The following is a 272,893-nucleotide window of genomic DNA, read 5'->3' on the forward strand; positions in this document are numbered from 1 at the left end:
TGCAGAAGCACAAGGTACAGTTTTATCTCATTCTCAACATGTCTGAAAAGTTTATGCCTCATGTTCAGAAATGTCTAAGATTCTGTTGACTTTCAATTTAATATTTTAAAGAGTATTTCGACTGCCTCTTTGCCTCTAGTATCTGGGAACAAGCACAGGTGTTATGTAACCATACATCTCTTCATGGATTACAAGCAGGTGCTCTGGTAAGTTAGAGATGTAAGTGCAGAAAAAAATAAAAGTCAGGTTTAGCAACGATGTCTAATGGATATTTCATGAAAAATAAAAATAAAAACTAATACAAATAGGATCATTGTATTTATTCAGTGACATATTATTAGTCACTGCCTGTTGTCCGTGTTACTGAACTGCTGTCCTGCCTAAAGCCAATTATCAGTCCTGAAATATTTTCATCCAAAGGTTTAAACTGCAACAACTGTGAGGACATGTGGAAGATTCCTCTGTCATTATCTCACCCTTCAGTTCTAACATGAATGCTTCACTGGGAAGGTCTGTGACTAGTGGGGATGAATAAACAGTAGGAGCTGGTATTTGACTGGTTAATGTGTGTGCCAAAGTGTGTGTGTAGAGCCGGGGAGGCTCAGCAGTTTCTGGGGGCTGTCAGACTGATCACACACAGCAAACCAGCCCCGTGTCTCTGCCTGTGGCTCCCAGCAAGCCCTGATGTGCCAGTCAGGCTTTGCTATCAAGTACAAGCTTGTGTGTTCTTGAAATGTGCCTTCAACTCACAGGTGTGCTCAGTAACTTAAAAGCTTTCATATACTCTAAAAACTTGTCTTGCACTTCAAGGAGGAATCTTTGTTCTTAATACAGAGCTCAAGCCTGCAAGTTCTCTGTGGAAAACCAGGCTCCCAGCATAGATGGACAGTTGTTAAGCAGTTGTTAAGCAGTTTCAGTGATGGTAAAATGAATCTTGTTTTGTATTTCTCTACAATAATTTCCAGTTCTTTGGGATGGAAGGCTGTGAAACCATGAGTTGCTATTAATTACATTGACTTACTTGCATGATTGTATATATGCCCATTTTGCCTTGCAGAAATACTTAGGGGAAGATTCACTCTTCTTTTTTCACACATCCCTGCATTATATTGGAGAGGATTTTAGCACATTTTCTGATTTCATTTGCCAAACTGGGAGTTCAAGTTTACAATTTACAGCTGACTTGACAGTCCAGAAAGTACACATGATTACCAATTATGTCTCTGTCTTGTAGCAACATATCTAACCAAGGAAAGAAACACTGGAGATCTGAACTTTAGGGAGCAAATATAAAATTTCCTTTACAAAGAAAGGAAATTGAGTTTAGTCAATTCTTGAAGAAAATGTGCAGTTATAACTGTACATTTAAACCCTCAACAGTTTTTCAGGACTAAAACTGTCTTAAAGGTTAGCTACAGGTCATGAAAACATTAGAAAGATTTGAAGGGAGGTAACTTTATTTATCAATAAACCCTCTACAACTTTTTCGGTTCTTTTGTTACTTTTTCAGGGATATTAAATTCATATTATTTTAATATTTACATGTATTTATATTATTTTTAATATTTATATATAATCAATATACCCTTTTTTGTTGATAATAGCTAATTATAGGGTAGTAAAAACAGATCTTGGAAATGTTTATTTTAACAGTACAGCAGTTAAAATTCATGAGTACTTGGTTTTAGATGCATCAGAGTATCACTATAATCATGTACTTCAGGAATACCTGGTAATTTATAGACTAAACAAGGGGTTCTAGTAGGGAACTGACAGGTGCCACTTGTTTCTGCTTGAAACAAGTTAGCTTGTTGCTTGTTAGCTTTCAAACTTGCCACCTGTATTTCAAATTATAGAACTTCGAAGACTAATCTATAGAAAGACAATATAGTAAATTACAGATGAAAAAAGAGGAAAAAACCCCAAACAGATACAATTGCATAGTCAAGAGACCCAAACGAAACAGAAGGAAGAAAATCAAGCTGCACACAGGAGTTTACCTTGTCTGAATTGGAAGATACCCATGTTAATCAATCTTGGGAGATGCAGACAGAATAAAGAAAGAGTCATCTTGCTGTGATGGGCTTCAGGAAGGCCTTGAGACATCCTCCCCTTGGGGAGGATTTCATAATCTTGCATTTATAAAGTTGTGATGCTTTGCTTTCCTTTTATGCCCAGCGTTTACAATTGCTGTATGTGAAACCAGAGAAGTAAGGGATGGCAGCTCCTCTCTCCTGCTGTTTGCACAGGGAAGCACAACACAAACCCTGCACATGCCACAGCCCTCGAGGGTGGCAGTGGAAGCGAGGACATAGCTGGTGGGAAGTGACAGCTGGGAATACAAAAGAAAAAAACAATGGGGATTTGGAAGCAACAGGTGGGAGCAGGATTCAGAAAAGTATAGTCAGGACTTCTGAGGAGGCAGGAACTAATCCGGGCCTCATTGAGTAGGTCCAGTAAAAGAACAACTTGAAGAGGCAGAACAGGAAATGAGCAGGAAGACTATGCTAATGTTCTATGACTGGGGAAGCAAATACAGACAGCAAATTCCTACTTCATCAAAACTGTACTTGCTTCTTAACCCAACCTGTATCCTAATGCTCATCTGTGAATGATATGCTGCTGCTTTTTGATAGAAAAGTGACTTGGCTATTCCTTTAAGAGCAAATGCAGGCGAGCTGTAGCTGTGGAGCTGCACTGAGCTCTTCCATGACAGGTGGACAGGAAAGGGACAAAAAGGGTTATTTAAAGTCTGCCTGCTCTCGGTGCAGTGGCAGGTGTGCTGGCAGGCAGCTCTGTGACCTTCTGGAGTTGAGCTCCCCAGTAACTGAGCTGGATGTGACTGACAGGGCTCTGTGCCTTCAACACAGAATGTCCCAAGTTATTTATAAGGGTTTGTTTAGTCTCGAGGAGGCTTGGGGGCACCTCATTGCTCTCCGCAGCCACCTGAAAGGAGGGATGGGAGCCGGTCTCTTCTGCCTTTCCTGCAGCAAGAGGCCTTAAGCTGAGATGGGAGATTCTGATAAGATATTTATGAGAAATTTTTCCCTGCTAGGGTGGCCATGCTTTGGAATAGGTGGAGTCACCATCCCTGGAGGTGTTCAGGAGGTGTCTGGATCTGGTTCTGGGTGATGTGCTTTAATGGTTTGGGAGTTACAGTGGTTGTACTAGGTGAACATTGGACATGATGTTCTTAAAGGTCTGCTCCAACCTTGGCGATTCCATGACTGCTTTGTGCCATGTCCCCGGTAAGGCAGGCAGTGCAGGGAGACGTGGATGCAACATCCCCAGAGGGCGGCACGCTGTAAATGCGACCTCCCTCCCGGCAGGGAAGCGCTGAGCCTACAGCCGGGGGAACACCTCACGCAGCGGGACCGCAGCGTTCTGAGCACCGTTTGGGGGTCGCGGGTCCCGAAATCCATTCGTGCCCCGCGATGTCCCCCGGTCGGGGGAGGGGACGGGCCCCATCCCGGCGGCACTAAGGGGTGGGTGCCGCAGCGGGCCGTGAGGGGACGGGGCGGAACTCAGGGGCCTCGCCCGCGCCGCCATAGCGAGGGCGCGCGGGCGCGGGCACGTGCAGCGCGCGCATGCGCGGCGCCTTCTCCTACACACCCCGCGCGCGCCCCCGCCCTCCCGCGCGCGCCGTCCTCTGTGTCTCCGCGCCGCGGCCACGCCCCCGCAACGCTCGCGGACCAATGGGCGCCCGGCTTGGGGCGGTCGGGGGGCGCGGCCTCTCCACGGCTGCGCACGCGGGACCTCCCCGGCGTGTGTGTGTGTGCGGAGAGCAGTGCGCCTGCGCATCGTACCGCCCGCGGCACAGCGCGCCCGGGGCGGGGGGCTCGCTGCGCACGCGCAGTGCGGCCGCCGTGGCCCGGCCGGGCGGGGGGGGGGGCCGCGCATGCGTGCCGCGTGCCCGCCCCTCGCCAGCAGCAGAGGAGGAGGTGGCGGTGGCGGCTCTGGGCGAGGGAGCGCGAGGGGAGTGAGAGGCGCTGTTGCCGCCCCGGTATCCGGCAGGACCGCGCGGAGGAGGCGGGAGCGCCCCGGCGGCGGAGGGACCTGAGTGGCGGCGGGAGCAGCAGCAGCAGCAGCAGGAGGAGTCAGTGCCCGGCCCCCCCCCCCCGCGCAGCCCCGTTGCAGCCCCCCCCCCTCCCTCCCGCCCTCCGCGCTCCGCAGCCACCAACATGTCGGCGCCGGCGGCCAAAGTCAGTAAGAAGGAGCTGAACTCCAACCACGATGGGGCCGACGAGACCTCAGGTGAGGCCGCGCCGGGGGCGGGACGGGAATGGCGGCAGCCGGCGCGGCCTCCGCCTCGCGCCGACCGCCATTTTCCCCCGCCGCACGGGCCGCGGCCGCGCCGGGGGCGGGCGGAGCGCGGGCCCGGCCGGGCGGATGTGCAGGCCCGGCGGCGGCGGGAGGAGGCCATGTTAGCGCCCTTTTGTCTGCGCTGCCGGCCCGGCTTCCCTCCCCGCGGGGCCGGGCGGGGGGCGCTGCGGCTCGGCGGAGCAGCGGGACCCCCCCGCCGCCCCTCCCGGAGCAGCATCCGCGGAGCCTCATTGTGCTCCGCCGCCGCCGCCATGATGCGCCGCCGCCTCCCGCGCCGGCCGCGGCCGCGTGGTGCTGCCGGGCCGCGCGGGGATGGAGCGGCGGAGACACGCGGTGCTGGGGCCGCCCGCGCCGGCCCCACGTGCGATCTCGGCTTTTAAAGGTCGGGGTTGCCCCCGGCCGCAGCGCCTTCCCCACGTGCGTCCCCCGCGCCGGGAGAGGCAGAGCTGTCCCCCAGCGCCGGCCGGGCCGTGCGGGACGCGCACCGGGCGCTGCTCCGCTCCCGCCGCTTCCCGCTGTCGCTCATTCATCTCCCGCGCGGTGGGTAAACAGCGCTCCGTAACCCCGGCCTCGGCCAAACTTTGTCCAGGGGAAGTGCCCTTTAGAAAATACCTGCCAAACGGCGGCTTTCGCGTCTCTTTTATTTGTAACTGTATTTTTGAATGTTCTTTACGGTTTTTGGAAGGTGGCGTGTGCCCAGATAGGCTATTTCTATTGATATTCCAGCACTCTGTAAATTACTTTACGTTTCTCCAGATGTGTTGGTCGTAGCAAATGTGGCTTATAACTTTTTAATTGAAATATTATTGGCGTATAATTTACGTTGGCTTGTAAAAGAGTGTAGCGGGATGTGAGCTGTGGTTTCTAAGGGTGAACTCAGTTTCAGGGCTGTTTTATCAAACTTTGCTGCACTTCAGCTGCAGCACGCCCTGTAAAGCTGGTGCTTTGAGGCCTTGTAACTCTTGTGACATTTAATAGAAATACCTGAGAACTTCTACAGTAAGTCACTAGAGAATTTCTCAAAGAGAAACCCCAGGTGATTTGTCAGGCTTGTGAATGAAGGGGTATTGACACATTTTCATCTGTTTTTCAGAAAAAGAGCAACAGGAAGCAATTGAACACATTGATGAAGTACAGAATGAAATAGACAGGTAAACATTATCTAACTTTTTAAATGTTTTAGCAGAAATTGAAATGTAGCTGACAGAAGTGAAAGTGTTTAGTATAAAGTGAGCACTCAGTAGTGCTCACTGTCTTTGAACTCCACTAAGATATACCTGTGTTCTGACTTGATTAGAGACATTAAAATAACAAAGAAGTGTCCTGGTTTCTTGCTTAATTGTGTATAATTAAAGAGGTAGAACTTGAGTTTAAAATTTTTAATTAATTGTGGTATTTTTGATAATAGAAATGTATTTTGCCCTGGCTTCTCAAGTTAATGTGTAAGCTGTTTGGCTGAAGTATTTCCCTGTTAGCAAGCAGAACCAAACACTTGGCTGAAAAGTCAGCTTTAATTATACATTTTTATTATAATATTCATGTGCTTGTGCAATAATACACAGAAAATGTCTCTGAGGTGTTAATTTTGTATGCCAAAGCTCTTGGGGCTGTGGGTTCTGTGTCAGTCCCTGCCTGCATGTTCTCTCCATGCCCAGTGTCCTACAGGGACTGCAGGTGTCTGTTGGGGCTGTGAATGTGTGAAGCTGTTGCAGTGTGAGGACTTTGCCTTTTCACTACAACAGCTCAGTTTTAAGTCTTCAGATTTTACTTGAACAGGGTGCAGAATTTCTTTGCTGTAGCTTCCTTGCCTGCCTAAAAGTTTTAGGGGGCAGGTGATAGGGCTGTGTTACCCTTCTGCAGGTTTTATGCAGGCAAAATGTTCAAGAGGTAAAACACTGCTTTGTGTTTAGAAGGTTCCATTCAGACCAGTGAGATTGCTTCTGGCAGAGTGTTTTTATAACAGTTGTTACAGCTCTGAGCTTCTGGGGTTTTTGGGACACTTCATCTGCAGAATATGGCAGACTGGTCTTATCAAACTTTTAGTTAACTGCTCTGATGTGTCCTTAAATCCTAGTTCTCTCTCTTTGGTTAACACGGCTCTTTCTATTACAGACTGAATGAACAAGCCAGTGAGGAAATTTTGAAAGTAGAACAGAAATACAACAAACTCCGCCAACCATTCTTCCAGAAGAGGTCAGAATTGATCGCCAAAATCCCGAATTTCTGGGTAACAACATTTGTCAACCACCCACAAGGTACATTCTTAGCAGCCCTCTTTTTTTACCCTGTAAATTCAGTGTTTGCTTGTTTGTTATGTGAGTGCCTTAAAGCTCCAAGGGTCTTGTGGAGTTGTTATTAAGCATACAAAACACTTCCTTTCTGTCCTAGATTTAATTTTTGAAGCTTTTTATTTCTTGCAGTTGTTGGCCAAAGGAACATCTTGTTTATTAAAATATTTCTTTCTGCATTTTAATTTGCAAATTTCCCACTTTATTCAGTTCATTGGGAACTTAGAGCAAAAAAAGCAAAGAAAAAAATTGTTCTATGTTGTTTGGGCATTTTTTACTGGGAAGTGAGCTCCTTGGGACTCCTGACAATAAACTTTCTACAAAACAAGTTTGTGCACTGCTTAGATTGGGCAAACTACATGTATGAAAATCTGTTTCAGAGGGAAGGGTGGGTATGTGTGGGTAGGCTGTTGGCTGGTAGCTTGAAAAAAAAGAACCATGAGGAGTTGGCTTGGACAGATGTGTTGCTTTTTAGATCTTCCTGGCTATCAGTTTGCTGTGTTTTGCCTGCCTGTTTCATGACTTTGTTAACGGGGCATTCCTCTTTCTCTCTCAGTATCTGCACTGCTGGGAGAAGAAGATGAGGAAGCACTGCATTACTTGACCAGAGTTGAGGTGACAGAATTTGAAGACATCAAATCAGGTTACAGAATAGATTTTGTAAGTACTTTAAATGGTTCATTCACTTATGATTTTGTGGTCATTTTGTCATTGTAGTTGCGTGGTGGGTTGTAGTTTATAACTTAAATCTCTACAGTTACCTATTTAGTGCCAGGTTTGACTTGTTATGTGTGTTTCCATTCTGTGGGTTCTAACCCTTTGCTTTCCACTCTACAGTATTTTGATGAGAATCCCTACTTTGAAAATAAAGTTCTCTCCAAAGAGTTTCACCTCAATGAAAGTGGAGACCCATCTTCAAAATCAACTGAGATCAAATGGAAATCTGGAAAGGTATGTGTTGGATCTGGGAGAGCACAAGTGTAACCAAGTAAAAACATTGCCAAGTGTATTAGCTTGTCTCTTCCTTGGCCTGGATCTGGACTGTGTTGTGTTGTTTACTTAACATAACTATTAAATGAAGAATTTCAAGGACACCAGGTTTGGGGGGATCAGATAGCAGTGTGGGATCTTGTTTTATATTTTCCTCTGTTTCTTCAACTTCATTTCCAGATGCCACATCTTTTGTAGAATTTTCAGCCATAATAATGTGGGCATAACTGTCACCCAGGCAGTGTTAAGAATCATTCATTTACTGCAGTTTGTGTCTGTAGAAGTTCTTCAGTGTTATCCTGAAGATTTTGAACTGACTTTTTAAAAGTAGAGCTGAGGCTTGCAGTTAAATTGCAGCTTGTTTTGTCACTCTCAGACCAAGGATAAAATAATTTTCGTATTGAGAACTAGAACATTTCCTCTTGTACCAGAAGTCACGTTCCTGTACAGACCAGTTGTGTGATCTTTACAATACTGCACAAAATCAGTGTGAATTCTGCTTTGTTCTTAAGCAGTGTAAACCTATAAATGTTGTTATTCTGTTAGGAGAAAAAAACACTGGGAGTGTGGTGTAACATAGGGTCAAAGAAGTAATTTGTTTAATTTCGGACTTAACAAAAAGATTGTTGCAAACTTACTACATTTCTTTTCTAGGGTGAGGTGATAGATACAGACCTTACATGTATTCTTGTGACCCTGTGTTTTAGCAGTTTGTGTGGAGGTTTTTGCACTTATTACAGGGAGTGGCCTGAAGACTTCAGAATGGGAAATTGTAGGCAAAAAGGCCTGGGCAGGTCTTTATATCCAAATGCTAAAAGAGCTTAGAGGTGTGGAGACTTTCTTAAATTGGGTGTATGTAGTAGTTGCTGCAATTACAACTACTCTGAGTGGCATTTAGCCATTGCGAGACCTTGTAAGTTCAGTGTGTCATTAAACACTTGTCATACTTGTGTTCCCCTGAAATAGGGAAATCAAATGTGAGATTATGTGAATTTTCAGTGTTCTAGTGGAGGCCATTGAAAGAAACAAGTGGGTTTACTGTTCTCTCATGTTTATGAGAAATGCAGTATCTTCTGTCAGTTGTTTGGGCTTCAGATGTGTTTTACAGATTTACCCTCTAAGAGGGAGGGGAAAGTAACTTCTTAGGGTTGTTTAGACAAGTGCATTTTTTATATGGTGGTTATAGGAAGATAATGCCATAGAAAGATGACTTTAGGGAACTTATTACCTTTCTTTTCAGGACCTGACAAAACGTTCAAGCCAGACACAGAACAAAGCCAGTAGGAAGAGGCAGCATGAAGAGCCAGAAAGCTTCTTCACCTGGTTCACTGACCACTCTGATGCAGGGGCTGATGAGCTAGGAGAAGTCATCAAGGATGACATCTGGCCAAATCCCCTACAGTACTACTTGGTAGGTACAGTCCTGAGCAGGGCATCTGTACCCACAGCAGCTCTGGGAAAGAGTGAATTTGATCACTGTATTGATGTTGCAAATGTATCTTTAAGGTTCCTGATATGGATGATGAAGAAGGGGAGGGAGAGGAGGATGACGATGATGATGAAGAGGAGGAAGGATTAGAGGATATTGATGAAGAAGGAGATGAAGATGAGGGGGAGGAGGATGAAGATGATGATGAGGGAGAGGAAGGAGAGGTGAGTAATCTTGCCCTTCATGCCATTCGTGTGGTGTTTGAGAGGGATCTTGTAAGAATACCAATTGTGGCAAAGGTGAACTGGCTCTTTTCTGCACCCCAAGGTGTGAGAACTGTGACTGCATTAACTTGAGTGGTTTCAGGTAGCAATAAGTATGTTTGTGTATATGAGAGACAGTGGAAGTACATAGTTTCAGTAAATTTGTAAGGGAAGTGCTCTAGGAGAACTAGGATATTAGTGTGACAAAATTCTTACTTCATGACTGAGTATTCTAGCAATGCTTTACGTATAAATGGCTTTTATTGATGCATCCAGTCATCCTTCCCACTTGTTGGTTTATTTCTGCTTATGGCCAGCCTAGCTAAGACTTTCTGTTGGGTTCAGGAATTTAAACTTTGCTTTAGTAGTAAGTGGGATTTCAGGTTCAGCATCCAGGGTGTTGGGAAGTTAGTTTAGAATGTCTTTGTTTCTTGAAAGGGGGTGTGGTGTGCCTGACTTTCCAGCAGCACAAACCACGGGCAGTGAGAGGAAGGCTGTGCTGGGCTCTGTTCTATAACCTAGAATTTGGCATGTGAAAAGTGAAGCATTTTGTTTTTTGCAGTTTTAAATGAGGGGGGAAAGATGACCCCTTCATTTTCCACATGTTAAACTCATATCAGTGTTTGTAGTGACTCTAAGTCACTGTTTCTCAAACCTCTGATGTGTTTTCCTTGGGACACCCAGGGAGTGAGTGATTTCTGTGTGGTCAGTAGTTGGGCACCCAGGGCAAGTGTTACCATCCTTTAGTGAGGGAAGAAATGATCAGAGAGCACCATCAGTAGCACTGTAAAAAGTTCTGGTCACTGCATTTGCTATCTGAAGTTTAGTGATTAGATTTATTTAATTCTTGCTTATCTTTCAACAGGAGGATGAAGGAGAAGATGACTAATTGAACACTGATGGATTCCAAACCCCCTTTTTACCTTTTTAATTTTTCTCCAGTCCCTGGGAGCAAGTTGCTGTCTTTTTTTTCTTGTGCTCAGTCGCCTTGTTCTCTTGAGGTCTCTTTTTCTCTCCTCTACACCATGGTTCACGATTTCTTTTGGGGAAATATCTTGAGCAGAATACAGTGGAAAAGAATCTACCAGTTTCTGTTTCAAGTTCATTTTTATCCCTTTCTGTCTCAAAACAAAAACTGTTTATGAATTCAACACACCATGTTCTGTGGGAAAAAAGAAAACCTTCTGCTCCCTTCACTCTGCTGGAAGCTGAAGAGTGCTAGGCCCCTGTGTAGTAGTGCATAGAATCTAGCTTTTTTCCTTCTTTCTCTGTATATTGGGCTCAGAGATTACACTGTGTCTCTATGTGAATATGGACAGTTAGCATTTACCAACATGTATCTGTCTACTTTCTCTTGTTTAAAAAAAAAGAAAAAAACGACAAAAAAATAAAAATAAAAATGGGGTTATAGAAGGTCAGCCGGGGTGGGTTTCAGAAGTTTGGGTGGGTTAAGTGGGCATTTTGACAACATGGCTTCTTCTCCTTTGGCATGTTTAATTGTGATGTTTAACAAACATCCTTGCAGTTTAAGATGACACTTTTAAAATAAAATCTTCTCCTAATGATGACTTTGAGCCCTGCCACTTGATGGAGAATCAGCAGAACCTGTAGGATCTTATTTGGAATTGACATTCTCTATTGTAATTTTGTTCTTGTTTATTTTTAAAATTTTTTTGTTTTGGTTTTTTTTGGTGTTTTTTTCCTTTTTTTTCTTTTTGGTTTTTTTTTTTTTTGTTTTTTTTTTGTTTCACTGGAAAGGAAAGAAAGATGCTCAGTTTTAAACGTTAAAGTGTACAAGTTGCTTTGTTACAATAAAACTAAATGTGTACACAAAGGGACTGGTTGGTCTTCACTGAAAGAAACAGCTTTTATATCCTGTTTAGAACTTGCTGTAGTTTCTTGGCATTTTTGGGGGCATTTTGTCAGTATTTCTGTAGTGCAGTGCAGCCTTGTGGTTGTGTGGACTGAACCAGTTCATGTAGTTCCCACTATTTCAGTACCTGTAAAGTGTTTCCTGTGGTACTTCCTACTGCACACTGACTCTTGAGTTCCCTGTAGGGTCATGTGCTGTGTGTGAAGACACAGGTTTATATTCATGTTTTGCAAAAAGGAAAGTCACTTGATTTGTAGAATTTTTAGTAATTTGCTGTACTGTTATCTCCAGTACATCAGTTTGCATGAAAATACCATGCAAGCTCAGGATAAAAAGACCAAGGGGTGGTTTTATAAGTCTTTTCACTTGAAAGCAAATCTTAATTGCAAGCTAATTCGGGGGCTATTTCGAAGAGCAAGATTGTTAGTAAAGTTCATGTATAAAAAGTTGCTACTTCACTGCTTTTTTTTCCTTGGTAGCAGCATGTATATGTGCTTTAGATACACTGTACTCTCATTTTAAGAGACTGCATTTGAGAAACTTGTAACAATTTCACAAAAGAGGGTGTTGGAACTGGTATTCCACAAAATGTAATGGAAGTTGTTTTAACATGCTTTGCTTTTGAAATATTTAAGAAAAAATGTTCTATCAGCTCATCTGAAATTCAAACAGCTCTTTGGATGTGTAGAAAAGACTGTCTTCTGGGAAGACTTGTTATATTCTCTGATTCCTTTTCCTCACAGAATTTGCTGTAGTCAAATTTAGCTTTTTTTGATGCTTAAGAATACACTTGGCAGAACAAGATCAATGTCTGGTTGAGACGTGCACAAATAACGTGTGAGGGAAAACATTCTGTAAGTGTGTGGTCCAGCTTGGATTCAATCCAGTTATCAGAAACAATGCAACGTCCAGTCTCATGTGATCAATGCAAAAATAAGACAACCATGTACTTTATTCCATCTCAACAAAAGCTTCTGCCCTCATCCTGCTTTGCAGAGCCAAGTACAACGTTGATCAGTAATGGTTTCTTACCATCTAGAGAGAGAAGGAACAAAACCCATGAAATCCTATAAATTTTAGTGTTTTTTAATTTGATTCCTTTTTGTTGTAAGATTGAAAATAGCTTCCTGTTGTGGTAGAGGGTCGATGTGCTGTTTCTTGCCATGATGCCTCATTACTTAATTTTTGTGTAGTCCTAATTGTAGTTCCTCAAGGAAAATAATCCTTTGCTAGTTTTGAATGCTTCAGGAAAAATATTGTGCCATTGTTGTTCCATCCCTGTTGGTTACTAGCAGAAAACTTAACAAAACTGTTTTGAAAGTAATCAAAGCTTCAGGCTCTGTAAAGTCAAATACCAGGAACAAGAAATGAGAAGTCTGGATAATTAAATGCTACTTAAGAGATTTTTCTTGCGCATTCTTTAGGATTTTACAGGGTGCCAAAATACTCTTGCTACTGTACTGATAATACTGAATTTGCTGTGAAACTTGAGGGTTTACTCCTGGCAATGGCTAAAGAGTAAACTGACATGGTAAAAGAATAAACCATATTAGTTAAGTGTTATTTTATTTTTTTTCCTAGCGTGGAAATGATTAGGGATTAACACATTTCTCTGCAATGCTCAAGAAATACTACAGCTGGCCATTGTCTGCTCTGACTGTTCACTTAATGTCTAATTTGGCTGAATATATGTAATGGGTGTCCATTTTTTACTGGATTTATTTTATATGTGTATAAAGAGCTTTTTAAAAGACATCTACCTTGGATAATAATGGGAGATTCATTCTTATTAAATATCATTAATTCCCCATTGCTTGAGTTCCTCACATACAGTTAATCCCACCATGTGAAATTTGTCACAGGTGGTAAATGACTTCAGGTTTTTTGGCTTGAATTTCCAGGGCTAGAACATAGAGTTGGCAGCAATTTAATAAAGCTGCTGTGCTGGGGCTATATGGCCTAACTATCTCAAAGGTTATTTTTAAGTTCAATTGCTATAAAATGGAATCTTTTGTCTGTAATTTCTCGTGCCAAAGGAAACAAATACAGCTGAGTGTGTAAATACAGTCAGGAAGGTTTGGGGTTTTTAAAGAGATTATCTGTGTACTTATTCATACTTGTCAACATAGTTTCTGTCCCTGTAAACAAGCATTATCTGAATCGATTTCTCAGTCATTTATGATACTCACTTGAATCTGTAAGCTCTTTGTACCACACTAAACCAGGTGCATAAGGATAGTTCTTTGTTTATTGGATACTGTTCCTGAATTTTGAAGCCATGTTGTTTTTTGTTTTGGTTTGGTTTTTTTGTTTTTTAAAGAGAATGAAATCAATGAAATAATTTCTCTGCTGTACCTTCAAGCTATCCTTCTGTTTGAAGGAATTAAAATACATTTAACTGTTACTTGATGTTACCATTTTCTAAGAGTCTTTTTCAAAAAGAATCAGTTTTTTAGTCCCAAACTCAGCACAATCTTTCACGGGTGATGTGGACAGTACTTGCTTTTCCTTTATGGAGAAGAGTGAGGGGAGGTCGCAAGGGACGGGTACACGACACTTGCATCCTGTGGGAAACAGATTTATGCTTAATGTCCTTCCTCCCTCTCCTAGATTAAAAATTGAAACTTTTAAAGACTTTTTCTTGATCATCACCTTTTCTGCGTGCACTCTCGGGTATAATGGAGGACAGGGACTGCCGGCTCAAGGTCGGGACGCACATTAGCCCCCACCCTGCTCTGGGAACCCCCAAAGAGTCCACACAGCTCCTGGGCAGGACCTGCGCCGGGATCATCCCCGGCACCAGGGCATGGTGCCCTGCGGGATCCTGGAGGGGCATGTCGTGTTCCCAGTTGTGACATTTACCTTCCCGTGGGACAGGCGGCTGCCGAATGGGCAGGAACTGCTGATCCCACGTAGCGGCCCCCTCTCTTCGCAGGATTTGAGGGACACAGCTGAACCCTGCCTGGGGAAGGGGGCTGGGATACTGGGTAGCCAGGCACACTGCCTTGGGGTCATGGGGGAGCTGAGAGCCAGCCCTTACCCTCCAGCCTGGGGAACTCCAGCTCCCCAGCACCCCTGAACTGCCCCCTGCCCTTCCTCTGCCTCCCCTGGAGCGTCTGAGACCTGAAGGAAAGAGGGGGAAGCCACTGTAGGAACCCTGAGTGCGTGCTGGGCGAAGGACCCAGCCCAGAGCCCCCCAAGCATGTCCCCAGTGACAGCCTTGATCCCAACTGCTGGGACGGATCTGCTGGAGGTGTGGAAACATCCCTGCTCCTCTGGAACTCAGTCTACACTTGCTAGTTTGATTTTCCCCTTTCCAGTATTTCCACTGAATGAACAGTCAAATTAAGATAATTGCTTAAACACTAAACAGAGCCTGGACCGTGTTCTAAATAGCATCAGGTTTCTGAAGGGTTTATATTAATCAAATGCACTTGCTTTATTAACAACAGGGGCATATTCAAAGGCTTTGTATTAGTTTAAGGCTTTATTAATTCAAGTCATTTAAACTAGGTTCAAATTTTAAATTTTATGATGAGTTCCTTTTATTAATTACTCAATTGAAAATCACTTACAAAATGTTTAGGCTAGAAAAACTTTTCTAATTAAGTAAAAGGAACACACTTCTGTTCATTAGTATATTTCTAAATTTGTATGTGGGAATACTACAAATACTACTACAATACCTCCAACTGCCTTCTGATTCACAGTTCTGCACTGCTCCATGATTGAAAAGCATATTATTAGGATAGTAACATTATGTAATACTGCTGAGGAGTGTCTTTAAACACCTGAAAACAACAAGTATATTTTTATTTTGTTTAAAGCACTGGGCTTGTGACACACAGTATGTTCTGTGTGATGCTGTGGCACTACTGCAGCACAGTGATTTTTCACTACGGCAGCCAGGGGATTTGCTGCCAGTCTCGCCAATGCATGTGGGAGTTTTTCACTCAAATATTCAGCAGAAACTGCGTGTGAAGCGGCAGCTCTGCAGGGGAAAACTTCCCCAGAGCCCAGCATCGCCCCGTCCCAGGGATGGGATGCAGGGATCCCGTCGCAAGCAGAGCTGCACTTCGCTGGTTCCCCTTCGAACAAGCGCCGGTCACGAGCCCCTGTGGGGAACTGAAAGTGGGAACCACCCGATGGCCTCAGCACAAAGGGCCCGGCTGGGGCCACCCGCGGGGCTTTCTGCTCCGGGCTTCCCGAGGGACGGAGCGGGGATCCGCCACTGTGCCTGCCGTCCCCTCCCTTCGGCACGGACCCGCGGCCTCTGCGCCACCGCGGGCACTGACCCCTCCAGCCTCTCTCCAGCCTGTCCTCCCGCGGCGGGCGATGTCCGGTACCTCCGCATCTACGGTGTCCTCGCTCCTTCCCGCCGCCTCACCGGACCTCGACCGCGCGTTTCTCCCCGGGACGGGCGGAGGCGGTGGCACCTCCTCAACCGGGGGCCGGAGCGGCGGCTGCCCCGGGGCCGTGTGGGGAAGGGCGGCTCCCGCTCCTCGTCCCGCTCCCGAGAGCTGCCCGCCGGCAGTTCCCCCGGGCCGCCCCCGCGAGAGGGCGCTGGCGGCGGACCCGGGACCGCCGAGTTTGAAAAGTGCCGGTCCGGGCGGAGCAATGGCGGCAATGGCGACCCCGCAGGTGAGCGCTGAGGGCTCGGGGGTGGCAGCGGGCCGAGCAGCGCCTTGGGGGAAGGCGGTCCCCGCGCCTTTTGGGGTTCCCTGTGCCCTTCAGGGGTCCCTGTACACTTTGGAGGTCCCTCCATCCTTGCCCCGCCGGGAAAGCACTGCGGCCCTGCGCCCTCTGGGTGTCCCTGTGTCCTTTGGGGGTCCCTCCATCCATCTCCCGCCGGGAAAATCCTGTGTCCCGCCCCGCCGGGAGCCCCCGCAGAGGCGGCTGTGGTGGGGGGCTTCACGCCGCTCCCCCTCCGCTCGCTTGGGAAGCTGGTGGGATGCCTTAAAAATGTTCCTCTTCGCCTCAGGGAAGTGGGGTTGGGGCCAAGTTGGTGCCCGCTGAGGAAATCTCTCGGCGTCGAGGAGGTGTCGGGGGCGAGGCGGCTGCTGGGGCTGGTGCGGGGCCGGGAGGGCAGCCAGGCTCTGGGCTGGGAAAACATTCGTGCCTGGAACAAGGTCCTCGGAGAGGGGGAGATGTTCTGCCCTCTTCCCTTGAGATGAAAGTTTCAAGCCTAATCTGGGAAAGAAGGGACAGAGAGACCGACACAAAGAGCGTTGGCTGCCGCCCGCCCGGGCTCTTCCCATCCCGGTGCTTCCTGGGCTCGCTGCTTCCAGCCCTCAGATTTGGAGTTGGGAAGGCTCCAGGCAGGACCACAAGTGTCTTTTTCCTAAGTTATCCGTGACTTTTTCTTGTAAGACGTGAATGTAGCTGGTATGAGGCTCCCCAACGTGGGTCTCATCCCTATGGCACAAAGTTGCTGTGAAAGATGGGATTTAAGATGTCCTGGGAATGTTTGGGCTGCAGGGAGGATGACAGCCTCACCGCTGGCTTATTAAATCAAATTATAAATCAATTTCTTTGTTGGTGGTGAAAGTGTAAAGGCCAGGACTGCTCTGAGCTTTGTGCAGGTGAAACTCATTTCCAAGCTGGGCATAATTAATGGGATGGGATCTCCCTGGCTGCAATCCAAAGGATTAAGTGTAACTCATGCTGCTGAAATTTTTGCTAGTTAGAAAGCAGTCTGGACACTGGGATATGACACGAGCCTGGCAGAAGTTCTGGGTGAGCTCCAGCATCCCCACTACAAGTGCCAAAAGCAAGCCAGTTTCAGCTACTTTGGGTATTTCTCTGCAAGCTGCAAATGCGTTTCAGGATTGTGTTGGTGACTGACCTTTCCAGGGAACCCAAGAACAGCTGCAGCACAGGCTGTGGCAGTGTCCTGACACCCCACTGAAATTCCTGAGCCAGAAGGCAAAATGGCTCAACCCAAATGCAAATTTGTCTTTCCCATGCTTCTCAAAGTGGAGTGTTTTATCTTCCTGGTGCAAACAATGTTCATGTTTTGGCACCCTCTGATCCGCAGAAGGGAAAATGGGGAAGTGAAACATGTTACATTCTAAATATAGAAATCTAGCCTGATGCATGAACTGATATTCAGATTAGTTTTTGGCAGAGACTGATGTAGAGGAAAATTGACCTGAGAACTGCTGAGACTGTACCTGTTCTCTGAATCAATACCCACAGCTTCATATTCAGCACCTTTTATTGGTATTACTGTTGTACCACTGCTCATTCCTTTAGTCTGAGTGGATCGGGGGGGGGGAAATTCTTACACCCATTTGCATAATTTGGATAGAAGATGAATCTATGTGATTTATTAGTTTTTTAAATGAGAATTGTAACCATCAAACTCCTTTTAGTAACTTGCTACAGACTGCATAAAGAGCTTTTTGATTTTCCAACTTAGGGCTGGTAAAGGTTGCCTGTGACTCAGGAACTCCATGATTCAAATTCTTCCTCACAAAACTTTGGATGTCTTTCAAAGCTCTGGCTTAGTTCCTGGCTTAACTAATTGGGCGAGAACTTCCTGAAATCAGGATGTTGGTCTGAACCTTTTTGTTTTGCTACCAATCTGAACAACTCCTATTTTGGCCATTGCAGCCAAAGCTTGGATTTAGGCCAACTTTTCAAATTGATTTTTTTCCCTTTTTTCTTTGTGCTATTGGACTGAAATTGTAGCAAAAACTAATCAAGGATGTTTGGTTGAGTCTTTGATTAAGTAATGGTTTCTGGAGGAGGCTTTGGGTGCGCAGCACACTCTGGAAGTGTCTCCATGTACATGAGTAACACAAAGCCAGCGTGGTTTGTTGTTGGAAATGTGGTCAACCAGTGACAGAATGTGAAAACAAGTCGGGATTCCTGAGCCCTGTCTTTAGGCACTGATGTGCTCTGTGATGTTAAGCCAATTACTGTGCAGTGCTTGACCACTTCTTTTGCATTTAAGCCATGGGTGTGAGTCATTAATAGGAGGTTATGAATGCATTCAGTGCTTTGGATGCCTTAAAGCTCTCTTCCTGTTGAAGGGAGAAGCACAAGCCTTGGTTGGATGTGTTCTGGTGTTGGGTAGCACCCTTAGGGATGCTTTGCAGCTCCTGTCTGAATCCAGTGTTTATTTGGGCAGTGAGATAAACCTCTGCTCTGCCCAAACTGGCTATGTCCAGTGTCTGTGACAGAGCAGCTCTATCCAGAGCTGTTGCTGAGCCATATCTCACTGGAGCAAGTTGTATTTGAAATGATGTAAAACAAAGCCCAGGACAAGAGTGAATGCCACTAATGCTACTAAAAATAATCAGTGTTTAACATGGCCTTTAGAGAACAGAGATTGAGACATTAGTCTGTTCAGCTTTTCAGACACAGCAAGAGTCAAACTTATTCTTTTGCTTGTTCATTTGTAGAAACAGCTGTAGGGCTTGCGTTTTTCTTCTTCAGGGGCAACAGCTGAGGGTTAACACATGCTTGTAGCATTCCTAAAAGCTCTAACAGATTAGCTGAGATATGTCTTTGAGCAGTCAGCATCAAGGCATAATCAGATAAAAATCTGTATCTAAAACATCAGACTGGTAAAAGGGCAGAACAAGAGCAAATATTGGCTGAACTTTGATTCTTGAAGAACAAAGATGTGTGTAGACATTAAATAACAAGGGGATGAGTAAAATGAAGGTTTTTCTCCATTATGGTTTAAAATTAAATTAAGGCATGTTAAGATCAAAGTTGTGCTCTGTCCTCTGCAATTGAAATGTAGGTTTGTCTTCTTGAAAAATTGGTGAAAAGATTGACTTGAGAATTTCTGAAAGAAATGAAGGAGTGGAATCTAATGAGGGTATTGCTGCAGTGTCATAAAAATGGTTGGACAGTGTTCTCTCTGAAATCCTCTTGCTCAATGCTCTCTCTGCAGGGCAGCTCTCTCTTGCAGCTGGGCAATGACGTGAACTTAATGGATCCAAGCTTCCAGCAGAAACTGGAGGGTGAGAAGGAGCTGCTTCGCCGGGCTATACAGAAGGAACTGAAGATTAAAGAGGGAGCAGAAAACCTGCGCAAAGCGACAACAGACAGAAAGAACCTTGTCCACATCGAGCACGTGCTGAAGTCTTCCAACCGAAAACTGGAACAGCTGCACTGGGAACTTCAGGAGCTCAACGCACGGATTTTGATACCAGACAAAGAGAAGAGTACAACAGGTAGTTCTTGGGTCTTGATTGACTGGAACATTCTCTTACAATGCTTCAATCTCTAGAGATATTGAATTGATATAGTCTTCTATTGAGGGCTCATGAGTAGTGGGAGCTTCTTGGTATTTAGCTGATGAAATTATCTGTGGTATAAAAAATTCAGAATGGTGCTATAAAGGTGAAAGGTAGTATAGGGAGAAAACCAGCTAAGAGTGGTGGGCATGGGCAATATTCAGGAATAGGTTGTAGGTGGAATTGAAAAGATTTGAATAGAATTTCTGGACAGTTCAACATCCAAGTATTTTATAGGATAATGAGTATAAAATTGGAAGAGTGCTTGTTAGGACTGGTTCATTGATAAATTAAGAAATATTTACAGATATGAGTTTGAGTTTCATTTGAAAGTGTTTCCCAATCAGTTTTGTAGACAAGACCTTTTTGTACCTTATTTTGTAGCCTAATTTTCCTTTGCAGAGTCACCCATCTGTAACCCGGTGAAATGAAATGAGACAAGATGACTAATGGTATTGATTGTGTTGTTTGTGCAGATGGATCTGTATCTCCAGATCCCTGTCTCTGGGAAAGAAACCCAGACCCCATGGCAAGGAAGGTTGAAGCTTTGAAAAAGCAGCTGCATATTGAAATGAAAGTGAAACAAGGAGCTGAGAACATGATCCAAATGTATTCAGCATCCAAGGTAAGCAGGAATAAAGAGCCATTTGGGAGCATGGATTACTGGATCAAAATTTGTATTTTAAGTCTATACACAAATCTCTCTCTGATAATTGATTTGGGAGAGAAATTAATTTGCAAAGATTGCTTGCCTGAATCCTAGCTCTGTACTTTCAGTCTCAGCATAATGACAGCACATAAGGGGGGTATAAGAGGTGCATTAAGTCACTGATGAGGAAAGAAAGCTAAGAAAGCACTAGTGTTGTAACTGAGTTAGTTGGTGTGATATTTTGATATCACTGAGTTGTTTAGGATAAAGCACAGCATGTGGTATCTCTTAATGTGAGAAAAATTTTCAGAGGTTTAGTGAATTTGTATTCATCTAATTTTTTGAGTTTGGCATAATCGTATTTAAAAGTCAAAAGATAATTTAAAACATTTCAAATCCAAGTTTATTATGAAGCTTAATTCAATAAGACCAGCAGTCTAAGAGGGCTGTGATATTTTAATGCGTTCAAAATCTCTGCTCTGCTTACAGAACACTGTAAGTGCAGTTAACCAGGGAACAAGGAGTCTCAGTGACTGCAGGATTTGATATTAACTGGGCATGTCCTTGACATGTCCTTTCCCTCTGCAAATGGAGATCGTGATCTCAGAGTCCTTGATCCTCAGTGGTGCCTCCTTTATGTAACCACTTGTGTATTCCATTTCAGAGTCAGTTAAGACCCTTTGTGCAAGTACCACCTCACCCTCATATGCAAGCACGTCATCATCACCCGTTTTTAGTGATCATGGTTCTCTCTCTGCATCTGATTCCTTTCGGCAGGAGCGGAAGCTGTTGGCTACAGCTCAGCAGATGCTTCAGGACAGCAAGACAAAGATTGAAATAATCCGCATGCACATTGTGAAAGTATCTCAGTCAGCAGGAGGGATGGAAGATACAGTGGATCCAGCAGGTAACATGCTTTAAATAACTGATACAGCCCACAACAGATGCAGACAGAACCCTAAGATCCACAGTACTTGGTTGATTTTCATCCTTGCCATGTTTACCTCCTGAATGGCCAGTGAAGATGGGGACCACCATCAGTGCTTTGGAGCTGCGGATTGAGGAGCTGAGGCATCACCTGCGCATTGAAGCTGCTGTAGCAGAGGGAGCAAAAAATGTGCTGAAGATCCTGGGGGGGAGTCGGGTACAGGATCGCAAGTTTTTGGCTGAGGTAAGCAGACATTGCTCAGGCCTTCTTGAGAGGGTGGTCTCGTGCCTCCACATTAGTGATTTAGCAAGAACGAGCAGGGTTAACCAAGTTACTAATTTAGGAATTTCCTGTCTCTCTTTCGAGACAGACTGGAATCACTTCCCCTTCTAGGGATAGCGTTCCTTGCTTTGGTGAAATTTCTCAGGAATATCAGAAGTGACACTGGTGGGAGTTCAAGCTCTATGGGAAAATATTTTGTCTGTATCCTGTATTAGCAAGATGTTGTCTTGTTGGGGTTTTTAAGCTTACTCCAGTTAATAACACCTGGTCTGCATGGCTCTACATGGAAAATTTCTGTCTGCTTTCTGTTCTCCTTCACACTGGTAGGCTCAGGGTCGTTTGCAAGAGTCCTCTCAGAAGATTGATCTGCTGCGCTTCTCCCTGGAACGTCAGCTCAGTGAGCTTTCTCCCGATCACCCAAAAAGAGCACTCATCAAACAGGAACTGGTAAACACTTCCTCCCTGGGAGCCCGGCATGGCAGCATGCAACCCACTTCAGTCATCAAACCTACAGCCCTTACAGGTAAAGGGATCCTGCATCACATGTTGTTGTGAGAAGGACAGAGAGAAATAGGAATTCTATTTTTTCTCATTGTTGTCATATGGACATTGGATTTTCTAGGAACTGGACTTCTGTCTTCTAGGTCAGGCAGAGCTTTCTGATCATACAGATTTGCAGTCTAATAATCTGGAGTCAATTTAAACTATTAATCAAGAAATCATGAATCTGAGAAATTCTGGGACCTCTTTGAGGTCAGACTGACTGGAATTACTTTATTTTTACATAATAATATTCCTTATTCTCTTAAAATTCCTCAGGAACACTGGAAGTGAGACTGATGGGGTGTCAGGATCTGTTGGAAAATGTTCCAGGACGTTCCCGAATGACAAGTTCTTCTCCCATCTGTGGCAGCCCAAGTGATTTGAGATCCCTTTCCCGGACACGAGTTGGCCTGGGCATCCATGGCCGTAGTGTTGCAGGAAAATACCGGAATGAAGAGCCAAGTAGTGAGTACAGGGTTCCCTGTGGACCTGCTAGTGCCATATCAGAGCAAGGGGGCTTCTCACTGGCTCAGCCTGATAGAAATGTTGTTATAAGAAACCAAATTTCTGCAAAACTAAGAGAGAAAATGAATTGCATTATGCCTGGTCCTCCTGGGACTCTCTTAGAAATTGGCTGGGATGAGAGATTAAACATTATAATCCATGTTTCCTCCTTTGTCCAGATGAGGTCCTTGCTGTGCTCAAAGTGGACAATAAAGTGGTTGGCCAAACAAACTGGGGACCAGTTAATAACCAGGCGTGGGACCAGAGCTTTGCTATTGAGCTGGACCGGGTAAGTCTGCCTGAGATTCATGTGGTGTTTATTTTTCCATTTAACCTTACCTGATTTGCTTGTTTAGCTGTCATTCCACTTAGCTCAACCCCGTATTGCTGCTGTCCCCATGTCTTTTGATTTGCCAGTTAGCTTCGCCTTCCCCTGAAGGCAGAGCATCACTGCCAGAGATTCAGCTTGAACAGCATCTGCTGTACTTCTCTCCTTATCTGAGCAGTTTTATTTCATCTTATCAGCAAAGTGGCTCTTAGGGATTTCTAAATGGGGACTCCAAGAGGGTCTGTAGCTAAGACGATCTAAAAACATCAAAAGCAGGGAACAGAAGCACTAAAGAAGTATTTTATGCATACTCTTTAGTTTACTGATTTTATTTTATTTATTATTTTTTTACAAATACATTTGCCATTTCTAGAGCATGGAGCAATATGTAATTATTCTGCCTTTGTTTTCTTCCCCACCATTCACCCATCCCACCAGTCTCGTGAGCTAGAAATTGCAATTTATTGGAGAGATTGGAGAGAACTCTGTGCAGTGAAGTTTTTACGTTTGGATGATTTTCTTGATAATGAACGTCATGGGATGTGCCTCTCGCTGGAGCCCCAAGGAATGCTTTTTGCAGAGGTATAAATGTAAGCTTTGTTTCTTTCTCAGAGAATTCTGTCTCTTTAGGGTGTCTGCCCTGAAAGCAGTTGTTCAACTCAGAGTACAAGGAATGGAAGGAGCAATAATCTAGAAGGGTAGAGTGATACCTGAAACCCTCTTGCATCAATAGCCTGTATAAGAATAAGGAACAATAGAATGGATGTGCACATGCCATAGCCTGGAGTGACTCCTCTTCAGCTGCTCCACTGTAACTATGTGTGTGTGTGTGTGTGTGTGTGTGTGTGTGCTGGGAAATCTGTTCGTTTTTATTTGCTTTCATTATGAGTCATTGGTGGCACTTTAATTAAACATATGGCTTAATGGTCAGGATTGAATCACAGAGACTGTAGAATCAGAGATCCAAACTCCCTCTGGCTATGCTTATTTTATCATCTTTCTGAGGCTAATAATAGTTTGAAGTACCATCAATGTAGAGATAATCTCGATAATCCCTTAAAAGCCGCAGTATTTTCTCCTTTGTGTTGTGATGAAAGTTCCTGTAGTTATCATTCCAAAGTAGGATCTAAACCTCATGTACCAAAATTTGCCTCCTCTCCCTGCCTTCTTGTTTTTTGTGGTTTGTTTGTGGCATTTGGTTGTGGTTTTTTTTGTTTTTACTTCTGTGCCATGAACTACTCTGTTAGTTACCCTACAAATGGGTGTGTTCTTTATGCATGGCTTCACAAATTTGATAAAGTTTTTGGGAAATACAATTTGGTCTTAATTCTGGGGCTTTTCTCAATTTCAGATAGAAGATAATTCCAGTCTCTAAACCCACAACTGAAGTAACAGCTGATTAGAGGGTGAATCTGGAATAACCAAGTTTGGAGTCTGGGATTGACTCGAGACTTACCAAACAGATAGAAATGGAGATTTTGATGAGAAAAAAGGCATGTGTGAAAATTTGGGTTTACAATTTAAATAGAGAATCATGAAAAATCTCTTTTGCTTCTCTTACAGGTCATGTTCTCTAATCCGGTCATTGAGAGGAAGCCAAAACTGCAGCGACAGAAGCGCATTTTCCCCAAACAGAAAGGTGAGGTGCTGGAGAACTGACTGTCCAGGGTGGGAGCAGGGGTTTGCACAAGCAGGTTCTGCTGTCCTACTCGATCTGAGAGATGTTAAAACTCTTTCTAATTACTGTGTATGTGAAAGTTTGTTCAGTCACATGAAGTGCAGGCAGTCTGGCTGCATCTCCATCTGTAATGTAATATTGTCATGGTGCTGCTACTCACAATTAACATTGCTAGGAAGATTTAATTGCTAGTTATTTAACAGACTACTTAGCTCTGAGACCTCCAGCAGAAGAAGGATGTGGACCTCTTGCAGCAAGGAGGACCACCAAGATGCTCAGAGGGCTGGAGCCTCTCTGCTTGGACACAGGCTGAGAGAATTGGGGCTGTTCAGCTCAGGAAGGCTCTCAGGAGACCTTGGAGCCCCTCCCAGGGCCTTAAAGAGGCTCCAAGAAAGCTGGAGAGGGACTTTGGACAGGGGTCTGGAGTGACAGGACAAAGGGAGAATGGCTTCCCACTGACAGGGCAGGATTAAATTGTTCCTTGTGAAGGTGGTGAGGCACAGAAAAACTGTGCCTGTGCCATCCCTGGAAGTGCCCAAGGTCAGGTTGGATGGGGCTTGGAACAACCTGGGATAGTGGAAGGTATCCCTGCCCATGGCATGGGGTTTGAATTAGATCCCTTCCAACCCAAACCATCCCATGATTCTATGAGAAGATCCAGGACTCAAACTGTACTAATTTAACCAGCCATGCTGTTACTGATGAAGAGATATTGGAAGGTTTTCTGGAAATCTCTGAATGACAGAACACTGTCGCATGAACAGGCTACTGACTGTCAAGTCTCTAGAGCTGGCATCTCAGACTTATGAGATTTATGGACTGGAATAGCTTGCATACTTTATTATTTCTCTGCAAATTCTTTCTTGTGAAGCTGAATAAGGTGTAACTTTACATACTGAGTTTTTGTGGCAGTGGGGATAAATGAGATTTTATATTTACACTCTTCAGGAAGTAGTAAAAATAATTAAAATATCCCAAATATTTTACTCTTTTTAACACATTTTCAGAAACTTGCTGTTAGCAGGCTGCATAATTAAAATGCAGTGTTGAAAGAGAAGAAAACCTGACTTGAAGTAAAATCAATTTTTAATATTCTATTCAATTTCAAGTTGAAGATTGTTATAGTATTATATGGAGCTGAACTTAGGTGAAATAGCAGATCTGTTTCATCATCATTAATTTTATTCCCTGAAGAAGAGCCCATTCTCCCAAGAGTGAACTACCCTTTTGGGGTAACCCCCAGGTGTCTAGTTGAAAACTAGAGTTTAACACTATGTGAGACTGTAATTTATGTGTTGTAATCTTACTGATGTTTGACTCTGACTCCTGCAGGGAAGGAATTTCTCCGAGCTCCTCAAATGAACATGAATGTTGCAGCTTGGGGTCGCCTGATGATGAGTTTCCTCCCTCCCTGTAGTTCCATCAGCACGCTGAGTCCCCCACTTCATGATCCCAATCACACAGACTTTCCTCCAATTTCCCCACAAAGTCATGGTGATTCAGTGTCCAAATTGAGTAGGTAAGTGATGTCCTGAGTGTTGGAATGGGTGTGGAGTAGATCTTAAAATTCTGTTGCACCTTACTGAGGTGGAAGAAGACATTGATGTGAAAAATTTATCTGTCTAAAAAAAAAAGATGTACAGTTTCTGTGTTCTAAAGGAAAGAAAATTCCATTCGTTAAATGGCTTCATCACTGCAGTAACTGAGCTATGCAAGGTCACCATGTGATTGTTGTGATAAAAAATGCACTCTGCTTTCATGAGTAATGTAGCACTCAGAAGGGACATAGCTGAGATTTTGAATGTGCTGTAGAAGAAAATTTCCCCCAAAATATATATTTTTTAAATTGAATCAGTTATTCTTTAAAGAGATTATTCCCACTGACGCAAAAGACCAAGGAAAGAAAAAAAAACATTACTCAGTTACTGTGTTGCTATTAAAATCAATATTTCTTTAAAGACTTATTTCTACATACCTGTGTTTCATTAATTTTATAGCATCAGAGAGCCTGAGTTAGAATGTGAATCTAACCAGGTTTTAATTAATTTAGGAGAGAATATGTCTTGTTGGTACTTCACAGACTAACGGTGTGAGCCAGGGAGTCCTGTTGTCCAGTGATTTGGACTGAACTAGCACAGCAGAGGTGATGCAAAGGTGTCTGTGTGCAATGCTCTGCCCTAAGGCAAAATCTCCTTCAATTCTGTCTTACAAATGCAGTGACTTCCCTGTGGCTAAGCTTGCATTTGCTGATGAAGCACCACCGAAGCCTCCACGCCTTTTTCTGATGGCCAACTCCAAGGAATCAGCGCCGTCTCCTGCAGATTCTCCGGTAACCATCTGGGCTAGTTGGGAATGTTGTCTTTGCTGGTTGGTGTTCTTTCAAAGTCCTGTTCTTCTAACTTATTACTGAAGAAATTTGCTATACTTTAGGCAGGTGCCTCATTAACTGGCTGATCTCCAGGAATTCAGAATCCAGTGAATCATTTTGGTATGGAGTCTTCAAAAAGAGTTGCACGGGGTTTTTTCCCTCTCTTTTAAAAAAACTATAACTTGTTTTTCTTGGAGAAGCAAAATGGGAGGTAGGTCAGCATTGGGAGTTCAGGGCAAGAATACAGAACAGACTGCACAGAGAAAGCAGGGAAGGAGGGTCAGCAGGCTTTCAGAAGCAAATGAGGTTCTTTGTCATTAAAGAAACTCGGCAAAACCAAGAGTAGCTCTACTTTTCTCTCAGGAATGAGCAGGAAATTTCTTTGAGCAGTAAAATGACCTGTTCTGCCACCTGTTTGTACCCTTTCTCATTTGGCTTTTGTGATAGATGAAACTGCATTCTTTGATCATTGTGACTCTTGACATCTAGGAAGTAAATGTTCTATCCTAGACTTTTAAAAGTGTTTATTTTCAAAGATTTGACCCTATAAAAATTATTGTATGTGGAAATAGTTTTGTGTGCTTGTAGATAATCTGTTTTTATGCTACTTACATCCAAGCAGAGGCAATGACCATCTGCAAGAATATGTCTGTGGTCATGCTGGATCCTGACAGAGGAGAAAAGTTGGATGTGGGTGTTCAGGTTAGACTTGGTGATTCCAGAGAATGACCCACTGTATTTTTCTTTCTCCTTCTAGTGCCTGAAGAGGCTACATGTTGAGGAGAAGTCTTGCAGCTCTCCTGTAACAGGATTTCCAATCCCAGCGTCTCCAAGGTAACTGTGGATAGCATGGGCTGTCTCAGATCACAGATTAAAGAGTCACTGGGCTCAAATTTTTGAACATAAAGTCTAAAATTCTGCTCAACATGTGCTTTGGTTTCTCAGCAGCAAATTTTTAATGCTGAGTGTGGACAATACAATGAAGAATCTTCTCTGAGCTTCACTTGTCTAAATGTCTGCTGTGTCTTATCTGTTCATTAAGCCAAATACTGAGCCTCTTGGTACACTGTGCACTGCAGTGTAACAGGTGATTTAGTAGGAGGTAAAGCCATTTAGCTGTTTTCAAGGGCTTCCTTATGTTTAAGTGCTGTTGTGTAGTATACTTAGATCTGTCTGTGTGCTAAGTAATACATTCCAGAACTACTTTTGGCATCCCTCACACTATCTATTTCTATTGATTTGCAGTACATTGTCTCTTATTATGATGGGAGGCATAAAACGGGAAGTTGATTATAGTCTGTGGCACTTATACAGACACATTTTGTTTAAAACAGGGATACACAGCAGTAAATATACCCAGACAAGTAAAACACCAATTTACCATCGTTGAAAAAAGACAATTTCCTTACATCACGGTTACCTTCTTCTTTCTTAAGTGGCAAAACAGCAGCACAAGCTTTAGTTGTCAGGATTAGGTGGTTGGCACAGTTGTTTGCTTTCCTTTTTGCCATACAGAGCTTCTTTCCTTGACACAAACACACACTCTGATATCTGCTCATGCATCTCTTGGGTACTGTCTCTTCTCTGTTTTTCTGCAGGAAAAGGACAGTTCAGCTGGAGGATTTTCACTGCATTGCTGTGTTGGGCCGTGGCCACTTTGGGAAGGTAGTAGAGAAGTCCACTTTGGAGGAGGGCAGTGGTTGTGACAGTGGGGCTCTGTCTGATGGTCTGAATAGAAACACTGCAGGACAGGAGAGATCTGTTGTAGTGCAGATATGGAACAAGAAACCCAGCCCAGCCACATAAGCAGCTGGTAACTGTTGTTAACACTCAAAATTCTTGAGGATTTGTGCCTTCAAAGCCTGGAGGAGGCTGTCCTGAGAGTGTTAAATCAAGTCACACCATTACCATTTCTTTCATGAGGATCACTAGTGGAAGAGCTCCATTCCCAAAACTTTGCATAGCTCCCTCTGTGAGAACTCTGAGGTGCTCCTAAAGCACTGGGCCAGCTGTGATAGTGCTGTTTGGGAGAAGGACATAACTTACACTGACATCCTTCTGGACTGCTGCAAAACAGAAGTGCTGTGTTTTTCGAGTTCCTTGAGTTTGGTTTTGAGGATGTCTGGAGTGGATGGAAATAGCTGGCATCAATTTGAGTTAAAGTAATCTTATAAGGAAATACAAGATTGCTTAAAGTACAGCTTTTCTGTTGTCTTTCAGGTACTGCTGGCCCGATACAAGGCAACTGGGAAGCTGTATGCCATCAAAGCCTTGAAGAAAAAAGACATTATTAGGAGAGATGAAATTGATAGGTGAGCTTTGTTTAGAGATGGTAGTATTGCCAGAGGCTACATTACCACAACTGTAATCAAATGTTAGCAGGTATGGTACTGGCTGTGTACTTGCTGTGGTACTCTCAAGGTTAAATGTGACCTTAAGACTTGGATAACTAAAATCAGAAATAAGGAAACTTAGAATGGTGTCTAACTTTTGTAAAAATGACACCTGAAGAACACTCTAAAACTCGAGGTTTGGAAGTATGTAAGATAAATATTATATTAACCCTCACTTTTTATTTCTCTGACTTCAGATGTAAAGATTTTCTTCGTCCTCTCTTTCTCAAAACAGGCTTTTCTGCTGAGTCTGTTTAGCACTGACATTTTCATTCTTTGAATCTTGGCAGCTTGAACTGTGAGAAGCGGATATTTGAGGTGGTCAATTCTTCTGATCATCCATTCCTTGTGAACATGTTTGCATGTTTCCAGACCCCTCACCATGCCTGTTTCGTGATGGAATACACTCCAGGTGGGGATCTGATGATGCGCATACACGAAGATGTCTTTCCAGAGCATATGGCACAGTGAGTTAGAATTGCTCTTGTCTCCAGGCACTATAAATTTTTAACTTGAATCTCATATATTGCCTGATAACTATTTCTGTCTTTTAGGTTTTATACAGCCTGTGTAGTCTTGGGGCTCCAGTTCTTGCATGAGAAGAAAATTGTTTATAGGTAATGCAGCAGAGACTCAAGACAGTTCAGCAACTTGAAGGTTGATTTTTCCTATGGCTGTGTCTGGAGCTCACTTTCTCGCTGGGGTTTCTAATCTTTCTGCCTGTCTTTATTTTCCCTGTCACTATCAGCATGTTAATCGTGCTCACAGTAGAAAAAGTCACCTAGAAGCTATTCATCTGGCATGTTGCAGGTGATTAATCCTCTGTGACATGTCAATACATTCTGGGGGGCACCTGTAAGTCACTGCTTTCTTTTCACTGGAAGAGGTAATTTGTCATGTTGTTGTGGGAGCTCTTTTCCAGATGAATAATCCCCACCCAGCTCCACGCTGCTTTTTGAGCCTTTAGTTTAGGGAAAACATCAGTCAGTTAAGGGGAATCTTCCAAATAATGCACGATTAAACCAAATGTAGACTTTACTCAATCTAGATTTTATTCTCTTCATTAACATCTACCTTCTGCCTCGCAAAAAAGCCATGTTGGGTGGCAATCCTCAGTCTTCATTCTCTGTTTTCTTTCATCTTCTTGGCTTGCAGGGACCTGAAATTGGATAATCTCCTTTTAGATGCTGAAGGATTTGTGAAGATTGCAGATTTTGGATTGTGTAAGGAAGGTGAGTAACTGGAGAAGCTTAAATTGAACCATCAGGATCAGTTTAGGATCTGGGCTTTAGTAGGTGTTTGTGTGTAACTTGTATTGATCCCCATTTTAAAAAGTAATATCAAAAAAGCCAAACAACAAAAAGCCCCTCACCTGTCTGACCCTGATGAATTTGGAAAGAATACCTTGTTTTGTAATCTTCAGGAGACTTATGAAAGCATTTAAAATGTGCTTGTTTGCTCAAAGGAGCCAGAATATAGGATCATATAAAACAAGCAGATGAGTAAATGAGCAATGGAATGTGCAGGAAGTTCCCTTGGGTTTGCTCTTTATGTCTGTATATTTGTTATTTGGAGTCGTTGGGGGCCTCAGGTTTCACACTTCTCACTTGCAATTCCCCTTACCCAGGTAACAACATCAGGTGACAAACTACAGCTTTCAGGAGGTGAGGCTGCATCAGATCCATTTAGTAATTTGTGCTGGATTTTACCAAAGTGTCCTTTTCCTACAGGAATAGGTTTTGGAGACCGGACAAACACCTTCTGTGGCACCCCTGAGTTTCTGGCCCCGGAAGTGCTGACAGACGTCTCGTACACGCGGGCAGTGGACTGGTGGGGCCTGGGTGTGCTCATTTATGAGATGCTTGTTGGTGAGGTAAGACCAGCTTCCCTCAGGGGATCTCACTAACCAGGCTTGGGGACCCAACCACCCGAGGTAAATATTGCTATATGTAGCCAGCTATTTATTAGTACTTCAGTTACATTTTTCTCATTCATTGTGCTTACCAAACAGTAATTAATGAATCCATACAACTCCCTGGTATTCTCATGCCTATTTAATAGTGAGGAATGGGTGCTATGTGAATTGAATAATAGAATGTCCCAATTGCAGTCACCATTCCCTGGAGATGATGAGGAGGAAGTCTTTGACAGCATTGTCAATGATGAAGTCCGATATCCACGATTCCTTTCAACTGAAGCACTTTCCATAATCCGTAAGGTAAAGGGCTACTGGGTCTCTGGGAGCCTGAGGAATTTGCATTTACTGTGTAAGTGGATCCATAGGGACTTGATTAGGACTGTACAGCATTTCTGTGTGTAATCTGGAGCTGCCTACATAGGCTAAGGAAATATTTAAAATTTGCACGTATTTTCCCTCCCTTCTCTTTACGTAAATGCAGTTCTTCCGTGTAAGGATGACTAAGCAGGCTGCTTACTGTTCCTGCTAAGTCTGGCACAGAGCAGTGTTGATTCAAGGGCAAGAATGTCAGAGCCATTCAGTGGAGATGACTGGATTCAGTTTTTGAATGTGACCCCATAGTCTCAGGTGCACAATTAAGCTGAGATGCTCCATGCAGTTTATGGCAGGTATCTTATCACTGTTGGCAAATTGTTTACAAGAAACTAGGTCTGAGTTATTCCTGGCAGATGATGACCTTGGTGCAAAGTGAGAATGAGGAAATACCGAGGGTTCAGCCCACCTCCTTTCTTTTGTTTTTCTCTCTGGAAGATTATTTCTGCCCATTCTGGTTCCCATTGTTTAATTTTGAACTGATATCTGCAGCTGCTTCGGAAATGTCCAGAGCGTAGACTGGGAGCAGGGGAAAAAGATGCAGAAGAGATTAAAATTCAGCCCTTTTTTAAGGTAGGAACTTGGTTTATACCTCTCCCTTGTTTCTTGTGTTTGAGCAGAGAGCGATTTGTTCTCTGTTGGTATTGAGGCTTATTTCCCTTTATTATCAGGGAGATCTTATTGATAGTTTCTGTTGCACCTCCTTGCTTCATTCAGGAATACGTGTTTCAAGTCTTGTTTGAAATGACATCCCCCAAGTCTGTTTTCTGGGATCTTTATGCTTTCAGAGTCAGTTTATTTCTGATTGTGCTGTTTCTATGTACAAATATACTTAACTTTAGAGACATGAACAAATATTCCTTTTAAAATTAAACTGCAGCATCAGAGATGTTATCTAGTGATCACAGTGGTTGTCAGTCAGTCTATTTGATCACCTCCATTTGCAGAATACACATGACTCTTAAGAGAAACGGAGGCTAAATTGCTTTGTATCAGGGGTATGTGTTTGTTCCAGGCAAAGGTGTTGCCATCCCTCCTCAATATTACTCATCTGTCCAAAAGTTTTTAGCCTTATAACCCTTGTCTGGCTTTGCACTGGAGCAAGAAAAGAACTTGGATGTCACCAGAAATTTCTGGGATCCACAGATCCACCTGACCATGGCTCAGCTGTAGTTTTGTCCCTCTTAAATACAGTTGTAGCTGTAAAATACACTGCATGGATTCTCTGCACTACTTCCTGTGATGTTTGTTTTGGGCCTTTTTTCAGTTCTCTCTCTTTTTTTAATTAGTAGAACTAAGACAGGTTGCAAGTGATCTGTAAGGGAGGCTGCAGTTCTCCCTCTGACTTTGACATTTCATAAATAATGTTTGTGTCAATCTGGCCTGTTGCCTTCCTTTTCTTACAGGGAATTGATTGGAATGCCTTGTTTGCCAGGAGGCTGAAGCCCCCCTTTGTGCCCACACTTAAAGATCCAACTGACATCAGCAACTTCGATGAAGAGTTCACTTCCCAAAAGCCAATCCTTACTCCTCCTGAGGAGGTTTCTCTCCTAACCCAGAAGGAGCAGACTGTCTTCAAGGACTTTGACTTTGTTTCCAGACATCTTCTAGATGTGTGATTCCTGGGCTACAAAAACATGAAGAGATTGTTACTACCTTGAGAGAGCATAGAGAAGACTTTGCAGGGCCGGTGGAAAAGCCAGCAGGATTTGTAGTAGAGGTAGTGCTGATGGCCCCAGGATGAGGTACCCTGCAAGCTGAATTAACCTGCTGTGGGTTTTCCAGCCTCATGAGTTGAAAGGATCCTGGATGTCATTACCTTTAAGGAATAATTAACGTTTGATGGGGTATATCTTCCTCTGTTACTGAATGTAGATGAAATTTGGAATTTAAGCTAGACTTGAAATCAAATCATCTCTGCAACCCAGGTTACTCTTTGCAAAAAGCCTAAGTAAGTAGTGTGATTTTTAAAGTTGTAGCATAGCAGGGGAGTGGCCACTCTTACTGATTTTCTAGAGATGCATTCCCTCCTGGTAATGATTGTATGCCATTTCCCACTCATAAAAATGTGTATGCCAGACAAGGAATGGATTTTAACACTACCAAGACAATGATGTTTGATAATGATCCAAGTGATTTATTGGAAGGAAGATGAATCTTTCTATTTAAGGATGCCAACTCTTAGCTACTGTTTATAATGATATCAAACTACACAGCTTTGCACATTTTTTTCTTTTTTGAAAATAAAGATACCTTTCTATATAATAAATATTCAGCTTTTCATCTCCTTTATGTCAGCTGAATGTTTCAAATCAGGGCTAACCAAAATGCTGAACAGGCAGGACCTTTGTTTTCTCCATAAATGCCAGTAGTAATATTTTTCTTTCTTCCTTCTCACTCAGGTTATCTGTGTACATGTTGCATGGTGTCATCAGCTGAGAGATACCAATGAACAGTCAGTTTATGTCTCCACAGATTTTATCAGTGTGGACATCCTGTATAATTTTTAGGGACAGCTAAGTAATGACAGTCAGTGCTGGAAAATCAGTGAGTTAAAGGTGATTTCATTGCCTCATAATCTGTCTTGTAATTATACTTGATAAGATACATTTTCATGTCCTAAATTCATAATGTTAGCTTATTGGGCAAAAAGGGAAGGGTTTTTAGAGAAAAGGCATCTGATGCAAACAAGGACACAATCGTTGCTCTTTCAGTTTTTCACCAGATGGAGACAGGAGTGGAACTAAGGCAACTGTGCTGTAGCTGGAGACAAGGATCTAGGGAATTGTTAAGCCAAGGCAGGTCCCAGTGCTTCAGGACTTGGTGAGGTAAGAGCTCTGTTTGTGCAAACCAGAGATATTTCACTCTCAACCTAGATTTTCTATTTTCAGAGCCAAGTATAGCTGCTTCTGAAAATTCCCATGTACAAAGATCCTTTCAACCTCCTGCTCACCCTGGCAGTGCACTGGCCTGTTTAGAGCAGGATACACGTTTTCCTCACTCTTGTTGGAGTGGCAGTTGCTGTTGGCCTCTGTGGTGTATTTTGTGGCTTTAGTTCAAGGCCACTGTGCAGTAGCACAGTGGATTGTTAGCACAGATGAAGCCTAGAACTTGGATTCAAAGAAAGAGTCATAGACAATTTAAAAATGAATTTTTAATATTTTATTTTATAATTTATGGTTGAGTAAAAAAAAAGGTAAATTAACACCCAGGTGTATTTTAAAGACAGAGCAAAACTGCTTTGAGCTGTTGTACCTGCTGATAAACTCTCACTTGGCTGATACCTGAAGAACCAGGAATTGCAGTGTGACAGATAATCCACACTTTAGCAGGTACCACAGCAACACAAGCATACTGCAGAATACTTCTGAATGGTGTACATTTCTTTACAAAAACAATCCTTAGCATTCTGATATCCCTCTGATAAGGCTTCTACCCTGAACAAAGCAGACGGTGCACAGATTACAAACTCTGGAGCTGGTTAAAAAGGGGATCTTTTGCTGCATTTAAATTGCTTTTGGACTGTCGTGCTGTATTAGTAACTACACTATTTTTTCATGAGTGTTCATCAGCTTTAAACCCTGAGTGCTTCTGAGTTGGTGTTAATTCCTGAGCCAAGACAATTAAGGCACACGATAATTTTAACTAACATTTTGTTGCGGTGATTTTTCTTGTTTTGTTTGTTTTTGTTTTAACAAAAAAGGGTCAGGACTAAAATTCACACCACAGCCTTTTTTGTTTTAAAGCTAAGATTGGTCAACCCAAACTTCCTTTTCATTCCCCATGGAAATCTGAAGTATGACCTTTTATTTCAATGGAAAACAGATCCTCTTGCTGCTGTCCTAAAAGCTGTCAGCATCTCTCATCACAGGACCTGGCAGCTTTTCTCTTGCATTGAAATTGTATTACTTTATTAAAACATCACTAGTGAGTTGAGGTAGTAGTAGTTTTACCAACAGTGTTATTTTAGTTAGGCATGGGGTACCCACCTCTGCTCCTGCTTCTCTCCTTGCAGCAAGCTACAGCAAAGGCCTGAGCCCAATGTTATCTGCAGAAATAACTCAGTAGCCAAGGATTACTTTTCTGTCCAAGGAAAAGTGATGGTATCATTCTTCACTGACTTGATTCAAAACAGTGAATTGTTAGCAGCATCATCAACTTAAAAAGCTGTGAGGAAGCTGCTCAGGGCATCACAAAATACAGGTTAATTATCTCAAGATTAACTGGATGTCTTACAGCTCTTTCTTATGTACATTAACAATATTAAGCCTCAAGTCTTCATGGAAAGCATTAAGTTGAGGCATGTGGACAAAATAAAATTTGCTTTTGACTCTCTAAATATTTACTCAAATATTTCTCTTGCATGACTGATGCTACTGCCAAAAGGCACTGCAGTTCTCACAGTTAGAACTTGGCTGAAAAAAGGCACAGGAATTACACTGATCCTGGCTGGTTTTATGTGTAATTGCTGCTGTTCCCTAGCTGCAAAAGGCAAGGGAGACCTTGGAGAAGTGGAACACGAACAGTCACACTAATCTTGCATTTCTTCTGGAGAGATGTGGATGCACTTAACAAAAGGAAATAAATTTAGAGATACCTTGCTCAGTCTGGAAATCAGCTCTGCTGGCTTTTTTCTTCCCAGAACTGTATTCTTGCCTTTAACATTATTGTTTATATATAAAAAAATAACCCTGACTATCCCTGAAAGCTTGTTGAGCAGGTTGCATAGTCCACAATGTGTTAAAGTTCAGTGCAAGGAAACAGCAGCCATTGCATTAGCAAAGTTTTACCCAGCAGCCTGCCAGGTGTGTTGGCACACTGGGACTAGACAAGCTCACTGTTCTTGTGAAAGTAGATGTTCTCCCATGCAGTCAGGTGGCGTGAACAGAAGAATCTCCTGAGATTGAGGATTATCCCTTGGTCAAAGGGGTTCTCCAGCTCCGAGTGCTGCAGGTAGGAGATGCGGTGGTAAGACATGAACTCCCAGGTCGTGGTGTTGCATGAGATCAGGTACAGATGGGAAACAAGCAGCAGCAGGACCACAATGGTGAATATGAATATCAGGAGGAAGGACACAAGGAGGAAAATGTTGTGCTGCAGCCACTCCCAGGATTGTTCAAAGTAGAGGCCTGACCTTTCAATTCAAACAGAAATAAATCTGTAGTTAAAGAAGCAGAACTAATTTCCTAAACTAAGCAAACCTGATGACACATTTGATTCATAACTAATGAGCTGCTAATAATCCTTGACTACAGAGAGTTAATATACTACAGAATATACTATGAAGTCCTGAGAGATTGCACCACAGGGATTGGAAGCTAAATTTAGAAGATTCTGTTTCCCTGACAGCTGTGAGACACAATCACCCTGGGTTAACTCCTCTCCTGAACAGCTGGAACCCTGTTGGAGTTTCCAGCTCTTGAATGTGTAAACAAAGATCATGTTACAGGGACTGAAGCAAAATGAACAATGAAACCTAAATTACCAGAGACTGCTCAAGATTAGGGAGCTCTAGGATGCAAAAGAGGGTGAGGATCCAGAGCCAGTCTATGTTCTATGCCAGCTCAAGGAGCACTACAACTTTCAGCAATCTCAGAGGTCCAAAAGCCATCTCCCAGCCTTACCAAGCAACATGGCCTCCCCACATCAGAACCACGAGCTGCACACTCAGGTAAACTATGAAGAGGGGGTGATTCCTTTCTCCTACACAGTTCTCAAGCCAGGGGCAGTGATGGTCGTAGCGCCGCACACAGTGCTGGCACAGCTGGCAGTGCTTGGCTCGCATGGGTTGCTGCAAAACACAACCAGGAAAAGAAAAAACTCACTGGCTATAGTTCATGGCTGTCCCACTCCCATTTAATAGAAGAGAACATCATACAAATCTCTTTCCCCACAACATTGTCCCTAAAACACTTGTTTGTGAGACACGGCACATCAACATTGCTAAGACAAATCAAAGGAATTGTGATTCTCCTGGTCAAGACCCAAATCACTGGCATTCAAATTAAGTGATCCTCCCACACTCCTCCTATCTACACATTTTCTTTATTATCCACCTATTACAGAAAGTCCAGCGTTCCAAGGAGGGAGACAAAGCCAATCAGTGTAGTCAGGAAAGCATGAGCCAGAGTATTGAGGTGAAAAACTAGAACCACTACTATCAAACAGAGTGGGATGTGATCTTTTTGGGGATGTACAGAGAAGTGCCTCCATGTAAGTACAGACACTCACACAGAAAACAGCTCAACTACCAGGCACAGAGAAGGTGAAAGACCTGGCTGAGAAAAGCAGTGCTTCCTAGGATTTGTCCCCTGCAGTGTATAAATGCTTTGCCAGTTTTTCTTCTTGCAATAAGCTCATTCCTCTTCGTTGATACTCTTCGGGAATTTATGGGAGCTGGGGTAGTGCTTAATTTCATTAAACTGATAAGGATCACTCTGAAAACAAGCCTTTCTAGGCTTAGGCAAACTGTTTTAAGAGCTAATATCATTGCTGTAATTTCACCTTCATGTTGTCTTTTACCATTCAGGCCAATGTTTTGTTGTTTTAAAGCTCTGAACCAGTTCACAACAATAAGCAGTTCCCACGTATTACACTCAGCTGCTTTTCTGACTATCAAAGTATTTTCAAAATAACTTCTTTGACAGTACTGCAAGGTCTGGCTGACATGGGAGTAAGAATGTGGAGTACAATTTTCTCATGGCAAAAAAAAGATTCTTGTTTCTATAAGCCAGCAGGGACTTGTTTCAGCCTTGGAAAACTGACCTGTGTGCCAATATCCATCACTACTACTTGCGTAGCTACACAGTCTGCCCAGCCTCCTCTAAGCAGCAATTACAGACCACCAACAGCAGCTGAAGAACAAGCTTTCAAATCACTCATCCCTTCCTCTTCCAGCATGTTCTGGATGCCCACCTTCACCAGGCAGTAACCACAGCGCCGCAGCTTAACGTCACCTGGAATCTGAGGGATCACCACACCTTGTCCTTTATCTTCACCTTCCTACAAAAAAGAGAAAGGAAGGGACTGAGGAGGGTTCTTGGGCTCCTGTCTAAGTATGATTGAGCTGTCTTGCTGCATACTTTTACTTAACAGTTACACAGTGCTTGTTATCTCTATCATTAGGAACAAAATAATTCATTAGAATACCTACAGAAGCTGCTGACAGTTATGGTACAGTGAGAGAGAACAGATTACTGTAACCCTCCAAAGAATGTCTGCAGAGAGGCACAAATAACTGTGGACAAGATATAGTCTGGGACAAAAACAAGGTTAGACTTCACTTCTAAACACAGTAACGTCTTTTTTTGTATGAGCAGTGCTAATTAGTCATACATAGCCAACACTGACATTAATGATGGATGACTGAGATTGATAATGCTTCTGTCCTACAGTCTATAAGGCAGTGAACCTTGAACAGACTAGCAGTTACTGAAACTTTGCATCTCCATTTATTTCACCGTAACTTGTTTGTGGATGTGTCCTCTGAGAAGGCAACAAATCCATAAAGAGTTCAATAAATAGAGCTGCAGAGAGCACTGTCTGCCAAGCCTGCCCTTCAGTTCGGGGCTTTTTTTGCACTTGTACCACTTAGCAGTGGTTATTGTAAAATAGGTCATATACACATTCCACAGGGCACTGCTCTAGGAGAGGACTTGAGCTCAAATGGCACAGTTATGTACAAGGGAAGTGTGGAGTGAAAGGCACACTTAAAGCCTGTAAACCCTACTGCTGTTATCAAATACCAGTGTGAGACAGTCTGTCCTCATCCCCAAAGGTCTGTGCATGTGTCCTTCATGCCAGCACAACAGAAATTGTTTCAGATTGTTTTTTATCTACCAGAGTGGGAAAAGTAGAAAAGCCAATAGACTTTACAGCTATTCCACTTTGTTCTGTTCATGAAGGGATCTACCTTCACTTCCTCTTCAGGCTTAACAAAACCTGGATCCATGAGAGACACCTTGAAGTACAGTAGGATCGAGCATAAAACCAGCAAAACGAAGATCAGCGGCTGAAGCAGCTCCCCGCGCTCCTCTTGCTTTTGCAGATCTAAAAGGTACCCGTAAAAGACAGAGAGCAGCAGTTCCTTGTGAACCGTCCTGGATTTTTCTCTCTAGCCTCAACAAAGGGGTCCCGAATCTATGAAGAGGAAATGGGGAGAGACCAGGCGGAGAGAGGAGAGGCTGAGAAGGGGCTCCCAGACCCCGCCGCTCTCGAGGCACCCCCAGGCCGCAGCCGGGCTCAGCCCGTGTCCCGTAGGGGCCGCCCGGCCCAGCCGCGCTCCCCATCCCCCGCCCTCCATGCCCGTTTTCCGCCTGCCCCCGGGGCGGAGCGGCCCCGGCCGCCCCCTCCCCGCAGCCCGGGCGGGCCCCGCCTCACCCGTGCGGTGCAGGAGGAGCCCGAGCGCCAGGGCCGCGCTCAGGGCCGTGTGTGCCACTCGCACCGTGCGCCCGCCGGGGCCCATGGCTCCCCCCGGCGTCACCGGCTCCGGGGCTCCGCCGGCCGGGAAGGCCTCCGGGCAGCGCTGGCAGGGCCGGACGGGACACGAGCAGCGCCCCGAGGCGGGGCCAGGGCGGTCCAGCCCTGCGGGGGAGGCTCCGCTGGGCTGTCGGACTGGTTCCACGCCCAGAGCGGGCCCGCGTTCTGCCGGCTCGGACTCGGCAAACACCGGGAGCCGGGCTCGCCTGGCTCCTTTTGTCCCCCACACCGCCCCGGCGTTGTTGTGCCCTCCGAGCCGGCCCTGTCGGCCTTTCATCCCGGAACGTGTTTCATGAGCCCTTCCCGCGTGTCCTTCCGCCCTCACCCCGGGCCCTCGGGCGCAGGGCTGGGCAAACTGTTCAGAACCTCCTTTACACCGGCGCAGACGCTGCTGGGTGTACTGAGCTGGGGAAGGGGCGGGCAGCAGGTGCTGCTCAAAGGCTCCTCGAGGTGGTTCCCGAGGTGCTGCTCTGCGTTAATCCTGCTCTCGCTAATGTGGTTATTCCATGTGTCGGTTTCCAGCCCCCGAGAAGAAGCGCGGAGAGGCTGTGCCTGGCTGGGAGCAGCCCATTAACCAAACAGCGCCTGCAGAACGTCTGACATAACTCCAGGAGGGATTTGCTCTGGTTGAGATGGCTGCAGGAGGCTCCTGGCTGCCTGAGGTCATTGAACTCCCCCGAGGGCTGCCGAGGGAAGCAGGTGTGTATGTATAGACTCTTCTCAGCTAGAACAGACACCTAAAAGCAATTGAATTGCACCTTTGATTTTTGTCTCTTGCTAACAATAAAAAAACCCACCAAGGTGACTATAGTGCATATATATTTACACTTTGAGTGTCTAAGGGAGATGAATGTTATCACAGATCTTTAACAGTTCCAAAATCAGTGCTTTTTAACTCTTTTCACTTTTAACATAGCTATACTTTGCTGCTTTTGTTACCTTTTTCCCAATAACATTTTGGAAAGAAATATAATATTCATTATAAATTTACTCTCCAGCAGCTGGTAGTGAATTCCTTGGTATTGTTTGCCCACAAATTGATTATTTTACTCTCTTCATTAGTCAGTGTTGATGCCAGGAAAGCACCTGGTTTTGTGGGTCACTTAAATGGTTTACCTGAGACAGCTGGGTTGAAATGTTAACAGAAATTATCAACTAAATTTCCAGCAATCATTCAAACTATGTTTTGTTTTTTTTTAAATTCTAGGTAAATGCAAAGCTGATGGCCCTCTTCCCTCAGACACTTCAGGTTGTACTGGTGCTCAGAAAAAGGTGGGTAGTGTCTTTCCTTCTTCGCAGAGAGGTGTAAATTTCAAAGCTTAATGAAAGCAATTTGAGTAGTAATAATATTGTCCACTTAAAAGTAGAAACATTTTGATGTTCTAGAATAATCTGTCCTAAGGAATATATTCTCACTCTCTTTGTGATTAAAATAATTTGGTCCATGTTACTCTTTTTATCTTCTCCTTCAGCTTTGAAACCTGACTTGCAGAGATCAGGGGTCATCTCTTTTACACACTCCTTTACAGACTCCACAGTGACCACTGAATTAAGTGGCACTGAGCCCTTCCAGGACCAGGGTCTTAGGAAGAAAGCCAGGCTGGCCTTAAAGCAGATTGGCTTAAGTGCTCAGATCCTGCCCCTTACAAAGCCCAGGCTGTGGAGTGTGAACTGCAGATACATGACAGAGTTCAGAGCAATCTGGACACTCAAATATTGTCCTGATTTTTTTTCTCCTCTCACACAATTTTCTAAGAATGCTCTTGTCCTCCACTGCTTTCTTCTGTTGACAAGCAGTATTGTGTCTTTTGGAGTGATGAAAGGCAAAGGCACTGAACAGCACCAACACGTGGCAGTTCCTTTCATTTTTAATTAAATATATGACAGCCAGTGGACCAGTAATGTACCTAAATAAACCACATTCATAGAACAAAGGAAGAAGACACTCTTGAGCACTAGGTTTAATACACAGCGGGTATCCAACGGATACAACAGAAAAGTTAATTCATTCAGAATTGTAAGGAAGCAACAGTTGTGCATTTTGATTTTTTTGCTCAGTTTCACCAGGTACAAACATTTGAACCAGGCCTCAGCATCAGGCAGGTCCATGGACAGAGTAAAAGGAGACGCTTGCTCATTATAACTGAGGGTATTTTCATTGCAAAACAAGGAAATACATATTTAATTAGCTTAAAAACTTTTTTTAAAACAAGGAAAGAGTTACAGAGACCATCAGTGACAATTACATGAAATCAAAACAGTCTGCTAAAGCAGAAGTGTTTCAATTCAGCAGAGTATCTCCCTCCTTCCTTAAGTGCTCTCCTCTCCTTCAGCCCCCGTGTTGCTTTTCATCTATTCCTGATGACTATTGCCCTCTGTGCTTCATCCACATACATGGTTGTCGTGGAGACCAGCTGTTTCCCTACTTTAATTCTCTTTTTCCAGCACAAGCTGTCCTCTAACACCTGAGCTGTGGCAGACTCCTCCCTAAACAGTCTCAAGGAAATGTCTTTTCTATGGATAGTGCCTGACTGCAGTGCCCTCTAGCTCTTACCCTACTGGTAATTAATTGCCTTCTTCAGGTAATGAGAGGGAATTGACTCACAGCTCCAAGACTTTTCTTCCCACTCATCTTTTGCAGAGACCAGAGTGACAGCAGCAGAAGCCCAGCCAAGGTGACAAGCTAGGTAGGATTCAGTGCTGAAGAGGATAATTTCAGTAGGAAGGTGCAGGGAAACAGCAGCCATGGTGCAGATGAATTATCTGCAGTGTTCTGATTACCACAAATATCAGTGCTAAACTTTCTTGGCTTGGTCTAGATGAGAAAGTCTGGTGCTCCTGAGTGTTAAACATCATCCAAGTAGATGCCAATCCTTATGAGCAATTCCTCCCACAGATTTTGTAAAATGGAAGCACTGGTGGGAAGTTGCTCACCAGTTTGCTCTTATCTGCTCCAGAGAACATGGACACCTGGCACTGCTGGGTCACTGACAAGGGCCACTGGAGGACAGGGCAGCCTCCAGCCAGGAAGGAAACCACACACAGTTCAGGTAGAGGGTTCCTTTGTTGGCAAAGTCTCTGTAGGGAGCTACTGAGTCGTGTTCGTGCTCTGCTTGCCAAGCTTTGGAATATTAAAGGAAATGTAGTAGTGAAAACATGAAGAGTCTGAGTGGGCCAACAGCTACTGAGCACAAGGAGCCCCTCTGCAATATCCTTACATGCTATGAACTTCTCTACAGCTGAATTTTCATTTGAAAAATAGAACCCCATTCTGGTTTGCTGAGCAGGGTTGGTCACTGGCTGTATAATTTTGTGTGGAGCTGAAGTTTCCTGGCTTGTTCCTTTGATCCAGCAGAGCTGGAAGGCCTGAGAGGTATCCTTGGAGCAGTCAAGAATTCCAGGGTATCCAACTTCCCCTTTTACATTAAACCTTCATTAAAAAATTTTCTGCTTTGCCCTCCCTTCCTTTGCAGAACATTGATGTGATGTCTGCAGGCAACTCTCCTGTTCTGTCCTCAGCTCTGGATCTATGGCACCAGTTAAATCCTTGCCACCAAAAGAAGTTCTCAGGTCATGCATTATTCCTGTTGTTTCAGTTAGGGAAACTGAAGCCCAAACTGGTTTCAGACTTCCAATTACAGGAACTGTTGGATTGTGCTCTGGTGCTCAAAGGATACTTTTTGCTCTTTGATCCTTACTGAAGGGAAAATGTTATTTTTCAGCTCACAAAATCTTGAAGACACTGAAGCTTGTAGGCAAAGATTATGTTACTTTAACATGGATGTTATTCCTTTTAATGTGCTGCCTGAAGCATTTACCTTGCTGATGGCCTGACTCAAAATCTTATTTGAGGCTTTCTGCAATTGCCCAGTTAAGAGTTCCCTCTTTCACCTGGGAATGGTGACAGATTTCAGCAAGCTGAGCTTTTCTGTCAGCCTGGCCTGGTTCCATTCATCTCCTTATTGCTGGGAAATTGAAATATTTTTATCCTGGTTTGGGCTGCAGTACAGCTTGCTGAGGGTGTGTGAGCAGTGAGAACAGAGGTTACCTCTGCAGTGTCAAACAGCTTTGATGCAGTGTGGATCTTACTAGTCTGGGATGCAGCAGGTGAGACTCCAGAAACTGCTCAACTTGTGGAAGCACTGGTTTGGAAAACCCAAACCTTTGGGGTCTCAAGGCAGATAAAACCAAACCATTGATTGTCATTAGCCTTGATGTAGTTGTGCCAAAGTCTCAGAGTAGAGCCCAGTGGCTTGGCTTGGTGGATTGCAGTGAGAGGCTGGGATCTGCTCCAGCTGAGATGGGAGTTCCCCAGCTCCACTGTCTCCCCAGTGTGGCAGCTGCTTTCTGGGGACAAGGCTTTCTGATACCTCACATCTGTCATCTGTCCCCTTCTGCTCTACTCCCACCTTGCCAGTCAGAATCTTGAGTGCTTTTTGTCAGTTGGTTCAAGATTTTAGTGACAGGAGGTTTCACTACATGGGCAGTGGAAAGGAAGCAGATGTGGTGGGTGGTACTGCCATGTGAAACAACTTCTCAAGGACAGCAGCACTAAATGGGGAGTTAAAGAGCAAAGCCTGACTCCCCTAACAACCAAGGCTGCATTTGCAGCCCCTCTTAGTTTTGCATCTAGAAGGAAGATTAGCAAATGTTACACAGAAAACAGATCTTGATATAAGCTTCTTGAAATAAGCTCATAGGGACACAAATTCTTGGGAAACAGGAATAGGAGAAAAATACATTTCAAATGACTGCAAAAACGTATAATTTGTCAAGTTTTGCAATCTTATGAAAACAATTTAAAAGTGACACAAAAATATATATAAGTTTGAAAAATACTTAAAAGAAAAAAGTACAGATCTTACAATACCAAAACAAATTGACGTATGGTTAAAAAGAAAAAAAAAAAGACATTGAATAACACCGTATTGGCAGTAAAAGTAAACCTCTCCAGGCAGTTGTGTTCTGTCAGTTAAAGTGTCAGTTTGTGGATCAAGGATCCATCTCTAACATGCTCACAAGGACAACATGAACTCTGAGCATTACCAGAACCTCATAGCAGCGACTCAAATCCGAGAGCAAAGTGTACAAGGGAAGAGAACAGTGAGTTACTGTGCTCTGAGGCCTGAAATGTCCCAGCCTGCATGGCCATGGGCTCATCTTCCTTCTACCAGGCACATCATCTTTTTTTCTGAGTCCCTGCTAAGGGAAGATTTGTCAAAGAACTGTGATGAGCAGTGGGCTATGACATGGACAACTGTGCTGTCAAATGCCTGGCTGTGAGGCAAACCTTGGCCTTCACCTTCTTGAGCCACTATAGGTCTGGAGTGTCACAGGTGAAGACCAGCTCAGTGGGACTCTCCTCTCACCTGTGTCACACAGACTGGAGTAATGCTGCTGATGGGACTGGGACTGCACTGGTAAGTGCTTCTGGGAGTCAAATAGGAATAGGGCCTTCTGCTTCTGAGAACAGGGGGAAGATGTTGGGGTGGAACAAAAAGTGCTGTTTCCTGGGACTTCCCTTCAGAGGGTGCTTGGAGACTCCCCACCTCCAATTCCAGCAGTTGTGCTGCAGTGGGCTTCCTGTGAAGGGAGGTTATGGTGCTACTGAGCACAGCTTGTGATGACAGACTAAGGAAGGGCAGAACAGCTCCAGTCCCCTCCTGGGACTTGCACGAGAGGGTACAGCTGCTCAGGACTAGGGCCTAGCTGAGTACAGTATGCATACTCTGGCTTTGTAGCCCTTCCCTACAAACCAGAACACTACAAAAAAAAGCTGGTGAAGGACTGGAATGAAGATGTGTAGCCCTTTGTGAGCAAACCTTGTGCCTTGCTGCACAGGCTCCCTTCAAGAGAGATGCTCTGTGTAGCCAAGAACGTATAACTGGTTCTACTGGACATCCCTGACCTTCTGAGGCTGGGTGGGCTGGCAGATCCCCCTGTACTGCCAATGGGGACAAAGCAGACCTCTTGACTTTATTGGGGAAGTCTTACTTCCAAATGACCCACATAGAATTAGCAATGCTTCCATTAATGTGAGTCTTCTATTAAAAAGCCCTTAAAGGAGTGAATTAGCTTGAAAGGTCTTCTCTAGTTTCTCCATTTCTAAGTCTCACTAAAACGTCAGTTCTTTTGGTCTGTCTCTCTGGTATTGTGTCCCCCAACCTCTCTAACCAAATAAATAACTCATCACTGCCCCACTGAGCAGCCAATGCTGATTCAGGACTGGTGTTCTTGCAGACATCACAGGACCTCATGCAGTACAGCAAAAGGGAATTTTCTAAAAAGTGGGAAATAAACGTCACAATAGTGATCACACAACTAGGTCTTCAAGCTCATGGTCATTTGAGGCTCTCTGTGTGGTCTAAAATAAATGGTTAAAAGATACATAATGTAATTGTCTTTGTTTTTTGTTTTCTTTTTATACAGAAATCATACACACAGAACTTCAACCTGAAACTTCATAACAAAAAAGTTCACTAAGTTAAGGAAAGCATTTTGTTGTTGTGCAAAAAGTCCCTCCCCCCTCCCCTATTCACCTTCATCTACTGAGGGTCTCATACACACACATAAAGTTTCCTTCCAACGGGCGAGTTGGTAAGAAAGAGTCCTCCCTATGTACAGTGAGTTAGAGAGAAGCTGGATACAGTGCTGGCAAGAGGCATTGGCTGACTGCCTCTATCTGGAAGTGTCCATGTTCTCCTCCTTAAAGTTACTGCAGTGCTCTATAACTTTCCTATGGATAAAACAAGGACAAGGAGAGAGGGTTTAGTTTAAAGCTTGCTGCATCTCAGCTGTGGGACAGTAAGGTTAAGAACTGTCCCAGAGTTAATTCCTATGTTAACAGTGTCCTGTTTTTATGTGAGACACAAACTTTTTGTATCTGTCAAAAGAAGTAAACTCCACAAAAGCAGCTCCCAATTTGGAATGTCAAGTTATGGTAGTGCATATCCAGATCCAGCTGTGACCATTCATTCATTACTCCTACACCCAAAACCTCAGATGCCTTTAAATCCCACCAGGAAATACATTATTACAAATGTTTGTCCTTCACTGTGCTGTCACCTTTCCCATCCAACACACTGTGTGTAACTGTGACTGTCTTCTGCAGGATCCAGTCCCCTCCAGAACTTAGGAACCCTCAGCAGTGGGAATACCTGCTGCCCCCTCACCAGGTATGTATTCCCAGCTCTCTACCTCTCTCTTCTATTCATCCTGCAGGTATGAAATTACAGCCCTCACTTTGCCAATGATCAGCTGGCTTTTACAACTCTGAAAGGATGACTCCAAAGAAAGGTGTCATTGCAAGGGTGATGGACTCTACCTTCTGAAAAACGCTCTCATTTTAACTGTGCAGTTGGCAGTTCAGTGACAGGCCAGTATGATTCTGAAGACAGGCAGCCCTGTACAGGGCAAGTACAAGGAAAAGTGGTAACTGGAGACTACTGGCCTAAGAACTGCAATTAGCCATGTGCCTCCCTTGCTCAACAAGCCAGTCTACAACCCACTTGCCTGATAGTGATCTGTGCGTACTGCCCACCTATAAACATCTCTAGTATTCTGTTTTCATCCTCCTTTTCCTCTGTTTCTCCTCTATTCAATTCATACCTCTCATACACATCACTACAAGCCTTACTTTGGTAGCCTCACTTTAGTGGAAGAATTAAAAACTAAACTAAGGCTAAACTGAGAGTTTGTGATGGTGCACTGGTGTCCTACCGGGCCATTTCCTTGGTCTCTTGTCGTGCTGAGGCCATTTTAATCATGTCCTTCAGGAGAGGAATCCCACCTTCTTTGATCAGCAGTGGGCAGTACTTGTCAGCTGCAGAGAAAAGAATAAATCAGGTCCTTGTGAACCCTCACAACAGTGTACAAAGGGTGGGAGGAGGGGAAGGAGAAGGATCAAAACAGTGAAGGAATTTCCTACACACCAAGTCTAATTAGCTTTATTTGGCTGTGCTGCCTGGACATTCCTGCATCATTCAAAGGTTTTCTCTACCTACATAGTTTATCTTGCAAGACCTTTTCTGCTGACAGCCCCAGCTTCACCCCCTCAACGACTACAGTGCAGGGAATGTGATTTCAGAAAGAGAACTTACGGTAGACAGAGACCAGGTTATAGAGTGCCCAGGTGGCCCAATGCTGGCTGACTGGGGAGATCCCTTGTGGAAGAAGTCGAAGGATTGGTTCAAATGACCTGCACAGAAATATTACAGAAGTTGTTAGAAATCCAAGAGCTACTTCTTTCAACACCTTTGCCACTCACAGCAATACAATACAGCAAGGGATCTGCTCACAGATACCACAGCAGTAAATCCATTGGCATTTCAAAGATTCTGGCACCAAGGCTAAGTCAGTGTCCCAGGGCAGTGCTGGCAGGATTACAGGCCCCACCACTTCAGCACAAACACACTGCTCAGAGAAATAGCTGCAATGAAGGCAACTGAGCTCAGGAACTGATTTCCATCCTCCATTAGGCATTTCCTCACAAGAGCTGAAATCCAGCAGCACTGATCAGTTTGAGGAGGGACAAAGCCAAACTATACCCAGGCAAAGCTGGCTGCACACGTGCAAGGGTTCCTGTGTTTCTTCTGACAACTATACTTCACTGTCCATACTGTAAACAGGCACTGGAATGCCAGTTATGGATCCCTGCAAAGCACTAAGGGAATTCTGAGTACCTGATAACCTCTTACAGGAAGGGGTTTAGAGGATTCCAGCAGTTGTATTAACCTTTGAAGGGATTTCTGGTACCCATGTCTAAATATGCCCCAGAGAAGAGTGAAAGTATGTGGCTTTGGGAAGCAAACAGACTTAAAAGGACAGATCGCAAAGGACAGCAATATCAGAGGAAAATGCTTAGGCAGTCCAAGACAGACCATGGTTTTCCTGAACTACTCAATTTCAGCAGAAACTTGCAGGAGAAATTCTGCTGGGCTGCCAAACTTCTCCCATAGGAATTGCCAGGTAAGGTGTCTAATTTCAGCATCTTATGTAACGTTTCAAAGGAAGATGTAAAACCCTCACTAAAGAATACACCCCTGAAGATGCTTCTCCTTCACTCTGAACAGAGCCTCCATGCTAGGCTTTCTCTCTGTTGGTGTTTCCTTCCTGTGACAATCCTGGCTCCCGTGTGAGTGGGCCAATCTTTTCCATTGCTCACCTGTAATTGATATTTCTCCTGGAGTTGATATCCCAGCTCTGGATGGCTGCCCACATCCTCTTCACAACTTCTTCTCTGTGAGGCTCACAGATCCCCCAGGCCTCTAAACCGTCAAACATGATATGGGAGAGCACTCCACAGGCATTATACGACACCTCAATCCCATCAGCTTTGCTCTCCAGCAGGTTGCTGCCAAGAGAGAAGAGATCACTTAGAGCTGCTGATGCAGTAAAGATTCACAAGTCTCCATGTGATTCAGGAGAAGAGATCAGAGCCCAGCTGGTGACCAGCCAGGCACTTACCTGAACACACTGATGAACTGGGAGGTCATGAGCTGCGGGCGGAGCTCCTTCACTTCTGCCACATTGCCCAGGAGGCCCAGCATGTTGCGGTGCAGCTCCTGTTTCTCTGGGAACTCCTGGCCAGGCAAGGAACAGGATTATACACAGGTAGGACTCTGGTGATGCTGAGAACAAACAACCCTGGGAAAAGGCTGTACAGCACATCCAGAAAAGCTCAGTATTTTTGGGTAGGCAGCAATGGCCCCTTGGCAGGTGCCAAACGGTGCTACAGGTATGTGTGAAAAGGGAGGATCAAAACCAGGCCCACTGTTCACTGCTGCTCTGCTTGAGGGGAGGCTGAGCAAAGATGGGCAATGGGGAAGATGTGCTCACTCTGAGTTTCTCTGTTCTACTGGCTGGGTGGAATGATGTGACAAATATGAACTTACACAAGCTTTTTCTTTCTTGTTTGTGAAGTGTAGGAAGTAATGCTTGGAGAGGAGCAGAGCCAGGGATCCTGCCCAGGCACCTGCATCTCCACTGCTCCTGTCAGCATCTCTCCAGAGACAATCAGACACTTACTTTCAAGCACTCCAAGAACAGTTTCATGCCACTGTAGTTAAGGAACATCTCACAGTTATCTGGGGTCTCATCAGTGATGTTCCAGAGGGCACTCCAGGAGAACTCCATCACCTGATCACACTGTAGGGAAAAGGACAGAGTCAGAGCTTTGCTAATGCAGGAGCCTGGTGCAAACCAATCACCTGTTTCCTCTCTGGCATCACCCTAGATGACTTCAGAGGTAAGAAAACCTTGTTGTTCACTTTCAACTTGTCAGTAAGTGGGTTTTTGTTTAATATTTTTGCCTCCCTGTCATATTCCCCTGCCCTCACCCTGGAACAACAAATTCTGCAGTATCAGCTGAGATGTCTTGTGTTTGTTAGAGAAGCTGAGCTGGCACTCTGGGTTGATTTCCATGCCTAAATCAGACTGAAGAGAAAATACTCTATGTATATGTTTTTCTTTGAGAAACACTCACCGTTTTATCAGCCAACTTCTTCTGAATCAACTTTAGCATTGTCTGTGGGCAAAGAAAGGGGAAGAGGGAGAAACAGTTCAAAAATCATGAAGCTAAAACTTAACCAGGCCTGCAGTATCACAGCAGTTATGGCCAGTTTTGATCTTTTGCAGAGAACCTATATCTTTCTCTAAACCAGTGGGACTGGGTCATGTTCCAAGCTGTAAGTATGCACAGAGCTGAAATATGCCACAGTCCCTGAGCTGTTGAGTTTGCAGTTGAGTCAGTTTTGAGCTGTATGACAAGGTCTGGGATGCACCATAACTGCACCAAAGCAACAGCCTTTGCAGTTCTTGGAAAAGATGGGGGATATGGGTTGAGTTGGGAAATTGATGCAAACTTGGGGAGAAGCAGAAGGAGACAGTCACAAGGTAGTACCAGATCTAGAAATAACCTGATGTGGTGAGATCAGGTGTTAGGTTACAGAGATTTCCTGCCTTCACACCAGCCTGTCTCTGAGATCATAACCTCCAGTGCTGCTAAGCAAGTAAAGGTGTGGGTTCCAGGAGAGCTCAGCATTGCTGGGACACTGGTTCGCTTCTGTGATATTGCAAGGATGGATCATGGCTGGAGGCATTTGATGGACAGCTGTAAGGGAATTGTCCTAGCGTGGGTTATGGATAAGTAGACACCTTGGGACCATACCAACCATGACAAACCCCATCTTGCCCACAGCTTCTTTGTGGTCGTTGTCCACCTGGCAGACCAGGGCGTTGCAGAGGTGCACAGCGATGCGCTGGATGGACTCGTCCTGCCGGCTCTGGTTGAGGATGTTCAGCAGCAGCTCGTTCACTCGGCGGTACTGGAACTCCAGCTCCTCGGGAATGCTGAAGTTACACAGTGTCAGGCAGCAGTTCCGCTGGACCTGGGGCAAAAGGAAGCCAACACTGGGCCAAGTGGCTACAAAAGCACAGACTCCACCATCTCACGTTTCCTTGCTGCTTGCTGCTGAAAGCATCTTCTTCCCTGACTACAACTACTGAGATTTCTGATACCCTCTGCTCTCATGCTGTGCTTTAGCCATGCTCCATGACTGTCACTCCAGTCTTACAAGGCCACCCAATTATCCAGGGCCCATTGCTTTCCAAGCCAGTTCCTCACTGCTGATTGGCTCTCTACACAGCTGACTTCCAGTACAGAGATTTGAGATGTTTCTTTCTGTTGACTAAACATGCCCTTTACCCACAATATTTTCATCCCACAGTCAGTGTTGGGTATGTGTACCACACACACTTAGACCACCATTCATGGATAAAAAGGAGCACCCTGCATGTAATCCACCCAGCAATCTCCCCATTGCTGAGTGGAGGAGACTAGGAGCAGACCTGGGCAGGCAGTAACTTCTCTGCCTTGTTTAACTCCCCGCAGGCAGAGGAAATCCAAATGCTGACACCAGGCTAAAGAATTGATACAGGGAAAGAAGACTATGGGAACCAAAGGTGCCTGGGCTGCTCTTACTGTGACCTCCTGGTAGGACTCCATGCCATTGAGCACCACCTGGATGACCTGGCGCCGCAGCTTCACGCTCTGCTCCATGCGGTACTCGGAGTTGGTCAGGTAGAACAGTGCAGCACTGCCCGTCACCTGGATGTTTTTGTCATCCTTGTGGCACTTGAGGGCTGTGATCACCAGCTGTAGAGAAGCAACACAGAGCTTCAGTGCCACAGACTTGCTGCTAATTCTTGGAGTGACTGTTAGAAGCCTGCAAGGAAAGCGTGGCCCAGGCATAGCAGGAACATGCTTAGGAAATGAAGGTACCCAGTTCCACTGCGCTGCTGGAACTTTCTCTGGAATGGCCTGATACAGTGTCCCAGGGTGGAAAAAAAAACTGGGAATGCAAAATTCCCCTTGTCAGGGTGAGGCCAAGGCTTACCTGGAGGGCTCTCAGCAGCTGGCTGCAGCGCTCGATGCGGGCAATGTCGAAAAGCAGGTTGATGGCCCGGGAAGTGATTTCCGGCCGGTGCTCGGTGTAAGCCTCAATGGCATTCAGGACTTGCTCTTCGTTCTTGTCTCCACTCACCTGGCGTGGAAGAGCAAAAAGAGTCAGGGGAGAAATTATGAAGGAGGAAAACCTTCCATGAGAAGGAAACTCTGGAAGGTCAAAGGGTATACCTTCCCTTTGCCCTGACAGTAGATTCAGCCCAGGATGAGACAGAGGCTGAGTCGCTTTTCAGTCCAGAGGGAGGAGGAAGGGCACCTTGGCGGCAGGAGAATGCTATTCAAAAGTAGGACTCCTACTGTCTTATATCCTTTTCTGTAGTCACAGACATCCTCCAGGCAGGATGGTTTCTGCATGCTTTTCTCCAATGTTTTACAATCCATATAAAAACTATGTGAGGTACAGGTCTTGCTTTCTGGCAGTTTTCTTGCATTATGAAGTAGTTATTCAAAGGTCAGAGCTCAGCTGTCACACCCAAGACCCAAAGAACTCCACTCTACTGGCAGCCAGGGTTCTCATGTTCTTTCAACTTCTAACAAGTTCCTACTGCCAATATTCCTGCAGCCTCCTTACCTTGTAGGCTGGAATATGGGTCAGGCGGCAGAGGGATGTTTCAAAAAGGCCCAAGAACTGCAGCGGTCGTTTCAGGCCCCGGAAGGGAGCAATGCTGCTCTTTGCTGGCTCAATGCTGGGGTGAAAACACAAGAGATTGCTCATGTTGCTACCATGTTTTTTTCTGACACAGAGATGGCTGCCAGCCCTCCCTACACTTTGACTGTACTGCTTCATACCCACAGTGGTAAAAGCTACACTTCATTTTATACCAGGCAGCTGCTTATGAACATAACTCTTAATATTCATCCCAGGTGATCCTCAGTGAAAGGTGAACAGCTGAATGGAACCAGCAGAAAGAATTACTGCAGACCAGGATGCAGCTTTCCCAGGTAAAATCTGTCCTGGAAATTCACTAGTTGGGGTGAAAATTTCCTCTTAAAAGGGCTGTGATTTCACTCATCCAATGTATTTGTAATGTGATAAACATGCTAAGTCTGCTTCTGTGAGCATGCAAGAACACTGTTTTGGCTGCCATGTTCCTTATTGACCAAGAGCCAGTGCATTTTCACCAGCTCTAGGGAAAAGGAGCCATTACTGTCTCACTTTTTTGATTCTGTTCAGCAAGTGATTCACAGGAGGGCAGAGCTCTTGGCTGATGTGGAAAACCAGACCTCTAGGTATGCCTCTGCTGAGGAGCACTGGGATTTCCAAGGGTTGATCTGCCCTGTATTCAGGTCAAATCTGAAATAGGCCTTCAGATTCCAATGTCCTAAAACACACAGCCTTCCTATGAGTGCTGATGTATTGACTCAGTGTATAAATGTTCTGTCAGAAGAGCTTGGATTTCCACAAGAGTAAGAGTATTCTGTGTAGGAAATGTGTAAAGGGCTTTGGAGTCTTTTCAGAAAAAAATCCAGCAGAAGATCCCTGGGAGAATGTGTGTGGGGAAAAGAACTGAAATACTTCAGATATGCATGGCAGGCAGATGGGATGAATTCTTTATTACTCTTACAAGTCCTTACATGTGTTGCATACAGCAATCACAGCTGATTCTCACACCAGTCTCTACTGTCAGGGGAACCTGGCAAGAGTTGTATCCTGCTTTTTAGTACTGATTAGACCTACAGAATTTGAGAACTCAGAAGAGAGAACTGTTCTTAATTGATCTTTGACTCATCTATCCATCCAAGCAGACCTCAGTAACTGCTGTTCCCTTACCTTGTCTGGCCCATCTTCTCCTCCATGCTGGGGATAGTGCAGTTCTCCAGCATGGTGTGCCCTGAGATGTCGAGCGAAGTGAGGTTCACCAGGTTTTCCACAAACAAGTTTAGAACCCGCCGGGTCAGCTTGAACTTGTAATAACTGGACAGATGGTCTCGGGAGATATCCAGGTGCCTGCAAGTGATAGAGAGCATCTCACAGCCTGGAAAGCATTAGCTGGGGCTTCTGCCTCCCTACCAGAGCCAAGTGTGATTATTATTTATCATTATTTCCTTCCCAAGAAGGAAGGAACCACAGGAATGTGGTTCTGTAGGCTCTGGCAGCAGCAGCTGCCCCTGTGTCTAACCAAAACACACAGGTATCTGGTAGAGGGCTACTTGGAATGGACCACAGTGAATCATCTAGCCACACATCACAAAGGAAATTGCTCCAGGCTCAGAAACTGCCTTTTCCAAACTCCATCACAGCAGCCACCTGAGCATTTCTACCTGGAGATTAAGATGCACCAGAAGATCTTTTTGTCTGCTTCCCCCATCTTAGAATTTTTCCACCCCAGGCTACTACATTATCCTGATTTCTTTCAGATATTTAAATGCTTAAGCTTTGAGGAAATCTTGCTGTTAAGGGAGTGATGGGACAAACTGACCAGCCGTTGTGTGCAGGTGGGGTTCCTTACAGGACAGAGGGACTTTGCTGGCTCATACTGAAGACTGGAGCAAACATCCCACTCACCAAAGTGTCTTCTACCAGTTGCACACCAAGTGGGGTGATGGGGTCATATATACGTTGTTTTTTGTTTTTCCAATGGGAAGTTTCTGCTAAGTGGTGTCTTCTTACAAGCAAAATTCAGACATGTCAGATACGTACAGAGTACAATCAGTGAGCCTGTTCACAGGAAGGTTTATAAGCTGAACTCAGCAGTAAGTGCCTCTCTGACAGCAGGTAAGAAAACCATTCCTGAAAGACCTTTCCCTATCACCTAGAGAAGGATAAAAAAGGAAGAACAGATCTGCTGACCTGAGCTTGCGAAGCTGTGCAATCACTTGGATGTGCTCCTCTGAAAGGTCCATGTTGTAAAGCACTAAGGAAACCAGACTGTCCTTCCACTGGGTCAGGAATCCCACATCATTCAGCTGGATCCCAGAGAGGTCGAGGGCTGCGAGGGAGGCCAGGGGCCGCAGCAGCGTCTCCACGTTCACCCCCTCGATCAGGCGGCCCAGGTTGAGGATGCGCAGGCGGCTGAAGCCTTCAAAAGTGAAGTCCTTGACCAAGACCTGGCGAGTGGGGTTCACCAGGCAGTCGTCCTCACAGCCCCCGGGGTTCTCCTCCTCGTAGAAGATATTGCTGCAGCCAAAGAGGCTCAGGGAGATCAGTGTGTGGCTGAAGCTCACCAAGGTTTGCAGGCTCTTGGCTGTCAGCTTCTCACAGTTAGTCAGGTAGAGCTCAATAAGATCCTAAAAAAAGGGAAATCAAGGTTAGAGATGTTTCACAGGTAAAGTGCCCACCCTGTTTGCCCCATAGCTCCCACTGGGACAGCCTGAAATCATGTATCATCCAACTTGACCAGTGTCCTATGCCATTCCCAATAGTGGCTTTGGGAGTTGAGAAGGGAGAAGCTGAGGTTAGTCCAAGGAAGACTAGGACAGCAAAGGATGGAGCCTTGGGAATCTCTGGGTGTCTGGGATTCCAGCTGGTGCCTCTCCAGCAATGCTGCTACGTAATATAGCAGCTGTCAGTGCTGCCCCACCTGCTTCCTGATGGCCTCCAGGTCCTGGTCCTGCACAATGTGTTCCCGCAGGTGGATCCGAGCTAGCCTGGTGCTCCGTGGGTCTGAGAAGAGGGTGAAGAAGCTTTCGTGGGGTTCAAAGATGCTGTCTGTCTTCACCAGCTCCACATACCTGTATGGGGCAATGGTGTTAGCATAGCACAGGCTCAGCCATAGCTCTGGAAGCTGCGCTGGTGACAAGGAAGCGTGACAGAGTTGTGAGCACACACCAACCCACCCCCTCCCAGTATCACCCAGATCAGCCTTTGGGGCAAAGCAGCTCACCCATCTCTTCTGGCACAGAACCAACAATCCCTAGGAAAATCTTGGGCAAAGATTTGTGCAGGACTCAATGTGTGTGAGCAAACTGGATTCTGACAAGCACAGACTTGCCAGAATCCCTAGCTGTTCAAACTTAGTAATTTGATTTTTTTTTTCCCCCCCATTTTTCAGAAAATTAGCTGGCCAGAATTCTCTGCCAGACTTTGTGAGCACAAGTTCAGCCAAGAGAGACTGTGACAGCCAAATTACATAAATCCCTGGAAACAAGTTGCTTTATGAAACTACGGGAGCAGCAGCCTTAAAATTTAACATCTGTTAGCACTTTGGACTCTTATTTCCCCGCTTGGACAGAGTGCTGTAATGTTTCAGTGACAGGAAATGGGAAGGCTTCCTTGTTGCTCACTGACATTCTAGGAAGAAGCAGTGACTGTTTCACTCTGCGTTTACTCTTTTCATTTCCCTTTTTACAGCATCACGTTGAGTTCTGACTAACTTAGAAAGGGTGACTACCAGAGAAATTAGAATGACAGCAGTACAAAAGGGAACACTTCCTTCTGAAGTTCATGCAAACCCTTATTTGCCAATATGATCAACTGGAGAACTATACTCCCCCCTTCTCTGAGCTGCCAGCTCCTCCCAAACCAGGCCTGAAACATACTCATTGACAAGCTTGTCACAGATCTCGCTCGGCAGGAAGATGTCGGGATGGAGCCGCAGCGTTTCGTTGTCCAGGAGGTAGCAGAGAGTCCCCTCCAGGTTACGAAGGCAGTAATCAGTGCACAAGGTCATCAGCGACTCAGGACTGTCAGATGCCATCTTGAGGGAAATTATGGGAAGGGGAAGAGCAGAAGGAAGAGTTTGATGCAGGAGATTCTTCCCTCAAATGAAGTCCTGGGATGAATTTATGGGGCCATCAGGATAGCTGTAAGCAGAGAAGGGAAAAAAGATGCATTGAGAAAGGCAGAACTGCAAGTGTCCCACAAAGCTGTCACACCAGCAGGATGTTGTATTTACAGCTCATCACTTGCTGACCTCAAAAGGACCCACAGCAGTTTGGCCTCTCTGGCAATGTGCCCTTAATTCCTTGGTATTCCCACTCCAAGGGGACACTGTGGGAATGAGTTAGTGTGATGTGTTTGGAAATGAGGCTACACAGCAAAATGTTTCTTCATTGCAGGGTTATCTGGCTGACAAAGGCCCTTGGAAAGGGAAGTGGTAGAAGCCACATTGCTTGGTTTCCTTCAGGGTGGGTTGAATAAACCAGCAGAACATTTACTGTCAGCATAATCCTTTGGAAGGCACCAGTGGGATCTGTGGCCCCGGGTCTCCTGCCTGTCATTCTCTTTGCCAACATTCCAAGTCAAGTTTCATTTTCAAGTTCAGTGTTTCTCTGTAGTGCCAAGCCAGAAGTTTCATGCAAATCCTTGAACTAGAGCATGAAGTGGATCAAAAGGGAAACACAGACTGGTCTGGGATCCCCCTGACTGCAGTGTAAAGGCAAGGACTGTGACTGTGCCGGACACCTCCACATCCAGCTCACCCTCACCACCCCAAATCTGTCACAAAGCATGACTTAACTGGAAAAAGGCAAAGTGCTTTTGCCCTTCTTCATTTTTAGAACAGGATAAAGGATGGGTGAGGCAGACAACTGGGGGAAGCTATTCCTGTTTTTTGATTTGAAATGACCTGACTGCTCTGGTATCAACACTTGCTCAGTGGGGCCCCAAGGGACCTATCAGAGAAGCTAGCTTGAAGACCAACAGTGACATTTCACTTTCAAAGGGTCAAATCACATTACAAGCAAACCTAAACTTTTCTAAATAGTTCCACAGACACAAAAAATTGTGTTGAAATGTTTATTTTTTATATAAAACCTATGTCTTATCAAAAGTCTGTCCCTGCTGGCCCTGAGAACAGTGATGCTATGGAGGTAGTTGTTATTCTCTGCACCACAGCTGAGCAGCCATTGCTGGAGAAGTTGTTGCAAAATGTCCTGAACCATATTCTGTTTCTGATCCTTATCCTGCAGCTGCAAATAGCAGAACACTTGTGTGTCACCAGCTCTCTGCTTCTCTAAAGCCTCTGCTGCTCTCTTTCCTTCATTCCTATGGTATCAGTACAAGACAGAAGAGTTTTAACTCCCATTCCTCAGCTTAATCACTCTAAAAGGTAATGCTGAGGCAAAAAACCCCAAAACTTCAGCAATCATACAAATGATACTTTAAATTCTCTCCAGTCATGGTGTTAAGGGTGGAACTTGCTCTTTTGGTCACTGACTGCTGACAAGAACATAAAACTGAGACTTCTTAATGTGTCACAATAGCTCCATGGAGGTGCATGAGGTCCAATCAACAAAAATGGAGGGTTTTCAACTTTGATAAAGGAGGAGCTCCACAATCCACAGTTCTCACCTTTGGAGTTAACTAAGGTGAGAAGTCAAGGCTGAAATGGGCCACTGAGTGCACAGTATTGTCTCCCTGGCTGGGAGGTCCTGGCAAAGGGAATGCAGGTGGGAGGAAGCTGTCCTGTGTCTGCTTTGGAGATGAATCGGCCTCACCTCCAGAACAAGTCCCTCTCGCAGATTTTGCCTGAAGCTTGCTGGAGAGAATCTTTCCAGAAAGGCAAGATCAACAGGAAGATCTGAACCAGCTGGGAAGCGTGTTCTGCTGTCCCTACCAGTTCCCCTGTGCCATCAGACAGGAGGTCCCTGCAGCCAGTGTTCTTCCACTGTTTACTACCGACGGCCAGAGAACTCGAAAACAAATTCCCATTGACAATCTATTGTCACGTGCAGCTGGAAACAGCCAGTGCTTGGGACTTGGCCAAGCAGCTCAGAGCACCAGAGGGCAAGGACTGCCTTCCTGTGGCTCTGACAAGCCTCTGTTCCCTCTCTGCTGAGACCAGCACAATGCAGCTGGTTGATCTCAGCCCTGAAGAAATCAGCTGCCCTTTAACTTCTGAGCTCCCCGTGATCCACCAACACAATCCCATGCAAAAGTTTAATATCAAGAATGGTTAAACTGTCCCACTGAAATAAGACCAAAGAACAGCTTTCATACTCCTGATTTATTACAGATATCTGAGCAGCTGCTGTGACCTTTTTTCCAGGAGACAACACAAGCTGGCTTCTCCCTCAGACTGAGGACACAACACCTCAGCAGCAGAGAGGGAAGTAAAAGTGCCAATAGCTGCCCTGATCAATACTGTCTCTAGTCATAACCTTGATATGTGACAAAAAGAAAAGAACTGGAGAGGGTGAAAAATCATTAGCATTTGTCTAATTGTTCTCCTCAGGAAGTTTCACACAGGATGAAGCTGCCTAGTGACTGCCACCAGTGCTTTTCCAGCAATGAGCTTCCTGGTGCCATGTGGGTTTTGGTAGAGTTAAAGACAGATGCATGAAAGATGCTGAAAATTCAAGAGCAAGAACTGAAAAGTGACCAGAACTTCAGCTGCCAGTACTTTTTCTAATTTATTTCTCTGACAGGTTTGCTTCCATCTTTGTGCACCAAGGAACTGAGTTCCTCAGAGCCTTTGGAGTAGGCACACAAAAGCCCTTTCCATGGGCACACATGTGCAGTAAGAGCACCCTCCTGCCATCCAGGGACCCAAACCGAGGTGAAGTACAGGCAGCTCTACTTACCTCCTCCCCAGCATCCAGGACCCACCAGGCTCTTTGCAAATATTGCTTGTTTCCAGGCTGCATCTGCACTGTTACAGCATTCTGGGCTGCACTGGCACCTGAGGCTGGGGACCTCTCCTGGGGCTGCCAGTGCCAATATCCTCTCCCTTGCACTTCAGAGCCATCATCTCTCACAGCCTCTCTCCAGGCAGTGCCCGGAGCCAAGCCAAGCCTGACTCACCGTGGCTCCACGCCAACCACACAACGTTTACGCTGTTGCTACAAAAATGATTGGCAAAGCTGACTGTTCCAGCATCAGGGACTCATCCAAGGAGAGGGCAAACAATATGCACTGACATGAGCTGATTACAGCGACTTCAGAATTACAAATGTAACCTAAGTGCAGAGTTTGGCACAGGTTATGCTCTGAAGGGAAACTGCACTGTCACTTTAGCTGGCATCTTGCAGCTGCAAATCACTGTGATTTCATTAATTGATGGGTCATCGCTGCCTTTGTGGGGAAACACCATCCCTTCTGACACTAGGGAAAGTGAAGTAGGAGGAGATGGAACTATCCTCTGTCCCAGCAAAGCCTGCAACTCCCAAACTTGTCAGCCAGCCAGACTGACATCCTAAATGAGACGGCTTGCACTTGCTGGGGAATGCGTAGATCCTTACCTGCCTGCAGTAAAGATGTTCCTTCGGCTCACTGAATTAAATTACATCACGGATTTTCATTCCATAGGTCACTTGCCCAGGAAGACTACCCGGAGTCGCTGGTGGCGGCTGTCTGGGCGCTGGGGCTCCATCGGCCCACGATGGTCTCTGTCAACCCCGCGGACAGCGCTGGCCCCGAACCCGAGCCCTCCCTCGTCCCCGAGGCACTCAGAGGTCACCTCGCCGTGCAGCGCCGGAGCTGCTGCCGCGGGCCGGAGCCCTGCCCGGCGGGGCCCGGCTGCTCCCGACAGTCCCGGGGAGGGGATGGGGACTGCGCCGGGGGCACCGTCCGGCACTGCCGGGGGCGGCGGTTCCTGCCCCAGCCCGGCCGGGCAGGCCTGCTGCCCCGGGTCGGGCTGCGGAGGGGGGCACCGGTACTCACCTGGCGCCATGGGGGACTGGTCCCGGCTGGTCCCGGCTCCCCGGGGCGGGCCGGGGTCCGCGTCCTGCTCGGGCCCGCTCCCCCCGCTGCAGCCTCCGCTGTCAACAAACCCGCCGTCACTTCCTCCGCCCGCGCCGGAAGCGCCAGCGAGTCCTTCCCCGGAAACACCGGCCCGGCCGGAACGCTCGGTCAGCAGCGACCCGGCGGGGACGGGGACGTTCAGTGACGTCACAGGGCCGTGACGCCACGCGGCGGAGGCACTGACGTCACCGCGCGGGGCAGAGCTTGGCCGCGGCGTCCCGGCAGGGCCTCCCCGGGACGGATCGGCGCAGCCCGGGCTGTTCCTCGCTCAGGGGCCGCGGCTGCCGCCGCCGCAGAGCCAGGGTCCCGCCGCGCTTGCTCACTGAGCGGGGCCATTCCCGCGAGCCCCGCTCACAGTTGCCATTGGCATGGGCCGGAACGTGCCCGGGACAGCGCGACCACCCCGCGAGTCTCCTCAGTGCTTGGGGAACCGGCTGCTCCAGCCCGCGGGGTCTCTCCTGGCGCTTGGTGCCCGAGGAGTGACCCACGCTGTGTCCCGCAGGCCGGGGGGGCGCGGGGAGCTGGGACAGGGCAGGGACCGGGCCCGAGGCGGGCAGGGGGCGGGCCTTACCGGACAGGGGCGGAGCTTACCGGACGATGAATACAACGGGGCGGGGCGGAGCTTTGCCACGGAGGGGGCGGGGCCAGACGCTCAGGAAAGGCGCCCCGGGGCGGTCGGGGGCGGGGCTTAGCGCAGGGAAGGGTTCGTGTGGGGCGGGCGGTTCCGCCACGCCCTCGCGGGGCGGGGCCCATCCCGCATCCCCCTCCCCGGGCAGCGTTTCCAGCCGGAGCGTTTATGCGGCGCGCGGGGAAGGGGCGCCGGGGCCGCCATGTCGCGGCTGCACCAGAGCAGGTTTGTGTCGGGGTCTCTGTAGGGACGGGGGTTCTTCTCCTCCCTACAGTGCCGGGGCCGCGCTGCGCGGGGTGGGGGCTCTCGCGAATCGGGGGCTCTGGGGGGTCTCGGGTTGCCTGTACCAACCCTGACGGCGCCTGCGGCTTCGCTCCCCTCAGGATCGCGGACTTCCAGGAGGTGCTCGGCGAACCCACGGTGGCTCTGACCAAGCTCCGCGAGCTGTGCTTCAGCGGTGAGTGCCGCGGGGACCGGCTGGGGAGGGGGCTCCGGGCTGGTGCCGCCTGACACGGGCTGTCCCCCTGGGAGATAAGCCCGTGGATAGCCCCAGCAGCGTCCCTGGGGAAGCTTCTTGCCTCTCGGGGAGGAAAAGTGTTGCCAGGCCCGTTTGTGAGGTGACATCAGCAAGCCGCGGTGAGAGATGGGCTAACGTGGTTATTTCTCTGCCTGGTGTTCCACAGGAATTCCCTTTGATGGTGGGCTGCGCTGCCTGTGCTGGAAGGTGGGTTTTGCTTGGGGCGCTTTTTGTTCTTGAGAGTGATGCTTTGGGTTGATTAAGTACACATAGTGCTTTTTTGGCGGTTAAAGTTGTAAACAAACAATAAATCCAGAGCTTAAAAGCCACTAGAAGTCAGCAGTAATTTGTGGAGATCAGCACTTTGCATGTGAGCAGCCTCAGTTTTAAGCAAGCAGTGCATTTCGGTCAGGTTAGCTATTGATCAGTCCTACAAATAGTTCTGTGTGGAAAGCCAGTCCCTGAAATATTCCTGACTGTTGCTTAGCAAAGTACTTGGCTTTCTGGAGAGAACTCCCAGTATTTTCCAAGAGCCAGTTTGAGCCGCTGGGTTTGCTTTGCTCATCTTGCAGGTGTAACAGCTCATTGAATACTAATTCCTGTTCACCTGTTTCCTGTGCAGATACTCCTGAACTACCTCCCTTTAGAGAAAGCCTTATGGAGCTCTTTGCTGAAGAAACAGAGGTGAGGCTGTTGGTACTTGTCCCTTTATTTTCAAAGATATCTGCAGAGAAGAAGAATAGTCTTTAAATAATTAAGTACTTTCATAAAACAAATTGTTCTTGTGTGTAATGTGCTGTTCCCGTCTGCCCAGTGGACTGACCCCTTCAATTACACTGAAGAGAAAATCAGGTGCCTTCTGGCTGAGCAGGATGGGACAGAAACATCTGTTTGAACTCTTGTCTCTGTGCTCACCTTGACCTTATCTTCCTCATTGCAAATTCCTCTTTTCTTCTTTAAGGGATCTGTATTCCCAGTTCCTAAAAGAAATGATTATCCAGCCTGGGATTGCCAAGGCCAACCTGGGTGTTTCCAGGGAAGATGTGACCTTAGAGGATCACGTAAGTGTTTTAAACCTTTGTGCTGCAGAAAATTCCTTGGGGAGTTTCTGGCCCCCTGGGCTGCTCATGGCTCTGTTCCCAACTGTTCTGCCCTGCCAGGGGGAGGGATGGGTCCCAGGTGCCAGCCTGGCACTTTTTTTGTGCTTGCCTTGAGTGTGAATTACTGGCAAAGCACTGATAGAGAGCTGTTTCCAGCTGTGCACTTCCCTCCTCCTGCCCTTTGGGGCTGCCTGCCCAGGCCATGGGTCTCCTAGGGAAAGGGAGAGGCTCACAAGAGGTTCCTGGAGCCATGAGATGCTCCCCTGGGAATTTGGGTCCGTGAGTGGATTCGGAGCAGAGGATAGAAAAGAAGCAGGAGAGTCAGGCTGGGCTGTGGTGTGGAAGGCAGGAGAGTTGATTATTTCTGATAATGCTGCTGGGTTGTTATTTTTTTAACAGACTATTTCCTGCATGCCTTGGCTTTCTCCTTCTCTGAAAGTGCTGTTAGGAGTGTGTGTGTGGGAGGAGTGAGTGAAGTAACTGATCAGAAGAGACTGTAAAATGATACAGCTGCTCCCATGACCATTCTGAGTGTTCACTCCCCTGCAGTCACCTGCCCCACTGTGATCCCTGGAGCCTTGGTGGTGTAAAACTGGCATGTCTGTAAAACCACACAGGCAGGTCACAGTGATCTCTGAATCCCTTGGAATGTAGCTTGTTGTTTTTTCCTTGGTTAGTTGTTAACTTTGTGTGGATCTTGGTGTGGAGAGAAGAGAGAGAAGAACCACAACATGAAAGTGCTGGGTGGGTGGATAACTCTTACCCCAAGTGTAAATACCATTTCCATGGTACAGGTTTGGAGCTGCAGTTAAGAATCTTGTTAACAGAGGGGAAAAAAAAATGCTATTTGGGCAGAAACTCCTGAAGAGATGAGTGAAAAGGATCCAAAATGTCAGAGGAAAAATGACCCTGTAGTGCTCAGATTGTGCTGATGGCAGAGCGACGCAGAAATGTTAAATCACTGTATGTTTACTGAGGATATTGATATGTGTGAAACACGCTTGTTGTTTCTCTCTTTAGCCTCTCAATCCAAATCCAGACAGTCGATGGAACACTTACTTCAAGGATAATGAAGTGCTCCTCCAGATAGACAAAGATGTCAGGTGTGTGAGGCACAACCACTCAGATTTCTGAACCCGGGTGGTTTGGTCAACAAATTGTACTTTGAAAACAGAGTTTAATATTAAACCGAGCCTCCCACTCAACATGGGGCACGAACTTCCTTCTTGTCCCTGATTTCCTCCTGTGTCCATCCTAGGAGGCTGTACCCTGACATGGCGTTTTTCCAGCGCCCCACGGATTATCCCTGCCTGTTGATCCTGGACCCCCAGAACGAGTTTGAGACGCTGCGCAGGCGGGTGGAGCAGACCACGCTCAAGTCGCAGACGGTGGCACGAAACCGCAGTGGGGTGACAAATGTGAGCTCTGGGTGGGGGCTGTCCTTGTCACAGGGCAAGGTCTCGGACTGGGAGGAGGAAAGGTGATTCTTGGGCTGTTCTCTGTTTCTCTTTCTGCTTGTACAGTGGAATTAAGGAAACACTGCAGCAGGTACTGAGCATTCTAGGGGCTGGACGTTGTAGAATCAATTGAAGTGCCTGACCGACTGCAGGGAATTATAGGTGTATTTAATTTTAAAGATTGTTTTTACCCGACTTCTGGTAGAGTTTGGAGTCACAAGTTATTTTATGCCTGACATGCTTTCCTGTATGGCAACAAAACACTGAAGAGTTAATTTACTATGAATTTATTCCAAATTTCCATAATCCTCCAGAGCTGGATCTCAAACTTGGAATCAGGAGTATCTGTTAAAATGCCTAGTCTGTTTCCTCTTTCATGAGTGTTACAGCACATGTGCTGTTGGGGAAGGTGGTTGCTCCCACAACTCTCAATAGCCTTCTCTCATACTACTGACAAAGAAGTGGAACTGCTGTGGTTTTTACTGTGTGAGATCATGTGGTGCAATGATTCAGAAGGAACTGTGTATTGCTGCACAAACTTTGCTCTTCAGGGACAGCCAGCACCAGGACTCCTCTGCCTGTATGCTCCCAGTGCTGCTTGTCTTGGTTTATGTGGTATAAACTGCCCAGATCTTTTGGGTGGCCTGTGTGTGTTAAAAGCCAAGCTTGGCACATGTGCTAAGGGATTTGTGCCACTTGGTTGTCCTGATTCAGCCTTGTTTTCCAGGTGAGCTCCCCTCTTAAAAGCACCCCCAGCTCTCTGAGCGAGTACGAAGTTCTGCCCAACGGCTGTGAAGCTCACTGGGAAGTGGTGGAGAGGATCCTGTTCATTTATGCCAAGCTGAACCCTGGGATAGCCTATGTCCAGGGCATGAATGAAATCGTGGGGCCTCTCTACTACACCTTTGCTACAGACCCTAACAGCGAATGGAAAGGTGAGGAAGCCTTTTAACTGCTCAGCAGTGGCTGTGGTACTGCAACTTCTCTGCATGGCATGAGGAATTTTGGGGAATTGGTGGAATCTGAATAGGCTGGGAGTGGTGAGGACATGGGAAGTGAGGATTTTTGAGCAATTTTTGTTTGTTTGTTAAAGTTAAAGTCCCTTTAGAAGCTTTTGTTTCCTTGTACTTTATATAGATGGTAAGGAAAAAATTGTAAGGGAGGACTTTGCCTGTTGCTTCTACTTCACAGGAGCTCTGAGGGTGTGTGCTGGTGGCAGATTATGTTCTTGTGCCTAGATAACTGTTTTGTGACCTCATGTCACGAAGACCTTGTGTTGGACACAGGGTTAGTATCTGCGGTGGCTCTGTAGATGTTTCTAGTTTAGAAAAAAAACTAAAAAAAAAAGTTGTCTAGTTTTGACCCAGACCAAGCAAGCCAAGATCTGGTGGGATCTACTCCTCAGATCCAATACAGCAACCAGATTATGGAACAAGGACAATTTTACAGCTCTGTACCTCTCTCAGTGAGGCTTCCTCTGTTCTCCCATGTTCTTCTTTTCTTTCCCCAGAACATGCTGAAGCAGACACATTTTTCTGCTTTACCAATCTAATGGCTGAAATTCGGGACAACTTCATTAAGAGCCTGGATGATTCTCAATGTGGTATTACCTACAAAATGGAGAAGGTGTACTCCACCCTGAAGGAAAAAGATGTGGAGCTGTATTTGAAACTGGTGAGGAGCCAGGTGTTTCTCTGGGTCTTGGGTGGGATGCGAGGAATGGCTTAACAGTGCACGTGAATGTCAGTTTTATTAAACTGTGCTTGAGTAGAGCACAGAGTGTATGAAGGGCTTTGCCTGTGGGGCAGAGAGACTCTTATTGAGAGCTGAAACAGCCTCTCCTTGGAGTGAGCCCAGAGTGAGCTGACACAGCAAGGCTTCCTCCCCTGCCTGCCTCTGAAAGCAAACTATAGTTGTTGCACAGCTGCCAGCTGGGAGTCTGAAGGGACTTGGCCATGATCCTTGGTCACCTGCATAGCTGGAGCTGGAGTTTTTACTCTCTTGTAGACATCAAAACATGAGTTTTGCTGTAGAGCTCTTAAGCATTCCAGGCTACAGAAATTGTTTCTGCTTTTAAGAACAAAACAAAAAACATCCCCCACGCTGCACACACACACTTCTATTGCCACTGGCTGCCCTGACAGCACTGACTTAAACTCCATGGAGCACATTCCAAAGGAGAAGTGAAATCCAGTGAGCTGGATGATCCCACTGGCCAAATTATACTGTTCCCTTTCATCCAGAGGTTTTCAACTGCTTTGGTTTTGTGTGAATTTTGTAGAACACATAGAAGGCAGCTTTCATTACAAACATCTCCAGTCTTATAGTCCATTTGGTGTGAAAGTTCAAGGAGATTTGGAAGGGAAAGCTATTCTTGTTACTGCAACCTTGACCAAATTACACTGAGGTATTTTTCCATCTAGAAAAGTCAGGATATGTTTCTTGTATAATCCAGAAGATGGTTTGTCAGCACAGTGACACAGCCCAGAATGTTGGCTGGTAGCAGATCCAGTGGGGAGAAAAACTGTCTAATGTTTGGCTGGCAGGAAATGGTCTTGGCTGTGCAGCAGCTGGTCTCAAAGAATATCAGCAGAATCCTGAGCTTGTTTGACCTCAGTTAAACTTAGGCTATGTTGGATTTAACATCAGAAAACAGGAAAACTTCAGGCTAAAGGTGCTTACAGCATGTTTTACTGGCCATCAGTATGAACTCTTTTCCATCTTTGTTTATCTTTGTGAATAGTAAACCTTTTCATAAATACAAGGGTTCTGGAAAGGAGAGGAAATCCTGACAAACAGTGCCTGTGTTAGCAGGGGAGGGCTGCAGCTTTGCAGATAAAATGCTGTTGAAATGGGAACTTCAAAATTACTTGGCAGGTTTCACAGAACACAAATAGAGCCTTTAGGGAGAAAAGCTTCCTTTACTCCATGTCGTGGATAGAGGAGCATTTTCTGGCTTGGCTGTAAGTGTGGAGTGTGGCTGCCCTGAAAATCTCTCGGTCAGAGTTGAATGGGAGAGTCTCCAAAGGATGCAGAGGTTTTCCTGCTGCTGCAGGATGAGCTGGGAGCTTAGAGCAGTGTTGGGGAGGAGACGGGGATGGAAACATGGGGTGCATCTCTTGCCTGTAGGGAACTGGCCGGGAGCACGTACTCATTGTTTGCCTGGTGCCTGTCTGACAGCAAGAACAGAACATCAAACCCCAGTTCTTTGCCTTCCGCTGGCTGACGTTGCTCTTGTCCCAAGAGTTCCTGCTGCCAGATGTCATCCGCATCTGGGACTCCCTCTTTGCTGACGACAAGCGCTTCGATTTCCTCCTGCTCGTCTGTTGTGCCATGTTGACGTAAGTACACACACACAGCCTTCCTGAGGCTCTTCCGTGGATCCAGGAGTCTTCTCTAGGCATGTGTTAGGGCATCTGGTGAAGAGGTTGTTGGTTTTAAAGTTTCTTTGTAAAGAGTCAAAAGTAGCTGAAATAATTTCCATCTTTCAGACTCATCCGGGATCAGTTGCTGGAAGGAGACTTCACTCTGAACATGAGGCTGCTACAGGTAAGAATTAAATAGAGTGGGTGCAGAGAGCAATTGGAAAAGTCTTAAAATAGTGCTGTGAGAGAGGATGACAGTATGTGAGAGGGTGGGAGGGTATGCCTGGTTCAAGACAAGTACCACATTTGTGATGTTTGCATGCAGGAAAATCTGCAGGGATCTTACAGCACTCTCATTACTGGAAGTGGGAGTCTTTAGCACATGCACCCTTTCTACCCTACAGAGAAATTATCATAGATTGGAGGTTTCTAATGTTCCTTTGGTTTGCAAAAAAATTTGAATAATTTCAAGCAAAGATGTGAAACCTTATGTAACTCTGCTAAATTTTTTGGCTAGAGGATTTTGTTCATTTCTGAGATCTGTGAGAGCCTTAGGTTGGAAACGCCTGCACTGCACAGTTGGATATCTCACGTTCTGCCAGTTCCTGCTTTGGGCTGTGCAAGATACTGGCTTTGATAAGGCTCTCTGGCGTGAGACAGAGCTCTGTGGCAGGCCAGGTTACTGTGCCCTTGGAGGACAAAGTGGAAAAAAAACAACAACAAACCTTCTGGAAGGGTACTGAGGTTTGATCAGTTATAAAACAGGAAACTGTAGCTGTTGAAGGAGTAACTGAACATGGCTGTATGTTATAATAAGCCAAGAACTTTGACAACAAAGTTTGCCTTGCTTAAACAAAACAATCTGTATCAAGAATGCTGGGAAGTCACTGAAATCCCTTTGCTTCCTTGCCATAGGATTATCCTATCTCTGATGTTCATCTGATTTTGAAGAAGGCAAAGGAACTTCAAGATTCCAAATAGTCCATGGTCCTAACAAAAAGTGTCAGAGAACTGTGTGGCAGTGGATCCTGGGAGATGGCTCCTTGCAGTGTGGTGCACTAAAGCTCCTCCTGGTCTCTGCAAGACTTCAGGATTTGTTAGAACTACTGGCCACCTTGAAGACTTCTACTCTATTTATTAGGTCAAGGACTGATTACTTCCCTATCTACTTGGGTCCTGCACTCCAGATTTTTCCACATCTCAAATGCCTCTTTGCTGCCAAAAGCAGTTCTTTGTATCTTTTTTTAATGACTTTGAGTTTGGGGAGAAAAAAACTTTCTGTCTGCATGTTCCTGAAGGGATGGACTCCTGTATCGTGGAAGTAACACACGGAGTAACTTCTGATGGGAAAAGGACAGACTTAAGTCCAGTGAATTTTGGTTGGGTGAGGATAGAAGGATCTTCCTCCTGTGAATAGAATGTATTCCAGTGAAATCACACATTCTGCCATTCAAGTAGATTCTGGATTCTCCTCTCTCGTGTCTGCACTTGGCCATCCCTGAGGCGTGTGAAGAAGAAGAAGATTGCATCACTTTCTGGTGAAGGTCACCTGGCAGTTTGCACTCCTTTGACTGGGAAAGAGATTTGGGAAGTTGAAGTGGGAGGATGTGGTGACAGCTGGTGGCTTTGTGCACTCAAACTGCCTGAATCCAGAACTGCCTTATCAACGAGGTGTCCTTGAAAGCAACACTGTGGTGGTTTTAATCCCCCCTGAAGTGTAGTTCCAAGTCAAGCCTTACTACGCACAGCCTTAGAGCAGGATTGTTGCTGCAGGGAGGCCTCATGCTGCTCTGAACTGGAGCATATCCAGCTACAATCAGGATTCTGAAACACAAGGAATGGACACCTAATCATGTGCAATGAAGACAGATGTATTTAGGAGCTTATACAGGCACAGAACTGGAGTTTTCTGCCTCAGTGGCTTAAATAATACTACTCCCATTAAGGTCTGGTCACAGTAACCTTGCTATTGTCTCACAGTACTTCTTGCCAGGAAGAGACAGTTCTGATCTGCAGTAAAAGTCCTTCTCTAGCACAATCCAGCAGGCATACAGGCATCTGTCACGAGCTGACTGCTGGGGCTGATCCACTGCTCTGTCCTGGTCCTGTTGGAGTCACAGTCCTGAGCTGGGCACTTGTTCCTCCTGAGAGGGAAACTGCTGCACTTCAGATATGGTCCAGTGGGCTCAGGTGAACAGGGACTGAGACAAACCATAGGGAGAACTGCTGACCTGAGCAGAAACCCTGACCCTCAGAGAGAGAAACTGCCAGCACCCAGGTGCTTGTGTGGTGCAGAAGCTCTTGAGTGAACACTAATCCAACATGCTTTTCCCTTTCTCACTGTGCTGTGCTGCCTCACCTCTGCTGTTGGACACTGCAGTCTTTGGTATTTATGGGTGTTGATTTGTTAAAGGTCAGTCAGTCTTTGTAAGATCTGCTTAAGCTGCTGCTGGCCTAGACTTGCCCTAGCAGGAGGGATGCTGGCAGCCTTCAGCTCTTTTTATTGGTGTTATTTCCTTCACTGAAGGCCTTCACAGGCTGCTGTAACTCTCACCAGGGAGATGGCAGGACAGGTTGGTGCACGTTCCCATGTTCTTATTGCAATCCCAAGCACTCTCTGCCTCTTGAGAAGGTGCTCGAGTACCACTTGTGCAGCCATGTGCTGCTGCTGTGTTGCAAGAGCAATTTAAGGTTTAAAGCAATCTGTAATTAATACCTGTGGCAACAGTATCCCTCTCTGCTGCAATCTTTTCTTGAGGGTATAGTTTTCCTCCAAGAAAAATGGGACAGGTAGACCAGGACAGCAGAGTGATGAAGCATCCTGGCTGCTCTGGCCACTGGATGGATGCTGTCTCTGAGCTGTTCAAGGTGGTCTTATCAGCTCTTGGGTACCTGCACTAGGGAGGCTTTTGGCCAGACCTGGTGTGGTCAAAGAACCACCTGGGAGGTTCTCTACAGATGTAGAACCAGAGGGCCCCAATCTTAGGCAGAATTGCTCCTACTCCAAACATTTCTGCCTCAGAATTGCTATAAATACTGCAGCTTTCCCATTCCACGCACAAACTGCTCTCATCTCCCTGAATCCTTTGCTGGGCTGTTTGTTCTGGGTACCCCTGGCACCTGCAGGGTTTCCTTATGCTGGAATTTCTTACTGGCAACAGGAGTGTTCCTGCTCTGAGCAGCTGGAAGTCTCCTTAAAGTAACCTGAGGAGGCAGCAGGCAAATCAGGAAGAAAGCATTACTTGGAAATGAACTTCTGCACGTTTTCAGCATAGCTTTGTGCCCTGAGGGTGACCATCCCACTGGGGAAGGCACGGGGGAGGTGGCAGCACAGGTGTGGTGCTGCCTTCTCCCTTCCTAGGTGTCCAAGGGCTCGTGATGTGTCACCTTGCTTCAGGGGGTGACAGTGAGTGCTTTTGAAAGGAGTTTGCAGTGGTTTAAAGGGATGCAACAAGGGATTTGGCTGCTGGAAAGGATCTCTGGGATAAATTCTGTAGCCTTATCCAAACTATGGCTGCCAAACCTACTGAGTTCTGTGGGGAGAGTTTGCAACGACTTTGAAACGTCCAGACAGGCTGTTCCATACATAAAAAGCTGTTTTATATTCCTGCTTATTTCCTTCCTGTGTGGTAGAACTTCTGTCCTGCTGTTGAAAGGAGTGGTACTTTTCATTGTCTCGGGACAGCCATTTCTTTATTCCAAGACTTTCTCCTTTCTTTAAGAGCAAAACCAGATTTTCTGAGGGGACAAAAGAAAGTCTTAACCTTTTACCAACTTTTGAATCTCCTCATGTTGCCCTTGGCTTTATTCCTCAAAGGTTTTTGGTGATTTATTTTTGTTGTTTTTGAAGTGAGACAATACTTAACTGGTGTTTCCTTGCTTGTGTGGCCAAGTAACACCTGTTCCAGCCTGGAGATGTTTCTGCTTCTGGTTTCTTACAATCCTGACCTGCTGAAAGAGCTGATCTTTGGGGTGGGAGGTGTTGGTCTGGGTTGCTTTGGAGACCCGTTATCTCATAGGGACTTGAACAGAGAATGTTTAAATAGGTCTTACCATGTGTTCCTCACAGGCAGACAGGGGAAAGGGAAATCACCTTCAGCTGGGAGGGAAAACAGGACACTCCTGGATGTGGGAAGAGATGAGTTTTCCCTGGGAAGGAGAGGTCTGTTCTACCTGCCCCTCACTGGAGTTCAAGCTTTGTAGAACTTGGTGGCTTTGCCAGTGAGGTGGATCAGGTTGCTGGTGGTGGTCACTCAGGAGACTGATTTTGAGTTTGAATTTTGTGACTCGACCTAGAATTATTCCCACTTTGGCATTGAACAGAGTGGAGGCCAGAAGTAGTTTTGGGGTAGTCTGGGAATCAGAAGCTGTTTTTCCTTAGGGAATGTCAGTGACTTTAAGCTGTTTGGAGCAGTCTTCTAAAATACCCTTCCCCCAAAGAAAGGAACAGATAACACTTTTTTTTCCCACTTTATTTGTGAAGAACTGCCAGAAAATGGTGTAGTGAACATTTCATCACTCTAAAACTCCTTCTTTTATGCTTCTTTTTTCAAACACTATTTTTGCAAGGTTTCCTTTAACTAAACGGATGTCTGTGCTGACCTCTCCTGTTGGTGCGGGTCGGAGTTGGGGCCGCTCCAGGTTCCTGCTGCGGTGTCCGTAGCTGTGACAGCAGCACAGCGAGCTGCGGAGAGCCCTGGCGAGCCAGCCTGGCTCCTCCACCGCCTCCTCCTTTCCGCGATGGGTTTGCTTTGCCTTCCCCAGGAATACGCGGCACAGGTGCCACCGCTCCTGCGAGCGCTCTGGGTGCGGTGGGCGCGGTGTCCTTGTGCCCGTGTCCCTCTGTCCCCTCTCCGGGCCCGGGGCCGTTCCCCGGACAGCGGCTCCGGGATCGCGGCGCGTCCGCTGTGCGCGCTCCCCCTTAAAGCGGCGATGCCGCCGGCACCGCGCGGCCGCCGGGGGCTCGGCGCTGGCCCGTTTAAGGCGGGGCCGGTCCGCACGGTGGAGCGGCCATGCTGCGGGCCCGGTGGGTGCTGCCGCTGGCGGTGGGCGCGGGGCTGGGGGCGGCCCTCGCCCGCTGGGAGTGCCGGGAGCACCGGGAGCGGAGCGATGTGGCCGAGGGACTGCTGGGCCGCCTGCCCGTGCTGCCCGCCGTGGCGGCGGCCAGCCTGCCCGCGCCGCCGGGCTCGGGGCGCACCGAGCTGAGCAAGTACGGGCTGCCCGGGCTGGCGCAGCTGCGGAGCCGCGAGTCCTACGTGCTGTGCTACGACCCGCGGAGCCGCAGCGCGCTCTGGGTCATCGAGCAGCTCAACCGGGACACGCTCACCGGCGCTTCGGACCGCTCCGCCTGCGACTTCCAGGAGGACGACTCGGTGCACGAATATCACCGCGCCACCAACGCCGACTACCGCGGCAGCGGCTTCGACCGCGGGCACCTGGCCGCCGCCGCCAACCACAGGTGGAGCCAGAAGGCCATGCGGGACACCTTCTACCTGAGCAACATCGCCCCGCAGGTACGGCCCGAGGCTGCGGGGGAAGCCGGAGCTGCCCGCGTTCCGGGGCAGACGCCGCTCCCTGCGGGAAGCCCCCCGGGAGCGTCGCTGTGTTTGTGCCTGCAGCAGTTCAGATAGAGAGAGGCCAGAGTCACTCGGAGGTGCAGATTTCCTGCTAATTTAATAACGGATCCTGCAAATGCACCTGCCTGTGTGCCTCTCAAGCCATGAGAGAGAGACCCTGTTCAGTGCAGCTCCTGTCAGGAGCAAATTTAAACAGTTAGATGCACACTTGCCAAAAATTGCGGGCTTAGGCAAGGGGTCGTGTCCTGGGTGTGCAAACCAGGCCATCACTGCTCTGAAAGCAGAGGTGGTAGTGGAGATCTGGTATGGAAAGTGCTTGGGGCTCTGTGAGATGTGTTACAGGTGGCGTTACTCTGAACAGTGAGGAAATACCCCAGCAACTGACTACTGGTTGTGTTTCTAGAATCCTCATTTAAACCAGAATGCCTGGAATAACCTTGAGAAATACTGCAGGAGCTTGGCAAAAAACAACAGGAATGTCTACGTCTGCACAGGACCCCTCTTCCTGCCCAGGTAAACATGAGGGCTGAGCTGGACTAGCACCCAAAAGATGTATTGTGCTGGCAAAGGAAAACAGGCTGAGGGACCAGCAGGGATCTGTTAAGGGCCCTCTCAGTAAGTGAGACCAGCTGTGCACAGAGGTTCTGTGGAAAGGTACCTTCCTTGGATTAGGATTACTTTATGTATTTCCCATCCAGATGATTATTTCATGAGTCAAGTGGGATTGCTGAGATGCAGTATAACCAGCTTGTTTTTCTTGGCAGTCCTTAACAATTTAGTAGATTAGCTGATTACCAGATTGGACTGCAGACCCCTATCCCTGCAGAATAAACCTTTCAGGTTCAATGTCATGGAGTGCTTCACAACTTAAGGACATGACTTTATTTTCAAAGATCTCTGTGTAGCACCAAAGAGCAGCTGTCTCATGTTGAGATCTCTTCAGCAGCAGGAAATAGCTTGGAAAGCCTGTTAAAGAAAGCCAGCAGGGAGGGGATTTGGGAGCAGCCCCAATGCTCAGCTCACGCTCACCATGTCACATAGTCTCTGCCCCAGCCGTGTTTTACAGCCCTGTTGCAGGGGCAGAGCTGCTGCCTGCTGTGGATGGGGTTTTATTTAGGGGGTGTTGGAGGATTGAGGGGGTGGAGTGACACCAAACCAGGAGATAACTTGGGATGTTGCTGTTGGTGCAGGATGGAGGCTGATGGGAAGATGTATGTGAAGTACCAGGTGATCGGGAAGAACAACGTGGCTGTCCCCACCCATTTCTTCAAGGTGCTCATCTTGGAAAAGGAGAGTGGGGAGATTGAATTGCGCTCCTACGTGATGCCCAACAGCCCTGTGGATGATAAAATCCCCCTGGAACGGTTCCTGGTTCCTATTGAGAGCATTGAGAGAGCCTCAGGGCTCCTCTTTGTCCCAAACATCCTCAGGAGAACAAGTAACCTGAAAGCCATCACAGCTGGAAAGCAGTGAACCCTGACTAGAATGCAGGTAACCCCTGGCAAGGGACTGGCAATCCCTGCAGAATCATAGTTCCTTGTGCAGTTGTAAATATGGGAATTTAGATTCAAACCTGTGCTTCTCTCCACTGTTCCCCTTGTGTCTAACTGAAACACAGAGGCACAGCAGGTCTCCAGAGTGGTCCTGCAGGAGGCTCAGGGGCACCTGACACTGTAGTAGATTTGCCCCTAATCCACTGCTGCCTTGGAGTTGTGTGAGGCTCATTCAGACAGAAAGGGAAGTCAACTGTTGCTGTTTAACAGGGAAGGAGGGGGAGCAAGGTGGGTGTGAAGGGAGGAGAGGAGAAGTTCCTGCCTTCCTGTGGCCAAAGAACTGTACCATTGTTTTCTTTCAGAAGATGGTTTTAGCAGTAAAGCTTTGAACACCCATGGTATTGGTTGTTTCTTATCTGCTCTCACCAAAGCTCTGAATATCTCAGCAGGAGGAGGGGAGGATGGAGCCAACTTTTCCAGCTGCTTTCCTGTCTGAGCTCACTGTAGGCAGAGCTTAAGGCATCACAGAAGAGGCAGACTGTAATGAGATGATGTGTTTTAGTGCTGAGGCTCAATTGAAGCTCCAGCCCTTCCTGCTGTTGGGAAAGATGAAGCCATGAAGGGGGGCTGGGGGAAGTCAGGCTGAGGCAGGAACAGCTTCTTGGCATAAGGATAAGTTCTGACTTTGTTTCAGTCTGAAGGCCACATCGCTCCAGAAGCACTGCTTGAAATCCAGGCACACACCTGGATTTCACAGCAACTGAGGTTCCATACAGCTTTATTCCCACCCCAGATGTCCGAATTGCCGAGACCAAGTCTGCTGCCAGGCTTGTGCCAGCTGCTGGGAAGCAGCAGCCAGCCTTTGGCTGGAGCACGCAGGCAGGAGGGCACAGACTTGGGCTCTCAGCAGCAGTGAATGCCTGGCTGGGTGTTGTGGTGTGTTCACAGCGAGCCTCTGTGAGCCACCTGCACTCCCAGAGCACGCTTGCTTAAACTGCTGACGAATGAGGTGAGAGATGGGTCTTTGTGTGGCACTCCAAACACAGTTTATTGCAATGCAGAGGGTCCAGGGACAGAGACAAAATAGGGCTGAGGACACAGGGTTTTATAAGGGGGGAAAGGGGCGGATCCGAGGGTCAAGGACCAATGGGAACTGAGCACAAGTGGGCCAGAGGAGGGGCAGCAACTGGGGAACCCATGAGGGAACAGGGGCGGAGCACTGCAATAAACCAGCGCCAATAGGAGACAAGGGAGGGGAGAGCATTCTAGAGGGAGTCCATGGAAAAAAGGGCAGTTGGATTAGGTGGTACCAATTTAATCTGAGGCATTAACACCAGCCTGCAAATGCTTATGGGTGTGACCATTGTATTCAACCCCCTCTTTGACCCTGGGCCTCCACAGCTGGGCAGCGCTGCCAGCTCCAGTCACACTGTGCCTTGGTCCCTCCAGGCTCCTGGAGTGACTTGCCAAGCACCCCATGTTTGAAGAGCTGCCTCCCCAAGGGGAAGGTCAGTGGTTTCCGTTCCCTCAGCTGTCTTTGGGTGTCTTCACAGCCTCCTCAATGTGTGGTCTCAGCGCAGACAGAGAGATCAGCAGCGCTTCCTGCAGCAGAGCCAGGCCAGTCAGAGCACACCTGGGCCATGTGTCACTGCCCAGGCAGACACCCAGCACTGCCCCGTGCACACCCAGCACCATCAGCCCCACCTCTGTCCGGATGGTTCTGCTGCCTTGGCTGGGACACGTGTTCAGGTAGAAGTCAAATAAGACACTTGGGTCGGTGACCTCCAGGTTTGGGTCCACATCAACCCCAGCTTCCAAGCCCTCAAGGCCTCCAAATACAACAAGGGCATGCCTGGGGAGAGCACAAGGACAGGGTGAGAGGGCAGACTGTCTAGGTCTGCATGCAGGCTCCTGTGTGCTGCAGAAGCAGGGAGCTGTGTCTGTTGCTGATGGTGCCCACTGCAGCTGCCTCCCCACCAGAGCCACACAGCATCTGGCCCATGTGACAGTCCCTGCTACCAACTGCAGAAAAAGAGGAAAACAATTGGCCTTGTTCTGAGGTATTTCCCTGCTCTGCTGCCTGCACCAGCCTCACTGGGAGCTCTGAGTGGAGCTATGCTGGCAGCACACAAACCTGAAGGGGGGCAGAGTGACCTGGTCCACGGAGCTGCCCCGCTCTGAGGTGCCAATAGAGAGATCATAACCTTCCTTGAATGGGCACTCGGAAAAGACAGCACCTGGAAAAGAGAGTTTTGGGTTACTGCTGCCATGTCCTCACCCATGTGCCTTCTGGACAGGCTAAAACACTCCATGGTTGAGTGGTGGCAGCAGAAGTTGCTTTCAGTGCCAAAAGTGGAGACAGAATGACTCCTCTTTCCCACATAATTCCCTTGCTGCAAGAGCTTCCCACATCCTTTTCCTCAAAGCTCAAGACAGGTGCCAGGAACCACCCTCTAAGAGCTTACAGTCTCCCTACAAGGTCGAATCAACAAGAAGATACAAGAAGAATTTTCCAGGGCTCTTGAACTCAAATTTGATTGCTGGCTCTGATGTGAATGAGTGGGATGTAGTTATCATGGAAATAGAGAAGGGCATCAACTCATCTCTTGCTGTTGTGCAGCCATTTGGAGCAATGATGAGTGGAGGTTATGGGGCACAGTCCTGGAAGGTGACTGGGGTGGTTCATGCCTCATTTCAGCCCTAAAATTTGACTGCCACGTGGCTGCACGTGTAATGTGCACGTCTCCTTCAGACAAGGAGATGTCTAGGAAACAGCTGAGACTGGTGTGGACAGCCAGGCAGAGAATCACTGTGGATACTCACTCAAGCAGGAGGCCAGGCGGACACTGTAACCCCAGTACAAGCCTGAGACTGCCCGGGGGTGCTGCGAGGACACCACGGTGCCTTTCCGCACTTTGGCTTCTGAAAGAAAGCAAAGAGGTTCAACAGCCCCTGTGATCTGGTGGGATTTGACCAGCCACAGCTATCACTGTCTCTTTTTCCAGAATGTGAACAAGTATTCTGGGAATTTGGTGAGTTCTGGAAAGCCTGTGAGTGTCTGGGCTGTTTACTGCTGAGAAGAAGAGCTGATAGTTCTTTCCAGTTATTGAGGCAGGCATGGTAAGGGTGTTGTTAAATTTGTGCATGGAGTGAAGGGAACATGCAGAACTGTTGGGTACCTTCAAACCTGTCATACAGAAGGACTAAGTCCTGCAGGACTGAAGTTTACAGATGCTCCTGGAGCCATGGATTACCTGGGTTCTGGGGCTCCTTCAGGTGCACAGTGACTCGCAGACCAGGGTTCAGCTGTTTGTCAATCTGTACCTCCTGCAGTGACAGTCACCATCAGCACCAGACATTCTGGAAGGACTGGGGAAGATGGGGAAGGAAGGGAATCCTTTGAGGAAGTGGGTGTCTGTTTTGGCCTGGAGTTGGGATGAGGAGCTCTGTGTGTGGCTCAGGGGCTTGCTCATCAGAACTTTCTTTTGCTACTCAAAGGTTCAGCTACAGCAGTAAAGCAGTGATCTGTTGGAATGCATGCAGCCAGCTAGGGCTTGGGAAGCTACAAACATTACCAAGTCAGAAGGGACAAGATAGCAACAGCCTTAAACCCCCCACCAGCCCACTGCAGCCTTCAGAAACTGAGTAGTGCCCACCCTGCCTGCTGCAAATCTGCCAGGGAGACAAGGGAAGTTGTTTTGGCATCTGTGGGTAACAGACACACCTTCTTCATCCCACAGTTAACAAAAGAGCCTCTGCCTGGCTTGGTTGGCCGGTCCAGCACGACGCCCTCCCGGTACTCCGAGTCCTCGTCCATCCGCATGTGGTGGGGGCTGTCCAGGGGGTTGAGCAGCCCTAGAACAGCACAGAGCAAAGAGGTGCTGGGGGAAAGCACAGGTGTAGGTGCAGGTGTTCCCCTGCTCCTTCCCTCTCAGGGCCAGTGCCGAAGTGGGGAAAAGTCCTGGCTGTCCCACACACAGTGAGCCAGAGCTCAGAAGAGAGACAACTGCATTTACCTGCAAACTGCAGGTCCTCGTGTTTGGGAAAAAAGGATTTCCTCAAGTACCTGTCGCCAGAGAAAGGTGAAATAATAAGTTTATGGAATCTGGATCTCAATTCTAGCCCGGTTCTGACTCAAAGTATAGAGAAAAGCAAACTTACTGAGGGCACTCCAAGTACTGCAGGATCCGAGCCAGCTGCACACAAGCCTTGCCTTTCTTCCCAATTCCTTCAAAATCCCCCTCCACGCTTCTGAAAGTGAAAGCAAGCAGCTTGTTAACTAGGCATGAGGTTGGTCAGGTCTCAAGAAGACCAAGCCTTGCTTCTTAATCTGACAACAGCAGCATATCCCCCCCCTCTAACCCTTGTTAAAGGGCTGCTCCAGAGACAATCTGTTAGCAAATCATCCTTGGAACTCTCTCCAAGCCAAGTACCTTTTTCAGTTTTGTATTTTCATCTTTATGTATTAATGTGATGTGTCAGGATGTGTCAGGAAGATGTCCTGACAGATCTCCTATCCCTCCACAGCAAGGTTTAAGGGTACAGGAGAACTTGGCCTCCTGCTTTGTCAACCCCATGTTGGGATAAATGATCTGAGCTGCCATCGTTTTCCCTGGGGTATAGTGGTCCCTGTAATCCTGGCACTGGGGAGAGGTACATGCAGTTCCTTCCTGGCCTTAGCTTAATAGAAGAGTGAAGGAGGAGGAAACTGAGAGGAAATATGGAGAACAAGATGGCTCTTCCTTCAGAGTATCACAGAATATCCTGGTTGGAAGGGACAGGAGGTGGAATAAGATGATCTTTTATGAGCAGGGACACCTTCCACTATCCCAGTTTGCTCCAAGCCCCATCCATGCTGGCCTTGGACACTTCCAGGGACAGTGCAACCACAGCGTCTGTGGGAAAGCTGTGCCAGGGCCTCACCACCCTCACAGGGAGGAACTCCTTCCTGAAACCTAATCTAAGCGTGCTCTCCTTCAGTCTTTGCCTTACTTGACGTCCTCTCCGTGCTCGTCGAACACCACGATCTCATCCACGCGGAAGATGGCGCAGGCGCGGGCGATCTGTCCGGCCAGGTAGGAGCGCAGCGCCGGCGACTGCGCGTTGTTCAGGATGGAGCCGGGCAGGGCCACGCTCAGCGTGTGGGGCCGGCCTGGGGAGCAGAGACATGACAGAGCCACAGCCTGGCAGCCGGTGTGCAGCGTCACATCTGCTGCTTCAGCTGCACTCCTGCATGGTGGGGGAAAAGCAACTTCTGTTTCCTAGTTAACCACGGGTTTTCTCTTAAGAAGGATCTCTACTGCAGTGGTTGCTGCACAGTGTTTGTGCCTCTTTGGGCATGTGGACTGATCCACATCGGACCTATGAAGTAACACCTTTCCTATCGATAGCTAACACTGACTGCCTTTTAACAGCCAGGTTTTCTAGCACTTTCCACCCAGGTCTCCCCACTGGGTCACAGTGGAATCACCTCTGTCCTCCTTCTGCTCCTCCTGGGTCTGGGCTTCTTGTTCTGCCTGCTCTCGCATCCGCTGTTTCTCCAGTTTCTTCAGTAGCTTAATTTCCTTCCATTTCTTCGTCTCTGCTTTCCCTGGGACGGAGAACAGCGCCTGGCGTAAAACACCGCGCCGTGACCGCTCCGAGCGGCCCCAGCCCTGCGTGTGCCCGGCCTTCCTTACTCTCCTGCTTCCAGCGCCGCCAGTCCACTTTCCTGTCCTCAACCTACGGGGGACAGCACGCGTTACCACCGGGCTACCCTCCCAGCCGGAACCGGGGAACGCCCGGGGCTCCCCTCAGGGTCGCGGGCTGGAGCCGGGCCCCTCTCACCGCCCACCTGCGCGCCCCTGGGCCGCTTCCCCACGCCGCTCTCCGTATCCGCCATCTTCCCCGCGCTGCCGGCCGCGCCCCCGCGCTGCTGATTGGCCGGAGGGCACAGGCCCCGCCCACGGAGGGGAGGAGCCTGAAGTCACGTGGTTGGTGTTAGACCGGCCCGCGCGGCAGCGGAGCTAAGCAGGGTCGGTCGCGTTCCGCGGGAGGATGGGTGACCCCAGGCAGAGCAGGGCGCTGGGCAGAGCCCCGGGCGCTGAGGAAGATCCCAATTCCCGCGTGGGAGTGGTGTAAAATCCGCGTACTCGCGTCTGCGAGTCTTTGCACAAGCCCTGCGTGTGTTTTGGATCATACATAGATGCACCCTGCCCTTTGCAGGTTGTGTCATGGCCTAGATAAGAGCCCACGCATGTGGGGGTGTTGCAATTAATCTTCATATCAACAATTTATTGCACGGTTCTTTCTCTGTTTCAGCGACTGCGACTCTCCTCATGTTTGGTACTTATATGGGTGCAAAAGGGCTTTCAGCAGCACCCTCACCCACCCAGGCTGAGCAGGCAGGTGGGATGGGACACCAGGAAAGGCAGGGGGCTGTTTGCCTCCTCCCTCTCTCCCTCCCTCCTGCTGGCCCATGCAGACCTGCCTCCAAGGGGATTGGTATCACCAGCTGCAGCCTGATACAGAAAACCTACAGAGCTCTCCCCACCAACCTGAGTGGGACAAGTAGCCACCATCACAGGACCCAGCACAGATGAGGCAGCTCTCAAGGAGAGCTCCATCAGTCCTGCAGTCATCACAGAGACACTCTGCCATGACTGCAGTAATTCCACTTTAATAATTTAACTGTTACAAACACTCATCGCACAGTCTGTTGCACACAACTCCCAGGTGGTTGATGATGATGTTTTACACTCTTATCCAGGCTGAAATGGACTCTGATGCAAGAATTACCTCTCCAGAATTGCTCATAGTAACCCACAGCTCACTGGGTGGGAGGTTGTGGTGGCCACCAGCAGTAGGAGCAGCCAAGGTCACGGTGCCCATTCTCCCCAGCCACTGTGTGCTCTTGTCAAAGGCCAGAAAAGGTTTTGCTCTGCAGCCTGGATGATGCTGCCAAGCCCCGAGAAAGTGCCAGGAGTAATTTGGAAGGTTTGACAATAGCCAGGCTACTGGTGAAAGCCTGTTTCCTGGGGGAGACCAATTGTGTGGTCATCTTCCCCAGAGATGCACAGAAAAAAATAGTGGGAAAATAGTTTATGATGGGAAATGTCATTTCACTGGGTTTGTAATCATCAGGATCATAGGAGTCACCTTACTGATGGCTGGTGATAACTGTTTATTCCTGTGGGAACATGAGTGCCAGTGGAAATGCTGGCCTGAGTGGGGATGTGGAGCAAGACAAGCCACTCTAACCCTCCAGCACGGCCTTAAAGGTAAGTCCTGAAACACTTTTTCAGATTTTGGTGGTGAGCCCAGGAGCCATCCTCACCTTGTGTGTTGATGGACGCATCCCAGAACTGATTAACAAAGTTTTCACATGTAAGAAATGTCAAATGCTGTCAGTGCACACAAAGTCTCACTTCTTGAAATCATTTCACAGTGACTGAAAATGTCCCCCAGGCCCTGGGCCTGGAAAAACTTAACCATTTGTCTGTCAGAAAATGTTGTTGAAAGCACTGAAGTAAGAACATACCAACGTTTGTAGACAAGTGAAGAAGAAGAGCAGTTGGGGCAGATGAGGACCAAGGAGAGCCTGGTTCTCTCAGTATATTCAGGAGCTGGTTTTCTCCTGTTTCCATTTTTGCAGTATGTCACTTGCTGCCTTCAGTGTAGCTTCCTCCTAGAAAACACCACAGATTTGGTCAGTGGCTCCCAGCCAAACTCTATTCCCCCTCACTGCAGTCACTGTTGATACAAAAATCCTGTTCTCATTCTGGAGCATTGCAGGTTCAATATGAGACATGCACAGCCACTGGGCAGCCAAAGGGGCACCTAGAGAGTCCCTTCCTTGGCCAAGAAATGTGGGATGCTGATGGGACAAAGTTTAGGATGGCCTTGGCACATCTACTGCCCCCAGCTCAGCTCATGCATCTGCAGGAGTGGTTGCTCCAGCTGGGGATGCCATGGTGGGGCTCCAATGCCCAAGGCATCCTGCATTTCTTCTTGGCATTTCTCTCATTAAACCAGCCCTGATTGTTACTCCCAACCTTTCCTTCCTTAGTGCTGTCCATATCTCACCTTTGCAAAGCAGAACCGGATGAAATTGGTGTAGTTGTTCTTGTGGGCCTCGCTGTAGAAAGCGGAGAGCGGGATGGCAGCAAGGCCCTGGGCAGAGGAAACACGTGGAGCTGAGGGTGCTGCTCTGGGGCTGGCTGCAGCCTGCTGTGCCCCAGTGTGGGTGAACTCCAGGCCCCCCAGCCCTGAGCTTGGGTGGGCACAAACCCACCCAGGGTAAAGGCAGCAGGAAGGGCCAGACCCTTTTACCTTGTTCTTGACCATCCACTTTGCAAATCTGGAGTCGTAGGGCTCATCTGAGTTGGGGTCATCAGGGACATCAGATTCTGCAGGAGAAGCACAGCAGGACAGAGGCTGGGGCAGCTGCCTGGTGCTTCAGCTGAACCCCAAGCCCACATCCTTGCAGCTGGGATGAGGAACATGCAGCCCATCCCTGCTTTGATGATGGTTTATGCAGGTTCCTGTCCCTGCCAGTAGCACCACGCCCCACACCCAGCCCACCTGGGCAGGACTGCAGGTGACTCACTGAACGGGGAGATGTCTGCCACCAGGAAGTAGGTGCCCTCTGGGACGATGGGTTTCATCCCCACCCCATCCAGGCTCTGAACCAGCCAGTCTCTCTTCTGCTGCAGCTCCTTGGGCAGTTGGACAAAGTAGCTCTCTGGTTTTCCATAGAGCATGAGCTCCCTCTGGAAACCCTGAGCCACAGCCTCCTGTAAGGAGAGAGGGGCCAGTGGCCAGTGGGAAGATGGTCAGGGCTATCTTGGGAACTGAAGTTCCTGCAATTCACAGGTGATTAGGGAGCTCTCTGCCTCCAGCCCCTCTGAACCACCCCTTCAATTTGTCAGTGCAAGATAAGGAATATACCCCAGGCAGGCTGGATTCTCCCCCCTCTTCCAGACACAGAACAACTGTAGGGAGAGAGGAAAGAGCCTCTCCAGGGCAGCACAAATCACTTGTGTGTGCCTTTCAGGTCAGCTGTGGGCAAGAGGACGATCTCTTACCCCTGCTCTGAGGGCTTGGGCATTGCAGGGCTGGGTGCAGGGAGCTGCCTTACCTGGGCAATGGTGGCACAGTGGTACACGGAGTTCTGGTGCACAGTACGGAGGTGCTGCAGCAGCCTGTCAGGGCCCACAACCCAGCCCACCTGTGGCCAGGAGAGGAAGAGAAAGATTGTGAGTCTGGCTGCCTGCTCAGGCTCCCCTTTCTGTGCCTGTGCTGGTTTCATTGCACTTTCTAGACTTTCTAGAAATTTCATGGAGCACCTCTGGTACTTTCAGATCCTGAGGCTCAAAGCTGAATGTGGGCAGTGTCGCTGGTGCTGTGCTGTGGCAAAGGGACAGGGATGGGGACACGAGGTGCCACATGGGATACTCACCTTCCATCCCGTGGCACTGAAGGTCTTCCCAGCACTCCCGATGATCACCGTGCGCTCCCACATCCCTTGCAAGCTGGCTGGCAATGAAAGGAGAGAAACCCCAATGGCAGAGCTCAGCATGCTCCTTTCTGGGCTGCATTAGTGGCATGTGGGAGCTCTATGTCACCATACTCCACGGTGATCTTTAGGTTTCACACCACATCTTTCTTCTGGATGAGCCTCAAAGCACATCCCAAGCAGGCAGCCAGGTTTCTCACGAGCATCTCCTTTTAATTAAGTATTTTCACAGGCATGTACCCAGCCCCAGGGGCTCTCAGATATGCCAAGCACCATCACCCTGCATCAAGGTGATGGCATGTTACTCCAACTGGAAGAACAGGCTGAAACTGTGTTGAAATAGATTTCCTGGAACTAGAGACACTCAGAAAACTGTGGCTTCACAAATCATGGGAACAAAATCAGTTTCAGTGGAGCCAAGTGGCTTTTTGTTCTAGATCTCCCCTCTGGCTCTGAAGTCAGAGCTTCTGTTTAGGACCTGGTTTGGAGGCTGAGATTGAAGAGCAGCTTCCTCCAGTGGGGGATTCATGCCTAGTACAGCTGTGCATGCAGGCAGCTCCTGGGATTTCTAGGGGCCGCCAGTGCAATGCCCATTCCCTGCCCGGAGCAGCCCCGCCCAGCCCAACCCGACCCTGCCCCGTACCGATGCGGATGTGCCGCTTCCCGTCGTAGACCAGCCACTCGTACACCTCGTCGCTGATGCACAGCACGTCGTGCTTCACACACAGCTCTGCAATCAGCCCCAGCTCCCCGCGGCTGAACACCTGCAGCAGGCACGGAGTGCAGCAGAGGCACAGCAGGAGCATTTCTGAGCCCCTGCTTGTCCCTGCAGGTTGTGAGTGTCCTCCTGGCACCATCTCCCATGCCAGGGAGGGGCAGGAGCTGCTGCAGTGGTCTAACAGTTGTCTTTGCTGGCACAAAAGACAAGGCTTAAAACCACCAGGAGACTGAGCACAGCACGTGGTGCCCCCACAGCACCCATTCCCTTGTGGGCAAGGCAGACTGAGTCACTGCTGCCCTGCAAATGTGGCTGCAGCACCCCAGCAGCTTCCAGGGCCCAGGATGGCCAGCAGTGTTACCTTGCCCAGAGGGTTGTTGGGGGAGTTCAGGACGATGGCTTTTGTCCGTTTGCTGAATTTAGAAGCCAGTTCAGCTGGGTCCAGCTGCCAGTCTGCACTAGACATCAATTTTCCATCTTTTGGAGGATTCTAGAGAGAACACGGGAATCTTGGTTTGCTTTGCTAGCTCTGCACCTTGTTTACCACTGACCTCTTTGCTGACTGCTGTGACTGTTCCCTTCTCCACCCACTCACCGGTCTCAGAGGCACAAACACAGGTGTCCCACCAGCCATTTTCACCATTGGCTCATAGCAGTCGAAGAAGGGTTCAATGATTATCACCTGGAAGAAAGGGACATGTCAGCATCCTCCTGGTCCTGCTCAGACCTTCCCTGAGGAGTGCAGAGAGCAACAGGAGGGACAGGACATTTGAATCCCTCATTAATGTAATGGAGAACCTGCATTGCCTGTGGGGAGTGTCAGGAAGGACACCATCACTCAGGACAAAAAGAGTTATTTTGCTTTATGCAGAAATGAGACAGTGCCCTGCAGCAAATAATTTCTTCCTGTGGAAGCTCAGGTACTGCAGAATGGGGATAAAATTGGTTTTGCTTTGGAAAAGGACAATGAAAACCAGCCTGCAGGTCCCCTGGAGAAAGGCTGCCAGTGCAACAAGTCCTTATCTTGGGTTACCTCATCACCTTCATCCACTAAAGCCTGGAAGCAGCAGAACAAGGCCTGGTATGCGCCCACAGTCACCATCACATTGGTCATAGGATCCAGGTCTTGTCCAAGCAGCTTCTCAAAAAACTGGGCTAGGACCTTCACCAGAGGTGGGTGGCCCTGTGGGGTGAGAGGAGGGTGGGAACTGGGTTGCAGAAGACTCCTAAACCAAGGATGAACCCTTGGAGAGGGACTGGGAAGCCAAGAGCCCTGTGAGATTTTCCAGCCTGGCTGCTTCAAACATCCCAGTAAAGCAGGGAGTTAGTGGGAACAGTGGGCATCGATCAAGGCTGGATGTGTGTTTTGCCTCATGTTTATTGCTGCCTGGTGAGCTCTGAAGCAGCCAGGGCTGGTGGGGACAGAGGGGGTGGTGCTGGGGAGGGAGATCTGTCACTTACAAAGGCACGGGTGTACTGGTGCAGCATGTGGTTCCCCCCACTGAGGGCTCTCATCAGCGCCTCTCTCAGAAAGTCTGGCGCAGGGAAGTCAGGGAAGCCTTGGCCCAGGTTCACCTTGGAGTAGGTAGTAGCTAGTTTTACAAACTCCACCCTGGAGAGAAGGGAAACAAAAGCACTTTGAGGGTGTCTGAGCGGTGTGCTGGCACTGGGTCTGCTCACAGCATCCCTCTGGAAGGGAGTGGGGTTGGTGTCCCTCCTGCAGAGCCATCCTGCTGCCCACAGGACAGGCAGGCAGGACCCAGCACAGGTAATTTCAGACCTGCTGCAATTAAAACAAGGATGATGAACTATTGCACTGGGGGAACTGTTTTAATTCATTCTCCCCGGAAACAGCTCCTGTGGTCAGTGTGTGGTCACAGCTGACAGCCTGTGGTGTTTCAGATCACACTGGACTAAGCAGGAGGGGATTTGGAGGTTTTCAAGCTCATACCAGCTCTGCAAAATTTAGCAACTAGACATTGTAAAGGCCTCTGCAGAGGGCAACGTGTGTTGAACTTGCTTCTCATCTCAAACCAAACAAGAGCCAGCTTACTGGCAGTTTGTAGCCTGAGCCCAGACACAGCAGGGCCTTGAGAAAAGACCATTTAAATCTCTTCTTCCAAAACACAACTTTCCCAATACCACACTGTGCCTGGCAGGATGGGAATGGCATTTGCAGCAGCCCTTCCCCTGCCTCTCTGCTTGTGGTGCCCCAGGGTAAGCTTGGAGCAGGTGCCAGGCTGCAGCCAGTGTGCAGCAAACACTTGGCTCAGATTTGGGCGCCACTGGGATCATTTGGGTGGATGGGTCAGAGGGAGGGCAGTGCTTCTGCCTGCCCAGTGGTGCAAAAAACCTAATACATGCTGAAGTGAGAGCTGCAGGTACAGCACTGACTCACAGTAAAGTCTTCTGGGACAAACTTGCTCTGATGTGCTTCCTGAACACATGCAAAGCAGTTGAGGGAAACTTCTGCTCTGTGCTGTGTGGCTACTGTGGTTTCAGTTTGGTTTTAGGATGCCTAAAACCACATCTACCACCTGGGTAAACCAGATATTCGTTTAACTCACCAGATATTTTTGTCTATTCCCTCCAGCCTCCGAGCTTGCACTGGCCTTGACATTTTTGCCTGCAGAGAGTGAGAAAGAAAGTGAGTTTGAAGCTTTTAAATGAGGCCATAAAGGGGCTGTGGCCTCCCCAGGGAAGTTTTTCCCAACAGGTGTGCCCTTTAGTATTGCTTCATGGGCTGTTCCTGACTGATCTTGGATCAGTAATAACTGTTGCAGTGGTTTCTGCTTTCACTTACAAGTTTCAACAAGAATTGGGAAAATAGATGAACAAGAGAAGCTTTTGTACACTCACTGGGGAGGTGGCAATGCCTTAAACCTCTTTACCTGTTTGGATTAGTCATGGGGTCAAACTCAGCCAGGCTGTGACAGCCAGGCCAAGGACCCCAGACCTCAGGCTTTTACCTTCCATAACCTCTTCATCTTCATGGGAAGGACCTCCTTACTCTACAAGCCACGAAATACCCCCTTTTCCTGGAACAACAAACTATTTTATTCCAAGCTGCTCTATGAAGTAGCAGAAGTAGATACTCTTCTATCCTGATGAAGTGCTTGGTAAGGGGGTTTGCTCTAGATCCTATAAAATGTGCAGTTTTCTGTTTAAAGTTCATGTCAAACCCAAGCAGTAACTAGGCAAGAGAGAGCACAGCACAGAGGTCAGTGTGGTGTACAGAGACACTGAGGTACCATGCTGTGACTGGTTTGCAATTTCCATGTACATCATGGCTCAGGGGAGTGGAAAGAGACAGCAGGAAACACTGAAAGCAAAACCCTCCTTCCAGTTGGATAAGCACAGTGGGAGAAAGTTAGATGTGCTTTATGGGGAATTCATCACGAGGATGATGAAAAGCAGCAGAGACAGAATTTAGTAACTCAGCAGTGCAGGGAAAAGGCACCCAGACAGGGAAGGGGCTGGAAACTGGAGACAAAAGATGCTCAGTGCACCAGAAAGAGCCAGTGGGGGGGAAGGAGGAGGGCAGCCCTGAAGCAAGGAGTCAAGAAAGCCATTGTCACCACAGCAAACAAAATACATTTGAACTGGAACAAGGAAGGCATGTGAAAGCAGGTGAGGTGAGGGGATGTGCAGGGGTCTGTGCTCTGCCGTGCCAGGATAGTGGGGGGGATACCAGGTCAGCCTCCTCCCAACACTGAGCTGCAGCAGGACTTACCTGCTCCCCTCTGCTGTTTCCACAGCACTGCAGCAGAATTTGGGCAGTGCCCCAAGGATACTTTGTGCTGAGGTCCTTAGATTTTTATACAGCTTCAGCCCTTACCAGAGATTTTTGCAAAAACCCAGCTGAGGAGCCCTGTGTTTCAGAGGGCACCAGGTGGACTCTGCTCTTCCTCAGCTTTTCTCTTTCTGCACAAGCTGATGGCTGTTACAGTCACAAGACCTGGTGCCTGAGCTGATTTGGGTGGGAGCAGAAGGATTTATGGCTTGGGAAGTAAAAGATAGCTGGAGGTAAAATATTAACAGCTCCAATGCTGTTCTTGCAAAGTGGGGCTGCTGAAGGTCATAGGCCAGAGAATTTAACAGATGACCAAGTGTGATGGGGATCAGAGGGAAGAAGGTGCCTTAAGCCTTGAAATTCCCACTTCTGAGGAAAGGCCTTGTCTGCTTCAGGAACAGAAATAACAAATGCTTTTTTTTTTTCTTCTGATATCTCCTCCATCCCATCCTATCCCAGCCTGTGTGTGATGCAGCCATGGAGAGCAACACAGGCTCAGGACCATGCAGCCCTCAAATCTGTTTCAGCCTGTTCTGTCCCCAGACAGAAGGGGCAGTTTGCCTGGCAGCCAGTAGAGGTGGGTGCCAGTGCAGAAGACTTGGCATCCATGATCTTCCACCACTGACTCTCTGCTGTGTGTGACTGCCTTGCTCTGCATGTTGGGATCTCTGAGTGGGATGCTGATATTTCCAAGATATTTTGCAAGCCAAGAGGATCTGGTAGAGACCATCAGATGAAGCAACCCCAGAACTCCTCTATGAAGGACATCTCCTTACTTAAGAGGGTCCTTTGAACGCTCCCTGGAAATAAGCAGGTACAGAGGAAGTTGCACCCGAGTGGCTTTTCCTGATGTGCTCTGTCTGCTCTGAGCTGCCCTGGGCAGGCTGCCAGCCAGGATCAGTGCCACTGGGTATTCCATACCTCTCTGGAGCACGAGCTATGTGCAGCACTGCTGTTCCTCTCCAGCAAGAAGTGGCGCAGGGACGGTCCCGCTCTCCTGAGCATGCCACGGCTCCTGCTCTCTCACTCCTGCAGGCACACACCTGCAATTCCCAGACAAAGGACAGGGCTGAGACAATTGCTCCACAGGGTTAAAGCACACCTGTACCTGGGATCAGGCAGGCTCAGACCTAAAGCAGAGGTTGTTCTGCCACAGAGAGAAAAAGGCAAAACGAGCTGCTTTGTGTGTCATCACTGCAGTGTCCAACAGTGCTGGGGCTGTACTTTGTGCCCATGACACACAGGATCAGGATCACAAGGGCAACCATGACTTCAGCCTCCTCTCTCCCACTCCAGGCTTCCCCTGCTCTCCTCTGCACCGATGGGAGTGGTATGGACACCAGTGAGAGGGCATCCTCTGGGAATTTGGTACTCAGCATCAGCTCCCATCCAGTGTCACTGAGCCCAGGTAACTCTTGCCTCTGCCCTTCCTCCCTTCCAACACTTTCACCTTCCTGGCCCATACAGAGAAACTGGCCTCTCAGCTGCTGCAGCTCTGGTTTAGTCACAAGTTTTATTCCAATTAACAGGAATAAAACACCTTCTATCTCTAAAGTGATTTTGGAGATTATCTTTCCTTCAAGGCCCCAAACAAATTGATTTCTGTGTGTAAAATGCGGCCTGTTCCTTCACCTCAGGTTTCTTCAACTATTCTACAGCATTACTTAAACATGCAGTATTTAAGCTAAAATAAGTGAATGCTTTATTGGGTACTTGAGATAAAAGCAATGAGGCTGGAGGATGTATGCACCTTTATTATGACCAGACATGAATTAATTTACCCATCTGCCAAAAAATTAATTAAAACAGATTTGAAGCTGACCAGCCCACAGGTAAGCTCTCAATACTCCTAAGGGCACTTTCCATCTTTACATGCAGAATGAGAGTCCTCAGGGTCTGCATTTTTGTTATTTCTAAAAAAAGTGTAAAGCAGCTGCCAGCTGAGGCCAGTGGGGTTTCACATCTGTTCATCAAGTGGGAAAAAACCAGCACAATTTATGGAAAAATTTGAGGCCAGAGCATTGCTTATGACTGTGAAATCTCCACCTTGTGCTTGCATGACACTGAGATGTGAGGGGACACTGCTTTGGGGTGCAAAGCAAAGGTGTCCTGGAATGAGGAGACCTGCCCTGCCTGGGACAGATCAAAGTGTGGCAGTAAAAAAGGCTTTATCAGATAGCAGCAAACTACAGATTTGTGTAAGAGCTGTGCACTGGACTGAGGACAGCACCCGGGAGCAGCCGGCCGGAACCGCTGACTCTGGAAGGGTGAACTGGGCTGAGCAGAGGATTTGGGAGGTGACCACCGGGAAGGTCACCTCGGGGACTGGTCACTCACCACTCCAGCCCGCGGGTCGCAGCCGTCTCCTCCATCCCGGTGCTCCTCGATCCCCCCCTTGGCAGCTCGGGGGTGCACCCGGGAGGCTTTGGGGACACGGCTGTGCCTGGATGTGCCCCAGGAGGAGCGCGGGACCAGGGCGAGTGCAGGGCGAGGGCAGCAGCAGCGCCAGCAGGAGCTGACACTGAGGGACAAAGCAGCTGCCAGAGGGACAGCGGGGACAAAAGCAACTTACATCGAGCTGGGCCGCGCTGCTTTAGGCTGCAAAGGCTGGCAGAGCCGCCCGGGCTGCCCTGGCACACATTCTACCTTCTCCTCCGCCCGAAAGGCTTCATCTGCGGCTGGGACTTCCTGGGAGGAGCCGCTGAGGCCGTAGGAAGGCGGGAGTGGAGCTGCAGCCCTGGCGGGGACCAGCGCTCTGAGGGCTCTGAGGGGTTCGGCTGCCTGGGGAAACACCCCAGCTTGTGTTCAGGTGGAAGCTCAGGCTGGCACAACCATAGCGGCATATTTTTGGTGGTTTGGCTGTAAATACTTCAGCGTGGCAATGGCAGGGAATTTCCCTTTGAGTGAAGCCTTCGGTCATTTTGAAAAATTAATTTCTAAGTCAAAACCCTCTCAAAAATTTCGTCCTGCAGGCTTAATATTGTTCGAGAAGGGAAGGGATAAGTGTAAGGTCCTCCTGCCACGATCCTGCGGCATTGCCCGGCCCTGGGCTGTGGGTGGCCAGGCAGGGATTGCAGGAGCCGAGCTCTGTCAGTGCTTGAGAGCTGACAGCTGCTGCAGTTGGGTATTGAGAGAAAACTGCCCTCTGTTCCCTCTTCCTTTAGTGACGAGGCTTGACCTGCACCTATGAGTCAGGTCCTGTAAGTCTCCTGAATAATTTCTGTCGCCCTTTCACAGCAGGAAAAAATGAGCCATGGGGAAAGGAAGCGGCTGCATCCGCTGTGCCAAAGGTTCCCAGTCCCAACGCGACACCCCTCAGGCATCCCTGAGGTGATTAAACAGGAGGGAATGTCTGCAGGGAGAGGAAAACTTTGTTTTCTACATTTCTGTTTAAATCAAACACTGAAACAAACACTAAATCAAACACTGAAACAAACGGAAGGAAAATTTGTTTCTGTAGAATGTTCACGTCAGATCTGGAGCCTTCGAATGGCTCAGTGGCATTTTTTCCTCTGCTTTGTCCTGTCCTCCACCAGCCTTGTACCTTTCCTGGTTGTTGTTTACCCCTGAGCTGGACATGTTTGACTAGACATATTAGAAAAAAGCCAATTTGGCAGAAAAGCAGCCAATTTTCTGTCAAGTCCATGAGTTGAACTGGTTCACGGTGGATGTGAGGGCAAAAGGTCCTGCAAGGAAAAAGAGATGTGGGCAGGGAGGAGTAGGGAGAAAAAGGGATGGACACAAGCCCCGACCTTCTCTGTGAGGATTTGGACATTATATTGGTCGAACAGTATAATGAAATGTTGCCTTAATGCCCAATTGAAGTTCAGCAGAAATTTCTGAATGAGGTCAGTGATGTAAAGGACACATCTGACCTTGTACTTTTTACTATAAAACTCAAGGAAAGTTACAACCTTCGTTTTCTTCAGGTAATTTTAATTTAACAAATGAATTGGGACATGTACAATTCTTAACTAGCGTTGAGTTAAAAAAAAAAATACCGATTGCACTGGGCTGATAAGAGTTTACAACCCTATGTCCTGGCACTGGGATCCCAGCTCCTCTGCTATAGGTCCTGTGTCTGTGGCTACAGGAAGTTGCTAAGACTTATAATATTCCTAGAAAGCCACAGATGCACTTTATTGTTATACACATCACTGGTGTAGACAAGTTAAAATTGGCTGCACTTAACCACTCAGTACCGCCTGCTGTACACTATTAAAATTACAACTAATGCCTTTGAACCATCCTTTATTAATTTAAAAAGAAATTGTGCTGTACAGTGTTCTCCATTGCGTCAGACAAGTAAAAAATAACTACCAGTGAATCACTTTTTTCAGGCCCCACAAACCTCTCAGTAGTTGAATGCGCTCGGCTCCTTTAAGACTGGCGCCATTTTGAGCGCTGCCCGGCACTAAGATGGCGCCGCCGCCCTCACTCCCCCCGCTCTTCCCGCCCACTCCCCTGCGGAGCGCGCCCTGCACAAAGATGGCGCCGCGCCCCTGTCGTCGTGCCCGCCCCCAAGATGGCGGCGGTCCGAGGCGATGGTGGCAGCGCCGGCCGGTGAGGTCAGATCCGGGGCGGGGCCGCTGCGGGCAGGGCGGACAAAAGGCGCCGGAGCGGCGTAAGGGAGGGTGGGCGCCGCGGGCAGGTGGGTGCGGTGGGGTCCTGTCACGGCCGCGGCGGGCAGGTGGGTGTGCCGCGCTCCCCTCACGCCACGGGCGGGCTGTGGGGACGTGTCCCCCTGTGGGGTGATGTCCCGGAGGGGATGGGGTGGGACACAGGGTCGGGGGGGGGCGCGGCTGAGGGGGCTCGGAAGCGGCGAGCAGGAAGGATTTGCTGAGTAATTGGGCAGCGATTCGGATCCTCCGTGTCCCGTCGTCCCTGCTCTCACACCGCTCGGGGCAGGGGGGTCCTCGCCCCGTCTGTGGGGTGAGGCAGGGCCGGGCTGTGCGCAGTGTCCCCCCAGCGAGGGGAGGACGCCGCTCTTCGTTACCTGCGGACGGAAGCGCGGTGGGATTTATTTATTTCCCCCAGTGGATGTTTCTTTCTGTGCCTAGAAAGCCGCGGTGGAGTGGCGGGGGCTGGTGTCGAGGTGTGCTGGGTTGAGGCTGGTACCCATTGCCTGGAGCGGGGAGAAGGTCAGAGAGTCCTCTCCTCCCAGTGCTGCCTTTGCGGCACTGAGGTACGGCTAAAATGAAATAGCTTTGGTTTGCAGGGTGTTGCTTCAAAATCTGTCAGCTGGAATGGTAACTTTGGGATCAGGAGGAATGAACCCTCGGACATCTTCAGCTTATGGGGTTGGACTTTCTCCCACTGATGTCTGTTCTTTCTCATTTCTCCTCGTTTTACACAATGCTCTCCGATGTTCTGCAGTCCTCTCCTACATGGCTGGGAGGCTGGATGCTTGAGAGATCCCTCTAAGGATCTGCTCCCTTGCCTGTTTTCCCATGCCCCGTGCTGACATGCAGGAAGCAAGGAAAAAAAAACCCAGCCCTGTTGTAATTTTTGTTGATGGTGCTAAACTGCTTCCACTTCAAGAAGATCCGTGTTGTCAGTGAAGGGGGCAGTTGCTTGAATCTGGAGTGGTTAGGAGTGTGATCTGTGTTTTCTGATACCTGATAGTAACATTTAAAGTGCATCAGGCTTTTCAGACTAGAAATTGCGTAGTAAAGTCATCTCTTTCCCCATCTGACAATGATTTGTTATTCTGCCTCTACTTGTGTAGACTTAATTGTGATATTAGTATTCAGCATCTCTTTTGGCTGGGTCTGCAACACCTGCTTTTTGGTAACTTCTGTTATAATCACAGATGCTGGAAATTCCTTACTGCTGAGTTTTACTTGGCTCCTAGTGTTCTTGCCATATTTCTAGGTATCAGCATGTCTCTTTCTGGCTCCCAGTGACCCTCTGAGTTGTTTGTTGCTTCTTAGATACTGTTTGCTGAGCTTTTACTTGTCCCTCTGTGAACTCAGTCCCCTCTTTTTTGCTGATAATCTGTGTTTCATTTCAGGGAAACTGTTCCCATGGCTTGTGGGGAGTGCAGCGCTTCAGCACTAGCTCGGGATCCAGCAAGTAGGAATATCAGCCACTTCCAGCACAGAGAACTGACGTGCAGATAGCAGAACCCTGCTGCAAGGTGAGGGCTTTGGACCAGCTGTGAGTCATCAAGCCAAAAAAAAAAAAAAAGAAAAAAGACCAAGGGGCCTGCTTAAGCATAGATGCAAGGCCCAGTGCATTAGATAATTGATATTGAGGAAAGGTGCTTGGTTGGAGAGGGGTGGTATTTAATTGTGGTAGTGTTAATTAAATTCTGGGAGCCCTTAGCCAGCTTGGAGATGACAAAGGAACTGAGGAACTGAGCCTTGTAAAAAGTAGGATCTAACGGTATATAGTCACCCATAAAATGAAATCCTGGCCACATAAACCCCGACTTGTTACTGCACTTAACAGTAAATACAGAGGCTGTCCAGTAAATGTTTTGGTGACTGCTGCCTGAAAGGAATGCAGCTGAGAAGTAGGAGGAGCGGTTGGTTTTGGTGGGTGCCCTTCCATCTCCCGTGGGCTGATGTTTGTCCTCCTGTATAGGCGTCTCCAGGCAGCTTTTCCCAGTGCACTCACCTGTCACCTGTGTGGGTGTCAGTTGGGCAATGGCAGAAACCACCTGCAGGAATCTCCCAGCCTCCTTGGTTCTGCACTGGGACAGTGATTAAAGCGATTGCAGGGTTCTGTGCCTGTCTTCAGGATGGGAAATTCTGTTCAGCTTGGCTGTATTCTGAGCAGGGATGTGCAGTGTGTTCATTCCAGAATAGAATAAACCCCTAAGGCTCATCCGTGTTCTGGCAGTTCACTGACCCTTTTCTTTTTTTAACTTTGTCATGGTATTTGAAAACTCTTTTAATTCTTGTAGGTCAAAGACAACATGCATAAATATTTCCTTAAAGCATGCCAGAAGCCATGTGTTAAAAGCTAATGTTGCCATGCTTGAGATGTGAGTGCCTGAAGCCTTCCAGTGATGACTTTCTGAAGCTGGTTACATTATAGTAACTGCTGCCGGCAGTCAAGAGAGATGGTCTGTGGTTTAGGGGTCCCTTGTGCTGTTTTTTAAAAAAAATTAAATAAGCAGTGGAGGTCATATGAATCAAGTTATTGCTGTTTGATTAGAGCAGGCTTTTTAGAAGCCTTCATGTGCGTTTTCCAAATACTAAAGAAGGTTTTTGTTCAGTAGAGTACTTCAGAAGCAAGTCTTTTTGTGTTTAACTGAGCTTAGCTGGTATCTCAGAAAATAGAGGGGCACTATTTGGTGACTGGTGCCTGAGAAGGGTCTATTAGGATTTCTGTGTGGGGCTCATTAAAGTGAGGGGAGCTGTGCACAGCTATTGTTTTGTAACAGTTAAAATTCAGAGTCTCCAGTTGCCATGTGGTGAGTCTCCCTTTATGCATTTCTACAAGTATTTTCAAACCCAGCCTCAGTTGAGGCTATGCACGCTAATACTGAACAGGCATTCAGCAGTCTACATGCTTTGGAGAGTGTCTCTTGGATGCTTCCAAGCAGCTTTTTTCTTAAACAGTTGATGTGGTGCATGTGTCCTGTATTGCTACTTGAAATCCAGTTCCTGTAGCTGGGTTATCTCTGCCCTTCTCGCTGCTGTAAAACTGCTTTTGAAACTAAAAGGTGAATTCAGTCCTGGCCCCCCTGCTGAAGTAGAAGTGCTCCCCTCAACTTGTGTACCAAATATTGTTAACATCTGCTATAAAATTACCTTGGCAATTCACAAAGCTCCTCTAGTGACTGCTGCTCCTGGAGCTTCATACTTCTGTGCACAGTAAAGATATGTGCTGGACTAGTTAACAAGTTCTCCTTTAGAGTTGTGGTCTTATCAGGCCTTGATGATGCAGGGTGAGGTGGTCTGTTTTTTATCAACTAATACAGTCAGAAAATATTCTGAGCTGGAAGTCAGTTTTGGAGCTCGTGGTCCTGAGGGTGAGCCCTGTAGGGACTGTATGACGATGTATTTGCTCCTCTTTGTTCAGACTGAGGCAAAATACTAATGTGCTGATAGTTGGTGTCTTAATTGTCTTGCATTGCTCTTGTCTTAGTTGTCTTTCATCCTGACTGGCTCATCTCTTGGAGCTTGAAAATAGCTGTGGTAACACCCATGGATTTGTGCATGTTGTGACAGTCTGTCATCAATGAATTAAGTTATCCTTGCTTTTACTCACTTGGAATTTAGTGTTGACTTCTTATCTGTTGTTAGTTATTCCAAAGCTCTGCTCTGTCTACGCACAGAGAACTGAGAGCAGGTGGTTCTTCCAGCTCTCAGTGCTGGAGTTAAGTGCTGAAGAGCCCCCTCCTGCATCTGGTGAGGTGCTTGGAGCTGGTCTGGTTTTCTTGAGTAGTTACTAGCAGAATTAATTCAATCACTTGTATCAGGCAGCACAAGGGACTGCTTCATTGTGTCCTGTTGGAGGAAGCCAGTCGTACTTTTCCAAGACAGGTTCAATGCCCTGTCCTTGAAGCATTTTTGTTATGGCAAAGAGAAAATTAATTTTGGATAGGAAGCCTGTGGCCATGTACATTCATAATTTATAAGCTGACACAGCCATTTTGCTCTGGTTTACATCAGTGTTGCAAGTCATCTGATGGATTTAAATTTACACCACCAGCACACAGTCCCTGCCCCAAGTGTCAGTGATGCTGGTAACTACAGACTGTGCTCAGTTCTGTGCAGCTGGGGCAAAACACTGTCAGGAGGCAGAAAATGTGGCAGCCAAGCTAAGTCTAGCATGGATTGTTCTGGTGGTGCAGCTGTTCTTCCCTGTACTTGTCAGGGCACGTGTGGTTGTGTGATGGTAAACAGGAGCTGTTGCACTAGGCTTAAGACTGACAGTCTTGTGTGTGACAGAGTCAATTAATGGGTAGGTGTAAAGATGATAAAATACTACCCCTAATGTAGGGGGATTAGTCTTTTTCATGAACTTCAATACAGACAATGTGATGCAGTGGATTCACTTCATCCTGCTGTGTCATGTGGCTTGGGTGGGGCTGAACATTGTGAAAACCACCTTACCCTGCTTTCAGTGTTGGGTTCACTGCCTGTTCCACCCTGTCAAAATGATAAATGACCCTTTTAACTTGACATAGAATCATAGAGTGGTTTGGGTTGGAAAGGACCTTAAAGATCATCTAGTGATCATGTTCGTTTCTGTGCCTCAGAAGATGTTTGGTCCCACAGGAGGGGTTTATCTTTTTAAAGCAGAAGGGGCCTGATACAGAAATAATGGTTATTTAGGGCTTTGGCATCTGGCTTCACTGCTGTTTTGTTCTAAGCAGCAAAGGACAAAACAACTGCAGTTGTTCCATCTCATGTCTTGGGCTTTTCCAGTTGATCATGTGGCTGTTCTTGAGCTTGGAAGGTTTTCTGAGGGGTGCCTGAAAGCAGCTCTGTTTTCAGCCTCCCTTTTTTTCCCCCCATCTTAATTCTGGACTTAATAAACATGGGGGAGGAGAAACATAAATTCCCAGTCCCATTTCTGCACAGTAAGCTCTTGCATTTCCTGATTTTTGAACAAAGAGCTCTGTGTCATGCCCTTCTTTAGGATTTCAGGTGGCAGCTTGCTGAGGAGGGAAGCTCTGCTCTGTTGAAAACTTACTGTAACGTGTTGTAGCGCGTTAATAATCAGGGCTGTAGTATTGAAAGCATCAAGGTTTTTATTTCCTGTATCTACCTCTGATGCTGTCAGCACCTGAACAACTCCCTCTTTCTCTGGGCTTCTGAGAGGTAAGAAATTCTGTCAGCAGGATTTGACTTGTGCTTTGCAGTCCACAATTTGAAAATGAAATCAACTGGTAATTAAAAATATGTCTAGACAAAACCAAAAGGTTGCAAGATTCAGCATAAAAATTGTCCACGTCTCCTTACCCAGTACTGTTTTTTGAGACTAAATATGAGGATTTTCTTCAAATCAGGGGGGTTTGTGCATTCTTGAGGTTGTGCATATAAATGCTTTCTGGCCAATAGCTTTGTTAGTAACAGAATGGCCAACAGAAAAGAGGGGGAAAGAGGAGGCTGGATAAAGTATTCAGCAATGATGAATCAAGCTGACAAACTGGCCGGTGAAACAGAACAGTGATGTTGTTTCTGTTCACTCTGAGCTGGATGTGCTGGCCAGCAGCTGCAGGCAGGAATTTGAAGTACTGTTCAGCTAGGTGTCTGTTGACAATAGGTCAATCTTCAGTTTTTGAAATTAAATGGTTTTGGATAGAGGAGTTGTCAAAATCAGAGAATAGTTACTGAGGAGTTACTGTGGTAATACCTGTGGTTTGTGGGAAGCATTCATGCTCTCAGCTCTATCAGCCTTTAAGAAGGTACTTGCTGCTTTTATGATGTCTGTCAGCTAGAGGCATTTAATCTTGTTTCTGACTGGTTTTACTGTGTAGGTGTGGCTTTTTCAGAATGTCCCTGTTATTCCAACATGAGTGATTATCTTTCTCCTCCAGGTGTGTTTGGTAAAACATAGGATTAGTACTTGGTGATGCTTATGGTTGGCTGCAGGCTGGGTAGGTTTGGCAGGCTGGTTATATAAGTCTGTAATTGCTGTTCCTTCACTTGGGACAGCCTGTTCAGCATTAGTGGGGAGGCTGTAGGTTTGTGCCCAGCAGGCTGAGGTAGGGATGGTCCCTGGTGGGATGCAAATCTGGATCCAGGTGAATTTGCAGGCCCTGAAGAGGTATGTAGTAGCCAAACATGGAATGTGTAAATATTTCAGGAGCATATTTATCTTGGCTGAATTGATCTTGTTATATAACAATGGGGCTTTAGCATACAGGTCTTTTACTGAACAATCTCAGATGTTGCTGCTCTAAACTGTCCTGAGGTGGTTCTTTTTTGGATATAGAGAAGCTCAAAGTAGTGTTGCTTGATGTAGCTGAAACCCTCCAATATAAAGTCATTACTGAGGGGGCAGGGGTTGGGGCACTGCTCAGGGACTGTGTGGTAGATGTGTCTGGTAAGTTGACAGGAGTTTAGACAGAGAAGTTTTGATGTATCAGCTTATGCAAATTCTGTAAAGTCAGCTTGTCCTTAAGTTTAAGCACTCTTTCAGAATCTCAGTATTGATGACTTCCTGTGACAGAGATAGCTACCCTGCAAATTTGCCTGTTCCTGAGCTCCAACTGGAAGGCTCTGCAATTTGAAGTATATATGAAGGAGCTTAGATCCTTCTTCACCAACACTGTTCTGACACTGAACTTCCTTTTCTGTAGCTGTTCCTGTACATAAACTCAATCACTCAGTTCAGGTGTTCTGTGTTCAGCCCTTGCTGAGGCTATGTGCGAGAAGTGACTTGGCAAATAAACCTTCTTCACAGTGAGTATTTTGCTGCTGACAAAGCATCCTGGAATGCAACTCTTAAAAAGAACAGAAACTTGAAATCTCCAGTGTGCTGGTCCTGGGGGTCTTGGTTTGCTCTTGGTCACAAGGGAAATAACTTTATTTCTGGCCAGGTCTCTTCGTGCAAGGATTGTTCCCAGTCCTATGCCAGAATAATGCCCTCCATGTAAATCCCTCTGTTCTACTGTCCATATTGGGAGAGTTGGTGTTGCAGCTACCTGCATGTTTTCTCCCTATGGAGTGGTGGAAATCCCAGTCCTTGTGGGAAGAATCCTTCTGTGCATGGGAGAATCAAATGACAGAGATGAGCCCCGAGAATGTGACTTTAGTCTGCTGTTGTCCACCTAGCAGCAAAACTGCTCTAATCCAGCATGGAGAATGTTGCAGCAAGAATCATGTTCTAAAATCATTACAGGAAGGAGTTCACAAAATAAAGATGACATTTGATGACAAGATACATCTCCTGATGTAGAACTATCAGGAGTTAGAATTTAATTGCATGCACAGTGAATCTCGTGAGGAGGGATGTGACTTTCCCCATCTACTTTTTCAAGTTTTTGGTGGGTGCTTTTCCCTTTCATTGCAGATACTGGGAATAAGGTGAGATAAGACAGTAAATTCCAGCTCCTGCAAAGGTGGCCCCTAGTTTTATTGTTCCTCTTTGGGACTTGAATGGGGTCTCCACTGCTGCCAGAAGTGGGAATTTGCCGTCAATATTCTTTTCTTCCCCTAGTGCCCCTGTCATTGTTCCTGGAAGGCACGAGATTTCCTGCTCCACCCTGTTAATTGCTGACACTGAACTGTAATAGGTTTCAAGGGATGCTCATGGGTTTTTTTTAGCTGTCTTGTAAGTGTACAGTGTAAAGGGGGATTTCCTACCCCATGTAATTGGTAAGCAGAACTAGGGAGCCAGCTGTGCTAATTTCTTTTTGGTTTCCTTCCTGAGTAAAAGGTTCATTTCTTGTGAGAAAGAATTAGGCATTTTCTGGATTGAGCAAAATTAGTAAACCCAGCACTATAACACATGTTCACAAATGTCATGAGACCCCAGTTTCATAGTTCTCCTATGGAGGGTCTGATATTTCCTACAAGTTTCTCTACCAAGAGGAAGGAACCTTTGAGGACAAGTGGTATCAAGGCAAGAGGAAAGAGATAAACATATCTTTTCCCCTTGATATGGAACAGAAGGAGTAGGTTCTTTCATGAATAGCTGTTTAACTTCTGGATTCATTTCAGGTGTTCTGGTGTGTAGAAAGCTTCTGTACCCTGCTTTATCCTGCAAATTATTATTTCTGTAGTATCACAGACAGCTTTTCCTAAATGTATCTTGCACGTGGGCTCTCCCCTCCCTGAGGCAGATGTATTGCAAGGAAGAAGCTGAAATGCCTTGCCTAGGGCTTGCAGCAAAGTAGTCACAGGGCTGGGAGGGAGGCTTTCAACACCTTGTCACTCTCCTCTGGCTGCTCAGGTGCTGTCCAGAAGAGGTTCAGCTTTGCCTGCTCTCACACCTGTGGGTGCACAATTCTCCTGCCCTGTTTAGTGCAGTTCCTTCTGGAGAGATGTGTCAGCCACTTCTCAGGGGCTCTGCAGTCCTACGGGACATTTTTTTCCTCTGACGGTGCTCTAGATCACTGTTTTCATCCCTTGTTTGTAACTTTCCTGGTTGATCATTAATAGATTTGCTGTTCCTTGTTTTATTGAATTTGTAGAACAGGTAAGACTTTTTCCTCTCAAAATTACCCACAAAAAGAAAGTGGCATTTCCCCAGTCTGGCTTTTGTGATGGACTAATATCAATCTACCACCTGTAGTCCTCAAAACTTTCCCAAGCAGCACTGAGCCAAAGCTGTCATGTGACCATTTATTGTTGCAAACAGCAAACCAAAGAATAGGGTTCTGTATTTAGTGTCTCTAGGGAATGTGGTGCTTTTTGAGTTAATGTTAAGAATGGCTTTCTTTGCAGTTCAGTGATGGAAGTTAGTTAATTTAAAATAACTTTAATTCTACCAAAGCAGGTGGTGTGGGCACCCCCGCCTTGTCACAGAAGGCTTTGTCCCAACCAGTGATATTGAGCTTTTGGCCCTCCAGGACTTGTTGGACTGTCTGTACAAATGAAATCTTATGGCTTGGGGTAGCATGCTTGAATTTTTGTTTTCTCCTTTATACTTGAATTGTGTGTTTGAGTTTCAGAATGATTGAAAGACTAGTGCTTGTCTTGCTCCTGAACTTTGCTAGAAGGATGCTGTGGTATTACTGCTTTTTCACTGTCATTAGAATGAGTTACAGTGACTCCATGTTCTTCTGTGTTACCTGTCAAATAGGAGAATTTTGTGAGCTCTATTATCCATGGATTATTCAGGCTTTGGGGCTTGTTGAAGAGCATGCTCAAAGTTTCATCTGCAAGTCTGAAGGACAGAATAAGCACTGCCATCAGGCCTGTGCTTCCCAGACCCTTTTGGTTTCCTTTGTGACACTTAAATCCCTGCTGGGATGAACTCTAGGTTGGTCAGAGAAGCAAATTCTTCGAAGTATGTTTCCCCCTTCCTGTGTTTCTGAAGTAAGACAAAAACCCAGCTGCTACAGCATTTCAGTCCTGAATTTATCAGAAGGCAAGTAGCTAATCTTTCCTTGGAGAATTAATGCAAAGGAATGAAGCCAAAGTTACTTACTTGGAAAAGTCATGATATCGAGCAATGTTTTTTCTCTTTTCCAGCTTGCTTTATGAATGTCATAATGAGTTGCATCAATGAAGTGGTTAAAGGAAACATAACTGTATTGTATGTAGATCTTTTTCCTCACCCCTTCAATCTGAGAACCAGCCATCTGCAGAATTTTATGTAGAAGCAGGAACAAACCAATGATAAATATGCTCTGTGTGTAGATTTTATCACTTCTAACAGTGCTGGCAAATTCCTTCATCCCTGAAATAAAATCCCTAGATAAAACAGTAAAATTCCAAGTACTGATCAAGGAGTTAAGTCTGCCCTGTGAGCTTTCTTTGAGTGTCTTACCCCACAGAATGTTAACAATAAGTACCAGTTCTGAGGTTTTGTGACAATTTGTCTGTCACGGAAGGCTGAACAAACTTCACCGTCTGGGCTGTAGCAAATGACTCACAGGCAGCCTCATTCATTTGTCTCACAGTACTTGAAATTGCATCTTGGCTAATCCCAGTTTTGCTATGCCAGCACTTAACATGTGTTTTCTCATGCCCTCTTGAAGAGCAGGACAAAACTCTCTAAGCTGTTTCTGGTTTGCTTCCAGGTGAATCATGATTCCAGTCACCGAGCTGCGCTACTTCGCTGACACTCAGCCAGCCTATCGCATCCTGAAGCCGTGGTGGGACGTGTTCACGGACTACATTTCCATAGTGATGCTGATGATCGCCGTGTTCGGAGGGACGCTCCAGGTCACCCAGGACAAAATGATTTGTTTGCCCTGTAAATGGGTTACCAAAGACTCTTGCAATGACTCTGTCAGGGGATGGACAGTGGCAGCCCCGGAGCGTCCCTACTACAACACTAGTCTTGTTCCCTCTGCTGATTCGGGGCCTACAGGGATCCGATACGATCTGGACCGGCACCAGTACAACTACGTGGATGCGGTGTGTTATGAGAACCGTCTTCACTGGTTTGCCAAGTATTTTCCTTATCTGGTGCTGCTACATACCCTCATCTTCCTGGCTTGTAGCAACTTCTGGTTCAAGTTCCCAAGGACCAGCTCCAAGCTGGAGCACTTTGTGTCTATTTTGCTTAAGTGTTTTGACTCTCCATGGACAACTAGAGCATTGTCTGAGACAGTGGTGGAAGAGAGTGATACCAAACCAGCATTTGGAAAAATGAATGGCTCCATGGACAAGAAATCCTCCACAGTCAGTGAGGATGTGGAAGCCACTGTTCCCATGCTGCAAAGAACAAAGTCTCGAATTGAGCAAGGGATTGTGGACAGGTCTGAGACTGGTGTCTTAGACAAAAAGGAAGGTGAGCAAGCCAAAGCACTCTTTGAGAAAGTGAAAAAGTTCCGTACTCATGTGGAAGAGGGAGACATAGTTTATCGCCTGTACATGAGACAGACCATAATCAAAGTAATCAAGTTCATTCTCATAATTTGCTATACTGTGTACTATGTCAACAACATAACGTTTGATGTAGACTGTAAAGTGGACATTGAGAGCTTGACTGGCTACAGGATGTACCGCTGTGCTCATCCTTTGGCCACTCTCTTCAAAATCTTGGCTTCTTTCTACATCAGTCTGGTGATTTTCTATGGTTTGATCTGCATGTACACGCTGTGGTGGATGTTGAGGCGGTCGCTCAAGAAATACTCCTTTGAGTCTATCCGGGAGGAGAGCAGTTACAGTGACATTCCTGATGTGAAAAATGACTTTGCTTTTATGCTCCATCTGATTGATCAGTATGACCCCCTCTACTCCAAGCGCTTTGCTGTCTTTCTGTCAGAGGTGAGTGAGAACAAATTGCGGCAGCTGAACCTCAACAATGAATGGACTTTGGAGAAACTACGCCAGAGGATCACCAAAAATTCTCAGGATAAGCTGGAATTGCATCTTTTCATGTTGAGTGGCATTCCTGACACAGTCTTTGACCTCATCGAGTTGGAGGTCTTGAAGCTGGAGCTTATCCCTGATGTCACTATTCCCCCCAGCATTGCTCAGCTCACCAGCCTTAAGGAACTGTGGCTCTACCACACAGCTGCCAAAATTGAGGCCCCAGCCCTTGCCTTCTTGAGGGAGAATTTGAAATCTCTCCACATCAAGTTCACAGACATTAAGGAGATTCCTCTTTGGATTTATAGCCTGAAGACACTAGAGGAGCTTCACCTGACAGGGAATTTGAGTGCTGAAAACAACCGGTACATTGTGATAGATGGACTGAGGGAGCTGAAGAGGCTGAAGGTGTTGAGGATGAAGAGTAACCTCACCAAACTGCCACAGGTGGTGACAGATGTTGGTGTCCATCTTCAGAAGCTTTCCATCAACAATGAGGGCACCAAGCTCATTGTCCTCAACAGCCTTAAGAAGATGGTCAACCTGACAGAGCTTGAGCTCATCCGGTGTGACTTGGAACGCATTCCTCACTCTATTTTTAGCCTCCACAATCTGCAGGAAATAGACCTGAAGGACAACAACCTAAAGACTATTGAGGAAATCATCAGCTTCCAGCACTTACATCGTCTCACTTGCCTTAAATTGTGGTACAACCACATTGCCTACATCCCCATGCAGATAGGCAACCTGACCAACTTGGAACGCCTTTACCTGAACCGTAACAAGATAGAAAAGATCCCTACCCAGCTCTTCTATTGCCGAAAACTTCGGTACCTGGATCTCAGCCACAACAACTTAACTTTCATACCACCAGATGTTGGACTTCTTCAAAACCTGCAGAACCTGGCTGTGACAGCCAACAGGGTAAGTGAGCAAAGAGCTGAGTTGCTGTGTGAGGAAATAGTGCTGGCACTTCTGTTATCTGTGTGATTAAACATGCTACAATGGTCTGTGGATACAACTGGCACTGCTTTTGTATCTCTCTGAGGGGTTTATCTAAGGCCAAACATTGCAGATAGCTCCAGGGCAAGCCTGTCTTCCAAGAGTCCTTGTCCTGTTGCATTTCCTCTCTTAACAGTGAGGCTGCTTCCAAGTGCCAGTTAGAGGCTGTTTAGAAACCCTTCAAGTCAGTTGTTTCTCTGCAGTTGGAAGCATGTAGTCTCTAGATTGACATCGATTTTGGGCTTAAAATGGAGATCTGAGAAACTGTAGTCTTAATCTAAAACTATGTGCTTAAACCTGTCTACTTCAGACATGTACCTACACTGTGGGAGCGGTCATGTAGGGAATGCATGTCTGGCTTACAGCTTTCCTTAGAGTACTTCGAATTTGCAGGGAGTACTCCATAGTTTGGTCTTGTAAACATGTGATTTTTGTTCCAGTCTAAGTGTAGGGCAGATAAGAGAGGATGACCAAGTGTGCTCTGCTGCCTGATTACCATAAGATGTTTCTTGGCTTGTGTAGGAGGGTGTTTATTTGCTTAAAGCAAACTATACCCCATGTCTAGTTCTTTGTTTCTTTGTTTAAGACTAAGGAGACTTCATTTACCATGTCTGACAAAGCTGAAGCTTTCATTCATTCTGTCTGCAAATTCCTGGGAGGCTTTTTCCCTTTGAGTTTATTATCACCTTAAGTTGAAAGAGCCTCTAACATAAGTACAAATTGCAGACAGATAATTATGTGCTTCTGGTTTCTTCTGGGACCAAGCAGAATTGTCCTGGAGCAGTGTTAGTTTTCACTGTCATACATCAAGATCCTTCCTATGGTTGGCAAGATCTGCTCCTGGCTGAACACTGCCAGATTGCTTGTGAGAGGCACACATCAGCTTGGGTGTGATTTGGCTTTTCACAGAAGTGCTCTCAAATCAAGTATTTAATTGCTGGTGTATTTCAGTATTAGACAGGGTTCCTAAAACTTCAGTCATAATTTGAGGTTCGTGTCTAAAAGCTTGTGCCTCTGCAGAGTAAGGGCAGACAAGGGGCAGTCATTCAGCAACTCCAGCTGAACATCTGCTCACTGGGGTTTCCTGGCACTGAAGAGTTATGCATCTGTTTGTGTGGGTGGCTGAAGCTCTGGTAAACTTTGTGGTATGTTACTGTTCAGAACTCAGATAATTCTGCACCATTTGCCTTCTGGAAGCCTTCCTAGCACAGCTTCCCAAGGGTTAATCTGCAGTGTATCCTCTGCAGTTTTGGGGTGGAGCATTTCTTGGATGAGTGGAGTTAGAGGCAGCTCCATTTCCTGCAGCACAGTGTGACACCACCCATTTCTCTCTGGAAAAAACCCCATGCGACAGGAAGGCTGCAGCAGCCTTTGCTCCAGTGGGTTCAGAAACAAAAGGTGGTGAGAACCCCATGGAACAGCCAGCCTGTACTAGATACCTGGACAAGCCCGAATTACAGCCTGGTTACTCCCAGTAAATGGTGACTGCAAGAAACACAAGGACTGGTAGACTGGCACTTCCCAAGACCAGGAATTATCTCAAACGTCTTCTCCGAGCTCAGCAGTCTTACTAAATAGAGACTTGTGGAGTTGGCTGGCACTACTGTCCTGTTGTAGAAAGCAGGCTGTTCTAACACATTGCTTCCTTCCTAAACCAATACTTGTCCCTCAAATAACTCTATTATTTTCAAGAGTCTGTGATCGTATGTTGCTGTTTGCAAAACACTCCAGTACCAGTAACAATGACTGCATTGAATTGTCTCTAATTGGTCTGGTTTCATCTTGGCTTTTTCTTAGATTCCTCCTCATTCAGAATGGATTACAGGCTAATTTAGCACAAATGATATGCTACATAATTTGAGTTTAGAAAAGTAATTTTTGCCTTTTAAAGGCAAACGACAGCTTCCAAGCTGAGACTTTTTATTAAGGGGAGGATCCTGAGTTGCTGCATTTAGTTTCTAGCCTAGTGTTTGCTAAACCTTAGCCATAGAAAGAAATTCTTTGGGAAGACTGGACTATTACAAGGATTTGCTAGAAATAAGGCTTATTAAATTAGTGATTCATGGTTACCTGAAGGTGGTGCTGGGAAAACTAACAGCTGGTGACTTTGTTGTTTTATTTTTGGCACTGTAAAAAGCCCTTGTGACTTGGAGCCTAGAAAGTCTTTGCAACATTTCGCAGCCCTATGGAAGAAGGTTGCCTGTTCTCAGGGCCAGGAGGTTGCACCCATGTAATCTGTCACTTTACAGCCCAACTCGAAGTCCTGAATAAATCCAGTCTTTTTTCAGTGTAATGTCAACTGTAGAATGGCATCTTAAAGCAAAGGAGCTAAGATCCAATGACAGATAAAGGATTTGGGATGCAAAGAAGCCAGTACAGCTGAAAGCATGTGACAGTGTAGGCCAGCTGTGAGCAGGTTTCTGGTCCTCTAATCCTGGCCTTGGAGGCAACATCTGCTTTAGCCACCATCATCGGTGATCTCTTGTAACTAGTGCAGTGTCTAAAAGAGGAATCCATACAATCATAGCTCTGGGAGCACCCAAAGCAGGAAGCTCAGAAAGCAGGAACTCACTCAAGGGAGAAGTGGACGATTGAGAACAATGACTCTGTAAACCTTGGAGCTTCGTGTTGGCTTGTTGGTCAGCTGTGAAGGCGTGTCTGTGTTAGTTGGTGACTTTGCCCATGCCTGGTTTCTTTTTTTCAGATTGAGAGTCTCCCACCAGAGCTGTTCCAGTGCAGGAAGCTGAGAACCTTGAACCTGGGAAACAACGTGCTGCAGTCGCTGCCCTCCCGGGTGGGAGAGCTGACCAACCTGTCGCAGATCGAGCTGCGAGGGAACCGCCTGGAGTGCTTGCCTGTGGAGCTGGGAGAGTGCCCGCTGCTGAAACGCAGTGGGCTCGTGGTGGAGGAGGACCTGTTCAACACCCTGCCCTTGGAAGTCAAAGAGCGCCTGTGGAGGGCAGACAAAGAGCAAGCTTGAACCCCTGAGAAAAGGGGAAAGCCTCTGATCAACTAGAAGGAAGCAAAAGGCCATTTCAGTCCCCTTTCACCCAGATGCTCCCCTTTCTCCCCTCCAATCACTATCAAACTGGCCAAGGAGTACTTGACAAGCATGACTCTGAACGAGTCAGCTTCTTGCCTCAGATGCAGGATGGGGGAGGCTTGGGATCAGGATGAGGATCAAGACAGATTAATTGGCCTCTGAGCAGCGCCCAGGGGGAATTAGAGGTGTTGCTGTTCTTCTGAACAGGAATTGGGGTGAGGTGGATGGTGAGAAGTGACCTTTGAATGGAGGAGAAAATGAATGTGGGGATTACTGCATTGCTCCTAATAGGGCTTATATGTGTCAGGGGCCGAGGGAGTCCAGTGTCCTGCAAGCAAAGATCTAGAGACAAGGAAACCTCTTGAGCCTCCATCTCTGTGACAGCTGGTACTGCTCCCCTCGGACTCAGATTCAGTCAGTGAGCCCCCAGACTGGGGTGGGATAGGACACAGACAGCTGATTTTATCTAGATGCTGGCGTTAGGATTTGGGAGATAAACATCTCACAGCTGCTTGAAGGCAGAATTTTTTTTTTTACTAATTTTCTTTCCCCTTTGCACACTCCCCACCTTCTCCTCTGCCCCTGGAGAAGGAACCAAACCTTTAAGATTGCACTACTGTAATGGTTTCAAGTCACTTGTTTGGATGAGTAGATCACAGCATCCTCCAGCTGATGTCCTGGAGGCACTAACTGACACACTCCAGAGCTTTAGCCTGTTCTGAAATGGATGGTTATCGTGCAGGTGGGAGAGCTGGATAAAAAGCAGTTGGACTGTCTAATCTACTCTCTCAGAAGCATTGAGTTGCTTCTGGCTTTTAGTTCCAAGTTAATTGCTGGTATTTTGTTGCATATCAAGTAGAAATGTACAACTGGCCAGTGTGTCAGGTGCTCTCATGGCGTTGAAGAGGAAATTTGGGCTTCCTCTGTACCTCTTGTCCCCCATTCTGCCTTCCCCCAATATTAAGTTGTTAAACTAAGTTGTTCAGTGCTCTGCCAGTGTTTTTCATGGATGCAGTCTAGAGAGCTGCTTGATTGTTCTCTTCTGTTGTTCCCCTCACTTTAACAGCTGTCAGTTCCTGTTACACCTCTTGACCTAAATAAGAGGCTAATGCTGATTGAACCTGGTGCTGGAAAAGAAATCTTGTCCTCTTGTTTGTTCCTTCCCTTTTCATTCCCTCAGTGTTAAGGAGGAGAATGAGAATCCTCTGTGGACTGAGCTTTTCTGACTTCCTGAAACAGAGCAGCCTTTACTGAAACAAGTTTGACCTGTTTGGTGGTATTTGTCAAAAAACCCCTCAACCTTCTGGGCTGGCAGAGGTAGATAATGTGTAACAGTTACTGATTATCATGTCCTTAAGGTGGGGTGGTTAAGATGCCTCCAGGACACAAAGGTCTTCATTTTTCCATCAGAAGGAAGAGGAGGTGCCTGGACCTACAGGTCCTGGTTGTAACATTGTGCATCAGACCAACAGGTTGGCTCCAAGATGCAGGGCTGCAAGCTGGGGGATGAGAAGTTTGGAGGCCTCCCATGTGTACAAAGGGGGAAGCTACATCCAGCTCCAGAGTGATTCCTGACAATCTGCCAGCGACTGCCCTGGTTAATCACCTGGCTTGTGGTGATCCCGTGGATGTTGGGGCAATAAGGCACAGTCTGGCTCTCTTCATCAGATGTAAGATATGAAATATATATATACTAAATATGCTGAAACCATGAACAATGTTAACTGGACTCTGGATTTATTGATGTTCAGATGCTTAAATAAAGCTACATTAAAATCAGGAGATCTGTTTATAAAACTGCTTTTAAGAAAAATGTAAATCTTGCTTCCCTTAGTCCATTCATTATGAAACATCTAAACAGTCCAGGGGATAATATAATTAAATCTCCATTGGGGAGGCAAGGTACTGTAAAAGCTTTTCTGGCTTCTAATAGAGTTAGTGTCTTGAAATTGTGTTAGAGCTGGGGCCACAGCTGAAAGGATGGGGAAGGACTGATGCTGATTGGATTGTATTTATATTTGCCCAAGCATTTTGGATCACAGAAAGGACAGAAATTGTTAGGTGGGCTTTGTTTCCTGAGTAAAGCAGGAATGGCTTCAGGCTTAGCTACAGAAATGCTGTTTTCAGTTCCCTGTGGTGGATGTGATGGCTGTTTGGATGGTGAAGGAAGCTTTTTTCCTTAGTCTGTGCTAAAAGATAGCACTGGAGAATAATGGTCCCTGAATGGAGATGTGGACTCTGTTTGCTATTCAAGGCCACTGGGTGACTGTTTTATTAGTCATGTATTTTAGACCAGGAAAGGCTGAAAGGGCAAAGCACCCCCTGGGAGTTTCACCCGGCTCACAGGAGCAGTGAGATTTCTCCAGGATGACTAGATTGGAGATGAGTGCTTTGACTTTTGATTCCAGGTGTGGTTTTAGTTATACAACCTAAACTTTGCACAGCTGGGTTAGAGTTTCTATAAGCAGCTCCTGAAAGTATGCTGTAGTGCTTCTAGAAGCTTGCAAGCCTCCTGAACAGCTCTGAATCCCAGCAGGATGGGTGAACAACAGGCTGTTCTGCCAGCAGGGAGGGACTGCCTCCAACTCCCGAACAAGTCACAGTGCTGTGCTCCTGCTGCTTCCTGAGTAGAGACTGCCCTGGGCCTGAGGTGTGCAAAGCAATTGTTAGACAAGCTGGTAATTGATCCTGCATGAAAATGCCAGCTTTGTGCTGCTTTTGCAATAGTCCAAGCTTAACTCTTTTGGTTATGGCTGCTGGGGCTTGAGAGCTCCCTGTGTGGCAGAATGGGGATGAGCAGTCTGATAATGTTTTGTACTGCCAACACAGGTGACAGAAATACATCGTCACTCTGAAAGACAGCAATTATTTACTTCTGATATGTGCTGCTTGGTCTCCCTTTTGATTCCAGAGTATCAGTCTTGTATGATGAGATGGAAAAAGTTTTAAAACTTCCAAGGATAGGATCTAGACCATGAGTCCTGAACATGTTTATGACTGAGGACTGCTGCAAAACTCAACCCACAGCAGAGCAAGTCACTTCCCAAACTTTTCTGGATTGCTCATTCTGTGAGGGATGTCCTTACATCAACAATCCATCCTCACTTGCAAGTATCCAATCCGTGAATATTCTGTATTTTCCTTCAAGTTTCCATCAGACTGAAGCTTAGGGGGTTTATTTCTGGCATAGATCAGTGCATTCACAAAAAGCATTTAGTTTAAGCAGACAGTCACTGCTCTGGTCAGTGTCTTGTTCTTCTGACAAGCTGTTCAAAACAGTAGCAAACCAGATTATTTATTAGCTGCTAAACCAGACAGCAGCTTGAATTAAACCCACCTGTTTCCTTAATAGCACTTCTGAGCTGAACAAGTTCTTGGAGGTCACAAGGACGCTCATCCCATGTTAGGATTGAAGGTTAGTAACATGCACTTTACCTTTCCTGCTAAATACCCCAAAAAGTGATAAATTGCAATTAATTATTTTGAACCAGCTGAAAGGCAAGGAATACAAAACCTACTATATGTGTAAATTGTGCTGTACCCTGACTCTGGGCACTGGAATGTTAGCTGAAGTTGTTCTGAGTTTCAGATTACTTTCTGATTTTGTTATTTGATCCCAAATTAATTTAGCAGCCAGAAGTATTTTACTCTGTCAGTCTGAGTGGTTAAATAGCTGTTACAGGTATCTTTCATGATGTGCTGTTATTTCATATTAATTGTCACTTCTTTTTAATAGCCTACCTCATTTTTTATTTTTTCTTATTACCATTTATACACTGCATTTAGCTCACTCCATTTTAATTAAAGTTCTTGGTGTTCATTACTGTAAATAGTATTAAGTGGCTTTCTGTTGCTGAACCACATGAAGTCCTCTTCTTTTTTTTTTTCCCTCTTAAACAATTGATTTCAGGAATTTTGAGAACAATAACACATTCTTTACAGAGGATGAGTTGTCTGGAAAAAAGTTTCAAATTTTATTGATTCCTAGGCTGTGACATTGTTTCCTTTCCTTACCTCTTTTCCTGTTTTAGAATGGAACTCACATGGTTTGAGTTCCTTGGATTTTAAAATGTTTTTTCAGTCCTCCTTCAGGGGAGGAGTAACTTTTTTCCCCCTCATCAATAGCTGTGCCTTCTCTATAGATCTGTTAACTAACATCTCCCCAGGGGCACTTACTCCCTGGGGTGCATTTGTAGCTGTGCCTGCCTGAAGCCAACTCATCCCTTGGATTCTTTTTCTTTCAACCCTGGAGAGATTTCCTAACTTCTGGGGTGATTTCTCACTGCCAGACAATACTGTCATACTGTAAGCAGAGTCACCTGCTCTGAAGGTCATCTAAGGTAAGGCTCTGGGGATGCTGACTAAGAAAATTATTGCTTAAACTTCACTTTTAAGGTTTTTTCTTCCATTTTAACCCTACTGTTTGGCCACAGTGGATAGTGTACTTTTCCCAAGCATGTGCCAAAAGTGAATGAGTTTTCTGTCCTACCTCATTCTAACAGTGTACAAAACACAACTGGAATGGGGCAGGATTATTAATGTTTGTTTCAGACCCTTCTCCCTCCAGCTGTGGCAATGGGTTAATATTAAACTGCTTTGGGAGTATGAAATCCTCCAGAAATCTCATATCCAAAATCCAGTTTCCAAAGTAGCAGTACTTGAATTGCTGGACCCCAATGGCAAAGGTCAGCTTCGTGTGAGTTCACACAAAGGCTTAATTTGGTATTCCTGGAATTTTCCATTCCTTCCTCCATTTCCTTTAAAGGAATTTTATTTGACAATGGAAGAGTTTTTCTGGAGGAGGCTTAATGAGAAGGGGGCTACTGAGCCTGAGTCATCTTTACAGCTGACAAACGTGTCCATTTCAATAAGTCACTACTCATGGCTTAAACATGGTTCACTCCCATTGTGTAAATGCACAAGCAGGGCTGTGGTTTGGCATCTGGGACCTGAAACTTGGTGTAACATTTCAGAATCATGACATTCACTTTGTATGTGGGATTGTTTGGGCAGCTGAGCAACAGCACCTTCCCCGTGAGCACTGAAAGCTGCTCTTGCTTGCTCTGAAAGACTTGTACAACTGGACACTTCACCAGAATAAAAGTTTTAATTTGCATTTTCTTCCTATGTCTCTATTCTTTGGTGTTTCCTGTCTATGAAAGCATTCAGCCTTCCATGATGTCACTTTTCAAAAGACAGATGTTAATAATTCCAGCTATTGTGTAGGATTATTGGGTTCTTTTACTCATTATAAAAGTCCTAGTGGATTATGACAATCCTCTATGAATTAAGTAGATGTGTAGAGAGAGGTTGCTCTGTAACAGAGATGTGTAGAGAGAGGTTGCTCTGTAACAAGCTGGGGCTGTGTCACAGATTTTATTATCACTTTCCAAGTGTCCCAAACAGTTTCTGTTTCTGAATTTAAGGCTGTTGCCATAGGAATTGTCTTTAGACTGGTAAATTATTTCACTTCCTGCCTTCCCTGTGGGCTCCTTAACTGGAAATGCTGGCAGATAGTGTCTTTCCCAATTCATGAAGTGTTACAGAGAATCAGCCTGTGACTTGCAAAGAAAATTTGAGTGTCTGTGCAGCTCTTTTATTGTGTAGAAAGGTGTTTCCCTTGAGTTTTGCCTTCCCTCACTTCCTTTGTCTCTGACTACTTGACCACAGTGACGTTGGCCCCACTTCAGACAGAGAACGTAATCAGGCTTTGAAACAGGTGAGTGGGAGTTCATAATGCTGCTTATTGATGAGTTTTAATGAAATGCTAGACTGAACCAAGAAAGGAGAGGACAAAGTGTCCCTTGTCATCTAAGGCTCACCTGGACCTCGGCTCCTTTTGGCTGGTTTACCTTTTGGAGGACTTACCTGGTCTTTGAGGGGCTGAGGAAATCATGCTTCCTTTGCTCCTTGTTTCTCATTAAATATTCTCTCACTTGTTGCTGATCAGAGACTTCAGGAGAGGTGAGGTGGTCCAGTGGAAAATTTTCTTCCTTGATAACCCTGGCAGCTCCACAGCAGCAGTTTTGGTGTGAGTGCTGAGCTGCTTGAGCTGGCTTGGCTCCAAATGGCTTCAACAGGAGCCCTTATTGGGGTAATTGTGCCAGTCCAAAAGGCATTTGAAACACTTGATCTGCACCTTTTCCACAGATGTGGGCTGGGCTTTGGCAGCCTCCAATGGAGCTTGCCAGAAGTTTTCTTGCAGAGCTGGCAGGAGAAAATGTTGAGTCTGCAAAAAGAGCTCTTGGAGGGGGAGGAAGGGAAGGAAAAGAAGCCATTTCCCAGTTTTGTCTGAGTACTGTCAACCTTTCTGTGTAAACTTATGGGGAGAGAAGGCTTTGCAAAGGTAGCATCTTTGACTTCTTTTGGGCATTGTGTGGCTGGAGTGGTTTTCTTCTTGCTGGAAAGGTCTTTCTGAGCCTCAAAATAGGGCATGGCTGGAACAGGAGGACTCCTAAGGACAGACATGGAGAGTTCCTGGAACCAGGATGGGTTTTATCTCCTGGTAGCTGCTGCATCGTTTGCTGTGACCTGCTGTTTATATTGCTCAAAACATTCCATGGAACAGGAAAACTGTGGTTTGCTGCTGTGGCATGAACCAAAACAGCCTCTGGAGTCATGGTGTGTGTGTAAGGTGGGGAGTGGAGAAGGTGATGTGATGAGGTGCTGCTAAAAACCACCGTGTGTGGGAATGAGGAGGACATGACACCACAGTGATGGAGAGGGACTGGGGAGTGGCGTGGGAGTGTTTTCCAGGAGTGTTTCTGCAGGATTGCTGCCTCCTGGGGAGGGGTGAGGTGGGTCACACAATCAACTTGCAGGCAACAGCCTACAGCTGTTTTTTTTTTCCCCACGGGTCATGCATCTTCCTTAAAAACTTTTCCACTCCATCACTTGGTGAGAGAGTGTTAAGAGGAAGGAGGAACTACTGGAATATTTTTTGAGTTTTGCAGCATTGGAGGCTGATTTTTTTTATTCTTTTTTTTTTCCCCCTCTCCAGGTTTGTAGTCCAGTGATTAAAGTCTCTGGTAGAATTTAGCTTTTTAAACTACTGAATTCATATCCTCCTGTGTACAGGGAAAAGTCTGGAAAAAAGTTAAACCCCTAATTTCCTCTTTATTAAAAAAGAAGTTTTAGTAAGGTGCAGAGGGATTTTATCCACAATTCCCTTACAGAACAGAAAACTCTATTTTTTCAAACAACCTTTCTTTAAATGGATTTTCAGCTGCTAGGATGTAAACACTTTCCTGTGAGCATTTTGCAGTCCTTCCTTTGCTGGGTTTTCCTTTGGCTGGGTGAGTGATGCAAGAACACGCCCCCATGGTGTTATTTTTGTGAAGTGCTGCTGCAAGGGTGTTTTCGGTGTTTCCTGTAGGAGCTAAACACGTTTTCTTCTAGAAAGAAAAACCTTCTCCAGGGATTCCCGGTGGGAGGGATGTGTTGGCTGGGAGCGCCACCGCTGGGCTGGCAACTGTTCCTCCCTCTCTGCCTTTCAGACCCACTTTCTGCATTTTTGCTCTCTGGTTTGAACTTTGGGTGGATTTGGCTTTACTTATTTGTAGATATTACATGGACTTCTGGAGCTGCAGGAGATTGAAGTGAAGGTGTAAATTACCAAAAGCATCTGGGAATGAAAATAGCAGAAGTATTCTCTATGGGTTTGACCAAACCCTCAGTGAAAGCTCTTTACCACATTTTAGTCTGTCTGTCACCCCCTGGGCTGCGGAGCCCTTTCAGGGGATATGCTGAAGTGCTGGCAGGACTCACTGGCTAAGCAAAAAGAGCTCTGTAAGACCTTGAATCAGTACTTTAAATTTGTTCTAAGACATCTTGATCTTTTCTTCACACTTGAATCTTATTTTAACCCTCCTTATCTTACTTACTACCCCTGTAATTACCAGTTTAACTGCCCTACTTTTAAATCTGGGTTATTAATTAAAAGTGATTCCTCCTTGGAGCTCAGATTTTCATCAAGTCTGTGATTGCACTTGAATAGAAAATTTTTGTGTGCTTTGTTACCACCAAGAACCAAAGCAATACTGTGAACTCCTGAACGTCCCTGCCAGGAGCAAAGAACTGGCGACGGGGAAAAAAAATCTTTGAGCTGTGCAAGAGTCCAACTGCCCAGTGCTGGCTTTTATCACATGCTGGGACAAGGATCACGTGGAGAGGCGGGGAGTCAGCCCTGCAGAGCCAGGTGGCATCGTGGTGTTGGGATCTGGGAGCTTCTGCTCCGATGGCATCCGTGACCCAGCAGCAGATCCAGAAGGTAAGGAGCTGCTCTGCAGGGAGGGAGCGTGTCCAGAGTGCAGGCAGTGACACAGTGTGTAAGACTGAGTCACTGCTGGTTAACCTGGCCAAGATCTGCTTTGCAAACACTTTATATTCTCCTCAGCTTCTTCTATTACGTTGATTTTAGTGTATGAGTGTCATGGCTACAAACTCTTCCGGGGGCAGCTTGTCTCACAGAGCTCATGGAGGGATTTCTCCTTTGCCCCTTCTGTCTGTGTTGCTCAACTCTCATCCCTGAACTCGAAATCTTCCTGGCAAAGGATAATCTCCAGGGTATTCTATATAAAGAAACTGAGTTCACTGCCAGCAGAGTTCATTTTGTAAAGGATTGTGTAGTGAACTGTGAGAAATCACACAGGGATTTTTTTTTTCCTTAGAAAGAACAAAGCCTTCCAGCTTGTAAAGGAATCTTACTTGGCACACAGACATGACTGCCCTGTTTGTGTTAGTGGGCTTGGTAATTTAATAGCTGCTGGTTACAAGCCTTAGATAAGATATCCTTGAGCCACAAAAGGCTCTAGTGATGAGATCCTCTCTGTTTTGTGTAGACTGAGCGACTGAAACAGATTGTTCTTAACTGTTTGCCATTTCAGCCTCTTAATTAATCTTTTGCAACAGAAGCCCATACTGAAATTAAAAATTAAGAACATACTGCCTGGCTGCAGAGCTGGAGCTGGGATGCTTTTCAACCTCTAAAGGGCCAGAACTGCCTCTTTCTCTTGCTTTGTGTTTCTTACCCCGAGGACTCAGGGGAAGAGCAGTCACCCCGTCTCTTCCAGTTCCACAAGGATGGCTTCCTTGTCCTGGAGCAGTTTTTCAGCGCAGAGGAGTGTGACAGCATGAGGAGGCAGATCCAGAGGATCGTGGCGGAGATGGAAGTGCCGCCGCACTGCCGCACCGCCTTCTCCACCAGGGAGGAGGAGCAGCTCCAGCAGCAGGTGCGAGAAGGGCAGGGCTGGCCCTGGAGAGCTGGGAAGAGGAAGGGAAAAGGCAAATTGCTGATCAGGGTTCTCTCTGGGGAACATAACTCTTCCTCCTAACTGAACATAACACCGGGAGAGGAATTTGCTCTCCAGCTTTCTGCAAATGTTTGCTGGGGTCTTATCAAGAGTCTTATCATTGTGTGCTTTCAACCCCCAGTAGCCACAAACAGCTCTTGCAGATCACTTTGTAAATGTTCTCCAGACAGAAAACTTGGTATTTTCTAGGCAGCTAGCAAAAGCAAAGCAAGGGTAACCTCTGTGTGGAGGTTCTTGTAAAGCCCTGATCAGCACAAAGACATGTAGTGCTGTGGAAAGCCTTTTTATGAGTGATTTTTCACTGTGTTTTGTTTATGCTGCGGCTTGGTGGGGAAAAAGATGCAGGTGAGTGTTAATGCTTTGATTGAAAGTTCACTTATGTTGTTACAAGGATGCTGTCTTTACTGGGCTCTTATCCCTGCAGGGTAGCTCAGACTATTTCCTAACCAGTGGAGACAAGATTAGATTCTTCTTTGAGAAAGGTGTTTTGGATGAGAAAGGTAAGCCCTGGCCTGAGTTAGCTACACAGAGGGGATAGGAAAAGGCTGAGTGAGGGATCAGGGGCCAGTTTCCTGCTCAAGGAATGATTCCTGCTTTTCAGACAAGTTAAATGATGGTTTTGTTTTGTAGGTAACTTTCTAATTCCAAAGGAGAAGTCCGTCAGCAAGATTGGCCATGGTATGTTTAAAGGATGGGATTTGGAGAGGGATGGGCAAAAGAGATGTAGATTTCAGACATGAGGATTTCTCCAGACCTACTCACTGTACATAAGTGTCTCTGCAATTCTTTCCATGCTGCCCCTCGCTCTCTGCTCTCAGAGGACTGGATCTTCTGTTCCAATCTTTTTCAAAAACCCCTTCTCAGAGGTTTTTCAGTGATGAATAGCTCAGAGTCACTGACATGCAAAAGTTTGGACTTCAGCCCTTGGCTCTTTTATGTAACAGATTTGCTCTAAAAACTTACCACCTGAGACTGGTGACATTCAGTACAGACCAAACCCTCTCCTATGACCTGTGCCATGCTGGGTTGCTGATACTGAAGCTGCTCTCCCTCCTGTGGTGTCACCAACACCTTTTCTTTACCCTTACAGGTCTGTTTGACCTATTTCTTCTCTCTCAGTTCCTGGACTAGCATTTTGATCCCTTTTGTTTTCCAACAATACATGGAAAATGAGAGCAGGATTCCCTGCGCCTGCTAACGTGAACTTTGCTCAGACTAAACTTCACTACAGTTGGGATATTCAGTACTAAGAGTTCTTTTTCTTTGGTTTTCTCACAAAAACACTTTCCTCTTCCCAGGCCCACTGCCATTCTGTCACACTTCAGCTTTTCATCAGGGGAAGTGAAAACAACTGTAGATTCCTGCTGACCCAACAATTTAACAATTCAAAAGCCTACCCTAGTCTTATTTTCTGTAATTACTCATTTTGGTCAAGTCTCATCCCTTGCCTGAGAGCAGCTCCTACTGGACCTGAGCATGTGTCCTCATGGCAAATCTGATTAGGATGAGCTGGAGGCACAACTCTGAGTCTTTGCTTTGTGGATTTGTCAGAGCTGGGTTGTAGCAAGAGTCTACACAAACACTCTGACCTGCTGGCTGGGGTTCTCTGAAGGGCACCAAAGATGAGCTCTACCTCCTTTTTGCAGTACTTCACTTTTCTGGAAGGTCTTAAGAGGTGTGTTTTTAAAGGGTGAATTCACCCATATGCCTCAGGGTCATGTGTAATGGTTGTCACTTGTGTAATATTAAACTGAATCACATAATATTCCATTTTGTTCACTCTGTTGTACACTGGCTTTTATGTGTGTGCAGTTTGTGGCCAGGGAATGATTATATTTATGGTCTTTAATGATGACTGTACAACCTGTAAGTGTCCTATCACCTTAGGTGTGATAAGTCACCTTTATCCATCTTGGGAGGGATCAGAGTTTCTGGTTGCAGTTTATCCTACTTGGCTGTGGTGTCTGCAGTTCATCACTGAGAGCTGCCATGTTCCCTTCTCTTTCTGAAATCTTGTCTGAGCTTTTTCTCTCCCCTTAGCTCTACATGCTTATGATCCTGTCTTCAAGCAAATCACCCACTCCCCCAAGGTGCAGGTGAGCTGTTATTGCTTCCTAGGATGGCCCTGGGAAAAAAAAAAAAAAATTGCAGAGTAGTTAATTTTTGTTCTCTACACTCCCAGGGGGAGTCATTTTGTCAGTGAGGGGAAATGTCAGTATTTTCAAAGAATAATGCTAAATAGTGTGCAGAGAACATAGATCTTGGAAAATTTTCTTGCAGGAACTGGGAAGAAAACTAGGCCTTGAGAGACCAGTAGTTGTGCAGAGCATGTATATCTTCAAGGTACAGTAATTCAAGTTGTCTTGTTACCCAAGAAATAAGACCCTGTTAAGTGGGAAGCTGTGAAATTCTTCACACATTACTTTTTTTTTCTTTGCAGCAACCTGGCATTGGTGGTGAAGGTGAGATTTGTGTTATCTCTATATCACACTGCAGGTAATGCTCCTTTAGAAAAGGAACATTACCAGGGAAAAGGCTCAGAATCAAACTTAAACCTGTGAGTTTGGCAGTCCAAACCTTCATAAAATAGTCTTTGAAATCCACATTTTTTCTGAAAAGTTTCTACATCATATGCAGCTTGAACAAAGAGCTGTTTTTACATTTGCAGCAGGCTAAAAGGTGGTATTTTCATGTAAGATTTAATGTGTGTGATAGGTGGGTGGGCAGGGGAGGCCCTGAGTCAGGGAGATGCAACCCTGAAGTCCTTATGGAGGAATTGAAACCCACTGAAGACCCCAATGACAGTCTCTTCTTGCAGTGACACCACACCAGGATGCCACTTTCCTGCACACAGAGCCCCTGGGCAGGATCCTGGGGTTCTGGATTGCCCTGGAAGATGCCACACAGGAGAATGGCTGCTTGTGGTTCATCCCTGGCTCTCACACCAGTAAGAGAATGTGCCTGACCACTGCTGGTCACCAGCACAGTTCTGTTTTTCCCCACCTTTAGAGCACACAGGGCAGCTTTAAACTTCTGCTCACCTAAACATTCACTCTGTGAGTGTAATCCTAATGCTCTTCAGATTTTAAACTACTCATTCCTCAAATCCTGGAGCCAGCTGTACTCATCTCATGGTTTATGATCTTATAGAAAGCACAAATGGACCAAAGGTTGGTTTTGCATAAGTGTGTGACTATTTTTGTTCCTAAGGGTCTGTTGCAATGCACAGAAGGGGCTAAAAAGGCAAACAAAAGGCAGCTGTTTTCTTTGTTTCTGCCACAGCTGGAAAATCCTAAATGTCTACTTAATAAAAAAGACCTCACCCAAATTACTAAGGAAAGTATGAATATAGTAATATTAAATTCCTATCATTGCCAAGAGAAATCACTGATATTGTTCATTTACTGTGCAGAATGTAGCCAGGTGTTTAATTTTTGTGTGTTTGCTTATCCTGTGGATTTGCAGATGGGATTACCAGGAGGATGGTCCGTGCAGCTTCAGGTGCCTCAACATGTGTGGAGTTTGTAGGCTCAGAGCCAGCCTATGATGACAAGGAGTTCATACCTCTGCCCATAAATAAAGGTACAAACAGCCCCAAACGTGGTGCTTCACAGCTCAAGAAAACACAAGGCAGCTAAAATCATTTTAACACTGCACTTTCCCTCCCACTGGAAAGCCAGAGCTCATCTTTTGGAAAACAGCAGTCCAGTTGATTCTTTCCCACAGGTGGACTCATCCTCATCCATGGTGAGGTTGTCCATAAGAGTGAACTCAACAGCTCGGAGTCTTCTCGCCACGCGTTCACCTTCCACGTGATGGAAGCCAAGGGCACCACCTGGAGCAAAGAGAACTGGTAAGGTTGTGATCCTCACCAGTGGCTGAGGAAATGGAAGCCTTTCCAGTGCAGTAATTAGGATAACTGTTGGGGGTCTTGCCTGTACAGTTTGTTGGTAGTGCCTCAGCTGGTGTTGATTTCGTACCTGCAAAAGTGGAATAGCCTCTGAAGTTTTGCTTTTTCCTCTTCTTTACTCCCTAGGCTCCAGCCAACTCCTGAACTCCCTTTTCCATCACTCTACACTTGAAGTTAGTGACTGGCTTGTGGAGTCAATAGTTGATCAATATTCCTTTCTGATTGTTCATTCATGGTCTCTTTAAAAACAACCTTCACTAGGTCTGCTCTCAATGTTAATTTATCCTCCTCCTCAAAACCAGGACCAAAATTGCATAGACAGAAGCTTCTACTGCAGCAGGAGCCCTGCCAGTATGAGGGTAGTCACCCAGTCCTTTTGGCAAGGAAAAACCTTCAGTCTTGAAAACAAACCAGCTAAGACCATTGCACCTTGACTGGGACCACTTACCAAGTATTTGTCCTTGCAGATACTCAGTATTTATTGTGTTTAAGAGCTTGAGTGCATTTCTTGGCTGGTTGACTCCAGCAATGCAGGTGAACATGTTGTGGGGAGAAGTTTGCTTTTCATCCCTAGTTTTCTGTCTTATTGTTGGAATAACAGTGATTTAAACCAATCTTGTTGTGGGTGAAATGAAGCTAGAGGTGTGCTTTTTATAGTCAATCTTCTAAATAATCCTGGCAGACAGTAGCTGAGTGTTTTATCTCTGAGTGGGATTAAAAATACAACAATTTTTAAATATTCATGTTGAAATGATGGAAACAAAGAACCTCAATCAAACTCTTTACACTTAAATAAAAAGAAATTCTTCTTTTTATTTCCATCATCTTTTCTTTGAGGAAGACACAGTGTGAGCTTCTTCTAAATTGTCTGGTGAGCAGCTGGAACTCTCAATATGCACAATAATAATTTCTATCCCCAAAACCTCAAACCAACTTATAGCAGGGAACGTTTGGAAATGCAAACTACATCCCAGGCAAAACCATCTACTTCAAGTGCATAAATAAAATAAAAAAATCTGGATTGATTGCCAGGATTTCCTGTTAAACATGAAGGAAACAGCCTAGCAGTTGTTAGGTTTCCTACAGAGTATCTGACAATTTACTGTGTTAATAACCAGCTCTGGCATCCTCAGGAAAAGCAGCACCAAATCCCAGGAGCCCTTCCCAGGCAGGAGGATGAATTGGGCAATGCTGCTTCTCAGCTTGTCCAGTCCTGGCTTGTTGCAGGGACACACAACATTGGATTCTGGAGCCAATTCTGCTGACTCAGGGACTGGTTTCACTCCAGCCCTGGTCTTAGGCTCCTTCCCAAGGCATGGTCTCAGAGCTACAGGCCTGCAGGACAGTGTTGTGTAAGGTACCTTGGACTTCCCCCAGACTGTTCCCAAAAGTGAATTTTAAAAGGGTCAGAAGTGAACTTCATGATGCAAACTAGAAGCTTGGGATGACAATCTCCTGCTTGGACACATCCCTGGAGACAGGAAAGACACTTGTGTTTTGTTCTAATGGACACTGGACAAACCAGTGAGAAGAGACTGTTGATACAGAAGGGTTTCATACATAGGAATGAAGTGGGGATTTTTTTGGCCACAAAATCATAGTTATAATTTTAATTAAATGGATGGAATTCAGTAGCTTTAGTCAATTTGTTGATAGAAGTATTTTTATACATTATTTGATTGAACATCTGGCTGAAAAAATGGAAAAGTAGGAAAGTGTAATAGTAGAAAATTTTATTGACTTCAACAGAATTTTCTGCTTTCAGGATTAATGTGTAATTAGTTTTAGCTGTGACTTTGCCTAATTCCACCCCCCCCCCCCCCCCCCAATATTCATTCCAAATTAATTTCTGAAGCAAACTAGCAAACTTCAGGGCTAAAGATTCACTGTAGTATGGTCTGGAATGAGCAGTGTCTGACATCCCCAAACCTTCACCCTGGATAACTCAGCTGTGGCAGCTGCTGATTTTGGAGTTGTGTTTGTGCATCGTGGTGTGGTTTTGGCTTTTGCTGATGAGGACTAGACATAGCTGGACACTTGTACCTGGTTCCTGTGCCCCCCCTTGTGATCAAACATGCTTTACATCGTGCTTTATACAGAAATGAGAGTTCACACATCAAACACAAGACATGGGACACGGTACAGAAAACAAGGTACAGTACAGAGGTAGCAACATCTGAGAGACCTGCTTGTTTATTTTGTCCTCTCTAATTGACTTACCTCTTCTTCTGCTTCCCTTGGGTACCCAGAAGAAACTTAAATTGGATTATTAAACACAAGTGCTGTTTTTATCAGTCATGTTTGTTGCTGTTAGAACATAAATCTGTCTATTTTCGATGGGTTAAAACAAGACCAAATCAAAACCTTTATTTTAAATAAGTCCTTTTCATTTCTGTTCCCGACAATTTTCTCCACTGTACCAAAACATCAGCTCTGAGCTTTCATTAAAGTGCATTTTCTAGTACCTTTCTATAGGAAGGGAGAAAACTTTGTTCCAGGAAGTGCTTCTATGCCATGAGCATGATCTGGAGGTAGAGAGGCAACAGCAGATTATCAATTTGAGTAGTGTAAGCTTCCAAAAGAGAAATCAAACTCACAGATGCCAGAATCCAGGCATAGCTGGAGTTCAGATTTACACTGCTGTCAAAGATCAGAATCAGAGCCACAGCAATGATCTGGGCAAAAATAGCTGTCATTGTCCCTTCAAAGGTCTTCTTTGTTCCTGGCCATTTGATTTCCCCCAGTGTACTGCCAAAAACAGAGGCAATGGTGTCTCCTACCCCTACTGCCAACACCCCAGAGTAGGGGACCAGTGCTCCTGCCCCCGGCAAGGTGCCTTTAGGAGCACAAGATCTGGGAAACAACCACACTGGGAGGGACATGCCAAGGAGGAGATAAATATGAGTCAAGATTAGAGGTCCACTGTCTCTTTCATCCAAGAAGAGAGAAAGCAAATGCCTCAGGGTTTGTCCAAAAGGTTTGATCCTAAAGTAGCGAACGTACTCTAAGAAGATAAATACTGCCAGACACAGCACTGCAGCAACATAGAGGAGCTGGCGGTCGTAAATGAGTCCAGGAACATAAGTAGCTACAACAATGAAGTGGAAATATTTCCTGGTTATAGTGGAGGCCTGGTGTTTTTTACATTCAGACGATCTCTTGGCATTCTGGTAGAAAACCACACCACACGCTGAGGCAGCCAAGAAAGTCCAGTACACCAGGAGGTAAAGTCTTGTCTGTGTCTGAAACAGAAACTGGAGCAGCCAGAACAAAGGGTTCCTCTGGATCAGTCGGTACAGCCAAGGCATGATGACCCCTAAGCCTAACACTGCTGTCATCATGTGGAAAAACAGGGAGGAGATCCACGTGCCCGAATCCATGAAAGTGAAGAGCACAGTGAAAAAAAGACCAAGAAGAACAACTCCGACAACTGCTACCAGGAGGAAGAAATCAATGGGATCCCCTCTGCCCTCAACTACGTTCAGTGAGCGTTTAATGAGCTGATTGAGAACAAAACTTACACCTCCGAGAACCAGCAGCGCTTCGCCGGGAGTGAAACATCGAGGCAACAAGTACAGCAAGATCATACTGAGGTAGACAAAAATGAGCAGCACTTCTAGAACCTCGATCACTTCTGAGACAGTCAAGGAATGTTTCATGGTGTAGATAATTACGCTGCCAGCAACACCAGTCAGGATGCAGGTGTTGGTTGGCACGGGTTTGGTGATGCCGACTGCCAGGACGGACAGGAAGAGCGCGAGCAGCATTCCCGTGGAAGCCACGACGATGCCGAAGCGCTCGAAGTACACGATGCCGGCGGCCCTGCACCTCTCCTTCATCACCACCCCCAGCAGGGGGATGACCATGCTGGCGGGCAGCAGGCCGCTGTTGGCCGCCCCCCGGAACTGGAACACGGCCCCCCCCTGCTGCAGCAGCCGGTCCCATTTGAACTGGGTGTAGAAGGCCTGGAGGGCCAAGGCCACGGCGCACCAGGAGAAGCGGTCCCAGACCACAGCGTGCACCGACAGCACCACGACGAACACCAGCAGCGACTCCACCAGCACCGCCTTGTTGAACATGATGCCAGCCCAGCCTGCCTCAAGCTTCAGAATCTCAGGAGGTCTGATGTGCTCAGTTGTCCATTAGGAAGAACTCCCTTCTGTGCTACTGCAATTGCTGTTTAAAAAAAAGAAAAGCGAGCAATTAAAGCAGCTACTTGGACAGCTGAAGTGTTTGCACAGCTATTTGGTTCTTGAAGTCAATTTAACTGATAGTTGAGTGCCAATTGCTAATGTCAACACGCAGATGATTAAGGAAAAAAATGAGGTGATTGAATCATGCACTTCATCCTCTCTAAGGGAAGGCTCACAGCCCACTGCCAGCTGCCCTGCAAATCAAACTTTCCTTTAAACTTTTGGACTGGAAGATAAGCAGCTGAGATAATCAGCATCAGGCACGTTTACTCTGTTAGGTTAAATCTCATCTTATCTCCTTCATAGAACTGTGGGCATTGACAACATTGTGCAATTCCCACCAGCATTTATTGCTTTCTGGCAACCTTGATTTCTCTATGGATACATAATTTGATAATCAGCCATATGGAAACCTCTGCCATTACACTGGCACCTCTTCTGGGGTCTTTGAAGGTCTCTGGTTCTTTATTTCTGTTGGAAATTATGGTTGATCCAGCTGTGAAACAGGGGCTTACTTCATCCTTTCTGGCCCACCCTTAAGCTGATTAGCAGTAAAGTCTTAAATTCTTCTCCCCAAGTCTCATTGCCAATATCTACACCAGCTCCCTCATGGAAGGCCAGAAGTTTATTTAAGGTTCTCTTTTGGGTTTTCAGCCAGTGTTGAATGGTGAAAGCAGATTTCAAAGCTGACAAAGTAACAGCAACATTACTGAGGAACTATTACAGTTTGTACTGTCAAACTTCCTTAGACAGTGTGTCTGCAGTATTTAGATATTTATAGCTTTGTACTGAAAACTTAATTAGTGATAGACTGCTTTTTGGCATCCTTATTCATATAGCCTGAAATACTTGATTGCCAAACAGCTTCATTACATGCATTGTTGCCACACAGCTCCTTCAGGCCAAATGTAATATTTTGTCATTGCAATTTTTAAACAGGAGAAGAATTAATCATACAGTCAATAATACAGAACTGGTCTGGGCAATATCTACCTCCAACCAATAACAGTTTTTGGTTTGTACTCCCTGATGTTTCTGAGCACTGGGGAGGGGAAGCCTAAAGCTTATTTGAGAAGAAGCAGAGTAAATGCCACCTGCCAACCAAAGACCGAGTCCTCCTACTCAGTCTGGCAACCTTAAGATTGCACCGCAGCTCCGGTATCAATGGCACGTACACGTCCCCGCCAGGCTGCCAGAGCAGGCACAACTTCACCCTGCCTGAGGTCTGTGCTGCAGCAGCTCTGAATGTTCACACCTGACAATCTGCAACGCCATGTATTTCACTGCTGACTTAGTTCGTTTTCTCGTCCCTGCCGCAATCCCCTCCTCCGCACCTCCTTTCAGGTACTATGAGGCTCCTCGGCCCCGCTGCTCTCATCACCGAGCGTTTGCTGTCCGGCTCGTGCTCCGCATCCCGGCTGCTCAGGGCAGGGAAGCTTCCCACTGACTTGCTGCCCCTGCCTGCTCCCTCTTTTCCCCACGACCCCGCAGCGCTGTGGGCACCCCTCAACCCGCGGGCTGCCCGCGCCTTGTCCTTGTACGCTGCTCGTCGCCGCATCCTGTCCCCCTCAGGCGCGACACCACAGCCCAGCCTCCGCTACTGGGAATGACATCCGCCCGCGGGCGGTGTCGGAGGCGCTCCCGGGTGATTCCCGGTTCCAGCAGGAAGCTGCGGCCCCGCCCCGGCCACCCCCGGAGCCCAGCGCGCACCCACCTCGCAGGACGCCGCCATCTTGCCGCGCCGCCTGTCACATGACCCAGCTGTGAGGGCGTGCCCAGGGGCGGGGCTTACACGGCACCACGTGACGCCGGCGTGGTGGAGGGGGACAGCCCCTGGGTCACGTGACAACGGAGCGAAGATGGCGGCGGGCGGGCTGAGCGCGAGGTGCGGGGCCGGGGCCGCTCGGGCGGAGGGAACGCGGGGGCAGCGTGGGGGAGGCCCCGGCTCTCGCTGCGGGCGGACCCCGCTCCGCGGGACCGGGGGCCGGCGGGGCGGGGGCGCAGAGCGGGACCGGGAGGTTTTAACTGCGGCGGGGCGCGCGCCGGGCTGGCCCCGCCCCCGCCTCGCGCGCGCGGTGAGGCCCCGCCCCCCCCCCCTCCTGGGGGACCCTTCGGGACCCTCAGGGCCCGCCGGCTCAAAGAGCGCCGTGAGGAGCGGCTGCCGGCTTTTTGTAGTTATTTAATTCTGCCGGGCGGGATCAGAGCTGGGCAGCGCTCCGGGGCAGCCGTTGCCTTGGCGGGGCCGGGGGCTCGGTCCGCGCTCCCTCCGCGGGGGTGCCCGACGGGCGCTCGGCTCTTCCCTGAGGCGAGGGGCGCGCCAGGGCCGGCTGCGCCTCCCGCGCGGCTCCTGCAGCCGTGCGAGTCGAAATACACACGTGGGAATGTGTAACGGAAGCGATTTAATGAATCCCCTGCTCAGTGATCATCTTAGTTCGGTGGTTTCGTTTCCCTAGAGCCCGTTTTTTGTCATTTATTACAACGCTTTTATGTTCTGGAGTTTCCCTAGTGTCTAATTTTTATTAAATTAATGACAGCACTGTTACTTGTGGTTGTACACAGAGAGCTTTCCTTCCTTAGCTGTCTTGGAGCCTTATTAATGAGGGGACAACAAACCACGGTCTGTTTTATTCACAGAGGGGATTGTGAAGGAGTGAAAAGTAGGTGGGCTGGTGTTGCTAGGCTGGGGCTCAGATTTGACAATAAATGAAAGAAACTGGCTGCAAGACAAATGAAGGCACTAATCTGACACGATCACCGAATCTGGCATTCATTGAATTGCTTCTTTCACGTTGCTGTTCAATTCCTGGTAAAATTCTGGGCCTTTGGGTGCTCTGTGTGGGCTGCAGAGGTTCATGGCAGAGAAGTGTACACAACCATCGAGGAATGAGCAGGGAGAAATTACACTGATGGGTGTGCTGGAAATAACAGGTGTTGTCATTAAGTGTCACCACATGGCAGAAGTCACAGATGACTTTCACTGCCACAGTGAGTTATTTTAATAATGTTATTCTAAAAATAAGGCAATGAGTGTTCTTGTGGAGACAGTCTTTGTGTGGGGAGTTGGGGTGTTTAAATCCTCATTTGTAATGTGTTGCTAGCAAATCATAGTTTATCTAAATGAAATGCTCTTTTTAGCAAATATCTGTTCCCTGGGCTGTTGTAGGGAATCTTCTTTTTGAATGCATGTGCCAGGGTCAGGGTGTGATCTGTAAATTCTCATAGTGCAGGTTGGCTTTTCCACAGAGTTCTCATGAAGAAAAGAGAAGCTGAGTGTAAATATTCTGGTGCCTGTTTAAAGATGGTGCAGTTTTTCACTTCATTCAGTTTTATGCTCAAAGTGGAGGGTGAAACTGATGGAAAATTTTGTTTGAAGGAGAGCATTGAATGTAACAGTAGAATCCTGTTTTATGCTTTCATTTTCTTCTTAGGAGCCTTAAATGTTCAGATAGCAAAATCAAAGTGAGCTGGTAACCTGGTATCAGTGTGAAGCTTTGGTGCAAAGTCACAGGTCTTGCTTTGTCAGTTGTCACCCTCTCTGGGTTTTTCCTTGATTTTTCTAGGACATCTGAAGCTCATTAGCTAAAAGCTAATGTTCCTTAAATAATGTTTCTCATATTGCAGTGTCATTTGCTGCAAGTTAATTGCAGGTTTGAAAAGTGTAAGCTAAATGGAAGCCTGGAGTAACATTCATCATTAAAATGCTCTCCACCTTTTCCTTGTGTTTGCAGGAGCAGCAGAGAATTATGGACAATTCTGCTGGGCAGATCAGCTTTAAGAGAACCAGTAAGTTCATTCCCTGCACAGCAGGTTTGGCCATCACTTATTGGACTCCATGGCCAAACACATCATTTGTACATCTCTTTGAATATTAGTGAAAATATTTTCTGCTGCTCTTCCTTCTTTCTCAGCCTGATTTTTGTTCTCATACCTCTGCTACTTGTTTATTCTTCCACTGCTTGTTTACAGCTGCTGCATGAACTGCCTTGAAGGGTGTATGGGAAAGGTGGTTCCTTTTCTGGAGTGGGCCCAAGTGCTGCTGCTTGGATTGCCCTGGGGTGTTCATGTGTGGTACAACTGCTGTCTTATTTTGAGGGCTGAAGCCTGTGCTTTCAAGAATTTGCCCAGAGGTTGGGAATCCAAATGTTTCTAAACTCAGTCCATTGCCTCCCTTTTCCCCACCCTCCCTAGGAACAGGCAGTGCCGCTCAGTGCCCTGTTCAGTTTCTGCACCTGGAATCACTCTGAGCCACAGACACCTGGCTTGTGTTGTTCCTGCCTCTCTGTGGTGGTGGAATTTCTTTGCTTTGCTGAAGTTTAACAGATCTAATATTTGATAATGCACTTTGAGGAGTCTGTTCAGTGGTGTTTGGATCTGTTTTAGGCCCAGATTGCTGCAGAGTTGAACAAGCACTGGCAGAGACTGTTAGAAGGACTGTCATACTACAAACCTCCAAGGTACAGTCACTGCCTGATTTTAGAAATTAATCTCTAATGTGTAGTTTCCTAGTAAGTAAAGAAAGGTTACAGAATATTGTATGAAATATTGAAAGGTCACTGAGGAAGAAGCAAATGTTCAGTTTAAACTGGTAGAATGGAGAACTTTGAAATTATGCCTATTTAATTTTTTCCTTGAGATTGCTGCGTTTTTAATGACTAAAATTTCTTTCCACTTTAGTACGACTTCAGCAGAAAAAATTAAAGCTGATAAAGATGTTGCTGCTCCACTAAAAGAGTTGGGTCTAAGAGTCAGCAAGTTTTTGGTGAGTGAAGCTGCTCTTGGATTATTTTTTATCCTTGGGATGAATTGTTATAGGATTCTGATACTGAAGTAACCTTTGTGATGTTGAGTAGAGAGAAACTTAAAGTCCTTTCAGTTCAAAGTAATCTGAAGGATGTTGAAGTACATGTTGAGGCTCCAGGTCAAACTTCCAAAGTGATGAGTAACTTTGAGATCCTGTGGTTTTCTAGGTCCTTTTCAGCAGCAGCCACCTGCTGTGGGTCTGAGCTGGGTTCTTCCAGGCCAGCTGCTCAGCTAAAAAACTGATGTCCCTTAAATCAGTTGCCTTGTTTGACAATCCTCTCAATTTCCCTGCAAGGTTCTGTTTCTTTAAGCCAGAAGTTTAGAGTTCAGTGGCTGGTGGTACTTTTATTTAAATGACTGGTGTTCCTTTAGCTGAAGTTAAACTGCAGCTCAGTGACCCTAAATCTTGTGTATTTAGCTTTAAAAGAAGTGCTGATTAAAGCATCTGCCTGCTGCAAAAATATTCTTTTGGCGGGTTATTTGTTTTGAAGATAAGAGCTGCCTGAGTATTTGGAGAGAATCTTAATCTTTAATGAATTCAGTTTCCTTTTATTAATTTCATACCATTAATCTTTCTTTTGTTCAGGGTCTGGATGAAGAGCAGAGTGTGCAGTTGTTACAATCTTATCTTCAAGAGGATTACAGAGGAACAAGAGACTCCCTGAAGGTCCCTTTTATGTTCTATTTACTCCACATCTTTCTCTAATAACAGTTGTTTTTTGATGCAAATGGTCACATGTGAATCCTAGTTCTGATTGGGAAATGGCTTTGTAGCTTTTCTTCTCTGGAGCTTCATCCAGGTGTATCTCTTCCTTCTTGGATCTCTGCAGGAACTCAGCTCCTCTCTCTGTCACAGGAAAGCTACAGATTTGTGAATGGGAGTGGAGCTGAAAAATAAATACATAATTAAAAATGAGTGCTTTGGCTTTGTGCTTTTGGAATCTGTCTTTCCAAATGAAAGAAAAAATGTCTTTTTTTTTTTTTTTAGTCATTTTGTGAACATACATTTTGTCAGTAAATATTTCTCCAGTAGCTATTTTTTTGTCATGCTTTGTTTACAGACAGTTCTTCAGGATGAAAGGCAGAGTCAGGCTCTGATGCTGAAGGTTAGTCATTTCCATTTGTATATTCTGGGGAAAAAATCTGTTGGCAGCAAACCTGCTTTATTTCTGTGGAAAATCTTGGAATAATTGAAGTATTCCTTCGTATAAAGAATGGCTTTTAGGAGGTGCTTCTGAAATTGAGGGATGTACATATAGACTTGAAGAGGGTTAGTAATTGCTACAGAAATGAAATTTTAGGCTTGATATTAGGGAACTTAGCTGGGTAGATTTACACTTATTTTCCAAAGCTTGTAGGTTTGTGTGTCACTGTCTGACATGGCAAGATTGATGATCATTTCTGACAGAGAGTAATAGGGATGTCTTTTTGCCTTTCTTTTCCATGTTTTCTCATTTAACAGTGTAATTATAGACCTGTCGTTGTGGCAATGCTTGATTGAGTTCTATAATGTTAATTAAGCGTTAGTTATTTTCCCCAAATTCAGAACTGCTCAGTTAAAATTCCATCTGTAGTAACTCTGTATTCCTGTGGTGAAGGCCTTGGCAGTGGTTGGGAGAGGGAGGTGGCAGGGAGTTGGACACTGTTCCAGGCTGGCACTGATGGCACTTTACATTCACAGCTCGCTGACTACTACTATGAGGAGAGGATCTGCATCCTGCGCTGCGTCCTCCACCTGCTCACCTACTTCCAGGATGAGAGACACCCTTACACAGTGAGTCCAGGACATGGTGCCATTGAAATAGGCTAAATATGGAACCTGTGGGGTAATACCCTGCTTGTGCCAAAAGCCCACATGCATGTGAGAAGTTCATGGACTTGTTTGTCTCTTTAAGGCACAGTACTTCCAGTGTGTTGAAAAGCTGGACAAGGAGCTCGTTCCGAATTACCGCAAGCAGTTTGAAGGGCTGTACAAAGCAGAGGCTCCTACATGGGAAACACATGGAAATCTCATGGTATTTTGGTTCTTACTATTATTTCTCAAGCTTATAAAGTCATTTCTTATATGTAGTGTATTGGAAAATACGTCTGTACAGATGCAGTTAATTCTCCTGGTCGAAGAAACATAAAATTTGTTTTCTCTGTAACAGAACAGACTTTTGCTCAGAGACAGAGTTTCATGAACCTTACTATTCCTTGTAATAAATCTGTGGAGAGCACTGGGCCAACAGAGCCATTTATGTGTAGCTGTTCTTGATCTCTCTGGACCTAGAGTGGCTTTCCTTGCCATTGACCCAGTTGCTGTCTGCACAAGCTGTTGAAATGCCTCCACACTTCTCAGCTTCTGACTGCTTTGACTGTCCTGTGAGCTCTGACATGTGATGGTGGAACTTTGCTTTGTGCAGACAGAACGGCAGGTTTCCCGGTGGTTTGTGCAATGCCTTCGGGAACAGTCCATGCTCCTGGAAGTCATCTTCCTCTACTATGCATACTTTGAAATGGCACCTGAGGAGCTCCTGGCATTTGCAAAGATGTTCAAGGAGCAGGGATTTGGCACAAGACAAACCAACAGACATTTAGTAGATGAGAGCATGGATCACCTTGTGGATCGTATTGGGTAAGTGTTGTGTGTATTTGTGATGTGGGTACAGAGCAGAACCATTGTTTTTCTCAGGAAAAAAATGCATTTATAATTATTTCTTCATTGTTCTGTGTGGGCCATGACTCAAAGGGGAAGTGAGAATCCTGCCAAACATCCTAGTGGCAGAGAGTTATAGAGGTGGAAAAGCTGTCTTCAAATTTCAGTGACCCTTTTTTGTTTGGTAACAAAAAAAGGTAGTTCTGAAGGTTGTAATTTTTCCTGTATCAGCATTTCAAGACAAAATTTGGATTATGTGCCATTCATTTTTTGTAATTTCTTATTCCTTCAAAGAAAGATGAACAAAGCAAGCTAAAGGTTGCTTTTTGACCTCTTATACTTTTAAAAAAAACCCTGAATTCTCAAATGAAGTTACTGACCTATTTGTTTTTATTCTTCTACTGCTTGTAGATACTTTAGTGCTCTTATTCTGGTTGAAGGCATGGAAATTGACTCCCTCCATGAGCGTGCTTTGGATGACAGGACAGAGGAGCACAAGTTGGCCAACAATCAGCACATCCACCAGGTAAAACAAGCCTAACAATACAGAACTTACTGTGATTGCCCAGGCTGTGTCTGTAAACTTCTGGTCCTTGTGCTTGTTGGCCAAGTGTAGAAACTGGCATCCACATACCATGAGAAGGACGCAATCAGCTATTTGCTTGTTGAGTTTGAATTGCTTTCAGATCTCAGTTATTTTGCTTTTGATTTGTCTCTGTGCAGGAGATGGACAATCAGCTCCTGCAGTTAGGGGATGTCTCACATCATGCTCCAGTGCTTTTGGCCTGGGCTCTGCTCCGTCACACCATAAACCCAGATGAGTCCACAAACATCATCAGGAAGATGGGCAGCACTGCTATCCAGCTGAATGTCTTCCAGTATCTGACAAAGCTGCTGAGATCCCTCAGCAGTGGGGGCAAGAATGTGAGTTTTTTCAATTGTACATGTAAGCTTTTGAGGTCTAACTGCTCCTGATGTACAGCTGTGATGGGAAGCAGATGACTGAACCAATGTTCTTTTCAAACATGAAGTAAAGCATGTTCTGTCATCCTAATCTTCTTTCAGTGAGGATCAGAAATCAAGTTGGAGCAAAACAGATTGTTAGGTCCAGAGAATTAAGAAAAGCTTTGTAAAACTACATCTCTCTTGAGCAGAATAGACTCCAGTTAATCAAAGTTTTTGATTTGCCTCTATAAGTGTATTTGCCATTGTGGATCTTGAGTATTGAATGATATAACTCTGCACTGTTCTCTGTATAGGGCTTCATTAGAAAACATGGTGTACTAGGGTAAACTGCTTTGTAGAATAAGCCAGTGAAAGCAAATCCTTTTGATTCCTAGAAGTGTTGAGTGCTTTTCTTTTTGTTTTGATGCCTGCAAGGCATTTCTAGTGATAATGGTAATGGCAAGACTTTCAGTGAAATATTTCCTGTTAATATGGAGCTTAACTAATGACTGCTCTCTGTTTTGCTGCCCCTTTGCAGCAAGGATACATAAAAATGTCAGTTACTTGGTGTGTAAAGCAGACTGAGTAGAGTTACAGCCTGTTTGTAATTCATGATCTTTCCCATAACAGCCTTGTGTATTCTGTCTTTGCAGTGTACTGCCAGCACAGCTTGTATGTGTATTTATGGACTTCTTTCCTTTGTCCTGACATCACTGGAATTGCATACGTTGGGCAATCAGCAGGTAAGCATCCAAGAGCCTTTGCAGTTGTTACATAATTTAAAATTACCTGTCATAACTGATGCTAATTGCCTATTAAATTGTAATCCTGCATTTCAGACTGCAAATTTGAAAAGCTTTATGCAAAAATGCATAATTTATGCAAATTTTCTTTATGCAAATTTGCTTTAGGCAAATTTGAAAGCTTTATGTGGCTTAGGGAGACCCAAATGAGTGATTTGCTGGTTTTCCTACTGCATTTACACCATGCAAATGTGGTAAACACCTCTGCAGACTGGCAGATTATAGTAATGAAAGAGCACATCATGCATTTGAAGTCCTATGGATGTGAAGCTAATTGGTGATCTGTTATTCCCAAAACAATGGAAATAATACAAACTCCATTTCTGAGTTGGACTGGACATTTTACAGCCCTCTGCAGATATTGTGGATGTGTTTGTTGTGGCCAGTTCATTCATTATGAGGAGCATGGCTTTAGGTCGTGGTCTGGGGGTGGGTGTGTTGGGTGTGTTTTGGCTCCTGGAAGTAATTACATCTTGGTGGGTAACTTAAATTCCAAAGATGTGGCAGAACCTGGTTGAAACAAAATCCTTCTGTGTAAAGAAAGTAGCTTTGATTTTTTCCATCCTGTCTTCTTTTGTAGGATATAATTGATGCTGCATGTGAAGTTCTGGCGGCTTCCAGCATTCCTCAGCTCTTCTGGAAGACGGTGAGTGTGTTTGCAACTTGTTTGACCTACCTTGTTTATAACTATGACCTGATAAAAGATTCCCTTTAAGGAAAGGAACAGGCTGGTTATATTTAGTGAGTTGGTTTCTAGGAGGGCCTGAGGAGCAAATGTTCATTTGCATCTATCTTTGATTTACTTTTGCCCTTTCCTGCTTTTTAGGTACAGCCTTGGCTTTACACTTGAAAAGGATACTGGAACGAGTTTTAATATAGGTGATAGTTGATAGCAGGGCTGGGGCTGCAAGGATTGAACTAACTGCTGGCAAAAGCATTGTGCTTATTTTTTGTTGTCACAGAATTAGGATGATATGTAATGCCTTACAGTCTTACTTCTTGCCTTATACTTGCAGACTGCATCATGCTTTAGTCTGTGCAAGTGTGATCTCCAGTCACTGGAGTGGTACTTATGTGCATGATTAATGTTAAATGTACAGCTTAAAATAGAACTGTAACCTTGTGCTATACTGAGACCTTTTTAGCTTTTTTTTTTAGTAGTAAGACATTTGTTTTCTCTTTCCACCACCAGGAACCTACTGCAGGTCTGGGTATTATCCTGGACAGTGTTTGTGGGATGTTCCCCCATCTTCTCACTCCTCTCCTTCAGCTGCTCCAAGCCCTTGTGTCTGATAAATCTACTGCAAAAAAGGTACAGGATTTCCCTTGGTGTTTCGGAGATGATTTGTTTTGAGTCAGGGATGACGTGCTCTGTGATTCTCTCTTTCCATTACATGTGCTTATCTCAATTGCAGTCTTAGATAACAGACGTAAGCTTTTGTCTAAGAACAGTGGACACGGCTCCTTCAGAGTTGTGTGCTGTTGCAGGATGCTGTTTTCAGGTGTTTAGAAAACTTTTCAGCTTTAATGATTGAAGATTAAGATGCTAATTTTCAGGTGGTACTTAACCTGATTCATTAGATGAGATTTGTCTGATTATGAGGGTTGTGTAATAATGTTTTGGTAGGGTTGGTGTATTAGAAGGATATTGTTGTACACCTCAAGTAAACTTGCTTGATACTGGAAATGACCTGGTTGATAAATTTTTAAGAAGCTCTGGCTCTTAGGCTGTGTTGTTGAAGCTCTCTCTGATGCAGGTATACAGTTTCCTGGATAAAATGTCCTTCTATATTGAGCTGTACAAGCACAAACCTCCAGATGTAATCTCCCATGAGGACGGCACACTGTGGCGAAGACAGGCTCCAAAGCTCCTCTATCCTCTTGGTAAGGAAACTGCACTTCACCTTTTCTTACTGAAATGCTTTGGGGAATTTAGCTCTTTCTGTACCTGGCTTCTAACTCATGGGTAAATTTGTAACTTTGTTTCACCTGCTTCTTCAATCTTTAGGACTAGGTCAGACAAATCTACGGATACCTCAGGGAACAGTGGGCCAAGTGATGCTGGATGATCGGGCTTATTTGGTACGGTGGGAGTATTCCTACAGCAGCTGGACTCTGTTCACCTGTGAGATTGAGATGCTGCTCCATGTTGTGTCAACAGCAGGTGAGACAGGCTGGGAGTGAAAAAAGAATAAATAATTATTAATTGGTGTCAGCTTGAGTTTAGTAGTAGGACTGAACAGCTCTGAGTGCATTTGAAAAAGCATGGAATATTATTCAGAAACCTGATGATGATTATTCTGTAAAATTCACTGCAAAAGGCCAAGAGCATGTAGTGTAATGGGATACACTTTAGATGAGGGAAAAGTTGAGATAGATAAACAAATATTTTTTGATATGGGAGATGGATGGTTTTGAGTCATGCAGATAAATGGTAAGATAAATGTGCATTGTTCCAGGCTTGATTACTGCTGAAGTACGATTTTGTATTCTAATGTTTGGTTTTCTTTATCCAGATGTGATTCAGCATTGCCAGAGGGTCAAGCCCATAATTGATCTGGTTCATAAAGTCATCAGCACTGATGTATCAATAGCAGATTGTCTTCTGCCAATCACATCACGAATCTACATGCTCCTGCAGAGGTGAGTCCCTGACAGCAGAGGTACCTAAGCAGATAGAGTGACCTGAAGGATAGCTGATGACTTATTTTGCCAAGAGCTTTACAGGATGTGTGTCAGTGCTTGAATTCCCCAAGACTGATGTTCAGTTCTCAAAACTGTTCTGGTTGCACATAGGTTAATGTTTTGATACAGCAGAAATGGCCACCTCTTCTACTTCTTTCCTGAAAGGTGTGCAATTTTATCCCTTTAAAGGCAGTTTTGATTAGTAGCTGTATTTACATGAAACAGGGATAAAACATAGCATTAGAGCAGTAACTCACAGGTTTTAAAACAGTTGTAATTATTAGCTCCTCCCAGAGTTAACTGCCTGGGAATTGATGTTCAACTTTATAATTATTGTTTGCTGTGACAACCTGCTGTCTTGCCAGCCTTGCTCTGGCAGTAAATTGATCTGACTCAGGTGTGAGGGGGAGGTGGCAAGTCTAGACTGAAAGTGCTTACTCTGGTGTCTGTATTTATCTGCTTAAATTTTATATATGTTTACTTCAGTGAGAGGGAAAGAAGCTTTTTGATTAAAAAACAGACTACACCACAGGTGAAAGTGCTTTTTTCCATGCATGCTGTTTCTCTTTTGTAGGCTCACAACTGTTATCTCTCCTCCTGTGGATGTTATTGCTTCTTGTGTCAACTGCTTGACAGTCCTGGCTTCTCGGATGCCAGCCAAGGTGAGGAAAGGACCTGCTGCTGAGAACTACAACATTTTTATGTAAATGAGAAGGAGTATCTGTACCTCTTCTCTTGCAGGTTTGGACTGACCTTCACCACACGGGGTTCTTGCCATTTGTTGCCAATCCACTCTCCAGTATGAATCACATGATCAGGTATTCATGTTCCCCACCCTGTTTTTTTTGCCTAACCAATTCATAACACACAATAAGAACTTTTTGCCAGTGTGCAATCTCTGCACCTGACATCTCTCACTCATGTCAGAATCCTGCTATTCATGTGATGAACTCTCTTGCTCATTTCACAGTGCAGAGGGAATGAATGCTGGGGGCTATGGAAACCTATTGATGAGCATGGAACAGCCCCAAGGCGAGTACAGTGTTACCATCTCCTTCCTGAACCTGGTAACAACTCTTGTCCGGGTGAGTGCTTCGGGAGTGCTCTGGTGTGACACCAGCTCTGAGCTGTTATGATTGAGAAGTGACAGAGATCTCAGCCATGTCTGAGATCAGTCTCTATGCAGCAGGGCTCTCTAAGTAATCTTTGCTTGACTCTCCCTTCTGCACTGCTGTTTGTGCTTTCTCTGATCTGATTCTTACAAAAAAAAAACCATTTTGACTCGTCTCAAATGACTGCAAAAGTCTAGAAATTGCTTATAAATCTATGTTCTCATGTTCCATGGTTTTCTCACACTTCAAAGACAGTAAGAAATATCTTCCCCTCCTGGTTAAATAGCATTTCTGTTTCTCCTAGGGACAACTTGGTAGCACCCAGAGCCAAGGCCTAGTGCCCTGCATTGTGTTTGTTCTGAAGGAAATGTTACCAAATTACCACAAATGGAGATACAACTCTCATGGAGTGAGAGAGAAAATTGGTAAGGATGTTAAAAGGGAGAGTAAGAGGGGGAGAGAATAAAAGGGATCACTTGCCTTCTTTTTTCTAGCAGCCATTTGAGATTTGCATTGTACATGTCCTGATACTGTTAGATGCTGTGATTTGTTTGAAAATACTAGGAACAAGGCAAAAGTTTTCAAAAACTGAGTAGTCCATTTCATCTCTGTTTTAGGGTGCTTAATTCTGCAGCTGATCCATGCTATACTGAACTTATGCCCTGAAATGGATCCTCGCAGCAGGTAAGACAGGTGAGAGGTCTCACACCTGCACTAGCCTGGTTTACAGTGCAGGAATCACTGTAACTTTGTTTCAATTTTTGAATTCAAAAGAGTAGGACGGAGTATATAGCTGTGCAGTGCTGGTTTCAGCTCTTTGCTGCATTACTGAGTACAGGAAGGGTGGCAAAAGATTAGGGACTGAGCAAATCATGTTGGTTTCTACAACTCTTGGTAAAAAAAATAAAGAAAAGAGTACATAGATTTCTTGGGACAGACTTCCATCCACTTTCCTATTTGGTGTGTTCTGGTGAAAGTAGAAGGGAGGGTGAAGGAAGGGTTAGTGGGGGTGTGGAAATGAAGAGGTTACTTTGTGGTAGTTTTCTAAGTGCAATGTGGCAAAAGGCCTCAAGTGCTCCTGGTGACTCTGTCCTGTGTTTGTGTCACAGCAATACCCCCAGCCTGCAGTCCTTGTGCATCTTCAGCCTGGCCAACACGGAGGCAGGGCAAGCTGTCATTAACATCATGGGAATTGGGGTGGACACCATTGACATGGTCATGGCCTCCCAGTCCAGCAGGTGAGTGGGGTGTGGCTGTTTGGGCAGCTTCTGTCTGCTGGCTCCGAGTGAAAATTCTTGTAATTCTGATGGAGTTTTCTTTGTGAATGTTGTGCAAATAATAATCATTGGTTGTGAACACAGTTCCTTTGGTTTCTCTTTGGACACAGTGATGAGTCCCAAGGCCAAGGCCAGCTGCTGATCCAGACAGTGAAGCTGGCGTTCTCCGTTACCAACAACGTCATCCGGCTGAAGCCCCCGTCCAGCGTGGTGTCTCCCCTGGAGCAGGCACTCACTCAGCATGGTGGGTACTGCTGGGGCAGCCTGGGAGCTGTGCTTCTGGCCCTGTGTGTCTCATCACAAGCACTAGTTAAGGTTTCCAGGTTACAAAAAGTGGTTGCTACTGATGGGAGGATGCCTCTTCTCCCTCCTCTAAGGCATTCTTCCTCCTGGGACAGCTTTTAAAGGATTAATCAAACATGGCTTATTGTTTGCTGCTTTGTAATGAGATTATTGTAATTACAGAATATACTAAATCAGTTACTGTTAATGCCTCTGGCTGGACCCATACCATGTTGTTTTGGGAGACCAACTTAGTTCTCATCTGCTGTGGAAATTATTTGGTAAATAGTTACATCTTGTTGTTTCTTCTCTTCGATTTTATTTGTGTTCTCTCCAGGTGCGCATGGGAACAACCTTATTGCTGTCTTGGCCAAATACATCTACCACAAGCATGACCCTGCACTTCCACGCCTGGCCATCCAGCTGCTCAAACGACTGGCTACAGTAAGATAAGAGACACATCAGTGCTCCTTTGCTTCTCCCCTTGTGACTGATTCCACCACTGAGATTTTTTCAAATAATCTCCTCAGGCTTTTTTTTTGTATCAGGGAGCAAGTCAGTTGAAGGGTAGTCTGATGGCACCTAAGTTAGAGCACATGACAAATCATGTAAAAGATCCTTTAGTTTTTTAATGTGGTCTGCTGTTTCATAAGTCACTCAGCACTCACTGAGAGGCCTCCCTTGAGTGGGGTTTTTTCTGCAAAGTATTTGCACCTCCAGTTGTTCTCTTCACAATTTTTGAGCAACTTTCTCTAGTCACACTCTGAAATTAAATTTCTAGACCTTCCTACTTGGAAGTAGGAAGATGGAACTGTACCATCTTACTGAGAACAGTATCCTATTTAAGGTTTTATTGGTTTCAACTTCTGGACTAGGTAAAAGCAGACTTTAGACTTACATAGCCTTTTGCACTTTTTTTATCTGCTAAATCTCAGAATATCTGTAGCTTTCTAAAAGCATATAAATCCAGATGTTGGCTCATTTATTTCAAGAAATGTAATTCCAAAACAGTTTTTTCTTTTGTCTTTTCTATTTCTTTTGTAACCTTTGAGAAGTAGGTGAGGATGGAGTAGAATTACTCAAGAGGAATTTGGATCACTTGTCACATTTCTTTCTGCTTAATGACAACCTACTTGGATAGGCTCATAGATTCAATATTAAATATTTTTGCGTTTCAATACAATCACCTTTTATGTAGAATTAAGCACTGTGTACAGCATGTTTATTTTTCCTTCTGGTGTTTGTTTCCATGGGCAGGTTGCTCCCATGTCTGTGTATGCCTGCCTGGGCAGTGATGCTGCTGCCATTCGCGATGCCTTCCTCACCCACCTGCAGAGCAAGATCGAGGACATGCGCATCAAGGTCATGATCCTGGAGTTCCTCACAGTGGCAGTGGAGACACAACCTGGGCTCATTGAGCTGTTCCTGAACTTGGAAGTGAAGGATGGCAGTGATGGGTCAAAGGTACAATAGCAGATACTTGCCTGAGGACTCAGTGGCTTTTTTTTTTGCATATTACAGCACTGAATGGTAAAATCTGATAGTTCTTACTTGTAACCTGATGTGCTTAATGTAAAGATAAATGCAGGTTGTGCTTGTATTTAATGCATGTGGTGCTGTCCCAGTTTTGCTTTTTCCTGTAACCAAAGAGAAACTTAGACTGAAGGTGCCTGTGACCTGCTCTCTTCACTCTGTGTGCTGTCCTTTAAGCAGCCTTTAAGCACTTGTTCATGACACTCTGGCAGTGAGAAAGATAAAGATTTGTGTACAATGGACAATACAGTTCTCCAGCATTATAACCTCTTGTCTCCTTTTGCTTTAGGAATTCAGCTTGGGGGAGTGGAGTTGCCTCCAAGTGGTGTTAGAGCTGATTGACTCCAAGCAGCAGGAGAGGTACTGGTGCCCTCCCCTCCTGCACCGCGCCGCCATCGCCTTCCTGCACGCGCTGTGGCAGGACCGTCGGGACAGCGCCATGCTCGTGCTGAGGACAAAGTGAGTTGGTGTTCCTCGACGAGGCATTTCCTTCCTCTTTTCCAGAACACTCTTTCTGTGGTTTATCAGACTTTTCAGGGACATTTGCATCTTAGTCAGTGTGTGGTGAGGGTACAGTGTGTGGACTTTGAGTGTGGAAGATGAGAAGCCCCAGTGTGTCAGAAGTAAATACAAAGCTAAATAAACTTGTATTTACCAAAGCATATTTTCTACATTGTTTGGGACACTCAAAATGCTGCTAGGCATGTGGCATGAGGGAGATAACTGATAATACTTTTGTTTATGTTTTTAGGCCAAAGTTTTGGGAAAATTTAACTAATCCCCTCTTTGGGACCCTTCCTCCGCCTTCCGAATCATCAGAGGTGAGTTACATCCAAACAAAATGAAGGGATTTATGTACTCCTCAAAAAAGGTTTTTAAGTGATGTGTGTGGCCATTCCCTCTGCTTACAGCTTCCTAAAGGGAGCTGTGACCAAGTGGGTTAAACACAGGCAGAAGATAAAGTGAGTGCTGTCTGACTTTTCAGAGCCTGGGCAGCCATTAAGTGCCTTTTGAAATTCTCTGCTATTTATTCACATATGAAACAAAAATAGCTGTGTGGCAGCTGTGGTAACACTCACTGTAGAAGGTGTGCTCTCTGAAGTGTATCCATAATCTGGGCTCAGGCTGACCGATATCAGGGAGGAACTGATTAGGTTCTTGTTCTTCCTTTCTGTGCAGTTTTTTTCCTTTGTTCTGAAAGCCCTGTGCTCTCATTCAAGAGTTTGAACTCTGAGCACAGTATTCTGTCCCTATTGTCACCAGTCTGTGGTCAAAATGGCCTAAGTATTGCTTTTGTGGTAGAAATAAGTATCCTGCAGAACTGGATTATCAGTCATCCCAAGTGGATGAGTAGGAATAGTTTCACTTACCCTGTAGAGCTCAGATTTTGATTTATTTTTATTTTTGCCTTTTTTTTTTTCTTCATAGCTCAGTGTCTTGGATACCTGTGCCTTAATAATGAAAATCATCTGCTTGGAGATCTACTATGTAGTCAAGTGAGTCTTTGGTAGTCTCTCCTTCATCCTTGTACTTTTTAGTTATCTAAACTGTGTGTGTTAACTCTTGATACACCATATAGGCTTTGATGGGCAAAGCACATGTAGTCCTGTGAAAATCTGGGGGTGATTCATGAACACATGACAGACATTCAAGATTCTTGCAATCACTAATTGCAGAAAGATATTACAATTCTTCTGCAGCCTTTAGGTGAGAGTGTATCAGTATTTTCCTTGTATCCTGAAATAAGAATAAACAGTATTTATTAAAATTAATTGTCAGCTAAGCTGGGTAAACCTTCACATTTAGTAGTTTTCTCCCACATGATTTGTTTTCCTGAAAGTACCATCTGTTTCATATGTTGAAAAGTCAGGATTAACTAAAATCTGTTTTAAAAAAAATTATAGAGGAATCATGTTTTTCCTTCATATTTGATGCAAAAAGTGGGATTCCCTGCACAGGTCAAATATGTGGAATAACCTTCACTTGCAAGCTGTGTCCTTGGCTTTCCTCCCTGAATCTCAGAAGTAGTATATTTTCTAACCCAAGAATAACTGAAGATAACTTCTCCTCTTGATTTGGTCAGGGGCTCACTGGACCAGTCTCTGAAGGACACGCTGAAGAATTTCTCCAGCAAGAAGCGCTTTGCCTACTGGTCCGAGTACGTGCGGTCCCTGGCCCAGCACGTGGCCGAGACCGAGGGCAGCAGCTGCGCCTCCGTCACCGAGTACCAAATGCTCATCTCGGCCTGGAGGATGCTGCTCATCATCTCCACAAGCCATGTAAGGGCTGCCTCTTATCCTGCATGAGGGGCTGAAATGAGTTTTGAATAATACAAAGTCAGCAGCTTCCTAGGGCCAGCTAAGAGAATTCACTGTCTTTTTCTTTCGGTTTTGTTGAGTGTGTGAACACAGTACAGGTTGGCATGAGCGCGGTGCAAGAGGTTAGAGTGGGTGGTGTTTGGCTGTTTGATCAAAATGAGCATATTGTCCTCTCAAGGAGGGAGGTAGTAAATAATTTTTAGAGGGTTTCTAAGTAATTTTGAAGTCCTGACAAGCTTTTCCTATGTTGAGTGAGGCAGGGATGCACCATTAAGCAATTAGTCATTACCAGCTTCTTGTCAATGGTAATGTAGGACTGAAGTGATTTCTGTAAAACTCAGCAGCTATAATCTTGATGGATTCTTAAAGTAACAAATTAAAACAGTAAACTGATTTTAGGCTGCTTAGAAGATGCACCTTTTGTTGTGCTGATTGATCCTTATCTTTGTTGATTTAGGCTGATATCATGCATCTGACTGATTCTGCAGTTCATCAGGAGTTGTTTCTGGATGTGCTAAATGGCACCAGGGTTTTGGTAGGTGTTGTTTCCTATCAGTTCTTTCATTTCCTAATTGCTTATTTTCTTTGCACTATTCCTTCAGATGCTTGTAATCTTAGGGTTTTTTAGATCCTGTGAAAATGGGCTGAAACAGTCTCTCTCTCCATGAACTGATGAGCTGCTTTAATCTTTATTTTGTATGTGTCATTCTTGTCAAAACTGAATGACCCTGTGAGGGTCCTAGCTCTGGTCCCCTCAGTTGTGCTGAAGAACAAACCTGGTCATTTGTTGGTGGTGCTTGGGCTGAGCATTTCTGAAGTGTTTCTACTGTTCCAGCTGTAACTCTTACAGTATTTCTCCTTAGCTCCAGGTTCCCATGTCAGTGCCCTGTCTGCAGCTGGGGTCTATGCTGTGTACCCTTCTTCTGATCCTACTCAAGCAGTGGAAAAGGTAGGTATTTTGTTTGGATTTTTTTTAATCACTGCTAGAAATAAAAAAAATTGGAGGTCATGTTTAAATAAAAATTTGGGAGATGATGTTGAAGTGTTTTGCTCTAGTGAGAATCCCTTAGTGATCTGGGGAGAAAACTGAAGCCTTATCGATGCATTCTCTTTTGGCATGTCAAATGTCTCTTGGTTGTTGCTGAAATTGTGAGAAATCTCTGGTAGCAATACAGTTAATTTTGTTTTCTGCTTGCTGGTGAGAAGTAGCAAAAGAGCTTTTGTGATAGTTAGTCCTGCTTTCTCACTCTGATTCTCACAATGAAGGGAAAATGCATTCTCTCATTCTGTGGAATGTCTTTAGTGAGATCCAGGTGGTGACTTAAACTTTACTTTGAAGAACTGCTTATGTTTTTAGGGGTCATATAACTTATGATCCACACAGCTCATTCAAGCCAGTATATTTATTGAGGGATCTTGTCTAATCTGAAGAGCTCTCCCTTTTTGTTGTCAGCGAGTTGAGTTCTGTGGATAAAATCATAAACTCCTTGACGCAGATTCTGGAGGGAGTACTACAGGCAGATCAGCAGATGATGGAGAAAACCAAAGCCAAAGTGTTCTCAGCTCTTATCACTGTTCTGCAAATGAAGGAGATGAAAGGTGAGGTGGTGCATGTGCAGGTTGTCAAGGTGCCAGGGCTGAACACACCTTACCCCCAGCATGTGCAAGACAAACACATAGTGCTGGTAGTAGTGTAGGGTGCTGAATGTAGTCACCAGCCTGTGGGACTTCTCTCCTTTTTTCTTCCCTTCTTTAGCTAGTTTTGGAAAGAGGTGAGGTTTATCATTCATTCACTCTGTGTCCATGTGTTCCCTTCTCTTGTCTTTCCCTGACAATAACCTCTGTTTGATCAGTTTAGTTCCTGGGTGTTTTTGGAGACAGCTCGGTGGATGTGTAAGTCAGGCTCTCTCAGGGTGACTGTAGGATTTAGATTCTGACATGGATTTCTAGTTAGAGATAACAAAAGACCCAAACACAAGAAAGGGTACATTTTGTTGCAAACCACAGAAACCAGTCTGGTTGTTACTCCTGTCCCTTGTGGGGCATCTGGCGGTGCAGTGGCACTTGAAGACCCTCAATGAAATCTGGGCAATATTTTTCTGTGCAACATATACAAAAGCAACTGTGATTAAAAGTGTGTCAGGTTACTTGTGTTCCTTGTCCCATTGCTTTGGCTCTGCAAACCTGTACAGTTGGAAAAATAAATAGAAAGTGGAGAGTTGGTTTGATTTTAATTGTTTTCTTTGCTGTTGAATTTGAGTTTCTAGCCATGCTGGTAAAAGGTGGGGCAATTTATTATAATGGTTTTGATAAGAATGTAGTATTTATATGGATTCACAGACCATGGACTGCACCCAGTCTGCATAGGCTGATACCAGCAGTCTGGAGCAGTGAGTGGGAATTACTGTGCTGGAATAATCTGTCCACAGAAGTGCTTGATTTGTGTTTTGACACGTCAGGAGTTTATATGACTTTGTATGACAAAATCTACATGGTTTTGTTATTGAGATGAATATAAACCCTTAATATATCCTCCTAGATGTAGACATCTAACTTAGTCTCAGCTGCTCATATTGTTTTGTAGATTTTGAAATGAGAACAGAATAAATACTAATTCCAGGAAATGTGGCTGAGTGATGTTACCAGTTAAACTGGAAAGCTGAGCACAAGGACTGTGTGTTAACTGGTGTCTGTTGTGTGTGTCACAGTGAATGACATCCCCCAGTACCCCCAGCTGGTGCTGAGTGTGTGTGAGACTCTCCAGGATGAGGTCATTGCTCTTTTGGACCAGACTCGGCACAGCCTGACCGTGGGGGATGCTGCAGATGACAAGGACAGCATGGAGACCGACGACGCCTCCCGAGTGAAGCACAAGGACCAGCGAGACGGGGTAAAGGACCCTTCATCTGCTCTGCAGTCCTGTCTCCTCTCTAGACAAAAGTTTCATGGTGCTCAGAACAACTTTCCTTTGTAGCCTGCTGCCTTCAGAGGAAGTTTCAGCAGTTTCTATTTCAGAATTACTCAATGTTTTCTTGGCTCACATCAGTCTGGGAAGTTGGCTGTTGCTGCCTCTTCTTCATTGTGCACTAAAAAACATTTAAAGGAGTGCTAATACAACCAAGAGGTGTACAGAGTACAATATGAGGGATACCAGGAGCCTTCATTTGTGATTCTGAGAATGATTTAACTTAGGTTGTGTTAGTAAATGCTTTTGAGATTTTTCTTGGTGCAGCCCTGTACCTACCTACCTTTCCTTGTCACTGCAGGTGTGTGTTCTGGGTTTGCACCTGGCTAAGGAGCTCTGTGAAGTAGATGAAGATGGAGACTACTGGCTGCAGATTACTAGGAAAGTCCCTGTGCTTCCTACCATCTTTGCTGCACTGGAGATCAGCCTGAGAGTTAAACAAAACCTTCACTTCACAGAGGCCTCGTTACATTTGCTGCTGACCTTAGCAAGGACTCAGCAGGTGAGAGATGCAGAGAAGTGAGAGTGCATGGCTGTACACTTTAAATAAGAATAGTCTGTCTCATCTTTATCTCATTATCCTGTCTGTGATAGAGCTGAATGATGAGCTGTAGATAAAGGGGTATATTTTGGAGATTGGCAAGCAGCAGGTCCTGTATGTACATCTGCTTTGTGTGCCTTGTTCTCCATAGTGGGATGTCTGGGAAGAGCTGAGCCAGCCAGGCAGACCTGTCATTTAGAGCAGGCACTTTCACTGAATGGATTCTGCAATGCAAATACCTCTCATTAAACCAGCATTGAGTGTTGGAACCTGCTTCTTCATTAGTTTTAATAAAGTGTTACCTATTTCAAATTCAACTTGTGTGGGGCTTTAGGTGAAAGCAAGGTTGTTCCAAGCCCCTTTGCAGGGATTATGTACATACCAGAGCAGGTGATAAATGGGAATTTTGAGTACAGTTATGCAGGTTTGATTTTCCTTTTCTTGATGTTGAACTTCTAACAACAGAGAGGTGTGTGTAGATGAAAGCTCTGTAAAAGGGTGGTGACAGTGCAAAGGACAGAAATAACTACTGCAGCACAAGTCTCTTCAGTCTCAGAGAGCAGAATTCCAACAGCAGTCTGTTCTTGCAGGGAGCAGCAGCAATGGCTGGAGCTGGTGTCACCCAGAGTGTCTGCCTGCCCCTCCTGAGCGTGTACCAGCTCAGCACAAATGGAGCCATCCAGGTGGGTGCTGCTTCTTCATTCCAGCTGGGGATGCACCCAGAGAGCTTCCCATGCCCTTCCAGGCTGTGGCTGGAGGGCTGCCAGAATGGTGTGGGGGGAAAATAGTCACTTCTTTTTGTATGTGATTTGTTCAGACATCTGCTTCATCCCGGAAGTCCCTGGATGCTCCCTCCTGGCCCGGCGTCTATCGCCTCTCCATGTCCCTGATGGAACGTCTTCTCAAAACACTGAGATACAACTTCCTGACAGAAGCACTGGACTTTGTGGGTGTCCATCAAGAGAGGATCCTTCAGGTGTGCCACAAACTGCCTCTGTGCTTCACTTGGCTCCTGTGTTCCAGCAGCAGTGGAAATGAGTCAGAAAGGGCAGATGCATTGAAAAGTCACTGCTGCCTCGGGAAGGGTTATAGTGGAAATAAATAACTGAGAGGAGGATGGGATGTTACCCCATCTGTCCCTTATCTGTCATGGCCCTGATTTACTTCCCTCTCCTTCCCAGTGCCTGAATGCAGTACGGACCGTGCAGAGCTTGGCCTGTCTGGAAGAGGCTGATCACACTGTTGGCTTCATTCTTCAGCTCTCAAATTTCACAAAGGAGTGGCATTTCCACCTACCACAGCTTATGAGGGACATGCAGGTAGGAATCAGGATAACACATTGCCTTGGAGTGCAGGGATTTGGTTGTCTGAAGAGAAAATGGCACAATATCACTTGGTTATTACCACTCCTTTAATGAGAATTACAGCTGAGGTTATTTAACTGCCCATTCTGTCAGTACCTGGTCTGGAGTGAGGAAATATAACTGTTGGGAGAGAGAGAAGTGGTAGCTTGGAAAAGTAGATTGGGGGATTCAGTGGCTTACTTTCAGTTCTTAGTTCTAGGTGATTTCAAGAAAATACTGGGAAATTAAGAAACTGTGTGGATCCTTCATGATCACAGTGCTATGTTTGGATTTTCTAGCTTCCAGCAGTGGCAGTGAATAGACAGGGTTTGAGCTTTTATGAGATTTCTCCCTGACTTTATTTCTTTCAGGTGAATCTGTGTTACCTGTGCCAGGCCTGTACCTCCCTCCTGCACAGCCGTAAAATGCTCCAGCACTACCTGCAGGTGAGGATCCTACACCAAACTTCACCATGCTCCCTTAGAAGGGAGCATTGTTCAGTATCAAGGGTCTTGGATATTGAATGGATTATTGATAATCCTTGTGGTGATTATTGACACTCATCAACAGTTAGGATTTGCATTTCTTCACAACAACAACAAAAAAAACTCCAGAGAGAAGTCTGGACTCTGAAAACCTTTGGACTGTGTAAAGCCAGTCCTAGATAACCAGCAGCCTGTGCTGAATGGCCTGTTGTTATAAGGAGGCTGCATTGGTAGGACTCTGGAGTGCCATTAATTAAGCCACTGTTGACCTGGTGTCCTTATTTTGATTTAATTTGTTAAAGGGAGATAGTTCTTGTTCTTGGGACATCTTCAGATGCACGAAGTGCAGATGATGCATTGCTGCTGGAGTTTTCCTTCAGCATGGCTCGGGCTTGGTGTGTTGATCATTGTTTTTCCTGAGTGTGGAATCCAAACAGCCTCTGCAGCTGCCTCCCTGCAATGCAGTGTCTCCCCTGCCCACACCAACTATAGATTCTCAGCAGCTGACAGACTTTGGGTGCCTTATTTCCTCATTCTCTTTGTTGACAGTGTTTTGTTTTTTTCTCCAAACATTTGTCTTACTGCAAAATAATCCTGTCTGTATCCAAGACTTTCTCTTTTCTTTCTCTACAGACAAAAAATGGTGACTCCCTTCCATCCAGCGTGACTCCCCGCGTGCAGCGTAACCCTCCGGCCTCCTCCAAGCACCCCAGCCCCGAGTCAGAGGCAGCAGAGCAGAAGGCCCTGCTCACAGTGCAGTACAGCCTCCTCAAAATCCTCAGCAAGTCTCTGGCTGCCCTGCGCCACTTCACCCCTGATGTCTGCCAGATCCTCCTTGACCAGGTGGGTGCTCCAAAGGGGGGAGTTTCCAGCATTTCCAGGGATATTCTGGATGTGTGTGTCCTGCTGGATGCAGTGACCCCACTGTGTACCTGTCTGCTGCTCTGCACAGAGCAGGAAGGCAGGAGACAGGGATTTCGCCTTGGGAATCAGGCACTGCACAGTGTGAAGGGAAGACTTGGCTGAGCTTTTGTGTGATCTACACAAGGCTGTGTATGTGTGACCTTACAGGAGCGGACAATAACCCAGTTGGTTTGTACCTTCAGTATACCATTCTTCAGGAAAAATGCTTTTGTCATCCTCCCATGGTGGTGTGACCCAATGCCTGGTCTCCAGGTTCAGAAAATGAAGGTTTAATCCTTTATTCTGGCAGTCCTGCTGCTAACTGTTGGGTAGGGAACATCCTCCTGTTCCCTTGGGAGCAGCCAGTACTCTGGTGTGCCAGTGATGGCATCTGTGAGAGGAGGGCAGTGGAGTCTGATCCAGTGCAGTGCTGTGCAGGACACTTTACTGCTCCAGCTGCACACCTGAGACTTGGGAAATAATCACAGTGCTTCTATTTCTCCATATAACAAGTGTGATAAGGGACTGGGTATTCCTGTTCCTATGGCAACACCATCCTCATGGGTCTCACTCCTCTTTCTGTTCCTCCACAGTCGCTGGACCTTGCTGAGTACAACGTGCTCTTTGTCTTGAGTTTCACCACACCAGCCTTTGACTCGGACGTTGCACCTTCCTTTGGGACCCTCCTTGCCACAGTCAACGTGGCCCTGAACATGCTGGGAGAGGTACTGGCCCTTTCTGTGTCTGCAGTGATCCCAGAGTGCTCGTTCAGCTGAGACTCTGAAGAGCATGAGCAGTTCTTTCCTATCTCCTTTCTCTAATGCCTGTCTTTTTTTCTCTTGAAGATGGATAAGAAGAAAGAACCTTTCCCTCAGGCTGCAGGGCTGAATATGCAAGAGGGAACCAAAACCCTCAAGTAAGTTTCCAGTTACTTGATGTAGTTACAGCCAAGCAGCAGCCTGAGCTCCTCCGATCAGAACTGAAGTTGAGACATTTGTGTATCTTCGTACATCCCTTAACTATTTGACCTGGAAACCAGAGTGTGCTGACCTTTTTGGCTGCTGCTGATGTGTGTTTCTTTGCACAGGTCTCTGCTCATGTTTACAATGGAGAACTGTTTCTACCTGCTCATCTCCCAGGCTGTTCGGTACCTGCGGGACCCGGCTGTGCACCCCCGGGACAAGCAGCGCATGAAGCAGGAGCTCAGCTCGGAGCTGGTGAGCACCTTGTGCTGTCCCCTCACTGCTCAGTGGGTCTTGTCTGTGGCTCCCATTTCCCAGCAGGACTGAACAGCCTCGGGCTGCTCATTCCTGTGCCACAGCACCTGACTGGGGGAGGGAGAGGGGCGTGGTGGAAGAAGCCGACTTGTTGCGCTCTTTCCTTGCAGAGTACGCTGCTCTCCAGCCTGTCCCGTTACTTCCGCCGGGGTGGTCCCTCCTCACCTGCCAGTGGGGTCCTTCCCTCTCCCCAGGGAAAGTCTGCCTCCAAGCTGGGTCCAGAGGGGCAGGAGCCCTTGTTTCAGCTGGTGCAGGCCTTTGTCCGGCACGTGCAGAGATAGATCCTGTCCTGGCCCTGCCTCCCTTGTCAGGACCTGCAGCAGAACAATTCACATCCACCACGGAGGGCATCACCTTTGGCAGAGCTGTAATGAGGACTGGGAAGGGAGGGAGGCCAGGTGTGGGCAGTGGTGTCACCTGAGCAGCGAGATCCCATGGAACTCTTGCCACCCAGGAGCAGAGTGAACGTAAGGAGAGCCCAGCTGGCTCCCCATGACCAGCCCACGTGCACAGTCTGCTCGCCCTGTCTGCCAGAGCATCCTGGCTGGCTACAAGCACTGAACAGTCAAAACCTTTATTTTTATAGCTTGTACCTCAGCTGGGGAAGCTGTGGCTGGGTGGAGAGAGGAGATGCTTTCTGCTGGGCATTAGCTCTGCTCTTAACACAAGGTGCAATCTGCGTCTCCTGCGTGGAGTCCAGCTAAGGCACACCCAAGGGATCAGCCAGCAATTCAGAGACCATCTTTCTACTGCTATTTTTGTACTGAATGGTTCAAGGCACGATGGTGTATGTGTGCTCACGCCTTCCCTTCACCCTGCAGTCTGTGTGTTGTGTGTGTTTCTGAAGAGCAAGGCCTCACTTAAGGTTTTTACGTCAGAATTCCATTGCTCCAGTCTTGCAGTTTTTGTAACTGTGCCCTATTTATACTGATATTAAAACCTTTATAGACAGCAGCTGTGTTCATTGATTTGTGTTGGACACAGCAGCACCAATTCTGCAGTGTCTGGGTGGTAGTTCTGCTGAGCTGAAATCTCAGCTAATGTTGTGACTTCCAAGTGACAATCCAGAGACTGTCTGAAATGATTGTAATTGGAGGCTGATTCCCTGGGTTCCCCACACCCACTCCCTTTCTCTTACTCTCCTGTTGGGGAACTCGTGGGAGGTTGGAAACGAGCAGCACTATCAAATACTCCTCAGGGATGATTCCCCTGCACATGGTGGTGAGGGCCCTGCACAGGAATCCCTGTCTGCACAGTGAAGGTGCAGCATGTGGTGTAGCTCTAGATCAACAAACTCTTTAAGGTTCTAAAGCTCAGTGTGTAGTAATGACAGTAAGAGAAAGTCAGTGATTATTGCTTAAAATACAGCCTGAAATCTAGACAGACTTAGCTAAGCTAAGAAATCAAATTTCACTGTAGCTGTGAGCTAATAACCTACCAGTTCTTTCTTAAATAGACACTGGATTGCTTTACCAGCCAGAACCTTTTTAATTTCAATGGGTTTAAGAGACTAGAGCTAGAAAATGAGATTATCTTGCTTTGAGGTTGTTTGGGCTTTTTTACCTTATAAGCTTAAGTGCTGGCAATATCCTGGCACATTTCTTTGATCTGGTGTCACGTGCCCTGAGGGCTTTGGAGAGATTTGAACTGGCTGGAGTAAAGTCTTAAAGCAGAAGGGAGAGGGGCTTGTGAGGTGGTGTGACAGTCCTAAACCCAGTGGTGTTTTGATGGGGCAGCCTTTAACCAGAAACACTTTGTGCCATGGGGAACTGGGTGTGACCAGGGGGAGCTGAAGGTGAACAACTGTGCACAGACAGAATGGATGAGGGCTGCCAAGGGGAGGGGAAGCAAAGCTAAAATCTGGTCCATCTAAGCAAGTTCAGTAACAGCAGAGGCTGTTACTTGACAGTTGTGGTCAGAATCTTGCTTTTTTCATTCCTTCCTTCCTTTTGGCTTTGGAAATTGCAGTGTGCTCATCACTGTATTGGTGTTCAACAAGAATGGATTTTTCTAGATGTTTATTCAAGTGAGTTGGTGGTGCTTGGCAGGAGCCCTTGGTGCCAGACAGCAGAAGCAGTGGGTACTGTTGGTTATGTATGTTTTAGAGCTGCAGCAGCATTTCAGTCTTGAGTTGTACCCATCCTTGCCCCTCAGGCACAGAGGGGATCCAGCCAAGGGGGCTCCCCTGACATCTGCAAAGAAGCAGCACAATTGTCACCTTCCTCTAGAGTCAGGAGGAGCAATAAATGTTCCATGGGCTTTTTTTCCTACTGCAGAGGGAACAGAGTGCTGGTGCCAGGAAGAGAATTCCTTCTGGCTGCTCTGAGGGAAGAGACCATTTTCTGCTTCATTAGGCTGCTGCTGCTTTAATGTACCAAGGAGAGGAATAACAGGGGAGCAGGCCTGAGGGAAAATATACATGCTGGCAGGGAAATAGGCAGGAGTAGATCTCTGATAGATCAGACTATGAGTGGTAGTCCTGGCAGTTTTAAAACTAACCAGAACAGCAACATCATTTTGATTTCCCTGCTCTCTTAAACTAGAACAGCCAAGCTTTATTGCTGCATTACAGAGCATTTCAACAGCTGCTTTTCCCAGGAGTTCCTTCCAAGCTGGGTGTTAGGGACAAGACTTTAAGATTTTAGATGAGCAGCAGATCTAGTTTCCATAACAACTAAAGCAGTCTGTTAGATCTAGAATAGCACTTGGGTCTCTCAGCAGCTGAAGTCATCCTGCTGCTCTATTTTTGCTTCAAGTGCAGGAGGAGCTGTTGTTTCTCAGAGCCCCAGAAGCTGTAGTACAACTGAGATGTGTCAGCTGGGAAAGGAACCACAAGGCTCTGCCAGAGTGTTGGGAGTGTCAGGTGGGACAGAAAGGATGAGCAGCTTTGTTTTGCTTTTAACCCCAGCTTCCAAGCCTGGGGTAGCAGGAGGGCACTGCTTTCACCTGAGCTGCTCCCCTTGTCTCCCTGCTTGTCCCCACAGCCCCGTGGCTGGGGAGCAAGGACAGCCCTGAGCCCACAGAAGATGCTGAGGCAGGAAGTCAGGCAGTTTGTTTATTGGCAAATAAGTGCTGAAACCCGTGAGCCCCACAAACACAGGTGCTCAGTGCCCTGTTACATTAGAATGGTCACAAAACCTTTGGGGAAAGTGCAAAAGATCAATAAACAAGCAAAGTTAGTTCTGACATACCTGGGGAAGGGTGTGAACAGAGTTTGGTGCAGGTGAGTTTCTCTTCCATCCAGCTTGAGTGGAAAACTTGTGACACATCAAGTGGAAGTCCTTTGGGTGAGCTCTAGCTAAGAGTTCATTCCAGAGTGAGCAGGCACACACACACCTGAGCTAAGCCTGGGCTGTGGTGTGTGTGTGAGGCCAAGAACAGCTCCTTGTTGGGGGTCACAGCAGGTGGGACTGTCCCTTTCTGCACTAGGATGCACCAAGTCTGTTCACTGCTGACATGGGAGGGGAAACATTCATTAAATCAATGATTCAGGGTGGAAATCAAGTCAGGCTAAAACATGCCTGGACAGACACACTGAAAGAAAAGCCTGGACAATAACACAGGGAGCAAAGCTTGTAAAAAGGCTTGTAAACTTTGCAGTCCAAGAGCAGTTTCCCAGAGGAAATGCAAGCAAGATGCATGGTCCCTTGCACAGAGGTTTGGGGTTAGGCCCTATGGTAGCAGGTTGGTCTTCACAAAGAAATCTTCCAGCTTCAGGGGACAGGGGGAGGTGGGAGCCTCCAGCCCCAGGACAGTGACTGTGGCTCTGGCCAGCTGTGCACTGCTGGTCTCCCAGGGGAGAGCAGGGTGGGTGGGCTTAACAGGCTCCTAAATTTTAACTGCAGCCTCCTTACCTTGTGTGCCAGGACAGGGCAGAGGGGGTGTGTGGGACACTCCCCTGCTGGAATGCTCAATGGTTGGACTTGGGCAATTCTACTGCTGGAGAAGAGAGGAGGGGCAGATGGGCACTAACCCACACCTGACACAGGGAGTGTAACTGGTGAGCAGCTGCTGAGGGACACAGCTCGCTCACCCCAGGAAAGCCACTGGAGGAACAAGGCTAGGGCAGGGAAGGGAAAACATCATCAAGGAATCTTGTGCCATCAGGACTAACCTCAAAGCAGGCTGCACTGGTAGATAACCAATTCAGGCTTGGGTGCCATCAACCCTTTCCCAAAACCTCACCAGAACAGTGTTCCCACTTCTTTCCCAATTCCTGTATTAGCAATGGAGTGTCGACCCTGAAGAGAGCAATGGTCTCGGATGAGGAAATCCGCATTAGAAGTGCCAGATGAGGGGTGCATTCTGCTTGTACATTCTTCTTCCTTAACATTTAACTTAACAGTTCCAAGTAAGTGACAGGAACTTTCCCTTTCTGGTTCCCTCTTTCCCCTATGAGCCAGTCTGGATCCATGCCTGGCAAGCTGTACACAGTGATCATCTGGGGAGAGAAGACAGCACATTAGACAGGACCTTACTCTGCAGACAGAGCCAAGAAGTTGTCAGATGAGGACTGAAAGAACAATAATTCCTGAAGTTCATTTAGCAGGCATCTGTGCCCTTTCCCTGGAGATATGTGCAGCTTTAACACAAGATCTATGGAAAACTGCCCAGTGATGTCCCTGTTGCTTTTTCATTCTCCAAGTGACTCAAGTTACTTTTACATGGTGCTATGTCATCCCTTCTGAATATGGAAGTTCAGTCTACAGAACAGAAAAGTTTCCAACTTGCTGATTTTTCTTTTTTCCTCAGCATGATTAGAGCAGGCCTCCAGCCAACAGCTTATCCCATGGCTCTGGATAAGGCAGCTCTATTTGAGGGTCCCAGTAGAGATACTGAGTATTGGAGTATTTTATTTGGGGTACAGTTGGACTTCAATGAGAGGAGTTATTTGGGTGATGGTAAATAGTAAATGGCTGTGAGCACAAGCTCACTCCAACTCAGCAGATACTGGTACCCAGGAAAAGACTCTATTAATAAAGCAAATTTTAGGGGCAGGAAAAGGAACCAAAGTCCTGGTAGGGCACACCATGGGCTGCTGGGTAGCTGCAGCCAAATCCAACACTCAGGAAAGCCACCAACCTCATCTGCAAGAAGTGCCAGCTCGGTGCTGTCAGCTGCTTCGTAGTCGTAGAGGACTCTGGCCCTGCGCGTCCCACTGGCAGGAGGCTTGACTTCATTGGGGTTCAGCACACCCTCTGCCACGGTGTTGGGCACCCCAACAATTGTGGGCACCACTGGGATTGTAGGCACAGCAGGGAGCGTGGCAGCAGCAACAGGAGGAGAGGTAGCGGCTGCGGGAGATGCGGATTCTGCGTTGCCTACGAACGTACCTGAAAATCTTACAGGGGAGAAAAGAGCACAGTTCAGAGAGGGTCCAGCCTGAGCAACCACAATCAGCTCTTCCTTTCAGCAGTTGCTCTGCAGAGATGATGCTCAACAGTTGCAGCCTACAGAGCCAGCTGTAACACACCCACACTGCCCTTCACGTGGGGAAACACCCTCAGTTCTCAGGTGCTGAGACCGTGCAGCAGGTGACACTTGTCTGCCCATTGTGACTCCAGTGCTCTGTTTCAGCACTTGCAGAGTACCAGACTGATGTGTGGCGCTGCAGAGGGGGCTGGGCAGGTGCTGCTCTGGCCTCTGATTGACTGGGTCCATTGTGCTGTGTCCTTCCTCTGCTCTCACACAGTCTGTTACCTGTTCTGCCTGCTAATTCTACTGGAAAGGGATGAGCATTGATGGTCTTGAACTGGATAACACAGCTGGAGGCTCCCAGGCTTTGCAAGCTCTCTAGAGAGACACAGTGATGGAGCTCAGGCTCAGTTCTCTAAGGGGGTATAGCTCTGGCCCTGGCAGTGATCACACAGACATCCCAAAGTCACTGAGGGGAGGAGAGCCCTCAGAGCTCATCCTGGCCAATATCATACTTACATTTCTCCTTTGGAGCTGCAGGCATGGAAAAAGAATGGAACAGGAACGTGAGTGAGCACGTAGAGGCAGCAGCCCCTCCTGGGTCAGGCCTGTGCTGGTGTGACAGTACCAGACAGAACATCCCAGCCCACCCCAGGGATGTGCAGCCAGCAGCACTGAATATGGAATCTGGGATTTGTTACTGCTGCAGCAGAGCATGCTCAGGCTCATTGCTTGGCAACAGGAATTTGAGTCCTGTGTGATTTAACTAATTTAGAGGAAGAATGTTCAAACTCCCATGGCCATCATACTTTGAGAGAAATGTAAAAATCCAGTGGAAAAGCCTGCTCCAAATGCACCACCACCACTAGGACTGGTCAGCACTCTGCAAACTCAGAAACTCTGTCAGAGCTGTGAGGGCACTTTATAACTTCTGCCCAACATTATGATGTGGGAGGGGGGAAAGAGCCCTGAGCTGGGGGTAAGGAGATCAATAACCCTCAGAGAAGTAAAAGTCTTGTCTTACCTGCCCAGTTGCTTCTGTAGATCCAGCATGAACTGGTAGCATTGAGCATAGTAGTTGGTCTGAGACTCCACAAACTCGTGGAGACAGCGAAGATGATTCACCTGGAGGGAAAAGGACCATCAGCTTGGCTGAGTTTGGCTGCCAGGCACAGAAACCCTCTTGCTGCAGCTACTGCTCCCCCGAAGTACCCCCAATTCACCGCCTCTATTCCACATGCAGGACTCCATGCTCCTCTGGGCAGAGCCCAGAGTCTCTGCAGTCCCTGCCAGCCCAGGACGACTCACGTGTGTGCTGCTGATGCCCTCCAGCAGCAGCCGGGTCACCTCTGCCTGCCGGTCGAACTCGGTCTGGGTGAGCCTCAGCTCGTGCTCCGCCTGCAAACAGCACAGGGCTCAGGGAGCACAAGGCAGGAGCCCTGGGCAGCCTCTGCAGCCCCCCCTCCACACCCCCCCGGCAGCAGGATCCACCTGCAGCTGTGACACTGAGCAGCAGGCACAGGAGACCCTGGGTTGGGATCCCAGAGACCTCTGGCTGCATTTCAGCCTGATTCCTTCTTAATCCTGCATTGGACCACTGCAGGTGATGGATGGCAGCTCAAAACTGATGCATCAAGCAAGGAAGCTCCTACTCCCACAAGACTCAAACATGAAGATGGGGAGGCTTTGTTAATCCTGAGGTATGTGGGAAGTCAGTCCCATGCCAGCTCTGGTCCCTTTAATCTCCTGTTTCTGTACCTGCAGGCATAGGACTGTCACAGCTTCCCTAGGCTTCTCTCTGGAAGTGCAGTGGTTTTGTTTTTATCACCACAGAACAAAGACTGAGGCCAGGCAGCATTTACCAAACTGCTGCTGCTAATTAAATCTGCAATGGAGATGAACATCCCAATCCAGCTTCTACCCAAGGGTCTCCTTTGGGGCTAGTTACTGTTTCTGAGCTAGGAGGAATTAAACACTGGTGAATAGCAGGCAGCTCCACAGCAGCTTTGGGGATTCAGAGACAGACTCACATGGAGACCCATCTCTGCCCCCACTAAACAGTGCATTTACACTGGGACAATTTTGCAGTAGCAGAACACCCAGGTGGATCCTGGCAAGATCTCCAGAAGTGCTGGAGCAGCCAAGTGCTCTGGTGCTGGCTCTCCCCTCCTGCTGATGGAAGGGGGTGACAAGCATCCTCACGTGTTCTCTGCAGCATTCCTTAACACCAGTGCTGGTGTCCTCTTGGGATGTGCTGTGACTGGTCACAGAAGAGTGACACCCACTCAGCTCCAGCTCACTGGAAAAAGAATCCTTTCCCCTCCTGCAGGAGCGTGCAGCCATCAGAGCTGCCTTGGTGCAGGGGCTCCTTTTGCTGCTTTGGGAATGCCCTGACAATTCTGGCACAGGACTGGCATGTCTGGAACTGAGCCCAGAGGGCTGATCCAGCCAGGCTGACAGTCTCACATCACTGGTGACCCAGAGGAGACCCAGTACTCCCAGGAGGACAAGCTGGAGGTGCTGCTGGGGCCAGCACAGCTCTCATCTGGTGGCAGCAGTACCAGTGTAGAGCCAGGCTACAACAAAGAAATGCTTTGACTGTCTTTTAATCAGATTTGTCTATTTTAAGCTGCAACTCAACTGATCTATTTTCTTGCATCCTCTGTATGAAGGGGATTATTTAAAGGAGAAGAGGGAATGTAACAGTAGAAAACAGCGCAATGCCTTCAAAACACCAAGTGATTCTTGCTCCTGTGAGCTGAGACTCCAGTATTCAGAGCTATTTAAACTTGTGCCAGGCAGACCCAGCTCCATTTGGTGCTGCCTGGGATTTGCCTCTCCCTGCCAACTCTGAGCAGTTGCAGGATGTAGTTTCCTACAAAGCCAGAGCTGGATGGTCACTTGGGAGGCCCCTTTCAGTCTTGTGCTTCTCCAAGACATGGAGAACTCCAACATTTTCTTACACACTTGAGTCTATCCAAGCAGAACTACCCAAAGAGAGGACAGAGGAACAGATCCTTGCATGCTCATAGCTGACTGTAGCCAGCTTATTTGGTTGAGGGACTAAAGGATTTAAAGAACAGGGAGAGCTGGGTCAGGAACAGCCAGTCCATTCTGCAGATGCCTTTGGAGTAACAGCAACAGGCTGCTGTCATGCACAGCACACAGAACCTCTGCCATCCTGCACTTCGGCCTTCACAGCACTGCCTGCTGGGGGTGTTTGAGATGTGAAAGATCAGGAGCCCAGAAGGTGTCTCTGGAAGCTCCAGGCTGTGCTGGAGCTCCACACAGAGCTCACCTTGGTCTCAGCCCTCCATCCATGCTCATGGACAAGTCACACTTCCCTTCCAGAGCCTCCAAGGATCAGAAGGGTAAGTGCAGCTCATCCAGAGAGAATCAACTCCATGAGGCTTCAAACCTCCCCCGCGACCCAGCCACTCCCTGCAGCAGCTGGGGATGTGCTCTGTCCTTGCTGCAGCTCTGTGTGGAGCCAGCTGGATGGATCAGGCCAGGGGCTACCAGAGGCACATGGAGGATCAGAGCCACAGGAGCAGAGCTGGTCACACCTCAACCAACACCTCTGCTCCTGTCACACAATGCAGGGTCCTGAGCCTCCTTTTAGCACACACAGACACACACCTGGATGCCAGGGAAGTGTCTCCCACCAGGGACAGCCAAGGGGCCCACGGCTCATCCCAAGCTGCTGTCATCGCACTGAACCACACAGAGGGATCAGGGCTGGGACACACAACAGCAGCAGCGGCCCCTGATCCTCCCTGCCTGGGAATAGGCAGGGTTCCACAGCACCCCTGTCCTCTGAACACCCCCAGAAGGTTTGAGCACAATTCCAGCTGGGTACTTACTTTTTCCACCTCGTCGCTCCAAAGCTGTGGGGGCCACAGAGCAACAGGAGAGGAGATCAGTGTTGGAGACGTCGTGAGGCACTGGGCACTAACACCAACGGGCAAGGACCCTCCATGGACACAGCAGGCCAGCTCCAGGGACAAGCCAGCCCTTCACCCAGCAGCAGCTGCCAGATCCATGCCCCTTCCCCTCATTCCTGCACCCTGGAGTTCAGTTTCACAATGGGAGGGCAAGGCCCTGCCAGGGCTGCTACAGCCACTGCATTGCACGGGCTCCAGGAAAAAAGGAGTAACAGCAGAGTCCTCTGCACAGCCAGGCTCACTTTGCTGTAGCTGCAGAGGCTGCTGTTGGAGGACAGCCCTTTTAGGATTGTGGAGAGGCAAGTGAGCTTTTTGAGGCCACATAGAGGCAAGTGTTCCTCACCCACAGTCCAGAGAAATGGGATATTCCACCCAGCCTGCAGTGCCAACAGGCTCTTCAGGCACAGCAAGGAAGATGGATGCTGCCTCTGAGCCAGGCAAAACATCACACAACTCCTTCCTACTCTCCTCATCCACAGGGGCACACTTGAGGCAGCAGAACACTGGAGACCTCCAGCTGCTTGTGGGATCTGGCTTCAGGACACGAAACAATGAACAGAAGTCACACACAGCAATGGCAAAGGGAGAGAGGAGCCAGAAAACCAGAAAAACACATTGATCCTTCCCAGAGGTCCTTGGCTTGGCCTTTCCTCAGCAGCCAACAACTGCCTCTGTCCTGGCAATGTGAAATCCCCATGGATGCAGCTCAGCTTCACCACCCAGGGTCACCCCTGCAGCTCTGGGAAGGGCACCAGGCACAGCTGAATTTGCACTGGGGGCACCTGTGCTGGACAAGGGTGTCAGAGGGAGAGCAGGCTCTGCTTGGACCTGCCCTCCCAGCTGAGCTTTGCTCACCAGCTGCCCTCAGGTGGGCTGGGGGAGCCCCAGGTGCAGAGAGACTCCAGCAGCCAATTTAAGGAGCATCCACAGGACCTGCCTGCACTGGGGAGGGGCTGAAGCCCCTCTTGATTGGAATTATTGTACTGGTCTGGGTGCTGAGGTGGGTGTTTGATTTTTATGGGGATGTTTTGTTATTGCAAATCAGGAATTGGTGTAAGGCCTGGCCAATTTCAGCCATGTGTGGGGACACAGGTCCTTTCCCCTTCTAAGAGCTCCTACTGTGGGAGGAGGTGGTGGCAGCATCCTGTAGGAAGCTGAGAAACAGATCCTGAAGTGCTTCTCTGGCCCAAGGCCTTTGCCAGCACATCCCCAGGGTTTTGGGGCAGGTTTGCTATAGGAGCAAGGGGAAGCTCCCCTCTGATCCCAGGCCTTCCACTCAGACTGTGGACAGTACTCAAGCCCTGGCAGCCCCATTTAATCAGTGCAGCACCCACTGAATTTAGAGCCAGATTTGTTTCTCCTCTGTTGCCTTTGCTGTGCCACCTCCAGATCCCACCCTGTGGTGCTCTGGGACAGCCCAGCTTTGCCCAGATCTATCCCTGGGCTCTGACTCTCTGTGGCTCCTCTTTGGACAGCTCAGAGGGCAGAAAAGGCCATGATCTGCTATTGTCTTCCTCCACCCCAGCTCAAGCCAGAGGAATCCTCTTCAAGGCACTCAATATGTTTTTCTTGGAGTCATTCCTAGGAGTACAGCACGTGGCAGGGTCTGAGAGAAAGGGATATTCAGGCACAGCTCAGGTACACCTTCTTACACAAAAACAAAAGGTCAGTGTGGGAGAGAGGAGAAATGGCTCCTCAGCCTCCAACTCATACAAAACAAGGGAGGTGCTTTTTATCTTGGATTTAATTCTATCTGAGCCCTCCTGTCATGGAAGGGGAAAAAAATAAAAGCACCATGTTATCCACCTCTCCAAAAACCAACAAAGTAAATTTAGAATCCGAATCAGAGCCCTGCTGAGGGCGTGTGGTCCAGGAGAGAGCTGACCTGTTTGCTCACCTGTAAGACAAAGCTGTTCCCTTGGGCATAACCAACCCCTCCCTCCAGAAAGGAGCAGGTGAGCAGCAGCCACTGCTCTGCACTCTCAGTGCACACTAAGAAGTAGCACAAGGACTCTGGCCTGGAAGAAAAGCAGAGCAACAGGATGAAGAGCTCCTACCTTGCTGCAGTGCCTGACCCTTTGGGATGAATGCTGGGATTTGAGAGCTTGCAGCAAAGCAGCCCTGCCTGTACAGAGCCAGGGAGCAGCCTGGGCTCAGCCTGTGTTTTGCTAATTAGAGATGCAAACTGTCACCCCTGCCAGTGCAGCTGGACTTCAGGTGGCCCTTCACCCACCAACTGCAGCCTCTGAAAGAGTTTTGGAAGCCACAAGGCCTGACACTGGTCTGACTGCCTTTCCCACAGGCACTCCTGCTGTGCCATCATCAAAGCCACTGGGTCAGTGCTGGCTGCTCTCCCAGAGCAGGAGTGCTCCCACAGCCCTGCTCTCACTCACAGTGCCACCAGCACCAGCAGAGCCTGATAAGGCAGCACTGAACTAGGCACAGATGTTCCAGGGTAGACACTTGCTGCCTAAAAAACCTCAAACCACAAAATCTATTCTCCTTGTTATGTTCCTGTATGAGGCACCTGCTGCCCAGAGCAGCTTTGCAATAGAGCAGAAGCAGATCAAGGTAATTTTTGGTGAGGGCTGGACATGTCCAACTGAGCGTCTGGGCACTCCATGAGATGCCAATGCACACTGTACAAATGCTTGTCTTCAGTTGTGCTTTAGCCCGGGGCTGTTCAGAGGCAGAGAAAGCCCAGTTTTTCTCCTCTGGGTCTCCCAGAGCTTAACTGCAGTCCCTTGGAACAGACCTTCCCAAGGGAAGAGGCAGAGCCCCAGGCTGGCTCTGAGCTGCACGAGGAGACAGGAGAACTGCAGCATCACCACTATCAGCTTCTTCTGCAGGACTCTCATCACTGAGCCTGGGACTGATGGAAATTGTTTTCTAGTGTTGTGCAAAGCTGTTTCTGATCCCAGCATCGCTCTCCAAGAAGGTCAGGACAGATCCCCCTAGGAACTAACACTGATGCTGTCAGCTCAGACACAGCTCTGTCTCCAAATGGGATGGGTTTCCCATTAACCAAATCCAGCTTCTTTCCAGAGTGGCTTTTGTTTCTGAGAAGGCTGGGCTGTCCTTTTTCATATCAGCAGATCCCACTCCCCAGCACTTCCACTCCCAGATTATTCTCTTAGCAGGCATCAGTGTTGTTCTGATTGCTAGTTAGGAAGCAAGATGATCAGTTTTCAACATTTTAACGAGAAATGTGACATTGTGCAATGGGGAGCCATGAACACAGCATGGGAAGTCAATTGCTTGGCCAACATCCACTCAGTGCAACAGAGTGGAGACACAGGGGGCTGCTCACCCACCCCAGGCACATCTGGCTGTGCAACAGCTGCCAACACAATCAAACTGTAAAAAATGACCTCTGTTTGCAGAACAGACAAACCTGCACTGTTATTGACACTGGTGGCAGAGAGATTCCTCCACCTTTACTTCTCTTGACCAGCTTCAAAGCCTCTGACTCTGACACCACAGTACAGATCAGGCAGTCACGTGTGATACTGCCAGTGTACTGGAACCATCCAGAAAGGCCACTCTTGGGGGTTGTTCCTCTCAATTGCTCCCCTAGCAATAAAAACCATCAGAAGATCCCTACTAGAAATGTGGAGGAGGGCTGGCAGGGAAGCTGGTTTGGAAAGCAAACCCAGCTGCAAAGGGCCAGACCCTGAGCAGGCACCCCCAGAGGGGTGATGTGAATCCTGGAGGCAGAGTCAGAGCCTGGGTAGCCCATGTCACATTAAAATGTTGAAAACAGCAGAGCACTAGGCCTAAGTCAGGTAGAGAGAGGGGCAGGAAGAGGCTGGAGAGGCAGGATCCAGGAGAAGCAGTACCCAGGAGGAGGAGATCTTACCGCTGATGCGCTGGCGGAGAGCACGTAATTACGAGGTCTGGTTTCCTGAAAGTCAGGCACAGCCTGGGGGGGAATAGAGGGTCATGTACAAGGCACCAGAGGAGCCAACAGCAGTCACTGGGTGATGGCTGGAACAAGAGACCAGTTGCTTTTTTCCTGCCTGTGCTGGGAGCTTTGCTCAGACTCTGAGGAGAGGAGGTCTCCTGACATCCCAGCAGTGCCGTGTGGAGGCCAGGCTGGGGCACAGGGATGGGGACTGGCTTGTGCAGCCACACCTGGTGCTTGGACAGCAGACACTCCTGCTGTTAGGAACTCTGTACTTAGAGCTGTCAGCTCATACAGCACCATCCCAAAGGCATTCCCATTCCCTTGCAGCCAGCAGGTTGCTCTTGTTGCACTAACTCAGTCCTGTGGGCAGGACCTCCCTTCCCCTCGTCTCCTGCCTACAGCCACCGTACAGGGCCTTGCCCTTAAAGTAGGAATGTTTTACAGCACTGGAGCATCCCTTCCACAGTGCCTTCTACTGCTCTCACTCTCTCCAAGCCATGTTTCCTCCTAACACAGCCAGATCTACTGTTTTCAGGAAGGCACATGGCTTAGCCATGCCAGGTCTAGCCAAAGGCAGTGTAGGAGCTTTCATCCCAGAGGTCAGGAAACCTCCAAACCACCTTCTCCATAGCAGAACTTCTGCCCTGGGGCACCAAGACTTGAGCACTCCAGATATTTCCTCCCTGGAAGTGCAATGGATCCAGTCCACCCCCCCAGTTCTGGGCTCACTAACCACCACAGAACGTGGTGCTTTTATTCAGGTAAGACCAGGTTTCCACCTGGAAAGGCCTTTGGCTGCAGCACTACCTAAAGAGACAAACCAACAACACCAGGAATCCTCCTGGCCAGCCCTTACTGCACACAGGCTGCTGTGTAGGGCTGGCACAGTCCTGCTGCATCCCAGTTCTGGTGTTAATCCCCTCAGGCCCTCGTTCCCTCTCCCAGGTTAATCTCTCTGCATCACCCAGATCCACTTATACACACTGACCCACTTTGCTGGGCCCCAAGCAGCCAGCTGCAATGAGTGACCAGTGTGTGGAAGAGCAGTCAGGCAGTCCCAACCATTTATTTTTTTTTTTTTCATACCATTTAGGAGTTTTAGGGATGGCTGGAGGAAGGAATGAGGAGGAGCAATTCCTACTGCAAGTTAAACCTGAATATAGGGAGAAAAATGCACCAGTGAGGTTTGAGGCCAGCATAGCAAGTAGGCTGGACTCCTCCCTGTGGGGAGAAAGGATGTTTCAGAGAAATAGCTGCTGATGCTTTTTGGTTTTTGAAGATCAAGAGCAACTGAAGAAACCTCTCCTCCCATTCCCTGGTCTCCAGGGAGTCCCAAAACTAGTCACAGCACATGGGATGAAGGAGGCAAGCTTCTCTTGTACTTCTGTGCATGGAGAAGTTGTATTTGCAAGCAGTGATCAAAAGGGACCCACCTCCCTCCCCCTTCCACTCTGGTAAATGGGGAAAAGGGGCAGAACAGCAGCACAACCAGACCATCCTGCCTGTCATTGTCTCTGGGCTGCCCTTCCAGAGGGGGACTGGCCACCCAACCCCACCTCCTCCTGCCTGCAGCTGGAGGAGCCCCAGGGGGTCAACAGGGGAGCCCCTGCCTCTCTTGAGCACTGCTTGCAGGCAATGTGGATGGACCCAAGGGATGCTCCAGAGGGGCTGCAGGCAGGTCTCTGACACTCCCATCCTTCTGGAGCACCTTCCCCAGGCAGCCACAGCCCTGATCACGCTCAGAACATGCTCCAGGGCCAGTCCCAATGGGACAAAGGAGATATGAATTTTCTTTTTAAAAATGGGAAAGAGACAATGAGAGGTGTTAAAGGAAAAAAAAAATATCACAGCACTGTTAGCACAGTCAATACTCACATCTCCCTCACACTGAGCAAATCACAAAGAAACAAAACAAAAAGGTTAGTAAACAAAACAGCATCAACAGGAGGACAAAGCACAGTCTGTGGGAAATGCACAAGCCCAGGTGCTCCTCAGCAGCTCACAGGTCTGGGCAGCAGCTCCAGGGGCATCAGGAGACAGAAGCTGTGGGAACACGAATTTGCACTACAGAGGGGAAAGAGCAGCAAGAGAGAGGTGAGCTGGGAGAGCTGGGATACTTCAGCTTGGATGGGGAGGTGTGACACAGGACTCCAGGCATGTTACAGGGAATGCTGTGATCTAGATGAGCTGTTTAGAGCAGAGGAAGCAGCTCTCACACTGCTGGGAGCTTCCACCTTGACATCCAGCAGTCAGGGAGGCACCCAGAGCCCAGGGACTCCACCTTTAGGCTGAGCTGGGTGAGAGATGGCTCCCCAGAGCAGCAGCTGAATGTGCTCTGCTGCTGTGGTCAGTGTTTCAGCTTGGGGAGGACACCCTGGAAAGTCTAGATTGGCCCTGCACCTGCCTGGGGCACCCCAAAAGTTTCAGTGGGAAACAAGTTTTTCTCTTCCAGCTACAGGGGAGTCCCTAAACCAGCAGTGTGTGTGCAGGTGAGAGGCCTTGGGACCACTCCTGCAGGGAGCAAGGTAAAGAGGGTGGAAAGGGAGGAAGCACAGGAGGCATCCAAATTCCTGCTCTGAGCTCAAAGATAAAGCAATGGCCACCAGTTTCCCCTGAGACTGGGGGCACTGTCCCCTCTAGGAGGGGAATGGGGGATTCCTGGAGTTACTTTCAGAGGATCTGGGAGACCTGACTGATTAGAGGAGGCTTTTTTAAAAGGGCAGTTACTACTTCTGTTCACATCTGTCCTGTGTAGGTCTGAGCACTCTGTCAGGGCTGCTGAGCTTAGCACAGCTTCCCCATCTGCCATGGATGTAACTGGAGCTGGAGGAAAGGGAAAACACCTGGGAACTGGACTGGCTACCCAGGGAGAGAGAAGGCCAGAGGCCCAGCTGGCAGATGGTTAGAAACAGGCTCCTAGCAGGGCTGCTGGGCTGTTATCCCAGTGCATCCCAAGACTGACTGACAAGGACAGTCTGATTCTGACTTGCACACCTTTGCCAGTTGAGCTCCTGGCCCCAAGGCAAGAGCAGAACTTGGCAGGTCCTTGTGCCAACAGCCAGAGCTCTACAGGATGACAACCAGCTCCAACCAGGCCCTCCAGGGAACCCATCAGTGCCCAGTGTGATGAATTCCCCAAAGCCAGAGGGCAAGACAAGCCTGTAAGTAGAGCACCATGAACAGAGTGAGCAGAGAGGCTCAGGGACAGACCTTGTAGCCAGTCTGACCCTGGCCATCCCTTACAGGCTCCCACAGCACTCCTGCCTGGGAGCTGGCAGAATCTGGGACTGCTGCAGAGCTCCAGAAGCCTTTCCCTTGTGCACCTCCCAGCTCAGCTCTCTCTTGGCTTGGTTTAAGATCCCCTGTGAAAATTAGCAAGTCCTCAAAAGATGCAGCCTTTTACTTAGTAGCACAAGTCATCCAGCAACCCTGATCAGGAGGCAGGAGCCTGGGTCAAGTGCAAGTTTCCATATTGCAGAAGCTCAGAACTGCTTGCTTCAACAATTCCCCCAAGGGAGGACATCTCAGAAACAGGCACATGGCTCCTGGCCCCAGCTCCCTTCCACCCCAGATGAGGAATTCTCCCACCCATGCCTGCCAGAGACAGGACACAGCAGGGTAACCTAATTTTTGACCATGGGAGCCAAGCCCTGGGGCCAGAAGGGCAGGGAGGGAAACGAGGGGAGGAGTTACCGCTGCTTTTGCCTCGGCAGCTTTGGCCTTCTTCAACCTGGCTTTGCAGGCATCCAGGTCCAGGCGTCGGTTCTGCAGGATCCTCCTCTCTTTCTGGAAGGGACAGGAGATGGCTCAGAGCACACTGCTTACAAGCAGGGTTGAGGAGGGGGTGTGGTATCACCTAGGAATCAAATCTATTTCTTTATTAAAACATGCCAGGGAGAAAGAACCAGTTGCTATGCTCGTCTCCTTAGCAAGAGTTTTGGGGCTGGTTGCCAGGGATACAGGATAACCTCCTGGAAACAGGGCAGCCTGTGATGGGTGATGCCCACAAGCTGCAGGAGTGGGGAAATTAGTTACTTTTTTCATGCATATCAGCTGGCAACCCTTCCCTATCAGAGGGGGAACCTGAGCAGATCTAGGGTTGGTACTTCCTCATCCTAGCATTCTTTAAGGGGAGAGGTATGGAGTCATCCTTTATCATAGGGAAAGAAAAGGGGTTCTCTCAGCACTGTTTCCCTCTCCCCCTGCCCTCCTTGTCTCCAGGGATGTGACAAGCTTCCCCTGCCCTGGTAGCACACTCACAGAGATGGTTCTCCAGTCCCCCTCCAGGAAGTTGCGCAGTGGGGTCAGGAAGCTGATGGAGGCAGAGCGGATGAATTCCCGTTCTGCTGCACCCAAGCGCCTCTGAGTCTCTCCAACTTTTATCAAAGTCTTTCCTGCAACAACGGGAACCTTCAGCTCCAGAGAAACCAATTAGCATGTGTTGGCTTCAGCCAGCTCACCCAGAGCTTCCACACTGCGTGCTGGGGGACACGGGCACAGCTGTACCTGGCCTGGGCAAGGTGACCGTGCCTGTCCCGCCCCAGCTCCAGCCCTACCCACTCTGCTGTTGGCCTGAGGCATCTTTTCACTGCTCCCAGGGCAGCTCTGATCTTATCTACCTGCTGAGGCACTCATGCCACTGATGTACTTTACTGCTCTACCTGCTTGCGCAGGCTGATCCTTCTTTGCCTCGTAAAACAGAGGCACAGGAACAGAGCAGCAAATTAAAAAGCACCAGAGCAGAAAACATGAGTTGATTAGGCAGTGTTGGCTATAGATGCAGTTACAGCTGCTCTGGCTGTAACAGGACTCACTATTGAACAACTATTGATTTGGAGAGCAGGAACAAAGCTCATGGCAGGGGCAAGGACAGCTGGAAGTGAAGGCTGTGTCTGTGTGCAGGTCTGCTGCTTAAAGAAGCCCAAACCTCCCCCAGGAAGGGACAGCTGTGAGGATTAAGAGCAGGAAGATGCTCTGTGTGGCCAGGAAGGAGCCTGCTGCAGACATCTCCATGCAAAACAGTGTTAGGGATACTCTTTTGGGAAGGGTTGGATTCCCAGGACTTCTTCATTAGCCAGGCTGACTTACCATAAGGTGTCCCTGGCCCAAAGTCATTGGCTGCCTCTGTCATGTACTGTGCCAGCAGCTCCCCATTGGTGACCCGGGAAGGCACCTTCCGGTCAAGCTTCTCATACAGGAACTCTTCTACTCTGGCACCTGGAGTGGGGACACCAGGGAGGCTGAAAGAGGGTCCCTGACCTGGGAATATGATAGCCCAGCCCATGCAGTCCTCAGTGATGCACTGGACAGCAGGCAGCAGTGCCAGGAGCAGGTGTCCCTGCCCCAGGGCACTGCCAGGCTGTGAGGTGCTCTCAGGGAAGGACAGGCCCTGCAAGGACACGTTCCTCCCAAACCCCACAAACTCTGATAGTGTTCCCTGCCAGAGGCCATGTCTTTCAGCACTGAGATGCAAGTGACATTTGTCCCTCAAGCCTTAGGACAAGCTGGACTTACTGGGGTTTGGCTGTAGCAGAACTTCAGTCTGACGCAAGATCTTCTCTGTCCAGTTCTTTGTGCAGTCTGCCCTGGCCAGGAGGTTTTCAAAGTGGGCATCAAGTTCAGTCTTCTCAGCCTGGCCCAGCTTTTCTTCAGTGAACTGCAGGAAGAAGGCAGTCATTAGGTCTGTTCTTCCAAAGCAGATTTACAGTGTGTTAGAGAGCTAATAAAGGACAATGAAGCTGCTTTTGTCTTGTGTATTTACCTTAGAATAGAGCTAAAAACCCTTCAAGGTATCATTCTTTTTTTCCCAGGCATCTTTCAGGGGAAGAGGGCAATTTTTTTGCCCAAGAGTAGAACAAGCATTGGGCTAAAAATAGACTCCAGGTCTGAGAGGTGTACCAGAATAAGTAACTTTTAATAAGGTCTAGTACAGAAATACTCCAGTTGTGAGGGATCTATTTAAATATGCACATGGCTTCCACTGCTTCATGCAGCAGAGCAACAGACATCCTTCACATGAGGGAAGGTGCTAAATCCCTTCATCTCCTACTGACCAACTCTGTGTCCTGCAAACCCAAGGGGTCAGGAACACCACTACCACCTGAAGTCAGGAGACTCAAACTTAGCATTTAGATAAAACCACTTTCAGCAAGTGACTCTTCTTCTGGGACACACTCTGAAGCAGGGAATTGAAATATAACACTGTCCAACTCTTCTCAGCACTCAGATTCATACTGGCAATGGACAATCCCTCCCTCTGCAATTCCTTTTAAGTCTAAAATTAGCAGTAGGGAGAATTAGGTGGTGCAAGTCTCCAGTGTTTTCATACTGGGCAGTGGCATCTGACCAGGTTTGTCAGATGCAGCCTCAGATGGCCTGGACACCCTCCATTGCTTCCCAGAGGGATTTCTGAGAGAAGAGCCCATTCCCTCTCATCCCATCCCCATTTCCCACTTGCTCCTTTCAGTAAAGTTGGCCAATTTCAGTGTATTTTTAAGCACAATTCCCTGCTCTTGACAGCATCTTGTTGGATCATGCTAAAAGACCCTTTGGACAGCTGTGCCATTTGGGGTCCACAGAGGCTCCAGCTGTCCCTTAACCCTTGTTACTGGTCTCTGATGCCATTGCTGAGTCATCACACATGGTGCTGTGCAATACCAGCACAGGCAGATGCCAAAGATTACAGCCTGCCTAAAGCTCTGAGATGAAATGCAGCTCCTGTCTCATCCACCACTGGTACCTTCTCCTCTCTGTTTCCCCACTCCAGAGCTCAGCTCTAGGTGGGCCAAGATGCCCCTTCCATGGGGTCTCGACCTGGGGCCTGCTGCCCTTCCTGAAAGGCTTCCTGGTCAGCTCTTTCCTTCCCCACCCAGCCCAGTGCTGGGAAATAAGTGAGATAAGGAGAGCCCAGAGCAGAGGCAAACAGCCCTCGGAGTCCTGTTACCAGATGGCTGAGATATACAAGGCCTCCAGGTATGTTTACACAGTGACCTGTTTGGCACCATGCACCGGAGTGCTTTGTCAAATACGGGTGGGGACAGGTCCTCAGCTGCAGGGACAGGGATCCTGTCCCTGGTCTCTGCACCAGCAGCCCCTGGTCACTGCCATGTAATTTTACCTAGGTCTTGCCATGGTCCCCTGGCCATTGCTGGACAGGGGTAAAAGCAGATTCAGTGTGAGAGGGTGTTGTATTGTTTGGTCTGTGATTTCTTTGGGAGTCACACATGGCTCTCAGTGGCTGAGGCTGCTTTCCTCTGTCTGGGAGCCCAGGGCTGTTTTCAGACTCTGCCAGGCTGGGCTGAGTCACTGCCATGCAGCAAACTGGGACTTCCCAGGTATCTGGCACCAATTCTTGAGTCATCTGTTAAAGATCTTTCCTAAACAAGACTCTTTGATGCAAAGGTAAGTCTCTCTCTCCCCCCCTTCCCAGACAGCATTCTGAGACCTCATCTTACTTTCAAGTCCAGCTCTTTTTCCTGCAGTTTAGGCTTATCCTGCACCAGCATCTGCCCTGGAGCTGTCAAACCTAAACCCAATTTCTTTTCAGCTGAATTGAGTCAGCTTCTTACAGCATTGCAGCAGTGCCAGATCACTGCTGAAGCCCTCCAGCATCTCCACAGTGCTACTGCCACTGTCCTGAACCCCTCCAGCTCTGGGGTCCTTTGGTCTATTAGCAAGTGACATCTTTGGCATCACTGTCCTCTGTGGCTGTTTTGTGTAACCCAGTGCAGGGGTCACAGCTCAGCATTTGCCAGAACTCAGAAACTCAATTCTTATCTCAAGTCAGGCACTAAAGCTGTTTGTTTTGCAACAAGGCTGAGGGCAGCACCAGGATCACAGCAAGCCTGGGGATGCCTGGCAATGACAGAAGGGGAGGGTGGGCAGGAATCTCAGTCACAGCCCCTGGTTCCAGAGGGTCAGGCCAGAAAACAATCTCTTATTCAGGCTTCTTTCAGGGTGGAAAAGGAGGGCATGAAGTGGGTGCAAGGCATGGGAGGCTGTGACTCCACTGACACTTAACTCCCTCAGTGCCTCCCTGAGCCCTGGCCAGGAGCTGGATGTGCTGAACCCAGCCCAGGCACAGCCTTGGGTGGTTGGTGCCTCACTGCAGGGGCTGTCCTGGCTGCTGCTGTCCCTGCCCAGTGCTACCTCCTCCTCCTCCCCCCTGTGCACAGAGTCACTGATCCAGCTCAATTTGATCTCCAATGAGAATTTTTAGACCTATCAGAGAACCCACCCAACTTCACAGCAGTTGTGGGGATGTGCCATGAAATGCAAGGAGAGCAGGACCACCTGCTGCTGCAGGAGCAGCCTGCCATGAGATCAGATGAAGCTTCTCCTGGAGGCACAGCCAGCTCAGGAGATCACAGGTCAGTTACACTGACCTATGGCTTGTGTTTTTGTCTCCTGCAAGTGGAAATCTGAGATTTTGGGTGGCAACAGATCTCAACTGCCCAGTGAAAAGAAGGGTAGAAGAACAGCAGTTTATGAACTTTGGCTACTCAAGCACTTCAGTCAGAATTCGCCTGTAAAGAATTTCTATTCTTGAGAACCTGTTTTCATAACGCAGAAATTTGATTTAAAATATTTCACTGTGACACCAAGAGATGCAGGAGAAATGAACTCATCATACTCTCAAGCCTTCTGACTATGAAAAGACAGATTTTAAGTAATTTATATCTTGCTGCTCCCAGACTAGAAGCACTGCTGTCTTTTACAACAGATTGCCAAAAATGGGAGTGATAGTGGGTTTTATCAAGTTGATTTACAGGCTTGGTCTGTTACAGATCCCTGGGGAGAGAGGCAGGGCTGGCAGAGCAGAGGCAATTGCAGTGCTGAGAAGAACCTCCAGCTCCTCCATCCTGCCATGGCAGCACTACTCCCATTGTTTTCTAGAACCTGAGGACTGGGTCAACAGCCCTGAACCAATTCCCAGATCTGCATCCTGGGATCATGAGCCAGGTGGCAGTGCTGAGGCTGCTCCCCTGCAGGAAACATCCTTGCAGCTGACCCAGAGCAGGTGCTTAATAATGCAGGGCAGCCTTTTGTCAGTGCCACTCTCACTCTCCAGGAAGAGCAGAGCTGTGCTGCATTCCAGGACATCAATAATTCAGCCAAAGGTTGGATTTCCTCTGGGAGGCTTGGCTGGCCAGCAGGAACAAGAGATGCTTTATCAGGGCCCAGGTGGGCAAACAGGGTGACCCAGCAGGAAAGCAGCACTTGGGCCACAGGCCCAACAGGAGCATGGATGTGCTGGACTGCAGTTAGGGCAGCTGCCCTAAGCATTCATAGCTTGGGGAAAAGCCCTTTCCCCAAGGAAGAGCTGGCAGACACAAGTCTGGGACGTCAGCAGGGTCAGCAAGTAGTGCTGAGCTAGAGGGGCCCCTCTGCACCAGGTACAGATCAGACAGGCTGTGACTGAAGGACATCAGAGACAGGCTTTAAAACAGCCCATGCTGAAAGCACCAGCACCTTAATTTCCTTAAAAGGGGAATAAAGTCCCAGTATAATAAAAGCCCAGGCCTGTATGCTGTATCTCTGACGAGGTGGCTGCAGGCCCCTTGCAGAGGATCTGGTGGCAGAGTTCAGGCCCTTGTACCACTTGCAGGGTCCCCATTTTATCCAGCTGGACTTTACTTATGACTTTCCACTTTAAATTTCGAAGATCAAACTGGGGCCAAGAGACTTAAACCAGGCATAGTCTCCTGTAGCTGCCAGTAGATTTAGACTGTTGGGTTTTTCAAAACCTCCAAATAGCTCAAAACACCCAAAACACAGTAACATTTGCTCTTTTGGTGATCAAAAGCACAACACAGTCAGTTCAGCAAATCTGGCTCCCTCTTTGCACAGGGTTGCAGTAGGAAAGAAGCCACAGCCACTCAGCATCTGAAAACTACTTGATTTTCAGCAACTCTAGGCCAGATAGAAAATCTGCTCCAAGTATTTGGTCACCAGGAGGCAGGAAAGCCAGGCTGGGAGCCAAGTGAAACTGTGCTAGAGGACAGAAGGAAGCCATTAACAGGGACAGCTTGGTTAACTCATGAGCAGGCATTCAGGAGAGGAAAAACACTGCGGTGGTGGGTGACCTTGGCTGGACGTGAGGTGCCACCCAGCCTCTCCATCATCTCCTCTTCAGCACAACAGGGGAGTTGAAAATAAGATAGATAAACCTCATAGTTCAAGATAAAGGCAGTTTAATGAAGAAAAAGTTGTGTGTGGAAGCAAAGGAAACCAAAATATTTTCCTGCCTTCTTCCCATCTGAAGTGATGTGTGACCACTACCTGGGAAGCTGGGCCTCAGTCCATGTCCAGGTTAATCCAAAAGACAAGTGTGCTCTACAATAATGTCCCACCTCCTCCTCTCTCTCAGGTTTTATTGCTGAGCAATGTCCTATGGTATGGAACATCCCTTTGGGCAGCTTGGGTCAGCTGTCCTGGCTGTACAAGACCTTGTACTTTCCTTGAGTCACCTTCTGCTCTCTCAGCTTTTAAAGTGTGAGCACTAATGAGACTGGCAAGCAGAGGGCTTATTTTATCTGCTAATGATAAAAGTCTATTTTATCACCAGAGTTCAGGAAGCTGGGGGAGTCTGTCTGTCTGCAGGGGCTTCAAGATGAGTAAGTCAGCCCTAGCTGTTTTAGTAATGACATTAGGGGAGGAAAAGCACCCAAAAGCTGCATTCACCCTTGGGCATTTTCACCCAGAGCCTGTTTACATCAGAACTGACAAAAGACAGACACCTACAGTTATTTCCAGACCTCCCTGGAAGAGCCTGGCTTGCAGCCTATCTAGAACAGAGAAATCCAATGTGTGGCCACACAGCTTCCACTGGCCAAGGTTTGGGATCAGACCCACTTATGATAACTGGAACGTGCAGCTGATCAAAGCTCTTCTTCAAGTGAAGATGAAGAGTGACCTGTTAGGAGTCTGTCTGCAGGTGCTGCATCCCCTCAGAGAGTACTGATCTGATGGCTGCAACTGGTGCAAGTGGCAACAGAGGCCATCCTCAGCTGAATGCTGAATCCTACACAAGCTCTGTATCCTTGCAGTGCCCCAGCCTAGAAGCTCGTTCCCCACTCCCAGGGTAGCAGAGCTGTCCACTGCTTTCCTACCCCAACTATCCTCTCTGCTCTGCTTTTCTGGAGGAGTCCTGTGACTGAAGTCTGAGCAAGGAAGAGCCAGGTAAAGGAAGCAGTGGGTTTGAGCTGTTTTGTTGGGTTTTGTCATGAGGAGCCTAGTCCAAAATCATTCTTCCAGCACCTGTGTTGGGTTGTATTTGATAGATTTCAAACCAGCTCCTGCCCTGAGCCAGCCCAGAGGTGTTGTGCTGACCATGCCCTGTCTCCTTTCCCCCTGGCTGAGCCCTAATTTCAGTTCAAGTGAAGCTCCTGTGTTGGTCAGACAGCTCTGCCAGACAGCAGGAGCAAATGCTGTCTGAGTGGAACAGCACATAATGGCCAGTCCATTTATCTCCCAGTCGCTGCAGTTCCAGTAAAACATCACTTTGTTAAATGCCTGGAGCTGGAGAAAGCATCTCCAAACACTACAGAAAACAGCTTTTTCTAGACAGCTTATTCCCATGCTAGAAGATCTGCAGTGCTAAAGAGGGCTACAAAGCCAGCCCTTACTGCCCACAGCAGAGCTCAGCTGTCAGTGGTGGCTCTGGGGGAGATGGGGCAGGGCTCACCCACACCAGGGCTCCGTGGGCACCCAAAAAGGCTGAATTCCCCCAGCAGTGACCCCTCATGAGGTAGTTTCCAGCCTCAGAGATCTCCTTCCTTCCAGTTCTCCCTCCTTACACACCTGCTCGCTATCCACAAGTGCCAGTGCTCATTTGGTTTCAAGAAATTACTACTGTAATTAGGCATATGAATATTCATGTACGAGACAGTGGAGTAGGTGTAGCAGGCAACAGCCACGATTTATAAACGCCTCCTTGCTCTGGAATCACTGTGTGCAGACACTGTTCCCAGGCCTGTCTCCTTCCTACGCCTTGGAGCTAAAAAACACTTATCAGAGACTTACAATAAGGCTTCTAAACATAAGATTTCTTTCCAGCATTTCTTCTGCATCCAAGGTCATTTGCATGAGAACAACATCTTTAGGTTTTCCATCTGCTCCTTATTTTGCACCTGTAGTTAATATCTCCCTTTTTCATAACATATGACTCACTGGCACGGTTGCAGGAGGTGATATCTCCTTACAGGAGACCAGTCCTCAACAGAGCCAGAATTACTCCACTGCACAGAAGGTCTGGAACGAGGCAGCTCTGCTCTCTTTGTTTACCAGCCCACACACAATAGGCAGAGCAAGAAGCCCAGTCCCAGAGCCACCAGCTGGACCTCACCTTCCAGGCAGGATCCCAACCAGTTCTGACCTGCCTCTCTCCTCTCCTGGCCAAACAAGAGCAGTTTTTCACTCATTATGCCCAATAAATGAATAAACTCAGCAGCTCCATCTCACCACCTGCTCCACGTCTGCTGCTTATGTGTACCCAAATTTCTTCACAGCTCCAGGGGAGGGTTACTTCATCCCCAGAAACTCCTGATCTCAAGTTTGGGAATATCAGAATATTTTGAGTTGGAAGGGATAACTGAAGTACAACTCCTGGCCCTGCACAGAAGCAGCCCCAAGAATCCCCTGCTGTGCCTGAGAGCGTTGTCCAAAGGCTCCTGGAGCTCTGCAGGCCCTGGGGCTGTGCTCCTTCCCCGGGGAGCCTGTTCAGTGCCCCACCGCCCTCTGAGGGAAGAACCTTTTCCTAATTCCAACCTAACCCCCCGACTCAGCTCCTGCCATTTCCTGGCGTGGTCCCGGTGCCTCAGCAGCCCCGGGAGGCCCGACCTGCCGGCTCTCAGCAGCTCCTTCCCATCCCTGAACGCCCCAGTGTTCTCCCAGGGCCTGGCACCCCCTGCTCCTCCCCAGGGCCTGAAGCGCAGACCGGGAGCAGAGCGCCTCCACCACCCTTCCCCAGCGACAGGGACCGTCCCACAGAGTCCCACAATGACTGGGGCTGGAAGGGACCTCTGGAGACCATCCCGTCCAGGTGGGTTTGGAACGTCTCCAGAGTGGGAGACTCCACATCCCCCCTGGGTATCCCTTCCACATCTCTGCATCCCTTCCCGGCGGGTCCGGGCACGGACAAAGCAGCCGGAGGCCAGACCACACAGCTTTGTTTCTTTAATGTCAATAACGCCAGGCACGACTGTCCCTCCGCATCCCCTCCCCATTCCGAGGGCCATCCCCGGGGCTCTCCCCTGCACCCCCCGGCACTCCCGAGCCATGGCCAGGGGCGATGTTCCCGCGGGGATGCACCTGAGGGCGGTGCTCTGGGGGCCGCGGCTCACACAGACGGACCCACCCAGCTCCGATCTCCCTCTCCGGCCTCCCCGGGCCCGAGCAAACCCCCCGGGGCCTAGACCCGCGGATCCCCCGCCCCGCGGCCTCCGGGCGGTGCCGCTGCCGTGGCGCTCCGCCCCGCCTCACCTGCATGGCGCGGGAGAAGAAGACCCCCGCGTCCGACGCCAGCTTCTTCACGTTGAACTCCATGGCGGCCCCGAAGCCGCACCGGCCGCGCCGCGCCCCCGCTGTCACCGCGCCCGCCGCGCCGCTGCCTTTTATAGCGTCGGGTGACGCCCGCTCAGAGCCTCTTAAAAGGGCTACGGCTTCTTGCAGAGTCCGTGAGCCCCGGCTGTTCCTTGGTGGGCGGGGCGCGGGCTGGGCCCCTTTAAGCGCGGCGGCTGCAGCGGAGGGAGCTGTCAGCGCCTGCCAATAGGAACTCGCGCCGCGCTCCCCGCCCCGTCCCTTCCCACTCAGCCGCGATCGCCGCCGCATCCCCGAGCCGGGCGCGTTCCGATTGGCGCGGCGGCGGGCGGCTCTCCGCTCTGATTGGCTAGAATGGGCTCGGGGGCGGTATCTCCGCTCGGCCCCGCCCCCGGCGGGGTGGGCTGCGGTGCGGGGGAAGGAGACGCTGCCCTTCCGCGGCCATGGCGCGCGGCGCGGGGAGAGGGCGCCGAGCGGGGCCGCGCGCCCCCCCTGCCGCGGTGAGTGGTGCCGCCCGCGCCAGCTCGCGGGGACGGGCCCGCCGGGCCGCACCATCGTTAGTGCGGGGGGGGGAAGCAGAGGGGAGCGCCGATGCGGGGACCCCCGGCTGAAGCCGGTCATGGGGGTGGGAGGCGCGGATGGTGCGGGATCTCCGGGCGCGGGGGCGGCGGGGATGCCCCCGGAGTGAATGAATGCGGGGGGCCGGGAATGCAGCAGGGGTGCGAGGCACCCGAGGGCGCAGGGGGGATGCTCAGGGATGCGGGGGATGTCGGGGATGCTGCGGGGGGTGCGGGAGCCCTTTCTGCAGGGCCCAGCGTGCTGCAGTGCAGGTGCGGGGCTCCCGTGGGACGCTCCCCGCCGGGCCGGAGGGTTGAACCCCCGGCGCCGGTGCCCACGGCGGGCAGCGCTGGGGGGAGATGCCCTGACAGAGGGGCTGCCTTGGTACCTCGGTGCCTGCGCCCCCTATGCCGGTATGGTAACCTCGGGCTGCTTTCTGTGCCCAAAATTCCTCACACTTTGCTCTCCTCATCTCTGCTGTGGCCAGGACGTTGTGTTTAACCTTGTGGGGAGAGCCCGTGTCCGGTGTCCGGTCCCTGCGGGCTCCACTGCCCGGAGAACATTCCCTAAGGTGCTCGGGGCAGTGGGTGCGGGGAGGGTGTCAGGCGGGGACAGGGCTTTGTCACCGCCTTCTGGGGTCACACATCAGCGCCTTCTGTCGCTCTGTCCTTGACCTGAGCATATCCTTCCTGCCCAGCCCAGTGAAACCTCCTGGGCAAACCCCCTTTGCTTGGTGCCTCTCGGGCAGGGCTGTGATGCACAGAAAACTGTGTGAAAGCAGAGTTTTGGCAATGAAAATGTGTGTATGGTTGTTTGGGATAATTGGGACTTTTTTGGTATGGGGAGTGCAAACAAAATCCCTCCAACCACGTGCAGCCAGGTCTGGTGCATGTAGAAATCTCTGGGAGCTGTCAAATCCCAGGGTGCTGCTGCTGTAGAAGAGTTTGGGAATCTGTCCCCGTGGTTGGTAGGACAAACAAAGGAATTGCTGCTGCTGGTGAGAAGGTATTTTAGATTCACTGCTCCAAGCGATCTGGTGTGTGTTCTGTGAAGTGCAGGAAGGAACAGGGCGGGTGCTCCCCTCACTCACCTGATTTTCCCCCTCTTCCCGCAGGAGGAGGATTGTTGGATGAAGGCCAACTCCAGGACTCTGAGCCAGATGTCAGAGAAAAGTTGGATTCTTTTGTGAGCAGCTCACACAGCATCCACAAGTGCCCTTCCCCGCTGTGGCTCCCGAAGGTGCCCAGGTCCTGGTGCAGCCATGGCATTCAGAAGGACAGAGGGAATGTCCATCATGCAGGCCTTGGCAATGACCGTGGCAGAGATCCCCGTGTTCGTTTACACGACCTTTGGGCAGGTACGAGGAGCAGGAAGGGTTTTCCTGTCACATTCCTTGGGCTGGCTGTGTGGGGTTGTCTGTGTGAGATGGAGGCACAGTGGGCTGGTGCTGGGGGACCTGGGCAGTTTGAGGGATTGGGGCAATTGCAGGGGGAGTTTGGGGTGGTGAGAGAGAGTTCTGAGTGGGTTTGGAGAGGAGAGAAGAGCTCTTCCCACATCCCTCCCTGGGAGAACACCCAGGTTCAATCCTTCTCTTCATCAAAGGCTCTAAAAAAAGACTTGTCTTTTAAAGAAGAGTAATATGTTCCCCACTTGTAGTGATGCAGCACTCGGAGCAGTAAAGCTCAGCTTCACACCGGGGTTTCATAGCTGAATTTGGGTAACCTGGATTGCATCTGTCCCAGGCTGTGTGCAGATTTTGCAGTGTGTTTGGGCAGTGAGGATTGAGACCAAGTTCTCCAGCTCCTGTCAAAATGATGTTCCACAGTCTCTCTGCTGCCGTGTCTTAGTTGTGTAGCAGAGGGCGTGTTTTATGGGTGAGAGGGTAAAGCCAAGGTGCGTCCTGTTTAACACTGTTTCAATTTTTTAAATTTTTTTTTTATAAAGAGCAGTGGAATTGGTTTCTCATTGTTGCTCTTCCATTTCTTTTGTGTTTGAAGTCTGTCTTCTCCCAGCTGAGGCTCTCTCCAGGCCTGCGCAAGGTGCTGTTTGCCACAGCCCTGGGGACCGTGGCCTTGGCTCTCGCAGCTCATCAGCTGAAGCGGCGCCGCCGCCGAAAGAAGCAAATTGCTCCGGACAAGTGTGGCTTTAAACCAGGAGGGATCACAGTGCCCATCCTGCCAACCAGGAGGGTCTCCTCTGTGAAGAAAGGTCAGCCTCACAAAAAAGGGGAAAATCCCCAAAGAGGTGGTACAGGGAGCAATGGGGAGGGGAGAGCAAAGCCATTTGTGTAATGCTCCGATGTGGAATGAACTGGGAATTCTGAAGAGCAGTGCTGTGAGCTCGGGGTTTGGGGAGCAATGGGAGAGACTGTGAGCTCACAGTCTTGGGAACAAAAGGTGTCCTGATGTTTTCCCTGAGGTTTGTAGCTCCCATCCCCTTTCCTGTAGGCAGCCTGTGGACCTTTACCAATAATATGCCCCAATAATTACAACTTGGGCATGCAGTGACCTGGTTCTGCATTGATCTCGTGATGTCAGTGCTCAGCTGAGGGGAGGGGAGGGTGGCCTGAGCCAGGCTGGGCAGCTGGGAGTGTCCATCCAGCTCTGTGGTGACTCCCAGACCTTGGGTAGCTTCCTCACCACTTGTACTGATTTTAGGGGTAAGACTGACCCAGGCCCTCAGCAAAGCATTTTAGGGATTAAGCATTTGTTTGGTGAAACATGAAAATCAAGGGAGCAGTGTCCATGTTCTGCTTGTCCTGAGGGAAGGAGGAGGAGTTTTTGCTCAATTGTTTCCACTTGCCTCTTGCTACCCATAAGCAATGAATACATTCCTCAGCCTCAGATCCCCACTGACCCCAGTCTCAGAGCAAAGCAGAGCAGACAGGAGATCTGTGGCTTATTCTAGGTATTGCATGCTGCTTTGTCCATTCACAGTTATACTGAACAAGGTGATGTTCCCCTCCCTATTCCCTTCTGCAGTCACCTGGACCTAAAATCCTGTTTTTGTGTGACCTTCCCAACTGCAGGATACTCCAGCAGGAGAGTGCAGAGCCCTGGCAGCAAGAGCAATGACACGCTCAGCGGGATTTCCTCCATTGAGCCCAGCAAACATTCCAGTTCCTCCCACAGCCTGGCCTCGGTAAGGACCTGGTTAGCAGGGCTGGGAGATGTCAGTGCACAGACCTGTCCAGGGATCACCAAATCCTTGGGCTTGTGCTGGCCCATGGAGCAGAACAGACTGCTCCAGATAATTGTAGGGCAGGTTCTGATGTTAACCTTGCACTGAGTGTCCGGAGCTCTCTGTGAGCAGCAATTTTTGTGGCCAGGAGCTCCAGGGTTCCTTGGCCAGTTCTTTGGCCAGTTCTTTGGCCAAGGAGGAGTCTCAGGAGGGATTTCCCTGTGGGACATGGCCATGATTCCTTGGAGCTCTCTGTGACCCCCTAAAGGAGTTAGGCTGGGTTGTTTCTGGGTCTCACAGCAATGGGGAGCTCATTTGCTTCCCTCTGTGGTGGGGGTTTGGCTGGCCCAGCAACCCCTCCCTTCTGTGCTGGGGCTGCTCACAGCTTGCTTTCTTCTTAAAACCAAATTAGTTACCAAAATCTGATAGCTCTGTTCAGGAAACAGCACAGGGTGAGAACACAGCCCAGTCATTCTACCTCCTCCAAAGCCAAAGAAACAGTCTATGAGTACAGGTAATTCAGGCTTAACCAGGCAGGAGAAGCCATCAGTGCTCATATCCACCTTTTGTGAGACCAAAACTGGAAGCACTAGTGTCTTCAAGACCTGTTTCACATCCCCATAGCTCAGAGCTAACATTCTCTTGGAGCAGGGGGGACACAGATGAACCTCTGCGAGCTGCTGCAATGCCCTCCCTTGTCATCACCCGGGCTCAGAGGCTGCTTGGCAATGCTGGGGCAAGGAGAGGGGAACAACCACCCCTTTGAAAGGAGCTGTTGGGTGTCAGCTCTCCTCAGCACATGCCGGTGCTGCTGTTTTTAGTAGAGCTGAAGCACCAGGAGGTGCCGGAATCCGCGCTGGCCGCGGTGTGTCTCCAGCAGGCGGCAGTGCCGGCACGGCGCTGGGCAGGCACAGCATCCCCCGGGCAGCTGGGATGTGTCCGTGAGCACCCAGCCCTGTCCAGCTCTTTCTCTCCATCCCTCCAATTCCCCCATGGCTTCTCAATTCACACAGATGCTGTCCAGGTTTTGTATCATTGAAGTTCTGGTTTTCTTTAAATAAAAAGCAGTCCATAAATAAATACCTTTTCCCACTGCTGGTGCCTGGGTGGGGATATCCCCACGGGGAGGCATCTGTTTCTGTACAGATGAGCTGACCCTGTACTTACAGTTTTATATTACTTGGTGGAAAAAAACAGCTCATCCTTTGCACAGCTGCATGTTTTGCCTGAGCTCTCATTTGCTTCCTGGTTCCTCTCTGCCATCCAGTAAGTAAATTGGCAGCAGTGAACTGATGATTTGCAGTTCAGGATCTCAAGGTGATTTATTAACACTCCACAGGGGTTGATCAATGGAGGCAGGACAGAAATTCATCTGTCAGCTGATTATTGTAGCATTTTTTTAGTACCAGGCTCATGTTTGGACATCCTTCTGTAAGCCACAGGAAAGCACTGGTCACTGACAGTGTTGAATCCAGCACTTTATTGGGTCAGATTTTAGAAGACATTGATGCCTTGTGGGAAATTGGACAAAGCTGAACTGACACTGCTGTGTGGATTGTAAGCTCAGCCCTCCCAGGAGAGGGTCTGGTTACAAAGAGGAGAGTGAGGATTCCCCTTGCCCTCTGGGCAATCCTCAGCTGTATTTTTTTCTGGAAAACTGTTTCTTTTGTTTGGACTGTGCTTGCTTCCTTGCCACCTCCAGTTTTTTTCATACAGGCAGCTGGAGCTGATGTGAGCTTTCCATCAAAATCCTAATGCCTTTGTAGCGATTGCTCTGGAACTTTCCTGGGCTGTTTCCTCCATCAGGGCTCTCCTTTCAGTGCTCATCAATACAGGGGAGCACAAGGGGGAAGGAAAATGCCTTTTTGCTGAAGGCTGGTGGTGTTTGTTGGATCTTAGCATCTCTAACTTTAAGAGAATTCAAAAGGCACTTGCTGCTCTCTGTTCCCCTCCTGCAGATGGTAGCAGTCAACTCCTCAAGTCCAGTTCCCCCAGGGATGTGGGAGGCCCAGGCAATGGGAGATGCTGGAGCCATTGGTGATTCCAGTGCAGAAAGCCTCTATGTTCAAGGTAAGCAGGCACAAGGGAAACATTGCTCTGGGGGGGTTGTTAATCACTGTGAGAGCGAGAAGGGGATGGGAATTGACACAGAGTATCAGCAGCTCCGTTTAGAGCTCTAACAGAAAGATTCCTTCCATCCTCAGCTTAAGCTCAAATAAAAATCCCAGCTTCTCTTATGAAAAACCAAACCTTTTTTGTCAGTGAATGATTTACTTCCAAAATACTGTTCTTGAGCAACAGGCTCATCTTGTACAGAGAACAGTATTTTGGCAGTAACATGGATGATGCCTTAACCAGTTTGGGGATGTTCTTCTTTTAATCCAAAGTAAACCATATTTAAACAGAAGTAAATAGAATATGTTTATTCTTTATTTTGGGATTTTCCTATTTGCTGGATTGTCTGAGTGAGCAAAGACTCATCCTGTATCTCTTTGTTCCTGAGTGCCCCAGGACTCTCACAGCCAGTGTTTGGTTGGGTTTCCAGGCATGGAGCTGTTTGAGGAGGCCCTGCAGAAATGGGAACAGGCACTGAGCATCAGGCAGAGGGACAGTGCTTGTACCAGCACCCCCGTGCCCTGGGACAGCAGCAAGCAGCAAGAGAGCATGTCTGAGAACATTTCAGAGGTAGGTCCCCACATGCTGAAAGGCCAGCCTGGGTGCTGGAAGCAGTAAACAGTGGGAGGTTAAAAGGAGAGCAAATTAGGGCAGAGTCAGGCCAGACTCTGTTTAAGAGCTGTCTGTATCTGCAGCTTCCTTATGCAATGGGAGTGGGTGTTTTTAATTTCTTTCTCTTTTTAATACGTCTCGCCCCCTCGTTCCCCAGCGTTTCCATCCACCTTCCAGCCTTGTGTCACTCACTGTCACACGTGTCCTCCCGTGGCACAGCCTGTGGTGAGGAAAGGCTGTGATGAATGCAGCACTGCTTTGGCTGGCAGTGTTGTCTCTGTAACTTTTTAATGCATTTAAAATGGAGATCTTGATGGTCACTGCCACTTGTGGGAGCTGGGTGGAGAGCAGAGCCCAGCTCTGTGTGTGTGGATGAGGAAAGCAGTGGGAATTTGGAGTTGGGTATGGCCCTGGTCCCTGAAGGGAGATGTGTACCTCACTCACCCTCTGCAACTACAGAAACCAGGATTTTAGGACACCCCTTGCTGTTTGGGACTTGTGGACTCCACATGGCAGACCTGTGTTAAAGGAGATTTAAACTAGAATGGCTCAGTGACAGCCACAAAGCTAAAAAAAACTGCTGTAACTCAGGACTGTGAAAGGAGCTGAACTCTGAACTCTCCAAGAGTTCTCACTGGAAAAAAAAGTGTTCCCAGCCTTTTGTAAACAGAGTCTGGTGTAGTAAGTATGTGGGACACTTGTCTTTTGTGCTGGCTCATATTTATCCAAGGCAAATCTAGATTCTGTTGTTGTTGGCTCTCCTTGAAGGGCCCTGTAGTGTTTCTAAAACTGCCTTAAAACTGGTTGATTCATTATGAAAATAGATTCTGTGCTTCTTGTTAATGCTTCTGTCTTCTGGGTGAGAGAGTCATGCAAACATAGGGGCATGAAGGCAAAATGCTGTTTATGTCTTATTTTCCCCACACATTTTTTTCCCATCCCCTGTTGTTTACAGCAAACTTTGCTTATGTCCAGCACCTTAATGTAAACATTCTGTTATCCAGTTCTAGATATCCTTATATTCAATACAGGTTTCCTGATATGATTTCTCCTGGAAGTTAGGCTAAAGTCAAAAGACAGGAGATTTAAGTGGTGTAAAACTTATTAAAATATCTGTTTTTCTGGGTTGCAGGTTAAAGTTCTTTAGCTCTTTCTTCCCTTTTTAACAGGAAAACAAAATTGTGAAGCTCAAAAGCCAGAGGGTTTGAGTAGGCTGTGTAGAAGCTTCCCTCCCCATGCATTATTAGCCGCATTGTAGGATTAATGACTCCTCTCTCTTTTTATTTTTAATCATTTAATCTGCAGACTGCAAATCCCATTTTTACTGAAAATTTCCTGCCGTATTTGTGCTGTCCAATCTGTCTGTGCCCAGCTGGCTAACTAAGGGTGACATTTCTGTGTGTTCCAGGAGGAGTCCCAGAAAAGGGAGTTTGCTGAGAAGCTGGAGTCCCTCTTGCACCGAGCCTACCACCTCCAGGAGGAGTTTGGCTCCTCTCTCCCGTCGGACAGCGTGCTGCTGGATCTGGGTAGGGCACCTGGCTGCAGTAAAATACCAATTTCCTGCCTGGTTTTATGTCTTTTCTATAAGCCAGGTGAAGGAGAAGTGACAAAGTGGGAGTGGAAGAGAGCACAGGAGCTAAGAGGAATGTTGGTCCATGAACTCCAACACATGTGGCTTCTTTCTCTCCTCCAGAGAAGACTTTGATGCTTCCATTGGCGGACGGATCCTTGCGGCTGCGGACGGATGATGAGGACAGCTGCACTTCAGAGGATTCCTTCTTCTCTGCAGCAGAGGTGACTGAAGTGTCACCTGTGTGTCACAGCCCAGTGGCTTGGAGGGAAGGCACAAAGGCAGCAGAGCCAAACATATCTTGGGAGAGGAAGATGATCAAACACAGAGCAGCAGCCCCAGGCTGGGAGGTTCATGATGGATGTTAGGAAAAGGTTTTAATGAGGGGGATGGGGCAGGCTTTTCCAACCAGCACTTCCATGTCATCTTCTTATCTACTACAGAAAACATGCCATAACAGCTAGGAAAGTGCTGTTATCTATGTAAGATGGCTTGGTGGTGTAAATTTTATGGAATATCGAGCAGTGTCAGGGCTAACTTTTAGTGAAAAGTGAAATATCTTTGCATGAAACAATTGTCACTGACAAACTCTGCTAGCTGAAGATTCTCTGAAGAGGACCCACCTTGCGTGTTTGCAAATATTTAATGAGCTCATTTTGTTCTTCCCACGTCTCTTGTTACCTCTACAGCTCTTTGACTCTCTCCCCTTTGAGCAAATGCCATTCCACCTCTCCAAGCCAGTGGCAGCTTACGAAGAAGCTCTGCAGTTGGTGAAAGAAGGGAAGGTCGCGTGCCGGACGCTGAGGTGAAGAGCCAGCTGGAGCTGTGGGACCTGCTGTCCTCTGGGGCTCTTTGAACACATCATCTGCCTTTGAGCAGCCCCATAACCAGAATAACCCACTGGGGTCATAAAATCACAGCACCCTTCCTGCTGGTTCGGCCTTCCCAGGGAATTAACCCCAGATTTTAGGGACTCATAAGTTAAGAAAGAGTAATTGTCCCAGGAAATCAACTGTTCTGGGAGGCATAGTCCTGTACCAGTCTGGCAGAGGTGCTCTGTTCCTCCAGAGAGCTGGATAAAGGGAATGTGACTGTTCCTTTCTCCTGTGCACAGACTGGGAATTTAGTTTTTTGTGTTTGGGGGACCATAGTTGTAGGAACACCAACATCAGAACTGGAATTTACACAATTCTTCCCCTTTCCCTCTAGGACAGAACTCCTTGGCTGCTACAGTGACCAGGATTTCCTGGCAAAGCTGCATTGTGTCAGGCAGGCATTCCAGGTGAGCATGGCTCCAGGCTCCCATGTTTCCATGGCACATGGCTGTGCAATTTTGTTTCCTAGGTTCCAGCTTATTAAAAGTTAACAACACTGGTGTGTGCAGCATTGCACTGCTTCGTGTCCTGCTCTTTTGGTTTTTGAGGGTTGTGTAGGTGCTCACAAGAGACATCTGTATTCCCTTTGCAGGAGCTGCTGGAGGATGAAAGCAATCAGCTGTTTTTTGGGGAGGTTGGGAAGCAGATGATGATAGGACTGATGACAAAAGCTGAAAAGGTAGGAAGTTTGTGTAACAACTAAACTGTATCTTTAGCACAGGGATACTTGTTCCCCCATCCCAACTCGGAGTTTTTCCAGTGTGTTGGAAGAAGAAAACTTCATCTTCTGGTGATTATTGTGATGTTGATGTCAGCTCAAATCCAAGTAGTTAAACTTCTGTTTTGTTTCTCTGCTCTCCCAGAATCCCAAAGCTTTCCTGGAAAGCTACGAGGAGATGCTGCGTTATGCCTTGAAGCAGGAGACCTGGCCGACCACTCAGCAGGAGCTCGAGGGAAGAGGGGTTGGTAAAAACATTGTCTTTACAGAGCTGCAGAGGAGATAGAAGATAATCCTTGCCCAGATAGGTTGTGGAATTCCCATCCCTGAAAGTGCTCAAAGGCAAGCTGGATGGGGCTTGAAGCAACCTGGTTTAGTGGAAAGTGTCTCTGGCCATGGCAGGGGGTGGAGCTGGATGGTCTATAAGTCCCTTACAAGTCCCTTACACTGTGACTGTATTACAGTGCATATGTAGGAATGGCCCAGGTGGGAAAGACCTGCTGTTGAAACATGATTACATTGACTTCAGCTCGTTACATATTCTTGCTTCAAACCAAAAGAGCCCCTCTCTCTTTTTAAAACCTGTGCCCTTCACAGACTCTTCTGCTCCCTGACAGGTGGTGTGCATGAGCTTCTTTGATATTGTGCTGGACTTCATCCTCATGGATGCTTTTGAGGATCTGGAGAACCCTCCCTCCTCGGTGCTGGCTGTGCTACGCAACCGCTGGCTGTCCGACAGCTTCAAGGAGACGGTGCGTGAGACAGGGAGGGCTGCTGTGAGTGTGAGATCAGTGCCAAGGCCAGGAAAGAGCATAACCTCATCTTTCCCAGCTGGGCTGAATTCTCTCTTTATAATTGCCACGCTTTCCTGAAGTTCTAAACAACAGCCTGCTTGTGCATGGAAATTGTTTACAGGAAAGCTTTCCTTATTTTGAAAGCATCTGGCTGGCAACCAGACTTATGGCTCTAGGGGCTTTTATCAGTGATGCCATGGAGATGTTAAAAGATGACAGCACCTATTTTTGTGAATGAGAATAAAAGGGCCAAAATGTAGGGGAAAATATGTGGGTTTTAGCATGTGGCCATTCATTCTGGCAGTACCTCAGCAGACACTGAAGCTCAAACTGCAAAGCTTTCCTTTAATTCTGCCCCCCAGCTGTATTTTTAAGACTGATTAGTTTGATAGATTGAGAGTAAAATGGCACTTTGTAACAGCTGTCTGCTTATAGGGGATTGTGGGCTGTTGGGCAACTATGTCAGATCATATCAACAATCTTCAAAAACCCTTCGGCTTCTCTGGAATGGATCTGAAGTGGATAAATCTGCTTCCAGTTTGCTTTAATTTTGTCATTTTAAAGAGGTTTTGGCACAAAAGGTTGACTACTTTGATGTTTTGCTGACAATATGTTGGTAAACTTTGGGGTTTTTTAAATAATCCAAGTAACTAATGGGCTCTCTCTGTTAATCATAGGCTCTAGCAACTGCTTGCTGGTCAGTTCTGAAAGCAAAAAGGAGGCTTCTGATGGTAAGCAAAATTAATCAAAAGGGAAAGAATCTAGTGTATTTGCAGCTGAAAAGAGAACACATAGATCTTGACAAAGTGCTAAATCTTAAATGGTAGAAAACTGAATAGAGCCACGTTCTTTGTGATGCTTTAGAGCCCTGGGGTCCTGCAGTCACTGCTCCAGTGCTCTGCCAGTATTTTATTGAATCAGTCTGAGTGTATTCTCCCTTTTTCTTAATGTGAGGATTCAAACAACAGTGTTGCCTGTCTGGAATTCCCTCTCCTGCTCACAATGCTGTAGGAATGGCCACAGACCCCAGGCAACAAGGGACTGCTCCTGAATTGTGCTTTCCTTGCTGGCAGCAAAAGGAAGGTTCAGGCACTGCTCCACTCCCCAATGCTGATGCTAATTAGCCATTACTTGATGAGTTTCACTTAAATGTGTGACTTCCTAAAGTATCACAGCAGATGAGTTTATGGAGCAGGAAGCCACAACTTCACAAGCCTGGTTCTGCCACAGGTTCTGTGGCCTCTGGCAATTTTTCAGGTTGATCCCACAGCTAGCTGACAGGGTTTGGCTCCTGAGATGGCACAGAAAGAAATGAGAGAATTGGAAGCTCTCTGGTGCTGTCATGCAGTAGCCCTGCCTTGGATATTTGCATGTCCTTTCCTGGCTTGGTCAGCAAATTATAGATAGAGGCTATAAAGGCTGGCTGGTGATTGCTTTTCATTTTCTTCTGTTCATTTTCCTCTTGAAATAGCAGTTTAGAAACATGAAGATAAAAAGCTCTTCAAGGGATCTGAAAGATAAATGTAGTTTTGCAGGAAGAGATGTTCCAAATAGCTCTTAACTTCAGATACTGAAGCTTTCTGGCAGGGAAGTTGGTGGCTGATATGGAATAAGCTGCTAATTCTGTCTGAGAATGAAGACAAACTAATTCTGTCCTTCCCTGTGACAGGTACCAGATGGCTTTATCTCTCATTTCTACTCCGTATCGGAGCATGTCAGTCCTGTTCTAGCCTTTGGTTTTTTGGGGCCCAAGCAGCAGCTATCTGAAGTCTGCAGTTTCTTCAAGGTAAGGTGGTTTTGCTGTGCCTCATCTGTGTGGGACTCCTGTCTGCTGGCTTAAAGCTGCTGCTGTGTGCTCTTGGTGGCTCTTGGTACCAGCAGGTGAAGGAGGCCTGACTGTAACCTTCCTTTTCTTGCAGCACCAGATCGTGCAGTATCTGAAGGACATGTTTGACTTTGACAACGTGAGGTACACGACGGTGCAGTTGCTGGCAGAGGACATCCTGCAGCTGTCGCGGCGGCGCAGCGAGATCCTCCTGGGATATCTGGGCACCGAGACTGCCCCGGAGATGAACGGCGTGCTTCCTGCGGAAACCGAGCCGCTGAAGGAGGAGCTCATCTGATGTCAGTGGAGGAAAACACTTTTGTACAAGGACCTTTTCCTTCCAGAGATGGATAAAACTACCTGCAAAGTGCAGCAGTGGCAGCAAGATATGTGAACACACAGCAATCTGGTGGGACCTTCTGCTTTTTGTAGCCAGTAGTGTTTGCTGGGATGGATCCAGGACCACTTGCCAAGTTATGGTTTGAATTTCTTCTTTGTTCCACCTTCCTGTCATTATTATTACTTTCACTGTTTCATATATACATTGTGTCCTGAACTGCCCGGGCCCAGATTTTGCCCAATTCTCTTGAATAGGGCAATGTATGAACCTGTTTTGCCTTTGTGTTTTCTGGGAGGTGAATCCCTGACGTTTACGATAGTGTGTGGGAACAGGAATATTGTCGGTAAATTTTCCACTTGACCATTAGCTTCTCAAGGAGGCTTTGCGTGCTTTGGGATTTTTATTACTGTTCTTCTCTGCTGTGTTCCTACAGACACTAATTACTGCTGATTTGTACCTTAAGTGTGATGACATATGCAATGTGACTAGCAAAGATTTCTTTCCTGGGGAGGAAGAAATAGTTCTGTAAAGCACTGAAGTAAAATGCAGACTTTTGTAAGGAGTCTGAAGCTCTGGGGAAATTGGTCTGTTCCCTTGGTATTGCTGCTCTTTGGGAGACCAGATGATGAGCTCTGTGTCCTGGTCATCCTTGCTTAGGAGGTTGCTGAGGTTTATGTTTGCCCCTAAGGCAGGTTAGTTTGAGAAGGGGGGGGGGAATTTGCATTTTGCCTGTGCTTGCACAAAGTCTTTGACACCCATCAGAGTGCCTTGCTGGATTTCAGAATGAGCCAGCAGCAGCTTTTGCTGGGTAGAGGTGTGGGGTGTGTACAAGCAGGGGGAAGGGGTAATAATGTGGTGCCTATTGCTGTTGTGCACAGGGTAGTGAGAGGTGTAGATGTTGTATGTGAGGTTATGTGTGTGGATAGTTGGAGAGCTGGGATCAAGCTTCTGGAGAGGAAATGACTCTTTACAGTTTGTCAGTTCTAAGAAATACAGCATCATTTTCAGTAATGATCAGATGTGTGTGTGTATGGTAGTGCTTCTCAAATGCTGTGATTCTGACTGCCCAGCCAGCACCTGGAATCTGGCTGCTTTGGGAAGTGAGCTGAGCTGGATACTTGTGTAGGACAGCAGCAGAGGAGTGAGCTGGACTTACAGAATAATAGAATATGCTGAGTTGGAAGGGACCCATCAGGACTGAGCCCAACTTCTGTCTCTGTACAGGAAGTCCCAACATTCCCACCATGGGCTGAAGGAATTGCCCAAACTTCTTGAACTCTGTCAGTCTTGGTGCTGTGACTGCTTCCCTGGGGAGCCTGTTCAGTGCCCATCCACCCTCTGGGTAGAAAACCTTTTCCTGATATCCAACCTAAACCTCTCCTGACTCAGCTTCATGATGTTGACTTGAGGCAGTCCTGACTTGCAGGACTAAGGTTTGCAATGATTTGCTGAGTCCTCTGTGAGTACAATGCCACAGATAAAAGCAGAGATCCAGCCTGTGCTGCCTTCTGTTTCAGTCCACATATAGGTCCAAGTCCAACCCTCGGAATGAGGAGGTCTTCAGGACTTCCACAAAAACTGCCTCATTGTTTTTGTTCCAGACTGATTAGTAACCCCTTGTGCCTGTTCTGGGTGAAAGACACAAAGCTTACCTGGATGCATTTTTGCAAGTGGAAAAAATATGTAAGAGTCTGGAATTTCCATATGAGTGGAAAGTCAGTGTGTGGGCTTGGAGAATACAAATGCTTTCTTCCTCTTCAGATATCTAATGTGGATTCTGCTGGTAAAAGCAGGAAGGAAATAAACAGAGAAAAAAGTAAACAGGAGGATGTAAAAGGAACAGATAAATGTGCTGTGCCATGTGTTTTAGGGACACCCTCCCTGAAATAAAACACTTAGAAGAAGTTTTTAAGCCCTTTAGAGTCTTTTTTACCCACTTCTCTGGTTACCTCTCTTGGTCTGTCCTTACTAATTTTTGTTTCTCCTAGGGAGGGTATTTGGGAGTATTTGATCTTAAGTTTGGGGAGCTTAACCAGAATTATTTATTAACAATACAATCCACAAATCTTGTAAAAGCTTTGCATTACATAAGTTACATATAGTTACATAAACTTAAGGGCTGGAACATACTTCACACTCACATGAAACACTGACAAGCATAGTTAGAACAACAGAAGCCTGATGAATTTTACTGTGCTCTTGAAAACTTGAGTTACTTCACCTGAACAGCCAATTAATACAAACTTTTAGAACCCCATTAAATGAAAACTTCAAAGCACACAGTTTGACATTCTAATACACCTATATTCGTATGAATATTGTCTGAAGTCACCCTGAAGAAAGGGATACACTCAAATATCACCCTAAAAATCATGCTTTCATAAAGCATTAAAGATGTTATGTGTCAGTTTCACCATCACTGCCTGCAAGGCTGCTGTCTGTGGATGGAGCTCCATCTTCATGAATACCCCCACCATTATGAGCCCTCTTAGGCGTTTCATCATTTGCATCTTCCTTAGGTGTGTCATTAACCTCTAGAGGTTGTTTCCCTTCAGGCAGTTTAACACTACTTGATGCAGAATCCGAATCAGATGTAGTCTGCTGCTCCTTTGCATCAGGATCCCCCAAATATGACTCCCACACCTTGAGCCTTTCTTCCCTTTCTCTTGCAGTCTCCTCCACCTGATAATCTGTTACACCATCCCATGTTTCAGCACTGAGCTGACGGCCACCAAACCACCTTCCATTTAGAGTCAGCTTGCACAAATCAGCTTCTGTTGCTTCTTTAAATGACACAGAAGCGACGCCATCAGGGTGCCTATCAAATATGAGAGCCTTCTTTACCTGACCAAACTTTTCACACTCCGTCCGCAGATCTTCTCTTATCTCATTTAGCACTAGAGGGTCCTCCTCAAAGTCCTTGGGGTGAAACATATTCCTGATAATAACGATGCGTTCATGCCGCATTCGAGTTGTCCCATCTTTCTTCTCCGGCCTCCAATCCAGCTGTTTCTGCTGCTGTGACAACTTCTTCTTGTAATCTTTACATTTCTTTTTCTTTTTGCTTGCATCATACTCCCCCTTCAGTTGGAACTTTGCAACTTCCACGTGCAATTTATAGCCTCGGATTTCTGCTTCATCCAGAAGCCTCAAAGCAAGTTGAACTGATTCTCTCTTCAGATAACAACAGAGGCCATCTCCTTTAAGATTTCCTTCCTTATCTTTGTACAGTTTTATCTTCTGTTCTTCTGTCTGAGGATCTCTCATGATGATACCACATTTTGACATGACTTGTACAAATTCATCTTTTGTAATGTCTGGAGGTAAACCTGTCACATAAACATTTGTGTTCCTATCTTCTTGAACATGAAACCACCCTGGCTCTAGCTTCCTTTTTCCCAGTTTTTGTTTTGGATCTCTTTGTTTTTGTCCTGTCTCATCGGCTGATGGTTGTGTTCCTGATTTCTTAGAACTTGCTGGTTGCTTACTTTCAGTGACTGTACCAGAAGCAGATGAAGCATCTGTCTCATCTGCATGGAAGCCATAGTTGGCATGATAGGTTGCCAGGAAATCTTCTGTTATCTTGGGGAACCAGGCCTTCTTCTCCAAGTCCCACTCGTAGGCAGCCCCATCCGCCGGGTCCATGTAGGTAAAGGGGTCGGACTCGCCTTCGCCCTCGGCTGGCTTGGCCTCGTGCTGCTGCTGGAGCTGCAGCTGCCGGTAGAACTCCTCATTTCCATCCTCGCCGCTCATCCTGCCCCGCTCACTGGGCCCTGGACACCAGCACTCCTTCTGCTTCACTGGTCCTGAGCTGATATTCTTTGGTCCAGTATTGCCAGCTGTCCCGGAGGTCTTAGGGTGGGCAGCTGTCCCAGTCCAAAATCTGTCTTGGTTTGGAAAGACAGGTGCCTGCTAAAGAAGGCAGGAGCCTCCCCTGAAATGGAGAATCTGATTTGCTATGAATTTTAAATTAAGGGGCTCTCAGGCAAAAAATATGGGAGCAGGAAATAACAGTTCTATAATAGGGAAGGGAAGGGAAAAAAAAGGATAAAATAAACCAATGCAATACACTAGAACAACACTGACAGAGTCAGAACTCAACCTGACACCCTGTGGGTCAGGGTGTTGGTAGCAGTCCAGTTGGAAAAGTGGCTGCAGTTGTCCTGAAGGGTCAGGTGTGGTTCTGTTGGAGCAGGGGGGTCCTGTAGAGAAAGGGTATATTCTTCCTCTGCAAATCCGTGGAAGTAGAAGCAGCTGCTGTTCCTCTGGGGAGTCCAGTGGAGAAAGCTGTGCTGGTGTGTGAGAATCTCCAGATTATATCTGGGTAGCAATGCTTGGCTCCTCCCTCTGGGCGGAGCATCTCACAATGGGATGCTGTAGTTCTTATCAGCCATGCAGTGGCATTCAATAGCTTGTTATCAGCAGATGTCCCCTGCCAGAGAGGAGTGATAATGATCACTCAGGAAGAGAGATAAGGAGAATTGCCCATTTGACACCAGACAACTGCCATACAGATGGTAATAGAAAACATCTTGCCTTGCAATCTGGAACATTATCCACCCCTTATTCTATTTCCATCTGCATCTCAATGAAACCTTACACACAGTTCTCAGTTAAGATTAGGCTTCCCTGTGGTACACAACGGCTTTCTCCATCTTTCTGCATTATCCACCAAGTGTAACCAGGTCCTTGAGCAAAAACAATTCCACGGATGGGTTTGTGTTTGCCTGAAGTGGGACTAATCCAAGCAGTCTTTTCTAAAATACCTTTCATGTGTGCAACAGGGACTTTATCTCCATCCACTGTGTGCAGGGGTTCAGACTGGGCAGGACCAGCTCGATTGATGGACCCTCTGGTGTTGACCATCCCGGTGGCCTTTGCTAAGTTCTTTTTCTCTAGAAATTTCCCAATTTCATAAAGTCCCCCACCCACGTGCCTTCAGGATAATCTAGAGTAGTCCATTGCACCGTTCAACTTTCCTGGCTATCCCAGAGACCCCCCGCTGAAATAGAACAGGACACGAGAGTTTTTTCCATTTAATGCCTCTATTAAATGCATTCAGTTTAGGACAAGGAGGATTGAGTGACTCATACAAGAAAGAAAGATCAACCCCATCCCTAGCGAACAGAGCTAGATCTCCCCCCACACATCTCAACAAAGAGAAAACACCCCGTAGTCCACTTTCAAGCTTGCAGTCTTGGGTTCTGCCTCCAGCCAACATCTTCTTAGGTTATGGTGAGGGGCCATTAAGGTTTTCAGCATTTCTGCCGGCTCCGGACCTCGCCCCTGATGTCCAGACACTACTTTCATCTCTTAATTCTGTTTTGGCTCCTTGCTTTTGGGTTCTTTTCCTGGATGTGGTGGGGGTCCCCTCCTGTTGCACTCTGGGTTTGAGATAATTTGAATAGACTCATGAGGTCTCCTCCCTTCCCACCGTCCGTGGGGATGCCATCCTCCTGGCAGCAGGCAAGGGTGGTACTGAGAAAGGAGAATTCTCAACAATAGATGGTTAATGACGTGATACTTAACAGGTAATTACAACAGTCAGCTAACAAAAGAACCTTCCTCGGCCAGCAAGCCAAGACTTGTAATTCTGCAACCCTTTTTAAAAAAAGTTAGTAACTCTTTTTGCTCATAACGCTCCCTGAGCAGGGAGGTGGGAGCAGATGACCCACTGTGGTTCCTTCCAACCTGACCCTTCTGTGGTTCTGTGATTCCTTGAAATGCTCCTGAGTTGTTTGCAGGGGGGTGCGTGTAGAGCACAGTAACATCTGGTGCTCTGTAAGCACATGAGACTGATGTGGCTTATCCTGGAAACCAGATTAATGCAATAAACAGGACAATGCTGAGGCAGAAATTAGGAGCAGCTGCCCCAAGTGAGGCTGCGTGGAATAAACTGTTATGAGAAGGTTTTAAGAGACAGCAGTTGGAACTAGGAAGGGTCTCTGAGGTGTCTGGCTCCTGGTAGTGTGCAGGAAGAAAAGAAATGGAGAATGTTGTATTAGCCTGACACACCTGCTACATGTAAACTGTGATTCAAAAGTATGGTCTATTCTGAAAGCAAGTTACTTTGCCAAAAAAAATGATGTTGATAATGCTTTGTACTCCTGTATGGCTGGTTTAGTAGAAAGTCACTTCAGCAGCTTTTGTATAGTGGTTAAAAAGATAAAATGTGAAGATTAATATAATGAGATGGACTGTAATTCTAAACAATCAGTGCTGTTAATTTTTTGTTTGTTTGTTTTTAGTGTTGTTTTATGTGTATTTATTTACTATTTTGAGTGTCTTTGTCCTCAGTTCTTAGGCAGCCTGCCAGTTTTGTGTACAGACAAAAACACTGGCTGCTGACTTTGGGCTTTTGCATCCTTGCAGGAGAGGATACTGAAACAGGGTCCCCCTGAAGCAAACACTAACTTGCACTGTGTGGCTTTTTAAGCTGAGAAATTGTAAATTCCTTATAAATCAAATGAAGAAAGACTGTTTTATTACAGCTTGATGCTTTTCCTTAGCCCTTGTTGCAAGTAGGGTTACACATCCCTTCCAGTGAAGGTAAAGAGGAATCTGCCTAGGGAGCATCCACAGCTTCTTGAAGGTCGAGTTCTCTGCCTTTTCCCACCAGCAGTGACTTGGTCCTGCACCAGCCAGGGATGTTTGCCGAGACAAACTGGTTTTATCTTTACTGGGATGGATGTTAAAATTCTCTTCACCTCCCCCTCACTTCATCGCTGCTTTTTGCCCCTCCCCAGTCCCAGTGTAGCTCAAGAGGAAAGGCAGAAAGGTGTCTGCAGCCTCTGAAGGGAACTTCAAGGATCAGCGGGCTGACAGGAGCTGTTCCTGGGAAGAAGCTTTCCCTGGCCTGAGCAGTGGTGTCAGGCACTTGCTGTGTTCAAGTCCTTTGGATGCAGCCCTCAGGCTGCTTCCCCTGATCCCACCCAGCCCAAAAGGTGACTTTCCTATTCACCTATTGCAGGGTAGAGTTAAAGGGTGTGATGGAACACCTGCCTGCCCTCTGGCTTCCTGAGATCCCTAGAAAACCCCTTCCCCAGCATATTGTGTTTAGCAACAGAAATTCTTCAGTATAGTAGCAGCTGTGTATTGGGATAGAACCCCTTGAAATAAGACGTTCACCTTTTTTTATGATGAACTCTTATTCTCAAGGGGTTAAATCATCCTGGGCTGACACTTGCAAGATTTTAACACTGATGGGGATTTAAAGTGGCTTAGCAGCAATGAAATAAAATCCCTCAATAGTGTCTGATGCTTAAACAGAATTTAAAATATGCATGACTTTCATTTTTTATGTGGAGGTTGTAACAAGTTTCACCAGAGGTTAAAGTACATCCTTGGTACTTTAGTATGTATGTAGAGACTATGCCAAATGGCTCTAGGAGGGTCTTTATGGTCTTTAAAGCACATTAATAAAAAATTATGAGGAAAAATCTGCCTTGTATCTACAAGATCAGCGTGGCTTTGAAGAGCATGACTTGTGTTGTCTCATACAGGGAAGTGGGAAAGCAGGATTTTATTTATCCCTCTTTAGTAGAACATTCCTTTGCCATATCTGAAACTAATGAATGTAAACTTGTGCCTATTTCTTTCTTGATTTCCTAAAGGTGTAAAAATCTGTTCTTGTTTTGCTTTTATCTTTTTCTTTGCAGCTGATTTTTTAAAAATATCTTTAATCTTAGGATGTGGGCATTACAAGTAAAATAAAAATTTCCATCATGATTGTGGTTTTTTTTCCTAAATTTCCTGGAGAAACATGCTAGAAACTCAGTCTTTGGTTTCTTATTTAGGTGACAGGTGTGGTGGCACCTCTGCTGCTAGTGATGGTATCAAACATCTTGCTGTTCCTAGCTGTAAAACGAGGAACTTGAAAGGTTTAAGTATAAAGGTAAAGGGTTTGATTGCAAGGGGACTCTTCCTGGGTCTGCTGAAAAGTCCACAAATTAAGAGGGCTATAAAATAAACAAATCAACTCCTTGTACTTTGAGCTGTGGTTGGAAACTGTGGGGTTTCATTCTTCAGATTTTTCTGTGGTGGTTTGGCTGTGTTGGGGTGTGGTGTGAGTAGGCTGTGATGAAGAGATAACAGAAATCCCAGCGAGGAGCAGAACCTCTTAAACATTGTCCAAGTTCCTGCAGCATTTACCAGCTTCCCAAACTCTGTGAAACCCAGACTACAGCCTGTGGGTTGGTATCAGAGCTGCTTATCTGCTGAGCAAGGCAAGAAAATCATCTTCTTGCTCTCCTGAAACAACTACAGTGGATTTAAATACTTTCATTTTCAAACGATAGAGAAACCAGACTGAATCAGATTGGCTGATTCTTCCACAGTGATTAAAATTTCATCCCTACGCTTAAAAATAAAGAAAGTAAAAACGAGACCCTGTTAGCATTAATGCAAGCCTGTCATGAATTCAGATATATGCAAATAAAATGTTCATGGATAGGAAAATTTTTGTCTCACGCCACACCCTGATCATTAGTAGAGAGAGTTAAAAGGAGTTTATCTCGGTTTCCATGGAGTCAGACTCCACACTCATTACAGCTCCAGAGCAGCTTTGTGCTTTCTTGTGCTGAGGCACAGAGCAAAGGCTGCTCCGTGTATTGACACTTTTTTCTCCTGTTCAGGAAGGAGTGGGTGAATACAGCAATGAAGCCCACAATTTTCAGTACTTGTCATGGTACATAGATCAAATGTAATCCACTCTGCCAGCATAACTCTACATTCAATAGCTTGGAAAGGAGGAGATTTATTTAACTTGAATAATGAAAGGAGTAAATCACTCATGCTCCCTCATAGCAGTCTTCTGCGACGAACTGAGCTCCTGCAGTAAATATTTTCTCTTTCTTTCCAAATAATAAGACTTTAATGCTATTTTACTTCTTGAAATGCCAGGGAGAATGTCAGCTATGAAGAGCTTGTTGAAATTAATGGGATATAATCATAATTGAAGAGGGCATATTACAACTGCAGGAAAAGGAGTTTTCTACCCTTTTTGAAATCTTAATTAACAGGATAGAAATCCTGGTCCATGTGCTTCCCTGACGCAAATAAAGGCAACCCCATGCCTTTGTTGATCACTTCGTGTGGGCCTCTTATATATTTATTTTTCTATAAGTTTTTTTTTTTCTTTTTTTTATATATTGAATTAACTTTGGTTGCCTGGTCTGAAGGTGGATTTGCCTTCTGAAAGCTTTAATGTCCAATGCTCCTCCATGTTCTGTTTTTCCTGAGGCTCCCCAGGTAAGTCTTATTTCTGGGGTCACATATGGGAGCACTCCTTTTGGCTTGGTCTTCATAGTGATTTCAGTAGTTAAAGGTGTTTGGGAGGGAAAAGTATCACCAGGACTGGATGGTTGCCTAGCCTTTGCAGAATCTTTAAAGGATTTTCTGCCAGGATTTAGGAAGAAATTGTTCCCTGTGAGTAAAGCCAGGTTGGACAGGGCTTGGAGCCACCTGGACTAGTGGAAAGTGTCCCTGCCATGGCAGGGGTGAAATGAGGTGGGATGTAAGGAGCCTTCTCAAACAAACCATTCTGAGATTCGATGACTTTACTTTAGGTTTTTATTTTCACGTGTGCACACCCACACAGGAGCTGCTCATTCTTTACACCTGTGGTTCCTAGGCATTATATAAAAAAATCCAAACATTCACTTTCAAGGGGACTTAGACGTTACCAGTGAATCACTTCTGTGTGGGGCAGAGAAACGTCCTGGGGTAGGGCAGTGATGTGGATGCTGTGATGTACAGCTGAATGTAGGAATACCCTTCTGAAATGAACGACTCTCATTTAAATCCTTCTTATTTTCTTTTTTTTTTTTTTTTCGTATTTTCGGTAGGTTTTTTTTTGCTTCTTGGTTTGTTTTTTTTTTAACAGCAATTGTGGCAGCTGCAGCGGGGTGTGAGGGCAGCCCGGGCGACACCAGAGCGGGAACCCGCGGGGTGTGAGAGATGTGAGGGAAGCCCGGGCTGTTCCCGCCGAGGTGTGAGGGGAACGTGGGGCCGGTCGCCCCGGGCGCAGGGATGTGAGAGGAGCCCGGCCCGTTCCCGCCGGGCTCTGAGGGGAGCCCAGCCCGGCCATTTTCCCGCCGAGCCCCCGCCTCAGCGCCCCGCGCCCGCCGCGCCAGCGCCGCCGCTGATTGGCTGAGAACTGGCGCTAGGACGAGCTGCTGATTGGCCCATCCGCACGGCACCGCTGGCCAATGACGAAACGTCGCGCAGCCCGCCTTTCCTCCGACTGGCTGCGCCGCTCCCTGTGCCCGCCCACTGCCGGGCCGCGGTGCCGCCAGCCGATTGGCTGAGGCGCTCCCCGGGCTGGATGTTTAATTGGGCGGTGCTGGGCTGCCCGGCGCCTCACCTGCCGCGCGCCGCCATTGGCCCGCCGCTCCCCGCGCCCCCGCCCATTGGCCGCACCGCCCCTCAAGAGCGTCTCGATTGGCCGTAGCGGCCCGGCCCGGTATCCGGGTAAGATGGCCGCAGTCGGGGAGTGCTCGCTGCCCGCGCCGTGGCGGCCGGTCTCCCTCACTCACGTCGAGTATCCCGCAGGTAACGCTCCGTTTCGCCGCCGCCGGGCCTCCCCATTGCACCTCCGGGCGCGGCGGGCCCCTTACCGCCGTCCCGCGGCGCCGCCGAGGGCCGCGCTGGCGGCTGCCAAATAGTGAGCCATTGAGCAGCAGCGTTGAGGCGGCAGGGCGCGCGTGCGCGTTGGGGGTGGCGAGGAGCTCTGCCAGATTGGGAGCCGCGGCGGGAGCGGCTTTGCGCATGCGCGGTGGGGGCTCCGGGCTGGGGGGCTGCGGGGGGGGGGACGGGGAAGGGGACCGGGAACGGGCCCGGGGGGGCGGCTCGGTCCCGGGGATCCCAGAGCCGCCCGGCCCTCCACTGCCCCCCTGCCCGCTCCACACCGCCGCCTCGCCGCCCCTGCCGCCCTCTGGCCATGTGCGGAGCCCCCGGCTTCGAGGCGAGGGTCCCACCCAGGGTGTGCGGCTCCCGCTGCCGCCCCGGCAGCGTGCCGGTGCCGGTGTCACCTCCCTGCTCCGAGCGCTGCGGGTCTGCCTCGGTGTGTCACCGTGCCGGCGGACTCTGAGGCCCTCGTGCCCCCTCAGGGAGCGGGGATGTGCCAGGGTGGCCGTGTCCCCTGGGTGGGCTCGGCGGCCGGGGGCGTTTGGGGGCTGTGCTGGCAATGGCAGCGTGTCCCTGTCCCCGTGCTTCTGGTGCTGTTCCTGGGAGCTCTTTGGTCGGTCAGGGATGAGGGAAATGCCCCGAGGACTCCGGGCACAGGAGGTTTTGTGGCTCAGCTCTTGGCAAGGTGGGTTTGTGTCCTGGCAGCGTTGGGGAGCAGTAGGTGCCTGAGTGCAGGATGGGCTGTTCCAGCTGGGATGGCTATGATCCACAAAGGTCCTGCACACCAGGTGGAATAAATTCCTGATGTGCAAGAGCAAATGGGTCTGTGTTCATCTGCCTAAACTGTGTTCCCATCAGTGCCTGTGGTCCTTTGGAGGCTCCTGTGGGTGCTTTGTGCTGTGCTGGGTTTGGGTGCTTGTTATAATCAGAGATAACAGAAAAATGAAGTGTCAGAGTTATAGCATTAACCATTTGCTCAAAATCCAAATATTGTCTAAACAGTGTTCTCAGTATTTCCAGTTCTGGTGAGCCCCCAGCTTGCCATGGACTGTTGCTGTATGTCCTGTTTCAGTAGCTGGATTTTAGCTCCTGATGAAAGCTCCTCTCAGCAGTGCAATTCCTAAAGCTTTTAAAGTGCTTAGGGATCTTCTGGGTTGAAAGTGCCCATTTAGCTAGGAGACTTGAAATGTGACAACACTGAAACAATATCTGGCACTGGAGATACATTATTTCTTGGCCCTCCCCCTTATGGCTGTTTCATGGTTTTCTGTGATGCTTTATGTGAAATATTGGCATTTCCTTTTCTGTCTCTTTCCACTCTGCCATCCCCCTTCTCAAATATATTAATGTGTCAGTTTGGGAGAGATGGGAAATAATCTTGCCAGTAGTACTGATATATTCATCTTTGTATCTTATCTCCTTATCTGAACCTTGCAGTATACACAGAGCGTCTTGTGCTCCATTTGTTGGATTGGTTTGGGAAATGAAGGTGGTGGAAATCCCTGCACAAGGGTTATCTGTCAGATCTTGAACAATGTGACATAACCTGAATATTTTCTCTCTGCGTTGAGAGCTCTTAGACAGGTAAAGGGAGGAGATGATTGTCTGGAGGGGTAAATCACCCCCAGCTTATGCTTGTGTTTGGAGGGGATGGGCACTGTGTTTATCTTGGGTAAAACATGAGTTTATAAAAGCCTGCAAAGTGGAGACAAAGGACTAAAACCACCAAACAGCTGGAGGTGTAAAAGTGTGTTAATTTATTTTCATAGAATCAGTTAAGTTGGAGAAGCCCCTGAGATCAGCAAGTCCAGCTGCTCCTCCAGCACTGCCAAGGCCACCACTAAACCCCATCCTCAAGTGCCACATTTACACAGCTCTTAAATTCCTCCAGGCACGGGGAGTCCACCACTGCCTGGGCAGCTGTGCCAGGGCTGGACAACGCTTTCTGTGAAGAAGCTTTTCCTGATATACAAGTTAGACCTCCCCTGGTGCAACTTGTGGCTGTTTCCTCTTCTCCTGTCCCTGTTCCCTGGGAGCAGAGCCTGATGCCTGCCCCTCAGCTGTCAGGGAGTTGTGCAGAGCCAGAAGGTCCCCCCCAGACCTCCTTTTTTTTCTCCAGGCTGAGCTCCCCCATCTCCTTCAGCTGCTCCTGGTGCTCCAGATCCTTCCCCAGCTCCGTTCCCTCCTCTGGACGTGCTTCAGCCCCTCAATGCCTCTTGTTGTGAGGGGCACAGAGCTGCCCCTGGGATTTGAGTGGGGCCTTAGCAGTGTCCAGCACAGGGAGACTTGGTGTCATCAGTGAAGTGAGAGTGCACTCGATCTCCTTGGCCAGTTCATTAATAAACACATGAAACAGAACCTGCCTCAGAACTGAGCCCAGCCCCAGCTAGATTTAGGTCCATTCCCCACCAATCTGGGCCTGGACAGGTTTTTTACCTGGAAAACAGAGCACCTATCCAAGCTGTGGATGTTCTCCAGGACAATGCTGTGGAAAGCAGTGTCAAAGGCTTTACTAAGGCAAGGTAGACAATGTTCGGTCTAAAACAGTGACTTGCAGTAAACCATAGATCTGAAGCTTTTACCTGGATTTGGGGAAAGTGCTCTTAACTTTATTTAGAAAGCTGTTTACATTCAGCCTGGGCACATCTGAACTCCAGGTCCATAAAGTGCCTAGGTAATGTATATTTATAAAGGAGTGATGTTGGCAGCAGGCTCAGCACAGTGGAGTTAATGTAGCCTTGTGCTGCTGAGAGGGTCGGAACGAGAAATGGATCCTGCTTTTACCAGCATCAATTATTAAACTGTCTTGGCATGTCATGCACTGCTCTGTGGCAAACAGCTTCGGCTCTTGGCTGATCCCAGAGGCTGCTGAGCTGCTGTGGCAACTGCCTCTGAAAATCTCACATCTTTAAAGATTTCCAGTGCAGAACCCCAGCTTTCATCTGCCACGGGTGATGGTCCTGCTCCCTGGGGCCAGGTAAAAAGCTGTCACTGCTGATTCCTGCCTGGCGGATGAAGCCTGGATTTGGGCTTCTGCTTCTAATTGTGAAGGGGAGAGGTGTCTCCAGAAAGGTGCTCCCTGTTCTGATCTAATGTTTCCTTATCAATAGTGATACATCAAACCCATCCCGAGTTGCTTGTGTGTCTACACAGCTCTCCAGGGCTTTCTGTGATGTCCACTTTGAGCAAAACAAATGAGAAACAGCAAATGAATGCTGTGGTAATCAACTGCAGACTGGCCTGAGGAATGCAGTCTTGGAGACCTGACTGAAATACTACCCATAGGGAATGTTAGGATTAAACATAGGGAGAAAAAAAAATCAGCCATGGCAGTGCTGCCTGCGTGTGCTAAAGCACGCTGCTGCAGAGGACAGCCTGTAAAAATATCATCCCGATGCTGCTTTCAGAATTTTTTGATCCTGGAGGTTTTCGTATTACCAGCTCTGTTTTGGTGAGACCAAGGAATGATCTGGCATAGTGTCAGGTTGCTGGCAGGTAGGCAGGAATAATCCTTCTTCCCTATGTCCTTCCAGTAATGAGCTGGTGATTGCATCAGGACTGTGAAGTCCTTTGATGGATGTATAAAAGCTGTATCTCTAATTGTTCTTTGAATCCATTTCTGCTTTGGATCTCACGGTATCTTTGGCACTGAGCTTTGTAGCTTAATGTAGTTGTTGTTTCTTTTCTGGAAAGTCCACTGCTCAGTAATTTCATCAAACACTGTCTCTCATGTGCAGTGAGAGGCAGCAATTGTTTGCTGTCAGTTTCTCCATATAATTCATGACTTCATAGAGCTGTTGTATCATCTGTTTTCCTTTTTCAGCTGAAAATCTGATTTATTTGGTGTTTTCTGAATGGCTGCTGTTGCATACTTATCTTTGTCCCCATTCTATTTGCCTTTTCTGTATGTACTCTCCCTTTTTAGCTGGTGACACCACAATTGCATAATAAATTTTTATAGTGCTGTAACAGTAACTTCTGTTGTGCTCTTAAAAATGTTCTTCTTGCCTTTTTGACTGCTGCAGAGCACTGGATGCTACTCTGAAGGTATTGGCACACACTGAGTCTGAGGGTTTTTGTTTGATAACAACTGAACTAAATCCTGTCATGTCATGGGTATAATTAGGGTTGTTTTTTCCCGTATGCATTGCTTTGCATGGGGTGACTTTGTGCTGCAGACTTAAAACTCATCTTCAGGGACTTCCTGCCTGTAGGGTGAGTTTCACTGGAGAAACATTGAGTTCCTGGTTTGTTTGGGTTTTTTATTATTATTTGGAGAAAAAAAAAGAAAACTTCCTCTCTTCAGTGCAGCTGGGATTCTTAGAGCTCTGGGACTTTCTGGACCTTCTCACACTGGACAAATTCTTTAAGGAGAGAAACCTGGTGTGCCAAACCTTTTCTCTGCAGAATGACAGAATATTCCCATTTTCCCAGTTTCTCCAGGATGTTTCCTACAGCCAGACAGAGTTGGAGAGGCAGGTGTGCAGTGGATAAAGAGGTTCAAAAGTGTGCTGTGTCTGTGCTTTGGCTCAGCAGTTCTTGTTGCTGTTCAGTATCAGCACGTGCAGCTCCTATAGGAATTTTGTTCTGATAACCCTCCTGTGGTTCTGTGCGAGCTGGGAGCTCACAAGTCAGGGCTCATTCCAGAGCTAAGCAGTATCTCTTGGAAGAAGCAGATCCCACTCTTGTTTGGCTGCTTTAATACAGGGTTTATGTTTCATCTCCCTGCAGAAGTTATGTCTGATTCCTGCCTTTATGCCATAATTTAAAGCCTCCTGTAGATATTGTTGCTGTCCCCCAGCTCGTGTTATGGACATATGCAGAAGCAGAGGAAATGACTCTTTTATATCATGAATATTTAGTGATTTAGTGAGACACATATACTGCATGTTGTCTGTGCAACTTGCACATATGCACTTACCCAAGAACACAAAACCAGTGGCAGTGCCACAAATAGATCCTTCAATAGGAAGTGGTGGTGGCAAAGCTCAGTCTTGTGGTAGGATGTGGTTGGGGGCTGTTGATTCACATTTTTACATCCTATACAGGTTAAGTAGATGTGGTGAAGCTCAGCTATTTCTACCGACAGGATGCTGGGTAAAATGTTGAATTGGAGCAGAAGTAGATGCTGAATGAAGGCTGAAAAAATAGCGTGTGTCTGAGCTATGTATAGTGCTGCACACACTTATCTCTTGGCTGCCCAAAAATGGGGTAGTTGCATCCTTTATTTTTGCTTTTTGAGCTCCAAATAATGTCCAGGGAAAGCTGGACTTTAAAAAAGCAGAATTTAAAACTAAATGAAACCCAAGATATGTATTAAGTAGATTCCCCTTTTGCATTTTTGGAGAGATTTTGTCTCTGTTCCTGCTGGTTGGAGGAACTGCTTTAAAATTCCCAAGTTTAGCAAATTAAAGGAAAATTATTTTTTTTATAAAAAAAGGCAAGGATGCTGCTTGCTAGATCTGACTGGACTTTAAACTGTGGCTCTCCTGCACGTCTCCTTTCCCTGGGAATAAGTCTCGGAGCGCACTGGAGCGTGAGAGGAGACAGGAGTGACAGAAGTAATCACGCTCCGAGGCCCCTGGAGCGCTGAGCAGCGCTGGCCTTTCTCTCAGAGCTCACTTTGCCTCCTCCACTGGGGATTTCCAGTCCTTTCCGAGCTGGTTTAGTCACTGAAGCTCTGCCTTGAGCTGCTGATCCAGTGGGGCTGTTTGTGATGGCATTAGTGTGTTCCTGGGGTAGCTCCAGTGCTGCATTCAGTGCCCAGCTGTTTATTTGCCTCCTCTGTAGAAAAAGTGGCTTCAGAATGTGACTGTGTTTAATTGCCATTAGGCACAAGAACATGAAGTACTATTAGTGATATCTGCTCTAAATGGACTGCTGAAATATTTGAGGAGCTTTTGTGTTAAGATTGAGTGAAGGACTTGGTGCCTGTAGGCACATCTGGGACTGATGGTGTCTGGTTCCCCTCTCAGGTGTGGTTTTTGTGCCTGTGAAGTCTGGGTGATTTGATTTTTGGGGAATGTTATCATGTAACATAACAGAGGGTTTTGGGTTTGCCACTGCTCATCCTATTTAAATTAAAAGACTACTTGTTTAAGTACCTTTCCACCATCTGCACAAGAAATAGAACCCTCTGAGAAGATAACTAATCTGGTTTTATTTCTACTTGAAAAAATTATGGCTTTTAATGTGGAAGTGCTAAGCCTGTATGTACCATGGATTAACAGAGTGAGTGATCTGAAACATGGTGATCTTTTGATGATGAGCTCTCTTTATTTGGCAATGCTGGAATTGAGACTTTTGGATAGTGTTCCTAAGGCTTTCAGGGTAGTTTAATTGTCTCTTGATAAGGGCTTCTCTCATGAATTCCCTCATCATTGATGACAGAACTCATTTTGTTGAGAGTTTGTGATTTATGTAAAACCTTAAGGGGCTTGATTGTCTATTGCCAAGTAACTGGTACTGTCACATCCCCTTTGTGTTACCATAATCCATTGCTTTGGAAGCATTTGGAATGCACCTGATGCAAGACAAACCTGCCATATGGAGCAAGAAAAGTTTCAAATTCAACGTCTTCCAACTCTTTTCAGGTTAAAACCAAAGCAGAGCCTCACTTCAGTGGAAACTCAGCATGCCTGGGGGTTTTGTCCTTCAAATCTTCCTCCTTTCACCTAACTCCTGCTAATAATCCTTGCTGATGATGTTGCTGGTTCCCAAATTTAGCCCAGAGTTTGGAATTCCAGAGGCTTCCATGCACTGTACCTGATGTAACCACAACTATGTGGCAATAACATCAGCAGTGTGAACTTTGTTGTGAAGGGGCAATAACTTCTTTTTTTATCAGTTCCAGCACCCAGAGGCTGAGGTTAAAGTCCTTTTCACCAAGTGCTGCTTTGAAATGTGGGTGTGTGGGCTGGGGAGCCTGGGTGTCTTGCAGTGGAATTGATCTAGGAATGAGTCCAATGCTCAGACTTGCAGAGGCATCCTGTTTCCTTTTGAGAGGAGGGAAGAAGGAGAAATTTATGTGGGAGCTGAGCCTTTTGTGTTCAGTGATGGGATGGAGAGGATCTGGTCTGTGAGAACCAATACTCAAAGTACCCATCTCTTCTGCTGCTTGCTGGGTTCATACAGTGAGTTTGTGGTGACTTCTGTATTTAAAGGTTCTCTGGCAGACAGTTCTCACTCTTCTCATACAAATTGCTGATTTGGAGCAGAATTGCTCTGATAATTTTTTGGGTCCTCGGAATTTGTGCTGACATCTTTTCTCCAAATACTTCTGTACGTGTCCCTTTTTGGGGAAGAGAGGCAAGAGAAACTGGGATCAAAATGCACAGCTGCTCCTTACTGTTGCTGCCCACTTCTATGTCTGTTGTAGTTCAGAATAAAGGTTTTGAGGGACCTTTTGGCCTCTGTGAGGTCCCATTGCAGCTTCCTGATTCTCCCCTGAGGGATAACTAGACTGTTAATTATTTGGGTTGGAGGCCCAAATCCTCCTCTGTGTGGTACAAGTGGGCTACTGGTTAAAAAGGCAGAGTCTCCTTTATTTCCCTGACATCTCCTGCTATGTTTAGCTATTTATTTCCTTCCCATTTTGCTAATGCTGGTGTTCGTGCAGACACATGGTGAGACAGATTAGGAAGCTGATCCAGCTGAAAACGAACCCATTTTAGAGAGGGAGTGGGAAAGGATTTGTTTGGGGCCTGTTTGCTGGCTCAGAGAAGAAATAGGAATGAGGGGAAGGGAAAAATGCTGCCTCTTTTGCAGCAGCCTGTGCTCATGTTGGATTGAAATGGCTCCGGGCCCACACCCATGGTTATTATTGTTATAAACTGGGTGTAAATCTCTGCTGAATGATTCCAGGCTTCTTTCACCCTTGATTTTGAACCTGCATGGAAGCACTGCTGTCTCCCTGCCTCAGCTCCTCTGTCATTCTGGAACACAGGGTCTTGCTGCGCTGCTGAGTTTGCCCCTCTGCTCTGTGATGTAGGGCTCTGACTGACCTATGTTGCGGTGGCAGGCAAGTACCTGTGAAGTTCACACTGATTGGTTTCTCTTGTTTGTTTCCCCAGGTGATTTCTCTGGCCAGCTTTTAGCTTATTTGAGTCTTGGTCCAATATTCATTATTGTGGGCTTTGTAACACTCATCATATTCAAGAGAGAGCTTCACACGGTGAGTCCTTCTCTCCCTTCCCAGCCTCTCCTTATGACAAAATTCTTTTCCTTTGTCACCTGGGGCTCCTGTATTCACACTTCTTTTTCTCTCTAAAAGGAGCAAGCTGAGGAAAGCCATCTTCCTGTCAGGGAACAGCAGGAGACACTTAGCACCCGTACCAGGTTAAAAGGCTGCTCAGCCTTTTCTGACTTCTCTGTTATGCTGGTGTGTTTTGGACATCATCTGTCCAGAGCCATCGAGGGAGATGTCTGAGGAAGTACAGAATGCTGTTGCAGAGTGGGAACACTCCCAAGATCCAGTAGGATCATAGCACTGGGCAGCATATGCAGGAAATGGTGTGTGTAACTCAGGGGGATGCACTTTCTTTGAACTACTGAGGCAGAAAAGGGGATAAAAACAAAACCTACAGCTTTCCAAGGGAGTGGATCTGTATTTAAGGGCTTGTATTTCAAATGTGAGTTGAATACCAGGGGCAGAAGAGACTTGTTTCAGTCCAAATTCTTAAAATGCTTTTATCTGCTCTGCCAGGTAGTTGGGAATCAGTGTCATGAATAAACTCCCTCTAGGACATACAAACCTCTTGTAGCATTTGTCCTCAGTAAACAGATAAAACTGGGGCCACTGAAAAGATTTTGACAGCACATTTTGAATGTAGGGCCACAGTGTCATGGGAACCAGTGGCCCAGGGGACCTGGGAATAGGGAACTTTTAACTAGGGAAGGCAACTGTACAGTTTGACAACTCAAAGGTTTTGTGTTGGCCCAAAAGAGAGAAGAAGCCAGAGTAACTAATGCACAGATTTATAGGTTTCTCAGTACAGGGATTTGCTTGGTGGTGGTAACAAGACAAGTGTGGAGGTTGATTCTCAATTCTTCATGTGAGAAGTCACCACTGGGCTGGAGAGAGACCCTGGCTGCCTTGCAGCAGCCTGATCTGTGGCTCAGGATGTGGAGTGAAAAATTGCTTCATCATGTGGAATGGGACTGAGTGCTAAGGAGGCAGTGTCATCACCAGCTGGGAATTTGATCACAGCAGCAGGACTAATTTAGGGGAGGTGTATGAACTGTGAAGTTGAAGAGCAAAAATAAATGTTACCAGGTCTGGCTTAGCTCAGAATGTGAATTCATTTTAGACTGAAGACAGCAGCTTCAAGATGAAAATATTCATAGAAGGAAAAGCCAGAAAGCCTAAAAAGTCACCTTTGTTTTAAACTATTTACCCAAAAAACAGTGTCTGCACTCCCCCTGTTGGTCATTGGGAAAAGCCAGTTCCCAGAACCTGCCCTATTGAAAAGGTCACTTTCTGCACTCACTGGTGCAAGGTGCTGGCAGAAGTGCCCTACTGTGTCATTTTTGTCTTTCTGTGTATCAGCTGCTGAAAAGCTGCATGTACACAATATGTTGCCAAATATAAAGTGAGATGAAAATAAATGCTTTTCTTCTCAGGTATAGAATTTGGAAGCCATTGGTTTTAACTCTAGTAGTCAAAAAAGAAAATTAGAAGCATAATGTTTGGGGTTTTGTCAACAGAGAGAGCCTGGTAAGTAGAAGGATCTCTTAGAGGGGATGACACAGCTGTCTTGCCTTCACAGATCTCTTTCTTGGGAGGGCTGGTGTTCAACGAGGCAGTGAACTGGTTAATAAAAAATGTAATCCGGGAGCCTCGGCCGTGCGAAGGTAGGGTGTGGACCATGAGTGTGGAGGTGCCAGGGGAGTTTTGGGTGGAATGCTGACTGGGGGGGGTTAGAGGGGTTTTCCCCCTTTGCCTCTTGTTGGCTGTGGATGTTTGGGTGTAAAAAGGCTGACAGAGCCTCCTGAGCAGGGACATGTCCTGTGAACTTTGTGCATGCTCCAGCAGCATGGGCTGGCTTCATATCTGGAGTGTTCCAGCTGCTGACCATACCTTGACCATGTTCTTTTTTTCTTCTCTTCCCAGAAGCCCATTCAACAGTGACCACAAAATATGGGATGCCATCCAGCCACTCCCAATTCATGTGGTTTTTCTCTGTCTATTCTTTTCTGTTCCTTTATTTAAGGTAAAAATCCTGGGTCAGGTTTTGGCTGTTAATATGTTGAAACACCTGAAATGGGTGGCTCCCTTGCTGGGTGCCACTTGAGTAGGATAATGGAACTAAATCTGAGGACCTGCACAATTTATTGTGGCTTGGGTGGGATTGGAGTATGTCTGTCTCAATCTGAGTGTACGGCTGGAGTACACTTTTCTTTTTCTAAGCTATGATGGTGCCCCAGTGTGAGGGAGGAGGAGGATAGGGAGGAGAACTGAAGCGCTGCTTTCTCATTTTTTCTCAGTTTCAGTGGGGTTATCTACAATCTTTTGGATAATAGCAGCTGTCCACTTGCATGACTTTTTAGTTGACTTCCCTTACCAAGTACTGGGTTTATCTGTGCTTTAATGAAATTCTTGCTGGAACATGGATCTGGGTGGAGGAAGACAAACTCAGTTCCTCCTGGCTCTGTGGGTGATGGAGGGACTCTGTCTTAGCTCCCTCTAGCATGTGCTCAGCACGTGCCTCTCACATCAGTGTGAGCATCCTGCCCTGTTCACAGTTGGAGAGAAACCCCTGTGGCTTCTTGGCTGCTCTTTAACTGCTGCCAGTGGGACAGATTGCTGCTGGGATGGGATTGAGCTGCCCATGATCCCAGTGGAGTAAAGCTCCCCTAGGGTTTCAGAGAGGGGGAGGTCAGGAGTGCTCAGCTCCCTGCCCTGTGCTAATGGCTCTCCATCTCTTTCAGAATGCACCAAACAAACAACGCGAGGTTTCTGGATTTACTATGGCGACACGTGCTGTCCATCTGCCTCGTCACAGTGGCTTTGCTAGTCTCATATAGTAGGTATGGAGCATCTGTTTCTCTTCTGCTCTCACACAGCCTTGTGGCCTGTCCCAGCCAGCAGCCCTGGCATTCCTTTTCCTGCCTTTCCCACCAAATTCTGCACTCAGCTGTACGGGTCAGGGCTTTGTAGAAGTGTTGCCATGAGACCCAATAAACAAAGGTGCTACGTGTGTGGTGCTTCACAAGCATTTACAAACCCCAAATCAGCTGAGCTTGTGCCAATTCCCACGGGCTCCAGTGCCATGCTCCATCCAGCCTCACTGCCTCGCCCTCTTTCCAGCACTAAGTGTGGAGGCACTGCTCCATGCCTGGGCACACCAGCATCTGCAGCATGTGGATCACTACAGTTGATCAATCCCCCTGTTCTGCTTGAGCATTAGTTAATCAAAACGTTTATAGCTGTTGGCAAGATTTAGTTGTATCGAGATGGATAAAGAAAATGGAACTGTGATTGTGATTTCTTTTTTTTTTTTTTCTTGAGTAGATTAAATGTAAAGTGAGCTCCAGTAATTGGAAAAACAGACAAATTCAAGCTAGAAATAGGGTCACATTTTCCACAGGAAAGTAATTACTTGTTGGCCCAGTTGACTGTATGCTACAGCTGATTACTTATTACTAATTATTTTAAAAGCCTGACAGGACAAATTTGTCAGAGGTATATGGTCTAATTAAAACAAAATTAGAGGAAATCAAGTGACCTATGTTAGACAGAAGGTCAGATAAGATGATCATAATGATATATGAGCAAAAAGAATTTTGAATGTAGCTTGTGCACACATAACAGGGCGGCTCTGAGTGGCTGCAGTCACAGTGAGTACATGGTCATGAAGCCTCTGTGCCTGTCACATTGGAGAGCACCAAAATCACCAAAAAAAAATGCTATCCATGTTCTTAAAAGCCTTTAAGCCCCAACTTTGGTGGCCTGGAGGAGACTTGTCCTGTTACTGCCTTCTGAAAAGCTTCTTGTGGGAACTAACAGTATTAGTTCTTCAGCTGATCCAAAGATGGATGAAGGAGAATGTGGAGGGTTATTGAGTTAAGCTCAAACTAGAAGTGCTCCAAGCTGAAACTGCTGTAGCAGGGAAGAATTTTCCCCAGTTTTTTTCCCCCACTATTTTTGCCAGCTTTTTACTGAAAAGAGACACCCACTTTTAACATCTGGGCGATAACTTGCACCCATGTCTGTGGGTCCAGTGATGCCTCAGCTCCTGAGTCTTGGCTCCTTTTGTTTTAAAGCCTGTCTGGTGACTCTTCTCTTCCACTGCAGGGTTTATTTGCTTTACCACACCTGGAGCCAAGTCCTGTATGGAGGTGTGGCAGGAAGCATCATGGCCATAGCCTGGTTTGCCTTCACACAGGAGATCCTAACTCCCCTTTTCCCGAGGATAGCTGCGTGGTAAGTCTCTGTATTCTGTGGAGGTTTGTTATGGATGTTACAAATGAGAATTCCTGGGCTCTGTCCCAGTTTTGCATACTGGCTGTTGTGTAACCTACTTTGTTCGTCCATGTTTTCTTGTGCATGCATATATACAACGGATCATATGTCCTTGATAAGGGTGGGGAAGAGGGAATTCATTCAACTGCTACATTTTGTAAAGCCCTACTAAAGCTTTGAGGTGGGGCAGCCTGCTGGAGGAGCTTTGCAAGATGAACAGCAGACCTTTCTTAATGAATGTCTAATGACTCAAATTGCTGAGCTATTTACATGTAACATAGTCTGGAAATATTGCATATGGAAAGAAAAAATTGGTTTTCTAACGTGTAACAAAGCCTGAAGTGATAGAATAGTACTGTTAAGTAGAGCAGGTTTTGGTTTTGTTTTTTTTTTTTAATCAAAGTTCCAGTGAAGAAAGTCTAATTATTCCCCCTTTCCACCACGTTGTCCTTTTTCAGGCCAATTTCAGAGTTCTTTTTAATCCGAGACACCAGCCTCATTCCTAACATCCTGTGGTTTGAATACACAGTCACAAGAGCAGAAGCAAGGTAAGCTCTCTTGGGAGTAGAGGAGCTGTCGCTGCTCTGACCTTTCAGATGCAGTTATTAATTAATTTTCTGATATGTAGCTGATAATTTTCAGCTGCTGTGGGTAGAATAGCTTGAAGTAAGGAAATACTAAGTGTGGGGTTAACGATTGTACCTGAAAGGTGAGTCTGGAGAGGGCATGATTCAAAAATTTGATCTCATTTAAGTAGCATTTCAGCTCCCTGGCTTATGGTTTTTTCAAGCATTTGTTTATAATCTTGCATCCACACATGAGCTTGTGTACACTGAAGATGGGGGGTGGGTGCTGTGGGAGTGTGGAGAGTGGGAAAGAATGATCAGCTTGGCAGGTATGGAAGGGACACTAGTTTTAATCCTCCTGTATTTGCCTCAGGTTTGTTGCAAGCCCCTGGGATGGGGCTGGGGTCCCCTGTGTCACCCGTGCCTGTGTTGCCTTGCAGGAACAGACAGCGCAAGCTGGGTACGAAGCTCCAGTGACCGGAACGCGGGGACCAGGGCGCGCTTTAACGGAGACAGACAAGAGCAGAGACCTGGGAGCAGCAGGGAGCCTTTTTACAGACGGACCAAAGGAACAGGCAGGGACCATACCCAAAACCTGAAAGCCTTTGCTCTGCTTAGCAGCTAAGCTGGATGCTCCCTGATGCATGTGGGACCGTGCAGGAGTAGAAACTCATTTTGAACACAGATGCACATGGTTGGATGTACCATCGTGTCTACGTCAGGGGAGGGGGGAGAAAATGCCTGGTGTCGTGTTCGGGGGAGGGAAAACCAAAAATGAATCCTTTCTGTGACTTTTTTTTTCAGCATGAAATATACACACTATTTATTTATTTTTTTAAATGGAACTATTGTTTATGGGGTGGGTGAGGCGTTGATTGTGTGTTTTGCTTTTTTTTAATTTTTTTTTTGGAAGAAGATGACAAAACTATAATCTCAAGTTGGTCATGTTTAATTAGGGCTTCTAATTTTTATATGGTTCTTAGGAGGGAGGGGATCTAGGAGGGGTGACCAAGACAGAACGGAGAGGAAGATTTTCCTTTCTGCAGTCAGTTTGGGAGATCAAAATCAACTGTACTTTGTACAGACAAAATGACAGACTTTAAAGATCTAATTTTTAACACTAGTGACAGGTCTGCAGGGAATCCTGCACAGATACTAGTTAAGGGGAGCGTGTGTGTAAAACAAAGGAAAAACACAAATATACTGACTCTTAATTTTTTTCCATTGCTGCTCCTGTTGTGTAATTAGCAAGAATGTCCTTTTCAGAATCTCTTCTAGGTGGCAAGATTATCATACATATCTCACATTTATTCCATCTCTTCTTTATACTTTTATTATCTCAGGGTTGCTGTGATCTGTACAGCTTTAGTTGTACTGAGTGTGCCGAGGGCACTGGGAAGCCTCTTGGTTATAAGCAGTGCTGTGCTCCAGTGAGAGTCAGCCCAAAGCCTTACAAAATTCAGTTGCTGGTCTCTGTCTTAAGCACTGGATTTTTTTTTTTTTTTCCTGTTAAAACTTAAGGGAGGGATTTTTAAGAATGAACATAGTGACAACCACAAATGAACAAGGCAAATGACTAATAACTAGCTCAGCTGCTCTCTGAATTATTCCTTGAAGAGCCCTGTTAGACTCCATCCATGAACTCCCAAGTAAGGAACTTGTCCTAGCAGAGGCTCCATTACAGTAGCTTGGTTGGGGTTCTGCAGCTGTAACCTTGAATGCTGAACTCCTTCAAGCAAGTTTTGCTTTCCATCCTTCTTCCGTGGCGGTTCTGGGCCGGGCCGTGGCGCTCTGGGTGCTGTGTCTCTGTGGGAGTGTGCCTGCCATCTCTGTGTGCTGGTGATGCCTACGACCTCTGTGACCCATGAGTGACCTGGCAAGGGCTATACTCAAAGTGCTTCAGGGCTGTGCATGGACACTTTCTGTATTTCTAGTATATAATGCAGCAGTTCAAGTGTAACTACAGAGGAGTACTTATTCAAAGCACAATTGACTTGAACTTTCACAGATAAAGGACAGCTTCTGAACTGGCTCAAAGGTCATCGGTGTGCCTTCGATGCAGTCATGAGCAGAGGTAAAATGACTGTCACATCTCAGTCTTGCTGCTTGTTTTACTATCTCCACTTTAATCAGACTCCTGCATTATAAAGCTGCTTGAAGTCAGATTTTTTTTTTTCTGTTCATCCTGGTTATTTTTTTTTTTAAGTTTTCATCTGTGCCTGTTGCTATAGGAGTTTGTGTGTTTGTGTGGAGCTGCTGTTGACACTCAAGAGTGTAAACTGTAGAAAGTGATCCTGATTCAGGAAATCAGGAATGAAGGCTGTTTAAATTTCTGTGTTTAAATAGCTACAGGTAGTAAATTAACTATTTTCAGTGGGTACAGCAAGTATATATATGTATAAAAATTTAAGAACTGTTTAGTACTTGCATAACATAAGCAATCCTGTAACATCTGAAGGACCTGAGCACTGGATCTGCTTTGAAGGTGCATCATAATCAAGAGGCATCTTGCAGCTTTCACAAGGACATTTGATCTGCCTTAGACCAGCTCTGTTGGGATGAGACAGGACATCAGACAGGTCCCGTGACACGGTGGTACCATATGTTTTAGTTTGAAAACTAGTACTTATGTCTTGCAAAACCATTCCTTTTCTCTTTATATCTCTTGTAAGTGCACTGACAAAACCAGAACAGAGATCACAGCTCTCTTCCAAGGTTGCTGAAGGAGTGGATTGTTTCAGGAGTGGCTTAGCATTTCCCCAGCCTCTCGAGCTGTTATGACAGACTGCTGGAAAAAATAAATATATGGAAACACCTATTGAGCATAGGGAAGAGGGCTCATCTCCTCATGGAGAGCAGTGCAGAGTAAAAAGCTGTTCTACTTCATGTTGCCTTCAAACCCAAGCTTCCTACAGTAATTCTTAGGAGTGAGGGAGAGGAAGAAGAGCTCTTGTAAGACACTGTAATAAACTCTCCTCTGTTCTCTCTGAGTTGTTTGTAATCTGCATCTTCTGCCTACTTTTGCTGTACCTTTTCAGAAGTCTTTGCAATACTTGATATACAGTAGAAATTCCTTAGTGATTCCATGGATTTTATTAACTAAATGGTGCTGTGCAGGAAAACGATTTGAGCTCTGCCTTATTATCCTACACTTGTATGAAATCTCCTGCCACTAGTTTTCTGAAATTGAATGTTTTCTTTGGAATATGTGGCTTTGCAAGCAGATGCTTTCTCTTCCTCCCCTGTACTCAAGGGGGCTGGATGGAGATATGACAATAAAAGGAAGGTGACAGAATGCTGTGGTTCACTGTTCTTGCTATCCCCACACAAACATTGTCCCATTAAGGGCAGTTATGTAACTTCTGCAGTGTTTAAGGAGTTTTAAGCCTTTTTGTAGCATTTATCTGTTTATTGTGTCCCAGTTTATTCAACCAACATTTCCAAACTTTGCATGACATGGATCCCACTACCCAACAGTATTTAACACAGCTAACCAGCAAAACATGCAACATTACCAGGCTGTGTCAAAAATTGCACTCACCCCAAGAGTTATCTGAAATAATTTGTTCCAAATTAGTCATTTTTCTGGAGCTTTAGTTTCTTCTACTTAATGTGCCTTTAAGACAATGGGCATCTCTTGATAAAACAATCAGAAACAGGGAGAACAGTATTCAGTAAGTCAAGAGGGAAAAGATCTTGAAGATACAACCCAGAAGGACATCACATTTTAAAACTTGTACAATAAGAAAATACTTTTTAAAGGAAAAACCTTGTAATGATTTTAGTGTCCTTTCAAGCACTTTAAAAATCAACCTCATTAATCTGAATTTTAGCTCTGTGTTTTAATAAGGATGCATTAGGTGGTTTATGAATCTTGTATCTCTTTCAGTCTGCTCCCTGCAGCTGTACTCTGCTGAAGCTAGTGGGATGTCCAGATTTAGATCCAGAATAGATCAATCCAATCTTCTGAGGTACAGTCTTCAGCAGCACATGCTTATGCTCAGTCTTTAACAGGCACTTTGCTTTGAGAGCCTTCCCCTTTGAGACAGAAGTGGAAAAGGGCCAGTCTCAAATACTTCAGTGGTGCTACTTGTGCTTGAAGGCATTGCAGACGTGGAAAAATAATTCATCCCCTGGCAACAGAGGCTGATTCAGTATGGGAAGAGGATTGCTTTGGCAAAAGGAATATTTTTTGTTCCGTGTAAAGGCTCCATAAATCCAGATGTTATTCCAGTAAGATTTGTTCTTGTCTGTAGTATTTACACAATCACTTAGAGTTTGATAATACTGAGTATCCTCTTGCAGTTTTCAGTCTGATTGATACAGAGCAGGGATTTCTGCTTGCAGGTCTGTAGTGCTCCTATTCATGTTTTTAGGCTGTCTCACTACATTCAGGATTCTTCTAAAAGATCAACTAAGTCCATGTAGATGATGTGAAAGTGGCAGTTCAATCAAGTTCAATACAATCACTGGCTGTGCAGGTGAGTTTCAATTAAATTTTCCTTTTTTAAGGTATGTTATTAGGTATAGTATAGAAGCTTTGAAATAACATCCTTTCAGGAAAAAAAAATGCCAAAGCATTGGCATGTATATTTTGAAAAGCAAATTAGAATTATTTTTTCTTCTTTTACTTTAAAAAGCTTTAGTGCAAATTTGTTCATACGTGTTCATCAAGGCACTTTGATCATGTCCCTTGCAATTATTTCCCTGTTAACAAAACAGGCCATCACACTCCTAATGCTTCTTGTTTATGGTGACATCCCAGCAGACACATCTTGAAGGGTGTGCAATTTAAATACAGAATTCCTACTGCAGAAAGAGCACTACAATTCTTTATTACCATATGGTTTTACTAAATAAAAGTGTAGTCAGGAGCTTGGGTTATGACAGATGGGTTGGAAGTAGTTCCTATGCTACCATTGTATGTTAATGTTTATATATAATCCTTTCCTGTCTCAAGTTTGTCAACTGAACATAAAAACAGTATCATATGAGATCATTCACAGAATAAAGCTGGCACAAACTGGAGTAGTATTTCAGTAAGAAATAACTCCCCAGAAAAGGTGCTGTGCAGGCACAGTGCAGAAAAAAACCCACAGCTTTCTTCCTGTTTTTCAAGATTTTCTGCCTTGTTACAGCAGAGTGAAAGAAGGGTTTCTGCAGCTGTTTTTCCTTTGCCCTTTAACAGATTTCAACTCTGTGGGCGAGGAATGGAAGTATGTGTTGGAGTTCCTGATCAGAAACATCCTTATGTGTCTACAGCTCAGGCATAACATTGCACAAAAGGGCTGTTTCTGAAAGCAAGGTGTAAAACCACATTGGGTTAATGTGTGTGTCCTGAAGGACATCAGGCATGTGGCTTGTTAATAGTTAGCATCTTTTTCTTTTCCTCAGCTCCAAAGAAAGGTACAATGGAGCAAGTGTCAAGCTAAATGCCTAGGAAATTCCTTCTCATCTCTGCAGATGTGAAGGTACCTAAAGCCAAAGCTGGCAAAACTTACATGAGGAGAGTTTTGTAGAAGCTTTATGGGGAAAAAGCTTTAGGCTGAGCTGGATGATCAATGGTAGGACCACAGCAGGAAGCTGAATAAAAAGCCCAGAGCAAGAACAACAACAACAAAAATAACCTGAAACAGTAAAAATCACCTTAGTTTGTATCAAGTCATGTCTTGTTAAGAGGGTCAGTGTAAGACAAAGGAGATCCCAGTGTCCTGAACAAGGGGAGGGGAACATTCCTGTAGAGCCTCCACTGGTTGGAGTGCCTGGGATAAGTAGTGCAGTGCACTCCCTATGAGACTGGATCTGCTCTGGCTTAACTTCCTTCTCCCCTTACTGAAGTTGAATGATGAGGCTTTGCTGGAGCAGTAGAAAAATCTTCAGTCAAGACTGGAAGATGCTCTTCAGAAGATGAAACCAGAAAAAAGACTTGGTCTTACAGTAGTTGTATCATACAATAAACATTCCCTGCTTTTCATGGACAAGAACTACCTTCTTCACCAAATGGATTTAGATACTGACAAGGACTGTAGTTCTGTATTCCCTTACAGTAGTTTTCATAAAAATCATATTTGTGTCCTCTTTGAGGACAGGAAGGTGCACTTTGCGTTGATGGGAGAGGCCCTCTCAGTTCTACTTTGGTTTGAGGCAGTGTTTCCCCTCACTACAGAGTCTGATGTCTGTGGGTGACTATTCTGTAAAATCTTGCTGAAAACAAATGGTAGGTATCTTCTTAGGTTCCAGGGCAGGCTGTTCTCTGAATTGTTTTCTGAGGAACTGGGAGCTTCAGTGCATCAGGGATAGCCCATTTAACTGGGGGGTTTCCCTCTTACAGTTTGGATTTGGGAGCAGCCTGGAGCAAGATTCTCATGTCTAGCAGCGCTTTCTCAAGATAATGTGCCATGCGGGCTGCGTTTGTGTCAGCACAGCTATTGAAGGCTGAAATTGCAAAGTTGATGTGTTCCTCCATGGGGTTGTAACACACTCCGTAGCCATCTGGAACCACGGGACCAAAACACATCACACAATCTGTCTTGGCTGGGACCTGTGGAGACAATGTGATTAAAACCTTCTGACCAGTCAGAGAAAAATGAAACCATCAAATGGAAACAGTTCTGTCAACAGAGGAAACTCATCTCATGCTCTAGAAGGGCCTCTGTTCACCCTCACTTCCCACCACACGTGCTGGATGCTGCCCTTTAAAAGCAATGTGTTTTCCTCTGCATTTGCACAGGAGTGCTTCCCCCGGGTAAGCTTGTAGTAAGTTACAAGTAGAATTATTCCGTAAGAATCAGAGCAGAACACTTAACACAAAGCTCTTCTGGCTGCTGACTTCATTGATATCACTTGGATTTAGACACCAAACACTCTTGGTGATCTTGGCTTTGGTTATGTTAGTGTTTTATGTGTCTGTGAGGGACTGTGGCAGGTGGAAGATCAGATCTGTAGCTTTATAGGATTGACAGCCAGCTTAGAAATTTCTGACCCAATGCAGATGAGTTTCTAACCAAAAGGTACCGAAGAGAAACATGGAGAAGGAAGTCATGAAAAGGAACAGAGAGTGCTTTTGGCTCAGATGAGTTGTACCTGGCTGGTTGAGAGATTGAAGTGCATTGCAACAGCATAGGCTGTGTCCATGAAGAGCTCAGGTATGCTCACCAGGTCCTCGATTGCCTGGAGCTTCAGCCCCAAGAGGTGCCGGTCTATGGCATTGCCCCGTATGGCCTGGGGGAAAACAAGGATGGACAGATGAAAGCCAGGCCTGAGCAAAACTATTTCTTTGGGTTAAAGAAAAGAACACTTCTAAAAAGTCTCTAAAGGTAGAAGGAGACTAGATGTTGCTTATAAGACCAATAATCTTGTTTGTAAGGACTGTGAAATTAAACACACCAGTGGAAACAACCTTACAGTTTCTGCCCATGGACTCCCTCGGGTTTAAGGGCTCCTTGTGCAACTTTGTGTTTATCAGCAACAATGATGGTAAGAAATGAAACTATTGTAATATTTGATTCTCTCCCTTAGGCCAGTCACAAGGGACACTTAACACACCAGCTAGAGAGGATTTAGTCTGCGGCTTTAGAGCAATGTCAGATCAGACTTTTGCAAAACTGATGGCCACACTGCTGTGTCAGGAGCAAAAGATGTTCAGGTCTTGTCTTTCCCTAGAACTCGCATTTGCTGGGTAAACCCCCAAGCCTGTCTGTATAGAGGACACTCACCATGTCTGTGTACTCCCTGTGGGCCTGTGTGGCTCTCCTCAGCAGGTCTGCTTTCTCCTGGTCCTGAGAACACACAAATCTATTATTAAGTTTTTCTACAGAATGGAGAACCTCATATTGGCTGTTCTCTAGGATGGAGGACATTTCTGCTTTGTGTGTCTGTATGAAACTCATTTATATTTACTAGATTTAATTTTTGCATCATTTTGTTTGGCAGCATTACTTCATTCTGAATAGAGTTCATCCATCAGTAGCAGAACTTAGTTTGAGTAGCTGAACAGCCTTACAAAGGACTTTTTGGTGGGCTCAGAAACATCCACATGATATGATAGAAAAGTCAAATCAAACCCCTGATGTGTAAAGATACTGCAAGCTATGGTTTAGCTCAGTGTGGGGTGCAGCCCTCCTTAGCTGAGACCAGATGACATGGGGTTAGCCAAATAAACAGCTTTTCTCTTTTCTGGATTCCTCTTACTCCACTTCTTTGAGATCCTCACCGATTTGTCAGGGCTGTCCATGGATTGCACAAACTTGAGGGAGGCCACAGAGGCGGAGCGGATGGTGTCAGTGCGGCCCAGGTGGAACATGCGCAGTGACGCGCTCTCGTACGTGGCACAGGCGCGGCCGTACATCCTGGGACAGCGAGGAGAAAGCCACACAAGTGAGTCTGCCCTGGGAGAGCCTTCTCTGTGCCAGCTTTATCAAGCTCACGTTTGAGTCTGTCAGTGAGGAGGTTGAGGAATGACCTATAGGTGGTCTTACCTGTAGTATGCCAGCTGCAAGGCCAGCTGGATAAAAGCATCAGGGCTTATCTTCTCTGACTTGGGAAATCCTTTCCCAAATTGATGAAAGACCATGACTCTGATATCCAGATCTTCAACCATTCTACAAGGAAAGAAAGATGAACTGTTCCTTTGTTTGTTGCTCATTCTTATAACACAGTGGAATGGATTTGCTTTCTCAAGGCTCAGAGGGAACAGGCCATCTGGATCTGACCTATGCAGGGACAGAGAGCTCCAGCACACATAGATCTCTTTGGGCAGCACCACAGAGGTAAGAATTTTTGGCCACTGCTGAAAATCTTCACCAGGTTAGACGGTCATGTGTGTGTTTATACTCCAGTATTCTTGGCTGGATCCAGTAAAGCCTTGCTCTTTCTCAGCAAATGGGATGAATCAGTAATGATACTTTTCTATCACTTCTGACCTTATTCCTGGCAGTGCTTTTCAGCTCAGCTCGATGCTGTTGAGCCCAGAAGTCACTGGGAAAACTCCCTGGCTGCACTGGGGAAAGCCTCATTTAAAACACTGACAGGCTCCAAAGGGGGACAAGAATTACTCCCTCAATCATCCACCCACTTCTCCATACTCACATGTTGAGGTTTTGCTTTGCCTTCTCTATGTCATTCTTGATTTCTGGGGTGATGTTAAACCGCAGCTTTTTGGGCATCGGCAGATGAACTGTAGGCGATTTGCCCGTCTCAGGTTTCTTCCTGCACAGAAAAATGGTTCAGTTTGACCAGACCTTTGGCATGAGGCTCAGCTAGGAATGCCACAGCCTGGACAGAAATGTACAGGAGACCTTCCTTAACTCCTTGTGACACTGGTCAGAGCCTGACAGACCCCTCACAGTGCCAATAAGGGACCTCCAATGCTGAGGAAAAGCAGGGGCAGCACTCACGTGAACTCCACGACATGGTCCACAAGAGCAACGATGGGAGGGCCTTCGGAGGGAGCGTGTTCATATACGAGACCACAGGAACCATCTTCAGCAATGATGAACTGGGAGAGAAGCATGAGAGGGCAGTGTTGAAGACAGGCAGTGTATAAGGCAGAAGATACCCAGAGAGACCTCAGTGTCTCCCTGTCTGTATCAGAGCCTGTCCTTGCACACTGAGAGGTCTCCTTTAGCAGCACAGCAGTGGAATCCTTTCAGCAGGTGCAGAAGATCTGAGAGCACTGTTACAATTCTGCAAAATTCCCTAGAGAAGGGTGTGCCTGACATATTGATGTGCTCAGTGCTCTGGCCACACAGAGAGGTTCAGTGGTTCTGGTTTACTGAGATGCATCTACAGTACAGGAATAACATTGCCACATGCTGGCTTACCCTTACTTTTCAATCAGGTGGAACATCTAAACTTTATCCCCTTGGTGAAGAGTTCCAAACAGGAACAAAACAGTTGAAAACACTCTGAAGAGTGTTTGGTATGAGAAGAGTCCTCTAAAGCACCATTGCTACAATCTGCAAGCCAGGATATACCAACTAATGAAGGAAAAAGCTCCAACTGCAGTTGCTGTTGAAGGATCTTGACATGACTGAATGGGAGAAGAGATCAGAGGGATGCTGTGGGATGGCAGTGCATGTTTCAAAAAACTAAACGAAATGCCATGGGGCAGCTTCTGGCAGAACCAGGAAAAGTGACAAGCCTGGAGGAAATCCAAGGAACAGACCTCCCATCGTTTGGGCTGCCTCTGAGCAGATGAGGCGTTGTTGACCGCAGGCAGAAAATTGATTTATAAGGAACACAAAGACCTGCTGCACTGAATAAACGTGGGCAGAGGCAGAAAAGAAACAAGTCCCTGAGGCAGCAACAAATGCTGGTGACTGCAGGGGGAACCACAGGATCTCACCACCACTCCTCACCTCCCTTGTTTTTCCACTCTCTTGACATGAGGACCTTTGCTGCAAAAGGTTCCTGGGATTTTTTGGACTTTTGTAGTCTCAGGAAACACCTTCAGAGCCACCTCTTGAGTACTTTTAGAGCACCAGTTCTTACCTGCAGGGTTTTGTCGAACCATCGGTTGCCGCTGTTCAAGTGGCTGCCTCCACCGTGCAGCATCTGCGCGGCCACGCGGCTCTTGTAGATGTCCTCGGACACGCGGGGCATGGGGGCGTCCAGGCACACGATGCAGATGCTCTTCTCAATCGCACGCACAGACTCCTTGTTGGTCTTATCTGGGAGAGAGATGAACTGTGAGTTAAGAGGGAGCTGTGTCATTGGAAGGACAGACATTTGAAAGGGTGGGTTTGAAGGATGCAGTGTTGGGTTCCCAGCGTACCTCAGTGGGGGTGTATTAAAATTGTAGCCAGCTGGGTTGTTACAGGTGTGAATATGCTGCATTCACCCTCCTTTTTTCAATTTTCTTACATCCTACCCGTTTGCAAGGCAACAAACTCTGGGATTTCACTAAACTTCATACTTTGAATCTGTACCTCCCAACGCAAAAATTACAACAGATTGCAACAATTGCTTCTTTAAGGTGGAAAGCTCCTGTTATCTGTCCAAAACAAGCTTCCAAAAGAAAAAACTGAGCAGAGTAGAGTGGGGAGGTTTGTTATTCAAGGATCTGCAGTGTTTGTTAGCACATGTGTGTTAGGGGCTCTACAGACCTTTCAGAAGGTTGTTGTAGGCTTTTGCCCAGCTGTTTCGGTGGTTGGTGGTGAGGATCCCAATAGGTTCTTTGTTTGTTTGGAGGGAGGTGTTCCAAATCTTCTCCAGCTGAATGAAGAGCTGGTCAGCAGTAAGGGGAGATCCATCACTGTTGTAAACATCCAGCTCAAAGAACTGAAGGTGAGAAAAGTGGACAAGGACAGAGACAGAGAGTGAGAGAAGATAATTGTGAAGCCCCAGAAACTGGCAGCAGCTACTTTGAGAGGGTAAGGCCTGGCTGAAGAACTCAGCTTGCAAGACTTTTGAGGGATGCTCAGAATTGAGAGACCCAAGTCCAGCTTCCTTTGCAGGGCATAAATACAGTCCTGGTTTTATGAAGCCATGGTAACAAGGACCAAGGAGGAATTCCTGTTTCTGAGACTAAGCTGCAGTGGGAGGGTTTGTTATCCAATTTTCACTTTCAGTTTCCAGTTGCAGACATGGTGTCTGGGCTTTGAGAGACAGGAATTACAGGGACAAGAAACAGAGGAAGGAAGACAGTATTTTTCTGCCTCTAGTGTGCTGCTTACACGTGGCAATTCTGCTGCTGGCCAAAGGGGATAAAGGGAGCAGGAACAAATCCCTGGTGAGAAAATCCTTGTGGGCAGAGACTTCGTTATTCCCTTTCCTCTGGATAACATCTAGCAAAAGGGACACCTGCACCTCAACAAACCTTGAAAGCCCAGCAGTTGTCTTACCTGGAAGTTGTGAACGACTGCGATGTGTCTGGACTGCTTTTTGCCTTTGGCATAGTTGACAATGGAGTCCCGCTTGGGCCCGGGAATGCGGCAGGATGAGAGGATCTGGTAGTACTGGTTCATACAGAGGGGCTTCCCACCCATGTACTCCACTGGAAGGGTCTCACTGGACACACAGCAAGGTAAGGAGGAAGGAGAGAGAGAACAGATCAGTGTGAGCAGGCCTGTACTCACCAAACAGGTCACAGGCTCTGCCCTGCAGCTGCGCTCCCTCCCTCCCTCCCTCCCTCCCTCTGTCAAAACCTAAAGATATTGGTGGCATAAAAAAGGGGCTTTCCTTCCCCATTCCTAGCAGCTTTCTTAGTACAGGCTACAGAAAATGTCTGTCTGCCGGCCTTTCATTTGGGAAGGGAAAAAACACTGTCCTTTCTGTGACACCAGAGAATCAGGTCTCTGGACCTACTCCATGGCTGTCGTTGTGAGTGACGAGTGTCTGATGTGCTGAAGTGATTCATGAACTAGGCAGGGGCTCAATCACTCGCTTCTGCAGTCATATTCCAACTACCCTGAACTTTGTCTGACTGTTGGTGTTGGTAAACATATTTTTGGACTTTAATAAGGTGTGTCCAGCAGAGATTTGCTGGTGACAAAAAAAGGGGTCAGGGAGGAACAAATTTCTCTAGAGCTCATCCCATCTAGCTGGGAGGTGAGAAACACCAGGAACCCAATGTTAGAGACTCAAATTCCTGCTGCCTGAGCTATAGTTTGTCCTGTGAGCAAACAGAAGTGCAAAGCTCTGTAAGACTGTCAGTCGTGCTCACTCCCTCCAAGCATGTTCCCATGCCAGTGAAAGCATTAAGGTAAACAAAGAAGGTGAAGACAGAAGAGTAAGTTTGCTTTTTGGAGGGGACTGCGGATTACAGTATCTCTTTCCAAATCTGTGCTGTCATCTCTTGCCTTTTTATATGGGAGATTTCTGGACAAGGCTCAGCCTCTCTGATGTTAAAGAAGGTGTGAGCTCTCAGGAGGGTCAGTAACTCACTTGTCAATCATGGTCTTGAAATCCAGGATACCCTCGATCAGCTTGGCAGCAAACCTGGAAAAATACCAAATGTAACAAGCTGAGATCCAGCACAGATGTGTCTGGGGCTGAGGGATGAGCTGAGGAGGATTAGCAGAGCTGTTCTGTGCTCCTCAGAAAGCTCAGCCTTTCTGCCAAGCCCCTGTTGTGCCCATCTCTGGTTCACTGACACAGCCACTCTGGGCTGTGATTTGAGATTGCTGCATAGTCCTACTGTGTGGCAGTTTCTTTTTTTATGTGTCTTACTACACAGCCAAGGAACTCTGGACAGCTTTCAAGAAAGAAGGATTGTCATGCATTAATGACTCTCTCACAGCAGTGTTTGCTACTGATGTGTTACGATTTTATCACATCTGAGTTCTGATTCTCAGCATTAGAACAGCACCAAGGATTTCTGCCCTTCCCTGGGTAGGGGCCAACTTGGATTGTCAAGCCAAGATGCAGCTGTTTCTCCCTGCATCTAAGACACCACTGGTGACTGAGTTCTTACCCCAGTGAATATCCTGCTGCTAACATAACTCTGCAGAACCTTCCTCTGGCATTGAGGGCTTGGAAACAAAGCAGATGTGCTGCATGAGGACACTGAGGTGTTGTGTTTACCAGGATCAATGTAAACAATTGGCCAATGCCAGCTCCCAACAGGGCTGTGACATGCCACATCAAGCTGCTTAGCTAAGAAGTGACCTTCTCTTAGCTAGATTGGCCCTCTCTGACATGGGAGCTCCCACCTGTCCCTGAAGAAAGGAGGCAGGAGGTCACTGGGACAGAAGGTTGTGTTGTTGGCTGAGCGACGTGGTGCCAACATTTGGCATTTGCAGGCAGTATCCTTTAGATTGGCTCAGCCTGCCATCCCTAGGAAAGATCAAAGGACACAACTCCAAGAACCTAAGGGTTCTGTGAAATGAGACATTCTGCAAAGTAGTTTTCAATTAAAATTCCTCTGCCTTACTGTAAAACATGAGGAAAACACTAGTAAGAGTGTCTGTGTTCCTTTCCAGAGAATTAACAGCCTGGAAGCAGAGGTTGGGCTCAAGGAGATGTGAGAGGTTGGATGACTTCTAGTCAGCCAGCAATTTTGCCAGGTTAAGGAGTAAAAAACCACAACTTTCCAAATTTACCTTTTGCTTTAGTTTCAAGCTGCACTGTCAAACTTCTTTGTGCAGCCACAAACTACCCAAACATACAGGAGTCCACTGTCTTACGCAGCTGCTGAATTGCACTGGTTGGGCACTTGCAGCTCTCCAGATTATTTAGAAAACTTAAGAGTGAATAATATGACAGGGAGCTTTCAAGACATTTGTGTACTCTTGCACTGCTGTGAGGCTAATCCTCTGCTCAGGTCTATCGAGGGGTGGGAGGGAGGATTTGTTCCCAGCCTTATTGATCCCCTAACTTGTACTTTTGATCTGCTAGGGCAATGCTGACTGGTAACTGTGGCAAAGATACCTGTGTAAAGGTCAGTGCCTAAGTTTTGCAAACGGATTCAACACACTGCTAGTGGTGGTTAAAAATTAAAGGGAGCCCACGAGGAAGAGAGGGCACGGCAGGGTCTGATTGCAAGGAAAAGCTTGGAGTGGTAAGGCTGATCACTGTGATTTCCCAAACCATGAATCACAGTAGGGGATAGTCCCTGTCAGGCTCCCCCATCCCTATAAATTAGCAAACTCCAGAGGCATTTCTGGGTGATCTCCTTTACATGCCTGGGCTACTTTTCTATGTCTCCTTTAACTGCACACACAATCACAGTGCCTCCACTACATCCTCACAATGTCTTCAGCCAGTGATGGGACCATTTTGCAGTGAAGATCTGTACTTGAGCAAAGACCTAAATGTAGTTTCTTAGTCCCTGCTTAATACCTGAACCACTAGACTCTTTGGTTTTCTCCCCTGATGAAATATTTAGTCTGGTGCAACCAGGAGTTTCCTTACAGTCTGGTAGCCTTGCCCTTACAGCAAAGACAGCTCAGACCTGGGCACCACATTACTCTTCTCAATCTGCCTTAATACCCTCATCCCTGTTGAGCACAAAAAGCTCATCCCACCTATAACCTGAGGGAAGGTAGAAAAGGATTTTACCTGAGCTGACCTTGTCGATCCAGAAAATCCTGCTTAGGTAAAACCACACCTGGGCTGGAGTGGACCACAACTGGCAAGCGATATTCCAGGTAAGCTGTCTTCAGCCACCAGTCTGAGAGCTGGGATGGAAAAAGAAAACATGCAGGGAGCTGCTGCTGCTGTCCAACACAATTCTGGCTGATGGGTCTCAGCATCCTGCCCCCAGTTCTGTCCCACATTTTGCAAACAAAGGGGTTTGTACTACGCGGGTGGAAGGGGAAAGGAGGATTTGAGCAAGGCATGGGTGGCTTTTGGTACAGGGCTTGAGCAGAGGGTTTCATTCAAGTTCTTGAGGCAGCTGTGTGATGCTGACAGGTTCAAATCTTCAGCAGCCAGAGGCAGGGCCAGCGACTCCCTGTTCTGCCATAATCTCTCTGCTCACCCAAGTCCTGGCGAGGAGTTTGCACAGCTTGGGGAGATCAGCAGCACACTGGTCAGAAAGGTGACGCCATTAAAACGCAGGTACCAGTGGATGCAGGCAGGACAGGGAAGAAATGCACATCAGCCCTCTACCCTCCCAGACCAGAGCTGGGGCCAGAGCCCTGACCTACCCAGTTCTCTGTTTTTCTGGCTCTTCTCTCCAGGCCTTTCTGCAGCCTCTCGCCGACGCCCCCCGGCTTGCGGAACTCGGCCACCAGCTGCTCTGTGTGCCTCAGCTCCTCCGGGCTGATGATGGGCTGCAGGGCCAGCAGGTACCGGTCCAGTGTCTGCTGCAGTGGTGGCACAGGCAGGTGGGGCAGCGCTTCCTGGTGGAGCTGCAGTCTGCCCATGATCTTGTTTACAGATGTCTGCTTCATCAGGCCACAGGGCCTGGCCTGCAAAGCACAGAGCAAATGTCGAGACAGAAATTCCCCCAAAATAGCAAAGAACCTGCATCTAGGAGTTTCCATCCCAGCCTCTCTGTGGGCACATGTGTGTCCCAGCCTGGGAGCAGAGCACGGCTGTGTGCTGGAGAAGGGTGCAGGACATCCAGGAAAGCTATGAAAGAGAAACTCCATCTCCAAGATACCTATTCTCAACTCCTCAGAGAAAATGCTGCTGGGATAATGACATATCTCCCCACTCTGTGGACACCTTCCAGCTGAGAGTCTCCGTGTGATGAACAGAGTCAAACCCTTCCATCCCATGGTAAGTGGGAAGAAAGTTGTGGAAAAAACAATAATCTTTTGAATTATCAGAAACTTTCGTTATTTCTTACAAAAGCATAAGGCTAAAAAGCAGAGCCCTTGTGCCAAACCAAACTATCCTTTTGGCTTTGAGGAGGTAAATTTAGCTAAGTTTGGGGTAGGATTAAAATGCCTCTTCTCTATCTATTCAGAAAACTGTGGGTGATGCCAAAAGGCTCCTGCGATCCAGTTGGGTCACGTAGGGAAAAAAAGCACCAACCACTTCCCTGGCTGGAAAAATATAACAGAGCAAACCCAAGTGCTCACCAGGAAATCAACTCACCAGTTTTCCCCAAAAAGAGTAACAACATTCTTTTGGATGAGCGGGGTTGTACATTCTTCAGCTTGAAGATGTTTCAATAGTACTCTCAAGGTTTCCAGTTCCCTCTGCACCTCTCTCTCCTGTGGATCTACTGAATCAGACACTCCTGCAGGACTCTGGACTTTGCATTGTCAGTGTACTGAGAATGCAAAGCCACTAAGAACGCTCCCTTTGACTTCCAAAACAGTGAGAAAATAGCTGTCCCCACACCTCCTCCGAGCAGTTTGGCAGGAGAAGAAAGAGCTAATCTACAAGGTAACAAAGCCCCCCAGAAATTGCCCTGGTTTTGAGCAGCTGGGTCTTTGTAGGACCTGGAAAGAGCTGTGAGATTGAGATTCGGAGAAGGAATGAGAAAAACAGGAGGAAGAATTACCGAAGCACAAAAGAAGAGTGGCACCAGGAGGAATAGAAAGGTGTTGGTCACAGCAGCTTGGGCATACTGTACCTTCTCTGCTTGCTTCTGCTTCCTATCCAAGGCCGGTAGGACAGAAAAGATCATAAAGCTCTCCCTCAGCTTGTGTGGGTCTCCTCTTCCACCTGACAATGTGCTGCCCGTGCAGGGCGTCACCTCATTAGCCAACTGCCACATGACTGCTGCGACCAGAGGGCTCCAGGGCTGGCACAGCCCCAGCAGGGGACAGGAATGATCAGATCACTGGATTGCGACAACTGCCCTGAAGGTGCCCCTCCGGGCAGCTGATCAATACCTGGCCAGAGCCTCTCTCTGAGCAAGCTCTGGGCTCCAGCTAGGGCAGAAGTGGGGATGTTGTTCCTTCAGCCTTTGCCTGGGCCATGAAACTACTGTGGCTGTTGGGAGAGGTAGCTGGACATAAGGCAGGAGAGACCCCAGTTTATGTCCTGGAGGTGGTACCATGGGCAGTACCCTAACTGCCCTCACTCCCCATGCATGAGTGGTCATTATTGCAAGCTGAGACTTTGGGGAGTTCTGGGTTGTCAACTCTTAAAAAAAACCCAAAAAACAACCAAAAAAGTATCTCCACAGCAAGGCAATGAGATTGCCATGCAGTCACAAGGAATATCAGTCCCTCCATCGCATGTCTAATGTACTGAGGGGCAGAAAGTACAGTCTACATAGCTTGATGATGATCCCAAACAAACAGCTGCAGATTTTCCATGGAGTAACAATGAAAATCCCAAAACAAACCCATGGAAGCCACTGTATGTTAAAATGTGGAATGCATTTGTTATCTTCCCTCTTTTCTGTCCCCTGCTTGTTTGGTTTGGGGTTAAACTCAAGGATTTGGTGGGAGAAGGAACAGTGATCAGAGCTGAGGGGGCAGCTGACAGCAGAGGAAACAGCCCAATCCTCTCCACAAGCAGCAGGAAAACAAACACCAGTGGAGCAGGGTGTGCAGACTGGGCCAGCCTGTGGGCTGGCATCGCTGCTGAGCCACTGTCCAACACAGCAAAGAACCTCTTCCAGAGCCTGCAAAGCTGGTGGGAAAGGAAATCCACCTGCTGGGGGGCAGAAGGAATTTCCTAGCTGATTCTTAGCACAGCCACAGAATAAGTATCAGGATGTCTGAGGTTTGTCTTTTATTTTTAAATCATAATCTGGAGTGCCCTTTAAGCCCAGAGACAACTGGGTGCCCTGCCTGGTCCCTCAGTAACTGTGAGTGGATCCACACTGAGGCTGCTGTTCTGCTGCTCTGTCTCCTTCTGTCAGGACCAGAAAGGGACTGCAAAGAGCAGCTCCCAGGCCTGGCAGGGGTCTGACAGCTCTGCCCTGTGTGCAGCAGGATGGGCACCACTGATGCCATCTGCCTGGGCTTCCCTGGCTCCTCCCTGGAGCAGTCCAGCAGCCACCTTCCTGCTGTCCAGCCCCAACTGGACATCTCAATACAAGACAAGGCACTGGTGGAGAGGGTCCAGAGGAGGAGATAAAGATAATTAAGGGACTTGAGCATCTCTCTTATGAGGAGAGTGAGAGACTGTGTGAGTTCATCCTGTTTAATCTGAAGAAGAGGAGGCTGACAGGGACTCTTAACAATCCATATAAATATCATCAAGGTGGGCGTCAAGAGGGTGGTGCCAGACTCTCTTCAGTGGTACACAGTGACAGGAGAGGAAGCAATGACCGTAAACTAAAATACAAGAATCTGCCCTCAACACGAGGAATAACTTTTTTACATTGAGGATGGCAGAGCACTGTGCCCTAGTGCCTGCCCAGGGACGGTGTGCAGTCTCACTCTCTGGAGATATTCCAAACACACCTGGACACGTTCCTGTGTCACCTGCCCCAGGTGACCCTGCGTTGGCGGGGGGGTTGGACAGGGTAATCTCCAGAGATCCATCCCTTCCAACCCTGACAATTCTGGGACTGTCACCTCCGTCCCCGACAGCTTCACCGTGCATGCTGCCGCCAGGCACGGGAAGAACCCAGCGGGCCTGGGGGACTGACTTCGGCAGGGTCCCTGCCCCGCTCCCGGGGGAGGTGGCACCGAGCGCATCCGAACGCACGGCCCTGACCGGGGACCCGGGCTTGTGCTCCGGGCTGGGGCGCGGGGCCGGACCCGACAGCGGCACCGCCGGGAGCCACCGTCTGCACTGCCCCGGCTAAAGGCCCCGCACGGCCCCGGGCTCGCCGCCCGCCCGCCCTGTCCGCTGCCCGATGTAGCGACCCTCGACCGCCCCCTTCGCGCCCCGTCTCCGGCCAGTCCTGGCGGAGCCGCCCCTCCCGGTGTCGCTCTTACCGCAGCCCTGGCCACCAAGGCGAGCATGGCCCCGCACGCCGGGCCCCGGGCCCGCCGCAAGGACACCCCGGCCGCCGGCGCTCCACCGCCCCGGGGCGGGGCCGCCGCGCCGCCATCTTGGAGTAGGGCAAATCCGGCCTTGCCATCTTTGGGAAAGGCAGAGTGATGCTTTGAGCGGAAGGAGCGCCGCGGCCGGTGGCGGAGCCGTGCTGCGGTCCCTCTCTCCGCTGCCTTCTCCCGGAGATGATGAGGAAGGTCCTGTCTCTCGCCCCTCCGCTGCCCTTCGCGCACACCTGTCCCTCCCCGGTGTGGGCAGGGAGGGCCGCGCCCTGCACAAACATGGCGGCGTGAGCACGACGGTGGCCGGCAGGGGCCGCTCCGCCGTGTGACAGTCCTGGAACTACAGGGCCGGGCGGCTTGCCCTACTCAAAGATGGCCGCCGGCGGCTTCGGCGTGCGCGGAGGTGGGAGGTGAGGGGCGGCCGGGCGGGGCTGCGGGAAGATGGCAGAGAGCGAGGGGCGGACAGGTGAGCGGCGGCCGGGGGGCTCTGGGAGCCAGCGGGCTGTGGGCTGCGCTCAGGGCCTCTCAGGGGCGTGCTCGGGGCCGGGGAGCGCCGGTACAGGGCCCCACGCTCCGGGGGTGCTGGGCCGAGGGCGCCGGGGCCGGGTTGCGGGGAGCGGTGGCAGCAGCGCCCGGCCCAGGGAGGGGGAGGAAGGGGGCGATTTGCTGAGGGTGGGAAGGACCTGGGCCCCCGAGTCTTGGCACCACCCCAGGGCGAGGTTGGCGGTCGGGACTGAGGCTCTGGATCGGGGATCCCTCTGACTCCCGGCCCGGTTCTCTTTAACTCCCCCTCCTCACACCGTGACACGAGCTTGAAAGTGCTTCCTCTGTCCAAACTGCTTCTCGTCATAAAACTGACCCATCATAGCAGTAGGCTTGGACTCCTATGTACTCATCCCAGACTACTGTAACGCCTGCAGCCCTCACTGTTTCCTTCCTTGAGTATTCCTGGTCTCCTCACCAAGAGGAATTGCACAAAGTGTGGGTCAGAAGCAGTGATGGCTGAGAAACAAACGCAGAGAGGAAAGGAGTTCTGTTAATGGCAAACACCCAGATCAGGACACTGCCCTGGGATTTATGTGTCACCTGTACTGATGGACACATCAGTGTTTGCCTTTTCACTTCACTGGTTGGGAGGTTTTCGTTGTTTCCATGTTATAAACTCTTAAAAGCAGAGCTCCATTGCTATGGTGCCAGTCACTGTGAGTTGTGTGCTGAATTTTCAGAAGAGAGACACACGTGTCTTTAATTTAAATTCAACACATGTTGTTCCTCTCATCCTCCTACCTGGAAGTTTTGCTGTAACTTCTGCAGGAATGAACTGAACATTGCAACATTCAGGGCAGGAGATGAGGCTGAATTTGTTCTGTGCATGGGGAATGTGAAAGGCAGAGAAGTCCAATGACTGTCAAAGGTTGTATGACAAATCTACAGTGGACTCTGTGTGGTTCATGGGACTTTGGATCCCTTTTAATCTGATCTGCCTGCTAGAGAGAATTGTGGAAAAGGCTGCTGATGCTTCTGGATAGTGTTTTCTATGATGATATTTTAAGGAGTTGGAGTTTGGTGGTGTTTGGTAGGGAGACAGTGCCTGAACTGGCTGGGTTGAGAACAGCAGTTGCTGGAGTGTGTCAGGGCAGCTGGTGCTGCATAAATGCCTGCAGATTTTCTGGGTTTAAAAAGGTGAACTGAATGACTGACAGAATTCATAAATTGGCATTAGTATCTAGGTTCTTTGACAGTGCTCTCTGCATTGCCTCTTCCTATTAAAAGTTGCACTTACAGGAGCATAATGCAAATTACTTTAAATCTCTTGGAACTTTTCTGGTTCTGCAGGTTGGGCCCTGGGTTCAGATGCTGGGGAAAAGATCCCCTCTAATTCATTAGCAACTCACATTTGCATTAAATATTGAATCCTAGGCTCTGAGAGGGCTTTGAAATGAAACAATCTTCACAATTTCCACCTGGAAGAGGCCATGTCCCATCATCCCCCAAGTCCTGGTGCTGCCTGGACCAGAGCTGTGGCTCTGGGCTGCCTTTATTGCACTGCTCCAGCTTGTCCATGCAGGAATTATCCTTTCTAGAGGAATGAAGGTCAGGCTTAACACTTAAAAACAAGGCAGAGTTAGTTTGTAGGAGAGCTCAGTGCTTCAGCATGACCCGAGGCTTGGCTGTACTAGACAGAAATAATTAAACTGGCTGGATGTTGCTTTTATCTCTTGCACTAGTCTCTCTGTCTGAATGGGAAATGCATCTTTAACAATGAAAACAGACATAATGCTTTTGTCTGAAGGCTTGCAGTGTCCTTAGGAGGATGTTGGTGAGGAGGACTTGGTGAGATTACAGCCCAGCTGGGTTGGATTTGTGTGCGTTGTATCTCCTGAGAAATAAAGCTCATTTCTAAGTAAGAAAAATTGAGGATTTCTCCTTCCCCAGTGCCTCTGTTTTATCTCTTTTTTTGCATCTCCCAGGCACCTCTGAGGAGGTGGCTCCTCCTGTCCAGCAATGCTTCATGGTCCCCAAAAAGGAGATAAATGTGGTTTCTGACATGGCCAAGTGGAAACGATCTCAGGTATGGCTCTGGGGACAGGGAATAGTGGGAAATGCTGCTGATCTTTTGATGGCAGCCAGGTCTGGTCTGGGAACAGCCAGGAGGTAAAGGAAGCTTGAGCAGAGAATGGGCAATAATTGAATTTGTGTTTTAAAGAAGAGTTGGTGCTTGTTTGTAGGAAAATTACTTGGCAGTAATGATTACTGCTTCCTCCCAACAAGCTGGATGAGAAGCTGGTGACTGTTTCATCCTCCCTGGCCTGTGCTTTATAACCAAACTGGATTTACTCAGTCCTGTTTGAGCTCACCTTAAACATGGTTCTGCTGCCTGGCCCTGGTAGCACTAGCCTGGGTTGGTTCCTTCCCACTGTGCTGTTCTGGAAAGGACTCTAGAGCTGAAGCCTTCAATTTCCTGGATAATTTTTGTTTACAGCCTGTGTGGAGCTCGTGGAACAAGCAGGTTCTCCTCTCTCTGCCTTTGAGGGATTGGGGTGTTGGCCCAGACTTGTCCCACCTCTTAGGAGCAAATTCCTGCTTGATGACTGATGAGAGATATCTTGAGAGAAGCTGAGGTTATAGCCAGGTGTCAAGCAAACCTCTGGGTGCAGCTTCCAATTTCAGTCTCCTGGGTTTAAGGACTTGATCCCAGTCAGGATTTTGAGGCAGGGAGGGAGAAGTGGCAGTGTGCTGCTGTGGGGCTGCACTGGAGATGATGCTTCCAAAGCAGCAAATCTAAAGAGGGGAGGAGTGGGGAGCCTGGGCTGTCTCCCACTTCCCTTTCATGAGCACGGGGGAAGAGTCCAAGGGGGAAAGGGAAGGTAACAGCACAGGTCTGGGAGGAGCAGTACAGAGCACAATGCCTGGGCACAGCTGAGACTCTGCAGAACTGAGGAGTTTGAATTTGACCTGGTGGGAGCTGAGGGAATGATTTTGGGGTCAGTGTGAGTATTTTTAGGATTCTCCTTTCTGTAATTTTCGCAGCGATGCAATCATCACCTGCCTTATGCTTCTGGGGCTGCCAAAAAGAGCAGTAATTTCACAGCAAGCCCTGCACCCCCAGGTATACCCAAGGAGGCAGTGTTGTGTGTTGGGAGAGGTTCCCTTGGGGTGCAGGATGCTCCTGTGCTGTGCTTTGTGCTCTGGGAGACCCTGGGCTCTCCCTAAAGCTCTGCCCTCTTGGTGTTTTCACAGGCATATGCAGACTACATGGGCTTCATCCTCACTCTGAACGAAGGTGTCAGGGGCAAGAAGCTGACCTGTGAATACAAAGTTTCAGAGGTAGGACAAGAGTTTGGATCCCCTTCTTACTTCTTTCCTGCCTTTTTTCACCTTTTTTTTTTTGGCTTTACAGTGAGCATTTCCTGGGTGAGGAATGAATTGGTAACTTATCTGGGATCCAAGGGAGATTGAATGTAGTTGGGCTATATGGTTGGGCATGCAAATGTCAGGGTGCCATCCTCCCCTCAGGATGCAGAGGCTCTGGATGTGCTTGGTGGGTGGGAAATTGAGCAAGTGGGCAGAAGCAGAGGTGATGCTTTGAAGATGTGATATTCTCTCCTGGTGGCAGGCAAAAGGCTGGGATGTCTGTACCATTCCTGTTCCCCAAGTGGTTTTTCTGTAGGAAAATCTGTGGGCAAACCACTTCTCTCCCTGTCCCTTCTCGTTGCTCTGACTGTGTTAATTGCACCCATCTCCTCAGCCCAGGCTGTAGCTAAGTTGTGCAAGCTCTGGTTGGACAGTTGTGACCTCAAGGTGTGTCACCAACTGCACCTGCCTTGCCCAGGGTCCTGCTAAAAGTCCCAGGGCCTGCAGAGCTCTCAGGGCTGCTGGGTTGGGCTGGGAGATTTCAGCTGGGCTGGGGGGTTTAACCTGTGGGGCAGGATCTCCCCTTCCAAGGTGTTAAGCAGAAAGCACCTGGTTTTCCCTTTGCATGAAAGTGGCTGTCACTTGTCCCTGCCTGCTGCCATAGCCAATTTTAATGGCTCTTCACCTTCTCAGGGCATAGTGGAGCCAGAGGGAAAGGGCAGGCACCCTCAGTGGTGTCACTGCTGTCCTGAGGGCTCTCTGGGTGCTGCCAAATCCACAGAGCACACATTGGCCACCAGCTTTGCTTCCTTGTTGCACATTGAATCCCCTTCCCTTGGTCTGTGCTGCAATGAGGAGATTCTTGAGTACATTTTTACTGATCAGGGCTGTGCAAGAAAGCTAAGAGTGAAGTATAAAGGTCTAGGCAAAATGGGCAGCAGACTCGCCCCTGTGTTTATAGCTTCATTCTGGTGTGGGAAGGCAGCTGATGATGGTGTTTAATCCAGTCTTCATGTTTGAAGTACTGTGTTGAGTCCAGCCTTCCCTTCTAGGAGCCAGTGTGAATGAGAAACCCCTGTAGTTCATGGAGGGGATCAGGGATAATGAGTCCCTAACAGGCTTTGTGCCCCTCTTTTGTTCCTTCAATTAAGTAGAAACTGCTGTCAAATGCTGTTCTTGCTTTCTGCTGTTTGCATTTCACCTTTGAGTTTTGTTTTTGTCATGATCTAGCTTGTTCCCAACCATTCACAGAGCACTTCCAGGGAAACAAAGCATTAAAAATGAACAAAACAAAGGTGGGGGGGGGGGGAACCAACCCTCTTCACAAGCCCTTTGAGCTGTCAGGAAAAGCTGTAGCAGGGCTGTGTCTGCAAAAGAGCCCTCTTGGAGTGAATGTTTTCCATCCATGGTCCCAGTCCAAGTAACAAACAAGAGACACAATCCCAGCTGCTTGGGAAGTAGCAGGGAACAAATCTCATTCCCTGCACACTGAGGAGAGCAGAAGCCTGTGATTTGAGGCACAGGTGGACCATCCCCAGGGTTGTCTTGTTGATGAGGTTGCTTGTTCACACAGGCTCCTTTGTAGATCAAACTGCTTATCTGTGCTTTTAAAGGCTCAGCCCCTCGTGGCCTCTTCTTGCATCTCTGCTCAGCTTTCTTCTCTTTTGCTGTACCTGCTACCAATGTGCTTCTGTGCCATCCCATCTTCCTCCCTGATCAAATGCCAGGGACACCTTCCTTTGGCAAATGACCTCCTGAAATCCTTTCTGCTGAATGCATATCCACTCTGTGACTTACTGGTATTGCTTTGCCATGGAATAAAAAATGGAAGTATGGTCTGTTCTGCTTTGAAAGAGGCAGCTTAGTGGTTTCCAAAGAATGTGTGTCAATACCAACCTTTCTGCTGGATCCTGTGGGGGCTGAGCCCCCTTGGAGACTTGCTGAGCTTGCTCTGCTCCTACTGACACATTGTGTGGAGCTGTCCAGGGTTTGCTGCAGGCATCTGACAGGCACTGATAGCAGACTCTGGCACAGACACTGTGTCTGGCACAAGGTTGTGTGAGTGATAGGCTGTGACCTGCCTTCCCCTCCTGGAGGGAGGGCTTTCCACGTGGGGATCCATCAGCAACTTGCTGGGGCTGCAGCCTGGAGCAGTGGCTTGGTTCAGAGGTGCAGTGCAGTGAGGAGGATGAGGTTAATTTTTGCCATGCAAGGAGCAGACCTTCCTGTCAAACAGCCCAATGCACTGGGGGAAACTGGTCAGTCTTGTGGCTTGCTCAGTTTCCAGGAAGGAAGTGGAGGAAGCAGCAAATGCTCTGATTTTAGCAGCTCCCCATTCTGACAGGGCCTGAGGAACCCAGAGGGGGAGAGTTGGTCGCCACCGGCAGCTTTGGCTGCCGTGATGCCTCCTCAGCACCTCTGTCTGCCTGGCCCCTGCTCTTGAGAGTTGCTGACAGGTCTGTGCTCTGTAGGAAGCCCTGTGGTTTGCCTTTGGGACTGGTGGCAGACTCAGGGTCAAGGAGATGCAAAATCAGCACAACGAGAAGAGCAAGGAGAGCAGGGGGGAGGCTGCCCTTGCTTTGATCACTGAAAAGGTAAAGCAAAAATAGAGCTTAAAAACCCAGCCAGGCAAAACAGGCTGCAGTGGTGCTGATGACTGTGTTCCCATAAGCTCCTTTCTCCCCCACAGGGGTCAGCCCTGGATGTACAGGCTTCCTCTGCTGGACAATGGAAAGCTGCTTCTTTTAGTTACCCCCTTTTCAAAGGGCCTTGAGCCCAAAATGAGCCACAGCTCTTTAATTATTTATTGATGTGGCTGAGCCAGCAGCTGGGTCCTGCTCTCCCGTGTTCAGTGGGGCTGGGCTTTTAATCCCTTTAAAGCCAGCGAGTGGGGAAGGGGAGGTTGGGCTCTCTGCTCCCCAGGGAAGGAGCTGGTCCATGCCAGCCATTTATCCAGGCAGCACCGAGTGCTCGTGGAGAGGGTTTGAAATACGGTGGCTGCTCATAATGAGCTGCTGGTGCCGGCGGATAAATCACCAGCACGATTTAATTATTTAATGCAACCCAGTGCTGGGGATGCTGTTGCTTAATTGGAGGGGAATGCAATAGCCAGGAAGGAGTAGGGCTGAGTCCAAACGTGGCCCAGTGCAATGGGAATGTGTTTGATTCCTACAAGGTTTTGGAAGCAGGGAGCTGAAGCAGAGGCGGCTTTGTGTCCACATGTATGTGGGGCACTGGTCTATTAGTGCCTCCAGGGTCACCCAGAGCTTTAGACTGTCTTGTTCCTTTTTTTGTGTTCTCAGAGTGCTCAGGTCTTGTCCCAGTCTCTGGTCTGGTTTAGTGGCCAAATGTCGAGGTCCTGGGGTGGGAGGATCCCACCATGTCCTTGGGGTGGCACCTCAGGAGTCACTTTCTGTGGAAGGCTGTGTCTGCCGTGAGACCCTTCCCCCCAGGAGTGATCTGCAGCTGGTTCAGTGGCAGCACAGCTCTGCCATGCCTGGCTCTGCCCACCCCCTCTGAGTGGCACTTCAAGGGCTGGAAACTTGCTGGGCTCTGCTGTTTCCTTGTCCTCCCGACAGCAGCGTGAAGAATTGAACCACAACCCAGGAGACCAGCCAGCTTCACACGGTCGATGCCTCCAGCAAAGTCAAAGCAGCCGCCGCTTCTGCTGTCCTCTTTGTCCCCTTGAAGGAGGAATCCCCTCTCGAGACAGAGGAGCCTACATTGCCCGGGGCATGGCCAGCTGCTGTGCCGGCTGATGGCTCTCCAGCTGCTTGGAGTCAGGCAGGGAGAATCCCAGAGCCTCTGGCAGGCTTGACCAGTTGTCAGCAGAGCCTCCTGAAACTGTCTGGAGCTGCTAAAAGTGCTGCCTGTGGTGTTGCCTCTTGGTATGGGGGGGTAGTAGCTGTTCTCCAGGCATTTGGACCAGGGAGATGGTGTGCATTGGCCAGCTCTGTTCTGACAGCGCAGCTGGAGACATTGTGCTATGCCATCTGCTGCACCTCTTTTCCTTCCACATGGGTCCCTCACTTCCAGCCCTGGGTGTGAGAAATGTGGCTGTGGTCTTGCTGTTGTTGCTGTCTTCCCATCAGCTTTGTGTTTGAATTGTGACATTTCTCTGAGAGCTTCTCATTCCTGTTCTGATGGGAGCACTGGTGGGCTAACCAGGCTGCCTCTTCCCCTGGGTAGGTTGTATTTTGCCACATGCAGTGGGTGTCCCTGGGCTGGAGCTGCCTGGTGGTCTAGCTGGTAGGAATTTGAAGCAACAGGAATCGTGCTGAGAAGGTTGACTTGCTGTACAAATGTGTCGTGGTTTAACAGCATCAACTGCTAATCCTGGCTCCTAAGAGACACTTCAGGACAATTATTAGAGCCTTGAGAAGGGCCATCATCAGCCAGTGGTGAGGATGTATAGCACTGTATATGTGCTATTCTTTATCCTACGGGAAATGCAGAACCCTTAAGATGTTGAGCCTGAATTATTGTGCTGGAGGTCCCTTCCCTGCCTCTCAGTTCTGTGAGAACTGTACTGCAGCTCTTCTCCAAGAGATTTTGCAGCACAGTGCTGTTACAGCTCATGGAAGATTGTGTGGGTGACTGAGGAGTCAGCCTCAGGCTGGGCTTTGTACTGGACTGCTCTCCTGCAGGGAAAAATGGTTTTTCTGTCCCCTCTGTATTTTGAGGAGAATTGGCGCAGCCCATTTCCATGTGCCTCTCTTGGGAAGCATGGTGTGGGCTTTCATGACTCCCATCAAGGGGAGAGATGTCAGAGACTGAGGGACTGCTCTGTTTTATGTTCCTGTGACCCCTCACCCTCTTGCTCTCTGTAGCCCATTGAAAAGCTGGTGGCTCTGCTGAACACCCTCGACAGATGGATCGATGAAACCCCGCCGGTGGATCAACCTTCTCGCTTTGGGAACAAAGCCTTCAGGACCTGGTACGCCAAACTAGACCAGGTGAGCATGTCTGTGCTGTGTAGTGTTACCTGCAGCTCCCACAGAAGGGCAGTGTGCCCAGCAGGGGTGGGAGAATGGCTCTGTCGCTGTGTGGCAGCCAAGCAGCTCACAGAGGAATTGCTCAGATAAGCCTTGAAGGATCCGCCCCTTGAGACACATCACTTACCATAGACTTGGTGCTATCTTTTCCTCTTGTGAGAGCATATGGGCCATGTAAATGCTCTTGGCTGGGTCTCCAAGTTCTGGATGAGTCACAAGGGCTGTCCAAGCCCAAGGAATTCCTTTGCTTTGTAATTGCCCACTGTGTCACAAAATAAGAGAAAGATCAGGCAAAACTGCTCGACTCAGAGCACTTGACATACACCAAGCTCTGGAGGTGGCACAGTTCCAGTCCCAGCAGCAGTGGCCTTGCAGCTGCTCTGCTGCTCTAGTGGTGCTTTTGTCCTGGGGATGGCTCAGTGGGTAACTGGTTCAATGTACTTGGGTGATGAGGCTTTTCTGTCCTACAGGCTGTGTGTGGCCTGAACAGGTCTCAGGACAAGATCTCCCTGACTTGTTCCATCTCTGGAGACGACTTCTCCAATAGGAGAATTTGCTCTTCTCTCATGCTAGCTCCAGGCATTGCAGAGCACCATTGCAGCCCTCACGTTTGACAGCATCTGAGCACAGGGTGCCTTGTCCCTGGGGACTGTGACAGATCTGTGCTCACCCAGGGGAGTCTTTTGTATCTTTCAGGAGGCAGAAAAGTTGGTGTCTGCAGTGATTCCCAAGCATTTGGCTGATGCTGCCCCAGAAGTGGCTGTGTACCTGAAGGAATCCGTGGGGAACTCCACGCGCATTGACTATGGCACAGGTACCTGGGCTTGCACACTGGCCAGGGCTGGGTCTGTCAGGAAGGGACCTTTGGAGTTGGATGCTGTATTTATTTAAATACATCATTACCACTATTTTTAGGACCAGCTTGAAATGAACACCTTCTTTTTAGGGCCCCCTCACCCCTCTGCCCTGTGTGGGTGTGACTGAGAGCTGGGGCTGGGAGCTGTGCAAGAGCTGTGACACCCTTTCACATCTCATCCAAGGAGATGGGAACCAAGCTGTTCTGGGATGAGCTGTAGGACATGCTTCACTGCATGCAGCAGTCCTGCAGCAGACAGTTTAAAGGAATAAAATATACTTGCTTGAATTGGAACTAGAGTGAGAACTGTGTTCATGTTCAGTAGGAGGTGTCTGTAGAGGGACATCATAATAGTCTGATGGTCCCTAGAAGGGAATCACTGCTTACAGAGGGACTTTGAAATCTGAAGTTAGAAGCACCTGAGGAGTTACTGAATTGCAGGTGAAGTAACCACACAGGCTTCAGTAAGAACTAAATACAGAATTGTCTGCATGCTCTGCTCCTCTCTGGAGGATAGCTGTGTCTTCACCAAAAGGCAGGAGAGCAGGATGAGTTCAAGGAAACATGGCTTTGGGCTTGGGCAGGGAGAGGAAGAGGAGGCTGTGGGTAAAGGCTGAAGGATTGGAGGCTTTGCAGTGCTGGCTGCGGCTCACTGGCACCAGGGGGAGATGTTGTCCTTGGAAAGGCTGGATGGGGTTTGGTCAGCTCAGAGAAGGAAATTCAACCTCTCCTCCCATCCCGTGTGTCCCAAGCCAGGGGCCCAGGTCCCAGCTCACAGTGTCCAGACCATGGGTGCATTTTGTTCCTACACTGGGAGCTGCACCTGTCCATCGTGTGGAACTGCTGATCTTGTACTCTCCCTTCTTCCATGGTCCTTCCCACTAAAAGACATTTCTGGGTTTGCTGGTTGTTTCTTTTCCTTGCTGTTAGCTGGAGGGCCAAGCTGCAGAGGCTTAGCCTGAGATCCCAGTACCTTCTGGGACAAACTGTTCCTGGCAGTGTCGTGGGATCTGCATCCTTCCAACACGGAGATATTTTTGTAGCAGGAGGAAATCTGTTTGCTTGCAGATGTGAGGTTCTGTTGCATCCCCCAAGCAGATGACTCTGCAGTGCTTCACTTCCCTTGCTGTGCCAAGCTCCTGGGAAAGTCCCTGCCTTGCTCCCAGCATGCCCAGTTGGAACTGTTTTCCCTTAAGAACTTCTTTTCTCTGAGTTAATGATCACCTTATGAATGTCTAGAAGGTATAATTTGGATGGGTGCTGCAGGGAGATGAAATATTGTCAGCTCATGGCATTAACAGTGACAACAGGGTGGAGAGGGGACTGTGACTGCTGTGATTGCTGAAGAGCTGTTGTGGTGCCCACAGAAAGGTTGTCCTGGGGGTCAGAAACACCTGTGCCATGTCTCTTCATGTCTTTTAACTCCAGGGCACGAAGCTGCATTTGCAGCCTTTCTCTGCTGCCTCTGCAAAATCGGTGTGCTCAGAGTGGATGACCAGATGGCCATTGTCTTCAAAGTGTTTAACAGGTGAGGTAATGGGAGGAGAAGGGCTGGAAGTATTGGGCTGTTTGGGGGAAGGGTAGAATGGGAAAGCTGAAGACAATTTTAGACAAAATTAGGAGCAGATGTACATTTTAATGGACTGTACACTGACCCATTATAACTGTCTCAAAAAGAGGTGATGGCCCCTTGTCTTCAGAAGTAGAGTGTCCTTCTGGAAAGTTACTTTAGTGGAGCACAAGTTGCTGAGCTCTGTGGGTGAGGCTGTGCTTTGTGATAGACAGGAATATCTGATCAGAGGATCTAACATCTCTTCAGGCATCAAAAATAAAAAATCTATGCAACTGGCAGGCCTCCACTGCTCCTCTAGATGTGTTTCCAGCTCAGGAGGTAGAGTTGATAGTGATGAAACTGGTGGAATGGGTGTTTGGAGTCCAGAGATTTAATCCCAGCTGTATCACTGTTTGGTGGCATGGAAACAATTTCCTTCTATAGTATTTCCAGCTTTAATTTTCCACCTGAAAAGTGGAAGTAGTGATTGCTGTAAGGTAGAAAACTCTGTGCTCTTTTGGAAGTTGGTGAAGGGATGCGAAGTGTCAATGTTTTCAAATAACAGTGGGGATGAGGAAGGATCTGCACAATCATAAGACTTTGCAGATAAAACAAACCCCTGCCACTGGATTTCTCTCTGCATTTGGTGTTAGGTACAATCAGGCTGCTTTCTATGGCAAAGGAGCTGAATATATATTCTGTGAACTGTGCTGTATGTGGGGGTCCTGCTTACAAGTGATAAATTGTGTCCTTTCACCAACTGGTTTTTCTTGTCCTCACAAAAGTCAAAGACAGGAGAAGGCCGTGCCTTAACCCTTCCTGTTCTCTCAGGTACCTGGAAGTGATGCGAAAACTGCAGAAAACCTACAGGATGGAGCCTGCTGGCAGCCAGGGTGTGTGGGGCTTGGATGACTTCCAATTCCTGCCTTTCATATGGGGCAGTTCCCAGCTCATAGGTACTAATAGAAATCTTCTTGTGTCCTGGGTTACCCTTTGCCCCATTTGTCTAGGTTGTAAAGGTGGTGTGACTTGGGGCTGACTTTTAAATTCAAATATGTCAGATTTGTGTATAATACAGCAGGAGAATTTGAGGCTTAGATTTTTTTTTTTAACCTCAGCTTTCCAAATAAAGCCAGTTGGGAGGGGGAAAGCTTCCTTCTGTAGTACTTCTGTCTTTATTGCAATGACTGCAATGAAGCTTTTTAAAAGGAGGATCTTGGTTTTGGTGCTAAAAAATGCAATTTCTGTTCTGTGGAGTTTTGTCCCTGCAGAGGCACTGGAGTGGGAGATGAGATAGAAGGCAGCAACTCTGTGCTGCCTTTTAAAGAGCTCTGATGGGAGGGTTGTGCTTCTGGGTGAGGGGCAGTGCACCACCTGGTTGAACTTGGTCTCAGGAAGGGATTGCCATACAGGTTACTTCCTGTTGTCTCTTGCTGTTTTTAGACCATCCAAGCCTGGAGCCTCGGCACTTTGTTGATGAGAAGGTGGTAAATGAAAACCATAAGGACTTCATGTTCCTGGAGTGCATCCTCTTCATTACAGAGGTGAGGAATGGAAGGTTTCTCCCACAGGGACTTTATTTTGACATTAGATACTTGGCTCTGGCAGTGGTTTTTTCTTCCTCCTTTGCCTGTTTGTTTGCTCTCATGGAACTGTGCAGATGAACCAATGTTGCATGGCAGAGGTGTTCTCCTTGAATGAGCTGAGACAGGGATGTTGAGAAGAAAGTGTAATTAAGCTGGATGGGCTGTGGATTGTAGTTGAAGGGAGCTGTAACAAGTGCAAACAAATAAGTTTGGATCATCACTTGGATCAGTCAGTGGGAGCTTGGATGGAGAAGACTGGTTCCTGTAGATACACTAGGAAGATGAAGTAGGAGCTGCAAAATGACTGGGCTTGCCAAGACAACCTCCTTCCCTGCAGCCCTTGGGTGCTGCCTGGCAGCCCCGGGCTTCTCCTTGCTTAGGGCAGGCTCCCAAACCTCTGTGCTGCTCTGTCTCCTCCAGATTCTACTTAGAGAGTTGACCATTAAATGTACCTTATTTGCAGCTGACCTAGAGCAGAAGTGGTGCTGAGATTCCCAGCTGGCAGCACTCTCAGGACTGTTTCTGCTCAGGCACTGCAGGGCCCTTTGGAGAGGGGTGGGTGATCCTCAGCTCGTTGGCAGCCCTGGGCTGTTTCTCAGTGAGGGAGCTCGTGGCTTGCTGCCTGCAGCATCAGTGGAGGATTTGGCTGTGCTTCTCCCAGTTCCCTCACTGCACAGTCTGGACAGGGAGAACAAGAGCTACCCGCTCTGTTGTGGTGAGGGATTTCTTGTCTCTGGCAGGAGGAAGTTGATGGGATTAATTTTGAAGGACAGAGTGCAGTTCTTCCCTTTTGTTCTGTTCACTTTCCCCCTTCCTCACCCCTCTAATTTAGTGATTAGATGGGAAGGGAGGTTACAGACTATGAACTTGGCCTTTCATGTAGGAAATCTTTATAGGAGCCTTTGGCCCAAACCCCAGGAGGTGCTGTGTCAAGTCCTGCTAAATCTGGTAGGGTTTGTTGGTACTCAGCACCTCACAGGGTTTAACCCTTAATGCCAAGATAAATCATACTATGGGTAATAAAGAGGTGCTGTTGGAAGAGATCAAGATGAGGACAGGAAACCAGGAGCCAAGATGGTCAAAGATTTATTTTAGTTAAGGCTCTGTGATATCCAGACAGTGCACTGACCTGTTAAAAAACATACATCTTTTGAAATGTGTGTAGAAGATTCTGCAGCGCCCAGTTGACAGGTGATGTTTAAAATACCCAGCACAATCCTGCTGCTTCAGGTCACTCTGCTTCTGCCTGCAGAAAGTCAGCTTTTCAGTAGGCTTTTCAAATAAGTGATTTGAGCTCCTTTTCTGCACATTTGTTGTGAATCGTGGAATTCAGTGTTTCTGTCGAGATCCCCAGTGCCACCTGGTGGCAAGGAGCTCTCTTGGCCCTCCTGCCGCGAGCTGAAAGGGACGGCAGCAGCCTGCATCCCCAAATCCATGGACTATTCAATGCATCTCCGTGCGGGTTGCTGCTTAATTTTTATGAAGATTTTCCTTTTCAATCTTGGGTTTTTTCCCTCCCAAGCTCTCGGGAAGGCCGTGACTGCCACTAGGGGGGGCGAGGCAGCCTCAGTGTCCTCCAAATGCTTTCTCTCCAAAATCAACAACAAAACAAAATAGCAGGGAAAAAAGATAGTAGGGATTAAAGACTTTAACAAATGAACTATATTATTTTTTTCTGAGCTTGTCATCAGGAAACAGCTCTCCTTTAAAGGTATTAAACATGTAACAAACACCACAGCAGTTCCCATGGTGGGTCTTGCCGACATGAGAGCAGGTTTTGTTTCAGACTACAACTGAGGAAGGTTGTTTTCTGTCAACTGAGAGAATATTCTCTTGAGCAGATACTGTTCTCAGCCCCCAGGTGATGTTTCAGGAATATGAATATATGCTGTTGTGGTGTTTGCTAGGCTTGTATTTAAACCTCAGGTTTTTGAAGCAACAGCAAGATGATGTCCAGGCTGAACCCACCATGGCATCCTCCTTAGAGGAGCGCCCGGGCACAGCACTGAATTTTGCATGAGCTGACCTGATGTTGGGAAATCTGCAGGGTGGGTTTGGACCTGAACACGTGGTTCTGGAATAGGGTGAGGTTTGCAGAGCTGGCTGAGGCTTGAGTTGTTCCCCTGCTGCTGCCTTTGGCTGCCAAAGGGGTGTGTGTGCTACCTGAAAGTGTGAGGATGAGGAGGGTTTGGGAGCATCCCTGTGGTGCCCGCCACACAGGGGCTGTAGAGGACGGTGATGTAGGGCTGCCTGTGGGTGTGCAGAGGAGAGGAGCTGGGTACACCCCAGCTGTTGTGGGGGATCAGTGCACTTGCCCAGATGCTCCTCTGAGAGCTCAGGGCAGGCAGCAGGAATTTCAGCTTCAATCTGGCTTCTAAATTTGGGAAGGGAGGGCTCGGGTTTCTGCTGGAAGGGAAGGAGCTGACAGGAAAGCACGGCCTCAGCCGTCCCCCTCCCCCCTGCACTGACAGAGGAACCATTTACAAAAGGCCGATTCTCTTGGGAACCGAGAGGCAGGAACGCCACGTCTGTGAGTAATTTCCTGCTCAATATGGCTGCTCTGACTCACTCTGTTCCCCTGGGGTCACTGCGGGACTGCAGCGCGCTCGCCGCCTCTCGCTCTCCCCCCCAGCTCTCCCTCTTCGCCCTTTGTGGCTGGAAGGAGATGATTTTTTTTTTTGTTCCCCTTCTCATCCCTCTTGGTTTTCCCGACCCAGCTTGAAACCATGGCCAAGCCAACCTCACTGGGCATCCGGGTGAGCAGGGCCACGGTGGTGGCCGTGCCAGGCATGAGCTGGGACTGGCCAGCTGTGCCTGCCTCCTTCGCTCTCTGGCTTGGGAAGGGGAGAAGAGCGCGGTGGTGGTGGCTGATGCCAGCTGTGCCCCTGTGAAGGGCGGTGACACTGGGGGAAGGAAGGTTTGGCGTCAAAACTCCGGCAGCCAGACCTCCTGTGTGGGGAGGGGAGGCTCTGAGGGCGCAGAGCTCCCTGGCAGCCGCTGCTTTGGGCGCCCACCGGTGCCAAATCCTGGCGCTGGGTAACGCGCCGGCGCTGCCGGGAGCGCTGTGCTTTGTGTGTGTGCACGTTTCATCTCGTGCCCACGAGGGAAGCGTGTGGCAGAGGGGACAGGGAGCAGCTCAGCTGTCATCCCCCAGCTCACAGGAACCTCCAAAGGGAAGTGGAGATGCACCCGCGCTCTCCCGGCACCAAGTAGAGCTGCAGACCCGCTTCCCCTGCTGCTCCAGCCCCAAGGCCAGCGGGTTTGAAGCACATCACCCTCCAGACAGTGAGATTTTTGGGTCCTCCCACCCTCTCCCTCTCTTTCTTTCTTTCTCTGCTGCAGGCTGGTGTCACACAGGCATTGCAGAAAGGCAGCAGCATTTTCCCAAAGCACATTGATTGGCCCCGCTTGCTTTTTTAGTGAGCAGAGAGGTTGTTTTGGAGGCGCTTTTCCCACCCTCTCTCCAGGCCTGTGCGTGCACAGAGGGAAGGGGTTAGTTGTTCAAGCCCCAGGTCGGGAATGAGAGGTCCAAGAGATTCCTCTCTCCCCACGCTCCTCTTTAGCGTGAGCTTCGGCCTTGTGGTTTCTGATGTCATGGGAACTTCGCTCAGTCAGAGTGGCTGTGTTGTATTTCTTTTTCTCCCTGAGGGTCTGTTTTTGTTCATGGAGGAGAAGGAGAGACAACCACCCAGGGAATCTACATGCAACTGCCCCTGATTGCAGCTTCCCTCCTGCCCTCCCTCCTCCAAACCCCTCGCCCTGGGAGGAGAAACAGTGGAGTATAAAAAAAAAAAAAGAAAAAAATGTTAAGCATCTGCTGCAAGCCAGCAGCTCGCAGTTCTGGAGCTAGTTTGGAGAGCATGTGCCCTCTGCTCCTGCTTCCCCTAGAGCCCTCCTCAGCTAGAGGCAGGTGTGGAGTGGGCTGTGGACACAGAGCTGCTGCCAACCTGCACTGCCCTCTGCATTCAGGGAAGGCAGCGATGGCTGTCGCTGCTGCTTGTTGTTGATCTGAATGGGGAATGAGTCATTTTCTTGGAAAGCCCAGCAGTGCTGCACTGGGAGGTTTCTGGGTAGAATAGGAACAGCGTTGAGCCAAGCTCTACTGGGGGGAAGAACGGGACTTATGTGGGGCTTTTTAAATACAGTCATTGAAAGGGAGGTGTGCAGAAGGAGGTCTGATTAGGAAAGCATGGCAGGAAAAGGCTTAATTTTATCAGGGAAGGAGGGGAACTGGATTGCCACGGCTTCATGTGATGTGGCCACAGCGGGAGGGAGCACGGAGGGAGGGAGGGAAGACGCAGTGAGGTGGCTGGTGCGTGGGTCACTGGGCTTGGTGGGAATGTTTGCTTGGAGAGAGTGTGAGCATGAGTCACTGCTGGTGCACGAGCTTCCTGGCTGGCCCAGCTCCCTCAGCCCTGTGCTTGGGTCTCTTTCAGATGAAGACAGGCCCCTTTGCTGAGCACTCCAACCAGCTCTGGAACATCAGCGCCGTGCCCTCCTGGTCCAAGGTCAACCAGGGCCTCATCCGCATGTACAAGGCAGAGGTGAGTGCTGTGGGCAGGGGAGGCTGCTCAGCCACACACCCGCTCTTCCACAGCACCCTGGGTCAGCTCTTGTGCCTCTCCAGGTGTGGGACCCCATCACAGCCATTTGTTACTCCTTGCTGACTGTGGCTTGGGAGCCCTTGGCCCTTCAGGTGCTGCTGGCTTGAAGGAAGCTCCTGCCTTGTGTTTGCCCCAAAACCAATCCCAAAGTGGCCATTCCTTGCAAACATGACTTTTGCCATGTGTTGTCTTACCGTACTGTAAGTGCAGATCTCCAAATGAGGGCTGTTGTCTTGACCCTGCTTGTTCTTCTGGTCCACCATTTTACCAGGTAGAGAAGACTTATTTTAAATTACCATCCCAAGTTTCAAGAGCCCCAGAGCAGACTGAATGCTTCCTACTGAATTACTTTTTCTACAAGCCCCATCCATGCCATGTGCCAGCCCAGTGAGACCACAGCCACCTCTCTGGTTTGGCCACCCTCCGCCCACCAGCTCTGCTGGCATTGCCCCAGGCTTTCCCGGTGAACCCTGACCTGGAAAACCGGGCAGTTTTGGCTCTCCCTTATCTTCCTTCCTGCTCAAGCTAACCCTGGGCTTGAGGAAGCAGGACAGGAACCTCTGGAGGGAATGGTGTTGGCTCTGCAGGTCTCACTGCCTGCACTAAAGCGGTGGAGGAGCAGGGATGGTGGAACTCCCTGCTGGCACCGGGTGGGCGGGGACTGGTGGTGCCTGAAAGAATTATTCCCACACCCTGCAGTGCTGCTGGTGTCAGCCATGCTCCTCTTGGGAGCTGGGACACACAGCTCTGCTCAGGGCCAGCGCACAAAGGGGTTAACTGTGCCGAACGGCCGCTCCCTCCCCCAGCCCTTCCTCTGCACTGCACATCCTGTGTTTAGGTTCCAGGCCACATACCTCTCTAATCTGTGAGGTGTCACTCCCAGGCCCGCTGGCTCCTTCCGCCCCCAGCTCAGTTTTCCTCCCAGCCTCCAAAGAGGAGAAGTGGGGCTGGGGCCGACCCCCTCGCCTGGCTGCTCCTGGGAGGGGTGCCCCGGGCTGCTCCTCGGAGAGGGGGCTGTCCCTGGGCTGCAGCTCTGTCACAGGGGCTGGAGACACTGCCTGCTGGAAAACCCTGAGCTGGAGGCTAAGCTGTGAGAGCTGAGAGGTCTGAAGGGAAGACCACAGCACTGTGAGTGCCTTTAAAGTGAAACATGAGTGTCCTAAGACCTTCAATGTGGTCTGCTGCTGCCTCAGCAGCCTTGCCGTGGTCCTTCCTTCCTTTGGATCAGTTCCTTCACAAGCTGGATGCTCCCCTGGCATCCCACATTCCCTGGGATGTTCACGTGCTCCTCCCTGGTACCCCACATCCCCTGTGCCATGGTTGCTCCCACCTGTACATGGCTGGAGGAGCTTGGCAGTGATGAGCCCACTGTGCAGTGCACACATTCAATGATGTCTTGGGGCCAGTGTGTTCTGGCAGATCTACCTGGCTGGAGAGAGCACAGCTTGGGGATTCTCTAGATATGGGAGATTCTTTGGCTCTTCTATGTGCACCCAAGACATGGTCTTTTCTGAAGGCCTTAGTCTGTTTTGAGTAGCAGGTGACTTTCAGTGTGAAAATGCTGGATCCAGTACTGGTAGGTTTCTAGAAATATCTGAGATGTAGCTGTGTCAAGGGGAGAATGCAAAAACTGCTAGCAAGGGCAATGGTACTAATTTGGGCTAAAGTGTAAAAGATGTTGAGTCAATTAAAGAGCTTTAAATTTAGTTTTTTTCCTCAGATAATGTTTGTAGGCCTTAAAGGACTAATCCTAAAAACATGATCCTTGTGCAGTGTTGTCCTCTCTTGCCATGGCATGGAAGTTGTCTTCACCTGGATAGGCAGAGGAGAGGGGGCACTCCTGCTCAGGGGTCCTTAGGGTTCTATCTAAAATAGGTATATCAATAGATATATCTTTAGATATAATCTGTTCTGGGGAGTTATCTACCCCAATGCTGGTTCAGCCAGTTCCTGCCTGGCTTGGGAGATGACAGGGGTATGGATGTGGACAGGGCAGCATGGCTGGGCAGAGCTTTCAGTTATGGTGTGCCTGGCCCTGCAGGTTACACCAACATTTGCAACTGGAGGATCTCTTAGACTGACTTTCTGGGAGTGACACAAGGTTAGGAGTCACTTAACCTTCATCCTTTGCAAACTGAATCCGTCTGGGTGTCTCAGTCCAGGCACAAAGTCACTGCTGGAGACCTTGTCTCTTTTCTGCTGGCTCCTGGTGTATTTCTGCTCTCTGTGTAGCCTTCACCAGTGCAGTCTCTCTGCAATTAGCCACTGCCAGCATTAGCGGAAGTCAGGTGTTTGTCCAGCTCAAGGCAGGCAGCTTCTGTGGCAGAGCCTGGGGTGTGTGATGGCAAAGAGAGGGAAGGTTTGGGGTTGTGGTGTTGCTTTGTCTAACTGGCAAAGTGAGAGCAAGATTTCAGGTTTTATTTGTTTTCCTCTCCCTTTTCCCTGCCCCTCTGGTCACCCATTGCAATTAGATCAGGTGAAATCAGACACTCAGCTGGAGACTCCAGCTCTGTAACACACCTGGGGTGGCTGAGAAGTGCTGGATGGTGCTGACCAGGACTAGGACTGAATGGAGGCAGCAATAGAGGAGGGGATCACTTGCTGGAAACAGACCAGGAGAAATCCCACTTGGTGGGAGTGGGGCAGCCCCCAGAGCTAGTTCATCTAAAGGCACTCCAAAGGCTTTATCTCTTCTCTGTCTCCTCTATGGGATGGCTTTAAACAGCTGACAGAAAGCTCAGGTGTGTCTGTGTGTCCAGGAGCTGTGGTCTGGATCCAGGCACTCCAGGGCAGATGAGCAGTAGACTGAAGACAATGTGTCTTCAACTCTGTGTGTTTATGAAATCCCAAATGTGTCTATTTATAATATAATGGGTGAAGATGTGTTTGCTTGAAAGTCCATGGGCTTTTCTTATTCTCTCCATCAAAGGCAAGTGAAGAAGTCGACAGAATAGAGTATGGTTAAAGCAGCAGCCTTGATGTTTTTCCCCTGAGCCTGCTTTTGAGTCTCCTGACCTTTCCTTCTCTGCAGTCAGTCAGGAAATACTTTCCATTGTAACTAATCTAGTCCCAGTTCCATCTTTAAAGGTTGGACTTGGTGCATGAATCTACTGCCCAGTTGAGTCCCAAGCAGATCTTCAGTGGGATAAAGATGGTGGCAAGAAGAAATAAGCCTGAAACTGAGCAGGCTACAGTTGAGTTGGGTACAGTTTCATCCACAGCTGATGCAAGGAAGGCTGTACAGCTGATAATTCAGTAAACTTGTGCTAGTACTTCTGAATAGAGGAGGAGAAATTTCTCTGCTTGTCTCCTCTTGAGCTGGTGATGTGTTACATGGAATGGATACCCCTTCTTCCCACTGGTGGTAAAGTCTCTTCATCTGGAACCCAAACCAGTCTGGTCTTCCATGGGACTCCTTGAAGCTAATTGGGCTGACATTTCGAGCTGTCAGCATCTCCAATGTTCATTTCTCTCTGCTTGCCCCTCATGCCCATGTTACCCAGCCCTGCTTCCTCTGAGAGTTTGTCTAAGTGGTTGTGTGGAGAGCCAGCAGCAGCTCTGAGCATTAGGAAGCTTTGAAGGTGACATGGCCTGATGCTCACAGGACTTACATCCCCTTGGTGCCTTGCCTTGGAGATTTGTGGTTTTCTGCCTGGCTCTTATTCCCCAGGATGGATAGAGCCATGCTGTACTTTCACCACCTCCAAACTTGTTTGGCTCCAGTGTGCTGGTGCTTGGAACCAGTTGCCTGACCTCTGGCTCCAAAGGGATTACTGTAGGCCTGGGCTTCTGGGCACTAATCTTCCTGCTTGCCTATGATGACAGCACAAGGGCAGGGTGCCTGTGCCTGAGTCCTGCCGTGGGGTGAGAGCTGTCTGCAGCACCCAGCTTCCTCTCCAGCCCCAGAGAGCTGCAGCAAGTCCAGTTTGGCCCCGTGGAGAGCACAAGACTCCTTCCTATGAAGAGTTGTAACCACATCATGGCTGGTGAACATGTACTGCTGAGCTCTGCATGATGGAGTGGAGCCTACTCTGTGCCCTCCATGAGGTTTGGGCAGTCTGAGTCTGCAGTGACTCAAAAACAAGAGCTCTGAGTGGCTCTGCCAGACAAGTGCTGGCAAACTCTGACGTTATTGACCTCAGTCCATGACCTTCCTGCTGTTGGCTGGTGAGTGGAAGGGGCTGTGCCCTTGCAGCCCCACTCACCCTAGGCAGAGCCCTGCTGTAGCTGCAGCTCTGAGCTAATCTGCTTTGTAGTGGATCTGTGTGACTGACCTATGATCCATTACTCTTCAATGGGAGGTGGGAATTTCAGGGGTGAGGGGTTGTTAGAAATAGGATCATATCTTAAACTATGGCTGCAAAATCACTGGTGCTTTTCCATCAAAGACCTGAGAGTCTGGAATGCAGTTTGGGCAGTGCCTTGCAGCTGCAGAATGGTGCCTCAAAACCCAGAGTGTTGGCACTGGCCTGAAGGGGAGAGTCTCTCTGCCCCAGGGGATTCTGCAGTTCTCAGTGTTTGTACGGTGAAACTCTTCAAAGACGTCAGCTCGAGCAAGGAGAGTGGTGAGGGAGAAAGCTGCTGACATAGACATGCTGCTTCTGCTCATGCTCCAGGCCTCCCCATACTGAATTTCAGTAAGAAAAAGATTCTGGCTGAAGGGAAGGGGATGGGATTATGAAGTGCTACTGGCCTGAGAAGCCTGGCAGGAATGCGTGGGGGAAAACGTGGGGCTGATCCTCTGCCTTTGTCTGAGCTGAGTGGCCCTGAACCCTGACCCTGCGGGCAGGATGTGGCTCAGGCTGTGTGTGTAAGGTGGAAATGTCTCCTGAATTCACCTCTCTTTATCTCTCCTCCTGCAGTGCCTGGAGAAGTTTCCTGTGATCCAGCACTTTAAGTTCGGCAGCCTGCTCCCCATCCAGCCTGTGACATCTTAAGGAGACCGCAGGAGGAGCCGAGGCAGCAGAGGCACAGCACGACGCTCTTCCTCCTCCCCTCACCCCTCCTCACCCCCCAGCCCATCCATTCCTGCACATCCTCATCGGCAACCACAGATCCAAAGCACAGGGATGGGACCTGGAGCAGCTCCTCCTGCACGTCCTCGCCCTGGGGATGTCTCGCCGGCGGCCGAGCCGGGGCCGCGCTGCTCCGCTGTGCCGCGTCCCTGCCGGGAATGGGGACGGGTTTGAGCAGGGACTGCCCTGCAGAAAAGGCCCTCTGCTTGGCTTCCCAAGAGAAAGGGTGTGGAGGGGAGGAAGGCACGTGTGTATGTGTTGGGCAGTGGTAACTGCAATTTCCCTTTTGAATTTCATTGGAGTTTCCTGTTGCTGTTTGCTTTGGGAAACAACTGCGCGGGGTGAGGTGTGAGCCTGCGCGTGTCTGTATCAGCCAGCTCTGCCTGCACTGGAGGTCTGAACTGGGAGAAGGGAGTTGTAGGGCGTGTCTGTGGGTTGTGGAAGCCCAGGGTACCATATCTCCCTTTTTCTGGGTAAGGAGAGTGTCCTCCCTCCACCTCTTCTGCAATGTTTCCTGGGTCTTCCTTTCTCACTTGCACCTCTTCTCTTGGGTGAAGCTGGGAACCTTGTGGGCTGTGGGCGTCTGAGCTGGCTCTGGAGCTGGAGACAAGGTCCCTGGAGGGACCCAGCTCTGTGGGAACAGCTATGCAAAGACACTGCTCAGGCCTCCTCTTAACTGGCACAAACCCTGACACATTCACACACATCCATAACTGGGTCCAACCTGCCCTCTGCAATCCCTCTGCTTTGCTGCTCTGGGGCTGGGCTGGCCTCAGTGGCACAAGGTGACTGTGGTTGCTCCTGCTTGGTCATAAATTGTAGTGACACCCCCATAGCAAAGGGATTTCCCCACGAAGCAGCATGATCCCCAGCTCTTCAAGGGGGACATCCCTGGAGCACAGGCAGCATGAAGGGACAGCATGCAGCTTCTCATGCATTCATATACTCGTGCTGGAAACAAAAACATAAGTAGCCCAGGACAGCGGGTTATACCTGGAGAAAGCTCTTTTCCTTTGTCCTTCCCTGCTGGTGTTGCTGTGCTGGACCTCAGGCAGGAGAACCACACTTGCAGTGCCACCAGCAGCAGTGTGTTGATGACAGGTGGTCTGGATCATGCCAGCAGCATCACTGGAGGGCAGAAAGGGCTGGTGCTGTTTTTGAGATGAGCTGTCTGTCCACAGGTCATGACCAAGCTGGTGCACAGCTTTGCAGCTGCAGTGGGGATGTTTCTTCTTGGGGTTCCCAGGCTGGGTGTTGCAGGGACAGAGGTCTGGATTGGTTTGCTGGGGAGCAGGAGCAGCAGGAATCCTTCCTCTGGCATTCCTGCGGACCATGAAGGGGCTGCCCCCAGCCAGGCTGCTCAGCTTTTGCTGCTGCACTGCTTTACTGCTGGGGTGGGAGGAGGAAACATGGTTGGGATTTTTTTCTTTTTTATTATTATTTTTTCATTATTTTTAATAGACCTACTCACTCCCTCTTGTAAAGGTTCTTGCAGGCACTCAGGGGAAAGAGAGTAAGAAAAGAGTTGAGGTTAAGAGGTGGTGAAGTGTCCACAGAGCTGAAGCAGAGCTTTCTGGCACTGTTGCTGTCCTGTCTGCTCCTGGCTTGGCCCTGGGCAGGGGGTGGGGGACAAGGAGCTTTTGACCTGCCTGAAACAACTATAAACTTCTATTTTAAATGAAAATGGGAGACTGGGGTTAAGTCTTGTTTTACTCCTAAATGGGATGTGTTTTGTCTTTGCTTTTCAAATGGATCCACTCCTGGAATGTTGCTGGAGATCTGTGTGCTTGCTGGGACTTGATGAGTCCATCTTCAGTGGAGCAGCCTGTGCCTGGAGCAGAGACTCATGGTGTCTCCACCTGTGTCCCCTCACGTTGCTGTGTCTTTTGGCAGGTGTCCCCATATTTTAAATAACTGTGCAGCATCTGGCCAGCAATGGCTGAGCAAAAGCCCTTGGTTTTCTTTATCTGCCTGAGGGTTGGGAAAACATCTCTCCAGGTTGTCTTGTGGAAATGAGGCTTCCATGCAAAAGGATGGGTGGAAATTTTGACATGGATACATGGGAGGGACTCCAGGAATGTGGAATACAGCACCAAAAAAGGGTGGAGAGGTGCTTCCTTCCCCTGCAGCTGCAGCATTGCTCCCTGGGACAGCGTCCCTGGGCTTGGGACCTGCGGAGGCGGTGGGAGGAGGCTCACGCACAGCTTTGTGTTTGTTGTTTGCCCGAGTCTGCACATCTGTCCTGCTGGGGATTTTGGGATGTCAAGCAGCTAATTCTCGTTTGAGTCTTCTCAGCCCGCTTGGGATGTGCCCCTGTCACGTGGCAGCCACTTGCTTTGCCTCCCTCCTGCTCCCAGTGACGTCCCCCCACGGGCTCAGCTCCTCTGCCCACGCACATGGCAGCACCCAGGGCTGCTCCGTGTCCGAAGCAGCACTTCCCACCTCCCCCCGTGTTGTAGGTTTAATTAAAGTTTCTGTGTTTTGCACTGGTGACTGTGTTGGTCTCTCTCAGACTGGGTTTGCTGCTGCTTTGGGAGCAGAGCCAGTGAATCCAACAGCCAGAGCCTTCAGCACAGGGAAGAGGCCATGTGGAGGCACTTGCCATGTCGGTGGTTGACCTCGTGCTTGCACTAAAATTGATTCTTTATTTAACTGCATGATCAAGTACATCTGGTCTGTCTTTGTGTCTTTCCAAGGTGTCTTTCTGTTGTATTGTGTGGTTTATTTATTAACTTTTTTTCGTGTCCACCCCCTGTCCCATCTGGCATTTGGCAGGTAGGTGATGTGCAAAGCCTCATCCCAGGCCAGCAAATCTCTTGAAGATCAGAGACTCTTATAACCAAAGGATGTTTGAGCCTTGTTTCTAAGGCAGGGTGAGAACTGGAACCTTTTCCTTCAGATGTTTTTCCTGTCCTGCTGTAGGAGCTGACTCAGGACTTCCAGCATCAGTGTAGTTCAGCAGCTTTGTTGGACTTATAATAGAGCTGGATTAAATTAAACCTAGACCTTCTCACAAGTGGTGGAAGGTAGCGTAGCTGTGCTTAGCAAATGCTCCTTTTCTTGTCTCTGGGTTACATCTTCTCCATCAACACAGGCCAACTGTGTGAGCTAAAAGTGGCAGCAGTGTGGAGGGGTGGATGGTGAGCAGAAATGTCATCTTGGATCACAAATGTTGTCTTTGAAGGCACTTGAATTCGTCTTGAGCGTGTCCCTCAGTGAAGATGACGTGCAGTGAAGGGGAAGCAGACGTAGCGTGGGTTTCTGGCCATCTTCCCCCTCAGCCCACTGACCAAGCCAATTTTTTTTAAATTCAGTTTTCAGAGCTGGATCTTTGGGGTTGCCATACGTAGGCCAGTTTGTGTTGCTGTTTAACAGCTGTTGCCTTTGCACGGGGTGCATTTTGTGAATCGCCGCCAGCCTTGCCCTGTCTCTTCCTTCGCAGCCCTCCTTTAGAAGTGATTGCTTATGGCAGCCAGTGATGAAGCAAGGGTTGAGAGAAGCAGCCTCATGTGGAGATAGAAGTAACAGAATAAAAAATAGAAGTTCTTGATGTCGTTGTTGCTGTATTAACTTGTCCCTGGTGTGTGGCTCAGTTCCACTGTGCCGTGCTGGGATCCTGTGAGTGGATAAACAAAGCAGCCCCCACAGCAGGACCTGCAGAATCTGAGCGGGCACTTGCCAAGATGAAAATGCACTTTGTACCCCAAGGACCTGGTGCTGAACCACAGAAGAGCCCTGGACTCTGCACTGTGTCCCTGCAACTGCACTGGCTTCCTGAGAGAGGAAAGGAGGCAGAAATGGGTTGGAGGAGGTGAAACTGGTTGTTAATGATAACTGCTAAAGTTACCGGAACTCTCCTGCTGCCAGCATGCTGGTGGAAACCTTGTACAGTTGAGAAGCTCACAAGAATCTTCTTGCTGCTTCAACAAGGACTCCCCTGGCTCAGAGGTAGAATTTAACAGGTCTTTTGGAGGTCATTTCATGCTCTAATATCCAAGAGGAGATATCTTCATCGTTTAACTTTGCTTCCCCTTCGGTGGATGAGCACTCTTACCATTGACATTGGAGAAAACTCCTTGAACGTCCTGGGGACGCACAGGGTCTTGTAAAATTGTGCCAAACTTCAAACTAGGATGAGCCAAATTGAAAAAGAGCTGTCTCCACATCAGATTCAGCGAGGGCTGAACCGTGACGGGCATCATCAGCTTGGAGATAGGCTTGTTGTGAGGAGTACAAGGCTGTAAGCAGGTTTTGGAGGTTAGAAAAGGCCTTTCAGGGGGTGGAGTGGTTGCTTCTGCTTGCTATAAAAAGCCTGGGCTTGGGAATGTCTACATGGGCTGGCTCTGTGCAGGGCATTAATGCAGTTGTCGCTAAAATTGGAACGAGTCCCTCCCCATGTTCCCAGTTGCAACTGTAACATGGATAATAAATAACATCAAAATCCCTCATAAGAATTTGGGCTCCTTAATGCCTGGTACAGTCACACCCATGGAAGCAAAAAATCCCGAGGAGGGGGGTCCTGGAGGAGTGGCATTGCGGGGCCCTGACCCAATGAGCGCTGAGGTGTGGGGTTAAGTCCTCCTGAGCACATTTTCCTTCCTTTTAGAAAGTAGATTAAGGTTTTCCTGACCCTATAAATGGAGGAAGGAGAGAAGGCAGAGGATCAGTTCTTTATTGCTTCTCCTGTGTTTTAAGGCACCTGGGAGAGATAAACCCAGACTGCACTGCACAAGTCAACCACTCAGATTTTCCATTTGGACGTGAATTCCTCCCAGTTTTGTGTGTGAAAATTGGGCTTTTCTTTGAGATGGTGAAGTATGGGATGCTGGACACCAGCACCATGCTCCAGCAGCTGTTGAATGGACACAGCACTTCAGGCTTCAAGTGCTGATGCTGCTAAAGGATATCTGTGTTGTATGTACTATGGCTAAAAGAGCAAAAGCATGACAATATTCCTAAAAGTTTGTGTGTCCTATGATGATACAAACTATAGAGAAATGACTGGTGTGGGTAGAAATTCCAGCTAGATTGTAAGATACAAGAGTAAATTATTTTATCAAGTACTTGCTGATCACTGGAAGTGACTGCTCTGCAAAGGGCCTTACTTTTCCATGTTTGGAGCATATACCTTTAAAAATATTAGTTTAGGTATTACATACTCCCTTTGAAAAAATTCCCTTGTAGGCAAGAATAAAACTTACAAAAAGGCTGTTACAGAGATCATCAACTCTCTATTAGATAGCTTGGAATATGCTCCACTAGCACCAGAGTTTAGTCTTCTCCAAATTACTGTAGAGGATTTGACTGTATCTTGCTGATCCATCCACATTTTAATTTCCTCTGCACGGATACATATTGCAGGATGCTGGAAATCCCCAAGCCCACTGGAGCTGCAAGACTGGATGTTTCATCCTGTAACACCAATAAAATGTTAATGCATACTAATAGCAACAGCAAAGGGGTTTATGGAGCGAGCTTGGAAGTATTTTATAATTGGTAGGGTATCTGTGTCACAGAGAATTTGGGGTTAGAGTCATCAAGTATTGCACTTTGTCAACAAAGGAAAAGAAAAACCCTCAAAATATACCTCAAACCTACTAATTTTTATAATTAAAGGGGAAAGATGGGAGATGAATCCCTGGGGAGAGAGTCAAACATAAATTTCATATACATGAGAGAGCTGTCACTGGTTGGGATGGATTCAGGATCTGTGTGTTCAGTTGCCTGCTCTGCCTGGAGCCCACTGCAGCCTTACCTGATACACTGCCTCCCTTTCCCACCTGGAGACCAAGGATAAAAACACCATCCTGCTGTACAAACCCAGTGGATCTGGCCATGGGGTGACATAAATACATCAGCAAGATGAAATCCAGGGAGCTGACCATGCCTTGGCTTCCAGCAGCTCATTGTGTGTCCTCTCCACCCGGCCTGGTGGTGTTGTCCTATTTACTGCAACCTGAGGTACCAAAACCAAGGGAAATCTGAAACTGGGGTCAGAAGGACCAGATTTCCTCCCTCTTGCAGGGTTTGTCTGTCAGTGTTTGGTTGCACCCCTTATCCTGCCTATTCCAAACACGTGTCTGGGTGCTCTGGTTGCTGCCTGTAGTGATGAGGAGCATGGGACAGAGAAAGGAGAGCATCAGGACAGGAATTGCTGATCTACCCTGGCTGGCACTTGCCTCCCCTTCTCCTCCTGCTGGATTGAAGCACGAGGTCTCTGTGGTCCGTGGGCAGGAGAGGAAGAGCTTGGATGGCCACAGCTCTGCTTGTTTTAATAGATGTGCTCCAAAACCTGAGGATTTTCCCAAGTCAACAGATCCCAAGCCCAGGAATAAGCCAGAGGCACTGCCTGACCCTGCAGGCAGCAGTGGGCCAGCTCTGGATGGCAGTGCTCCTGAAACAACCTCAGGCTGAGTTAATCCAGTGATAACTCCAGGGGGAGAAACTGGAGGCTCAGTCCTCCCCCTCATCTCTCGTGTGACTGAGCCAAGGGCACGGCACCACGGAGCCTGGGCTTTCCATGTCCTGGCTCCTGGGGCTTTTCTACCCTGTCCTTGCCTTCTGGTGCATGTGGAACAGCCAGGATGCTCATGGTGCTGGGGGCAGATGGGTGATGGAAGAGAGCAGCCACAGAGCCTGGATATGGGGGTTCTCCCCTGGTCCTGGGTGTTCCCCAGATACCCTGGGTGCTGCTCTACCCCTGTGCAGCATCATCCCCCATCCCAACCCGAGTCCAGAGCCTGGTTATGGGGGTTCTCCCCTGGCTCAGAGCGTTCCCCAGATGCCCTGGGTGCTGCTCTACCCCTGTGCAGCATCATCCCCCATCCCAACCCAGTCCTGCTGTTCGCTGCCTGCAGAGCTCTCCCTCACCTCACACCAGCACGGGGTTGGTGAGGGTGCAGCCTGTCCCTTCCCACCAATCCTGGGCTGTGTTTGCTCTCCAGCACCAAAGCAAACAGGAGGGTGAGTTGCTGGATGCCCTTCCCTGAGCTGTGCAGAGCAGCCCCGGCTCTCTGCTGGGGGAGCTGACGGGAAGATCTCCGAATCCTGAGCACTCCCTGCCAGGTGGGCAGCACCGGGCTGCGCTGGCAGCCGCGAGAGGAGGAGAAGGAGGAGGAGGAGGAGGAGTGGGCATGGGCAATGGTTGGTGTTTTGTTCATCCTCACCAGGGAGAAGAGGAGAAACAAAAGCAGGAGCAGCGCGGGGCACCGGGCTGGCTGGGCGAGGAGGAGACAAAAAATAATTGTGCAGAATTTCATCGGGGAGCTTGAAAAAGGGAGATTTTGTGAGCAAACAGTCACCTCGCAGCACAGAACTTCCCAGTCTCCAATTTCAAAATTCCATTCACATCAACATCCACTTTCATGTTGCAAAACCTGGGGAAAGAGGGAGGGAAAAAAAATGCAGCTTCACACATTTCAATGCAAAAGTCTCATTTTGGTGAGGAAAAGAGGGAGAAAACACTGCTTTGGGGGCTCTTTATGAGAAATCAAGCTCCCAGAGTGGAAATGTGGAAATAATCAGGGACCTGAGACAGGTGGGGTTGCCCCAAAGCTGCTCCTGTCTGTTGGGGCAGAGCCCAGTGGGGCCATGAAGTGGCTGCTGTAGCTTCCCACAGGGGAAAGGTGGGAGCAGAGGCACTGTGCAGAGGCTGTGCTCTGGCACACAGGAGTCCTCATGAGCTTGGGACAGCAGGTATGGGGGGAAAACACATGGATCCAGCCTGATGGAGACCTGCCAGCCAGGCAAAAAGGGGCAGCTTCAGTCCCAGGAAAAGGAGGAGGATTGCAGGGAGCAAGAATGGTCCACAGCAGCACCATGGATGTTGGGGTTTCCCTGGGAAAACCCTTTCTCCTCCTCTGGGCAGAAGCACAGATGGGGTTAATGCTCTGTCTCATTCCCTGCAGGCGTGGGACAGGTGATCCTGCTCAGCTGGACCAGTCATGGGGTGGGGAGTGAGGATAAGAGCAGGTTTTGGGGGTGGGCTTCTCCCCTCTGTGCTCCTTTATCTGTAAGACATGGAGTCAGTCAGTGTTTTCCCTGAGGAAAAGGAGCCAGGGCAGCTCTGCCTCTGGGCTTGGCCCTCTCCTTCTCTCCATGCCAACCTCCGTGTGCTGCTTGGTGTTGGCCAAGATCTTGGATGGAGCTCCTGCCTGGCATAGAAATCCCAGCTGGACTCTGCTGGAAATCTTTTGCCCTGAGGAGCAGCTGGAGAAGCCCTCAGCCTCCAAGAGTCTGGGTCAGCAGCGCTGCAAAGCAGCCCCAGGTCCCTCTGCAGGTGACCAGGACTGTCACTGGCAGCAGAGCCCCCTCAGCCAGGACCAGCAGTGACCCCAGAGGAGCCAGTGCTTAGGAGAGCAGGTGAGCCCACCATATGGATTATGGATTTTCCTTGGCTGAGCTGTGTAAGTCCCAATGTGGAGAAGTTAGCAGCTGGTTTTCCCCATTTCCCAGCTTGTGGGGGCAGCAGGTCCTTCTCTGCAGACCCCTCATTGTGTTTCTCTGACGGAAAGGTGGCTGAGGGGGTCTGTGCACGCCAACTTTGCTGCAGAGCTCTGCCCAGCTTGTGTCTCTGGGGTGCCAGTAAACCCCTAAATCATTTGGCATCAGTGTCTTTTGAATGCTGAGGGAGGTTTTTTGCTTCTCCTGCTGTACAACCGAGTTCCTCGTGCATCGATGGTGGTGGCAGAGTGTTGCTGAGATGGCTGCTCTGTGCTTAGTGGCTGCTGCTTCTGTGAAAAGTGCTTTTTACTCTAATTTTTCTATTGTGCTGTTTTTGCTGTTCTGTGTGAGGGACAGTGGCTTCTGCCACGCAACAGCCTCCTCCTAACTTTCCCACTGCGTGCTGGTAAATCCAGGACAGGCTTAACTCAAGGAGCAACATTAATCATCAAATCTATAAGCAGGATATAGAAAGGCCAAGTGTGAATAATTACTGCTCAGGTGCTAATTACCCAGGCCCAGACCAAACCCAACATATTAAACAGACAGCTAACGGCAGCGGCCTCTCCACCACCTCGCTGGGTCCCCCATTGCTCTCCTGCTGCTCTCTCTGCAGGGGACTCCTGCAAACATCTGCTAACATGTGCAGATCCCAAAATATTCTTCTGCTCATTTGTGTTTAAGCTGGGGAGATGAGATGGGAGGGATCTGACTCAAAATCAACAGATGGAAGGAAGGACAGATAGATCCTGCCTGGGTTCTGCAGAGCACAAGGTTGCTCTCCTGAGGATGGCTGCTGGGACTGGATATGGGTTTGTTCTTGTGGTGTAGGAGGACATGGAGCTGCTCCAGCTGTGGGGCAGCACCTGGGAATTGGTGCTTGGCTCATGGTGTGAGGGTGGGTTTTCCTCAGGTGGTGCCCAGCCTCTCCCTGGGAGCTGGGGGTGAGCTGGGCTGGCAGCCTGGGAGATGGGAGGGTCAGTTCTCCATCACTGTGTCCGTCTTTGTCCCTCCTGGTGTGGACAGAGCTGCTGGATGTGCAGTGACATCTGTGCTGAGCTGCTTCAGTGGCACGAGGACCTGGCTGAACTGCTGGCTAATGCCAGATCCGAGCCCCGCAAGCACCAGGGGGGTGGCGGGGGTGCAGGGCAGAGCCCTGTGACCGGCGGGTGCTGGGTTTGTGCTGACCCTCTGCTCTTGGGGAGCCCAGCCCAGCCCGGCAGCCACCTCTGCAATTGCCTCTGGGTCAGGGAAATCGGGGAGATCTGGACCCTGCTGGGTTCCACAGGCAGCTCCCAGGTGCCTTCTGCCCTTCCTGCCCGCGGGAAAAGCGGGCTGGGCTCGGGCTCTGCTCCAGCCGCGGGTTGAATTTCTGCCTCTGTTACCGGAGGCAGCGTCTCTGCCCCGGGCAGGGTGACTCTTTCCCCAGACAAGGGGGTTCAGCGTGGTGACACTGAGGACACCAGCAGCAGATCTGCTTGTGGAGAGCATTTCGCACTGCGAAGGGAGAGCCACATGTGTCTCGCAGCTGGCAGAGAGAGCGGTGTGCGCACGGAGCCGGCTCCCTCTGCCCTGGCACGGTGCGGGGCTCCCCTGGCTCCCCTCATCCCCACCTCTGCGGTTCTGTGCCAGCCGCACTCCACCTGTCCCTTCCAGGGGACCCCCTCTGTGCCTCACTCCCGCTCCGGGGCTGCCGGGCACGAAATGCTGGCGATGCCCGTTCGCCCCCAGCCGGCAGAGCACTGAGGGGAGAGAGGACACGGAAGGATTTTTAGGGTCAAACTCTCCAGCATCAGCTGAAGGTCGGGCAATGCTGGGGCTCGTTGGAGCGCGCTGGGTACAGGCGGTGACACGGGAGCAGAGCTCACGGCGGGGCTGGGGGCTGCAGCGCTGGCAGCTGAGCTCCCTCGGATTTTGGGTTCTCCACCCTGCTCCAGCCCGTCTGTTCTGCATCTCTCACCGGAGGGCTGAAGGGCGAGGTGGTGGGTGCCTGCCGCGTGTTGGGGGGGCACAGTCCCCTTCCCCGCAGCACCCAGGGGGTTCAGCCGACTTGTGAAGGGATCAAAACATTTTGTGCCTGGAAGATGAGGAGCGTGTGCGAGAGTGAGGATGGGCTTGTGTTGGGGGGTGCAACCTTCCCCTGTCACCTCCCTTCTAGCCTGAATGCTTCTGCCATCATGATTAATTTATCAGGTACTTATGAATATGCAGATGAGACTCTGGTTTCCAGGCTCTGCTTTCAGGAGAGGCTGTGATGGGCTTTCTGCTGCTGCCGCCTTCGTAAGAAGAAAAATGTCATGTACCAGCGTTTAAAATAAATAAATAACTGCGCCACCGAGAGCGTGTGAGCCTTCGCGGCTCCGCGGAGCTGTGGGATCTCCTCGCTCCTCAGTGACAGGGATTTTTGAGTGTCCCTGTGGCATATGCACCCCGACTCCCCCTCCCTGTGTGTGTACCGGCGATGCGGAGGCGTCTTTGCCAATTCCAGCCTTTGAAACCTTGACTGAAGCCCCAGAAACTTCCACTGTGAAGGCGGGCGAGAGCTGGCTCCCCCCGGGAGAGGGGAGATTTGGAGGGATAGGTGCGCCTGGGGTGGTGGAGCCTGCAGGAACGGGTGCTTGTCCTGCTGCTGGCCCCTTTATCGCTGGAAACCCCGAGGTCTGGGAGATGGGGAGCGGTTTGGGAGGGCGATGAGTGTGTGCATATGGCTGTTGGACTAAAGCGAGCTCTGACCCTGTCAGGCTGGGCTGCCTGGAGTAGCGGCTGTAGGAAAAGGATTTGGGTAACCTGTGGGCATCTGCAGCAGCACCTGGGTTTTAAAACTTTCCCCAAATACTGCAGCAGCTAAGGGTGCAGGAGCTGCTGCTTCTCCTAATCCCACTGCCGGGCCCCTCTCCAGCCGCCTCCGTGCTGGGGAGCCTCGACTCCCGGGGCAAGGAAGCGGGATGGGGCCGGGGGAGGCCCCCAGAGTCCCGGCCCAAGGGGTCGGAGCAGGGAGGGGACTTCTCCATGGCCCCGTGGGTGAATCTTCCCCGGTCAAAGCATCCAGCTCTGGTTTCACAGAGCGAGCGCTGGTGCGTTCAGCAGTGCTCCCGCAGCGCCTCTGCGCCTGGGCAGGGGGTTACAGGGCTTATATTTTCAATAGTGATTTTTTTTTGAGGGGACGCTGTTTGGAGGATGAGCAGGGGAGAGGAGCAGCGCTCAGCCCTGCGGTGTCCTGAGCGGGACTGGGCTGTCCGGGGGGCAGCAGTCCCGGCGTTTGGGGACAACGCGGCCGCCCCTGCCCCTTCCTCTCGGCACGGGGGGTTCGGGGCCGCCCCCTCCCTCCCTCCCTCCCTCCCTCCCTCCCTCCCTCCCTCCCTCTCTCTCTCCCTCCGCGCTCCCCCGGCCCCGCGCGGCGCTGCAGGTCCCTCGGCGGGCGCCAGGGGGCGCTGCTGGCGCGGAGCGGGCGCGGGGCGCGGAGCGGGGGCGCAGCCGGGCCGGGGGCTCGGGGGGCTCCGCGCTCCGGGGGCTCCGCGCTCCGGATCCTCTGCGGCCGCCACCCCCGCCACCCTTCCGCGCCCCGCAATCCCATGGTTTCGGTCTCTCGGCCCGGGAGAAGGGAAGGTTGCGCTCCCGCGGTGATGCGCGGGGCTGGGAAGGGGGATTTTGTCCATGTGTTGATTTGGATGGGGGTCCCGGGGATGCTGGGGGTGCGGAGGCAGAGGGACGGCTCTATCTGCGGGATTTGAGCTGCATGCTAGAAACTGCGCGTTATGCACGGAGTTAAAAAAATAATAATTCTCCCCTCCTGAGGTGGCCGGGGGGTGTTGAAGGAGTGCGGAGTGGCCCCGGCTCGTTCCTGTGGGGGAAAGGAGGGGAGGAGAAAAACACATGCACAAAAAGGGGGAAAAAAGGAAAACCCGCCCGCACCACCCAGCGGCCCCGCGCGGGGATAACAAACTCCAACTTAAAAAAACTTCCCGAGCGCGTCGGGGGGCGCGGAGGCGGCTGCGCTGCCCAGGTGAGGGTCGGGGGGTCCCGGCTGCTCCCCCCGCCGCGGGGCGCGGGGAGGGGACCCGACCTCCGGCCAGGTCCCCACCGGCCCCCTCCCCACCTGGGACTCGCTTTGCGCGGCACAGTCTGACCCAAGGGGGGCTTTTGTTGCATCCTGGCAGCCGGGGGGACTGCGGGTGTGTGTGTAGGGAGAGGGTGACTCTGGATGGTGCTGGGGAGGAGACAAAGGGGTTTTTCCGAGGGGGGGTACACGGTGAGGGGGAGTCGGAGTTTCGGTAAAGGCTCCCCGGTGCAGAGGGGAAGGAGTGGCTCAGGAGAGGGGTTTCAGCAGGCTGCGGGGTGAAGGAAAGTAAGGGCACAGCAACTTTATAATCGACTTTTTATTAAGATTATAAATTTAAACAAATCTGAACAGTTTTACCCGGTGATATACAATTCCATATGCACAAAAATACAGGCTTACAAACAAAGAAAAAGGAGCAGAAAAAAAAGAAGACCCCAACAGACCGTTTTGCAAAGCATCCTCAGTTACACACAGTGCTGATACCGTGAAGTTGGGAGTGGGCAAAAGAAAGAGGAGGGGATGACGACCAGAAAACCCACCTTTTTACAACAAAAGGTTTTTCTTTAAAAAAATAATGTAAAAAAAATCAAGAGACTACAGGAGACAATCTCTTCACAAGACCAAATACTGCTGGTTTTATGATTGGGAAGGCTGAAACCAAAGCAGTCAAACTTAAGGGAAAAAAAAAAAAAAGAGAGGGGAGAAAAGAAAAAAAAAAAAGGGGTCAGACCCGGCACACACATTGGAGACGTGAGTCGTGTTACACGGGTACCTGCGGCATCACAAGCACACACCGAGGCGGAGGCTCCGGGCTGCCGGGGGTGGCTCACCCCCTCCCCGGCGTGGCGGGGCGCAGCCCGGAGGGACCCCCGGCTCCTGGTTTTCCCCTTCCCACATTCAGCTCTCAGAACCCTCCAGCGCTCCCCTGGCACAAGCGGTGGGAAGAAGTCACATCGCACACGTTTCTTCTGGGAGGAAAGTTGAAATGTTTTCATTTCTGCCTTTTTTTTTTTTGTTCTTTTAAATATATAAAGAAACGCACAAAAGCGATGGGGCAGCAGCGGCTTTCCCCTGTCCGCACCCTGAAACGCACCGAGCCGGGGGCGGCGGGACCCGCGGGGCGGCCCGGGGCGGGGAGCGGAGCCGGGGGCGCTCCCGCCGCGGGGTCCCGGGGCCGGTCCCGGCTCTCACGTGGCGCTACCGGCCGCCAGCACCGGCCCCAGGAAGCCCGCCGCGAAGAGAGCCGGAGCGGACACAAAGAGGATTATTTAAATAGGTGCCTCGTTGTTGTTTTTTTTTTTTTTTTGTTGTTGTTGTTTGTTTTGTTTTCGTTTGTTTGCTTGTTTTTGTTGTTGTTTTTTTTTCTCTCATCTCTGCAAAAATAAAGTCCCAAGATCTTAGATTTTTTTTTTTCTTTATTGTACAATTTATAAAACACTAGCGCGGCTCTGCCCCCCCGCCTCCCCTGCGCACCCCTCGGCACCCCCCTCCCCTCGCCCCAACCCCCCTCCCTGCCTTTGTTTCAGGGTCCCCCCTCCGGAGCCGCCGTCCCTCGGATCGCACCCCCGTTTTGTCAACAGCCCCCCCCACACCCCTTCTGCTCCCCCACTTCTCTCTAAAACGCGACGATGGCCCGAGTCCAGGCTCCCAGGCTCGCCAGCGCCTGCTTGCTGCACAGCTGCCCGTTGAGGGGCTGCTCCGAGTCCGCCTGCTGCCGGCTCACCAGCCCCGTGAAACCGGAGCCGAAGATGGAGATCAAGTTGGAGATGTTGGAAGAGTCCTGGGGGTGCTCGGCGCTGTACTCCTCGAAGCGGGCGCGTTTGGTGCACGGGGCGAAGGGGGGGCCGCCCGCCACCCCGCCTCCCCCCGGCTCCCCTTCCTCCACCCCCTCCTCTTCCTCCTCCTGCCCCGGGTAATACTTGCGCTTGGTGCCGGGCGCGGGCGGCGGGGAGGCGAGCCCCGGTGCCGGCTGGCAGCAGCAGGGGCACTGCGAGCAGCAGTCCTGGTGCAAGTACCCGTTCTCCACCGTGGTCACGACGTGAGTGTCCAAATCCAGCACCGTGGTGCGGCTACTACAGTGCGGGGCCCCGCCGCTCCCGAAGTCACAGCCGGCGGCGTAGAGCAGCCCCGGGGCCGCGCTGCCTCCGCCGCCGGGACCGGCGCTGCCGGCGGCCCGGTAAAAGCCCGGGGACGAGTCTCTGCAGGGCGCTCGCTGCATCTCCGGGGGCACCGCGCACACCGGCACCTCCAGCAGCTCCGCGCCGCCCCGCGCAGCCCCGCAGCTCCGCGCCTCGCGGTCCTGCGTGTCGGCGGGCAGCGGGAGCGCCGCCAGCTCCGGCGGGGCGGCGGCGGCGGGCGGCGGGCAGGCGGGCATGGCGAGGAGCGGGGCGCCGTCGGGGTAGTGCTGCTGGCGGCGGTAGAGCTCGGCGTAGCGCTCGCTCAGGTAGAGCTGCCGGGCGTTGCGGAGCACATAGGAGACGAGCAGGTTCTTGTGGAGCTTGATGCCGCCTCGCTGCGTGCGGGAGCTGTGGATCTTCCGCAGGGAAATACTGATCAAACTCTGCGCATCGAGGGTGCACTCCATCCTCCTCCGGCCCCTCAGCATCGGCTCTCGCCGCCCGCGCAGCCAGGCACCCCGGCCCGCATCCACACGGCAGCCGGGCGGGTGCGGAGGGTCGTAAGGAAGGAGGATAAAGAGGCGGGGGGGAGGGAATAAAGGGGAGGGGGGGAAGGGGAAAAGGGGGGAAAGAGCCTGAGGTCGCTGGAGAAGGGGGGCAAATAGAGAGGGGTGTCTTCAGGGGGCGGCCAGCGGCGGGAGCAGCGCGGGCATCGCCGGGGGCTCCCGCTGCTGCCGCCGCCGCCGCCGCGCTCCGAGCACGGACGGCGCGGGCGGGCAGCGCCACCAGCGCCGCGCGCGCCCCCGCCCCGCCCTCCCGCGCGGCACCGCCCCCCGCCCGCCCCTCCGCGCGCTCCCGCCCGCCCCGCCCACCCGCGCGCGGCCCCCCCGCGCCCTCCCGTACCTGTCGCGCAGAGACACTGAACGCCCGCCCGCCCGGCCCCCGCCTTTTATACCGCTGCGCCGGCCCCCGGGCCCCGCCCCCCGCGACCAGCGCTACCAATGGAAAGGCGGAGGGCGGCTTGACGGGCGGGCAGCGCGGCCAATAGGAGTGAGGCGGGCGCCTCGCGCCGTTCAAATGGTGTCAGGCGCGGCGCGGCCCGTGAGGGCGG

At 48.1% G+C, this 272,893-nt stretch overlaps 18 protein-coding genes across 28 annotated transcripts; 10 read left to right on the forward strand and 8 right to left on the reverse strand.

Moving 5' to 3' along the window:
* Positions 1–3,918: 3,918 nt before the first annotated feature.
* SET (SET nuclear proto-oncogene) lies at positions 3,919–13,586 on the forward strand. The gene is made up of 8 exons (XM_084219836.1): positions 3,919–4,254; positions 5,417–5,474; positions 6,436–6,578; positions 7,168–7,271; positions 7,449–7,562; positions 8,842–9,012; positions 9,108–9,254; positions 10,159–13,586. The coding sequence occupies exons 1-8, from the start codon at positions 4,182–4,184 to the stop codon at positions 10,180–10,182; spliced, it is 834 nt and encodes a 277-aa protein (XP_084075962.1). The 5' UTR covers positions 3,919–4,181; the 3' UTR covers positions 10,183–13,586.
* Positions 13,587–15,386: 1,800 nt separating this feature from the next.
* PKN3 (protein kinase N3) lies at positions 15,387–33,603 on the forward strand. The gene is made up of 22 exons (XM_084219733.1): positions 15,387–15,807; positions 19,076–19,358; positions 19,898–20,046; positions 20,848–20,977; positions 21,090–21,241; positions 21,608–21,803; positions 22,100–22,288; positions 22,507–22,616; positions 23,094–23,237; positions 24,219–24,294; positions 25,666–25,852; positions 26,551–26,662; positions 27,459–27,535; positions 28,300–28,366; positions 28,922–29,013; positions 29,385–29,561; positions 29,649–29,711; positions 30,250–30,326; positions 30,825–30,967; positions 31,205–31,312; positions 31,877–31,957; positions 32,791–33,603. Exons 1-22 carry the CDS (start codon positions 15,502–15,504, stop codon positions 33,001–33,003), a joined length of 3,132 nt encoding a protein of 1,043 aa, XP_084075859.1. The 5' UTR covers positions 15,387–15,501; the 3' UTR covers positions 33,004–33,603.
* Positions 33,604–34,666: 1,063 nt separating this feature from the next.
* Positions 34,667–39,869, reverse strand: ZDHHC12 (zDHHC palmitoyltransferase 12). Its single transcript, XM_084219755.1, has 5 exons — positions 39,764–39,869; positions 39,297–39,433; positions 38,300–38,386; positions 37,009–37,175; positions 34,667–36,518 (listed from the first exon to the last, which is right to left on the reverse strand). The coding sequence occupies exons 1-5, from the start codon at positions 39,846–39,848 to the stop codon at positions 36,209–36,211; spliced, it is 786 nt and encodes a 261-aa protein (XP_084075881.1). The 5' UTR covers positions 39,849–39,869; the 3' UTR covers positions 34,667–36,208.
* Positions 39,870–41,752: 1,883 nt separating this feature from the next.
* ZER1 (zyg-11 related cell cycle regulator) lies at positions 41,753–61,026 on the reverse strand. Of its 2 annotated transcripts, none has more exons than XM_084219818.1 (16): positions 60,868–61,026; positions 56,805–57,068; positions 55,847–55,997; positions 55,117–55,553; positions 54,097–54,273; positions 52,897–53,011; positions 52,258–52,404; positions 51,843–52,016; positions 51,034–51,249; positions 50,346–50,387; positions 49,889–50,008; positions 49,328–49,443; positions 49,026–49,214; positions 47,962–48,059; positions 47,582–47,684; positions 41,753–46,598 (listed from the first exon to the last, which is right to left on the reverse strand). In XM_084219818.1, the coding sequence occupies exons 2-16, from the start codon at positions 56,960–56,962 to the stop codon at positions 46,541–46,543; spliced, it is 2,301 nt and encodes a 766-aa protein (XP_084075944.1). In that variant the 5' UTR covers positions 56,963–57,068; positions 60,868–61,026; the 3' UTR covers positions 41,753–46,540. The 2 variants fall into 2 exon arrangements, with proteins under 2 accessions (XP_084075944.1, XP_084075945.1); XM_084219819.1 differs by lacking the exon at positions 60,868–61,026 and adding an exon at positions 60,447–60,840.
* Positions 61,027–61,708: 682 nt separating this feature from the next.
* TBC1D13 (TBC1 domain family member 13) lies at positions 61,709–72,127 on the forward strand. 2 transcript variants are annotated; one of them, XM_084219872.1, is made up of 12 exons: positions 61,709–61,801; positions 61,960–62,033; positions 62,260–62,300; positions 62,716–62,777; positions 63,055–63,154; positions 64,214–64,296; positions 64,452–64,611; positions 65,378–65,585; positions 66,161–66,324; positions 67,831–67,991; positions 68,142–68,199; positions 68,931–72,127. In XM_084219872.1, exons 1-12 carry the CDS (start codon positions 61,779–61,781, stop codon positions 68,994–68,996), a joined length of 1,200 nt encoding a protein of 399 aa, XP_084075998.1. In that variant the 5' UTR covers positions 61,709–61,778; the 3' UTR covers positions 68,997–72,127. The 2 variants fall into 2 exon arrangements, with proteins under 2 accessions (XP_084075998.1, XP_084075999.1); XM_084219873.1 differs by lacking the exon at positions 62,260–62,300 and having other exon boundaries at positions 61,764–61,801.
* Positions 72,128–72,984: 857 nt separating this feature from the next.
* Positions 72,985–75,474, forward strand: ENDOG (endonuclease G). 2 transcript variants are annotated; one of them, XM_084219875.1, is made up of 4 exons: positions 72,985–73,528; positions 73,995–74,104; positions 74,782–75,082; positions 75,210–75,474. In XM_084219875.1, the coding sequence occupies exons 1-3, from the start codon at positions 73,028–73,030 to the stop codon at positions 75,062–75,064; spliced, it is 894 nt and encodes a 297-aa protein (XP_084076001.1). In that variant the 5' UTR covers positions 72,985–73,027; the 3' UTR covers positions 75,065–75,082; positions 75,210–75,474. The 2 variants fall into 2 exon arrangements, with proteins under 2 accessions (XP_084076001.1, XP_084076000.1); XM_084219874.1 differs by having other exon boundaries at positions 74,782–75,474.
* A 644-nt stretch (positions 75,475–76,118) lies between these two features.
* On the reverse strand, positions 76,119–80,986 carry LOC311161849 (putative methyltransferase C9orf114 homolog). 2 transcript variants are annotated; one of them, XM_084219782.1, is made up of 12 exons: positions 80,918–80,986; positions 80,763–80,805; positions 80,555–80,674; positions 80,077–80,236; positions 79,246–79,335; positions 79,101–79,150; positions 78,809–78,939; positions 78,339–78,411; positions 77,908–78,006; positions 77,219–77,321; positions 76,789–76,936; positions 76,119–76,686 (listed from the first exon to the last, which is right to left on the reverse strand). In XM_084219782.1, exons 1-12 carry the CDS (start codon positions 80,963–80,965, stop codon positions 76,612–76,614), a joined length of 1,140 nt encoding a protein of 379 aa, XP_084075908.1. In that variant the 5' UTR covers positions 80,966–80,986; the 3' UTR covers positions 76,119–76,611. The 2 variants fall into 2 exon arrangements, with proteins under 2 accessions (XP_084075908.1, XP_084075909.1); XM_084219783.1 differs by lacking the exon at positions 77,219–77,321.
* A 745-nt stretch (positions 80,987–81,731) lies between these two features.
* Positions 81,732–91,774, reverse strand: KYAT1 (kynurenine aminotransferase 1). Of its 2 annotated transcripts, XM_084219780.1 has the most exons (14): positions 91,664–91,774; positions 90,013–90,134; positions 87,866–87,924; positions 86,760–86,910; positions 86,332–86,481; positions 85,894–85,980; positions 85,660–85,788; positions 85,224–85,344; positions 84,524–84,600; positions 84,203–84,292; positions 83,672–83,858; positions 83,395–83,471; positions 83,149–83,235; positions 81,732–82,750 (listed from the first exon to the last, which is right to left on the reverse strand). In XM_084219780.1, exons 2-14 carry the CDS (start codon positions 90,094–90,096, stop codon positions 82,682–82,684), a joined length of 1,368 nt encoding a protein of 455 aa, XP_084075906.1. In that variant the 5' UTR covers positions 90,097–90,134; positions 91,664–91,774; the 3' UTR covers positions 81,732–82,681. The 2 variants fall into 2 exon arrangements, with proteins under 2 accessions (XP_084075906.1, XP_084075907.1); XM_084219781.1 differs by lacking the exon at positions 86,332–86,481.
* A 1,922-nt stretch (positions 91,775–93,696) lies between these two features.
* On the forward strand, positions 93,697–111,614 carry LRRC8A (leucine rich repeat containing 8 VRAC subunit A). Of its 3 annotated transcripts, none has more exons than XM_084219977.1 (4): positions 93,697–93,742; positions 95,105–95,230; positions 103,748–105,911; positions 108,694–111,614. In XM_084219977.1, exons 3-4 carry the CDS (start codon positions 103,755–103,757, stop codon positions 108,967–108,969), a joined length of 2,433 nt encoding a protein of 810 aa, XP_084076103.1. In that variant the 5' UTR covers positions 93,697–93,742; positions 95,105–95,230; positions 103,748–103,754; the 3' UTR covers positions 108,970–111,614. The 3 variants fall into 3 exon arrangements, with proteins under 3 accessions (XP_084076103.1, XP_084076105.1, XP_084076104.1); XM_084219979.1 differs by having other exon boundaries at positions 93,697–93,715; XM_084219978.1 differs by having other exon boundaries at positions 93,735–93,781.
* A 5,613-nt stretch (positions 111,615–117,227) lies between these two features.
* PHYHD1 (phytanoyl-CoA dioxygenase domain containing 1) lies at positions 117,228–122,691 on the forward strand. The gene is made up of 11 exons (XM_084219958.1): positions 117,228–117,301; positions 118,104–118,262; positions 118,768–118,843; positions 118,974–119,021; positions 120,384–120,439; positions 120,624–120,686; positions 120,784–120,805; positions 121,162–121,290; positions 121,809–121,925; positions 122,070–122,196; positions 122,380–122,691. Exons 1-11 carry the CDS (start codon positions 117,269–117,271, stop codon positions 122,423–122,425), a joined length of 876 nt encoding a protein of 291 aa, XP_084076084.1. The 5' UTR covers positions 117,228–117,268; the 3' UTR covers positions 122,426–122,691.
* A 1,438-nt stretch (positions 122,692–124,129) lies between these two features.
* DOLK (dolichol kinase) lies at positions 124,130–128,187 on the reverse strand. The gene is made up of 2 exons (XM_084219721.1): positions 128,161–128,187; positions 124,130–126,429 (listed from the first exon to the last, which is right to left on the reverse strand). Exon 2 carries the CDS (start codon positions 126,330–126,332, stop codon positions 124,761–124,763), a length of 1,572 nt encoding a protein of 523 aa, XP_084075847.1. The 5' UTR covers positions 126,333–126,429; positions 128,161–128,187; the 3' UTR covers positions 124,130–124,760.
* Positions 128,188–128,287: 100 nt separating this feature from the next.
* On the forward strand, positions 128,288–153,277 carry NUP188 (nucleoporin 188). The gene is made up of 44 exons (XM_084219621.1): positions 128,288–128,331; positions 130,175–130,229; positions 130,827–130,900; positions 131,121–131,205; positions 131,833–131,913; positions 132,308–132,352; positions 132,928–133,020; positions 133,142–133,261; positions 133,652–133,863; positions 134,296–134,410; positions 134,608–134,808; positions 135,483–135,572; positions 136,213–136,278; positions 136,825–136,944; positions 137,390–137,516; positions 137,641–137,796; positions 138,149–138,275; positions 138,892–138,979; positions 139,059–139,135; positions 139,288–139,402; positions 139,734–139,854; positions 140,047–140,113; positions 140,539–140,667; positions 140,817–140,950; positions 141,326–141,432; positions 142,246–142,452; positions 142,811–142,980; positions 143,273–143,342; positions 143,950–144,017; positions 144,605–144,800; positions 145,297–145,374; positions 145,703–145,788; positions 146,293–146,438; positions 147,548–147,729; positions 148,106–148,306; positions 148,936–149,028; positions 149,163–149,321; positions 149,527–149,664; positions 150,060–150,134; positions 150,807–151,016; positions 151,670–151,801; positions 151,922–151,992; positions 152,164–152,293; positions 152,464–153,277. Exons 1-44 carry the CDS (start codon positions 128,306–128,308, stop codon positions 152,632–152,634), a joined length of 5,214 nt encoding a protein of 1,737 aa, XP_084075747.1. The 5' UTR covers positions 128,288–128,305; the 3' UTR covers positions 152,635–153,277.
* A 2,184-nt stretch (positions 153,278–155,461) lies between these two features.
* SH3GLB2 (SH3 domain containing GRB2 like, endophilin B2) lies at positions 155,462–179,190 on the reverse strand. 3 transcript variants are annotated; one of them, XM_084219662.1, is made up of 11 exons: positions 179,102–179,190; positions 171,134–171,275; positions 170,708–170,836; positions 169,880–170,013; positions 169,313–169,405; positions 165,572–165,634; positions 161,632–161,655; positions 159,077–159,166; positions 158,793–158,893; positions 157,436–157,694; positions 155,462–156,794 (listed from the first exon to the last, which is right to left on the reverse strand). In XM_084219662.1, the coding sequence occupies exons 1-11, from the start codon at positions 179,162–179,164 to the stop codon at positions 156,687–156,689; spliced, it is 1,206 nt and encodes a 401-aa protein (XP_084075788.1). In that variant the 5' UTR covers positions 179,165–179,190; the 3' UTR covers positions 155,462–156,686. The 3 variants fall into 3 exon arrangements, with proteins under 3 accessions (XP_084075788.1, XP_084075789.1, XP_084075790.1); XM_084219663.1 differs by lacking the exon at positions 165,572–165,634; XM_084219664.1 differs by lacking the exons at positions 161,632–161,655; positions 165,572–165,634.
* A 377-nt stretch (positions 179,191–179,567) lies between these two features.
* MIGA2 (mitoguardin 2) lies at positions 179,568–191,706 on the forward strand. The gene is made up of 16 exons (XM_084219661.1): positions 179,568–179,658; positions 180,831–181,073; positions 181,714–181,924; positions 182,745–182,857; positions 184,855–184,966; positions 185,442–185,581; positions 187,032–187,149; positions 187,317–187,417; positions 187,883–187,998; positions 188,403–188,475; positions 188,661–188,747; positions 188,932–189,030; positions 189,404–189,538; positions 190,258–190,311; positions 191,250–191,366; positions 191,500–191,706. Exons 2-16 carry the CDS (start codon positions 180,978–180,980, stop codon positions 191,701–191,703), a joined length of 1,776 nt encoding a protein of 591 aa, XP_084075787.1. The 5' UTR covers positions 179,568–179,658; positions 180,831–180,977; the 3' UTR covers positions 191,704–191,706.
* Positions 191,707–202,211: 10,505 nt separating this feature from the next.
* DOLPP1 (dolichyldiphosphatase 1) lies at positions 202,212–216,628 on the forward strand. Its single transcript, XM_084219632.1, has 8 exons — positions 202,212–202,296; positions 210,444–210,544; positions 212,139–212,223; positions 212,483–212,582; positions 213,301–213,399; positions 214,667–214,795; positions 215,293–215,382; positions 215,841–216,628. Exons 1-8 carry the CDS (start codon positions 202,221–202,223, stop codon positions 215,875–215,877), a joined length of 717 nt encoding a protein of 238 aa, XP_084075758.1. The 5' UTR covers positions 202,212–202,220; the 3' UTR covers positions 215,878–216,628.
* Positions 216,629–219,913: 3,285 nt separating this feature from the next.
* Positions 219,914–234,870, reverse strand: CRAT (carnitine O-acetyltransferase). Of its 2 annotated transcripts, XM_084219642.1 has the most exons (15): positions 234,642–234,870; positions 232,373–232,475; positions 230,991–231,254; positions 230,401–230,519; positions 228,286–228,339; positions 227,244–227,409; positions 226,506–226,680; positions 225,892–226,070; positions 224,796–224,896; positions 224,488–224,607; positions 223,878–224,000; positions 223,613–223,748; positions 223,116–223,178; positions 222,484–222,621; positions 219,914–221,941 (listed from the first exon to the last, which is right to left on the reverse strand). In XM_084219642.1, exons 1-15 carry the CDS (start codon positions 234,785–234,787, stop codon positions 221,726–221,728), a joined length of 2,103 nt encoding a protein of 700 aa, XP_084075768.1. In that variant the 5' UTR covers positions 234,788–234,870; the 3' UTR covers positions 219,914–221,725. The 2 variants fall into 2 exon arrangements, with proteins under 2 accessions (XP_084075768.1, XP_084075767.1); XM_084219641.1 differs by lacking the exon at positions 232,373–232,475 and having other exon boundaries at positions 234,642–234,746.
* A 239-nt stretch (positions 234,871–235,109) lies between these two features.
* On the forward strand, positions 235,110–261,655 carry PTPA (protein phosphatase 2 phosphatase activator). Its single transcript, XM_084219627.1, has 10 exons — positions 235,110–235,167; positions 237,173–237,273; positions 238,443–238,529; positions 243,386–243,511; positions 244,247–244,364; positions 245,835–245,934; positions 246,790–246,914; positions 247,402–247,502; positions 251,981–252,088; positions 257,011–261,655. The coding sequence occupies exons 1-10, from the start codon at positions 235,143–235,145 to the stop codon at positions 257,083–257,085; spliced, it is 966 nt and encodes a 321-aa protein (XP_084075753.1). The 5' UTR covers positions 235,110–235,142; the 3' UTR covers positions 257,086–261,655.
* Positions 261,656–271,252: 9,597 nt separating this feature from the next.
* Positions 271,253–272,581, reverse strand: IER5L (immediate early response 5 like). The gene has a single exon (XM_084219720.1). It carries the CDS (start codon positions 272,268–272,270, stop codon positions 271,281–271,283), a length of 990 nt encoding a protein of 329 aa, XP_084075846.1. The 5' UTR covers positions 272,271–272,581; the 3' UTR covers positions 271,253–271,280.
* Positions 272,582–272,893: the final 312 nt, after the last annotated feature.

This window comes from Fringilla coelebs (assembly GCF_963513975.1).
Source record: "Fringilla coelebs genome assembly, chromosome: 21".
NCBI classification, from domain to species: domain Eukaryota; kingdom Metazoa; phylum Chordata; class Aves; order Passeriformes; family Fringillidae; genus Fringilla; species Fringilla coelebs.

What these genes read in the sequence shown, in the direction of transcription:
- SET (XM_084219836.1), top strand. Translation starts at nt 4,182, where the DNA reads ATGTCGGCGCCGGCGGCCAAAGTCAGTAAGAAGGAGCTGAACTCCAAC. An exon ending in ATTTGTCAACCACCCACAAG is followed by an intron (nt 6,579 to 7,167) that starts GTACATTCTTAG and finishes TTTCTCTCTCAG; the next exon opens with TATCTGCACTGCTGGGAGAA. An exon ending in ATGAGGGAGAGGAAGGAGAG is followed by an intron (nt 9,255 to 10,158) that starts GTGAGTAATCTT and finishes ATCTTTCAACAG; the next exon opens with GAGGATGAAGGAGAAGATGA.
- PKN3 (XM_084219733.1), top strand. Translation starts at nt 15,502, where the DNA reads ATGTCCGGTACCTCCGCATCTACGGTGTCCTCGCTCCTTCCCGCCGCC. An exon ending in CAAAGAGAAGAGTACAACAG is followed by an intron (nt 19,359 to 19,897) that starts GTAGTTCTTGGG and finishes TTGTTTGTGCAG; the next exon opens with ATGGATCTGTATCTCCAGAT. An exon ending in AAATTCAGCCCTTTTTTAAG is followed by an intron (nt 31,958 to 32,790) that starts GTAGGAACTTGG and finishes CTTTTCTTACAG; the next exon opens with GGAATTGATTGGAATGCCTT.
- ZDHHC12 (XM_084219755.1), bottom strand. Translation starts at nt 39,848, where the DNA reads ATGGGCCCCGGCGGGCGCACGGTGCGAGTGGCACACACGGCCCTGAGC. An exon ending in GCTCCTCCTGCACCGCACGG is followed by an intron (nt 39,434 to 39,763) that starts GTGAGGCGGGGC and finishes GGTACCTTTTAG; the next exon opens with ATCTGCAAAAGCAAGAGGAG. An exon ending in AGCCTGAAGAGGAAGTGAAG is followed by an intron (nt 38,387 to 39,296) that starts GTAGATCCCTTC and finishes TCTTTTTTGTAG; the next exon opens with GAAGGTGAAGATAAAGGACA.
- ZER1 (XM_084219818.1), bottom strand. Translation starts at nt 56,962, where the DNA reads ATGGCATCTGACAGTCCTGAGTCGCTGATGACCTTGTGCACTGATTAC. An exon ending in TGTTCTTGGAGTGCTTGAAA is followed by an intron (nt 49,444 to 49,888) that starts GTAAGTGTCTGA and finishes TTGCCTGGCCAG; the next exon opens with GAGTTCCCAGAGAAACAGGA. An exon ending in AGGAGAAATATCAATTACAG is followed by an intron (nt 48,060 to 49,025) that starts GTGAGCAATGGA and finishes ATTTCTGTGCAG; the next exon opens with GTCATTTGAACCAATCCTTC.
- TBC1D13 (XM_084219872.1), top strand. Translation starts at nt 61,779, where the DNA reads ATGTCGCGGCTGCACCAGAGCAG. An exon ending in CCGCGAGCTGTGCTTCAGCG is followed by an intron (nt 62,034 to 62,259) that starts GTGAGTGCCGCG and finishes GGTGTTCCACAG; the next exon opens with GAATTCCCTTTGATGGTGGG. An exon ending in GTCTGTTGTGCCATGTTGAC is followed by an intron (nt 67,992 to 68,141) that starts GTAAGTACACAC and finishes TCCATCTTTCAG; the next exon opens with ACTCATCCGGGATCAGTTGC.
- ENDOG (XM_084219874.1), top strand. Translation starts at nt 73,028, where the DNA reads ATGCTGCGGGCCCGGTGGGTGCTGCCGCTGGCGGTGGGCGCGGGGCTG. An exon ending in TGAGCAACATCGCCCCGCAG is followed by an intron (nt 73,529 to 73,994) that starts GTACGGCCCGAG and finishes TTGTGTTTCTAG; the next exon opens with AATCCTCATTTAAACCAGAA. An exon ending in GGACCCCTCTTCCTGCCCAG is followed by an intron (nt 74,105 to 74,781) that starts GTAAACATGAGG and finishes CTGTTGGTGCAG; the next exon opens with GATGGAGGCTGATGGGAAGA.
- LOC311161849 (XM_084219782.1), bottom strand. Translation starts at nt 80,965, where the DNA reads ATGGCGGATACGGAGAGCGGCGTGGGGAAGCGGCCCAGGGGCGCGCAG. An exon ending in TTAACTGTGGGATGAAGAAG is followed by an intron (nt 78,412 to 78,808) that starts GTGTGTCTGTTA and finishes CTGTCACTGCAG; the next exon opens with GAGGTACAGATTGACAAACA. An exon ending in GCAGAACCATCCGGACAGAG is followed by an intron (nt 76,687 to 76,788) that starts GTGGGGCTGATG and finishes GCTCTGCTGCAG; the next exon opens with GAAGCGCTGCTGATCTCTCT.
- KYAT1 (XM_084219780.1), bottom strand. Translation starts at nt 90,096, where the DNA reads ATGCTCAGGAGAGCGGGACCGTCCCTGCGCCACTTCTTGCTGGAGAGG. An exon ending in CCAACAACCCTCTGGGCAAG is followed by an intron (nt 85,345 to 85,659) that starts GTAACACTGCTG and finishes TGCCTGCTGCAG; the next exon opens with GTGTTCAGCCGCGGGGAGCT. An exon ending in GAAGCGGCACATCCGCATCG is followed by an intron (nt 84,601 to 85,223) that starts GTACGGGGCAGG and finishes TTTCATTGCCAG; the next exon opens with CCAGCTTGCAAGGGATGTGG.
- LRRC8A (XM_084219977.1), top strand. Translation starts at nt 103,755, where the DNA reads ATGATTCCAGTCACCGAGCTGCGCTACTTCGCTGACACTCAGCCAGCC. An exon ending in TGGCTGTGACAGCCAACAGG is followed by an intron (nt 105,912 to 108,693) that starts GTAAGTGAGCAA and finishes TCTTTTTTTCAG; the next exon opens with ATTGAGAGTCTCCCACCAGA.
- PHYHD1 (XM_084219958.1), top strand. Translation starts at nt 117,269, where the DNA reads ATGGCATCCGTGACCCAGCAGCAGATCCAGAAG. An exon ending in CCCACTCCCCCAAGGTGCAG is followed by an intron (nt 120,440 to 120,623) that starts GTGAGCTGTTAT and finishes ATTTTCTTGCAG; the next exon opens with GAACTGGGAAGAAAACTAGG. An exon ending in AGAGCATGTATATCTTCAAG is followed by an intron (nt 120,687 to 120,783) that starts GTACAGTAATTC and finishes TTTTCTTTGCAG; the next exon opens with CAACCTGGCATTGGTGGTGA.
- DOLK (XM_084219721.1), bottom strand. Translation starts at nt 126,332, where the DNA reads ATGTTCAACAAGGCGGTGCTGGTGGAGTCGCTGCTGGTGTTCGTCGTG.
- NUP188 (XM_084219621.1), top strand. Translation starts at nt 128,306, where the DNA reads ATGGCGGCGGGCGGGCTGAGCGCGAG. An exon ending in CACCTTGTGGATCGTATTGG is followed by an intron (nt 133,864 to 134,295) that starts GTAAGTGTTGTG and finishes TACTGCTTGTAG; the next exon opens with ATACTTTAGTGCTCTTATTC. An exon ending in GCAAATGAAGGAGATGAAAG is followed by an intron (nt 146,439 to 147,547) that starts GTGAGGTGGTGC and finishes TGTGTGTCACAG; the next exon opens with TGAATGACATCCCCCAGTAC.
- SH3GLB2 (XM_084219662.1), bottom strand. Translation starts at nt 179,164, where the DNA reads ATGGAGTTCAACGTGAAGAAGCTGGCGTCGGACGCGGGGGTCTTCTTC. An exon ending in TCTGCTACAGCCAAACCCCA is followed by an intron (nt 170,837 to 171,133) that starts GTAAGTCCAGCT and finishes TCCCCACTCCAG; the next exon opens with GTGCCAGAGTAGAAGAGTTC. An exon ending in GGAGCGACGAGGTGGAAAAA is followed by an intron (nt 159,167 to 161,631) that starts GTAAGTACCCAG and finishes TGCTGTTTGCAG; the next exon opens with GCGGAGCACGAGCTGAGGCT.
- MIGA2 (XM_084219661.1), top strand. Translation starts at nt 180,978, where the DNA reads ATGGCATTCAGAAGGACAGAGGGAATGTCCATCATGCAGGCCTTGGCA. An exon ending in CAAAAAGGAGGCTTCTGATG is followed by an intron (nt 190,312 to 191,249) that starts GTAAGCAAAATT and finishes TCCCTGTGACAG; the next exon opens with GTACCAGATGGCTTTATCTC. An exon ending in AAGTCTGCAGTTTCTTCAAG is followed by an intron (nt 191,367 to 191,499) that starts GTAAGGTGGTTT and finishes CTTTTCTTGCAG; the next exon opens with CACCAGATCGTGCAGTATCT.
- DOLPP1 (XM_084219632.1), top strand. Translation starts at nt 202,221, where the DNA reads ATGGCCGCAGTCGGGGAGTGCTCGCTGCCCGCGCCGTGGCGGCCGGTC. An exon ending in TCACGTCGAGTATCCCGCAG is followed by an intron (nt 202,297 to 210,443) that starts GTAACGCTCCGT and finishes TTGTTTCCCCAG; the next exon opens with GTGATTTCTCTGGCCAGCTT. An exon ending in GGAGCCTCGGCCGTGCGAAG is followed by an intron (nt 212,224 to 212,482) that starts GTAGGGTGTGGA and finishes TTCTCTTCCCAG; the next exon opens with AAGCCCATTCAACAGTGACC.
- CRAT (XM_084219642.1), bottom strand. Translation starts at nt 234,787, where the DNA reads ATGGCAAGGCCGGATTTGCCCTACTCCAAGATGGCGGCGCGGCGGCCC. An exon ending in TGGACAGCCCTGACAAATCG is followed by an intron (nt 223,179 to 223,612) that starts GTGAGGATCTCA and finishes GTGTGTTCTCAG; the next exon opens with GACCAGGAGAAAGCAGACCT. An exon ending in TCAATCTCTCAACCAGCCAG is followed by an intron (nt 221,942 to 222,483) that starts GTACAACTCATC and finishes TTGTCTCCACAG; the next exon opens with GTCCCAGCCAAGACAGATTG.
- PTPA (XM_084219627.1), top strand. Translation starts at nt 235,143, where the DNA reads ATGGCAGAGAGCGAGGGGCGGACAG. An exon ending in GTGAATACAAAGTTTCAGAG is followed by an intron (nt 238,530 to 243,385) that starts GTAGGACAAGAG and finishes TGCTCTCTGTAG; the next exon opens with CCCATTGAAAAGCTGGTGGC. An exon ending in TCCGCATGTACAAGGCAGAG is followed by an intron (nt 252,089 to 257,010) that starts GTGAGTGCTGTG and finishes CTCCTCCTGCAG; the next exon opens with TGCCTGGAGAAGTTTCCTGT.
- IER5L (XM_084219720.1), bottom strand. Translation starts at nt 272,270, where the DNA reads ATGCTGAGGGGCCGGAGGAGGATGGAGTGCACCCTCGATGCGCAGAGT.